The sequence below is a fragment of the Pteronotus mesoamericanus genome, unplaced genomic scaffold (assembly GCF_021234165.1).
Source record: "Pteronotus mesoamericanus isolate MK-2021 breed Mesoamerican mustached bat unplaced genomic scaffold, CSHL_Meso_final contig_78, whole genome shotgun sequence".
In the NCBI taxonomy this organism is placed as follows: domain Eukaryota; kingdom Metazoa; phylum Chordata; class Mammalia; order Chiroptera; family Mormoopidae; genus Pteronotus; species Pteronotus mesoamericanus.
The window spans coordinates 30,267,167-30,555,524 of record NW_026555258.1 but is presented as its reverse complement, the minus strand read 5'-3'; the positions used below and the strand labels follow the sequence as shown (position 1 = coordinate 30,555,524).

General features: G+C 40.3%; 5 protein-coding genes, 1 non-coding gene and 2 pseudogenes across 16 annotated transcripts; 2 read left to right on the top strand and 6 right to left on the bottom strand.

Moving 5' to 3' along the window:
- Positions 1–1,891: 1,891 nt before the first annotated feature.
- Positions 1,892–3,666, top strand: CCIN (calicin). Its single transcript, XM_054584982.1, has one exon. The coding sequence runs from the start codon at positions 1,900–1,902 to the stop codon at positions 3,664–3,666; it is 1,767 nt and encodes a 588-aa protein (XP_054440957.1). The 5' UTR covers positions 1,892–1,899.
- A 16,218-nt stretch (positions 3,667–19,884) lies between these two features.
- CLTA (clathrin light chain A) lies at positions 19,885–43,633 on the top strand. Of its 6 annotated transcripts, none has more exons than XM_054584657.1 (7): positions 19,885–20,241; positions 27,521–27,558; positions 29,630–29,747; positions 36,158–36,269; positions 40,917–40,970; positions 42,180–42,215; positions 43,178–43,633. In XM_054584657.1, the coding sequence occupies exons 1-7, from the start codon at positions 20,025–20,027 to the stop codon at positions 43,347–43,349; spliced, it is 747 nt and encodes a 248-aa protein (XP_054440632.1). In that variant the 5' UTR covers positions 19,885–20,024; the 3' UTR covers positions 43,350–43,633. The 6 variants fall into 6 exon arrangements, with proteins under 6 accessions (XP_054440632.1, XP_054440637.1, XP_054440634.1 ...); XM_054584662.1 differs by lacking the exon at positions 40,917–40,970 and adding an exon at positions 42,726–42,813 and having other exon boundaries at positions 43,178–43,258; XM_054584659.1 differs by lacking the exon at positions 40,917–40,970.
- Positions 43,634–47,702: 4,069 nt separating this feature from the next.
- On the bottom strand, positions 47,703–99,181 carry GNE (glucosamine (UDP-N-acetyl)-2-epimerase/N-acetylmannosamine kinase). Of its 4 annotated transcripts, XM_054584654.1 has the most exons (13): positions 87,987–88,050; positions 86,134–86,337; positions 83,434–83,639; positions 72,059–72,510; positions 65,092–65,244; positions 62,830–63,042; positions 58,942–59,029; positions 57,736–57,946; positions 55,515–55,644; positions 54,952–55,173; positions 52,984–53,166; positions 50,650–50,766; positions 47,703–49,840 (listed from the first exon to the last, which is right to left on the bottom strand). In XM_054584654.1, exons 2-13 carry the CDS (start codon positions 86,170–86,172, stop codon positions 49,605–49,607), a joined length of 2,250 nt encoding a protein of 749 aa, XP_054440629.1. In that variant the 5' UTR covers positions 86,173–86,337; positions 87,987–88,050; the 3' UTR covers positions 47,703–49,604. The 4 variants fall into 4 exon arrangements, with proteins under 4 accessions (XP_054440629.1, XP_054440628.1, XP_054440631.1 ...); XM_054584653.1 differs by lacking the exons at positions 86,134–86,337; positions 87,987–88,050 and adding an exon at positions 99,101–99,181; XM_054584656.1 differs by lacking the exon at positions 86,134–86,337 and having other exon boundaries at positions 87,987–88,114.
- A 25,252-nt stretch (positions 99,182–124,433) lies between these two features.
- LOC129079129 (40S ribosomal protein SA-like) lies at positions 124,434–125,242 on the bottom strand (annotated as a pseudogene).
- Positions 125,243–127,063: 1,821 nt separating this feature from the next.
- Positions 127,064–248,952, bottom strand: RNF38 (ring finger protein 38). Of its 3 annotated transcripts, none has more exons than XM_054584651.1 (12): positions 248,900–248,952; positions 197,109–197,179; positions 162,017–162,210; positions 155,223–155,436; positions 145,783–145,950; positions 144,382–144,552; positions 141,813–141,974; positions 141,453–141,559; positions 139,503–139,587; positions 135,531–135,652; positions 132,308–132,407; positions 127,064–130,304 (listed from the first exon to the last, which is right to left on the bottom strand). In XM_054584651.1, the coding sequence occupies exons 3-12, from the start codon at positions 162,121–162,123 to the stop codon at positions 130,242–130,244; spliced, it is 1,299 nt and encodes a 432-aa protein (XP_054440626.1). In that variant the 5' UTR covers positions 162,124–162,210; positions 197,109–197,179; positions 248,900–248,952; the 3' UTR covers positions 127,064–130,241. The 3 variants fall into 3 exon arrangements, with proteins under 3 accessions (XP_054440626.1, XP_054440625.1, XP_054440624.1); XM_054584650.1 differs by lacking the exons at positions 197,109–197,179; positions 248,900–248,952 and adding exons at positions 172,446–172,595; positions 179,913–180,020; XM_054584649.1 differs by lacking the exons at positions 197,109–197,179; positions 248,900–248,952 and adding an exon at positions 179,913–180,209.
- On the bottom strand, positions 207,731–208,117 carry LOC129079418 (activated RNA polymerase II transcriptional coactivator p15-like; annotated as a pseudogene).
- LOC129079419 (LYR motif-containing protein 4-like) lies at positions 223,364–223,681 on the bottom strand. Its single transcript, XM_054584652.1, has one exon. It carries the CDS (start codon positions 223,580–223,582, stop codon positions 223,364–223,366), a length of 219 nt encoding a protein of 72 aa, XP_054440627.1. The 5' UTR covers positions 223,583–223,681.
- Positions 248,953–267,614: 18,662 nt separating the features above from the next.
- Positions 267,615–267,778, bottom strand: LOC129079729 (U1 spliceosomal RNA). The gene has a single exon (XR_008530091.1). It is a non-coding gene; the product is annotated as a U1 spliceosomal RNA (small nuclear RNA).
- Between the last annotated feature and the right edge of the window lie 20,580 nt (positions 267,779–288,358).

Sequence of the window (288,358 nt, the reverse complement as noted above, 5' to 3'; positions counted from 1 at the left end):
GCAAAGAGGGAGCTGACCCGCTCTCACATTCCTAAGGCTCAAGGAGACACTGAGTTTTCCTAGCTGGGGCGCTAAGGACTCGCTGAGGGTCAGAAGTGGGACTTAGGGCCCAGGTTGGAGGAAATGGGGGGCGGGGGGCGGTGTGCGAGAGCGAGCCCAGATCTTCTCTGTACCGTCTGGCAATGAAGCTAGGGCCTGCGTGTTGAGCTCCTTCCTGGGAGCTCCCCAAGGCTGGTCCGGGTGGGGCCCGCCGGAGGCTCAGGCTGGCACTTAATCCCTACTTGGCAGAGACGCTGCGGGAACTCCACGCCAGCCCGGAGGCGGGGGTGCCGAGCTGGCCGGGCGGGGCATCGAGGGGGGACGCCTGTATCTGAGCCGGCTCCTCTCTGGCATACCCCAGTACTGAGGCTCAGTACTCCTTCTGCAAAGTGGACAAAGGTGTGTTTGCGGTGATCGTAAAGAGGCTCTGTCATTTGAATGCCAGGGTCGCAGCCAGCGGATCTGCCCTGTAGCCTCTATCGGGACTGTGGGCGTGGAGCGGGACGGCGGGGGGCGGGGCGGGGGGACGCAAGTAGGTGGCAGCCCAGCAGAAGAGGGGAAACCCCACGGCCCTTCACAAACCGCAGACTGGTGCAGCCGAGGCGGCGCGCTCAGTGTCCTAGAGCGGGTCGCTTCTGGCGCTGGTTCCCACCAAGCAGATGACCCTCCAGCCCCACCGTGTGGCCGCGGGCAGCTCAGGGAGTCTGCCCAAAGGGACCCGCGCATTCCAGACTTCCGGACAAGTATTTATGAAGGAAGTAGTCCGGAGAGTCAGCGCTTGGCGTTCTGATGCAGTGTTAATAAAATAACGACAAGTAGCATTTATCCAACTTTTGCTACAAGCCAAACATCGTGCTTAACATTCATTTCAATGAGTTTCTCATTTAAACTCTTAATGCTCTTTGAAGCAGGTACTATTATTCCCATCTCACAGATGAAGAAACTGAGGTTTAGAGACAATGGACAACCTGTCAAGTCCACACTTGATGGAGAGCTGATGCACTACAGCCCCCCAACGTTTTACAACTAGAGACTTGGAAATGTGCGGCGAATGTCCCAGTGTGCTGTGCAACTGAAATAATCAGGCATCCCCCAGTGCTCAGCTAATAACCGCAGCCGGTGAGTGGCCTCCACCTCTCCCTCTATGTGAAAGAATGGTATCTGTGGCTACGAAGGTCAGAAGCCAAAGGACAGAGCTTTTCTTCTCTGATGCCCAGGAGCCTTTGCAGAGAGAGGTACTTCAAGGCCTAAGAATCAGTTACCAGGGTAAGCTGAGTAGTTAGGAGCTTCCTAGAAGAGTGGAAAGTGTCCTGAGTTACAGGAAACTTGGGTTCCAGGTCCTGCTCTGCTTCCACCTGGCTATGTGATCTTGGGCAAGTCTCCTCTCTTATCTGGGCCTCAGTTTCCCTCCTGTACAATGGGAGGATTCATCTAGACCGTCTAACAATCCTTTTCCTTCCCCCAACCTCCCTCATGCCTCCCTATTCTATCCCCACCCAAAGTGACTCTGATATTCCAGAAGCCTTGAACTGAGGTTTGAAGGTCCCAGGTGGGAGTTGCAACTTATCTCTGGGTTTCCTCCTGAGCGCTGGGCCCTGGACACTAGGTCCTGGCAGCGTATCTGGTCTTGGCAGGTTGGAGCCATAAGAGGGGAGAAAGGCCCTGTGCCTCTGAGAAATGCCCCTGGAGGCCTGCATTGTGATAACCTCATCTACTCTATGACATCATCCTCTCTCCCACACCCAGGCCTCCCTGATAAACTGCTCTACAAATGACCATCAATTTGAATCCCAAAGGCCTGAGGAAGTTTGTTCTCCAGTACCTGCTGCTGATCTCCTGCCTCAGCCAGCAAGAGGCACCATGAAATTGGAATTCACTGAGAAAAATTACAACAGCTTTGTGCTGCAGAACCTGAACAAACAGAGGAAACGCAAAGAGTACTGGGACATGGCTCTGACTGTGGATCACCATGTCTTCTTTGCACATCAGAATGTGCTGGCTGCTGTCTCTCCACTGGTGAAGAGCCTCATCTCCAGCAACGATATGAAGACCACCAATGAGCTCTTTATCACCATTGACCCCAACTACCTGAGTCCAGCCACAGTGGAGCAGCTCCTGGACTATTTCTACAGCGGCAGGGTGGTGATCTCAGAGCAGAATGTGGAGGAACTCCTTCGTGGGGCCCAGTATTTCAACACACCACGCCTTCGAATCCACTGCAGTGACTTTCTGATTAAGTCTATCCGCCGTGCCAACTGCTTGCACTACCTCTTCTTGGCCGAGTTGTTTGAGCTCAAAGAGGTATCAGACTTGGCCTACTCTGGCATTCGTGACAACTTCCACTACTGGGCTAGCCCAGAGGGCTCTGTGCACTTTATGCGCTGTCCACCTATCATTTTTGGTCGTCTGCTCCGAGATGAAAACTTGCACGTGCTCAATGAGGACCAGGCTCTCAGCGCGCTCATCAACTGGGTGTACTTTCGATTGGATGAACGGGAGAAGTATTTCAAGAAGTTCTTCAATTACATCAATCTTAATGCCGTCTCCAACAAGACACTGACCTTTGCCAGCAACAAGCTGATGGGCATAGAGAACAGCTCCGCCCATGCAACCATGATTGAGAGTGTCCTTGTGGACCGCAAGCAGGAGAAGCCATGCAGCCTGCTGACCTACCAGCGGAAAGGGGCCCTGCTCGATTCAGTGATCATCCTGGGTGGCCAGAAGGCCCATGGCAAGTTCAATGATGGCGTGTTTGCCTATATCATACAGGAGAACCTGTGGCTGAAGCTCTCAGAGATGCCCTACCGGGCAGCAGCGCTTAGTGCCACCTCTGCTGGTCGCTACATCTACATCTCTGGTGGCACCACTGAGCAGATTTCAGGGTTGAAGACAGCTTGGCGGTATGACATGGATGACAACTCCTGGACCAAGTTGCCTGACCTGCCCATTGGACTTGTCTTCCACACCATGGTGACTTGTGGGGGGACAGTGTATTCAGTGGGTGGCAGCATTGCCCCAAGGCGGTATGTCTCTAACATCTATCGCTATGATGAGCGCAAGGAGGCCTGGTACCTGGCAGGGAAGATGAGTATCCCTATGGATGGCACAGCCGTGATCACCAAGGGCGACAGGAACCTGTACATTGTCACTGGGCGGTGCTTGGTGAAGGGCTATATTTCTCGGGTTGGGGTGGTGGACTGCTTTGACACCAACACTGGGGATGTGGTCCAGTGTATCACCTTCCCCATTGAGTTCAACCATCGGCCCCTGCTCTCTTTCGATCAGGACAACAACCTCTGTGTGCACAGCCATCGGCAGAGTGTGGAAATCAACCTGCAGAAGATAAAGGCCAGCAAGACAACCAGCTCAGTGCCTCTCTTGCCCAACAACTGCCCTTTGGATGTGTCCCATGCTATATGCTCCATTGGAGACAACAAAGTGTTTGTATGTGGGGGCATCACCACAGCGAACGATGTCCAGACAAAGGACTACACCATCAACCCAAATGCCTACTTGCTGGACCAAAAGACAGGCGCGTGGAAGACCGTGGCCTCCCCGCCGGAGGCACTGGACTGTCCTGCCTGCTGTCTAGCCAAGCTACCTTGCAAGATTCTTCAAAGGATTTAAACCACTTTTTAAGTGGGAGAATAAGTAAATGCATTATTATTCACAATTTAATGAGAGAGGGAAAGAAAGGAAGATGGCCTGTTGGTTCCTTCTTTGTGTTCCAGTGTGTATTTGGCCCTGAGGTGGAGATTCTGAGCTAGGGCTGCTCCCAGTGGGTAGAAATTCAGGGGCACTCTGTCACTGGAGGGATCCAAGCTGAGGTTTTGGAGGAGTCCCCCTGGTGGGTAGGATCAAGGCACTGGGCGAGGTGATGTCTGGAAAGCCCCCCTGTCTGCACCCCCGTAGTCACCTTACAGGCATCTGCTAGACTAACAATTAAAACATTTGCTCAGTTGGGAAGTCTCGGACAGCTCTCACATTCACTTCCCAAGAGTCTGCCCAGAAAGGCCGGGGAGGTCCAATGCTAGGTCAGGGAAAAGAGCCTCCTGGGCTAGGGAGGAAGAAGGTACTAGGAGCCTGGCTCAGGGGTGGGGACACAAGGAACAGGCTGGGGGTGGAGGGGCGAGGGCGGGAGAGGCAGGGTTATCTGGCTGTTGTGTTCAGCCGTGCTGTGATGGTGTGCCTGTGTTTCACTTTGGGTGAAGTTGGGGGGTTACATACAATTGTTTCTAGTAAGCAAGGTTCACAGAGAACTTTCTGGAGGGTGAGAGTGGCTGCTTCGCAGGGCGAGGTGAAGTTTAAATGTTACAACGTGCAAAATGCCAAGGACAGGCCCTGGCATATGGCCTTTGAAACTCCCTATGTCAAAACCTTGGTGAACTTGCCTCAATTCTAACTACTTCTGTTTCTCTTACATTCATTTATTTACTTACATATAATCCTCAACAATTTATAAGAAGTAGACTAAGTCCCTTAATACCATATCTAATCCTCATTCTTCCAGTCACTCTCATTCATGAATTTACTTACCCATTCATCATTTCCTATACACACACACACTGCTCAGTGAGGCCTCTGTGCAGGTCCCTGTTCCAGGTGCTGGGGTCACAGGCATGACAGGAACAATCTGTGTCCCTGGGAGGGACTACCTATACCAGTGCCATGCACCAGGAATATTATGCAAGCCACTTGTGTCATTTAAACTTTCCCTGTAGCCGTATCAAAAAAGTAAACAGAAACAGGTGAAATTAATTGCAGTAATATATTTTATTTAATCCAATACATCACAAAATATTATCATTTAAACAAGTAATCAATGTAAACATTTATTACTGAGCTATATAACAATTTTTATACTGTCTTTGGAATCCAGTGTGTAATTTATACCCACAGCATGATTTGGATTAAGCACATAAGGCCCCCTTAGGCTCCTGTATGATACAATGAAGGGTACTTGGGATATCTTCATGGTTCAACTCTCCAGCTGCTTCATTTGCCCACTCAATCCTGCTCAACCTGCTCAGCACCATCTTCCCGACCACCATGTTGGACGGCCTCTCTTCAAAGCCCACCCCTCTGCCCATGTTTTATTTTTTCTAGGCCAGGACCTTGGACTTCACCGCTGACTCTCTCTACCCTAGAACTTGGCCCACATCTCTCAGTTCTCCAGCCTTGAGAAACCCCCACCTCTGCTCACCTCATGGCATCCGCCAGCTAGAGGAACGGGGTCTTACAGAACCCTGCAACTAAGCCCAGCTGTCTCGGCCCCCGGCCCACCAAGCTTAGCCGACCACTGAGTCACCTCTTACTGACTCCGGATGCCACTCCCCACAGCTGATTCTCCAACCCTCACTGCTTCCTGGGGCCCCACTGTTTCTCTTTCTTCTTTCTCAGCCACTTGCCTCTTGTCGTGCCCCCAGAACTCCAGAGAAATAAGAGTTCAGATGATCTGATCTCCGTAAACAATCCCACATCCACCATAAATCTGTCCAGAGCTTTGGCTTCTGCTCTGTACCTCAGAGGAAGAGGTGCCTTTCCACAGTCAGTTTTGACCTCTCATGTCCCTTCTGTTCCCTAACGATTTCTCAGGCTCCTCAATTCCCTCTCCACATCCTCTTCCTCTCTCCCTCCCTCCCTCCCTCCTTCCTTCCTTCCTTCCATCCTCCCTCCCTTTCTTCCTTCCTTCCTTCCTCCCTCCCTCCCTCCCTCCCTCCCTTCCTTCTTTCTTTGTTTCTAAAATAAAGTTTTTATTCACTCTCCAAGAAAGGAGAAGGGCATGATCCCCTTCTTCATCCCATAAATATCCTCATGGTTCTCTGATCCTGAAAACAAAGCCCCTTCAGCTCTGAGGTCTACCTCTTGCCATTTGCTATCTCTTCCTCAGTTGAGTTTCCTAAATGTTGTCTTTACTCTCTGGCTCCAGATCAATCTCTAACCCACTCACGCTGGCTTCTGGTCCTACCATGCCACCACTGTCTCCTGATGACACTGTTTCTCTTTGTCCTCTTCTCAGCATTATTTCCCTTGCAGTACTTGACCACGGGACAGTCTTGACCACGCCCACCTACAGCAGAATCACTGGGTTCCTTGATAAAATAGACCTTTAGCATAGTGGAATTATAATTTGACATATTAACCAGTGTAGTCTTTCCTTCCTTCCTCCTTTTCTACATTGAAATTAGACCATGAGGCAGAAGCACCCAGGGCTTATCACTTTGAGGTGGCTGACCTAGCTGAATGTAGGAATCGGACGCAAACTTTTGGCTTCTGCTGCTAGGGAAACCTTAGCAATTCATAGCAGAAATGTGGTCTTAAAAGACAAGGCTTTTGAACTACAACCCAGGGCTTCAAACTGGGGCACATAAAATCTTTCCAATGGAAATTCAGACATGCATAGTTTTAAGGGAATCAGTTTCCAGATCCTCAACATTTTTTCCCTAAAATCTATCTACTTGAGAATATACCTGGGGTGGAGATTTCATTTTAGTTTTCTTTTCCCACCTTCCTACTCAAAACTGGCTTTCAAACACCCTCGTGTGTGCGCGCGTGCGCACATACACATAGACACACACACACACACACACACACAAACCTTTATCTATTCCCAGTCTTCCCAGGATGCACTGCCCCAGGATCCCACATAGGGTATAAACTGGTGCCCGTGAAGCATCACTGAAGCCCCCTTTCATCAAGTCACCAAAACCTAAAGAAGTTTGTTGTATTTTTTTTCTCTTATTGATACAGTGTTTCTGTTAAGTTATGAAACCTAGTGTTAAAAACTGGGGTACTTTGGTCCAAGTGGGGTTGTTCAGAAATGTGAAATAGCACAATGGTATGATGGCATAGGGTTTAATGTTTTATTGAGATATAATTCACATACCATATGATTCACCCATTTAAAATGACTTTTGGCACATTCAGAGCTGTGCAATCATGACCGTAATCATTACCCCTAAAAGAAACCCCATACTCCCTCAGCTGTTACCCCCTAACCCCATCTTTTCTGCTCTAGGCAACCACTAATCTTCTTTCTGTTTCTATGTATTTGCCTATTCTAGACATTTCATATAGATGGAATCATATAATATGTGCCCTTTTATCTGGCTTCATTTCTTTTTATGGATGAATAATATTTCATTGTGTGAATATTTAGTTATTCATTTATGAGTTAGTTAATGGGGATTTGGGTTGTTTCTATTTCTTGGCTATTATAGATAATGCTCAATGAACATTTGTGTACAAGTTTTTGTGTTCACATATGTTGTCATTTCTCTTGGACATATACCTAGGAGCAGAAATGCTAGATCAAACGGTAATCATCTGTTTAACCATTTGAGGAACTGCCAGACTGTCTTCCACAGCATCTGCATCATTTACATTCACACCTACAATGTGTGTGGGTTCCAGTTTCTCTGCATCCTCACTTCTTATTGTCTCCCTTTCCGAATATAGTCATCCGACTGGGAGTAAATAGCAGTCTATTGTGGTTTTGATTTGCATTTCCCTGATGGCAAATGTGTTGAGCATCTTTTCATGGGTTTGTTTTGTGTGCCAGTTAGTCAGTAACCTTGCATCTTCTGTGCTCAATTGTTGTCAAAGTTTTACTCCCCAGGAAGAGTTCTAGGAGGACAAAATAAAGACAGCATGGCTCACAAACTTGATGGTCATAGTGCATGATTTCATCCAGGCCACAGAATTGTGATAAGTCTCTATGCCTTCCTATGTATCCATCTATTTAGAATTAGAATATTCAACATTTGTTAAAAATAGGATAGAAACTACCCACCAGCAAGCATGTCCTTGCTGCATTTTCACCATTCTCAGTAATGAGTTTTCATTCTTATATGTCTAGTTGTACATTATGTACCATTTAAAGGATGATGTAAAAAGTTCTACATTTACTTCCAAAAGATGTTACATCTTTAAACATAAGTAAATATATCATGTCAGTTAGAATGCTCATTTAGACTTCTGAGAAGCATTTTAAACCTTTTTTGTTTATCCTCACCTGAAGACATTTTTTCATTGCTTTGAGAAAGAGAGAGAGAAACATCGATGTGGGGGAGAAACATCTACCAGTTGCCTTCTCAAACACTCCCCAACCTATACAGCTTAGAATTAGTTTGTCAGGATGCACAAAAAAAACCCGTTGGGGTTTTGGTTATGAATGCACTGAATTTATAGGTCAATTTAGGAAACTTTCAGATGTTTACAATATCAATTTTTGAAATTCATGGATATGGTGCCCTGACTGGTGTGGCTCAATTGGTTTGGTATCAATAGGTTGCCTCCTATTTGTGCCCTGACCTGCAATTTAGGCATATGCCCTGACTGAGAATTGAACCCACAATGTTTTGATTTATGGAATAATGCTCCAACCAACTAAACCACACCAACCAGGGCAATAAAAAAAGTCTTTTTTTTTCCTGAAGTTTTAAAATTCATGGATATGGTATGTCTCTTCCTTTGAGGGAGTCCTCTTTAATTTCTCTTAAATTTTTACAAGATCTGCCAAGAACATACCTAGCCATGTATTACAAAAAATAGAGACATTCATTGAAGAAGATACAAGATACAAGAAACATTGTACATAGGACAATGCCACCTCAGTCTCCTTCAGAATAAGCACCTTGGGACCTCATACGTTTCTCCCAACTGCAGTATGATGTCCTTTCTGCTCTGGTAGCAAAAGTCATGCTACAAATTTTGCTACATGTTTCACGCCAAGATCCTGTGTCAAAATCTCAGACCCATCTTTGAAGCATTTGTGCCACACTTTTATTTGTGCTGCACTCCTTGTGTCATCCCCAAAAGCCTTCTGAATCAATCAAATAGTTTCCACAGAGGAATATTCAGGCTTACCGTAAAATTTGATGTAGATTCGTTGCTTTACTTGCTCAGTAATTTTGAATGTGACAATTACACAGTACACATGCTCACTCAATGGCATCTACCACCCCCACTGACTAGTACAGTTAGGTCATCATTGTTCACGCATGCACATTCTGGTCCACTCTCCTTGGCTGCCAGGTGATGTTGATGTCGCGCAAACCGTTCTCATTTTATTAACAATGGCTGGACTTTCTCTGGACAGACCTTATGTACTTTACTCTGTAGAGATCTCTCACATCTTTTGATAGACTTTTTCCTAGCTACTTGACATTTCAAAATTATGTATGTTGTATTTTATTTTTTTTTAAGATTTTATTTATTTATTTTCCGAAAGAGGGGAGGGGAGGGAGAAAGAGGGGGAGAGAAACATCACCGTGTGGTTGCCTCTCACACATCCCCTACCAGGGACCTGGCCAGCAACCCATTCATGTGCCCTGATTGGAAATAGGGCCAGTGACCCTTTGGTTCTCAGGCCAGCACTCAATCCATTGAGACACACCAGCCAGGGCTGTTGTATTCTTTTAAAATTCACTTTATTTTTATAGTTAGTTTTCATAAATACAGTTGATTTCTGTATATTGATTTTGTATTTAGAAAGTTGTAGGAGATCCTTAAATATTCTGGATGTGAGCCCTTTATCAGTTGTAAATTGTGTGGTAAATATCTTCCCTCAGATCAATATGGATCATAGCTCTAAATGTAAAACTATTAAACTGTTAGAAGAAAACACGAAGAAAATCTTTGTAACCTGGGGTTATGTGAGATTTCTTAGATAAGACACCAAAAACGTGATCCACTAAAAAAAAAATGAGACATTGGACCTTATCAAAATGAAAAACTTTTGCTCTGGGAAAGACACTGTTAAGAGAATAAAAAGACAAGCTATTGAAGAAAACATTTGCAAATCACCTCTCTGGCAATGCATAAAGAACTTTCTCATAATTTATTTGTAGGTATTTCCATACTTTGCATATATACAATTGTGTATATGTAATGACTTTTTTTCTTTATGGAGGTTTCCTCTATTCCAAGTTTGCGAAGAGTTTTTATCATGATAGATATTGAATGTTATCAAATACTTTTTCTGCATCTATTAAAATGAACATTTTTTCCCTTTAATCTACAATAGGACAAGTCACTTTTATTAATTTACCAACGTAAAATCTTCTCCTGCCTTAACCTGCACAGCTCAGTGGGTTGGGCGTCATCCTACAAAGTGAAAGGTCACCAGTTCCATTCCCAGTCAGGGCACCTGCCTGGGTTGTGGGTTCAGTCCTGCGTTGGGGTGCGTGTGAGAGACAACCGATCAATGTTTCTCTCTCACATTGATGTTTTTGTCCCTCTCTTTCTCCCTCCCTTCCCCTCTCCCCGAAAATAAATAAATAAAATCGTTTTAATAATAATAAAATAAAACCATCTGTTCATTCCTGGAATAAACCTATTTAGGTTATGACATATATTTTTATATAAAATCCTACATATTTTATATTTATTAGACTCAGTAACTATTGAATTCCTTCAAAATATTACTGGATTCCATTGTTATATATTCACCCGGGTATTTATTTGTAAAATTATATGGAGATTTTGCATTTACCTATTTTTAATATTTTTAGTGTTTCATTATATGCTGCTGGTATATAGAAATAGGATTGCTTGTTTTAAATTAAGATTTTATTTATTTATTTATTTTTAGAGAGAGGGGAAGAGAGGGAGATAAACATCATTTGTTGTCTCTTGTACACACCCTGACCTCAACCCAGGTATGTGTGCTCTGACCAGGAATTGAACCAGTGACCTTTCAATTTGTGGGATTTCACCCAATCAACTGAGCCACATAGGCCAGTGCAAAATATGGTTGATTTTTATAGTGTTGACCATGTAGCTTACAACTTTGCAAAATTCACTTATTAATTTTAGGAGGGTTTTTTGGGGTAGATTTCTTGAAATGTTCTATGTGTAATCATGTTATCTGCAAACAGGGACAATTTTATTTCTTCCTCTCTAATATGTATGCCTTTTATTTCTTTTTGTCTTGCAGTACTAGCAGGACTTTCAGTACAATTCTGAATAGGAACGATGAGAGAGAACATCTTTGACTTGTCCTGGATCTTATGGGAGAGTAGTCAGTCTTTCACCATTAAATATGATAGGTTTTTCATAAATGTCCTTTCTCAGGATGAGGAAGTTCTGATCTGTCCCTAGTTTACTGAGATTTTATAAAAGGATGTTGAATTTTGTCAAATATTTTTCTGCATGAATTAATATAATTATTTTCTTCATTAGACTGTGAATGTGGTAGATGATATTGATTTAATTTTCAAATATTGAACCAGCCTTAAATCCTGGGATAAACTCCATTTTGCCGTGCTATATTGTTCTTTGTATATGTTGCTGGACTCAATTTGCTAATATTCCATTGGGGGATTTTGCATATTGTCCTTAGGGCATATTGATCTATAGTTTTTATTTTTGCACTTTTTTGGTCTAATTCTTGTATCAGAGTAATTAATGCTTGCTTCATGAAATGAGTTGGGAAGTGCTGTCTCTTTTTCTGGAGACATTGCATAGAATTGGTGTTACTTATTTTTTTAAAAGAGATTTTATTTATTTATTTTTAGAGAAAAGGGAATGGAGGGAGATAGAGAGGGAGTGAAACATCAATCGGTTGTCTCCCGGGAGTGCCTGACTGGGGACAGAACCTGCAACCCAGGTGCTTGCCATGACCAGGAATCAAAATGGCGACTTTCGCTTTGCGGGATGATGCCCAATCAACTGAGCCACACAAGTTGGTGCTATTTTTCAAAAATATTTTCCACTTCTTTACTGAAACTTTCTAGTTTTCCATTTGTTCCAAGGGTGTTTGCAATTAGTAGAACATTTTGAAAATAATAGCTGATTTAAAGTCTCTATCAGACAATTCCAATATCTAAGTCATCTTGGCATTGACATGTGTTGTCTTTTCATTTGTGAATGGAAATTTTCCTAGTTATTCATATGCAAAGTAATTCTAGATTGTATCATAAACATTTTGAACATTATGATGTGAAACTTTGGGTCTTGTTTAAATCCTTTGAAGAACCTCAGCAGGTGTGGCTTAGTTGTTTCGGCCTCATGCTGTGATCTGAAAGTCCTCGTGGGAGGGTGCGGGTTCAATTCCTGGCTGGGACACGTGCCTGGGTTTCAGGTTTCATCCCCTCTGGCAACCAATGGATGTTTCTCTGTCACATTAATGTTTCTTGCTCCCTCTTTCTCCTTTCCCCCCCATCCCTAAAATTAAAAATATTTTAAATTAGGGGGAAAATTCTATGAAGAATGTTGATATTTTTGCATTAGCATGCAGTTGACCTAATTAGGTTCAGGTCTTAAGTTCCAACTAATTTTTTGTGGGCTGTAAGAATTTCATTTCAGTTTTCAAAGACTTTATTACGGGATTCTGATCTGTCACATCTGTGCGCCCCCCAGTGGTTAGTCTGGGACCGGGATGATGGCAAATTCAGTTCTCAAAGCCTTTCACATGCTGATGAAGACTAGATCAACCTAAATTTAGTTGTAAAGGTGTAAACTTCTAAACGAGTTAGGAAATCATTTTATGGGGTCACTTTCCCAAGGTCCTCCCTCTCAATGATTTCCCTTATACTATTCCGTTCCCTGGGGTTACTCTTATTAGTTCTCCAGCCGGAAGTTAGAGCTTTGCTTAGCCCACTCTGCCATGTACTTTCAGAACCTTGCCCACATCTGAGGCCAAGTGGCAGGAGGACCGAAGGGTTAAAAAATAATAATAATAAAAATTAAAAATAAAAAAAATGGGGAACTCATTTCCAGTTCAATGTTTCATATTCTGGTCTTCCCCCATTCACTTGCCATTACTTACTTTTTTAAAAGACTTTATTTATTTATTTATTTATTTATCATCAAGCAATCGATTTATTTATTTATTTATTTTTAGAAAGAGGGGAGAGAAGGAAGAGAAGCACCAATGCATGAGAGAAACATCAATCGGCCACCTCCTACAGGCCCCCAATCCAGACCAGCCTGCCCCCCAGGCATATGCTCCCACCGAGAATCAAACCTGCAACCCCTCAGTCTGGGCACTGCGGCCCAGCGCACTGAGCCACACCAGTCAGGGCTTCAGAGCTCTCGAATAGCGTCTGTTTCCTGCATTCTGGCTCAGTATTATAGCTGCATTCAGTGGGAAAAATCAGAGTTTTTCAACTTTATTCATCCTGTTTTTGTTAGGTTTTATAACAAGATTATGCTTCCTATAAAAAAAGAGTTGAGGAGTGTACCCTCTTTTTTAAAATTCTCTGAAAGAATTTGTATAGACTGGAATTTTCACTAATGAAATGAAATAGAGTTTTCTTCATGGGAAGGTTTTTAATTTATTGAATTGTTTTTCCTACTCTTAGGAATATTTAATTCTATGTCTCCTTTTACTTTTAAGTTGTATTTTTCTAGGAATTTCTCTATTTCATTTAATTTTCAAAGTCATTAATATTCAATTGTTTTTATATCCTCTTATGACCTTTATAATGTTTTTAGAATTTTCAGTGATCCCATTTTTATTCTCAATTTTGAATTTTTAGAAAGCTTTTATCAGTCCCACATAGGTATGTCTTTATGACTTTGAATAGGCATTGGTTTCTTAGGTATTATTCTCAAAGCATAAGTAACTATTATTAAAACTAAAAACTTTTGTTCCTCAAAGGACACCATCAAAGTGAAAAGACACAGATTGAGGAAATATTTGAAAAGCACTTATCTTACAAGGGACCTGTATTAAGGTATATCAAGAACTCTTACAACTCAACAATAAAAGGCAAAAAAAAAAAAAAAAAAAAAAAGGGCAAATGATTTGAGAAGAGACACACATGGTCAAAAATCCCATGAAAAGTTGTTCTGTATCATCAGCCATCAGTGAAATGCACATCAAAAACCCAGTGAGGACTACCCAGTTAAGTCCTCCCAGATGCCTGACTTTCAGAAACTGTGTGAAATAATGAATGTCTGGTATTTTAAGATGCTAAGTTCAAGGCCCAGTTGCTCAGTTGGTGGAGTGTCACCCTGATACACCAAGGTTGTGGGTCTAATCCCCCATCTGGGCACATACAAGAATCAACAAATGAATGCTAAGAGGAACGACAAATCTCTCCCCCCACCTCCTTCTCTCCCTCCCTCCTCTCCTTTCCTCTCTCTCTCTCTCAAATCAGTAAATAAAATTTTTTTAAAAAAGATGCTAAGTTCAATAAAGGATGCTTTGCCAATAATAGACAAAGCCAAAGTGGGGGAGGATTGAGGGTGGGAGTGGGAGGTGGGGGTGGGTGGGGCGGGGTAAAGCGGTGGTGGGAAAATGGAGACAGAAGTATTTGAGCAATAAATAAATAAACAAACACATAAATAAATAAAGTTAGCTAATCATACAAAAAAAAAAGATGCTAAGTTCAAGATTATTTATTACATGGCAATAGATAATACAAGCCTATCTCATTAAGACAGGAATTTCTAATAACATATTACCTTTTATATTTAATAATTACAAAATTTGGGGGTAAATTTTTGTTACTTATACTATTAATAATTACAATGATGTCAATCCAAAACAAAATTTTAACATTCAGAGCCTTATGATCATGGGATATTTTTAAAAAGTCAATTATATTTATATTACATTTATTTTACAAAGTATGATAAGTTGATCAATAAAAGCCTTTCAAGCATAAAATTCTAATACGATGGGGCAAGTATTTGGAATGGTAGTATATATTCATGGAGCAAAAAGAGGAATCTCGAATTTCTTAAGATCAATGAAAAGTTTTGTCATGCATTTTTAAAATAGATGGTAATTATCAAATCATTATGGTTTTAGAAGACATTGGATACATTTAAAAGTGCAATGCAACAATTTTATTTGAAAGGATCGATATTTACAATATATTAGAAATTATATCCCTAGAAACTAAGTTATCCTGAAAAAATTTAGATGTCAATTTAAAAGCGCACAAGTGACACACAAATTTTTAAAAATTATTTTAGAGAAGGTATTTTTAATTTTGTTCGGAATTCATGGCAATTCTTGAATATTCAGCTTGATTCCTTTAATCAATTATAGAACGTTCTTAGCTACTCTCACTTCAAACATTGCTTCATTCTCTTATCTCTCCTAGCTAAAATTACATGTTTATAAAACCTATTCCTCACCTCCCATATGTTTTTAATGTTTTTTTCTGTGTTTTATATCCTTTCGATTCTGCGTTTCAGCCTGGATAGCCGTCTGCCCTATATTCTGGTTCACTCATTGTCTCTTCACCTATGTCTAATCCAATATTAAAACTTATCTACTGAATTCTTAATATCAGCTACTATGAATTTTAGTTTTCAAATTTTCAAACTGCTGAAATTCTCTTTTTCTTTTAATTCCTTAACTCATTAATTGTAGCTATTTTCTAGTCTAGGTCCAATAATTTCATTATCTGAATCCCCTGGGATTTCTACCGTATGTCAGTCCCTGAAAATATTCCTGAGCAAGTTTTGTCTTAACACGCTTTTATTTTTGGATGACATTTTTTTTCCAGTAGGTACTACTGCGCTAAGGGCATTCGAAAACCTGAGCCACTTTAATTCAATCAAGGATTTATATGACTTAAAGCTGGGCAATAGGCTCTTTTCACCTTTATTCCTTTTGTATAGCCATTCAGAGTTTTCAACAAAAAGCCTGGTACACATATCAGGGCCCCTCCTGGGGTTGGTCAGCTATATTCTTCTCCCCAGCCTTGTTTATTGAATTCTCTATGCAACTTCTCAGACTCTGCTTTTAGAAATAACAATCACTTTGGGAGGAAAAGTGGCTCCGAATGCTAGGCTCACTTTTCTTGCCTCCCCTCCTCTCCTAGAGCTTGGGCCCACAATTCTTCCCTGCTTTGTTCATCCTCTGCCTTCGAAGAGATTTTTACATAACTTTTTTGTCCAGCTCTTCTAGTTGTTTCAGCGGAAGAGTTGGCCCGAAACAACTTTGCCCACCATTGCTGGAATGAAACCCTCCTCTCCCCTGACCTTTAGACTTAGATCTCCAGTAGCCTGTCGAATGTCCCCTGAATATCCCACAGGTCTCTGGGTTCACCATGTCCACATTGAAATCTTCCTTTCTCTCATCTCTGGCCCATCCCGCTCATCTGGCTTTTTCTGATGTGGCTATTTTCATCTTGGGTTTCCAAGCTATAAATATTGCCTGTGACTCTCCTCTCTCCCCCTCTCCCCCTCCCACTCCTTCCCTCCTAAATGCTATCCCTTACCAACTGTGTACGGTACCTCCGTTATTTTCCTTCCACCTGAGCCCAATGCTCCATGCCCTAGAATATCATCCTTGGCTCCCCTCGTCCCCCTCCTGAATAACAGCAGCTGTGTCTTTTCTAACCATCCTTCCTTCTTTCAGAACTGTCTCCTACACTTACACTGCCTGCACTGCCAGAGATTCTTCCAGAATAAAGTTCTCACCAAGTCATTATCTGTTTAAAATCCTCCAAAGGCACCTCATAGCCATTGCAATTAAGGAATAATCTTCACCTGGGCGCTCAAGCGCTCCATGGTTTGACTCCACCACTTCCTTCATATGCATGCATTTTTCCTGATTCTTCTATCATTTAGTCAAATCATTTTGCAGAGTACAGCACCATCTCTCCTCTTCCCCTCTGTACCATATGTCTCACAACCCTTCTCCTCTGAGATCTGTCTCAAATGTTACTTCATTCAATCTATTAACAAATATTTATCAAGCACCTGCTATGTGCCAGGTATAATGCCAGACCCTGACAGTACAAAGGTGAGCAAGGAAGACATGGTCCCTGACCTCACCTAAAGGTCTAGGGGGCAACGCAGAAACTAAAACAAGACTTTTCTCCTGGAGGAAACTTTGAGGACTTCTCAACCAAATATGACTAGCCTCCCTTCTATTTCTCTGAAACCTTCCAGGATTCCCTATCACTAGTAAGGCCTCTAAATGCATTCAGGGTCCCACCACATGTCTCCAAATTGCCTTCAGATATTCCTCCTCTTAAGCTCTTCAGGCCCAGCCAAACTAACTTACAGTCATACCTCATTTTATTGGGCCTCACTTTAATGTGCTCCACAGATGTTGTGTTTTTCACAAATTGAAGGTAAGACCCTCCATCAGAAAAAAAGATTACAACTTGCTTTATTGTGGTGATCTGGAACAGAACCCACAACAGCTGAGGTATGCCTGTACTCACTGCCCCCTAGACATGCCAAACTCTGAACCTCTGCACAACAATGATTAGGCCACAGCACTGACTCTTCTAAATCTTACCCATATGCCAAACCTAAGTTCCAAGCCACCTCCTCTGTCAAGTCATCCTTCAGCTGATTTCCCTCATTTTGAGGGTGTAAATAGCTGATTTTGCATATGGGATGTCTCCTCTAGCAAGTGACTCTCAGGACAGCTTTCCTGGAGTCATACACTTGCCTGGCAGAGAACGTGGTCTTTCCCTCAGCTACTACTGCTGTAAGCAATCAAAAGTTGCCATCCCTGGTTTCTCTCATGGTCGCCGCTTCCCCTTATTCTCTCCACAGGCACAGGACAGACTGTTTCAAGAAGAAAATAAATGTGAAACTACTTCATACATTATTGTCAATTTATGTTAGGGAAGAGCATTGAACAAGAAGAGGGAGGGGACAACGGAGTCAGCTGCAGGCTCTAAAAATTTAAGTTTCTTAAATGTTTTTCTTCAAAACATTCCTACATTCCATATTTACAATGATGTTAAAAGTAAACATATGCTTTAAGCAATTACTTTTGTCCATAAAAATCCATGTATATATTTATTAAATATTAATACCCATTATTTCTGAAAATATTTAAAGACATATTCATTTCTGTATATCAAAGCTAACACTGCATTCTTAGGCAAGTTGCTTTTTTTTCTTTAAATTGTACTTTATTGATTATACTATTACAATTGCCCCTATTTTTCCCCTTTTGTCCCCCTCCTCCCAGCAGCCCCCACTCCCTCAGGCAATCCCCCCACCATTGTTCATGTCCATGGGTCATATGTATAAGTTCCTTGGCTACTTGGCTACTCCATTTCCTATACTGCACTTTACATCCTCATGGCTCTTCTGTAACTACTTATTTGTACTTAACCCCCTCACCTCGTCACCCCTTCCCCTACACACCGCTCCCATCTGACAACCATCAAAACACTCTCTGTACTCATAATTGTCTGTTCTTCTTGTTTGCTTAGTTTTTTAGATTCAACTGTCGATAGATATGTATTTGACATTTTACTGTCCATAGTTTTGATCTTTTTTAAGTAAGTCCCTTTAACATTTCATATAATAATGGTTTGGTGGTGGTGAACTCCTTTATTTATTTATCTATTTATTTATTTATCTGGGAAGCTCTTTATCTGCCCTCTAATTCTAAATGATAGTTTTGCTGGGTAGAGCAATTTTGGCTGTAGGTCCCTGCTTTTCATGTCTTTGAGTATTTCTTGCCAATCCCTTCAGCCTGCAAAGTTACCTTTGAGAAATCAGCTGACAGTCTTATAGGTATTCCCCTATAGATAACTGCTTTTCTCTTGCTGCTTTTAAGATCCTCAATCTTTAATCTTTGGCATTTTAATTATGTGTCTTGGAGTGGGCTTCTTTGCCTCCCTCTTGTTTGGGACTCTTTGGGCTTCCTGGATGCAACTTGCTTCTTAAAGCAATCTTATATTACAGCATCTTGTAACTTTACTTATAATTTCATGTTTCCACATATTGGATTTTCCTAAGCAGAGGCACGTGACTATTATTTGTGCTTTAGAGTCTTGGTGTTAATAACCACCATAGGCTTCGTTACCTTTAAACAACAACAACAAAGTATATTTTTAAAAACCAATTTCTTTTTTGCTGACAACCTCGAGACATCTTTGACCTCTGGTTGGCTGGTTTTTTATTTTTTCCTTTTCAGGGTGATGGTGGTAAAGGATTGTCGGCCATTGCAATAAGCTCCCCTCCTCAACATGGGCGTGATTAAGTGGAATCACTCCAAATGATTTCTATGGTGTAGACAAGATTAACTAGCCACTTAATATTAACATGTCCCTGATTTAAAATACTTAAGGAACTTTTTTAAATTAAGTCCCCAGCTGGAAAATGTATGTACTATAAGAGGTTGGGGCTAGAACCACTATGTAGGTGCCCAGTAGACCTAGGTTCCCTTGACCATTGACTGCCTGTGTGACTGATCCCTTTGTTTCCTTATGAGCTAGGTAACCCCTACGGAATTTTCCAGCTCCAGAAACTTCTGTCTAGTTCTGAAAAGACGTACTGGCTGCAAAAGCATAAAAGGACTCTGTAAAAGCATATGTATTTTCCTTTTTATAAAAATATTGCGGGAAAAAAAATCAAGAGTGGATTCGAATCAATCATAGTTAAGGCAGGTTGTTCTAAAGAAGAAAATAAATCCAGCTGTGTGAATTGAGTTACATACATTTTTAAAAAATAAATCTAGTATATCGCCGTAAAAGCATGCAGCCTTCCCAACAATCGTGGGAAGGAGGCAATGCAGGATTCCCAGTCTCCTTTTACAGATGCGAAAACCGAGGTTCAGAAAGTCTAAGTAGCTTGCCTCTTCTGCAACCGGCCCAGCATCGCTGCCTTCACCTCCGGGTTCTTGACTAGGGTCCACTGAGATGTGTCGGAACCAGGCCCACGCACCGTGCTAAAGGGTCGGCGAACAAGGCTGCTTTAAGTCAAGTCCCACTTCCGCCTTCCTGGAGCCCACGAGGCTTACCGCCCTCACCTCAGGCGCTGCCCGAGTCACGAGTTTTCCTCGGGGGCCGTCCCTCCTTCTGCTGATTGGGCAGCTCTTGAACGATTGCTGTCCTCTAACTGGTTGTTACCTTCTTGGTTCTCCCACACCGCCTTAGACCAACCGGATATAGGGGCAGGGTTTCCACTTCCGCCTTCTCCCCCCTCCCACTTGTCCTCCGAGCTAAGTCGACACCACAGCGGTAGCTCCCAGGCGCGGTGTCTGTGGATCGGTTGACTTGTCTTTCAGTGTCGGTGCCGGTGCCGTTGAACTGCCAGCCATGGCCGACCTAGATCCGTTCGGCGCCCCCGCCGGCGCTCCCGGCGGCCCCGCGCTGGGGAATGGGGTGGCCGGCGCGGGCGAAGAAGACCCGGCCGCGGCCTTCTTGGCGCAGCAGGAGAGCGAGATTGCGGGCATCGAGAACGACGAGGCCTTCGCCATCCTGGACGGCGGCGCCCCTGGGCCCCAGCCACACGGCGAGCCACCGGGGGGTCCGGGTGAGAGTGCGGACGCGTTTGGGGTGGGAAGACTTATCTGAAAGCTGGACCCAGAGTGGGTTTGAGGTCTCTGGGTAACTCTTGATCTGTTGTTGAACCCCGAGACTAGGGAGGGGTGCCGAGGAAGCAGACCCCGGCCCGGTCATGCAGAACGCCTGCTCGGTTCTCTGAGTGTATTTCACCGCTCCTCGCGCGGGCGCAGCGAGAAAGCAAAGCCAAGCAAATAGGATGATAGTCACACTCGGGGGCCCGAAGAAACCCGCTCAGTTCCGGAACTTTTCATTGAGCGCTTGCTGGGTCTGAGTCTGGACTCTGGAGCACAGCCGCATTGGCGCAATTTGGCCAGACTTAAAAGCAAGCCTGAACCCAGCACAAGACCAGTTACTAAGAAGGAAGGGCAGAAAAAAAAAATAGTATAGTTTTTGAGACATACAAACAAAAATGTCAGTGATACATTTAAGCACTTAAGATGTGCAGAATGTTGGGTTATGGGGAAGAAAAGTGGAGTGAGTAGGGAACTCAAGAAAGATGGTGTAAGTTGGAGAAAGAGGGATAAGAGTTTTACCATTTTTCCAAACGGTATGGCTGGGACTCCAGGAACTCTTCGTCGGGAACAGCGTTGGTAGGCACTGCTGTCTAAGCAGAACCTAACATTAGCCTGGATCAGTCTTGCAAGAGGCGGACAGAATGTAGTGTGGCCTTTTCCCAGCCCAACTCAAGGAAAAAAAAAAAAAAAAAACCCAACAAACCAAAAACACGGTAGAATGCCAGTGTGACCTTTAGTGCTTTGTCTGTGTGCGACATTTACGGTGTTGCGGTGGGAGGAAAGGCTGAGTGGCAGAGATCTTTTCATTAATATAGGGAAGTAGGAAATTCCCTGGAAGAAAAGAGACGTGACTTTTCACTTACTTAAAAAAAAAACAAAACAAAACTGATTAAGGGAAAATAGGGCACTGTTGGGGCAGATGAGAGTTACTTTAAAGTGCCAGGTAGTTTCACCATAAATAAGAGAAACATGCTGGGTGTGAGGTAATGAGTGTTGGAGACTGAGGCTTTGCTGTTCTAGAACAGTGCTCTTCATAAAAGCATTCAGACTTAGAGAGCTCAAATTACTGTGCCAGCCAAGCAGAACCTTTTTGGGGGAGTGGAGGTGAGGCGCCTGCTAGCTTGCAGCCTCTGACTTTTTATACTATACAGTGCTACCTCCTAAGCAAATCTGTCCCCCAGTTAGAACTTACATGGCAATGTATAATATACATGAAAATTCAATTTATAGCTAGCAGGTTGGACTGAACTAGGTTGTGGCTTGGAGATGAAGTTGGCTTTAAGGGATAAGGGTTTTTACTGGTTTTCTTTCATTTTGTTTTTTTTTTGGTGGTTCTTGTGTAGTCTTTAACATTTGCCTAAGAATCATAAAGTATACTTTTTTATGTCCTTAGTTTACCTCCCTCGTTTAAGAGAAGAGAAAAAGTCTTACAGAGAAATGACTTGCTTAAGAAAAAGGGCAAGTTAATGACTGAGCTCTCCTTTGACTGTACCTTCAGTATCTCCGAGCTACTTGTTGTGTTGTGGTTTCAGCAGAGGTGTAGTAGGCTAAAAGACGGTCATTTCTGGAAAGCAGTTGTGGCTGCCCTGGCCAGGACAGTGTGGAAGAATCAAAACCCATAGTTAGGAGACTGTCCTGATTCGAGGACAGTGTTAACTTTTGCTCACAGTTGTGTCTGCAGAGCCTGGAGTACGGAATGTCGGGCATGTAGTAAATACTCACAGAAGAATGGGCAAAAACGTCCTGCCCAAGGATCCTTCCTAGAAGCAGCAGATCTTGGTGACTGGGCAGTTTGGAGAGGTAAAAGGGAGAAAGCAGAGTTGGCCACATGGGTCTTTTGTGCATTAAGGTTTCAGCAAAGGGAAGGAAGGGGTGATTGCTGACTTAGTTCCTAGGAAGGACTTTCTTAGTGAACTAAGCATTTAGTGATTGAAGCCTGATCTCTGACAGTGTAGTTGGGGTTGAGGATAGTGCAGTGGTCAGCACTTCCTTGGGGGATTAGAGAGTGAGTTGGACACTTTTTTCCTTCCTTCTCTCACTCTTTCTTTGCCCTTTCCGCTTCCCCTTCCCTTTCCCTCGATTCTGTGCTGTGCTAGACTGCTTGTGTGAGTGTAGCCACTACTGCCCTGCCTCAGTTTTTCCTCTGTGAAAGTTGCAAATATACAGCACAGAGGGTTGCTAGGATTACATTACAGAGCACCTGTAACATGCTTACGCGCAGTGTATTATTACTACACACACACCCCTATGTATCTAGCTGCTGCTATTTCTTAGGAGTATGGAGAGAAAGGTGTTACAAGGCCTCTAGGCTTTGGACGGGGGGAGGCATGTATTGAGGAAACAGATTTTAGGAGGGAGCTCTGTATCTGATGTGTTGTTATACTGAGAGTTATAGTCAGGTTCTGACAGATTGAGGAACATACCTAAACTACTCTCAGCCTTGGGGGAATGTCCCACGGCAGATGGGACAGGCAGAAACCAGAGGGATTAGGCCTGAGCCCTGAATGACTCCCCCAGGTTGTTAGGAGAGGTGGAAAGATACACAAGTTTAGAGGTGGGAGGTAACCAGCTAGGTAAAGTAGCTGGGGGATACTGAAGGAAGAGCCAGTGATCAGGAAAGAGGCAGCCTAAGTCCAGAGCCCTTGAAAGCCTTTAATCAAGAGGGTGAGGAGAGAGGAAAGTAAGAGGTGATTAAGGAGTTGCGGAAGGAGTACAGCAATGAGGCACTGTTTGGTATGTTTCTGTCAAGTCCTTTTTTGGAGGAGAAGGAGGAAAAGAGGTACATGAATTAAAAGCTGGAGGAGAAGGGTAATTTTCTTGGTAGCAAGAAAAGTAAAGAAAAGAGAAGTTGAAGGAAATCTCATGCGTGGTATTTAGCAGTGCTGCCCGTTTCCTGTGTGCCAGGTTCTCTCCATACTTCCCTCTCCATGCAGTAATTCTGCGGGCTAAGTGGTAGTGTCATCCTATTTCAGATCAGAGCTGATAACCATGGAATTTAAGCAGTGATCTTAAGATAGCAAGTTAATACACTGCTCCACTGGAATTCAAACCCAGGTCTGTTTAACTTCGAAAGCTGGGGAACAGGGGAGGTTGAAGGTGGGTTTGGGACAAAGAATCTTTCATCTCTGGGAACATATTCTGACCCTGCTTCTGTCTGGATGCCCTAGACAGTTTGCTTCTGGAGCATCAGGTTGCATAGTGTAGTTGTCCTAATAAAGCAGGGCGTTCTCGATGTCCTTTCTGTATGTTTCTGTAGCCACAGATAATCTTTTGACTTGGGCCAACTGAATGTCACTGAAGTGGTATGGTAACTAATAAGAGTTCAAAGTATTTGCCAGTGGGTCTCTATGAGTCTTCAGGCCTAAAGGACATGTAACATGTGACTCAGGACATATGGGATGAGTACTTCTAGTTTTGTGATGGAGTAGTGATCAAAGTCTTTCCTGTTGGGAATAGCCCTGGGCTGGAATATATTAACTGAATAGTTGGTATGTTGGCTGTAATATATTAACCAGAATGTCGGTCTGGCTTGTTGGCTCTAGGATTTAAAATGATCTCTTTTCTGCCTTACACAAAAATAAATTCTGCATGGATTTAAAGTACCAGGAGAAAAGTGAATATTTATCTTAGAGGAGGAAAGGTCTACAGAATAAAAGCAGCTATAGAAATCATAAAGGGAAAATTGATAGTGTCTACATGTAAGTTAAGTAGTTCTAGGTGTTAAATAGCATAAACCATATTAAAAGCAAATGGGGAAAACACTTGTAGTATGAGAGGATGAATTAATACAGAGAGATACTTAAGAGATAAAAAGCAAAAAAAAACAAGGGCAAAATAGACAATTCAGTAAAGAAGAAAATCAAATGTCAGATTTTTAATTACCTCACAGGAAATAAGATTGGCACAAGACCACCTTAAGTTTTGTGGGGGTTTTTTTTTTTGTTTGTGTGTTTTAATACCTGCTATCAAATTAGCAAAAATTTAAAAACATGGTAAAACTCGGGTTTTAGTATTGTGAAGGTCTGGGAAACGGGACATGCATGTGCTGATGGTCATCATATAAGTGGTAGACCAAAAGGGAGCAAGGGATTGGTGTTTTAGAAGTCTTTAAAATGTGTATCCTGTGACCCGGCAGTTCTGCATCAAGGGTGTATATTATTGAGGTTCAATTGACTATTCCCTCCTCCCATACTTTGATTAGTTTTTGGTGAACTTTGTATTTCCAAAACTGTATGGAGTACTTTTAAAAATTATATGGGTAGGTAAAACGCAAACAGCTTTAAGTATAAAAAGCCCGTGACAAAAACTGAGAAACTGATTTTTATACTATCATAAATAAAGCATAGGAGTAACAGAATTAGGGAAATGAAGTTAAAAATGTGAGAAATATGTTTAAATAACCCAGGTTTATAACCAGCGATTGAAACAGATCAAAGCTGAGGTGGGTTGGTAAATGCTGAGATCCTGCAGTTTGTGTTCGTGTATCCAATTATCTGATGATCTTTCCTCTGATTTCCTGGCTTGTATGAGGTATTGCAGCACTTTTTAAAGGCTGATTATTTCATAATGCATGCATTTAGTATTTGTCTTAGCATTCCTTAAACATAAAAAGTAAATTTAAGAGGAAATGTCATCAATTACCTGCCCTTTCAAAAATACTTTATTATTGAGGTGTCGAGGAATCCTATGCTTATTCTTTTATTTTTTTTTAAGACTTTATTTATTTATTTTTAGAGGGGAGAGAGAAAGGGGGGGGAGAAAAACATCGATGTGTGAGAGCTACATTGATCGGTTGCCTCTTGCACGCCCCCAACGGGGGACCCAGCCCACAGCCCAGCAGTGTGCCCTGGCTGGGAATCAAACCTGCAGCCTTTGGGTTCTCAGGCCGGCACTCAATCCACGGAGCCACACCAGCCAGGACCCTATGCATATTCTTAATGTCATTTGTGAAGTGCTGATACATACAGGTTTATTATGAGAATTAAGTGTTTATAAAGTGTTTAACACTGTGCGTGGCACATTGGAGGTGATAAGTAGTTGATGTCTTCATACTAATAAAGTTGAGAATTTAATAAGATGGATAGGTTACTTAAGAAGTTACATTGTAAGAGCCCAATTTTGGTGAAAATTTTTATCTATACACATTAGATAAACTAACAGGATAGAAACCAAGGGGTTGAGTGAAGAAATTACATGGCATTTTCTTATGTCTTCATTTTCCTTTTTTAAAAAATAATGTTTTGGTCCTGGCTGGTGTGGCTCAGTGGGCCGAGCACCAGCCTATGAACTGAAAGCTCACCAATTCGATTCCCAGTCAGGGCACTTGCCTGTGTTGTGGGCCAGGTCCCTAGTTGGGGGCACATGCGAGAGAGGCAGCCAGTTGATGTTTGTCTCACACATCAATGTTTCTCTCCCTCCCTCTCTTTCTTCCTTGCCCGCTCTGTAAAAATAAAGTCTTTTTTTTTTTTTTTCCTGGCAAAATAAAATTAAAATGTTTTGGTATCAGGGAGACATGCTGGGAAAATGATCTATAAGTTTTTAGTATTCCCAAAGCCGAGAAGGAGGGTAATTGGGAGAAGCAAGAGAACCAAAGGAATGAATGAAATGTTAATGTTAATTTGGAAAATGGGCAGTTAATGCATTTATGGACATCCCTTGGAGATATTGTGGGTTCAATTCTAGACCACCATCGCAATAAAGCTAGTACTACGATAAAGGGATTCTTAATCTTTTTTATTATGGTGGAGAGTCCTGCCTTCAATTTGTAAAGTGCAATAAAATGAGGTATGGCTATAGTTAGTTAGGAACCAAAACCAGAGGAGTGGTTTGATGAAATCTTTGCCTCCTAGAAGGAAAGAACGAGGCGGAGAGCACCTGCCCCAGACCTCCAGGAGAGCTGTGCTATTTCTATGTACTACCCTCTGAGGGCCTCCTGATGGTGGCCCTAATTAAATGCTTGGCATTCCTTTTACTTCTTGAATTCTTAAATCTTTTAGGTTCATCTCTTTCATCTTTTCTACTCCATGTAATAAGATGTCTTTGTAGTTTGAAAAAAATTGGACAAATAATGGAAGTTCTACATAATAGGTAATAAATGTGGGTCAACCAACAGATATGGAATACAGATTATGTAGGTAGAAGCTAAATTTTTACGGTGTCTATATTGAGGCTTTTGGAGGAAGTCAGAGCAGCCACTTGATTGATGGTGTACAACGCTGTACGGACTGCCTCTTAGTGATTGCTGGGTTAGGAACACATGCTAATCAGGCCAGCCAGGTAACTAAATTCAACACAGAAAGGGTTTAAAAAAAGAATAGAGTGGGGCAAGTGGGACGGGTATGCTACGTGTAAGGGCTACCCTCACATCCAACAGTGTTGCCAGTTCAGAAATGCAGGCCTGTTGTTGTCAGGTCTTCTGTCTCCTTGCCTCCCTCCCCAGACCTGGAAATCCTGATCTGTGTAATTTCCTAACTTCGTACTTTGTATTTATATAAAATATGTTCAGCCTTTTGGGCCACCATTTTGTACTATGTGGATTGATAGTCTCTAAGTTTTGCTTAGGCGTTTTTAATGTTTCTGAGATGGACGTTCTTATTTAGTTATGAATGATTCTGTCTGTAAGGCTAGATTGTACACTTTCCTTTAAAACTTGCATCCTTGAAAAGACTAATTTAATTTGGTATGAACAAGTGTTAATGTTTTGGACAAATTCCAGGTGCACTGTAGGAATTAGCAAAAAGTCTCAATTAAAAGCTCTTAGGTGCCAAACCTACTGCAGCCACAGTATGGCGAGTCTTGAACCCCAAGAAGGCACATTGATTTGAACATGAAGCAGCACATCTCTGCTCGGTGTGAATGAATCTGGGCTTTTTTTTTTTTTTTTGGCCTTCTCTAGAACTCTTGTAGAGAAACACTCTTGCCCTGTGAGACTCTTATGCCATGCTTCTAATGTGTTCTCTCTAAGCCAGAAAGCAGAATGTCAAAGGCTTTTGGGCCGGGGAGCATGGAACAGATTTGTTGACATTTTAGTTAAGTCATTTGTATATAAGCACGTCTTGGTTTCATTAATTAGAAAGCTTTTCAGTGTTAATATCTTGTACGTAGCACAGAAGTAGCATTGAATAACGTGTGGTACCCATAGCATATGGTGATGTATTTTACTTTACTCTGTAAACATTGGGCTCAGCATTCGAACAGCCCTGATTGATAAACTGCAACCTTAATGTCTTACAGATGCTGTTGATGGAGTGATGAATGGTGAATACTACCAGGTACACAGTACTCTGATTATGTTGCATGATAGTGCTCAAGAGTCTTCCTTTCCTGTGATTTGAATTGACTGACCTAGAAAGGATCCCACTCCCTTGACTGTCCTGGATGTATTAGTACTTGGTATGTTACCTGCCAAAGTACAAGGATTTGAAAAGAAGAGACACTGATAGAGCATTATTTTAAAACGTTATTGACCTGGCCCTAATGTTATCGACTTTATCCTTCAGAAATGACCTTTCAAGATCATGATGATGACGACGATGACGACTGTGAATTTAAACACTCTCTGTGTCAAGCACTGTTTATGATTAATCTTATTTAATTCTCACAACCACCTCAGGGACCTATACTGCTGTTACTCCCGTTTTACAGATGAAGAGAGAGGAATACAGAGCTTCCATCAGTAGTCTAAAGTGGCAAAGGCAGTATGTGGCAGGGCTAGCATTTGAACATTTTAGATTGTCCTGAGGATGTGGGGGGCAGATGTTTGTGATGAATACCATTGCTTTGCCCCCATATCACTAAGCTGTTGGTTGCCAGCCCAACTTGCATTGGCTTAAATAGAGAACTTGCTTGTTTTTATAATCGAAAGAACTCTGACATAGGTCAGGTGTCCTCAGACCAGAACTCTGACTTAGTTCCTCGGACCTTTGGCTCTGCCTGCTGAGTGTGCAGTTTTATACTCAGGGTTCTTTTCATGGCGGTGAAATGGCTGCAGCACTTCCAGACTTCACGTGTGCGTGTCAGATATTGTAGAACAAAACGAGGTTATCTTTTCTTCTCCCAGTTACCCCAGAAAAGCCCTGCACTTCCATCTGAGCTAATCAAGTAATCACTGTAGCCTGAGGGAATGGTGTGGTATTTAGCTGCTGCCTGGGTTTCTGCCTGTCTCTCAACCAATTAACTGGCAAGAAGGATGAGATAAGGGTAATTGGTTTAAACCAAAGATGAACTTTTTCTTTTCCTGTAAATGGCCAGATAGTAAACATACTAAACTTTGTGAGTCATAAGATCTGTTAAACCATGCTGTTGTTGTAATATGAAAACACCCATAGACACTGTATAAACTAATTGGCATAGTTGTGTTCTAGTAAAATTTAATTACAAAGCATGTAACAGGACTGAACTGTAGTTTCTGACCCCTGGTTTAGAATTTGTCTTTTAGAGTGAGACAGAATGTGATTCATATCCTGGCTTTATCCCCTACTAGTTATGAATTAGGACATGTCATTTCTCTGTGCCTCAGTTTAATTCCCCAGCTGTGAAATGGGAATAAAAACTTGCTTTGTAGGGTGTTTGGGAGAGAAAGCTTTTATGTACCTGACACATGGAAAATGTTAATGAGTTAGTTGCTAATATTTTAAATAATTTTTTCTACCTTTGTTTACTGTCTACTTACGTTAAACTGGTGAATACCTAGTTCAACAGGTGAAATAATTCTCTAAAGGTTAAGTTTTGTTTGAATCTTTGTTAATTTATTTATTAGTTCCCAAATCTAGCCCATTATAAAGACCATTCTGCTCTCCTACACACACACACACACACACAGCTCAATGATCGCCTGCCTTTTTGTTTTTTCTTTGGTGTGACTACAGTTATTGTACATTTTCCTTTGGACTCTGTCGTCAAATTTTTTGATTAGGTGGTATTAAGTGACCTATTTCCTGCATTGTATAATAGGTCTTAAAATCTAGGCCTTGCTCTGCTGTGTACTTTTTGTTACTTTGAAAATATCACATAATCTTGTCAAATGAGGATACCAAAACTGATAACACTGTTTCCTAGGAAGTCCATTACTCGCCTCCCTGACTTTCCTATCTCCCACTCATGTCCCATTTATTAACAGATAGAATAACAGCTACTCTGCCTCCTCATGGATGGTAAGGATTAAGTGCAGTAATGTTGAAAGCTCCCTATCTGCATGTAAGGTTGTGTTCTTGCTTTTAAGGCAATCCTTCAACATTTTATATTTGTCAGTGCTGTGCATAGCCAGGGGATCTAACTTGGGTGAAGTGCATTTCAGGAAGGAGTTTTTGGTACTGATAGAGTACAATTGTGTTTTGTGTTAAGGAAAGTAATGGTCCAACAGACAGTTACGCAGCTATTTCACAAGTGGATCGATTGCAATCAGAACCTGAAAGTATCCGTAAATGGAGAGAAGAGCAAACGGAACGCTTGGAAGCCCTTGGTAAGGAATCCCTTTCTATCTTTGGGTGTCTGTTTTCAGTGGAATACTTGACCTTAACTCTCCTTTTATTCCTTTTTCACTTGAATTAGCTATAATGTCCTTGTTTAGTATTTGGGAAGATAATCTTTCTCAACCTGAAGGTCACAAGGCTACTGATGCGCAGACACTTAATCACAGGCCATTGTGTAAGGATTAGAGCAGCCCAGAGAGCCACCAAGTGCATCATCTCTCTCCTCTCAAAAGAGCAGAGCGATGCTATGGAAAGGAGCCGTGGACTTGGAGGGAAGGACTGGGTTGAAAGCCCAGCTATACTCTTACCAGCTGTGGCACTTGATTGCCCAAACCTTGAAGACTCTGTGTGTTCACCTGAGAGAAGTAAGATCAGTGTCACCAACCCCAAGGGTATTCTGAGATGGTATTTATGAGAGTGCTTTGTAAACTTGAGGGTGTTGTATCCATGTGAGAGACTTCACAATCCATTTATCATTTGAAGGCTGAATTTTTTGAAATACATTTTATTGATTATGCTATTACAGTTGTCCCAATTTTTCCCGTTTTGCTACCCAGTACCCGCATTCCTTCCAGCAGTACCCCCTCTTAGTTCCTGTTCATGGGTCATGCATAAGAGTTCTTTGGCTAGTCCATTTCCTATATCGTTCTTAACATCACCCTATCTAGTTCATACCTACCAGTTTGTACTTCTTAATCCCTGTACCTTTTCTCCCATTCTCTCCCTTCCAACTGGTAACCCTTCAAATGATCTCCATATCTGTGATTCTGTTTCTGTTCTGCTTGTTTTCTTGGTTTGTTTTTAAGATTCAATTATGAATAGTTGTGTATTTAATGTCCATAGTTTTTTAAAATTTTAATTATTTTATTTTTAGAAAGGGGGAAGGGAGGGAGAAAGAGGGAGAGAAACATTGATTGGTTGCCTCTCATATGCCCTCAATTGAGGACCTGGCCACAACCCAGGCATGTGCCCTGACTGGGAATTGAACCAGCGACCCTTTGGTTCTCAGGCCAGCACTCAACCCTCAATCCACTGAGCCATACCAGCGAGGGCCTGCCTGGGTCTTTTTGATGCTGTTGAAGCACCCCGTGAGTTCCTTGAGCATCCTTATAACCAGTGTTTTGAACTCTGCATCTGATAGATTGCTTATCTCCGTTTTTTGTTGTTTTTTTTTTTTTTAAGATTTTTTTGGAGTTTTGTTCTGTTCTTTCATTTGGGCCATGTTTCTTTGTTTCCTCATTTTGGCAGCCTCCCTGTGTTCGTTTTTTTATGTGTCAGGTAGAGCTGCTTTGATTCGCTGGCCTATTGTAGAAAAGTTCGCGGGTAAGTTGGATGGGGCGGAGTCTTAGGTGATCACCAGGGTGGGGCAGCCCGTGCGAACCAGGAGTCTCAGATAATGGTGCTGCTGTGTCGGGGAGGGCTCCGAAAAGGGACCGTGGCTCCTGCCTGGCCTCTGGTATTTCTCCTGGAGGAAGTTGTTCCCTGGCACTTGCCATGATGCCTGACACTTCAGTTTCTCCCCATGTGCCACTGGTGCCCTTCCAGCTGCTGCCCCAGTGCTGGGGTCCCAGAGGAAGTCCTAAGACGGATACAGACCCTTTAAGAGGAGATACCTGAGAATCCTGCAGTTTCTTCCACTGCCCTAACCCCTACTGGTTTTTATAGTCTAATGTTATGCAGATTTACATTCCTGGCACTGGGTCCCTAGGCTGGGCAGTCTGGTGTCCCTCGCTCCTGAGGTGGTAGTCCTGATTTTTACTCACCACATAAGGGTGTGGAACTGCCCGTTCCACGGCTCTGCCCCTCCTACCCATCTGGATGAATGGAACTTCTTTAATTCCTTGGTGGTTGGACGTCCATACAGCTTGATTTTCAGACAGTTCCGGGTGATAGTTTTGTAGTTTAGTTGTAATTTTTGCTGTGGTTGTGCAAGGAAGCAAGCCATGTTTATGTACACCTGCCTCTTAAATGGAAGTCTGAAGGCTGAATTTAAGGTAGTGCTTAAGAGGAAAATGTGAGCAATGTCAGGAAACACATACAATTTAGTTTTCTTACCCTAATATCCCTGGAAGGTAAGTTTACATTTTTATGGGTGAAGAAAGTGAAATGCATAGGTAGAATAAGTTTTTGAATCACACAGCTTAGAGATGGTAGAGTCAGAATTTCAGCGTAAGTCTGCCCTGCTTCAGAGTCTACATTGCATTTAACGTACACCATCTCGCTGGGCAGGCCAAGCCTAAGGTCAGTGCCAGCCAGCCCGGCCTTTGGTGAAGAGCTGTGTACATGGAGTGTCAGCTGTTGGGCAAGATCAGGAAAGACTTTGTAACGATATGCAGGTTAGAGAGGGTGGCAGAGTGTGGGTATGTTATCCATGGGTTATCTTTTTCTCCACTTTTTATTAAAATTTCAAACACAGAATAGTTGAAAGAAGATATGGGTATTATGAATATGCAATCACCTTTTTTTTTTTTTTTTTTGTGGAGAGTAAAGTTTTCTTTCACTCTCCCCGAAAGAAGAAAGGTGTGGTGTGGAAAGATACACCAGCATTAAGGGTGTGGGGCTTTGAACTTTTATCGAATTATAATTGGATCAAAAAAGGTGGGGGGTTGTTGCTGTTGTGTGGCCCCTGGGCTTTTAGGGCGTGACTGCAGTTTGTTCCACTGTTATCTTCTGCCTAGGGAGCGGTTGGTTCTGTTCCTGCTTTCCAGTAATTTCCAGTCTGATTGCTGGTCACGAGGGTGGGTGAGGAGGAAGCTGTCCCCAGAGTCCAGGTTAGAATCCTCCCTTTGAACTTCACAGAGACAGGGTAGGGGATCAGGCCAGGTCAAGCTTCCACTGCCCACTGCTCCCGTAGTTGCAAGTCTCAGGAGGCGGAGGAGAGGGAGAAATAGAGAATGTCCCCCTGTGGGCCACCAAAATGTCAGGGTAGTTGGTGAAACAGGCTGTGAAAGAATTCACTAAGAGAAGAAAGTGTAGAGGGTAAGGTTATTCTTCACCAAGAGAGGAGAGGGCATGGTGTGGAGAGCTACACCAGCTGCGATCACTTTTTTTTTATCCTTTTAAAAATACATCACATGCTTCATGCTTAAATATTTTATTGTAAATCTAGAAATACACTCTTTTATATAACCAGAGTGTCAGCATGATTATTCCTTCTTGGGGACCACTGAACTAGTGAAAATATGACTTCTATATTTCACATGGGGTAATGGAGACCTAGAAATAGGAAGGGACATGACCCAAATAGCACAGCCAAGTGGTGTCAAATCTGTTGCCTCTCCAGGCCAATTTATGTTAAAGCTTTCAGAACACAGGACACACTTAACGTTTGAACCTTTACAACACTCTCCAATAGTTATTTCTTTGATGATTGAAATACTGTGTGTCTGAACGGTGGCACAGCACAGTGTGGCAGCCACTAACCACATGTAGCTGTTAAGCACTTGGAATGTGGATTATATGACTAAGAAACTGAATTTTAAATTTTACTTAATTTTAATAAATTTAAATAGCCACATGTAGCTAGTGACTACTGTATTGGATAGTGCAGCTTTAGAAAGATAAAAATTTGTCTTCATGGCGCCAGCAGCCTCAGTCCTTGCTTGTTCCTTGTATATGTGTCCTTAGTAGGCTTAGAGGCAAGATTTAGTTGGTTTTAGTACTACTTAGTAAGTATTTTTCTTGTTACAGAATCCAACTTTATCTCTCTCTTTTCCCAGAGTTTAGCAAAATTGTTTTGTTCATGGAGAGAGTGCACTTTGGTGGCTGGGAAAATTGCATTTTATTTTTTGATTATCAAATTGAAGGATTTAGGGGATGTTTTGTGAAGCATTGTTTTCTTCAAAATGCCTTCTGGAGGGAAGTCGAACATTTGGCCTTACTTCTGATTGAAGTGAATTAAATTTGTCCATGAACTAGGTGTTTCTTCAGTTTCACCTTTTCTCCTTGCAAGAACTGTGAGAAGGCACAAGATGCTAAGAATAGAGAACCAGTGTCAACGGTTTGCAGCTTAGCTGCTGGCTGTTTTTAAATAATTTGCTTTTCTGTGAATAGTAATGAGGATGGCCAGAAGATACAGCTGTCACTGTGCCCTGCTGTCTGAGGAGACTCTTTATCCCTCCCTCCCTCCCCCTTCTCTCCCGCCCAGATTCAAAGAGATTGTATTATGGCTTGGATCTCTGTCTCATCAAGCTAAGTGTTTAAGTATTCTAAATTCTAATTGATAGTGTCACTTCATAAATCTGTAAAAGACAATTTAAAGGGACAGTTTTATTTAGTAACTACAATTTGTGCAGATGGTCACAATTCTTACTTAGATAAAATCTTTAGAGATAATTTTCCGTGATATTTTGTTCCTATTATATAACATTAAAGTTACCAGACTACACAGAAAGAAAATACTGTTCAATCAAAAAGTGATTTTTTTGGAAGTAATTTCACTGTCTTGAAAAGGAGACCTTACATTTTAAATACGATATTTTTCAGTTTCTTGCCCACACGGCACGGTCAGCGCTCATCAGCTCCCATCGCGTCGTGGCACCCTCCGTTCTCCCACGCACACTTAGTGGTGTGGGCCGACATGCCACTGAGTAATCAGACGCTTACTCTATGAATGTGAGTCATCAGTAGAAAATCTGAATAAACGAATTTTCCTTCTGAGCCATAGGTTGCGTGACCTTCTTGCAAGTTAGATAGCAGGGTAAAAGGTTATTTTTTAATGTAAAACCATGGGGGAGTTTTTAGATGCTCGTTTTTTAAAGATTGTATTTATTTTTAGAAAGAGGGGAAGGGAGAGAGAAAGAGAGGGAGAGAAACATCAGTGTGTGGTTCCTTCTCGCATGTCCCCAGCTGGAGACCTGACCCACAACCCAGGCTTGTGCCCTGACTGGGAATTGACGCGGCGACCCTTTGGTCTGCGGGCCAGCACGGAACCACACCAGCCAGGGCTAGATGCTTTTTATTCTAGGAGTTGCAGACCACTTTCTGCATGTTATTCTACAAGACACTTTTTTTGCGAAGGCCCTAAAAATGCCCCAAGTTGCTTTATTTCTCTCTTTGAATGGTTACTGGCCGCCGCAATTGCTTTCTACTCTCCCCATCGAGGACACTAATTACAGGTTGGGCGCTGGCTCTGCACTGTCCAAACTCTAGTCTGGGCCAGTGGCAATCGCCCTGCAGTCACATCTTACGATTATTTCTAGGCTTGCTTCCCTTTCAGTCCTGCCCTTTGGAGGCAGCATAATAAAGTAAGAACATGGGAGCCTTATAGCCAGGCCTGCGTCTGAGTCTTGACTCTCCCGCTTACAGCAACCTTTATGAAAGTTTCTCAAACTTTGAGCTGTAGTTTTTCTCACTGCCAACTATGAGACTACAGTTGCAGTCTTTCAAGTGAAGTATCAGGGTAACTTCGGGTGTCAACTACAACAGTGGCTGTGACTAACATTTCTTTTTCTCCCCTTTCTACTGACACACATCTCTATTGTAGCTAAATGTCTTAGGGAAATCCACATTTAAATATGAGAAACTTCCTGCCAGGTACGCATTTTCTAATTCCTAGAACCTCTGTGGATAACTGTTAGTAACGACCCCCAGCCCTCTGCAGTCCCCTTCACTGGGGCTTGTTTCTCTTGTAGTTCCGTCCTAGCTCTGCCACAAACCCACTCTGCAGTCTAAGCAGGAAGAGACACTTTGTGGTCTTCCCAACTCTTAACATCTATATTCTGTTCCCTGGTTCCTGAATCTTCTCTACGTCTGGTAATTTTCCTAATAGCTCCCTACTTCATACAAGTTCTTCTACCATGTTTAGTTAATAAGAGAGTGAGTAGCATCTTGTGTTTTACAGAACCATTAATTGTCACCCTGAGGTGTGGAATATAGGTTGTGAGATGATTTTATGAAAGGATTATCTAGTGTCAGTAGTTCACCCTGAACTAATATTGGCAGCATTACTAAAGAATCATCTGTTATTGCTTTTCCCTAAATTGTCACCCTAACTTTTTTCTATTAAATATTTCCACTCCCCCCACCTTACCCCCCCACAAAAAAAAAAAACAGAAACCACCAACTAATGATCCCTAAAGTGTCAGTGGACTGGGATAAAATGTGGTGAAACACTTTGGATAGAATCACTGAAGTCAAGAGCTGGATGTACAGACAGGAAAAATAAAATTTTATCTGACCTCCCAACCACCCTCGCCCCAGTACCTGCCTGCACGTGCGCCAGCACCCGCACAGCAGAAGCTTAGTAAGACCAAAATAGGGGGGAGCGGTGGGCGGGAAACGGAGACAACTGCACTTGAACACAGTTTTTAAAAATTTAAAAAAAACCAAAATAGACTGATGACATGAACTTGAATTTGTGTTTTGTTTCATTTGTATTGTCTTCTCCTTCCCTTCAAAGATGCCAATTCTCGGAAGCAAGAAGCAGAGTGGAAAGAAAAAGCAATAAAGGAGCTGGAAGAGTGGTATGCGAGGCAGGATGAGCAGCTACAGAAAACAAAAGCAAATAACAGGTCAGTCCGTGGTGCTTCTAGTACAGCTCGTTTTCCAAGATTGGATCCAATCCATCTCCAAAAGCCAAGATAGGTTCTCAGCTGCTGACTCAATTAGTGTGAAATGTCTATGGATTTGCAAAAAAGTACTTGAAACGTAAGGATTGCCAGTCTGTTGGGCCTTGTGAACATAATTTAGCCTGTCTGTTATCCACTTTAGTTACAGCGAGTAGAGCTCTATAGCCAAAAGTTTGGTTCACATGCACCACTTGTAATGGTATGATACAGAAAAAGGAAAAGTTATTTCTTGGAACCCTAAGTGGAAGGCCGCTTTCATGACTGTAACCAAGACCTCAGTCGACGGAAGCTGTTTATAGACTTGGTCATGTTGCATCCCCTAAACACAGCCCTGCCCTCTGACAGCTGCGTCACAGGGGCGTCCACTCGTAGGGAAGTGCGCTTTGTAATGAAGCAGCCAACGATGGTCATCCAACACAGCAACTTCAGAATTAAGGGTTCTCTGGGGACCTATCTGTAGGAAATCTTGAGTCAACTTTTTAAAAATGTACTTTTCAGAATTCACTCACTCACTGAAGGCTAAGCAGTGGTGGGCAAAAACATTCTTAGGTCGCCACCGACCAGTGGCTGCAGCCCCTAATGCCGTATGCCCAGGGCCCGCTGGGAAGGAGCTCGGAGAAGGAGGTGGTTGCTTTGGCGTATGATGGGCTTGCTTTGCCTGCTGGGTTGACTTCTCCCACTTTAGTGTAGATAGGCCCGATTGGTCTTGGGGATAGTTTTAATTTGCAGGGTAAAAAGCCTTAGGTTCCTATCCTCAGAGCAGAAGTGAGTATAAGTGCCCTTGTCTCTGTCAGCTTTATTAAGATGGAAATCTGCCAGAAAAGGGGAAGCGGATCGCTTTGCCAGCCAGTCCGTGCCACTGTGGAGCAACAGTGGCAGAACAGACAGTTCGTATAGCAGCCTTCAGCTGTCTCCTGTTGGCCGTCATTGGTTGTTAGCTGCCCCTCAGATGCCAGGCTTGAGCCTCTGTCCTGGCCACCTTCCTGTGAGGGATGCTCTCTCTCTGTGCTTACTGGGGTTCCATTTGAAGTTCTGTGATAAGTACGGAGGGGACTGCTTTCAGGTCTGGGGCTTCTGCTGAGCTGTGATCACTTTAAAGTGCTGACAGGTCCAGGCTGCCTTATCCTGTGGTCGGTTAAGATGGTTACCCCAGCTGCAAGTTCATGCCTCTTAAAGAAAGATGAGTGGGTGCTTTGTGCAAGGTCCTGTTTACCCCTCGCCCCTGAGTCTGCTCTGAAGTACTTGGTAAAAGTGGGCTGACCCTCCCTGTCCAGAGTCCCTGAGCATTAAGCAAGTTGGATTCAGAGTCTCAGGCTTAAAATATGATTATGTTAGGAACAGGCTTCCCATTGCAGAAATTTTTTTCAAGCCAGTTTTGCTAAACTTGTATCCTTTCTGTCTATATACAGAAGTCGTTGTCCTTGAAGAGAATAATTACACGTGTTTATAAGAGCTGAGTCGTAAAGGCTTAGTCTCTCTAGGCATTGATTTAGGGCTCGGTGTGCTTTTCTTTATGTGGAATTGTAGAATGTTGGGTTGGATAGTCTCGGAGATGAACCGAGGTGCCAGAGAGGGGAAGAGAATTGAACTCCGCACTCACCGAGAATACAGAGCTTTCACCTGCCCTGTAGAAACCTTGCAGCACAGGGCTGGCCCTGAGTGTGTAAAGCTAATAGCACACTAGCCACTGTCACCAGGGTTCCAGGACAGAAGGGACAGTTTGTTGTTTTTAATAAAGATTTTATTTATTTATATTTAGAGAGGGGGGGAAGGGAGAGAAACATCAATCAGTTGCCTCTGATATGCGCCCCAGAAGGAATGGTTTCTACACTTTGTGCCAATTATTCCTCAGTGGGCTGGGGTGGAAGCCATTATAGAACCACTTTGGGGAACTGCTTCTGATGGTTCGGCCTCATGGGACCAAAGGAGTAAGTCCCTTTTATATGTGTAAAGTGACTCATCTTTCTGGTTGTCTGCCTGCAGGTAAATAATAAATATTTTGAGAAAAGAAAATGGGGGTGCTCAGTTCAAGCAGTGTTGTTCTTCCTGGGTGACTGTTGCAGCAGCTGGATGCTTCCCGGGGACCACAGATACAAGGCAGAGAGAAGTTTGAAAAAGGAGACTCGGATAGCAAGGGCCTGTTTTGACGAGTGTATCATCAGGCTTCCTACCTTCAGATGCCCTCAGCTGAAGCCTTCAGAGCACATCTGTGCCAGGCACTGTGCTTGGCTGTGGACAGACGACAGTCAACAGGCCCTGTCACGGCATCTCCCGTCTGTATTAGTCCTCAGACTGCATCTCCTTCCTTTATAGGGCCTGAATATCACTGAACAAGAGCCATGAATTACTGTATTTTGCCATGAATAATGTGTACTTTTTGCCCAGATTTTTGAGGGAAAAATAAGGTTGCACATTATACATGCTTGGGTAGTACTAATTCTGTATTTATATAAATGTGTAATTCTTTTATTTATGCTTATGCATTAAAAGTGTGACTAGAAAGCAGTAACGATATCTGTGCAAAATAATACCCTGGAATACAATAATCGATTTTTTCCAAATATAAGTAAATAAGATACTGAATAAAATTAAACAACTTTTTTCCCTGAAAGTTTGGGCCACAAACATAGGTGCACATTATACACAGGAGCACATTATACACGGCAAAATATGGTGAGTGACAACACATGGAAAAGAGTTCTCTTCATAGGAGCCAGGCAGAGGGGTTTATCCCTCCAGAACCCAAGACCATGTTCCTTCCCAAACTGTAACACAAACATTTCCCCTTTCACAGGTAGCTTCGGTGCTGACTTTCAGGGCTGGTAAAAGTTTGCAGACTCCATGATGCTCAGGCAAGGCAGGAAGGGGCAAACAGGTTGGCAGCCTCCTGACGCCTTGTGGCCAGGCCTGGAAGGCCTTCCTCCTCCCCTCTCCCAGGCTTCCCTGAGCCCCTTCCTGCCCTGCGCGAGGATTGCTGCGCTCTGGCTCCTCCTCCTGGTGGGGGAAGGGCGAACAGGTCGGGGGGGGGCCACCTGTGCTTCTTGAATGAGGTTTTCCATTTTTCTGAGTCTGTACCATGACAGCAGTGCTGTCAGGCAAGCTCTTAAGTCCTGGGACTAGCTACAGACGAGCAAAAGGCCTTACATTCAAGCTTTCGTTGTCTTAGTGATGCCTTGACAGTACTCATTAAACCTTTATTTTCTTCCAGCAGAAGCAAGCACCAGTTGAAATTGATTAGGTTTAGTCCTTTTGTGTAAGCTAAAAGGATTATGGGTTTACCAGCTGGCCTGCCTTTTCTTTTCCCTCCCACTCACTTTGCCCACAAACAATTCTGTTTTCCTGCTGACTCACTTTGAGCTACAATCAGGCTGTTCTTTTTTGCTTGCTTTAAATTTCCACAGAACACCGCTTACATATAATGCAAAATGGTAAAGAAGGAAGGGTATGTGTGAGTTTAGAAATAAACTGAAATTAAAATTAGTGGCACTTCCCTCTAAATAAATATGTGCGCTAATGTTAATACAAAAATCAGCCTTTAAAAAAAAAAAGGTCCCTTCTATTCCTGTGCCCCAGACTGACTTAGCAGAGGACAGGGCAAGACTCCTTGAGGGAGGGTCCCCACCCACCCACAGCGGAATAGCGTGCGCGGCCTGCGGCAGGGTCCAAGCCAGCCTGTCTGCTGCGATGTGAGCTCCTCTACTCAGCAAGTCCCCACCTTCTTATCCCAGAGCCCTGCCATTTGGACCCATTGCCGATGTGAGTGGGAGTTAAGGAAGGGTGAGGTGCTGGCTTCTGCACTGCACCTTGTCAAAGCCAAGTCTGGCCTGGACTAAGCAGACAGTCCTGTTCGGGGACACGTAGTGAACCAGATCCAGAGCCCTCATGTGCAGTTCTTTGCATCAGACCTTACCTCCAGCTGCTTTTTTCTCTAAAGTGGGAATTTTGAAATGACTGTAAGTGTTCCTAGGGTACTGAAAATTGATCCCACCCAGCAAGTGTAGGGAAGCAGTGGTCGGATAATCCAAGATAAAACTGGCTTTGGGACCTAGTGTGTCTGGCAGCATTCATGCCCAGTGATAGTTACTGAGTCTGGCAGGGAGGGGACATGGCTTCCTGAGCACACACCAGCCGGGAAGTATTAATATACAGTGAGAGGAGCCAGGTAACTTTGGTTGTGGGTCCTGTCCTTGTTGCCTCTTACTGCTGAGCAAGTTGCTTCATCTCCAGGCCTCCGTTGCCTCATCTGTAAAATGCGGTGAACACTCAGTGTCTTAGGTTGCTGGCGTTGAGAACTGAATCAACACAACGTCGATAAAAGGGCTTAGCCCGTAAGTAGGTGCCTAGGGAATGTTCGTCGTGGCTGGGGTGAGGCGATGGGAGAATCCCTGCGGGGAAGGCCAGCGGGGAGGCCGTCCGTGCCTGCCGGAGTCTCCCGTGCTGGAAGCCTCCCTTGGGTTAGGATGGAGCCTTGGGACCAGCTTTCCCAGAGCACAGTAGTGCTTCTATTGTGGATTTGAGATGTTTCTGCTTCTCAATGTTCTCTCTTTTTTCCTGCCTGCTTGCCTGCCTTTTGGACCTCTTGCTGTCTAGGGTGGCAGACGAAGCTTTCTACAAACAACCCTTCGCTGACGTGATTGGTTATGTGTATGTTGCAAAACTAATTCCTTTTGTTTTGATTCTTTCTATTTTTTGTTTAGAGTTAATGCACCTTTTATGCCACAAGTTCCTTTGCTTTTTAAATGATTTCAAATTGGCACCGTGGGGGCTGCTTAAGAGTTGATAAGCTGGGGGTATGTGATCCATTGATTGTCTTGCAGAATCATGACTTCCTACAACTCTGATTGCCATTTTTCATATTTGGGTTTTGGAGGGAAGGAAGGAGCTGAATGAATCCCTTTCAAAATGTGGGTCGTTTGTGTCTGGGAAGGCTTTGGGACTGGAGGGCCCTGCCTCTTGCTGTTGCTGCTACCACTACCTCCCTGTCCCAGGAGGGGAGGGGAAGTGTCCCCACCTGGGAGAGGTGGACGTCCTGGTTAGGAGCCAGTGGGGGCAGCAGCATTTTCTACACTTGGTTCCTTTGAAGAACGTGTGGGGTTGGTTGCCTTCTCCCTTGGGCAGAGGGGGGTTGTCTCTGCTGCGGGCCTGTAATGGTTCCTCTGTGGTCTTACCTGTCAGAAATCGCTGTGTAGTGGCCAGCTTCTGATGCCCTGTCCCCTCAGCCTTGCACAGAGAGGCCCGAGCTTTGAGGTAAAGACAGCCAAAGCTGTCTGACATGAGCCACTTCGGCTTTTTCTTCCAAAGAAAATTGAATCTTCTCTCGAAGCTTTTTTGTTTTTTTTTTTTTTTTGTTCTTAAGGATTTCTGTTACCAAAACAGTATTGCTGAAGACTTGGAAACTGTTTCCCCCTTAAATATTACAACTGGATTTTGAGTAAAGAAAGGCGAGGGTGGAGTGGAGGAAGAGAGGAGTGGACAGGAAGGGCGACAGCGGGCTGAGAGGTCCGTAGAGCCTCTGCGGCCCGTGATCTTGAGCTGTTCATCCCACTAGAAGGCAGAACTGGGATTCCTGGGCCCTCCGATGTATTTGCAATGAGACTTGTGAAATGCTGGACTTACAGGTGGTGTTGGATCTGATTTTTGCACATTCTCTCTGGAGTAGAAATGGAGACTAGACAGGTCAAGTCTGGGTTTGCTGGGCAGCAGGGTGGCCCAGCAAAGCCAGCTGCACGTTCCCGAGCGTAAATAGAGTGGCAGGGGCATGTCTAGCTTACTGACCATCTGCATTGAACTCATTCTCATTTTCTATATCTGACCTAAAGTTTCCTTGTTTCTTTTCTTCTCTTCACCTTTAAGCACAAACATAAACCATCCTTGCTACAGCCTAGAACAGTTAAGTAAATCTTTCTCACTGCCCCTAACTGTGTGTGCCATGCAGTCGCAGTGTCGTAGTGGCTCTGGCTTCAGCAGTGTTTGCCACGGCCATCCCTGTGATAGTGCAACCCTCTGTCCCCACGGACCAGTCACCTCCATTGCTTTTGCTTTGCCCGTGATGCTTGTTGGAGTAGATGAATATAGTGTGTCTTCCCTCCTATCACTGTCCAAATTTTGGGCTACAGCTCCCACCAGCTGGTTCCCAGGTGGGGGTGGCCTGACCTTGACCGAAAGAAGGTTGGAGCAGCATCCTGCCAAAAAGCACCTAACGTTGATTGGCTCTCTGGCTGTTGGGTGCCCACCCCTGCCGCAGTGTGCTCTCAGTGGCCCAAGGTACCTGGCTGGAGGGAAAATGGCTGAACTGGAGAATGTCCTAACAAACCCCTTCCAGAATGGCTTTAGTTTTTAATGCCTGCTAGCATGGGAGCTTGTTTTGAATTCCTTTTGATCTGCCCTGTTTCTCTCCAGCCTTAGGAGTAAATCCAGAAGCTGTTGTGCAGTGAACTGTGGGCTTCCTAGAAGTCTAGATTGATGTGAAACTTAGTACAGCCCGACGGTAAACTACTGTGCAAGTTCTTGACAAGCCTCTGCTTTGCTTTTGTTAATGAGGATGTTGTGTAGCTGGCTGAGGACTTGCTTTTTTAATGCTCTGTGTCAGCAGAGAGAGAGAGAGAGAGAGAGAGCCCTGAACCAAACACCTGTATTCCAACATTTTACACGGCAGTCCAGGCACCCTGTGCCTAGGGGAGCTGGCCACGTGCCTGCTCTCGAGTGTGACCTGGGCCAAGGGCTGTGATTCCTCAGAAAACCAGAATGCCATTAAGTCAGGCATGAAGATGCAGTTGCTTCTAAAACAAGGCAGCCACCAGGTAGCTCACAGAGTTCTACATTAAACCAACATATTTTGTTGTTGCTTCCAGGGCAGCAGAAGAAGCCTTTGTAAATGACATTGACGAGTCATCCCCAGGCACTGAGTGGGAACGGGTGGCCCGGCTGTGTGACTTTAACCCCAAGTCCAGCAAGCAGGCCAAAGACGTCTCCCGCATGCGCTCTGTCCTCATCTCCCTCAAGCAGGCCCCCCTGGTGCACTGAAGAGCCACCCTGTGGAAACACTACATCTGCAGTATCGTAATCCTACTCAGTGAAGCTCTTCACATAATTGGATTAATCATGTTGAGTTCTTTTGGACCAAACCTTTTGTCTTTAGAGTTGTTCGTTGTTTGTGATTGCATGTTTCTTCCTTCAACGGTGTTCTCCCTGGCATTCAGAGAGGAGGGGGAGGTGGCGGCAGAGGGAGCAGGGGAAGCCTCCCACGGTAGTCTCGACTTGTGCTTTTTGTGCATTATTCTGAGAATAAATTTGTTTCCAACAATAAACCTGAAGCTTCATTATTGACCTCCAGATGTGCTGCAGTGTGGAGTGAGGTTCTGAGGAAGAGGAATTCACTGTTGTCATTTCTGTGGCTGAGGCAGCACAGCCATTGGGCCTCCACCCCCGCCTTGAACTAAAATAGCCCCTATTTGCTATTGTCTCAGGAAGTTTCCATTTGAAAAGGGAGTTCCAGGGCTAAAATTTAACCCCTCAGTGCCTTCCTAAGAGAGCTGTGAATTCTCACCAACCTGTGTATTTCTCCCAGATGGCTCATTTGTTACTGTCCCTTACTTTAGGGTCTTGGGTGGTATACTTCAGTGGCATATTTCTCTGGGGTACATACACTATCGTGAGACATTTACTTTTTCAGATTCAGGCTGTAAGCCTGAGCCAGGATGGCATTAGTGTGTGGCTAGTCCCATTACTCTGGATCCCCCTAGCACTTTGCTCATCTCTCTGTTGTCAAATACTTCATCTAGACCTTGCTGGCCAAAACAGTGGCCACTAGGCACGTGTGTCTACTTAAATTAAAATTAACTAAAATTAAAAATACATTCTAGTCCTAGTTACATTTCATATGCCCAATGGCACACGTGGTTAGGTATTATCCAAATGGCACAGCACAGATTATAAAATATTTCCAGCACAGAAAGTTCTAGACCACACTGATCAACACAGCAGGTGCCTCTAGGAGACTGCTCTATTCAGACATCAACACATTTATTTAGGTGCCCTCAGAACCTGTCACATTCTAAGTGATAGTTCAAACAACTAATGAAGCCATATTTCAGAAATCTGCTCATAGCTACCTGATACTACTATCAAGTTGGAGACTGACGTAAAACTCCTGTAATACCACCATACTCAAGCGGTCTTGCCATTGCCAAGAAGGAAAGTCCACCGTCTCTCCTATGGTGACTGTCTGAAGGGGAGAGGAACCTTCATCACTCTTCTGCCTGCCTTCTCCTTTCCAAGCTTCTTGGGCATTCCTTGACCTTGCCCACAAGTCTAGCCTCTTGGCTCCTTTCTCCCCTTTAGCCACCAGATTGCAGTCAAGCACTCACTCACTGTTGTTCACCAACGATTTGTTATTTCTAAGCCTTGCTAATGCCATGCAAAATGTCAAAATCCGGCACTGGTCAGGTAGATCAGTCGGTTAGAGCGTCATCCTGAGACACCAAGGTTGCGGTTCCATCCCCAGTCAGGGCACATGTAAGAAGCAACCAATGAATGCATGGATAGGTGGAACAACAAATCGTTTCTTTCTCTCTCTCAGATCAATTTTTAGAATGTCAAAATCCATTCACGAACTAGCTCAAAGGCCAACTCCACAATGTCTTCCCTTCTTCCCATACCAAATGGGTTTGAAGTGGAAGTGACAATTGTAAAATGTCAGTAAAGTCTCTTGACATTCCTCAGATCAAGAGGTGACCGGATGATGTGACAGAAATGATGCTATGTGATTTCCAAAGCTAGGTCATAAAAGGCTGTGCAGGTGACAGCTGGCTTGTTGGAACACATGAGCTCTGGTAATCCTTGAGCCACCATGTGGGAAAGCTCTGCCACCCCGAGGCTGTCATGCTGTGAAGAAGGTCAAACCAGTCCCCATGGAAAGACCTGAAACCACAAGCAGAGAGAGATGCCTGGCCAGTCCCTAGGATCTGAGCCTCCAGCTGTTCCAGCTCCAGGAAATAAGTGCATCAAACTCCCTGCATCAGAATTGCCAAAGGAGAGCCTTTCCCAAATTTCTGACCCACAGAAACCATGAGCAAGAACAATTACTGTTTAAGCCTCAAATTTTGAGATGGTTTGTGACAAGGATTACTTCCACAACCTACATGACCCTCATGGGGCTACATAAAAAGGGAGTTGGTCCCAGGGACTCAGTGAATGTTCAACATTTAGTTTCAAACTGCTTTCATTGGGTCACTTTGCTTTTTATATCAAATTTTAAATGTTACTCAACATAGCCCTGGAAGTCATAGCCAGAGCAAGTGGGCAAGAAAAATAAAAGGAATCCAAATTGGAAAGGAAAAACTAAAACTGTCACTAGCAAATGACATGTATAGAAAACCCTAAAGATTCCACCAAAAAAGTTAAATGAATTCAGTAAACTTGCAAGTACAAAATCAATATACAGAAATCTGTTTCTATACATTAATAATGAGTTATTAGGAAACAATACCATTTACAACTGCATTAAAAAATAATAAAATACCTAGGAATAAATTTAAGGTGGTAAAAGACCTGTACATTGAACACTACCCAACATTGGTGAAAACTGAAGATGACACAAATGGGAAGATATTCTGTGCTCATGGACTAGAAGAATTAATATTGTTAAAATGTCCATACTGCTCCAAGCATTCTACAGATTCAATGAAATTCCTGTCAAAATTCCACTGGCATTTTTCACAGAATAGAACAATTCTAAAATTTACATGGAACCACAAAAGACCCTGAATAGCCAAAGTGGTCTTGAGAAAGATGAACAAAACTGGAGAAATCACACTCCCTGATTTCCAACTATATTACAAAGCCACTGTAATCAAAACAGTATAGTACTGGCATAAAAACAGACACATATATCAATGGAACAGAATAGAAAGCCCAGAAATAAACCCACACATATATTTACAACAACGGAGCCAAGAATATACAATCAAGAAAGGACAGCCTCATAAATTGCATTGAGAAAATGGACCACAATCTTAACACCATACACCACAAACATTAACTCAAAATGGATTAATGACTTCAGTGTAAGACCTGAAACCATAGTACTAGAAAACAAGCAGGAGTAAGCTCCTTGACATCTGTCTCAGTGATGATATTTTGGATATGATACCAAAAACAAAGCCAAAAAAGCAAAATTAACCACAGGAGACTACATCAAACTTAAAAGCTTCCACATGTTAAAGTAAACCACCAACAAAAAGGCATCCTACTGAACAGGAGAAAATAATATCTGCAAATCATATCTGATACAGGGTTAATATCCAAAATTGAATATAAAGAACTCATACAATTCAATAGCAAAAAAACCCCAAACTGATTAAAAAATGGGCAGAGGATCTGAATAAATATCTTTACAAAGAGGACATACAGAAAGGGTAACAGGTACATGAAAAGATGCTCAATATTACTAGTCAGGGAAATGCAAATCAAAACTTCAAACCTGTTAGAATGGCTACTATCAAAAAGACAAATACTGAATGTTAGCAAGGATGTGGAGCAAAGAACTTCCCTCTCCCCACCTTGCGCACTGTTGGTGGGAATGTAAATTGGTGCAGCCATTATGGAAAACAGTACCAAGATGCCTCAAAAAATTAAAAATAGAGCAATCATAAGACCCAGCAGTTGCACTTCTATCTGAAGAAAACAAAAACACTTAAAGATATATGCAGCCTGTGTTCACCTCATCATTATTTACAATAGCCAAGATACGGAAACAACCGAAAGTGTCCATCAACAGAAAAATGGATAAAGAAATTCTGCTGTATGTTTATAATGGATTATTATTTGGCCATAAAAAGTATGAAATTTGCCGCTTGCAACAACAGGGATGGACCTTGAGGGTATTATGCTAAGTGAAATAAATAAGATAAAGACAGGTACTGTCTGATCTCATTTACATGTGGAATCCGAAAAAAAACAACAACAAACCAATAAACCAAGCTCATAGACACAGAACAGACTGGTGGTTGCCAGAGGTGGAGGAGTAGATGGTGAATAAATGGATAAAGAAAGTCAAAAGGTACAAATTTCCAGTTACAAGTAATTCATAGGCATATAATAAACAGCATGGCTAACTATAGTTAATACTGTATCACGTATTTGAAAGTTGCTGAAAGGAGATCTTCAAAGTTATCACAAAAAGAAAATTCTCTAAACTATTACATAATAATTCTTTATATTATCAAAGAGGTTTTTTTTTTTGTTAAGAAATCAATATTAGATGCCTTACAGAAGTTATATGACCTTCAAAATATAAGCAATGCAACAATATAAATCTCTTCTGGGAAGGGAAATGCTTTTAGCTAGCAAGTTAATTTAAGAACAAAACAAAAATGCTTGGATTTCCGCAAGGAAATATATTTATTTTTTCTTTAGAATTTGGCTCAGTAACAAAAATATTTACATTAAAATAAATTAAGGTATGATTATTAACTATATGTAATAATTATGTTGGAATATATTAGCCTTTCCACAAACTTAACAAAAACTAAGATTTGGTTTTAGATTCAGTACCATCCTTCATATACTTAGGTAGCAATGCAATTGTCTGGTGTACAAAGTGGTCACAGATTTCACCAAGGAACAACTGATGCCCCTTCAGAGTATACCATCTTGCCTCAGACACTGATTGCTGAGCAGACTAACGTCCCACCCATGAATCACCAGGAATGTTTCAACAATAACCAGGACCTGGAGACTACTTCAGGGCTGGTAGAGCTCTAAGAATCAGTCAACCTATTTTTTCACATTAACCCACCAGGAAGGAAGTACAAATGTAATATCGATTCCTTCATTTTATTCTATATGCTAATACTGAATTTACTGTAGAAACTTTGAGGTTCTCCTAAAATAATAGTTGAGAAACATATGCGTATGCTTGTATGCTTTTTTAGATCATCTAAAAAGTATCCATAAAACCTATCACTAGCCCAAAGCCTATACTGGCAAAATTGACACCACATAAAATATCTGATTGGATTAGCTACTTACAGATAGTGCCATGGATAAATCAAGGCATTACGAATGAGATATTAAATAAAGCTTTTGAAAGTCTGCACTAAATTAGAATATATTCACATTTTGAAAATTTTTGATATAAGAGGTTGTGTGGCTTAGCAGAAAAAGCGGAGGGATCTGGGATCAAACCCTGTCTCTGAGACTCACTAGGGACATAGCTTTAGGTATGTTTAAACACTAGGACAGTTTGGGGTTCTATAAACTGGGAATTAAAACACCTATTTCACAGGCTGTGAAAATTTAGAATAATGTATTTGAGGTGGACTTAGTTTAGAGCCTGGCACACAGTAGGCACTTAAGTAAATGGTGGCTATTAGTTTTTCTTCCAGGTTGCAACTGACAGCAAGAACCTTGGCCTTTGTATCTTGACAGCAGCGAAAGCATGGAATCTTGGCTGGAAACCAGATTTGCAGATGTGGGCTCTAGGTCTGACACACAAACATGACCTTAATAGGCACTCCAGGGCCGTATTCAACGAAGTACAAAAAGTTACTGAAAGGAGAGGGTCTGCTTGTCAGTAGCAAAAATCCTAGGGACAGTTAATCTCCTTTCAGAGGCCGTAAATCCTAGTGGCTTCTCAGCTGTCCTTAAGAAGATAAGCACAAGGTCACTAAGGCCACTGTAATTCAGACCCCTGCTCTAAAGTATCTCAAGGTTCTGGAAGAGTAATAACAAGGAACTTCGGGGGCGGTGACAGATATGTCCAATGTCACGATTGTGGTAATGGTTTCACAGGTGCATGCCTATGACGTTTATCAAACTGGGCACTTAAAGTTCACTTAAGCCTTCCATGTGAGATTTTCTTCTATTTCCTGACTAGATCTCTTTTTGCCATCTAAGTTTAGGGTCAGAAGAGGAAGGATTAGTAATCCACACTCCAGTCTCAAGGTCACATTCCTAAGCAAGGCCTGCAGGTCTGAGGGGTATGCCTAGTAAGCTGAGGCCGAAGGCTGCTATAGCTCCTTTCAGCACAGAAAACTGAGTGGCATTTACAGGGTTTGAGCTGAAATGACCCAAGAAAGAGCAGCATCTACAAAAATGGGAGTTGGAAAAGGTGACTTCAGAAGAGGAGACTATAAGCACAAAGTTCTGTGCCAAAGTCACCTGCTATATATCAAATTTAAATAATCAAATTTGCTTTTTAAGAAATGTGCATCAAAAAGATAACCTGATTCCATTGAGGAGCTCTTGAGTTTCAGTCCATGTCCACTACTGGGCAGCCTAGTAGACCCTGCGAGTTGTGTAATCCAGGACCATGCTGGCAGCCCCGAGCAGGGCAGGATCCACCAAATCTGAAACCACCACATCCACGTCCTGAACCGAGGGCAAGGCTTGCTGGCGGATGACGTCTTTGACAGTGTGGATGTAGTGACTGGCGAGGACTCCAGAGAGGATCACAAGGGAAGGATTCACAGTGTGAAGGATGTTCACAACTCCAAGACCCAAAGCCGTTCCAGCTACAGGAAAACAAAAAATAAATTTCAGGAAGGGAACCAAGTCAAAAATGCCCAAGGGAAAGGTGGAAAAGAGCCAGCGGCCAGGAGCATTCACACTGTAACCAGAAGCAGTTCTTTGGAGCTGTTCCTGATTTATTCCTAATAGGAGAAAACGATCATGGAATTCTTTGAAATGAAGAAAGCTGGGTATAGCCCTGGGTGGTGTGTCTCAGTGGACTGCGTGCCAGCCTGTGAAGCAAAGGGTCGCTGGTTCGATTCCCAGCCAAGGCTCATGCCTGGGTTGTGGGCCAGATCCCCAGTAGGGGGCACACGAATGGCAACCACACATTGATGTTTATCTCCCTCTCTATCGCCCTCCCTTCCCCTCTCTCTAAAAATAAATAAATAAAATCGCTATTAAAGAAAAAGCTGGGTATAAAATTGCATATACTGTACTATATGACCTCAACTATTAAAAAAATAGAAATACTGGAAGGAAATGTTACTAGTCGATATCTCTGAACAGTAAAACTCAAAGTGACACTTTTCCTTACTCTCATTATTTCTCTAAATTTCCTATAAAATAAATAAGTTATTTAATCATAGTCATATAACTAAACAAACAACAACAACAAAAAACCTGTTTTAAAAAGCTATGCTGCCCAATACCTTGAAGGCAATTCCCTTTTTTTCCCCTCAGTAAGCAGGAAAAACACCTCTGAATAAACACTCCAGAGCGCCAGTCCTGAGGGAAGCTGGACATCTGGGGGTGCCCCAGGTGGTCTGAGGGCCTGTCCTCTGCGGCCGAGTTGCCAGGAGCGGACACTCACCTGTTCTCAGGATGCTCTGGGCCTTCACGTTGCCAAGTTTCGCAGCTTGGATAAGATGGAGCGCACCCACGGCTTCGTCTTTTGGTACTGACATCCCCTCCACCAGGAGAAGGTCTTCTGTTCGAGCAGAGGTAAGAAGCGGCAGTCATTAGGGAGCTGTGGCAGTGCTGTGCGGAGGCCAAGGTTACGGCTGCGCCAGCGGGCAGCAAGCCCCCAAGTGGGAAGGCAAGGTTTTCACATTTGCAAAACTCATCATTCATAAACATCCATATACATGTCCTTGTTGCTCTCTTGTTGTCCGGTTACACATCGCCCAGAATGTCCTTAACTGGAAAACCCTCGATTCTGATCCGAACCTCCTACTCACCCCTCTAGCTCCCTCACTTCTCACTTCCGTCTGAGGCAGTGTCCTTGAAGTGTTCCTGCCGCCACCGCCTCCCCCGCCTAAATTTATCAGACTCCTCTGCATTCATCTACTTCCCTATCCAACCCAGATGCAATGTGGCCTGCCTTGCCAGTGCCCCACATCCTGTGGGGGGAGTGCACAGTGCCCAAGGAACAGACACAGACCCAGTTCAGTTGCCAGCTGTCATTACGAGCTGCACAGCCCTGTCCCTGTCAGATTACCTCCATGTTTCTCTTTGTGAGACTGGGGTAATAATATAATACTTACCCTAGCAGGACAATTTTAGGGATTAAATGACATAATGGACCATAAAGTACTTCATTAGACCAAAGTAAATGTTAAATAAAGAGGAGGTATTTCTGTTACCTACTGTCCCTGCCTTTCTGCCCCTCCCTCTGCCAGACATCAACCCAGATCCGGCTGCCGCCTCCACCTCAGCTTCCGCTCCCGCTGTCTCCTTTCCATTGGCACGTGCTCACAGATTCCACTGCTTCCCTCTTAGTGTAGTTAGGCTTCTGCTCTCCCTCCCCCGCAGTGTTGGACTAAACTTAAACTTTAAGAGAGGCATTTTCCCCTAAGAGGGCAAAAATTGAATCTTGGCAGCAAAAAAATCTTTTAATATAGACAGTATGTAAATATCTGTGGTATGAGAGTTTCATGGGGTGAGATGATTAGGAAAAAACATCTAAACAGGCTCCTTGGGTGGGGGAGGTGATAATAAACATGAGGTTGAAAAACACTTTTTAGGGCTTCCAATGATGTCCTCATGGCCAAAGCCAATGAACTTTTCTGATTTTCTCTTACTCAGCATTTGACACTACCTACTGCACCCGAGCGCCCACCCCAGCGCCCCCACCGCCGCACACACTCATATGCTGTTTTGCAGGATTCCATTCTTGATTCTTGCCTCATTCCAAGTCTCTTTCAGAAGTTTAACTGCCACCTCAGAGCTGGGTCCCAGTCCCTCCCTCTAGCCTCGTCATCTCTCCCGAGCATCAGACCCCGGTAGCCAGCTGCCTCCTATGCATTTCCACCTGCATATGGCTGCCCCTCTGCCATCAAAACCTGTTCCTCGTCTTACACTCCCAACCTCAATTTGTCCATCCAGAAAATAAAGTGACTCTATAGAACTGTCCCACTTAAAGCTGCCCTCCATTCAACTACCATTTTCTTCCCAGAAAACAAAAAGTTCAGTGAAGAATCTAAAATTCAGATCTGACTGTATCCTTCCCCTAAAATTTTTCAGTGATTTCTCCATTAGCTGCTGATTCTGACTTACTCTTACTACATTACACTCCGCCTTTTATGCATCAACAACACTGTTCCCTAAGCTTGGACATGCTCCCTTGCTCATCCAAACTTGTCTCGCTAGTTCTGTTCACCCTCTGACTCGACCTCTCCGGGCAGCACCTACTGCTCTCCTCACTACATGGAGAGGGTGGAGGGGACACAGGTGTCCTCATGAGCATTTCTTGGCCACCATCACTGCACTGGAGACAGTATATCATGATATTAAATGACTCCCTCTTGCATTAGACTGGAAACCATCCTGACTTTTATAACATGTCCAGAAACAGCTTTAATGCAAATAGACCTTTTAGAGTTCAAAAAGTGGTATGTTCTTCCATTTAATTCTTCATTAAGATGCACATTAGCTACCTACCCGGTGCTAGGGGTTGAGGAAACAAAAATGAAGGAAGCCTTCCCCGCTATCCCAGAGCTCCAGCCCTGTCCACCTCCACCCCTGGAGAGGAAGAGTTCCTATGGGCAGGACCAAGGAGACTTTGGAGCTTCAGTATGAGAAGCTCCTTTTCTTTTAGTCAGGGAAAAGGTTCAAAGTTCTGGCTTCAGTGTTCTCTCCAGAATATCTACTTTGAAGTACTTTTCTACCTTTTGGCTATTTAATTCCTCAAGCGAAAGAAACCAACCATCATGTAGCTTTTTTGCTTCCTTCTGCAAGGCCATTCCAGAGGCATACGCTTCAATACACCCATGGCTTCCACAGGAACAGTCAGGCCCATCTAGAGACACAACAATGTGGCCAAGTTCTGCCGCACAGAAGGAGCTTCCGTGGATCAATTCATGCTGATGAATGATTCCCCCGCCAATTCCTACGGTGAGAGAAAGCAATTGTTGAGGTGGCTCTTCATTTGAAACAGAAAGCTGATGCTTTGTTAAGGAAAGTTTTGGACCGTGAGGTTCTACATAATGCTTAACTCCTAGATAGCTGAAACTTGCTAAGTACCAAAACTTTACCTGGATCACTTTGGAGGGAAATAAGTTTAGCAGATCCTCTGATACCCTGTGTTGCACCTGCCTGGCTCAGTATGATTTCAGCCACAGCTGCAGCGGACAGGCCTGCGCAAGCTCAGCCTCGGCTTGTGACGATCATGTACCACCTCAAACGCACACTGCCCGCTGTTCTAACCGAGGCTTTCTCCAACACTAACAGCTTGGTCAGCCATGCAGACACAGGGCCCGGCAGCAACCCTCAGCTGAGGCAAGACAGGAGCCAGCAGATCCTAGTGGCCAATTCTGGATGGTATTCTGCAGGCTTTCTGGGAGGTTCTGGTAGATTTCAGCCCCTACTGCCCTCAAGGCAACTTTGATAGTGTGTCCTCTAGTGGCTCTCCTCCCACTCTGTTCCACTCTTCCCACCGCCTCACTCCTGCTTCTCAGGGGCCCCGCCCAAAGAAAATGCCCACATCCAAACTCTTGTCTTGGGCCCTGCTTTAGGGAAGACAATCTTTCTAAGGTATTATATACCTCCTGCTTTCTTAAACAGAATATGAAATACAATTTTGCCTCTTAATACCATCAGGCCTAAAAATCTATGCTTCAGTAACGATGAATACCAATGACTGTCTTGTTATGAAGTTTAAGAGTTACTGAGTGGTAAAGAGCATTTTGCCTTAGCGCGCGCTGCTTTTTAGTTTCCCTGCCACCTATTACTTCTTGTGACATCTACTCCTCTACGCCCACCCCTCTTTTTTGCAGCTTATTAACTGCTCTGTGCTAGGAAATGATAGCCAAGCTTGCTAAAACTGTGTCTGAGACTAAGAGAAGAAGTATATGAGCTTAACAGGGAGGTGGTATGATGTAGAGTTTAAGAACACACAAGTTTTGAAGTTAGGCATATCTAAGATCAAATGCTGGCTCGACCATGTACTAGCTGAGGCTGTTTCCTCATCTGAAAAACAAACTGGGACAAGCAAAAGTGGCAGAGTAGGGAACTCCAAAAGTCCATCCCTCCACTAAAGCAATGAGTGAACTGGCAAAAACTATCAGAATCAACTTTTTTGGAACTCTGGAAACTAACAAAAATTTTGCAATAACCAGGAGAATGCTTCATCAAGGAAAAAACAACTGAAATCAGTAAGAGCTTTCTGGCATTTTCTGGTCCCATCGCCCTCTCCTCCCACGAACTAGCAGTGGCCTTGAACAGCAGACCACATTCCCGATACAGATGGCAGTACTGGAGGGAGTGGAACTAACCTCATTTTCAAAGAACTGCGGTGGTGTTTTGACCAGCTCAAAGGGTTTGCCTTTATCTCTCCTGTCTCAGAACTCACCCAGGGCTCAGGGGGCTACCCAAGGGGCGTTTGTCAAAAACATTTAAAGGCAAAATATACTAATTAGTCTCTGCTCCTTAGGGAAATGGGTAACAGTAGGGGCAAACAATATACTAACCAAAAATACTGGGAGGAAAAGTTGGTGAATGATAAGCTTTTAGAAGGCCATGTACATGCTCAGAAAAGAGCTGAGCAGGCCCTCAGCTCTCCCATGTGGCTCTACGCAAGCAGGCTAAAGCGAAGTAGTAAACGGCCCAGCCGAGTGTTAAAGGTGTGCCTCAATATGCACTCTAGCTCCTGAAGCAACCGTTTCTTACTCCTTACCTGTGCCTGTGATAAGTGTCACAAAGTTTTCCAGGCCCTTTCCTTGACCAAATTTCCTTTCCGCCATGGCAGCACAGTTGCCATCATTGTCGACCCACACAGGGAGATGCAAAGTGTCAGACAGGGGAGTCCTGAGGTCCACAGAGTTCCATTCTTGAATCAGTTTGGTTGAATGCAGCACGATTCCTTCCCGAGGATTTACACGGCCACCTGTGGAGACACCTGAGCTCCAAACACGAGGGGAATAATTCTTATTAGCAGTCTTCAAAAAGTGTGCCTACTTTCTGGGCTTCAATCACAATTCATCCAACGTATCCTAAGGCAAACATTACCAAGGACTGCAAGAAAATGACACGCAGTTCTGAGCTAACTCTGTAGCTCCCATAGATACAGTACTATCAACTTCCACAGACAGGACCTAGTGCCATCCATATATGGGGCAGACAGTGATTTGATATTCTGAGCAGAACTCAGAACTGAGCAGAATTCTGAGACAGTAACGCAGCAGAACTCAGTTTTGTACATAAACAAACATTTCTTGGCTATGTAATTCATAATCTTACCTACTCCCAAAATCCTGCAGTTCAGTTTTACAGCTTCTGCCGCAGCTTCTACACACATCTGTAGTATTAAGTTAATCCTCTCTTCATAGGTTTTAGGATTGAACTGAGTATACTTCTTAACTATTTCACCCTAAAAGAGAAAAAAAAAACACCATCTGTCTGGTCTTAGCTAAGGAGCAAACACAGTGAATCTCTTGGCCTTTTTCATGATAAATCAGACACTGCCACGGGACCGCACTACGGACTTAGATGACTGCTTCGGAAGGGAGCCACCATCTGTCTTGGGTCAGCCCTAGGATACACCCAAGTCATTGCCTGAGAAGCCCTTCTGGCAATGGCCATTGAAGCAATGACAACTCCAGGGCCACCCAGACAGGCCTCTCTCTGAAGCATAAGGTCAATGCTGGCTAATCTGAATCTTCATTAAAAGGTTGTATGTTACTCTTTCAGGTTGACAAATTTTCCATGCTTAAATACTGAGGCAACTAAGTAAGTATCCTAAGTACTTAAGCTTTCATCATCTCCCATAACTGAAGCCAACATGGTATGGTATCATGACACTTAAATTACCGTGTTTTATGATATATTTTAACACTAACCAATCAGGGATAAGTCCCCCCTAATTATTCTTGTTTTTAAATTTTTTTCTTTGTTCTCACTTAGGCATTATTTTAAGTAAATTTCACAATACTGTTGTTAAACTTTTAAAAATTTCATTGAAATGTTGGCCAGAATGATGCTAAATCCGTAATTCAATTCGGAAAGTGCTGACATTTAAAAAACACTCAGCATTCCCATCCAGGATATTTGTCAAGCCTTTAATTTTATAATTCTCTTTATATAGATCACATAGTTATCTGGTTTAGATTATTCTTAGGAGGTTTTGTTGCATTGTTCTGAATAGGATCTCTTTTTCCATGCTTCTGTTATTAATGGAGTTTTATACACTTACGAAGGTGAAAGCTGTCACTAATGATTCCTATTAAAAATAATCCAAAGTTGTGATTCTCAACCTGCAATGTGCATCAGACTCATCTGCGAAGCTCTGAACAAATATTGGTGCCTGGCCTCCACCCGCAGAGATTCCAATTGCATCAGTCTGGGGTGGGAGCCAGGTATCTGTGTATTTTTTTTAAACTTCCAGATAATGCTGTTGTGCAATCAGGGTTAACAAACACTCACCTAAAGGAAAACTAAAATCTTTGCTTACAATTTAATGTAAATAGAAAGTCACTGATATTTATATATGTATCATAATACCTAGCCATTTTACTTGTCTTATTCTATAACGTTGTTAGTTTATTCACATTGCCGATAAGTAACATTTTTTATTTCACCCTGCCCACAGTCTCCATGTTTGCTGTTTGTTCCATGCTTCCTTCCTTTCCTAACTTCCAGAACCATGTTCGATAATGTTGTAGAAAACATCCTCCCCTTCCTCTTGATTGTGGTAATAATGCCTCTAGAATTTTTACTATAAGGGGTATTGGCCATTGGTAGGAAATATATCTTATATTAAGAAAATATTCTCCTATTAATACTTTGTAAAGAATATGAATAAAGGATGCCTTTTGGCTTCTCTGGGAAAAAAAAAACAACGTATTTTGTTTTGCTTTTCTTTATTGACCTAAACAACTTTGTGTGTAAAATCTTTGCTATTTCTAATGAGCTTCTGAAATTTTATATATGGACAGTATTTCAAACAGACTTTTCTTGTTAAATCATTAGAGAGCATTTTAACATGGACACGGTGGTGCTTTTATGAAGGCTCTCTCAACTTCTGTCAATGCTGTGGTGACGGTGTGGTGAAGGGACTGAAGGTATGCTGTCCTCAGCCAAAACCATGTTGTAGAGGAGATGCAATTCTCACACTTGTGTACGCCCTCCCTGGTAGTAAGTGATCCACATTCTCCATAGTTCACGCTGTTAACCAAGTCCCAAATTTCAGGTCTCCTGGGTGGCAAAAGCCCTCTCTGGGACCTCGGGGTGTCCCATGGTCAACTCAAATCTCCTCACTTGGCTTCCCTGAGAATTTCACTTCCTTGAAATGTTAATGATTAGTAAAATAGTGACAAACACTGTAATGGATCCCAAAAGTCAATACTGTAGGCAAATGATTACAAGCTTTCATGTGTGTTTCTAGTCCTACCTTCCAATCATACTTTTTAAAATTCGACGACTTGTATGAGATATAAAGTTAAGACCTCAGGAGTTCTTTTACCTTCATGCTGACTATGGCAACTCGGAGGTTCGTCCCACCGAGATCAACAGCCAAAGCACTCAGAGTTTCAAGAATATGGTCAATGTCTTGAGAGATATTGTCCTTCACGGGAGGAAAGCAGAATTTCTTTTGTAGTGGCTCTTGAAGATCAATAGATTTGAGAAACTTCAAAATTCTTGGAACAGCATTTCCATCCCCATATATCTTTGAACTGCAATAGCCAAAAATTCAAATTAAATGCTTCTCTCATACATGCTAAATGATACTGAGGACATGATATTAATGGAATCTCAGACCCGAGGTAATAATTTGTACTTTTTCCTTTTAAAATAACATCTGCCCTGGCTGGCGTGGCTCAGTGGATTGAGTGCCAGCCTGAGAATCAAAGGATCGCCGGTTCCATTCCCCGTCAGGGCACACGCCTGGACTGCGGGCCAGGTCCCCGGTAGGGGGCGTGCAAGAAGCAACCACACACTGATGTTTCTTACCCTCTCTCCCTCCTTCCCTTCCCCTCTCTCCCTCCTTCCCTTCCCCTCTCTCTAAAAATATATAAATAAAATTTAAAAAAAAAATTTTTTTAATGATTAAGAAAAAAAACCACCTGAATCTCTTCAGCAACGTAGCAGTTTCATGTCACCAATGCAATGTCTAATCCATTGTTGACTGAATTACAACTTATTTTCCATCCTGAGACACCATTAAAAAAAACGCCCATCTTATCAAAGAAAGATGATCTTTGTTGAGTCAATTTCAGAATATAACAGTTTGAGACAATGAATTTTTTTTTTTAGTTGTTATCTTTACATTCATGGAGGGAAAGTTATTTTCAGGAAGAAACATTCAAATACAGGAAAATCTCATTAATTTGAAAAAGAAAGAAGGGCAGTCTAAAAATGCTGAACAAAACTGTTTTTAAAGAAAATCAGTTATATTACTTTCTAACACTTATGAAAATTCAAAGTAGGCTAAAGAAGTATTTCCCAGCTACGTTAACTAGCTGAGACAAATAAATAATTCTTCTCCATCAGAACCCTCGGTAGAACAATAGGGGGTGTGTTAGCGAGCCCCGTCTCACCACCAGCTAGGGGGTCTTCGGGACAGAGGATGAGGGCTCTGTTGGGGTGGTGAACAGGGATCATGGCTTGGAAATGGTGCCTAAGGCAGATCCTCTTTTAAAGCACTTTTAAAAAGAAGGTACGTACTCACCAAGGGTACTGTTTACCAAACTGAAGGTGCAGCGCTTGCAATATTTTGTCTTGGGTATCAGCATCCCGGACATGAAGGACATTCTCCCCTAGGTAAACCCAGTGACACAGTACAATGATTCAGCAGTGGGAGTATCCAAAGAATAAAGAAATTAGCAGTGCATTTTGCTCATAATTGTCCCTGAAACCCAGAGGACTTCAAATAAGTCTTCTTTTAGAGAGACATCAACTTTTCTACTGTATACCTTTTTTTTAAAGCACTCTCAGCAAGATTCCCACATATCAAATACTTAAGAGCACTAGGGTCCTTCATTCCCGAAGGAAATAAATTAAGTTTTTGTATATTTATTGAAATAAATAAGGTGGATTAATCTATTGGGTTGGCCTAAAAATCTGTATGATTTTTTCCAAAAAATAAAATACATTTTTCATTTTCACCGATAACTTTATTGATTTGGATATTTTGAGCATGTCAGCTATGTCCTGCATGGTATAATGTTGATTGTTCTCAATTAATGTCTCAATTTGATTACTATCAACTTCAACTGGTCTACCCAACTGTGGAGCATTGTCCAACGAGAAATCTCCAGCACAAAACTTCACAAACCACTTTTGACACATTTGATCAGTCACAGCACCTTCTCCATACACTGCACAAATCTATTTTTGTGTTTCACTTGCATTTTTACCTCTCTTGAAACAATAAAGCATAATGTGCAAAATGTTGTGTATTTTCTTCCATCTTCAATAACAAAATGGCCACAGAAAAATTCACCAATTTTGTTAGTTTTTTTTTAAATGCACAATACAATCTGACAACATCGTTCCGAACGAAGTCAAAGACAACTAAGCACTACTAGAGCCATCTTATGGAAAAAACCAAACTTTCTGGCCACCCCATAGAATCCGCTTGCCACTCATTGGGTCATCTAGCATGTCTACTCTTTCAGTCTGCCCTGCCTTCTATCTATAGCCAGTCGTTCAATCAGCTGGTCAGGCCAGGTTGGTCAGTCAGCCAAGTAGCTGTCAGCTGCTCAGACAGTCACTTTCTCTCAATGTAGTTTCTGACCAACATGAAGGAGTAGATACAGTGAAAATGCCATGTTTTTCAACAGACTTGGCTAAGAGGAGGGGAAGAGCAGAAGGGTAATAGTTGGAGACACAGAAGTATGGGATCAAGGAAGGGGTTATTTTGTATTGTTTTGTTTTTAAGAAATGAGAGGCCTAGGCATGTTTAAATGAGGAGGAAGCTAAAGATACATGGGAGAGAAAGGGTAACTGGTAAGTCCCTCAAAAGGCAGGCTGGGTGATTTAGAACACAGAAGGCTAGCAGTGGACAGGCAAGAGGAACCCCATACCCCACACCCTCCAGTATAAAGAAGGTAAGAAAGAGGGATGGGCATGTGTTTATGAAGTGTGGTGGCAGAAAGCACAGAGACTGCTTCTGACAGAGGACCACAGTGCTCAATCCAGTATTAAATTCTCCGCTCACATCTTATTTGGACTCTCAACAACTTTCAATACCATCTTCTGGAGACACTTTCTTTTCTGGGCTTTAATGATACCACACTCCTGGTTTCCTCGGACCTCATTGGCAGTTCCTTCTCAGTCTTCCTTGATGGGCCTTCCCTCCCTCCCCAGAACTCTGACTGTTGAAGAGCTCCTGCAGTTGGTCCTGGGCTCCATTCTTTTCCCTATTGATATGTTCTCCCTGGGTAAGCTCATTTGGTCCCTTGGTTTTAAATATCATCTCAGGCAGAGTGTGCCATTATATTCAATATCCTTTCTCTATACTAGTAACAGAATTTTAGCTGGGCAGCTGAGCATCCAGCTAAAGAATATACTCTTCAGCTTCCCTTGCAGCTAGATGTGGCCATGTGACTATGTTCTGATAGGACATCTCCCCCATCCCCCTTTCCAAATGGCTAAAATGTGGGCTTGACAGCAAGATAGATGGAGGCTAAGTCTCTATCATACCAGTAAGAAACAAAGAAAAATCTAACTTATTTAAGACACTATTATTTTGGGGTGTCTCTGTAAAGCAGCTGAACTAATACCCTAACTAAATACCATCCTGTATGCTAATCCCTCTTATATCTTCAATTCTAACTCTCCCTGGAACTATCTAGCCGCTTAGAGGCCACTTCCACTTTGATATCTAATTGGCTTCTCAAACTTAACATGATCATTAGAGAATGCTTAATTCCAAACATCCCAAATCTGCTCCTCCCCCAGTTTCCCCCATATCAGGAAAGAGTACACCCAATTCAAGAGTTACTATTGATTCCTTTCTTCCTTTCACTGCCCATACCCAAGCAACCGCAAGTATTATAACAAACCCCAAATCGAACTTTTCTCCACCTCTAATACTACCGCATAGTCTAAGCCACTATCATCTCTCTCGTGAACTGAAAGCCTCTTAACTCGTCTCCCTGCTTCCACTCCTGACACCCCATTCCACTCTCCATATAGCTGCCAGATGATCTTTCCAAAACGCAAGACATATTACATTAAATGGCTTCCCTTCACACTTAGGAAAAAACCCAACTTATTTATGCTGGTTTACGTCTGCCTCCTTCTCTAACCCCATCTAGTATCCATTCTTCTTCCTGCCCATTACTCTACAACTACACTGACCCTTCTGCTTCTCAGATATATTAAGCTTGGTCTTCACAGCGGTTTTTTCCTCTGCTTCTCCCTGATCCTCACATAGCTAATTCCTTGTCATTCACATCTCAGCTTAAGCGTCATCTCCTAAAAGGAGACTTCTCTTATCAAATCTAATGTATTTTTGTTGTTGTTGTTTATCATCTGTCTCTCCTCCCACTAGACTGGAAGTTACGTGACAGCTCAGCCATTTTTAGACTAGTTTACTGCTTAACTGCAGTACCTCGCACATAGTAGGTGCTTATTAAATATTTGCTTAATGAATTAAGGAAGTTAGAAGAATTTTTTCTTTTATTTTTTTAAAATTACATTTTATTGTTTATGCTCTTACAGTTGTCCCAGTTTCCCCCCCTTTGCTCCCCTCTACCCAGCCTCCCCCACTCCCTCAGGTAATCCCCACACCATTGCCCACGGCCATGGGTCACGCATATATGTTCTTTGGCTACTCTATTCCCAGTGCTGTACTTTACATTTCCATGACTATTCTGTAGCTACCTATTTGTATTTCTTAATTCCTTCACCTTTTTCACCGCTCCCCTCCCCCGCTCATCGCACAAGAATTTTCATCTGATGGCTTGCATTTTCTCTGTGAAGTAGGGAGCAAAATAATACTTTGGGAATGAAAGTCTAAAGATAATAGAAAGTTAGGGTGGCAATTATGAAGAATAGGAGAAAGAGCTGGAACTAATCTCCTTGATTCTAGTCTAGTTCTGTTTCTATGAACCACAAACATTTTCCCATTAGCTATAGAAATATATTTGCATGTAGATGGCATTAGAACTTGGACTAATGTTAGTAATAGGATAAGCTCGGTTAGCAAATTCATTAATAGTAACCCTACTTATACTTTAGTTATTAAGGATTCATCTTCCTTAGAACTGCCATGCTCCAAAGTACTGACTAAAGGGACTCTACTAGCCCCAGTAAATGAAAGACTAGCATTCATATACTGATAACACATTCAACTACATTCTCTCTTAAACACTAACATCAAACACCACAATTAACTAAGAAATTCTTAGCTCTAACAATTTCAAAGACAATAAAAATATAAGTAGAGTCCTAAAAACATTTGGCAATCACTGTGTGCTATTTCTAGATTTTAGGCTAAAATTGGTCATTAACTTCATTCACTCACTTGTTAATAATGTTTGTATACCTTGTAATAATTCATACATATGTGTTAAGCCTAGTCAGTTGAAATATAGGCAAAGCTCGATACCTGTTTCTCTTCCAATCTGACGTGTTCCTAGATTGATCACAGGTGTTCCAAAAGCTCCAACCTCTCGTACCCCACAACTGCTGTTCCCAATCATACAACCAGCGTGGGCAACCAACTGTATGAACTGGTCAAATGGGACATGTTTAACTGCACGGAAGTTAGGATGATGCTCAATGCCCTTCTTCCGCATCACTCGAACCATCTCTTTGCTCCCTGAGAAAATGAAAAGAAACTGTTACATAGTTTATGAGATAAGCAATTTTCATTGGCAAGTATAGCCCCACATAAAGAAATCTTCCCATAAAGACTCATAACAGTTATTAAAGAAATAGTCATTTTAATTGCTGATTTTTTCATGAGTGATGAATATCTAAATTACCCAGTCAGCTCTCTTCTTGAACTCATCTAGAAACTTTAAACAGCAGCAGTTGTGACTTTTCAAATAGCACTCAGCAAAGTAAATACCTTTGATTAATGCCTCAGGAAAAGCCTTCACCTTAACAATGAAGAGGTTCAAGACAGGCCAACAGTCTAGCTCTGCAGCTGGGAGTCCCTAATTGGAAAGGTCTCAGGCTCTGCGCACCAAGCTCACACAGCTCAATGGGATAACACTCCCACTTAGCCCACTCGTGGACTAAGTTCCAAGAAATTAGATAGATTCTGATACTGTGGCTGTTATCTTATTTTAAATGCATGAGATTAAAAAATGCTAGAGCTCTCTGAGGGAGAAGCAACATTTAATGCCTCTCTACTCACCCTTTCCTAGCTACCAAGGGAGGCAAAGTTGCTAATCTGGTTGGTTAGAAGGCAGGACAGCAACCACACTGCATGCACCAGTGGGCAGTAGCCACTGATTGAACAGAAGAAGCTGGGAATGCGGCGTTCTCTCTCATTTTAACTTCCTCTACGTGGTGAAGTAGGTAATAGACTCAGGGTTCTAACTCCTCAGCGCAGGCCCGGCCACCGCTCCCCTTGCTAGAGCGTGCCAGTCAGCACCCCTAATGACTGTAGTGCATGGAATGCCAGAAGGTGCTACTCTTCCAAGGTTCGGATTTGGGCTCAGCTGAAGGCTTCTCTTTGGCCTTAAGTCTAAATCACAGGTACTAATCCTATTCCAGAGAGTTCTACATTAGGGAACTGGGCACTAATGTAGACATAATGTAATGAGAAAGTGATGCCTTGATTCTTATTTCCCTATGCGTATATTCTATCAAAAACCCTGTGAGGAGAGGTGAGCAGTTGGCATGATTTAGACATTCCTGGGACTCTTTACTTTCAGAGGGGAAAAATATTTCTAATTTAAAGTATAGCCAATCAGGAAAATATATTACAGAGTATCATTCACAATGAATACTGAACAAGAGAGATATATAATTATACTACAAATACTTATATATAAAAGTTTAAAGGATTATAAAAGAAGAAATATTAAGGTTTTTGAAATATTGATAAATTACCTGTACATCAGGATCTAGGTTGTAGGTTCTTAATTTTTTTTTTCTCAGTTAACACCCTACTTTGTTTGCCCTACCAATAAAGGTTATTTGAGAGACACTAAGACAGGGATTCTTTCAGAGAAAGATGGTGACATCTGGACTTTGCAGCGAAGGGGTCCTGCCTCTTTTACCACAAAGTACTTAAGAGCTCAGCAATGAGTGGGATCTGCTAATAATAGCCAATATTTGACAATTCCTGCTCTGGCATTTCTCATTTGTGTCTTGTATCCCCATTAACGTGGTTAAGTTCTCACTAGTATGAAAGCCTACAGGAAGCTTGAGGATCAGCTGAGGACTTTAGCTCTATAGGCAGACTCTTGAGTTTAAACTCAAGATTATTTTAAGGCACAGCTAATATACATAAGATGACAAGGAATAATAATAACGGCTATGTTACAGTGGTCAGTGGGATCATTACTTTCCTGAAGACACTTTCAACTTCTAAGGTTTGTCTCTTGGCTATTGAATTTTCTTACTAGTGCAAAATGGAGGGAAGAGATTTAACATAAAATTAGAATGAGGATTAGCGAGATTTTTTTTTTTAGTATTTATTTCCTATTAAGTTTCTACTAGACTTGACAAAAACATCACAATCTCTTTAATCTACTGCAAAATTGGTGATCCTTTGAAAACTGGAACACATTTCAGAACAGAGCAGCCTTCAGTATAAAATGAGCAAGATAAAGAATGGCAGTCAAAAGGAGACATAACAGAAACATACAACTGGAAAGGCAGGTGGCATACTTTCATTCTCAAGTCCAGTTACCTGCATCAATATTTGGAAACAGAACTAGGGTCCTCTTGTTAAATGAAATAAGTGCATCCAATGTTAACTCAAACATTTTAATGGAATGCTTAATGTCAGTGGTCACCGGGTGCTGTAGAGCAACAATGTAATCTTTAGGCTTTACATCATCACCTGTTTAAAGAAAATCAAACCACATTGCTTCATTAGTTAAGAGTCTCAAAGGAAAAAGAAGCAAATTCCAGAAGGCAGACTCCAAAGTCTGTGCTTTTAAAAATGCTATGGAAAAACAGTTTGCTACATTTTTAGCACGCCATCTGAATAGGTTCAAATGATAAGAATTTATAGCAACAAGTCCAAGGATTCAGCAAACTTAAATTTTACAAAGGTGCTTGCTACCACAAACAAAATATATAACTTGAAATAGCAGACACTAGAATTCATTGTTTCAAATCCAAAATTTTTCAAAGCATTTAGAAAAATGTGAATCTTCCCAATCCTAACTAGTGTATCTAATGAATTATCATTGGTATTGAATAATACGTTGCAAATCAGGGCATTGAGAGACTGAAAGAACACTAAATGTATTTCAAATAAATACATAGGAGCTTCCCCATACCATCACCCACCAGAGGCAACCAATGGCTAGCATTGCTAAGTCTGTTCAAAGGACTAGAAAGACTTCACTTATCCCCGTGCTAGGATCCCAAGCACAGCTCCTCAGCAAAGATTTAAAGTGTAAGTGGTCCAGATGGACAGTGCTATGCCAAAGAAACAAAACATGGATCAACGGGGCCTAGATTACCCCATAAAACTAAAAATGAGCTCTGCTTGCTTATTTTTTTTGTATACATATTATTTACTTATTTTTTACTTACATGTCATGTTTATTCTATTACAGTTGTCTCAATTTTTACTCTTTTACCACCCTCCACCCATCCTACTCCCACCCCCTCCACTTTCTTATTTTTAATGAGAATATATTTCTTTGTGATATTAATTTTAATGATCACCTTTATATTACACTGTAAGTTTATCATTAATTTCCAAATTCAAACAATAGCAGGGATTTTTTTTTATGATTTAATGGTAACATAATTTTCACTAAGAATCTTCAGTAGTATTTGAGTGAAAAGACTTTAGGTTCCAAACTTTTATTTAAAAAATTTTTGGTCCTATATTATGTTATAAGCTGGGGTTTTGCGGGGGGGGGTACAATTATTAAAGTTTTGTGCAAAGTAGGGAAAAGACCTAAAGGCCTAAAAGAATCTATCAGAAACAGAAGCCTAGAAAGATGTGATCAACATAAATTTAGCTAAGTCACTAGATAGAGGTCAGGGCCATTAGAAACCAAGGAGAGAAAAATAGCAATAAAAGAGATAAAGGATATGGTACACGTTGGCCTCGCTATGATGCACATTTCTATAATGTGAATTAGCTCATCTGTGACTGGTAAATTGAAGAAAGATGTCAGTCTTTAATGTAGTAGTTGAGTTATTCATACATGATTCCCCATGGCTGGATACAAATAACCTTAACGTAAATGTATACAACAAGCTCTGCAGTACCTGTGTCTCTGACCTCTGTGGCTCTTTTTTTTTGGCGGCAGGGGGATGTTGCGGCAATTTTTCTTTGGGAGTGAGGATGTTATAGAGCTCCACAGTCCCATGCAGAGAGGACCATCCCATATAACTTATTGCGAAGGGGCAAGTGGAAGGTGAAGAGGAAGAAAAGATACAGCAGTTTACCCCAGAGAGCTTTCCACTTCTCATTTCTCTTCTCCTTTAAGTGTGATTGAGAAGCATCTGCACTATACAGAAAATAACCCTATAATCTGCAGTATATGCAGCAGGATTGCACTTTGTAACCTAAGACTCTATATGGAGCCAGTTTCTTGACTTAAAAAAAATAATAATAAAAGGAATCAAGATGGTGGAGGAGTGACTGGAAGTCACACTGACCTCCTCCCAGGACCAACCTGGAATTACAACTAAATTGTGGAGAAATCACCTGGAACAAACAACTGAACAATAGTGAGAGAGGAGCCTTGCAACTTCAGAGACAGAAGAATAGGCTTTAGCGCAATCTAACCGGTAAGGAGTGCAGTAGAGACTCAAGAAGGTGGGTAGGGCACCCACAGGTGGCAGCACCAGAAGATATTGAAACGGCCAGTTGGATCCCCCTGAGAAGAGTGGGGTCTAAACCAAAAGTGGGGATCTCCAGCCCACAGCATCAGAGCCCAAAAAGGATACAGAAAACAGCCAGCTCTGAAAAGCGGCAGGGTTGCTCTCTGCCAGAGACAGGCGGCTTGAGATGCAAAGAACTGTTTAAAGGGCCAACGGATGAATTTTTATTTGCAGCCACTTACCCTGGTCTCTGGCAAAGGCGGGGCAGAGTGGGCTAGAGACACCTGAGGGGACACTGGGGAAGGAGGCTTTGGGGAGAGAACTGAGAGAGTAGCCGGTGGGATCTCGGTGCTGACTCATCCCCCAGTGGCAGCAGCCATCTTGCTCAGGCAGAGACCACTCCCCCTGAGCAGCACCAGTGTCAAAGGACCCAATAGCCCCGCCCCCAGGTGGGATTCCACCCTGTCCTGTGCTGTCTAAGCTGCCTGCTGAGTGGCAGCCACAGACAGTAGATCCCTGGCTAAAGGGAATGCAGAGAGGTCTGGAGACACTTGAGGAGGGACTGGAGATGGAGGCTCTGGGGAGAGAACAGAGAGAGTAGCTGGTGGGATCCTAGTGCAGACTCCTCCCCCATATGGCTGCAGCTAGAAAGGATCCAATAACCCCACACCCAGGAGGGACTCCTCCCGCCCTGAGCTGTCTAAGGCGGCCTGCTGAGTGCAGAGTGAATAGATTAACAGCTGAAGGAGACAGCCACAAACAGTAGATTACTGGAAGTCTCAAACATACTGCCTAAAGTCAGACAGGGTCAACATCTGACATCATCAGAAGCAGATCCAGAAAGTAAAAACAGTGGTCTCCAACCATAGAAGTTCACACCACAAAGTCAGGAAATCAAGACAGATCAACTTAAGAATCAGAAGCAAAAGAGAAGAGTCTCACAAATAATGGGAAGACTAAGAAATATGCCCCACTCGAAGGGAAAGGAGGAATCCCCAGGAAAAGAATTAAGTGAAATAGAGACAAGTAAACTACCAGATATTGAGTTCCAAACAACGGTTTGAAGGAAGCTCAGTGAGCTCAGTGAGCTCAGAGAGAACTACAAAAAACTACAGGGAAACTATGCGGAATTTACTGCAAACTATATCAGCACGGAAAAGAATATAGAAACTATCAATAAGAGACAAGAGGAAATGAAGAATACAATTTCTGAACTGAAGAACACAGGAGAAGGAATCAAAAGCAGGCTAAGTGAAGCTGAGGACCGAATCAGTAAGCTGGAGGACAGAGTAGAAAAAAGCTCCCAGAAAAAGAAAATGAAAAAAGACTCAAAAAGAATGAAGAGGCATTGAGGGAAATGCAGGACAACCTGAAACGTAATAATATCCATGTAATAGGGATATCAGAAGGAGAAGAGAATGAGGAAGGGATAGAGAACCTGTTTGAAAAAGTCATGATGGAAAACTTCCCTAATTGGAGGAGAGAAAAAGTCACACAAGTCCAGGAAGCACAGAGAGTCCCATTCAAGGGGAACCCAATGAGGCCCAATCCAAGACACAACATCATTAAAATGGCAAATATCAAAGACAAACAGAGAATCCTAAAGGCAGCAAGGCAGAAAGACGTAGTAACATAAAAGGGAGCCCCGATATGGCTAGCAGCTGACTTCTCAACAGAAACACTACAAGCCAGAAGGGAATGGCAAGAAATATTTCAAGTCATGAAAAAAGCAAACGCCTGCAACCAAGACTGCTCTACCCAGCAAGGCTCTCAATTAAAATGGAAAGCAAAATAAGGAGTTTCCCAGACAAAAGAAGGCTAAAAGAATACACTTCCACCAAACCAGCACTGCAAAATATGCTAAAGGGACTGCTTTAAGATGAAGAAAAAGTTTCTATGAATACCCAGTTCCTTTCAGTCATCAAAACTTGATATTACCAATATTTTCAATACGCATTAATCTGATTGTGACAATGATGTTATTTTAATTGTTCCTTTACTATTTGTTGAAACTAAACCTGTTTTAGTATATTTCTTGCCTATTTCTTTTTTTTTTTTTTTAAAGCTTTAAATGACATTTTGGTATTCTTTACACACCATTTATTGATTAGCAGTTTGTAGAACTTTTTTCCCTAAAAACAAACAAACAAAAACAACCTATTAACCATGTTTTAGATATGTTGCAAATACTTTTCTATTCTATTCCTTGTCCTTTAACTTTTTTATATGTATATTACTATATAGTTAAATGTTTAATGTAGTCATATATCAATATTTACTTTATAGCTTCTGGGGTTGAGTATTTTACTTCAGATCATGAAAAATATTAGTTCTATTTTCTTCTAAAACTTCTTAGATTCTACATATTGATTTTTAACTCACCTGAATATTTTTTGTATAATGTGTGAAAAAGGGTTCTATATTTGTTTTATTTCAAGTAATAGTGGTCCATGCACCTTATTTGTTGAATAAGCCTTATTTTACCCATTGATTTGAAATATCAACTTAATCATATATTACATTTCAGATATATACGTTTGTCTCTAGAATGCTCATTATATTTCATTGATCTGATTGATTATTTCTGTGCAGGTGTAATGCTGGTTTAATTGCTGAGATTTTATAATGATTTTAAATTTTTTAATATTTTATAATTAACTTTGACATTTAAAAAAATAAAAAAAAAATTAATCTGCATTTAAGAAAGAAAGAAAGAGAGAGATGGAAATCCTACCTTTTGCAACATGGATGGAACTGGAGAATATTAAGCTAAGTGAAATAAGCCAGTTGATTAAAGACAAATACCATATGATCTCACCTACAAGTGGACTCTATTCAACAAAATAAACTAACGAACAAAATAAACCACAAGCAAGGATACACGGAGCAGACTGAAAGTGACCAGAGGGGATGGGGAAAGAGGACAATGGTGGAAAGAAGGAGAAGGGACTAGGCAAAGAGCATGGGTGAGTGACCCATGGACATGGACAACGGAGTGGGAATTGACTGTGGGAGCGGGGGGTGGGGGATGGGGGGGATGGGTGGAGGGGGGTAAGGGGATAAAAACTGAGACAACTGTAATAGAATAAACATGATTTATAAATTTAAAAATAAAAGGATGGCAAAAGAGCAAAAACTAGATGTCTTTAAAAAAAAATTTAACAAACAGTAACAGACAGCACAATGACCTGGAGCTAGCCATCCCTGGCAATAATAGGTTTTGTACAAAACCTATGGTTACTTCTCGATGCACAACTTCTGACATTATCACTCTGTCTTTAACTCCAGAACTCAGCAGCGTCGGCCCTTCCACCCAACCCTTTCCATTAAGGTGCCATCATTTTGTTTTGTGTTACAGTTCTATATTTACTCTGGTATTTCTTTCATTATTGGGCATTTAACATGTCTTTTTAACTTTGCTAATATTTTTATTAGGACTGTTATTTATTAATGTTCTGGTTACAAAGTGTGATAAATATAAGAAGCAGGTACAGACTTTGCACAGTGTATTATTGCCAGGGGTAGGTGGCTTGGGTTCATTGTTTTGTTCCCAACCATTTTCCTTCCCCACTCAACACACATATATACTGTATTTTTCCTTTAATCTAGTTTTTGCTATCCTGTCATCTTTATTTTCATAAAGACACTGCTCAAATGGTTCCAAATAGAATTTAAGCCCTACAAGTACAAGTTTGCTGCATTCTGCTTTATAAGGATTATTTTCTATTCATTACAAGGTTTTCAAAAATCCAAAGTTTTGTAGAACACATATAGAGCTAACAGTATAATCAGAACAGAATGAAAGAATCTTTACTTAGAATATACAAAGAGGAGAGACTAAAGAGATACGTTTATTCCACTAGCATTATCTAGACAGGTTCTTGAATAACTACAAATCTGTCCAAGAGTAAGAAATATATAAAATGGATTAACTTACATAGTAGAAAAGCCTGATCCCTTTCCTGTTTCAATGTGATCTGATTTAAAATATACATAATCACCAAATCAATTTATTCATTAACTTTATTATTCAATAGATCTACCTCTTCAAAAAGGAGAGTCCTAAATACCTAACCAGATGATTAATTCTGATTTGTCCTCTAGATAGTACTCTCTCTATAAATTAACCGAATTCTGTTTGTAAACCTATTATCTCTGCCTCTGATTAGCAAAAGGTAATTTCCAGGAGATTAGATCACTGAACATTGAAGATTTCAGACCTTAAGGCTTATTTACAGAGATAAAACTCTAATGGTACAACTATGACTTTTATTTCTAATAATAATCATCATAATTCCTTTTAATAAGTACTTTTGGCTTACTAACTACTTCCAACATTCAGTACCTCATCTAAGCATTCCAACAATCATGTAAGAAAGACATCAAAATTAAAAATAACAAATTTTTCATTGTACTAAAAATCAAAGTAAAAGAAAACAAAAATAAAAGCATCCATAATTCTACTAACCAGAAATAAATATTATAAATGACTTGGTGTATATCCTTAAACTTCCCATTATGTTACTGTTGTCATAGAAATGTCATCATATTATACATGAATATTGTATCTTGCTTTTTCCCCCTTTTTGCTATGTCAAAATCTATTCCTGTAACTATTCACCCATCACATTATATTTAATGTATTAAAAAGCACTTCATTGGTAAATATCCATTAAGCCTATTTTACAGAAAAGGTGAGTCTCAGAGAGGTAAAGTCAAACCAGACGTCAAGATCTGTGATCTAAAACTTTAGCCTTCCGATTGCTAATGGCATATTCTATCCATGATAGTTTCTGAAAAGACTGAAATATACCCAACACTGACAAACACAACCATTAGTCTGAACAAAGTCTGAAACGTACCTAACCACATCCGAATGATGCTCATGTAGTCTTTGTTCTTGGCACAGAGAAGTTTGTCATAAGACGGGCAGCCTGCCAAAAGGATGCGATCATGGTCCTCACACATGGATATCAAGTGTTGCTCTGCACTTCGGGTGCAGCACACGTGATAATGAGCCAGTTTTGTTATGGCATGTCTGATAGAATCGTCAATGGTTCCACTGACTTCTCCACCTTCAATGTGAAGGATTCGGATGTTCATCAAGGCAGCAGATGTTGCCAGTGCCAGGGCATCAAACCTGTCTCCGTGAACAATCATGATATCAGGCTTCAGGCGATTAAGGACATCGGGTAGCTTCACTAGGGCCAGGCCTACTGACTCGACCATGGCTGCCTCATCTTCCCCTCTAACAATCGTGTGTAGCCTGGTGTTAATGTCAAAGTCATCTTGTTCAATCATGCGGTATGTATTCCTAAGGCAGGAGAGAAATAAAGGTGTGAGAGCATGTTCATAAATACAGGGGCATTAAAAACATGAGAAAAGCAATCTAAAATCAACTCTGAAGGGAGAAATATTTTATAAAATTTCCTTGTCAAATAAATTGAAGTATAACTTACAAAAATTAAAAGCACAGACCATAAATGCATAGATCACTTGATTAATGTTTCTGCCTGCACGCCCTGTAGCCACCACCCAAATTAAGATAGAACCACCTGGCTGCTCTGTCTGTGGAGTAGCCTCTCTCGGTCTCACTGCTTCACCAACGCATTCTTTCACACAAAAAAAGAAAGAAAGAAAAAAAAAAAAAAGACATAACCATCCAGCAGCATCATGGAACTCTTACTTAGGCAGTGAGGACCCGGAGGGAGAACTACCTGAGTGAGAATTTTATTAGGAAAAAAAAGACCAAAATGTACAATGGCCATGACTTTTTTAATGTATTTATAAATTTTAAAAAAGAAATATGCTACTTAATAGAAAAAACATTACTTATAAAAGCAAAGCTCATTTAAAAAAATGGTAGGGAACCAGGACACCTGACATACTAGTATAATATAAAGTTCTGAATGATGGAAGTTATCACCTGAATTTTCTTTGTATGTTATTATTGATGCAGCATAATTCTGATTGGAGTGAACAGATAAGTTTGACAGCATTAATTTGGCTGTGAAATGCACTTTCAATTCGGTCTCATGCTTCAACAACAACAGCAACTCTCAGTGCCTTCAAGTTCCCTATCTGAGAAATGATCTTATTGGGCATACGCAGGCTTGGTGACACATGTTCGTCTCAGACGAGAATAACTCAGATGGTGGAGGGTCAGTGAAAGCAGCTAGATCTTTAGCCCTGCTAAACTATCCTAGCACCTGATTCTAGAATATTCCCATTAAGTCTATCAATGATGGGGCCAGAGATGGGGCCAGAAATGGATGGCATGGTGGGGAGGGGAAACCTAGAGGCAAAGGGTGTGGGGTTGTCAGGTAGAGACAGCCTTTAGCGCCCCTTCCTCAAGAGAAAGACCTCCAGTTCTTTCTTATCCTCGTTCCCATGGGGCCCTGGCTCTGGCCAACCATCCAGCACCCTCTCGAGTATGCTCTTGGCAGAGGAGGGCATCTGACTGACCAGGGGTAGGGAACTGTTTGCATGATGCAGCTGAAAGACAGGTCTCAGCGACAGTCCCTTGGAAACAGTAAATGCAGCTATTTGGCGTCTTGGGGCAGGGGAAGTTTTCTGTCTGTTATGACGAGATTCTACAAGATATGGCTTTTTCCCTAAATGTGTAATACACTTATTGTTTAAAAATTGAAAAATACCGAAAATTATCACCCATAAACCTACATTCAGCAATATCAGTGTTATTTTGATTTATTTCTAGCCACTTCATGCATATTTTAACATGGTGGAGAGCACACTACACATATAATTTTATAATTTACTTAATTCATTCAACACTAATATTTTCTGAGATTGTGAAGGATTCTTTACAAACATCATTTTACATCATATGGATGTCCTAACAGTCACTTTACAGATTCCTTTGGATTTTCCTACATAAGCTATGTTGTCTATAAATAAAGACAGTCTTTGTGCCTTTATATATCTTGCTTATTGTATGGGCTGTTAATGTCTAGTACAAGTCGAAGAGAACTGGTTAAAGTTGAAGTCCTTACCTTGCTCCCAATTATAGAAGGAAAGCATCCATTTTATGTTAGTTACAGGTTTTTCACAGGTGCCCTTTATCAGACTGAAGAATTCCCATTCTATTCCAAGCTTACGACAAGAATTTAAGCAGTTGTTTAATTTTGTAAAATGTTTTTTAACATATATTGATGATCCTATGGGTTCTCTCCTTTATTCTGTTAAGATGTGAATTATACTAATTGATTTTTCAGATGTTAAATTAACCTTGAATTCCAGAGATAATACATCACTTGGTCATGATGTATTAATTGGTTTTTTATATTACTGGATATGATTTGCCAATATTTTGTTCAAAACCTTATTTCTACATTCACAAGGGACACTGGTCTGAATTTCATTCTCTTATAATGTTGTTGTCAGGTGTTGATGTCAGAATTATGCTGATCTTATAATCTGAGGGGTCCTCTGCTTCTCTATTTTCTGAGTTTGTATAAGATTGGTGTTATTTCTTCTTTAAGTATTTGATAGAATTCATGAGTGAAGTCTTGTTTGTGGAAAATTATTTTTATAGAAAGTGTTTGATAATGAATTCAGTTTTTAATAGACATAGGGCTACTGAGATTTTCTTTTTTCCTGTCAGTTTTGGTAAGTGGTGTTTTTCAAGGAGTTTGTCCATTTCATCTAAATTGTCAGCTTTCTTAGCCTAATATTCCCCTTTTAGTCTTTTAATGGCTGTAATATTTTGAAAGAAATAACTTCTGGCTCTGTTAATTTTCTCTATTGTTTAATCTACTTTTATACTTCATTGATTTCCCATCTTTATTATTTCCTTCCTTTTACTTACTTAGGGTTTAATTTTCTCTCTCTCTCTGTTTACAAAAGTGGAACCAGATAATTGATTCTAAACTTGTCTTTTTATTTTTTAATAGTTTATTTTTTATTGTATTTTTTCCATTACCATTTGTCCCCCTTATACCCTATACATTCTTCCACCTTCACCTACCCTACAAACTTGCCTTCTTTTTAATATAGGTATTTAAAGCTATAAATTTCCCTGTAAGCCCTGTTTCATCTACACCCACAAGTTTGGTATACAGTTCAAGATATTTTCTAATTTCCCTCATGATTTCTTGTTTGACCCACGGGCTTAAAACTTATAAATAAAACAACCTAATTAAAACATAGGCTAAAGACCTTAACAGACCCCTCACCAAAGATTATATAAAGATGGCAAATAAGCAGATGAACAGCTGCCTCATACCACATATCATCAAGAAAATGAAAATTAAAACAACGAGATACCACCACACATCTATTACAACAGCCAAAATCCGGAACACTGACACAACCATTTGCTGGTGAGGATGTGGAGCAACAGGAACTCTCTTTTACTCTAGGAGAACGCAAAATGATACAGCCACTCTGGAAGACAGCCTGGCAGTTTCTTACGAAACTAAATATACTCTAGTCATACAATCCAGCAAAAATGCCCCTCTGTTTACCAAAAGGAGCTGAAAACCATGTCCACAATCCATACAAAAACCTGCAAAACAGGTGTTTATAGCAATATTCTTCTGTGATAAAAAGAAATTACTATCAAGCTATTAAAATACATACAGCAAATTTAAATGCATACTGCTAAGTGAAAGAAGCCAATCTGAGAGACTACCTACTTTATGATTCCAACTGTATGACACTCTGAAAAAAGCAAATCTGTGGAGATGGTTAAAAAAAAAAAAAAAAAATCAGTGGTTGACCGGGCTTGGGGGGAAGAAGGGATGAAATGGATGAAAGGATATAACATATTTTTAGGGCAATGAAACAACTCTGTATGATACTGTAATGATGGATTTATGTCATTATAGATTTGTCCGAACCCACATAATTTATACCACCAAGCTGAACCCTAACGTGAACTAGAACTTAGGGTGATAATGGTGTGTCAATGTAGGCTCATCAATTGTAATAAATGTACCACCCTGGTAAAAGATGTTCATAATGGAGCTGTGGCTGGTGTGGCTCAGTGGACTGAGGGCCGGCCTGTGAACCAAAGGGTCGCCAGTTCCATTCCCAGTCAGGGCACATGCCTGGGGTGCAGGCCAGGTGCCCGGTGGAGGGCATGTGAAAGGCAACCACACACTGATGCTTCTCTCCCTCACTTTCTCCTTCCCTCCCCCTCTGTCTAAAAATAAATAAATACAATCTTTTTTAAAAATTTTTTAAAAGATGTTTATCATAGGAGAGGCTGAGCATGTGTCGGGGCATGGGGTATATATAGGAAACTTCTCTACCTTCTCCTCAATTTTGAATATTCAGTAACTACTAATTTGTACTTCTTAATCCCTTCACCTTTTTCACCCAGCTCCACAAACCCCTCACATAAGTCTGTTTCTGTTCTGCTTGTTCTTTTTTTTTTATTCCACATATAAGTGAAATCATATGGCATTTGTCTTTATCCGACTTATTTCACTCAACACAATACCCTCTAGCTCCATCCATGTTGTTGCAGATAGCAAGATTTCATTCTTTATTTTTTATTGTTTTTAAAAATTTTATTTATATATTTTTAGACAGAGGAGAAGGAGGGAGAAAGAGAGAGAAACATCAATGTGTGGTTGCCTCTTGTGCACCCTCCACCGGGGATCTGGCCTGCAAGCCAGGCATGTGTCCTGACTGGGAATTGAACCAGCGACCCTTTGGTTCGCAGGCTGGCACTCAATCCACTCAGCCACACCAGCCAGGGCATTGTTCTTTTTTATTTTTTATGGCTGAGTCATATTCCATTGTACACATGCAACGTTTTTTCTTTATTCATTCATCTGTTTACGTATCTTAGCTATTGTAAATAATGCCGCAGTGAGCATATGGATGTATATGCTTTTTTCGTTTTTTCAGTATGCATGTTTATTTCTTTCAAGAAGTAGTATATTAGTATTATTATATGTATTAGTTTAATTTTCTGATTCTTTAAATTATATCTTGTTGTTTATGCTATTACAGTTGTCCCAATTTTTCCCCCTTTGCCCCACTACACACAGGCCCCCCCACTCCCTCAGGCAATCCCCACACCATTGTCCATATCCATGGGTCAGCATATATGTTCTTTGGCTACTCTATTCTCAAAGCTGTACTTCATATCCCAATGACTATTCTGTAACTACCTATTTGTACTTCTTAATCTCTTCACTTATTTCACCCACCCCCCAGACCCCCATCCCATCTGGTAACCATCAAAACATTCTCTGTATCTATGATTTTGTTTATTTTTTAGACTCAGTTATTGATAGGTATGTATTTATTGCCACCTTATTGTTCATATTTTTTTCTTCTTCTTAACGAAGACCTTTAGTACTTCATGTATTACTGATTTGGTGGTAATGAACTCCTTTAGCCCTTTTCTGTCCTTTGATTCTAAATGATAACTTTGCTGGGTAGAGTAATCTTGGTTGTAGGTCCTTGTTTTTCATCACTTTGAATGTTTCTTGCCAATCCCTTCTAGCCTGCAAAATTTCTTCTGAGAAATCAGCTGGCAGTCTTATGGGATCCCCCTTGTAGGTAACTAACTGCTTTTCCCTTGCTGCTTTTAAGATCCTCACTTTGTCTTTAACCTTTGGCATTTTAATTATGATGTGTATTGGTATGGGCCTCTTTGGGTTCATATTGCTTGCTCTCTGCATTTCATGAACTTGTACATCTATTTCCTTAATCAAGTCAGGAAAGTTTCTGTCATTATTTTTCAAGCAGGTTTCTAATTTCTTGCTCTCTCTTCTCTCCTTCCAGCACCCCATGATGTGAATGTTGGTACATTCATTACACTATTCTCATTTTTTTAAGTTCTTTTTTCTTGCTATCCTGATTGGTTGTTTTTTGCTTTCTTATATTCCAAATCACTAATTTGATTCTTAACTTCATTCACTCTACTGCTGATTCCCTATAAACTGTTCTTTATCTCAATTAGTGTATCCTTCATTTATGACTGAATTTTTTTTTATGCTTGGTAGAGTGGCCTAATGTAGTAGGCGTCCTGTAGGGTCCTGTGGCACAGCCATCTCTATTACTGAAACTGGGTACTCTAGGTGCGCTCAGCATGTGGGCTGTGTACACCCTCCTATTACTGTTGAACCTTAATTGCTGTTGGCACAGCCAAGGACAGCCACTCCCCGTGTTCTGTCCGGGGTCACACAGCATAAGCTACGCAGTGATCTGCAGATGGTTGCTACTTGGGTGGGGCTCAGAGGTGTCTAGACAAGGCCAAGGTGTGAACCAAGGCTGGCTGCTAGTAGTGCCAGGCCTAGGGCATCTTAGCAAGAGGTATGGGGCTCACTGAAGCCAGATGCTGTTTGAGAGAATTTAGGAAAATCTGAAGCATGGGCCAAGGCAAGCCATCTGTATGGAAAAGCCACTGGAAACAGCTTGGGTGGGCCTGAAAGTTCAGTGGGACTGGGTCTCAGGGAATCAGCAGGATAGGGCAAACGGTGTGAGCCAGGTTGACATAGTCTCGGATATGGCACTCACCTGCCAGCTCTGTGGCTTTGTGTGGGAAGGGCTCAGAAAAGGAACAATGGCCTCTGCTAGCACTTCTGTATGGGAGAAAGGTGCCCCCCAGATCTCACCTTGATGCCAGATAATTCAGTTCCTCCCAATATGTCTCTGATGCCTTTCAATCTACTGCCCCTGGGCTAGAGCTCAGAGCGAATGTGTCTGAGGGCAAGCCCTTTGAAAGGAACTGCCTGGGACTCTAGAAGTTTCTGTCTTCCACAGCCTCAGTCCACATTGCTTTCACAGCCAGAAGTTATGTAGACTGATCTTCCTGGTGCTAGAACCCTGGTCTGGGAGCCTGTGTATGGGGCTTGGTCCCCTCACTCCTGAAATATCCCTCCTGATTTTTATTCACCACACATGGGATGAGACCAGCCTGTTTCACCTCTCCTCTTACCAGTCTCAGCGTGGCTTTTTCTTTAATTCCATGGTTGTCAGGCTTCCATTCAGCTTGACTTCTGATGGTTCTGAAAGACGGTTATTTTATAGTTTCATTTTAATTGTGATGTTGTATATGTCTTCTTGATTTAGTGTTTTGGGTTTCTTCGAATACCCAGAAGTGGTATTGCTGGGTCCTACCTTGTCTCTTGTTATAGCCTTTGTTTTAAAGTCTATTTTGGCTGGTAGAAGTACTGCTACTCCAGGTGTTTTTTTTTTCCATTTTGATTTTCATGCAATACCTTTTTCTATCCTTTACTTGCAATCTGTGTATCTTTAGATCTATAGTAAGTCTCTTGTAGACAGCATATGCAAGGGTCTTTTTTTCTTACCCATTCAGTCATCAGATGTCTTTGATTGGAGCATTGAATCCATTTCAATTTAAAGTAATTGTTCTTAGATGTGTAGTTACTGCCATTTCATTATTGACATTTATCTTTTTTCCTCTCTTCTTAAAGAAGTCCCCTTTAACATTTAGTGTAATACTGGTTTGGTGGGGATGAACTCCTTTAGTTTTTTTCTTGTCTGGGAAGCTTTTTATCTGTCCTTTTATTCTAAATGATAGCTTTGCTGAGTAATCTTGGTGCTTTACATCATTTTGCATATTTTGTGCCAATCTCTTCTGGCCTGCAAAGTTTCTGTTGATACATCAGCTGACAGTCTTTGTAGTAGCTCCTTTTGTAGTAACTAACTGCTTTTCTCTTGCTGTTTTTAGGATTCTCTGTCTTTAATCTTTGGCATTTTAATTATGATGTGTCTTGGCATGGGCCTCTTTGGGTTCATCTTGTTTGGAACTCTCTGCACTTCTTGGACTGGTATGTCTATCTTCTTCACCAGGTTAGGGAAGTTTTCTGTTATTTTTTCAAAAAGGTTTTCAATTCCTTGCTGTCTCTCTTCTCCTTTCGACACCCCTATGATGCAAATGTTGGTGTGCTTGAAGTTGTCCCAGAGCTCCTTAATCTGTCCTCATTTAAAACAATTTTTTTTTCTTGTTATGATTAGGTGTTTTCTGCCTGCTTATCTTCAAAATCCTTGACTTGATCCTCTGCTTCATTTATTCTAATGTTGACTCCCTGTCATGTACTCTTCATTTCTGACTGGTTCTTTTTAATGTTTTCTATCTCCATTTTTCATGTTTCCTATCTCTTTGTTGAAGTTCTAATATCTCACTAAAGTCTAATGAAGTTCTCATTGAGTCCCCTAAGTTCATTGAGCATCCTTATAACCCATGTTTTGAACTCTCTATCTGATAGGTTACTTGTCTCCATTTTGTTTAGTTCTTTTTCTGGAATTTTGTTCTTTCATTTGGGACATGTTTCTTTGTCTCCTCAGTTAGGCTGCATCCATGTGTTTGTTTCTATGTATTAGGCAGAGCTGCTACATCTCCCAGTCTTGGAAGCATGGTCTTATGTCGATGTCCTGTAGGGCCCAGTGGCACAGCCTCCCCAGTTACCCGAGCTGGGTGCTCCAGGTGTACCCCTCCATGTAGGATATGTGCATCCTCGTGTTGTAGCTGAGCCTTGATTGCTGTTGGCATGTCAATGGCTTCAGGCCAATCTGCTGCAAGGATTGGCCATGATCACCTTGGAGGATCTGCTGTGCAGCAGCCAATCTCACAGAGCCGTACTCACTTCAACAGGGCTGAGGTGCCTGCTGATTCTGCCCCTTGAGTATGTCACTCATGGAGGTGGTTGGGTATTTTGGTGTGGTCTGAAGCTGTCCACCAGGAATGCTGGCTCTGGGGCCTCCTAGGAGGTGCAGGCCAAGGTCATTAATCACCTATGCACTGCCAGAGGTCCCCCAGGATGAGCTTCAAAGTGATTTGCAAATGCCCGCTACTTGTACTAGCCTCAGAGGTGCCTGCAAGGAGCCACTCCTTGCACCAAGGCTGGTTGCTGCTAGTGCTGAGCCTGGGGCCACTTAGCAAGAGGTACAAGGCATGCCAAGACCAGATGCTGTTTGTTTGAGAGATTGTAGGAAAGTCTGCATCTGAGCCAAGACAGTCCATTCGCATGGAAAAGTCAATGGAAACATCTTGGGTGGGCCTGCAAGTTAGGTGGGACAAAGCTCAGAAAATCACCAGGGCAGGATGAACTGTGTTAGGGTGATGGAGACTCAGATATGGGGCCTGCCTGCCAGCTCTGTGGAAGAAGGGCCCAGAAAAGGAACAATAGCCTCTGCCAGCACTTCTGTCTGGGACACAGCTGCCCCTCAGACCCTTGCCCTAAAGCTAGATCATTCAGTTCCCCCCATATGTCCCTGGCACCTTTCTAGCTGCTGCCCCAGCTCTGGAACTGGGAGCAAGTAAGTCTGAGTAAGTCCGTGGGGATCTTTAAGAGAAATGCCTGGGACTCCAGGAGCATTCTGTCTTACTCAGCCACAGTCCCAGGTAGTTTTCACAGCCAGAAGTTATGGGGACTTCACTTCCCAGCACTGGAACCCTAGTCTGGGGGCTCATGTGGGGTTGGGGCTCCTTGCTCTTCAGCAGCCAAGATATCCCACCCAATTTTAACTGCCACACGTGGATGTGGGGCCAGTCCATTCCTCATCTCCATCCCTCCTACCAGTCTGGATGTGGCTTCCTCTTTATATCCTTTGTAATAGGACTCCTGTTCAGCTAGATTTCAGGGTATTCTGAATAACGGTTGTTCTGTCGTTTAGTGGTAATTTTGATGTGGTTGTGGGAGGATGTGAGTACTGCTTTAACCTGCTCTACCATCTTGGCTGCTGCTCTGTCCATTTTTCCCCCATTCTTGTTGGAGGAACACCTTAGAGCCAGGTGTCTCAGCCTCAGCACTATTGATATTTTGGGCCAGAGAGATCTTTGTTGTGCGGGAAGCTGACCTCTGCCCTGGAGGATTTTTAGAAACATTCTTTATTTCTTTAAAAAATTGTTAAGTAAATAAACAAATGAGTTTCTCAGTAGTCTTCATTCATTTTATTCCCTTTCCTTTTTTTGCCCAACTAAAGAAGTATAAAAATGCTCTTTTTAAAAAATATCCAAGCAGTTGAGGTAGAAAGGTAGCTTATTTTTTCTGTTGGTTTAATGTCTTCTTAAAATAGTTAATATGCTCTCATGGTTTAAAATTCAAGATACAAAAGGTTTTATAGTGAAAAGATTACCTTCTCACTTTGTTTCCCAGTCATTTAGTTCCTCTCCCAGGAAGCAACCAATTTCTTCTGTTAGAATGTACTTTAAACATATATTTCCATTAAGGCTTAGTCAAATTTCCTATTTAACCGTTTCACTAGATAAACACTGCCTTTCCACTCTTAGTTATTGTGGTCGGCAGATAAGATACTTACCACAATTTGCAAACTTTTCTCACAGAAGTAAAATAATCCACTTAGACTTCCATTTCCAGCCCTGGCTAACATTTCTTTTCTATCTCATCCTAACTTTGCCCTATGTATATAAGAAGTGAATTTTCTTAGGCAGAATTCATTTCACATTTTAAAAAGTTATGAGATTTTGAGCTGTCCATAAATTTATTCTCTAAGTTAGAACCGAATTACTAAATTGGTTTTTGGAGGCAAGTTTTTATGTGGTTTTTGCTGCTGTCATTATCTTGTTTTTAAACAGTCTGAAAAAGACTATTTTCTTTAACACGATTTTTTCACATTTAATATTATGTTTTTGACCATCTTTGGAGGTTGCATTAATGTTTTCATGCCACAAGGGTGCACTAAATGCTACTTTATTACATACAACACAATGTTCACCTTTCATTCTGCTCTCTCAAAAATTTCCCAACTTGTCATTTTTCTTATTTCAATTTTGATCAATCAAAATAAATATCAATGGTAATGGTACTATAACATTCTACCTTCCCTTGTGAATCAATTAGATTTTTAAAGTCTTGTTTCATACCTACTATTTTATATACTGTTGAGCTATATACCGGTTTTAATGCAAAATTAACATTAGAACTCGCAAAACAGATTACATGGAATCACATTATTATATCACACAATACATAAGTGCCATTTCTCCTGAACGTAATAACAAGCATCAAGCATCTATTAAGCAACATCCCTGTGACAAATCCTCTATACCATTCCATTCTTCACAATAACCTACAACATAGGTTTTCACTCTAGTTTACAATTGAGGAATTTGAGGCTCAGAGATGCTAAGCAAATTCTTCAAGGCCACATAAAAACTAAGTGGTAGGACTGGGATTTGAAGCTAGGTCCACATAGTTCCTAGATCCAAGTTCTCCCCAGTACACCATGTTGCAATGAAGAATATCATAAGAAAAAGCTTTCGTCTTACCCATAGTCATCTATCAGGTGAGAGCCAAGCACCACCACATCAAGGTCAAAGAACTCTGGTTCCGTTTTAATGCCAAACATGATTGGTGCGAGTTTAGAATAATCAGCACGATTGCAAGTAGCAACGCACACCCGAAGCTTTCGGTTATTCCCATTCTTCTCCATGACTTGTTTTTTTCTTTTTGAAAGTTCCTTAAAATAGAGTTCCTGGAGTTGCAAAAATAAAAATGATTTATGATCAGGATGGTATATCCTAGATATAAACAGGATTTTGTGGTTGTAAGTCCTTATTTACCTCCCCGCCCCCCAGTCCCAGCCTCCTTTGTTTGGAACATAGCCACTGGTATGCCCAGAGTTGTGAAATTCCAGCTGACTCACTAAAACTCCACCCCTGTCTGTCAAACTTAAGAAAATAGACTGGAATGCAATTAAGGAACAGTGACGTAAATCAAGTCTCACTTAAAAGGCGAGGAAACATCAGCTCTTAATTAAAAATTACTTGCCATACCTCACAATTGATTCCGACATACCAGACTATTACAAAACTTTGAGAATTACTGACCTGGTTCAACTCCCTCACTAACAAAAAGGGAAACAGGTCTTAAGAGGGGAAATTACTTCCCCAAGATTCAGGATCACATCTTAAGAGATGAGATCTATGCTGCCTCACACCACACACACCCTATACACAAAGCACTGTGCTTAGTGCTGAGGAAGAGAAAGATGAGTAAGATAAAGATTTAAAAACAACAACCAAACAAAAAAAAAAAAACCAAACCCACAACCCTACCTTTAAGTTCTCATTAGCACTTACTGCCAGTGATTAGAAACTTGACAATCCCAAATGCCAACCAGAATACCCTGTCCCATACGCACCTTTAAGTCATTATCCCAAATAGAACTCATTTTCTTTTCCAAACCTGTTTCTCCTTCCTTGTTCTCTCACTCACTTATGAACTTCCATTCATTCAAATGCCTTGACCTCCTTGTCTCCTGTTACTCACCCTGTACCTCCTCAAGCCCTATCAACTCCACCTCCTGAATATCTTTCAAATCTATCTCCCCTCCCCATCCCCACCAGGGCACCCCTTGTCCAGTGCCTCTTCTTGGGCCTGAACTATGGTAACAACTGTCGAAGTGACTTTGCTTGTCTCTGGTCACGCCCTGTCTCCCACAAAACTTTCCAAGTGATCTTTCCAAAGTTCCTAACTCTGATTTTCACACTAAACAGGATACATCACCTACAGGTAAAGTACAAATTGCTGATTTGGACCTAGCCCATCTTTCCACCCATTTCTCCCCTAACTACAATTATCCTTACTCTGTGCCAAAGCCATTCCAAAGTCCCTGAAGTTCAACCAGTGGGTCTCCATATCTGTGCTTTTCTAGATGCAAGTATCTCTACCTAAAACTTCCTTTCCCTCTTCTCTGGACTCTTCCTCCTACCTCAAAATGTGGCCTTAGTGTCACCTCCTTTGGAAAGCTTTCCCATAAACCTCATTCCTCCACACCCCACCCCTCTTTGCTGCTGCCTGCCTCAGAGCACTGCGGCCTTACCACACAGCTATACTATTGCCCAGCTCTTCTGCCTTCCTATCCCCCACCATTCTATACCCTCCATTCAAAAAGTAAAAATCAGGGACAAGGGATAAGAGGTACGTTTTATGGAGCATTTCAAATTTCTCTATGTCAACGTAAAATTACACTTCATGGATGATCCCAAAGTTTATCTTCCAGGAAGTGTATAAATGTTTACAATATGCACTCCAGAACACAGGAAAGCTTAAGTAAGGATGCCAATAAAAAGAGAGATGCCAGGCCTGGCCAGATAGCTTAGTTGGTTAAAGAGTCACCCCATACGCCAAGGTTGTGGGTTCGATCCTCGGTCAGGGCACATATAAGAATCAACCAATGAATGCATAATTAAGTGAAACAATCGATATTTCTCTTTTTCTCCCCTCCTTCCTCTCTCGCAAAAAATCAGTAAGTTAAAAAAAATTAAAAATGGTTGTTTTAAGTTTTCTTGTATATAATCCTTTTTTCCACTCATCATTCAATTTAATCTGAATAAATTTTTGGGGATATTTAATTTGCTGGGTGAGGCAAAACAAATCATTAGTGGTTGGTCAATTTGTATTTATTTTAAAAGAGCAGCAAAGTTTCCATCTGGCAGTACTAAAATGCTTAGCATTTACCAGGTAACTCAAAGGTTATTCTGCCAAAACTGAAAATAACCTAGCTATATCAATAAACTATAAAAAAACAAAGTAACTTAGGCCAAAACTTTGTTAAGGAGTTAAACCTTAAAAGTAAAATAATAGTAAAATGCATTTCTAAGAAGTGAATTCTTTTTAAACAATAACAATTTAGCTTATTTTTTGATTAGGTAGTACATTTACATGGTTTAAAACTGAAGCCACAAAAGGCTGTTAGCAAAGTCTTCTGTGTTCCCAACTATGCAGTTCTGCTGAGCTAAGAGTTACTAGTTTCTTATCTATCCTACTATAGATAAACTATGCATGCATATATAAATAAATGCACATATATTTCTTTAACAGTAAACATTTGCTAAGAACTTCTGAGGTGCCAAACACTGTGTTGAGGAGTTTTACAATCATTAACTCATTTCATCCTCATAGCCCTATCTTACTTGTCCCATTTTACAAATGGGTACACTGAGGTACAGTGGAAAATAATTTACTTGCCCCAAATCACAGTTAACAACTGCCAGAACCAACATCAAACCCAGCGCCCTGGCTGGGTAGCTCAGGTCGTTGGAGCGTCCTCCCGAGAGGCCAAGGTTGCCGGTTCTATCCCGTCAGGGCATGTGCAGGAATCAACCAATGAATGCATAGGTGAGTGGAACAGCAGGTGGATGTTTCTGTCTCTCCTTTCCTCTCTCTCTCTAAAATCAATAAAAAAATCTTTAAAAAATAAAAATAAATAAAGTTAAATTAAAAAAAAAAATTCAAATCCAGCATTCAGAACACTGCCCACATCCAGTGTCTGCCTTGATCTCATAAACATCCCTGAGTGAGAACTTTTTGTGCCTGGTCCTGCCATGAGAACAATGATACTGTAGTACCCCTCTCTCATCTGACGTTTCACTTTTTGCAGTTTCAGTCGTCCATGATCTGAAATTATTAAGTGGAAAATTCCAGAAATAAACAATTCTTAAGTTTTAAATTTCACGGTTTTCAGTAGAGTGATAAAATCTCACGATATCCCACTCTGTCCTGCCTAGGATGTAACTCATCCCTTCGTTCAGCCTCATATGATATATATGCTCCCAGCCATTAGTCACTTAATAGTAGTCTCTGTTATTAAAACGACAGTCACAGTATCACACTGCTTGTATTCAAGTAACCCTTATTTTACTTAATAATGGTCCCAAAGGGTAAGAGTAATGATTCTGCTGGCAGTTCAAATATGCTGAAGAATACCTGTAAAGTACTTCCTTTAAGTGAAAACGTGAAAGTTCTAAACTTAACGAAAGAAAAAAAACCATACCATGAGCTTGCTGCAATAAGAATGAATCTTCTGTTGTATGAAATTGTGGAGAAGGGGGAAAAATCGTGCTGGTTTTGCTCTCACACCTCAAACTGCACAAGTTAAGGCCACAGTGCATAAGAACTTTGGAAAAGGCATTAAACTTCATCACAGGTGTGTATACATAGGAAAAAATACAGTACATATAGGGTCAGGTACTATCTGCTGGTTTCAGGCATCCACTGAGGGACTTGGAACAGGTCCCCCATGGATAAAGGGGGACTGCTGTGCATCACTTTTCCCTCAGTGCAAAGGGGATGAGACTCACAGGAATAAAAGAAGGAAGGGACTATGTAAAAGGTAGTCAGAAATGCAGAACCCTGTTCCTGACCCATCATTGGGTTTGGCTTTTCTCAGGGCTTCTTAAATTGGATTAACCAGTTATCTATAGTGCTAAGCTGTACCTCAGCCCTCTCTATCAGAGGGGCAAAGAATACCTTTTCGTGCTGTAACCATTTTACAAGTGTGCTGAGGATGGGGGCGGGGGTGTGTGTGTGAAATAAATGCATATCAAACTTCCAAGGAAACCCAGACTAAGAATGTAGTCAGGGTTGGGCGTAGACTTTGTAAATAATCTTTTAGTTCAACCTTTATATCCAGAGCAACTTGCCTGCCAAGTAGTTCTCTGTCCTCTCTTGCACAACTGTGTTAACGGACATTATCTTTCAGGACAGCCCGTTTTATTACTTGAAAGCACTGTCGTGGGATAGTGTCACGTCGGGACACTCTCTGACACCGCCCCCCACCCCAACTTCCCGGTTACTCGCCGGGGGCCGCACTGAACCTGTCTGCTCCACCCGCCACTTAGTGGGGCCTATAACGGGACTAAAGAGGGACCCTGGCGTGTAGGCCAGCGGGAGACAGCGGCCCGGTTCGGGTGTGGGCCGTGGAGTTTAACGCGTTGCAAAGCCGCGTACTGGGGGCCGGGGGAGGAGGCCCTAGAAGCCGGGAGGATGCTCTCCCCAAGCCCGCCCCCCGAGTCCCCGACGGACGCGTGGCTCTCACCAGTAGGTAGTCCGGCTCGCTCCCGCCCGCGTCGCCGCCGCCAACGCTGCCAACGCTGCTGCCACGCCTCGACTGAGAGCCGTAGGCAGCGCCACCAGGCAGGCAGTGCGCAAGCCCGGCCCCCCGGCTTCCGCAACTCCCAAGAGTCGATGACTCGTCGCTCGACCCCTGCTCTACACCCGCCCCCCGCCCCCCGGCACACCCACCCCAAGCATCGTATCGACGAGCTGGCCCTTACGTCACCTGAGATGAATCCTGTGATTGGCTGTGCCTTTCTATGCCCCACCTTCTCCCAGTAGCTTTCCTGACAAGAGGGGCGGGAGCAGAGCGGGCAAAGCGCTCTAGGTGGTGGCGGCGGTGTTGGTGTCACCGGCCCTTCTTCTCGCTCGCCGGCCACATGACCGCTCGGAAATCCGAGTTTTCCCAAGGGGCATTTGTTTCGGCCTGCCGTTCCCTGAGTCATTTCACAGGCGTGGCCAGAACAATACTGTCGTGTAGCCTGTCCACCCAGAAGCGTCTCCGGAGTTAAGCCTTGCCAGTCCAGAACCCCGACTGCTAGAAGGCTCTGATGGCAAATACTAGCTGATCGTTTTAAGGAGCTCCGTCTGGGCCTCCCCTGCAAGAGAAATCTCAGCCAGTCCGGGCCCAGGGACAGCCAGAGAGGAACACAGCTGTGGCACAGAGTGGTGGGAAAACGTTCTCACAGGTCCTGATGAAGACTCTTAAATGATTGTTTCAAACTCCTGAGTCATCGCAGAGAAACTGAGTTGGGGATAACAAAACATTAAAACTTTTTTTTTACAACCACAGGTGAAATTAAACAGTCTAACAACTCGTTGAAAGTTCTTACATACGGTGAATATCATATCAAATCAAATTTTTGCACTTGATTTTTCAATTAATGACAAAGCTTAATTTGCATAAGACATTAATCGTTAGTTCCCCTGCAGCTAGCTTGGGGCCACTAAAAGGTCACATCAGGCACAAAAGGACCAAAATTAAGGGGTTTTGTACCAAAAAAGTGCCATTGGGTTCTTTATCGAATATCATTGTGGTTACTGTGTGGACAATGGATTGGATCGAGAACGATAGCGGTCTTTGGAAGGATGTGTAATGTGGTACCACGCTGACTGCACCTGATGGGACTGGGAAGAGTCGGACTTTTCTCTAAATTCCTATTTAAAATATATTTTGTATTTTGTAGTATATGCACATATTTGGTATTAAAGAGAATAAATTAAAATTAATTGAAAGATGGTGGCAGTGAAACTCAATTGAAGTGGATGGATATGAGATTTAGTCTGGAAGTGGAATTAATGAAAATTAATTATGGGTTAGGTCTGAGGGGATAGCAAAAAAAGGAGGAAACAAGGATGACTTCCAGGTGTCTGGCATTAGTAATTGGGTGATTGGTGCCATTTACCAAGATGAGAAACACCAGGGGAATGACCAGGTTTGGGGAGTTTAAAGTAGTTTTAATTTGGCCTATCTTATGTTTGAGATACCTATCAGATAGCTACCAAACAGGCAATAAAACATATGAATCTGCACACACATTCACCATACCATAGTGAAGTTCCCTATTGTTGCTGTAACAAATTACCTCAAACTTAGTGTCTTGGAAAAACACAATTGTGTCTGAAATGGGTTTCATAGGGCTAAAATCAATGTAGCAGTGTAGGTATCACACACAAAAAAATTTGTAACTATGTGGGGTGATGGAGGTTAGTTAACAAGACTTACTGTGTTGATCATTTGGGTAAAAGTAGGTTTACAGTTGTGGGTATGTGAAACAGTTTATTCTTGTATTATTATGTATTAACTATTGTATTATTTTCCATATGAACAACTGTAAACCTACTTTTACCCAAACCTGTATATATATATTGATTTATTGTGTTATACATCTAAAACAAATGTAATATTATATGTCAAATCTCTCTCAAACACACACACACACGCACGCACACACATGCACACACACACAGATACGTACATACACATCCCTCTCTGACTCTCCTGCTTCCCTTGTTCACTTAAAAAGACCCTTGTGATTACATTGGGTCCACTCATGTAGTTCAGGATCATCTTCCCACCTCAGAATCCTAATTTAATCACATCTCGAAAGTCTCTTCTGCTATATAAGGAAATATTCATAAGTTCCAAGGATTAAAATGTGGACATCTTTGGGCAGTTACTACTTTGCCTACCACAAGTGGTATTAAAAGTCCCAGGAGATGTTCAAGTTGGGCATATGACTTTTGAAGTTACATATACCTCCATATACCCAGAATAGAACATTAATTTTCTTCTCTTCAAGTTAAGAAAAAAATTAATTTCAAAAACAATGTTAAGCCCTGGCTGGTGTCGCTCAGTGATTTGAGCACCGGCCTGCAAACAAAAACATTGCTGGTTCAATTTCCCAGTCAGGGCACATGCCTGGGTGCAGGCCAGGTCCCCAGCTGGGGGCATGCAAGAGGCAGCCGATCGATATTTCTCTCTCTCCCTCCTTTCCCCTCTCTCTGAAACTAAATAAATAAAAATTTTAAAAAATTTTAAATGTTAATGGTCAATTTCTTAATCTTACTGTTTATTAAATGCATGTTTAGTTTTTAAACATTTAAGTTGTACTCTTAAGATATGCGCACTTTTTTTTTAATGCTCACCCAAGGACATTTTTATTTGCTTTTTTAGGAAGAGAGAGGAAGGGAAAGAGAGAAACATAGATGTAAGAGAAGGATGGATTGTTTGCCTCCTGTCACACCCAGACTGCGGATCCACACCAGGACCGGGTATCATCACACCTGGACCGGAGGGGAACCCACAACCTAGGCATGTGCCCTGACTGGGAATCGAACCCACAACCTTTTGGTTGCGGGATGACACTCCAACCACTGAGCCACACCAGCCAGGGCTCCTGTGCATGTTTTTGTATGCATAGTATAAGTACAATATGCTTTTTAAACGTATTGTCTAAGATTATAGTAGGAAAAATATAACTAGAAATATAAGTACTTTTAATAATAGGTAATATAATTTCAAGAATTTGTGCACTTGAAGGTTCTGTGTTTGACCAATATTGAGAATTTTATATTTCCATATATAGTCAAGTAGTTCTGCATTTATGGAATCATTTAACCTTAAATGAAATTATCCTCTTTCAAGAATTTCCCCCTATGTCCTCTTGAGATAAAATTATAGCAAGTAGCTATAGGAGGTATTTTCTCTGAGCTTTTTGGAATCACTTTCCTATGGGTAAATAATGTTACATTTCTGGACTCTGTTACTTGTTATTTGAAAGAATGAATTAACACACCAAAAATCTCCCTAAGTCATAGAGTTTGCTGATTTGTCTGATTTCTTTTGACTTTAATCTGAGGGCTCTACAAGCTTCAATGAAGTACTTATAGCTTTGTAGTATAATAAAATTAGGTTTTTCTATAGATTGTTTCATAAGCAGAATTATAAATCCTGGCATTCAGGGCATAATTAGACTATCAAAGAATCCTAGACCTTAAAACATCATCTAATCCAATCTTCTCATCAAAGAAGGAGATGTCTCTACAGTATCCCTGACAGGTGTTCATCTGGCCACTTAGAGAACTTTTCTTCTAACAGGGATTTTTCTTGCTCTTTTATTTGGTGATTTAATTATAAAGTACACTGCCTTCCTATAAATTCTAGTATTAGTAGCCTACTATTATAATAAACACCTTCTTTACATAAACTTAGTACTCCTAACAATGCCAAGATACAACTTCCATCATACCCATTTTATAGATAGGAAGACAAGCACAGACGGAGAGTTAAGTTCCCACAGCTGTTAAGCAGATGAGCCCAGCCCTTGATCCCACGTGTTTAGCCACCTCCCTATCATAAGCAGAGCCCTTACACGTTATGATATAAACCTATCTTCAGGTTGATCTCAATCATCAATTTTGGGGTAAGTTGTTCCACTAGTAAGGGATTCCCATAATTCTTCTATTATCCAGCCCACATCTCTCTGTATTGCTCACATAAATATCTTAAGAGATTTTTAAAGATATATTCTTTACAATCAAGATATATAATGTCTATAACATTCTTCAATTGTACTAGTTTGATAAAAGCTTCCAAAAAAAAGATCAGTTTGGCACAACTTTTTAAAATAAACTTTTAATTGAAGTATGAAGAAACCTCACACATAGTAAGCATGTGTTGAATTCTGAATTTTCATGAAGTGAACACTCCTAAGATAAAGAAAGAAAACACTACCAGTGTACATGGGTAAACTACCCAAGAGCTGCCTATCTACTACCCGTGAAAAGAGCCAGCACCAGGGCCATGCATAATAATAGACACAGTAGTATTAACAAAGCGTGTTAACCTACCCCTCCCATTTCTACTGTCACCACCTTAATTCATTCAAATCTTCATCCTCTTATTTCCCTAACTCAGAGAGGCCTATATTTTTGTGATTTTTACATACCTAAACTCAAGATTTATTTTTAATCAATGTATACGTTGAATGTAGTTTTTATTACAAAATCTCTTAAGTCAATAGTGTCTTAGAATTAAGCAGGCATGGCGCCTCAGGCCGAGGTTACTGTGCTTCTCCCTGCTCCGCCAGCCTGCATTCCCTGGCTTCTCTGCTCTGCCCTGCACACTGCGGCCTGGTCAAGCTACTTAAAAGACTGCTTTCGTTAAGTCATTTCTTTGATTAAGAAAAACTTCTGTGTCTCTCCATTCCCCGCTAGGTAAAGCATGCCTAGGAGATCAACTTTGGCAGTAAAGGTCCCCAACGATCACACCCTGAGCTCTTCCTGGCCTTACCAACATTATTTTCCTCCCCAGGCCCTTCCGCGCCGAACAGATCACTGTCTGCCTCTGTCGATGTCATTCCCTAGTCAGCCTTCAAGTCCTATCTCTGTTGTGAAAACTAATCTGAGAAAAACAGAGAGGATTGGTCAGTTGTAAGTGAATTGGAAAATGGGTCATAGTAAAAAAGGACACAGATATGCTATGAGAGGTAGCACAGGTGGGCCATGCAGAGAGAATCCAGTCCCTGACTTGCCTCTCTAACTTCGATCCCTGTGTATCCTTAAATCATCTTTTTCTTAAGGTGCCCTCTTCCTTGCAATCAGAAGACATTAAAAACAAAATTGTAAGCCAAGAAGGCTCTCCAACGCCATCATTTTGATTCCCTACTCCAACCCATTGGTAGTACCTGCTTAGAGAACTATGAGGAAAACGACACTGAGGCTGAGTTCGATGGAAAAGAGTATTGTGTCTGCCGTGTTGCTTTTTAGGGGAGGTGGGAAGGGAGGCAGGGATTGTGTTGTGTACTTGCCATTTCTGCCTTTAGCCAATATCAGAAAGAAATCAAGAGATAGAAAAAACTGAGCAATTAATCGTCATATTAAGCTAGATATTTCTATTTAATAAACGCCCTCCTTTTAGCTGTCACTTTATCGCTCAGACACAATACATTTAATTGCCAGAGTCTCTGAAGTATATAAGGCAAAACCCATCTTACAAATCAGATATCACTGCATAAGCCAGATTGTTTATAACCTAATCAAGTCACACAGGTCCCTCCCCAGAGCAGAGAGAATTACTCTTGTACTGATGAGGCTACACTATATAGATGGGAAAGCAATTCTTTTTTTCCTCAGGAAAGGCATGTAAGGATTGAGTTTACATTAGCTGAAAATAATTCAGTAACATTCTAATCTGTATGGATCAACTTCAGGTTTGTAAGAGCATGAGACTGAAAACTGTGCTTGCAAGTGTAACTGATTAAGACAGTCATAACAAGGAGAGAAGCCTTTTTGAAATTTGTATTTTAGAAACATTAAGGACTATTCATATCCCCAATTGCTAATCAGTTTATCAGTTTATCAGCCGATCAGCTTTTCAGAGCACCTGCGGTGGTGAGCCAATGCTGTGCTAGCTCGCCCGATTACAGAACAAAAGTATAAATAAATACAATGACTGTGTGTTTGTTTTTGTGCAATATTGCCCTTTATTGAGATTTTAAAATATTTTTATGGACTATGCAAGTATTATATTTTAAACTGATAAATAATTTTATTACTTACCCGTCTGCTAAGGAAATAAGGTAAGCCAGAAAGTGCTCAGTCACCTCTGACTAATAGGAGTTCAGAAAGTTTAATGGGCACAGCTATTCTAGAAGAACTGGAAAAGTGTTAAAAACTAGTTTGCCTTTAACTTTGACTCTGTTATAAAAAGTTAGATCAACAATGTTATGTTCTAAAATAACTGCTCACTAAAGAGTTATGTGGGGAAAAAAAAAACAAAGGGAAATAAAAAGAGCTACGTAGGAAGTATGTTCTTTTGGACATCAAAGGATCAGGCTAAGAGCAACAGCACTCAGCACCGGCAATAAGCCTTTGGGAAATGTTCATGAATGATTTCTCAGTTGTGCTGGGGGACCAACCAAGGTACTGGTTTAAACTCCTGGAGCTGAGAACAGTTGATATTCAGTAGTCAGTATGTTGCTAAAGTGAAGGCAGGGCCCCACATGGCGTTGCTTTGGAGTACTGACTTGGGCTTCTTAATACCTATGTGAATGCTTAAGATACATCCAAATATACATCATTAATGTCTGCAAGTCCAAAGCATGAACAAAAGATCTCAACATCTCTCTTCTCATGTCCTTCACTCCCCTCCTCTGGAATGAATCGAAGTCAACCTCTCAAATCATTTGTTTTCCTTCCCTACCCTGCTGCTGGTCCTTAAAGGTGCCCACTCCCCAGTGATTATACCTCTGCCCCTGGCCTTCTACAAATGTCGTCTTTCAGAATTTCTTTCACTCCCAAGTATTCCGTTTTGACTTTTGTGAAGATAATTCCTTGGGTGTATACTCTAGCCTGATCCCTCTAGTCCTAGACCCGTCGCTTCAATTACCTGCTAGATATTTCCTCATCTCAAACTCAGTATATAAAATTTAGTCTGGTTTTGCTCTTCTTGACTTCCCCATTTTTCTTAATGGTACCAACTTGCTACTTTCATTCAGAGTCAAAATCATGGAGTCATATTTTAATATTCTCTCTCTGTCTGACTTTTAACTTTCGATCTCTCAAATTCTTTAAAATGTGTTTTGTGGTTTTAGGGGTTTTTTTTTTTTTTTTTTTTTTGCAACTACTCTTCCTTCCCATTTCTACTATCACCACCTTAATTCATTCAAATCTTCATCCTCTTATTTCCTTAACTCGGAGAGGCCTATATTTTCGTGATTTTTACATACCTAAACTCAAGATTTATTTTTAATCAATGTATACGTTGAATGTAGTTTTTATTACAAAATCTCTTAAGTCAATAGTGTCTTAGAATTAAGCAGGCATGGCGCCTCAGGCCGAGGTTACTGTGCTTCTCCCTGCTCCGCCAGCCTGCATTCCCTGGCTTCTCTGCTCTGCCCTGCACACTGCGGCCTGGTCAAGCTACTTAAAAGACTGCTTTCGTTAAGTCATTTCTTTGATTAAGAATAACTTCTGTGTCTCCCCATTCCCCGCTAGGTAAAGCATGCCTAGGAGATCAACTTTGGCAGTAAAGGTCCCCAACGATCACACCCTGAGCTCTTCCTGGCCTTACCAACATTATTCTCCTCCCCAGGCCCTTCCGCGCCGAACAGATCACTGTCTGCCTCTGTCGGTGTCATTCCCTACTCAGCCTTCAAGTCCTATCTCTGTTGTGAAAACTAATCTGAACCAACACCTTATCCCAAAATAATCTCTTCCTCCTCCAAATTCCTGTAGCACTGGTCTCGACTCTTCATTTTATACTAATTATCTATCTGATGTTTTATAAGGACACTGAGAAAACCAGTCGCATTAGTTATCGCAGTCCATTTATCCTCTTTCTCTATCAGCTCATACATTCCTTGAAGTTAGGCCTGTTAGCTATATTCGTCTCTCTGATATATCCTTGAATCATGACATGTAATAGATACAGTCTCATAGTATTGAGTCATGTGGGGAGATCACATCGCTCATCAAAAAACCACCCCAACTCTTCCCTCTGGCTAGTCCTAGTCACTTGTACTCAACTTCCCCCTTCTCCCCTCCAGCACCCAAGCTAATGATCTTAGTATGATAACACTCTTTCTCAGTCTTTGAAGTGAATCCGGTGTAAAAGAGCATTGTGAGTTGAAGAACAAGGAGAAAATGAGTCATGTTAAAAGATAGTCGTGTGGAGGCAGAAAGCAACTGGAGATGCGGCCAAGATGTGGAGTAAGGCCAGGTCAGCAAGGGCCCTGGGTGATATCATGCTAAGAACGTCAGACTCTCTCCTCACTAGAATTGGGGGATTTTTTAATCAGGGGAGTGACATGATGAGATTTGCTTCATTAGACTTGTAGAAGGTGAGTTGGGTAGAGGAGGAAGGACTGGAAGAAGGGAGGCCAGTTAGGAATAATATTTTAGGACCTGAACTGAGGTGATGGAAGTGGGAAGGAAGAGTGAGATGACAGAATCAAAAAAATACGGAGAAAGAATGGACAGGACTAGGTGGCAGAAGGGATGAGGATGGAAGAGAATGATTGCTGTTTCTACTTCAGAAAACTGAGTGACTGGCAATGCTCTTATCTGACACAGGGGAGAAGCAGGTTTGAGGGCGGGCTGGAGGGGGAGAGAAGATAATGCGCTCTGATTAGGAAATGCTGAATTTGCAGCATCCAAGGGACTCTCGTGAGATTGAGGACCCGGAGAAAGATATGGGTTGTAGATACGGATTTGTGCTAAGGAATAATTCATCCCCCCAAATTTATATTATTTTGAAATACACTGCTACTTCTAGCCCAGAGAACCCAAAAGCACTTCTTGTCCCACCTCTTTCACCAGATTTTTCTAAGGCCTCTGACTACCCGTTCGTTATAGTTTTACTATTGGCCAGTTCAGAGCTCTTTTTATAGTATTATACAGCTAGCAGTTACTTAAATCTTAAACAATTAGACCCTTAGACATTATCAAATTTAATTTTATAGAATGTAAAGTTCTGCAGAAGCGCAGGGAGTTCGGTTTATTGCGTGTGGCGTCTAACACTGTGTGGTGCTTCCCCGGCCAAGTCCCCTCTTTTCCAGCTCATGTTTTCCAGCTGTCCAGCCTTTTCTGCCCTCCAGCTTCTCCTCTCTGAACTCCTCCTTCACACTTTTGGTCCCTGCCTTATTCGCCTCATTCTTGAAGCTTTCTTCTTCCTGGGTTTCCATGACACCTCCTGACTTTCCACTTACCTCCAATCTCTCTGGCTGATAATCTTGCTCAATCTTCTACTTAAAAATTAATTTTTCCTAGGATTCCCTATGTAGCCTTCATTTCATCTCATTTTAGCATATTCCTACTCATCCACGTGCATGAGTAATACAACTATTGAAAATTATTTTTAAATCTGAATCTCCAGCCCAGCCTTCTCAGTCCAAACCCAAACATCTTTTTAGGATGTCTTTATTTGGACACGTTCCACAGGCACTTCAAATCAACTCACCAAAATGTAGTTTTCTTCCTCCCCATAAACTTGGGCTTTCTCCATTCTAAGTCTCGGTGAATGATAGTATCATCCACCAGTAACCTGGGAGACATCCTTGACTTCTCCACCTTTATCTCCCAAATTCAGTCTGTCATGAAATCCTATCAACTTTACATTTTAAATGAACATTTTCCTAGAAGAGAACATGGTATGACTGAAGAAAGCAAGAAGGGAGTGAGAATAGCATATAAAGGACAAGACTAGCCAGACAGGAGAAAAGGTTTGCTGAAGACTGAAAAATACCAAGTGAGATGTAACTTAAAGACAACACACAGTTGTTGTGGGTTGTTTGAGTTGATGTGGTCATAGAACCGCCAAATATATAGGCAGATGGGTGAAATGGTCATTTCAAGGTGCATTTTTTTTTTAATCAGTCACATGAAAGATGAGAGAGCAACTATTAGCCTTGTAACTAGAAACAACCATTTCTTAAGATTTTATTGAAGACGTGAGGGAAAAACAAAAACTAAAAGTTCCAATTAGAAGCTCAGAAAATCTGACCTTGAATTTAAATGTAAGTGAAAGTATACTAAAAAATAAAATAAATTCTCATTGAAGGAGGCAAATTGAAAGTAGGCATTAGCAGTATAGCTAGAAGTAGACAGTTGGAAATAATTTTAAGAATGACATCATTTGACCAAAAAGTGTTTAGAAGCCATTCCTCAACTATAGATAATCTTCATATTGAGTATATATATATTTTATCCTCACCCAAGGATTTTTTAAAATTAATTTTACAGAGAGAGGAAGGGAGAGAGAAACCTCGATAAGTTGCCTCACATATGTATGAATGCACCCTGACCAAGGATCAAACCTGCAACCTAGGTATGTGTCCTGACCAGGGATCAAACCTGCAACATTTTAGTGTACAGGACGATGCTCCAACCAACTGAGTGACCAGGCCAGGGTGAAGATAGATAGATAGATAGATAGATAGATAGATAGATAGATAGAGATATTTTAAATCACCAAACAAATATGATGACTTCCTAAAACATCTGAATTTTCATATTTCAATAAATATTTAGGTTAAAAAGTACATTATAGTATAACACACTTTCTATCATATTGATATATTGATAAACATGGTAATTTCCATTTTATTTGGCCAAGATGCTGTATAACTCAGAGTAAGTGCACCTTCTTCCCTAATGTGGTTAGTCAGTAGTTGAGAGGAAACAAAGTCTATGCCAGGCAGCTCTACATATCATGTTTCAAAAACAAAGGAACAAATAAAACTAGTTGTAGCAAACTTACACTTTTGTAAATAAACTGCATTTCTGAAGCGGAAGATTCAAAAAGTAAGAACAAATCTGCTTTCTTGGATGAAAGTGTCAGGACTCTACAGGGGAATCCATTTTCAGCTTTCAGTTTAGGAATGCTGAGAGACCATGACTTTCTGCACAGTTTTGAGAAACAAATAGGAATCATAAAACAACTAACATGAGTCAGCAGTTAAAATATGACATTAGAAATGTGTGATGGATGTGATAAATTTAAAACCAAAGCTCTCTTCTTCTTCCCTGTAATTTTTCCCTTTGTTTCTGATTGCAATTTCAATGATAAAACTCTCCCAAAATGCTGTTACTTACATGAGGTCCTTCAAAGCACGGCTCCTGGTAAGAAGACATACTGATTTCCATCCCGTAGCACAAGCCCTGTACCCAGTGTTGTTTGAATCAAGGTGCAGGGCAACTGTTTGTTTTTCTGGTTCAGCTGCAACTGAGCAGTCATTAATAGGCACCTGAATTCTGGACAAAATCTTGAGCCCCGCCTCTAGGAGGAAGTTAGTGCCTGAGTGTTACTTCCCTATTTTTGATATACCATTCTACCTGATGAGTTTATTTTCTACTAGAAAAATTATTTTCTTCTGAGTTTCTTGAAAGTAGAAAAAAATCTACAGTCAAAGTCTCAATATCTTTTCACATTGCTTTCACACAGAGTACATTCAAAACATTTATTGATATATAATTTTTTATTTTTAAATATATATTTTTTATTATGCTATTACAGTCATCCCACTTTTCCCCCTCCTTTTTATTCCCCTCTACCCTGCACCCCCCTCCCACCAGCATTCCCTCCCTCTTAGTTCATGTCCATGGGTTGTACATATGAGTTCTTTGATTTCTCCATTTCCTATACTGTTCCAAACCTCCCCCCGTCTATTTTTTACCTACCATTTATGCTTCTTATTCCCAGTAACTTTTCCCCCATTTCCAGCCTCCCCTACTTCCGGTCTCCATTTCCGTGATTCTGCTCCTGTTCTAGTTGTTTGCTTAGTTTGTTTTATGGGTTATTTTAGGTTCAGTTGTTGATATTTGTGAATTTGTTGTCATTTTACTGTTCATAGTTTTTTATCTTTTTCTTTAACATTTCTTTAACATGTTAAGTCCCTTTAACATTTCATATAATAAGGGCTTGGTGATGATGAACTCCTTGAACTTGACCTTTTCTGGGAAGCACTTTATCTGCCCTTCCATTCTAAATGATAGCTTTGTTGGATAGAGCAATCTTGGATGTAGGTCCTTTTCTTTTATGACTTTGAATACATCTTGCCAGCACAGTTTCTTTTGAGAAATCAGCTCATAGTCTTATAGGAACTCCTGTGTAGGTAACTGTCTCCTTTTCTCTTGCTGCTTTTTAGATTCTCTCCGTATCTTTAATCTTGGGTAATGTAATTATGATGCGCCTTGGTGTGTGATCCTCCTTGGGTCCAAATTCTTTGGGACTCTCTGAGTTTCCTGGCTCTCCTGGAAGTCTATTTCCCTTGCCAGATTGGGGCAGTTCTTCATTATTTTTTTCAAATGAGTTTTCAATTTCTTGTTCTTCCTCTTCTCCTTCTGGCATCTCTATGATTCAGATGTTGGAATGTTTAAAGTTGTCCCAGAGGTTCCTAAGCATCTCTTCATTTTTTTGAATTCTTGTTTCTTCACTCTGTTCTGGCTGAATGTTTATCTCTTCTTTCTGCTCCAAGTCATTGATCTGAGTCTCACTTTCTTTCCCTTTATTGTTGGTTCCCTGTATATTTTTCTTTGTTTCACTTTGCATAGTCTTCACTTTTTTCCTCATTTTGCGACCATATCAACCAATTCAATGAGTAGCCAGATGGCCAGTATTTTGAACTGTGCATCTTATAGGTTGGCTATTTGTTCATTGCTTAGTTCTATTTTTGGAGTTTGACCTGTTCTTTCATTTGGGCCACATTTCTTTTTCTCAGAGCCCCTTGTAAGAGGTAGAGCCTTAGGTATTTGCCAGGGTGGGGTCCCTGCATTGTGGTGCTGTATGTGGGGGAGGGGTCGGAGAGGGAACAATGCCTCTTGTTCAGTTCTCAACCGTCTTTTAGTCACCTCTCCCACTACCCACAAGCAAATTGGGCCCTTCTGGTGCTGATTCCCAGGAGGGTTTGTGTATATTCTAGGGTGGGTTTGTGTATATTCTAGGACCCTGTGGGTCTCTCCAATGAACTCTCTGTGAGGCTGGGAGTTTCTCCCATTGCTACAACCCCCACAGGTTTTTTACAGCCAGAGGTTTTGAGGCCTTCTTTTCCTGCACTGGAACCCTGGATTGCATGGTCTGTCTCACTCCCCAGCTATTGCTCCTGGTTTATATGCACACAAATGTGGGACCACCTGGTTCTCCAGCTGCTGCCTTGCCACATGGCCTCTCTGCCCCGGCTGCCCATCTCTGTCCCTCCTACTGGTCTGGATGAATGTCTCTTCTCTAACTCCTTGGTTGTCAGACTTTCATACAGTTCGATTTTCTGGCAGTTCTGGTTGTTTTTTATTTTTAAATTTATGGTTGTCCTTACTTTGTTTGTGAGGAGGCAAAGTGTGTCTACCTATACCTCCATCTTGGCTGGAAGTCTGATATAGTATTTTGAGCCAAAAATGTAAAATAAAGAAATTAAAATAGAGGACTCAAGTTTCCTTGATAGCCACAGGCCTCAGCATATTGTAAATCCTTGGTTTTATGAGATTGAAGAAAAAAACCCAACACTGTTGCATTTTATCTAAGCTACATTAGAATAGAATACTGTTGCAACATTTTATAAAGGCTGTACTCTGCACTTTGGTGCTCAGGGATCTGCGCAACCAGATTGGTGGCAAGGGGTACAGACTGATGATCTGTTGTTTTTATTTCACTGGTATATGTTCATTTGAACACATCACCAGCCTAGCCTCATTTACCACATAACTTTACATTCTACCTAAAGGAAGCTAAAATAAAAAGTAGTCCACTGTAAAGAAGAGAACACTTTACACTGCTGTTTTTATTTTAATTTTTGATTTATTGACTTAAGAGAGAAAAACATTGATTTGTTGTTCCACTTATTTATACATTCATTGGTTGATTCTAGTATGTGCCTTGACTGGAGATCAAACCCACAACCTTGGCATATTGGGATGATGCTCTAACCAACTAAGCTAGGCAGCCAGGGCTCAATACTGCTGTTTTTAAAAACTGATGAAGAGGGCTTCTAGTCAAGATGGTGGCACAGGTAAACACTGTATCATCTCCTCTCACGATCACATCAAAATTGCAACTAAACTACAGAACAACCATTATTGAGAACTGCTGGAAGTCCAGCTGAACAGAAGTCCCATAACTGAGGATGTACAGAAGAAGCCATGTCAAGACTGGTGGGAGGGGCAGAGACAAAGAATAGGCTGATCCCACACCCACCTGAGACAGTTAAAAATTGGGAGGAATATCCCAGCGGCACAGAGGCCCCCCACATTGAGGATCAAGGGGTCCCAGCCCCATGCTTGGAGGCCCAGCCCGGTGTTCCAGTACCTGGAGAAGTTCCCATAACTTCTGGCTGTGAAAACCAGTGGGTATGGTGGCTGAGTAAGATGGAGGGTTTCTGGAGTTCCAGGCTTTCCTCTTAAAGGGCTTCTGCATGGACTGACTTACTGACCCGCTCACTCACAAGAGAAGATGCTGTGGCTAATTGAATGTGTCAAAAGTGGTTTGAGAGGTTTTGTGCTGGAGATTCTCGCTGGACAATGCTCCGCAGTTGGGTAGACCAGCTGAAGTTGATAGAGATCAAGTCAAGACATCAACTGAGAACAATCAACATTATACAATGCGGGAGAGAGCCAACATAAAGTATCCAAATCAATAAAGTTATTGGTGCAAATGAAAAATGTGTCATTTTATGGAAAAAACTAAATGGACTTTTTGGCCAACCCAATACTTCAGGACCTGAGCATCTGTTCTTGCTTTCCATCTAATTCTCCCTTTGAGTTGACTCAAAGAAAAATTGACTGAAGCTCACTCTGTAGGTTTGGCCAGTGTGTGTGTGTTTTCCCCCTTCACTTCCTTTTTCCAGGCGGCTCTGTGACTAAGTTGGCTCGGGGTCCACAGCGACTGGGTGAGACAGCCACATTCACCCTTTTTTCTTTTTCTCATTCATCTTATAACATCGCTTTGGGCTCCAGAGGGCAAGATGCCAAAACCAGATTTGGGGATAGTTTAGATTCCACCTTTTGGCTAAGCCAAGAGCTTTAAACCCAACTTCATCAGATGTTACCCTACTTTGCCCCATGGGACAGTACCTTCAGAATAACTTTCCAAGGCTCCTCCTTCACTGGGCCTTGGCTTTGCCGATTATCTCCTCTGTCTCTTGCATTTTCAACCTCTTCCTTTCTGTAAGGGCCTGCCCCTCTGTGTACCAGCGTGCTCCTCCATGACAAAAACAAACAGCTAGCCCTCACCAGTCTTCTCTACTGTGGATTCTTTGCATGTCAATGCCGTTTCTTCCTTCCTATCATTACATGACACTGGGAGAACGGAGTTATGCTTAGGGTCTTCACCTCCCAGCCACCCACTCATTCCTTAATTTGTCTTTTAATTTTCTATGTTTTTATCTTTTAAAATTTATTTTAATTTCTAATTTTTTTAAAGATTTTAATTTATTTTTTAGAGAGAGGGAAAGGGAGGGAGAAAGAGAAGGAGAGAAATATTGATGGGCAAGAGAAACATCCATCAGTTGCTTCTTGCACACCCCTGCTGGGGACCTGGCCCACAGCCCAGGCATGTGCCCTGACAGGGAATCGAACCGGCAACCCTTTGGTTGGCAGGTCAGAGCTCAACCCCGTGAGCCACACCAGCCAGGACATCCTTAATTTGTCCACTCTGTCTTCAGGCCCCACTCTCTCCTGAACTGCTAGCCTCAAAGTCAGCAGTGACCTTCTCAGGACCCTCATATATCTCGCCACCTGTGGCTGGTGGCTCCTTCTTTGGCTCTCACACCAGGTGGCCTTGTGTGGCTCCTTTCAAGGATTTTTCTGCCTCATCTGCTCCTCCCCCAGGATACCCAGAGGACAACCAGAGGGCTGTTTCCCAGCTTTCGCTCTCTCTCCCTGCGTCTGTCCTCTCAGATCAACCCCTTTGCGCCATCCTTGCCCTTCAACCCAGCGCACCTTCCACCTTCGCCAAAAGAAAAAGGCTGCATCTCACTCCATTTTCCCCCTCAGAGCCCAAAACTAAAAATAGAAATGTCAGAAGCCTTATGACAAGGCCTCTGGGAAAGTCAGTGGGAACAGTTTAGGGTTTCAGAAAGGACGCGTGATCCCTGGGAGTCAGGTGGTTCAGAAGAACAAGGAGATTCATAAAGAAGGAGACACAGCAGACAAGCCGCCTTGTTTTCTATTGACAGGAAGCAAACCAGTCAGCTGTCAGGGCAACGCACAGACAGGGACCTGCTTCAGAGAGATGTCAGTCAAAGCGCATCATGAGAGACTTATACACAAGACGGGGACCTGGGGCCAGATGGGAGGGAAGTAAAACCATTCACCCTGAAGAGTGACCCACAGCTCCCCAGATAATGAGGGGAAAATAAAAGCCTAAGATGTGCTCCAGGGACAGTGCATGAGCAGGCACTGTCCCTGCTGCTACTTGAGGCTCCCTCAACACATCCCGGCTGACAGCTGGTGCTCTCTGAGGAGAGCCGGAGGGCCTTACAGATGGTCCTTCTTATCAGGCAATGGCAAACCTGTTTTTAAACATCAGTGGGTTCTGACTGCAGCCGGAAAAGCTCTCTCTTATTCAGAACACAGGGGCCCTGGGGAGGAGAGAGGGATGCTTGCCTAGAGCCGCCCCCAAGTGCTACCGGAGTGGGAAGCCCAGACGACTTCGGCAGCCCTGCCGGCGTGTAATGAGGGACTAGAGCAGGTGGGGTACCCACCTGCCCAGTTCCAGCTGCTGCTGGCAGAGGTGAAGTGAATGTGTGAACATCAGGCAAAACTAAGCAGGATCCCCACCCCCCAGATATTACCAACAGATATTTGTTAATAATTTGCAGAACCCTAACACCGGGATCTGGGCTGCGTGTGTGAGGGTGAGTGTGTGCGTGCGAGGTGGGATGTGTCTATGAGACTATAGAATAAAGCATGCACACTCAGAGGAGGAGGAGGAGGAGGAGGAGAAGGAGAAACAGGTGGCAGGGTAGAGTGAGCACTGAAGTCAGGGCCAGAGAGCCAGAGGGGGAAACAAGGCCTGAAAAGACTTTCGTGCCTGAACCAGCAGATCCTATATGTGCAGCGCCTCTGTGAGCTGTCCTGCATGTTCCGAGAGATAGTGCCCAAGAGAGGGAGGTATTAATCAAGTAGAAGACAAAGAGAGCTGTTGACCAGGGAGGCCAGACACTGGGGGCCCAGGGGCGGCAGGAGATCCCAAGGGGTATCGCAAACACCTGGCACCATCCCTGCCTTCCCCTCGCCTGCCCGCCTCTCTGCTGTTAGAGGGCTGGTCCAAATCAAACAGAACAATTTAAACCTTTCTCCCTCCAGATTTTCTTACCTTTTCCTTAACAATAAACTTATTTTTTAATGAAATATAGTAGAAGAATACAACCTGGTTTTTAATTTTTCGTGTTACGTTAGATCTTGTAGTTGAGAGAGTAGATATCACAGGTACCATGGAGGAATCTACTCTCGGTTTCTGAGAGGATGCTTGCTCTCCATCAGCTCTGCTGCAGGGCAGCCTTCCAGCAGTGGAGTTCGCATTCCTTTGAGAGTCAGGCGTTTATGTCTCGATGTAAGAAGGCAGGCACTGAAGCGGACCCCAAATTCCCTTATTTTTGCTTAGGAAGGGTGGATGTGTCCGCAGTCACTTGTTAACTGAGGTCTAAATAAACAGGATATCTAAGGAAGGCTTTGTGTTGTACCCATGTAATTAAGAGCACCTTCCCAAGCATTGGCACCAGTTTTTCTTCTTTATGACTTTAGTCTTGCTGGTTATTGTTTCACTAACATCTTCACTGAATTGTACACCCATGTTTATGGTGTGATCTTTTAACCACCGGGGTTCATGAATCATCACTGTAATTTTCCACTTACACGATGTGATCTATATATGGGAATTGCCACACTTACTCAAATATTTCCTCTCTTCACCTGCAAGATTAGGACAATATGTAATACCTACTTCAAAGATTCTCTGAGGATTGAGATAATACCTATAATCACCTAGCACAGTAATTGACAATATACACAGTAAATGTTTTCTCCCCTTCCTTTCTAAATTCTCATAAAACATCTGTTTAAAGTTCCATTTAGAATTCTCAAAGTGTTGCCAACAAGGACCACAGTTAAAATTTCTGGAAACTACTTTTGGTCCACTAATGAAAACTGTGGCATTTCCTTTCTTCTGATCAACCCAGATACTGGAAAACCTATAGAGATTAACAGTGTTAAAGTATGACTTTTCAAAAATGTAAAAATATGCCTTTCACACAAATACAAAACAACATGTGTCAAAGATGAATTAATGGGCATTTACTGGTGCCCATTCATTATGAGGGCACCAGTATGATGTTCAAGACTGCGTCAAAGAGGATTTGAGGACAGAGAGGCAATGATGAAAGATAAAATGGTTTTGCTAATACATGCAAAACTGGTTACTATCCACATGTAATCAAATGTAATGTTTGGGTTTATCTTTTCTACAAAGAAGAAATCAATTATATCCTTATTAGAGAAAATTCAATTGCATCACTATGGACAAGAATTTTTTGCATCTTCCAATTATTTACAAGTTTACTTCAACTCCTACAGAGATGGAAAATAGCTTAGTCAATAAGACATTGGTCAAACTGCAGAAGCCTATAGAATCAGAAAATCAGAGATTCCAATAGGCAATGAATGGTTAAGCATCCCACTGAAAGGAAACATAATAATCTCTGTTGCGCATTTCCATACCTTGGACAATTTTCCCCAAAGATACCTATACCTGTAGGATGTGGCCTGGGAGCGTGGCTTTGGAATTTCCTCATTCTGAACTGTGGGACCACAAAGTCAACCTGGCACAGCCTAGGTCTCAACGCCCAGGCCCCTGCCATAGCCAGTTCCTTAACCCCAGTCTCTGGTCACAGGAATTCCCCTCTCCCCGGGCCATGCTGGGGATTACGGGAAGGGTGCAGGGGCAGGCAGTCCCAACATGACCCATTTTGTCCCTACATTTGGTAGCCACGGGCCAGCTGGATATGCAGCACTATGCTTTAAGGGTTCCCTCCAACAGGCTACTCTCCTATTTTGTCTTTGCAAACCCTTAACCCCATGGTGAAGAGATAATTAATATAATGTGCAAAATTTCATAAAACGTTCTGTTAAACAATTCTTCACGTGCTACCTTTGGAAACTTCTTGTATCATACTCTTTTAACTTGTGTAATCTTAAAAAGTGTTATTTCTTGTCTGCATTTAAGTTGCTCTTCAAGCCCCGGCTGCTGTGGCTCAGTGGATTGAGTGCCGGCCTGAGAAGCAGAGTCACCAGTCTGATTCCCAGTCAGGACACATGCCTGGGCTGCGGGCCAGGTCCCCAGTAGGGGGCACACGAGAGGCAACCACACATTGATGTTTCTCTCCCTCTCTTTCTCCCTCTCCACCCTCACTCTAAAAATAAATAAATAATTTTTTTAAAAAAGTTGTTCTTCAATAATGCGAAGGATTCCCCTCTACCACAACCCAATATCAGGCATTAAATAAATACTCAACAGGTGTCAAATTAGGTGTTTAAACAGGTGTTAAATAAAAATTGATTGAAGGGATAGATAGGAGGTATTAGAATAGAGTCCTGCCATACTCAGGAAAAGTCTTTAACTGTCCAGTGCCTTCAGAATGATGTGAGAACAACTTATCAAAGAGCTCAGCCTCCCCTCTGCATTGCCCACCTATCCCTGCCATGCCTGACGCTCACCCCCAAATACAACACTGATTCTCCGTATCTACTCTCCCGATCTGGAATGTTCTTTTCCTTCACCTAACTCAATGGGCTTAACTCGAACACCTTCTCCTCCATGAAGCCTTCCAGATCCCTCTGGTTGGACGTTACCTTGTCACTTGCTTGTCCCCTCAACAGCTCCGGTGAGATGGTGACAGATGCGGGCCGTGGAGCCAGGTCGCCTGAGTCCTCCTGTGAGTCCCGCGGCCGTCGGCCATCTGCGGAACCACTCTGTGCCTGAGTTTTCTAATATAAATTTTGAGGGATGCTACTGCTCATCTCATAGGGTTTTGTGAATATTAAATGAACTAATACACGTAAAGCATGCAGTACAGCGAGCGCCCAGTACAAGTTATTTGTTTGGATTCCTTTTGGAGGCCGACATAATTCCTCACTGGTGCCTCTTTCAGTTAGTTTACCGTCTTATATTGATTTTACTTTTTACATTTCTGTCTCCTGCGCTGAAATAAGCTCCTTAAGGGATGTTTATGGAACATGAGCTAAATGAATGAATAAATTAAAGACTGGATGAAAGGGAAAACAAATCCTAATAAAAAAATTCAGACGTTTTGCTCATTGTACGTGTGACTTTTTAATAAACCCCTTAATTTTTTGAGCTTCTGTTTTGCAGTTTCAGGCATCTGTTTGGTCTGGTGTGTAATGCTTGGATAGTCCTGATACCTCCTATAGCACCAGAGTCTTTTCTACATAAACCATCTTGGGCGTTTTTATTTTCTGGGTGGCAGTCAGAGTGGTAACTTGATAGTTAGTTTGTATCACCTTCTAAAATCCACACATACAGTTAATTTTTTTCCCCTAAAATTCACACTTATAGTTAATTTTTTTCCTAAAATGCACACATATAGTTATTTTTTTCTGAATGAAAGCCCTAGGTGGGGAAGAAGGAACACTGCACCTAGCAAGTTGTGCAATGTTCAACGATTTGCTTTCACACCTGATTTTCTGTATCTTCATTTTTAAAAGAAGAGGATTTCACTCCCTCAGAGGAGCAAAGAGTTTGCACCAAACATCCAACACCCCAATTTTTTTTTAAATCCTTACCTGAGGACATTTTTTTCATTGCTTTTTTTTTTTTTTTTTTTTTTTTTTTTTTAAGAGAGAGGAAGGGGGAGAGAGAAACATTGATGTGAGAGAGAAGCATAGATTCCTTGCCTCCCATACGTGCCCCGGCTGGGGATTGTATGCATCTGGACCACCAGACCAGGGACTGAACCTGCAACCTAGGTATGTGCCCTGACAGGGAATTAAATCTGCAACCCTTTGGTTATGGGATGATGCTCCAACCAAGCCACGCAGGCCAGGGCCAACACCCCGACTTTTGAGACCGACATCTGAGGGAGAGGCCCCAAACCACCTAATTTTGATAGGCAAGGAGGCCTGCACCCATGAGTTTCATAGCTCTATACGAAACAAAGAAGCAGTTTTTAAATGGGCCAACCAAAGCCATCTATATATTCAATGCAATCCCTATCAAAATTCCCATGACATTTTATCACAGAAATAAATAAAAAACCCTAAACTTTTTATGGAACAAAATATCCAAATAGCCAAGGCAATCTTGATGAAGAACAAAGCTTGGGGCCTCATACATTGTGATATCAAATTATATTACAAAGCTATAGTGATCAAAATAGCATGACATTGCTCTGACTGTGGTGTGGCTTGGTTGCTTGGGCATTGTTCTGCAAAGTGAAAGGTCGCCAGTTCAATTCCAGGTCAGGGCACATGCCTGGGTTGTGGGTTTGGTCCCTGGTTGGGGGCATGTGAGAGACAGCTGATCGGTGTTTCTCTTTCACATCGATGTTTCCCTCTCTCCTTCCCTCTCTCTCTAAAAAGAAAGATAGCATTATTTTTTTTAAAAAGCATAACATTAACATTAAAACAGCTATATAAACAAAAGGAACAAAATATAATGCTCAGAAATAAACCCACACATATACGGTCAATTAATTTTTGACAAAGAAACCAAGAATCAAGAATACAATGGGGAAAAACAGGTTCTTTAATACATGGTGCTGGGAAAACTGGGCGGCCACATGCAAAAGAATGAAATTGGACCACTATCTTACACTACACACAAAAATCAACTCCAAATGGATTACAAACTTGACCTGAATCCATAAGACCCATAGAAGAAAACAAGGGTAAGCTTCTTGACATCGGTCTCAGCACTAAAATACCCAAGGCCGTCTTGATTCCCTCCGAGGCCTGGAGCTGGGTGACCGGGTATGGGGAGGTGGGCCAGATGAGCCGTCCAGAGCAAGGTCTCCCTGATGGACAGGTTTTTAAATCCATGGCAAAGAAAGTAGAAGCAGACACCTGCCTTTCATGAGTAAGCTTTTGTTCTGCCCCAGGGCTCTGTGCGCAGGAGGTCGTGTGACCTTTATTTCCCTTGCATCTGGTCTGAGAGGCTTTCCGATTACTGTTCAAAGGACCCAGAGATCACGAACAGAAACAATTGTCTGGCCTCAGCGGGGAAGGTGTCAGGTTGGATCCTTTTCTCCCATTTTAGTTATGCCTGCGATGGGGAAGGCATTCGTAAATCTTTGCCAGGTGACATTTTGGAGCCCCTCATGTTGGGGTGCGCTGGGCCAGAGCCCTTAGGAACAGAGAGGCAAGGCCAGGTGAGCGCTCTGGGGCCTGCTGTGCACCTGCAGTTTGGAAGGTCCCCCTATCACGGGTCCACCCGGCTGCTCCTTGTTCCGACAAAACCCTCTCTAGAGCCACAAGGAGGGCAGGGACAGGCATTGCTGTTCTGGAGGAAATCTGCCCCAGTGACTGGGAGAACCCCAGACCGCGTGGGTGCTGACAGGCCTGGGTTTGCAGCCTGACACGGCCTGTCTCCCAGCGGGCTCCCTGGGAGAGTTATACACAGTTCCTGCCTCTTGCTAAGTCAATCTTCACCTGAAAATGTCGACCACCAGCGCTGCGGGAACAGCACCCACAAGAGGCCAGACGACTGGGGGGAGCGCAGGGAGTGTGATAAGCGGGGAGCCCGGCTGCAGGACCCAGGCAGGGCCCCGGACTGGGAGGCTCGCGGTCAAAAGTCCATAGATAGAACTGAGAGAGCCTGTAAACTTAGTAAAGAAAAACTTAACACCCCAATTTTCATTAATCTTTAACTACCATTTAGATTTCCCTTCTGTTGAGAATGGAGGCCACAAACTATCTTGTACTAGAAAACCTGTGACTTCGTCACAATGAGAATCACAGATACTTTTCTATCACATTCCAGTTGTCGCAAAGACCTTGAAATTCCACTTACGTTCATCCTTCTTCAAAATCACAGCTGTAATTAGTCCTACACTAGATCTTGTCATTAATGCATTAATAAAATAGCATTTATTTTCCATATTACAAATGTGTTTATAGTTTGATAACTGTGTTTCAATATGACGGGTTCCCTCTAGAGCCCTTTGTGCTTATTTAGGCATGAGAAGCATCGTTCTGTGAGGTGTCCGTAGGCTTCGCCTTTTTTTCAGAGTGAGTTTATCACCCACAGAAAGATTAAGGACCCGGGACAGCAGCCAACAAAGGGGAGGTCCTAAAAACACAAGACATGTGGAGTTCCGGTTCAACATCCTTCTCAGAAGACACAAAGCCCTTTGTTGCTCCTGTCTGTTGCCCTGGGCCAACTTAGAACAGGATGGGGACAGATGGATGAGAGGAGGGCCCTGTAGACACAGAGTAGAGGAAGGTCACAGGCAACACTTGCCACCCCCACCCCCCAACACGCTGTACAACCAATCTAAGCACATAAGCTAGAGCTGAACCGGCAGAAGCCTGGAGACCCCAGCCCTTCCTGCAGGTACCTCTCACTCCGCAACGTCAACTGGCTCCTCACAGACTCAGCCACTCTCTGCTGAAAACCCCCGGCCCCCTCCTAACACCGAACACCTGCCAGGGAGCTGCCCTGCCTATTGAAACACTCCTGGACCCCAAACAGCTTCCTCTCAGGAAGGGTCAAGATGAACTTTCCGGTCTTTGTTTGATGACTTTACTGCTATTTGATCAGTGTGTGATCAAAAAGCTCATTGTAAACACCCACTTGAACTTTGCAGTTTCTCTGTTTCATTAAGAAAACTAGCCATGTGTCAAGGACATGTTGACTCTGGAGCTGCCTCATTTCTGTAAGTCAGTCCTGGGGGTTGGCAGGGTGTGGGCGGGAGCCAAGAGGAAAGGCTGTGCTGGCAGCCGGCTGCCCTGGAACTGGTGTGGCCGGCCCAAGTCCGACCTCTGGGGTTGCCAAGCTGTCCTGTAGGGCTCCAGCACCAGGTTTATGGCACCAGGAACAGTTCCCTGGTTACCCACCTACTGTGCGCTATGTAGGAAGATCACTGCAGTTTAACAGAGCCTCCAGTTTCTCACATGGTGAAGCTGAGGTTGACAAAGGACCAGAGTAAGGAAAGAGTTCTCTTCTCATTTTTCCTAGGAATCCAGTGCTGTAAAAAACAAAACAAAACAAAACAAAAAGAAACCAAAACCCAAAGCAAACAAAACAACCCCTGCCCTTCATTTACTTGCTGAAGAGCCAATAGGTGCTTTGCTGGTTGCGGGAGGGTGAAGGAAGAAAAAATCCCCTTTCCTATACAAATCATGGAAAGATCTGAGCTACTGGAAAACCTGGCCCTAAAAGAACGAATAACACAAACTATTGTTATTCAGACTTGGGTATTTGGTCAGCATTTTGTTGAAAATGAATAAAGTGATCATTTTATCTCAAAGAAAGAAAGAAAGAAAGAAAGAAAGAAAGAAAGAAAGAAAGAAAGAAAAGAAAACCTGGCTCTGCCTCCAACTCCGAGCTTGACCTTAGGTATGTCCCTTGTCCTTGTGTGCCTCAGTTTCCCCATAGGAAAGCAAACCCACTGCAGAAGATCAGCAGACGGGGGATGAGGGAGAAGGCATAGGCAGCTTGAGTGCAAGGAGGCAGGCGGGTGGGGGTCAGGAAGCCGGGCTCAGACAGGGAGAACTGAGGGGGCAGTGAGGTCTGAGCAGGTGGCAGATGCCTAGCCAGGGACAGACAGGACTCTCAAGGCGCCAGTGTCCCACCAGTTGGGGTCCTAAACACGAGTCCCGGCTGGAGCGCCCTCCTGGGCCCAGGCAGCCAGGGGAGAGCCCTGGCACTGGCGGCTCCCCTGCGGCAGAGGAATGGCCTTGCAAGCGGCAGTCCTGCTGGCTGGTCAGAGCGCTGCGCTTAGATGAGAAGGAAGAGGGATGTAAGCCTTGTTCTTTCGGTAGCTTTCATTTATTGATTCATTCATTCACTCACTCATTCATTCATTGCTGTCTTTGGATAGCTTCCTGCTTCAAAAATAAAACATACTTATTATAAAAATTCAAACATAACGAAAAAATAAAATCTATGAAAATAATGTTTTCCTAGTACTACCCCCGAGAGCAAACCATTTGTTCTTATGCATTCATCGCATGCACTTTTTTATTCCTTTATTTCCCCCCCCCTTTTTTTTTTGGTAACATATAAACATGTTTATTTTGGGCAATATAGAAATATTTGGATTAAAACATCAGGGAATTCCTTTCCACTCCCTTCTGCAGAAAGAGTCACAGTTAATAGTCCGGTTTCTACCCTTCTGGACTTCCCAGTGCAGGCAGCTCGGCTGCTGAACGCTTGCTGCCCAGCACGATCAGCAAGGGCCTCTCCATGCCCCCTGCCTCTGCCCTTTCAGGCAGGGGTCAGACTCCATCCCCACTGTCCCCCTATGTCCAGGGGCACATATAAGCCCTCTAGTTGTCCCCTGAAAATTCCTCCCACAGAGCTTTAGGTGAGGGGTAGGCAACTCTCCCTCCCCACGGGGGCTACGGGAGAGTGTGGCGAAGGCCTCTGCACTCTAAGAACTCTTCAGCCCTTTGTCCTTTTGTGGGTTGAGCAGAGGCAGCATTAATGCCAGAAAAGCTGGTTTTATGATATCTTAGCATGTCCTACGTAAGTGCTCCACCCCTCTGTTGGGGTGCAGGGGAGCTAGGCATCTGGGGTCTCAGCTGAATCAGAGACAGAATCTGATCTTAATGCCCAATCACATGCTGGGAAATGCCCTGTCTGGTTTCAGGAACTGCAACCCCGCCCACAGGCTGGAGGGCCCCAAGGCTGGAAATAAGCAGCGAGGCCCTGGAGAAACAGGCTACTGAGGACACGTAACCTGTCCCCCCGCAGGGGCGTAGCTCCTGCCTCTGCTTTGCCATGGAGATCGGTGATCCATGACGGGTAAGTTATCTTGAGCTGAGGTGTACAACCTAAGACAGATGCCGATCAAATATTGGCAGCAGACAAGAAATTGGGGGACACGGAGAAAGGGCAAAAAGGCCTGCACCCCTCAGCTCAGCTTGGACATGGCCGGAGTCCTCATTCTATCCAAAAGAAGTGTCCTTCTCTCTTGGAGGCTCCCTCCCCGCCGCCTGGCTCAGGCTCGAAACAATACCAGAGTCAGTCCTAAACCAGATCTGGCGGTTCCCAGGGCGATCAGGCCTGAAAGTAAATTCTTTAAAGTGTGCTTTGTTCTTCCCTCAGAAGCTCTAGGCAGCTCATGCTGGGAAGGAAATTTACAGTATTCCCAGACCCTAACCCTTAGGCACTCTTATCTCTTACGTTTACTACGCTCTCCTGTTTAGTCGTCTCTCATGTTTATTAGTCTCCTCTGGGACCCGTGTAAATCGGTGTGTTCCTGCCATTTGTTTTCTTCAAAACATCACCCGTTTTCTGTGAACATTAACAGATGGATGTGATGAGATAACCTGTGCATTCCTGTTATCCTAGCCCCACTGATAACCTTTTTAATAAAAGCCTTTGAACAAAGGGGTTCGGGGCCTTCCCCACTAGAGGGATGTGCTACATCCCCTCTCCTGGCAAACGGAAGTGTTTGCGACGACTCCTATTTATCCCCCTCATCCGTGACAACCCCGGGAGGGGCTCTGCGGGATTCAGAGCCCTGCTCCCATCTCAGCTGGCGCCGGGTGGTAACCCTCAGATTCCCGGCGTGGCGCGCTCTTTGCCCCCCACACGGCAGTTGCTGCCCCGACCGGGACAAGCGGCGACCACGGCCCCGCTCCCCATGGCGGCGCGCCCCGTGTCGCTGCCGCATTACCGTCACATGTATGCATGCCATCATTTATTTAACCCTTTTTCATTGATGTACAGTGTGTGTGTGCGCGCGCGCGCTCAAGAGCTACCTCAGACAAGCTTTTAATCTAGCTGCTGATTTTTATAAACAAGTGTCACCTGGCCGCCGCAGCCTATCTAAGCAGTTGTGAAATAGGTCTCCCGCCCAGCTTCTCGAACCGGCAGAGGCTTACGATTGGACATACCGAGTGTGCACCATGGGGCTGGGAGAGCACCATATTTGCTTAAAATTTTGGGTGCAAAAAGTTTGATGTAACAATTACTCAGCACTTAGTATAAGAGGGATTAATTGGCAGACATCAAGCACATGTCTCCCTTGCAGTGAGTGGCTCAGGACTTGGGGGTCAGACCTCCAGGAGGTACCCAGTCACTCCCCTGGGCCCCGGGGATGCTTTCCTTGTCATTCCCCCTGGGGACATCTTGAAATGCACTGCTGTGGAACATGTCCTCCACTACCGCCCCCAGTGGTCCCTGCCTCCAAGTAGCCACACCTTGAGTAGTCCCTCCCTACATTGTGCCAGGGATGGTCTTTGTGACCAATAAAATATGGCAAAAGGGATGGCATATCACTTCCAAAATTAAGTTATAAGGTTCCTGGGTTAGAAAAGACTTGAGCGCTTTCTTCCTTGATCATTTATTTGCTTTGGGGAAAGCAAGCTGCCCCATGAAGCAGCCCCATGGAGAGGCCCACAGGTGAGGCACTGAGGGCTGCTGACGACCACCTGATGAGCTTGGAAGCAGATCCCTCGACTCAGCCTCAGCTGACAACTGGATCATAATCTCCTAAGAGACTGTCAGCCAGAAGTACCCAGCTAATTCATTCCTGGACTCCTGACCCTCAGAAACTGTGTGATATCATAAATGTTTGTTATTTTCAGCTGCTCTGCTCAATTTGTTTTTAAAAAGTTTACTAAATATATACTTTATGCTGGGTGCTGAAGACTCAAAGATGAGTAAGTTACGATCCTTGACCTTTAAAAAAACCCATTTGCAGCTCTGGCTGGCGTGGCTCAGTGGATTGAGTGCCGACCTGCGAACTACAGGGTCACCAGCTCGGTTCCCAGTCAGGGCACATGCCTGGATTGCGGGCCGGGTCCCCACTAGGGGGCGCTTGAGAGGCAACCACATACTGATGTTTCTCTCCCTCTTTCCCCCTCCATTTCCCTCTCTAAAAATAAATAAAATCTTTATTTAAAAAAAAAACCAACTTACAGTCAGTGATGGAGAAAATAAATAATCAGAGGTAGTAGCATTATCATGTAGACAGTACTTTGTTAGAAATGGGAGTGGAGGGCTTCCTGGGAGAGAGAACCCACGGGGCTAAGTCTCAGTAGATGAGTAGAAGTTTTCCAGGCAGTGAAGGGTAGGGAAAGCCCTGGCTGGCTAGGTCAGTTGCTTAGAGCATCATCTCAATATGTCAGGGTTTTGGGTTCCATCCCTAGTCAGGGCGCATACAAGAAGCAACAAGAAATTCATAAATAAGTGGAACAACAAATCAAATGTCTCTCCCTTTCCCTCTCTCTCTCTAAAAAAAAGAAAAATCAATAAATAAATTTAAATAAAAGAAGGGTGGGGGAAATGTTCCAGAGAGAGGGGATGCATGAGGAAAAAGCTTGGACTGTGAAGCAGCATGGAGTGTGTGCAGGGGAACCACAAGAGGTTTCCATTTTATGGTGCAAAATGCAAACTTGAGAGTAGCAAGAAATAAGGCTGGAAAGATAAGGATGTCCCAGAGGCTCCTGGGGACTGAGCCCTCACTAGGGGATGGGGAGCCTGAGTTGGGCTCCCGCAAAGGAATGACACATCGAGAGGGTGGATTCAAAGGGAAAAGTAATTGGATTATCAGGGATTCTCACAGGCCAGAGGAGCTCCCTGCCTGGTCAGCAGTACAGCAATGTTTAAATGAATTTAGCCCATACAATGGGTTATTATCCTGCTAATAAAAATCACTTCTGCAAAGACTATTTAATAAGTAGGACAGTTTTGACTCCTCCTTTTATCTAATGTGCTGGGTATCCAGCAAGACCTCAATTTTCTATTTAAAAAAAACAACACAAACCTATCAGAAAAAGCAGTAAGTATGATTCGACAGATTAGTAATTAGGAGAGAAAGGAAGAGAGCCCAAAACAGGGTAATGGAAAAAAAAATAAAAGTAGAGAAAAAGAGGCAGAGCAGAGAAACTTTAGGATGCAAAATTGTGACTTGGTGACTACAAGGGAGGTAGACAGAGAAAGTGGAGGCATCAGGAGACTCATCTGACTTGTCAGCTTGAGTGGTTTTGCTGATGATGGAGCCATTGGCGGAAGCTGAGAACGCCGGGCCTGTGTGCTGCGGCACCTCAGGGGCTCAGGTCGTGATGGAGTGATAGCTGAAACCAGGTAATTGGAGGAGTTGTCTTGGGATTAAAAAAACAAAAACAAACAAAAAAAATCCCAAGAACCCCATGGTGGTTGAGAACTCTTGTGTTTGGAGAAAGTTTGAATAAATAGTCTTTCATCTCAAATACCAGTGCTGCTTCTGTTTAAACACTGGCACTGATCAAACAACTGGCTCTATTTATGAAATCGTGAACCCAGAAGACGTGTGTGTGGTGATATCAGTTAGGACTCTGTTTTGCCTGCCACAGATTGAACAGAGGCTTTGGGGGCTCCCGTAGAGCGGACTCTGGGATTGCTCCGTGCAGCTGACACATCAGGAAACATTTCTTTCCAGTGATCTTTTGCCCTCTTGTGGACAGCTTCATCCTGAGGCTAATTTCCCTCATACCTGTAGAGATACCCTTCCATGTTTACATGCAGGGAGGCAGAGCAATTCTGAGGCAACCTTCTGAGTCAGAATTGGAGATTCCCCGTGACTTGCACTGCTTAGGCCACACAAGCCCCTCAAAGCCCCGGCTGTGCCCAGGGGAAGCGAATGCGCTCCCTGGCTTTACCGCCCCATCCCCCCACCTTGTCACCCTGCCCCCCGCCACCCCCTGCAGGGACCCACCTTGGGTCTAGGACTGAGGTCAACTCCCTCCTCCGAACATGTGGTACATGGGGAAAGAGGTGGCTAGGGACCTCTAGGAAGAAGAAATGATGGGATGGACACCCAGTAGGCAATGAAAAATGTTCAAAACTGGACAAAATGTCTACATCTGCAAACCCGAGAGCCTACCTAGTCCAGAGAAAGATACTCAGCCTTCAGTTTTAGAAGACACTGAACGTTCTAGTCCTCTTTCAGGGGGGCACAAGAATGGATTTTTCATTCAATTCAGGGTTCCAACCACCGATCACCAATGTATGAATGATTCCAGAATAATCTCTCCAGAACTTTAGGGGGCACCTTTGGCCTCTTAGGGAAGGAGCAAATGGGAAAGGCAGCAGTTAAGAGCCTAACACGTGGGTGGCACTATGGTTAGCACTCTCACTTGCACTAAATTACTAATTTAGTTCCTTTGATCCTGGGAAGCATCTTATCCTCAGTGGAGAGATGAGGGAATTATGGCCAGAGAGGTTACGCCAATTACCCATGGGCACAAAGCTTATTCGCGGCACACCCCCAGTATTAATTAGACTTCTCAATGCACTGGAGTTGTGTTAGCTGAGTCAAAACTTGGAGAAATGTGTCACAAGGGGGTGGCTCACAGCGCCGGAGAGCTGAGATGCAGGTGGGACAAGAACCAGGGATTGAAGAGCCATCAAGATTCTCTTCTTTCATCTCCATTCATCTCTGTGGTCCTGCTTCATTCTTCTCCCCTCCTGCAAACAGATGTTTTTTTGCCTCTTCAGGACATGAAGCAGAAAAGTAGCCACTTAAATCACTGTCCTTTTCTTTCTCCTTCTGTTCCAAAGTTCTAGAGGAGGGGCACCCACTGGCACAGGGGGTGAGTACAAAGTGGCGGCTCCCCTGGCCCTGCTCTGCGTGGCTGGCAGTTGAATGAGGCTACGATGAGCCGAGGGGACAACCCAGCCACAGGGAGCAAACCTCGGTGCATCTAATCAACAGGAGAGTGGCTGCGAAGGGAGGTTTGGGCCTTCAACTTCCTTCCACTAGTCGCCTACTTTTCCTCTCTCCATGGATATTATGTCCAAGCAGCCTCAAAGTGGACTGAGAATCTTAATGAAACAGTTGTTGGGACTGCAGTTTCCTGTCACATGGCTGTTTGATGAAATTCTGGGGCATTTCCTCTCGCACGGCCTTTGGTTCCAGATCGGGTTTGAGTGGTGGATTCCTTTGGAGAGCCATGACGAGCCAGCCCCTGGAGGACCATCAAGGCCCTGTCTGGACAAACGGCCCTGCTGGACCCTGGGTTGTCGGGGACCTGGGGGTGCTCATGTTCTGTACCCCGGTCAGGACTTGTCCCGGACTGGTCCCTTTGTGCCTGTGGTATGTGGACGCAGCTCTCACCCTGCCTGGGTTCATGGTGACTTGACTCTAACTCATTTGACACACAAATCCAAGGAGAGCAGTTCACTGAGAACTGGGAGTCATGGGCAGGCTCGGCAGCCTCTCTCTGGCACATCTCAACCCAGAGGTGTCTGTTCGTTCTCCTCTCTTCATAGTCACAGAGAGCCTGGCCCAGGTCGGCAAGTCCCACTTCCTCGCAGAGGTAGAGCTGGGCCCCCGGTCAGCCCTGAGACTCCCTTCCGAGGCCTTCCTTCTGAACTCAGCCTTGTCTTAGCCAACACTGCTAATGCTTCTAACACCCAATGGCCCAGGTTTCTCTGGAGCTCCAGGCCTAGTCATGCAATTATTGTCTATTGGATCTTTGCCTTGCGTGTGCACCTCACAGGGTGTCTAAAGGCCAGGTCATTGTCTTTCACAAGCACTTCCCTCTCCCAGCCTCAATTCTGCCAAAACCTGCTCCTCCTGTAAGATTCATTCCTTGGCTGGCGATCCCCACCAGCCACCTAACCATTGCAGCCGGAGCGTCATTCTCCATTCCTTCACTAAGACACATTTCTCGAACCTTTGCCATAGACCAGACTCTGTGCAAGGCCCTACAGGTAAAGACATGCGTCAGAGCAGGTCACCGATGCTCACGGGCCAGAGGAAAACCCACATGAACAAGTGCTGATAACACACGGGGGAAGGGAAATTGCTCAGCCCAGGTTTCTGGAAAAGGGGTGGAGTATCTGACCCGGCTTACTGGGATCAGGGCAGACTTCCTGGGGGAGGGGACCCCCGACTTGAGTCATGAGAGAAGGGGCGGGTGAGGGGGAGAAGAGACCTTCCAGGCAGAGGTGTCTCTGTGAGAAAACAGAGAAAGAGCACAGTGCGTCCAGGGCACTGTAAGCAGGTCGATGCTGACAGGAGGTAAAATACAAGGCAGGGGCCTCGAGCGCAGAGGCAGGAACCGCAGCAGGAGCAGACTAAGGAGGGCTTTTATTGGAGGGGACATGCTAGTCATGCTGCATTTTGTCCTCTAAGCAGTGGAAAGCCATTTAAAGGCTTGGGACTATGGGTGGAGCAGGTGGTGAAAGGAACCAGTCAGATTTATGTTGTGAATGACTCACGCTGGAGGCTGTGGAGAAGTTCGAATGAGAGGATGGGGTTGGGGAGTGCGTTGCAAAGCTGGAAGCGTGATCTTGAAAAAGTAGGTGGTGGAACCTGAACGAGGGTGGTGCAGAAACAGGAGACAAAGGAATGGCTGATGGGACATCGAGGAGGACAGGGATGGATGAGTCAAGGTTGACTTCCCAGTTTCTGGCTGGGGAGTTCGGGTGCAGGCAGGGCCAGCAATGGAAAGAGAGACAGGAGAAATAACAAGTTTGGGGGGAACTTGATGAGTTCATATTTGGACATTTCGAGCTTGAGTGCCCACTGGATGTTCAGGAGGGGACATTCAGGAGTAAATGTTTAGCAGGAAGCTGGAAACACAGGCAGAAACTCTGGGGAGAAGTTGAAACTGTTGCTATGTGTCTGTGAGTCATGAGAACTGTTCAAATAGTAGGAGAGGATGCTGTCACCCCAGCGAGAGGGCGCACACAGAATGGGGAAACCAGAGGCTGAGGAACAAGTCCTAGTGAGCCCTGTGTTTAAGGGCCAGGTCAAAGAAAAACTCAGGTGTGGGGAGAAACTCAGAGAGAAACAAGGAGGGTGGCGTGAGAAGAGTAACCATCAAACCCAAAGGCATACAGCTTTCGGAAATGAGCAGTATCAGATACCAGAGAGAAGTCCAGCAAGACAAGGACTATAAAGTGTTCATTCACCTTGACATTTAGGAAGTCACTGGTAAACTTGTGACTGGTAGGGGCAGGTCTTGGCAGATATAGTAGCTCCAATCTAACTGCACCTTGTGCCTGTGGAAGGAGATCGGCGGGGGTGGGGGGGTGGCGGATGTTGAGTTCATATGCAGGAGTCTATCTTGATCAATATAGAGGAAGTTTGATTTTAAAGCTCAACAAAGTTGCATTTTAGAATACAACTGAGAGAGAAAGGGAGGGAAGGGGAGGTGGGGGAGAAAACAGTTAAAAGTTCAACATTCAAAACCCATTTAAACAGTTACAAGTCCTACTCAGTATGGAATACATAGAACATTGCTTTGGAAGGAATGAGCCTCTGAGCTGTAGTGCTTCTGTACTTTCCTGAGAAATAGGTTTCCTTAGGTATACTTTCCACAAATAAAAACACTACTAAAGCACGTTGTGGATGTTTATAACCATATCAATCTACCTGTACATTAACAGGCTTTTATTTGGAACTTGGTTTTGTATAACAGTACCCCCTGGTGTGGATGTCATGCATAAATACTTATTTTTTTTAAAGTCTATTTTATTGATTATGCTATTAGAGTTATCCAATGTTTCCCCCTTGGCCCCGCTCTGCCCAGTACCTGCCTGCCTTCCAGCAACTACCCCTCTTAGTTCATGTCCATGGGTCAGGTATATAAGTTCTTTGGTTTCTCTATTTCCTATACTATTCTTAAGCTCCCTTTTTCTATTTTGTACCTACCAATTATGCTTCTTATTTCCTGTACCTTTCCCCCCATTCTCCCCCTTCCCTCTCTCAGCTGATAACCCTCCAAATAATTCTGTTCCTGTTCTGATTGTTTCCGTATTTTTTTTTAAATTCAGTTGTTGATTGTTGTGAATTTGTTGCCCTTTTAATGTTTATAATTTTGATCTTCTTTTTCTTAAATAAGTCCCTTTAACATTTCATGTAATGATGGCTTGGTGATGATGAACTCCTTTAGCTTTACTTTATCTGGGAAGCACTTTATCTGCCCTTCCATTCTAAGTGATAGCTTTGTTATCCTAATCTAGGTGGTCGGTCCTTGCTTTTCATCACTTTGAGTACTTCTTGTCAGCCCCTTCTTGCCTGCGAGTTTCCTTTGGAGAAATCAGCTGATAGTCTTATGGTAACTCCTTTGTAGGCAACTGTTTCCTTTTGTCTTGCTGTTTTTAAGACTCTCTCCTTATCTTTAATCTTGGGTAATGTAATTATGATGTTCCTTGGTGTGTGCTTCTTTGGGTCCAACTTGTTTGGGACTCTCTAAGCTTCCTGCATCTCCTGAAAGTCTATTTCCTTTGCCAGATTGGGGAAGTTTTCGTTCATTTTTTTTTCAAATACGTTTTCAATTTCTTGCTCTTCCTTTTCTTCTTCTGGCATCCCTATGATTCAGAAGTTGGTAGGTTTGAAGTTGTCCCAGAGGTTCCTAAGCCTCTCCTCCACTTTAAAAAAATTTTTTTTTCCTGCTGTTCTGATTGCTTTTCCTTCCTCATGTTCTAAATCGTTGATTTGATTCTCAGCTTCATCCTCTCCACTATTGGTTCCCTGTAGATTTTTTTTTCACTTAGTATTACCTTCATTTCTTCCCTTATATTTTTGCTTTACTCAATGAGTTCTTTGAGCACCCTGATCACCAGTGTTTTTAATTGTGCATCTGATAGGCTGGTTATTTCCATTTCAGTCAGTTCCTTTTCTGGGGTCTTGTTCTCTTGTTTCATTTGGGCCATAGGTCTTTGTCTCCTCAATTAGGCAGGCTCCTTGTGTTTGTTTCTGTGTATTAGGTAGAGCTGCTTTGACTCCCTGGCTTAGAAAGGCACCTGCAAGTTGTTTGGGGCAGAGGCTTAGCTAATTGCCAGGGTGGGGCAACCCACTTCACCGCTTTGTGGCTCTGTGTGGAGGGCTCAGAGAGGGTACAAGGCCACTGTCTGACTTCTGGAGGTTTGCCTGGCACTCGCTCCGTTCACCGTCACCTCATCCACTCCCAGATGTGACTGGTGCCCTTCCTGCTGTTGCCTTAGTGGTGAACCAGAGTGGGTTTGTGTATGTTCTACATCCGTGTGGGCCTTTTAAGAGGAGTTTCCTGAAAATCCTGCTGTTTTTTCCACCGCTCCAACCTCCACTGATTTTTATAGCCAGAAGTTACAGAGATTTATCTTTCTGGTGCTGGAACCCTGGTCTGTGTGGTCTGGCCTGGGATCCCTCGCTCCCAAGGTATCCTTTTCAATTTCTATCCACCTCACGTGAGTGTGGGACTGCCCATTCTGCTGCTGCTGCCCCTCCTACCCGTCTGGATGAACATGGCTTCTTTAAATCCTTGGTTGTCGGGCTTCCATGCAGCTCGATCTTTGGACAATTCTTGTTTGGTTTGAGATACAGTTGTAATTCTCTTTGTGGTTGCATGAGGAGACAAAGCATGTCTACCTATGCCTCTATCTTGGCCAGAAGGCCTATTATCTTTTTTCAGAAAGCAATTTTCTAGGACAATTATTGCTGGTCACTCCTTTAAATTAACAAAGTTTAAAACACAGATGTTTTGAGATGACAGAAGTGTTAGATTTGGGGAGCTTGTCTAGGTTTTATGCGATGCAACATTGGGGAGATCATAAGATGACAGAAGTTCATTTGCCTGCATACTTTGTATAGCCGTAGTTCAAATGGGTCATGGAGTGAGTATGTTAAGTGTAGAGCAGTGTTTCTCAAGCTGAACCACTTGTGTACATAATCAAGTACATAGATCAACAGAAAATTACCGACAGCCCAGGTGCCCTCTTGTTCCCTTTGCTCCTTTCAGTCATTGCAGTCACTACCAAGGATAACCACCATGATGCCACCTCATTTCATAGATCCCTTTTCCTTGTTTTTGAACTTTCTGTAAGTGGAATGATCAGTATGTACTCTTTTGTCTTATTCAACATACTTGTTGAGACTTGTCCATGTTCTGTGTAGTTTATTTCCTTCTCTTTGCTATATAATCATTGTAAAACTTACTGTAATTTATCAATAGTTAAAAATTTCGTTGCTTCCAGTTGGGGCTGCGGTAGTTTCCTATGAACATCCTTGTACCTGCCTTTTGGTGCATGTTTCTGTTGGGTTACATACCTAGGAATTACAGGGTTACAGGGTATGTTTAACTTTAGTAGATAATGTCAACCAGGTTTTAAGTTGGCCATTCCAATTTACACTCCCACCAACAGTGCATAACTCCAGTTGCTTCATATATTCACCAACACATGGTACTGTTAATAGTTTTGTTTTTTTTAAAGAAACTGTTTATTTTCCATCAACCTTATTTCCCTTCTATTTGAGTTTGTGGAAGAACAGCTTATGACCACTCAGTGGTTGTTCCTACCCATCAGTGGCCTGAGCAGTGGCGGCTCAGTACTCCAGTCTTCAGTAGGGAGCTCCTGGACAAGCGCAGAGGGCATCTGAGCTTTCAGGCCCGTCTAAGACCTCAGATTGTGCAGCAGTGAACTTGGAAGCTGGAGCCATGTCCACTCACCCTGAAAGGCCTCCTCTTTTCAATCTCTCCATGGTTTCTGTAGAAGTAGAGATGAGGCATGACCTCCCACGGGTGTTCATGGGAGATGGTGCCACACATGCGCAGAACCTCCTGGGCCAGTATTCACATCAGACCCATGGAGTGAGCCCCCTTGTTGTTGCAAGGGATGGCAATATCCATATGGCACAGAAAATCTGTGTGCCACACAGCAATGGCAGGCAGGTTAACATGAGACACCTCTGTGAGGCTGGTGCTCAGCCCTGGGATCAGTAAGCACCGAAAATCTTGGCTCCTGGAAGGTTGCCTGGAGCTGGTTAGTGAAAGTTCCCAGACTGAAGTGGCCAGCAACAGGAGTGGCTCCAGTGGCAGCAGCCAAGTTCAGCACAGCTTGCTGGCCAGTATTCCTGGATGCTAGGACACTGACATCAGTGGGGTTTTCAATGGCATCAATGGCACAGTTGCTGGAAGAAGCTTCTCCCAGCCTCTCTTCAGATTTATGATGCAGAGGCCATCACTTTTCCTTCTGCAAATGTACCCTTTCATTTGGAAGTCAAGGTTGGTGCCACCTAAGTGGGTTTTTGCTTCAAGGAATATGAGGACAGCCTCCTCCTCCATTCGCAGGACATCAAGGGCTCCGGACATGGTGAACGTTTCCCTTTAAGTTACGTAGGAGCCAAGAACGCCATATGGCTCCCTCTCAGGGTTGTGTGGAAAGGTGTTAATCTTTTTCAATTATAGACATTCTGGTGGGTGTGTCATGTTTTTAAAACAGCTTTAAGATGTGACTCACATACAATTCACCTACTGTATTCAACGCCAGTATAATCTGTAGCTTTCAACATACTCAGAATTGTGCTATCACAATTTCAGAATGTTTTCATTACCCCCACAAAGAAACCCCACACTCCTTAGCTATCACCCCATCTCCTCCTATCCCTTCAGCCCTAGTCAGCCACTAATCCAGTCTTTTATAGAGTTGTTTTTGACATTTTACATAAATAGAATCATACAGTATGTGGCCTTTTATCTGGCTCCTTTCACTTTCATGGTTTTCCAAGATTCATCACATTTTTATTCAACAAAGGAATCATCACGAGTCAAACTGTGCATGTTCCCATTTACACATCTCCTTTTAAAAAACAATTGCGAATTGCTTCGTTTCCTGGTGGTACATTTCCTACTAGGAAGCTGTGCTACTCTGAGTCAATTTGCAAGAGCACAACTGAGGTTTCTCCTTGGCTGCAAGAATGAAGATAAAGGAATTACCGCCTTCAACATTTTCAGGTCAGAATTATTCTGGTCATGCTTTACGATAGGAAATTCTGGAGTTTGGAGGTCATTTGTTGAAAGAGATTCACATGATTTGCTGAGATAGGGAAAATGTGGCTTTTCCTAAGGTAACCCTACAGCTGACTTCCATGTAGGTCACTCAGTTCCCATTCAGTTGAAAACACAGACCCAGGCGGAGATATGCAGACCCACACGTAACCAGAGGAAAATTTGGAGGTGTGTGTCTCTAAGCCCAAGAACTTCAAGGAGAGACATGGAACAGATCCTGAGAGCTTCCAGAGAAAAACCAACCCCTTGATTTTAGACTTCCGGCATCCAGAATGCTGAGAATAAGTTTGTTCTAAGCCACAAAAATTGTGGTAATTTGTTACGGGAGCCCTGCGAAACTAATACAGAAAATACCCCAACTTCTGAATCTGAAGCTGCCTAGTGTTTGCTGCTGTTCAATAAAAGCTTGTGGAGCACAGTCTGGGGCAATGAGTCTTTGGGAAGGACTGGACTCTCTCCTCACCTTTGGGAGAACAGAATTGACTCTGGACTTTTTCTTCTCTTTCTTGTTTCCCCAACTAAAATCTTCTGACTTGGATGAGAAAGAAATCTGTTATCCACTTATGTTTCTCTACTATTCAATAAGCTTATGCCACATGTTATGTCTAACTCGGCTATCTTTTTTTGGCCTTTTTAAGGATATAATCATGTACCACATTATAATGCCAGTTGCTTTTGTGTTTCTAAGATGTTTACACAAATGCAGAAACAAAATCTGAATTACAATCTAAAAATTAAATCTGGCCACTAGTAGCTCAATAGCTCCATCTTCCCGCTAGAATCCCCAGCACCTCTTCCCCAGCACACACAACCCACCCTTCCCCTGACACAGGAACATGAAACACAACAAAATGTTTTAAGTGTACATCATACATTTATTACCAACAACCCTCTCAACTCCAAAATTGGGCACAGGGATTAAAAATAAAAATTCATTGCACTACTTAGTAAAGCATTACTAGTAACTTTCATAAAAAATGTACAAACTTTGTTAAAAATTTATCAAGCCTTCAAATGATTTGGTTACAGATATTTATAATACATACATTTAAAACTATGTTAACTGATACAATGGAATATTATTTGAGGAAATGACTCAGCAAATGATTCAAAAAAAAAAAAAAAAAAAAAAAAGGCACCCCTGTAAGCTTTCATAATCTGAAACAACAGAGAAATGAGGTAACCCAATGTACCAACAGGGGGAAAATAGCTTCCTAATGAAGGCCTAAAGATATCTATAAAAAATATTCTCATGAGTTATAGATCTCATTCAAAATATTTAAGAGGCCCAAATTTAAGAATCTTAACAAATCACATTTGAGAGAGTGTATAAAATCTAAATATGCTTCCCCATTTTTCAGATTTTGCTCAAAAAAATTCAGGACAGAAAATCCTAATGAGATCTTGATACCTGGAGGCCTTGACTTTGTTTTGTTCTATTTGGGGGATGGTGGTGGCTGGCAAAAAAAAAAACAAAAAAAAGGGGGGAGGGGAGGCGGGAGGCAAGAAAAAAAAATCAAAGATGATAATTTGTGCCACCCCCACCACAAAAAACCCAAAACAAAACCCTACAGCAGAATTAGGATGTTTTAGGAGGGGAAGAGGAAGAAGGCAACAAACCATCATCTGCCTGCTATCTAGTGCATCACCCAAGGTGACAACAGCTGGGCACGAATCAACTGTTCGTTCTCTTTTGCTAGCCACAAAGCTGCTCGCTGTGGCTAGCCTGAGCTGGTTCAGAACACATACATGCATGTCTGCTCCCAATATGTACTAACCACTCAATAATAAGCAAGTCTGCACACATCTCTTAAGAGCCCCATGCAAAGAAAACACATATCCAAAGAGAGATCAGCCACAAGAGTGCAACAAATTCAGGATTTTACCAAAAAATAGACCCTGCTGCCTCCTTAAATTGCCAACTGCCTCTCAAAATTTTACTGAAAAGGGATGTTATGACAAGAATTCATCGTCAGAGGGAAAGAAGAGCTACTTTTCGTAGTCATTAGTACAATGTGCCTTGTTAACTAGGTATCTATATAAATTAGAAAAAGTGCTTTACTTGCATGCTTCAATAAAATGAATACTGAGTGTAGTAGTGTTATGTTAGATCTGTACAGATATAAATTTTTTTGCAGCTATATAAAAGAGTCTATGTATAAGATGGGCTTTTGCCATTTTTAACATGATTTTTTATTAAAAAAAATAAAGATTAAACTATACGTGATTTGTAACGTAGCTGATTAAGCCAATAATTTTGGTCTTCAACAAACTTTTTATTCATCAGGAATAGGTGGGGGATATCCTAATGATTTAAAAGTAACATGTGCATTTTACCACTGTTTAGATGTATTTCTGATGCAATGACAAATACAGGGGCAAACAGAAAGTATGCAAAATCCTACGTGTATGACTAGATAGAGGCAACAGTGTCTGGAAAAGGGCAAAATTGTGCTTCTGTGTAAATTGACTTTATTGAACTCTAAGCTGTGATGAGCTTATAGAGACTTCAAGGGAAGGCAAGTAGCATGGCAGTATTAAGTAGTTAACACTGTCTGAGTAGAAAACCGACACAGAGCCAACTGAAAGTTGAGTGAGGCTGGCAGCAAATCATCAGTCCTGACTGGGATTATACAGTTTGTGCGCCTGCAAAGCAATGACATCAACTGCAGGGAAGAGGCAGACAATGCTGAACACACGAAGAATGGGAGAGGAATCTGAACACTGCTGGAAAGTTGAATTTAAATAATCTGCATCATACGCAATGAAGCTATGTAAAAAAACCCACACAGCTACGTACTGAAATATTTCAGATCATCTAAATGAAGGTCAATTCCTGTTTTACAGCATTATTTTTTATACAAAAATCAAATCTTCATTTATACTGCAAGTATTCTGGACACCTGTTATTATATTAAATTTTTCTCGAACTAAATAAAAGCAATAAAACATCAAAGCACAACAGGTCTAAGGAGCTCGAGCTGTCACAGCACTTGATCCATCCTGAAAACGAGGGTTTTGATGAGAAGCACAGTTACTGAGAGAAGGAGAACCAGACAACTTTCAGAATCAGAGCTTGGCAGATGAGTTAACACAAACACAATACAGTTTTCTTAAACAACTTAGTTGCCTATGGGAGCTTAAACAAAGAACATATACCAGAAATCAAGCTGAATAATAAGCTAACAGATTTTGTTCTGGTGGAAGTCAAGGAAGTGAGACTTCATGGGACCAGTGGTATTCTTAGAAATATATTACTCAAATATCTTCAGAATAGACTACAAATCTAAACATTAAAAAAAAAATATCACAAGTACTTCCTGTAAAAAGCTTACTGGAAATGTAAAGGAAAAAACAAGAAAGTATCAACATTCAAATCATTGATTGAAATGCTAATATTGCTAACTGATGATGTATGATATTGCACCTTTTTTTTTTTTTTGGAAACAGCAAGTTGGAGATTTAAAAAGTTTTCAGAACAGAATCAAAAATCAGGTTCATGGAGTGAGAAATCTGTTACACTTTTTGTCGTAAGTGACCCACCTGGGACCACCAACAAAGAGAAGGTGACGACAGCTGCCTGAAGCAAAGGAAAAAGGCTTTTCTCATTCCATTCATTGGGAGGAAAGGGGATGGAGTATTCAATGCTTTTAATTGATGCACCCTTAGCAATCAGTGTGCAACAGCAAACACAAGGGAAAAAAAACCAGTGTACAGTACTAGTGCTGTTTAAATAACACACCAGATTATACATTGCAGCATAATTAAAACTACACACACATTCTTGGTACATGCTGGTATATAGGATCTCATACACACAGTAGCTACCATGCCCTCACACAAGTAGTTACACTCTCTCACACAGAGATACATTTATCACCAACAATCATACGTTGCATTCATTTCCACTCACAGTTTCTGAAGGCTCTATATAAGGTAGATTGCTATATCATCTGGAGCTACCACTTTTTATAAAAGCACATGCTAAAAGATCACGTCCACTGTAATCTTGCAGCAACACTCGGAATGATCACACAAAAACCAGGGAATGTTAGTGCACACACAAAATTAAGCTAAAGAAAAAGTCTTTGGAGTTCCAATCACACGGTTAGTATAACAATCCCATAATTATGAAGACTAATTGTAAGCTTTTATAGTTGATTAAGTCACACAGTGCAAAGAAAGGTCCATTGACCCTTTTGGTAAAGGGAGGGCTGGAAGCCACACAGATTACAGTTAAATGGATAGTCCGTATATACATGTGGCGAGGGACACCCAAACTGCATTTGTGCTCTCAGGTTGGTCATTCTGAATCCCGATGCACTTCTGAAGCATCAGCTCGGCAAATTGGGCAAGTGCGATTTGCCTAAAACACAAAAGAGAAGACTTGTCTGAACTGTGACTCGCACAATGAAACATTAAAAGCAGTGGAACTCTTTTTACCTCCCAGTTTTTAATATTCTCTCTCTTTTAAGAGGATACAAAGTAATCATTTAATGTCTTTTAAAAATATCCCATTAAACACCCCCATACTTAATTGCCTATGATTGATTTGTTGGTTCTATGTATTTATTTATTCATAAAAATAGGCTGTGTTGTAAATGTAGCCTTTGCCACAGCAATGGATGTTTTATTTGTATAGCGGGGAAGGGAGGAAGAGAGGGAGAGAAACATCTACTGGTGGCTTCTTGTATGCCCCCAACCGGGGACCTGGCCCACAACCCAGGCACATGCCCTGACTGGGAATCAAATCTGTGACCTTTTATTTTGTGGGACGATGCCCGATCCACTGAGCCACACCAGTCAGGGCTATTTTTAAATTTTTCAAAAATTTTTTAAAGGGGTCAGTTTCCTCATACAGACAACATTATCCATCATCGGTTGACACAAATTTAATAACTGGCTTAAAAAATTCCGTCTCAACCAATGGCACAACCATTTATAGGTTATCGCCTGCTCTCTTTGTACAGACATTATTCATCAAGTACTTTCATTTCTTTACTATAACTTTCAAATCAGTCTTTTTCATTTAATCGCCACTATTCATTCTCCGTCTGGCCCAGAACATCCTTATCCCACCTCCCTGTCTCTCGGGAATTGTTTCCTGTAGTCCGTTCTCTGACCAGGGGCGTCCAGCCTGCAGCCCTGAGGGCTGCACACGGCCCTGGATGGCTGGGAATGCGGCCACCACAAAACCGTAAATTTAACTTAAAACATTATGAGGGTTTTGGTTGTTTTTTTTTTTTTTTTTTTTTGATTTTGTGTTGCAATGTGTTTAATGTATGGCCCGAGATGACAATTCTTCTTCCAGTGAGGCACAGAGGTGCCAAAAGCTTGGATAGCCCTAAATAAATAAATAAATAAATAAATAAATAAATAGTGACAAGTGATATTTCTAAAACATGATCTCAATCATATCCTTCCAGATCATGTTCAAGATCAAGTCCAAACTCCCTCACACTTCACAGTGACTTCACAATAAGCTGGTCACTGGTTACATCTCTGTACATCTGTCTCTTCTCCTGCTACTCTCTCTCATACCCTAGCTACCAGCCACATGAACCCTGTGGTTTTCTAATGATTCTCTGTTCTCTATGTCAGGGCTGAGCATATTTAATGCTTTCTTTTCCTAAAAAGCTCAGACTCTTCACTTCAGGATTCAGTCTGGGCTGACCTAGGTACCCTTCATTTGTGCTCATCGGTCTTCCTCACCAAACTGTAAAGTTATTTAACCCAGTATTATCATCTCCTAATTAGAATACTTAAAAAAAAAAAACAAACCCAAAACCCCACCCGACATAAAGTTGACGACTTGTTACTTATTGCCTTGTATTTTTATTTTACTATTATAAAAAAAGGAAAATTAGAAGCCCCTGAAATAATTTTGCCCTGGCACAACTACTGTTAGAATGTGTGTACTTTGGGCTCCATGCCGCACCCCCCCCAACCCAGTAACTATAAAGGAGAAAAGGACAGAATGAAATAAAAGCGCTAAAGGTTTTCTCTGTAAATCTCTGACAATCTCTGACAAAGGGGCTTCAGGGAGGCACCCTTCTATCCTTTTAGAGGAAATTGGCTTATTAACAAGTCCAGGCCTTCCCCGTGCATACCATGAGAAAATTAGGATATACTGATTACCAAGGACAAATAACCAATTTTTAGGGTTTTAAAAAATCACTCCCATGTTGATGATTGTAGTTAATTATTGCTGGCCCTTTTCCTTCATTTTCAGAAATTATACTGAAAACTGTGTTTCAACTTTACCTCCTTACCCACCCACTCCACCAACCATGGATGTACTCCACATAAACGATGCTCAATAAAAAAGAAAATTCAACGTTATTCTCTTCACAGATTCCATCACTTTACCTTAAGCCATTTGTCGACACACTTGGCATGGAACTCGTGGTTACAGGGTAAAACTCTAAGTAGCTGCCTTGACTCAAAATCACACATGCATACTACACACCTAAAAAAAGCAAAAAGATCATTTAACCAAAAAAACAAGTGCTTTTCTATTCTGTATGACTATTGAAACCCACAAAACTACTTACCATCTCACTTATCAAAATGTCATTTGAATTTTAAGCAAAATAAAAAAAAATCATGATGTTAAGACATTTAGTAAAAGTGTTTTTCTTTACTGAGATCATCAAGAAACTCTCTGGTTTAACATCCAGGCCCATCTTAATACTGCAGGTTCTATAATATTCAACAAATGCTGCTAGAATGACTGGAGGAAAAAAAAAAAAGTACACTGGAGCCCTACCTCACAATATACTAAAATGAACTTTAAAAAAAAAAAAAAAAAAAAAAAAGAGCAAAAGCCTAAATGTAAAAGCTAAAAACTACTAAATTCTTAGGAGTAAATATTTGTGATCTCAAAATAGGGAACGATTTCTTTGAGATGCTAATGAAAGCACAAGAAACAATGAAAACAGGTAGATAAATGGCACTTCATCAAAATAAAAAGCTGCTTCAAAATAAAAGGCACCAGATCAAGAAGTGAGAAGAAAACTCACAGAATGGGAGTTATTTCTGAAAATCAATCAATTTTTGAAAAGCAGTTAGTGGCTTGTATGTATAACATATAAATAACTTCTACAACTCAAAAATTAAAAGGAAAAATTTAAAATTGGACAAAGAATGTGAACATTTTTCCAAAGAACATATATAAACAGCCAATAAAGTACAATAAACGAGCTCAAAATCATTTGCCATCTGGAAAATGGAGATCAAAACATCAATGAGATACCACTTTATCCCACTACGATGGCGAGAATCAATAGACAATAATAAGCGTTGATAAGGATGTGGATAAATTAAAACTGTGTATACTGCTGGTGGGTACGTATAATAGTGTAGTCACTTTAGAAAAACCAGAAGCTCTCAAAAACACAATTACCATATGACCCGGTATACTTAGGTACCCAAGAGAAATTAAAAAGAGATCCACAGAAAAACTCTACACAGGTATGTCCCAACTTTTCGAAGGTTTTGTTATGCCACTTTGCTTTACTTTTAAAGACTTATATTAATTAGTACCTGTTTTGGTAATGGAGATGAATCTGAGGAGGGTTTTTGGCTTTTACCAAAAAAAAAAAAAAAAAAAAAAAAAAGTGAAACGTGGAAAGAATTAGCATTCAGTATTTGTTTTACAGCAAGCACCCCAAGGAGCAAGAGTGGCCCTGCCAAGCTCCTTTCCCAGCATCTCAGCATCAGGCCACAGCTTTGAAATGTGTCTGTGAGCATCTGTGCCCTAAGGTATCTGAAATCAAGCCTATGACAGCTTATAAGGATGCTTAATATAAAAGTAGATGTAATTAAGCATTCAGATCAGGGTGAACAAAATAAAGACATAGTGTGTGTTGAACTTGCCTTCATCCACCATTTATACTGATTACATGCAGAGAAAGAATCATGAAAGCTGCTGAAGTTACTATTGGTTCCGAAGAGCTGATGCAATTGCAAGAGAAAAGTTTATGTATTGAAATCAAACCAATAGTGAAAGGTTGAAAGTTAAGTCACCCGGAAACTGAACATGAAATGAGGCACTTGTGTGAGATTTTTGATTCGGCTGACAGTTCTGAAATGACTCCAGAAAAGTAAGGCTTTAACTTTGAAAGAGAACCTAGGTTTTGGGCAGGTTCGCACGATGTTTTGAGTGCCTACAAAGAAATATATGATAGAAAAATCCTTGAGGCTAAACATATTGTATTTCAAGCCTTCTGCATACCAGTCAGCCAAAACAGATGACAAACCCTGACCTCAACACTGAGGCAGGCAACACAGAGGGTTTAGCCGGTGACCTGCCTCTTCTGATGAAGTCAGACGACAATGCCGTGTTAACAGATGACTCCCTTCCTCTCTCCTACACCCCTGTCTCCTGCCGCCCACCTCTCCCCGCTCTCCGATGACTCAGCCCAACTCTCCTCAGCACCACCTCTCAGCCATCTCCAGTAGGCTCTCAGGCTCCCCAATTCTGCTAAGTTAAACTGCATTGTTTACTTTTACTGTATGCTAGTGTTATTTTAGGTTTTATGTGTTTTTTGATGATTTGGTAGGTTATTTTTTTTGAAGCTGCGCTCAAAAAATAATTCCATATAAATTAATGGTAATCTGCTCCTTCACTTTATGCCATATGGGCTTATGAAAGGTTTCATGGGAACACTCTAATTTCAGAACAAAGGAATGTTCATGTTCATAGCTGTATTATTAATACTAGCCAAAATGTGGAAACACCTCAAATGTTCGTATCGACTGAGGAAAGGATAAACAGTATCTAGTGTATCCATACAATAAAATATTATTTGGTGATAAAAAAGGAATGAAGTACTTAATATAAGTATGACATGATAAACCTTGAACACAAGCTATGTGAAGGAAGCCAGACTCAAAAGAGCAATATTAATATATTATATTAATAGACTCAATATTAATATATTATACGATCCCATTAATGTGAAATGTCCAGAACAGGCAAATCTATAGAGACAAAAGAAAATTAGTGGGGGTTTGCGCCAGGGTGAAGAGGGCTGGAGAGAAATGGGGAGTGGCTGCTAATGGGTAAGGAGTTTCTTTCTGGGATGAAGAAAATGGTATACACTTACTTGTAAAGAATGCTGCAAAACTCTGAATATACTAAGAACCACTATAAATGTGAATTATATCTCAGCAGAGTTGCTATAAAGAAGATACTATAATAAGCAGAATCTTTAGGTAAAAACCTCAAGTTTTAAATGTATGAGACTTTTTAATCATAAATAAAATATTGTAATTTGAATTAAAAACCATAAAATTTCTAGGCAACCTAAAAATGCAGAATAGCACTATCCAACAGAACTTTCTCAAGTGACAGAAATGTTCTGTTTTCCAATACAGCATCACTAGCTAGTGCTACTAAGAAAATTAATTTTATTTAATTTAAACAGCCCCATGTGAGCTGCTATCTTGTCTAGTTAGACAACACAGGTCTGGAGTACAAAATAGAGGTTACTTATATTTATCAAGTTATCTTTGACTCTCAAGTTTTTATTTCATAAAGGTAGAAAAGGAAATTTAACAGAGAGTGATGTCATAAAAATGTACTTACAAAGTCTGTTCTGACTGGTGGTTGTTAGGATTGAACCGATAAGAAGGAAGTTGTTCAATATCTGCTTTAGTCAGTCCTCGGGGCTTAGCCTCTCCCAGTCGCTCCGCCAGGTTTAAAAGGGCCTGTTGATGAAAAAGGAGACATATTTTAATATTCCTTTCCATTTTTCTATGACAATAATTTTTTAGAAACTACTTTTGTTGTGGAAAATTTTAAATATATACAAAAGAAGTGATACAGCTTAACCAACTTCCGTATGTCCATTACCCAGGCTCAACAATTCATGGCTAACTTTATCCTACTTCCAAACACCAGGTTATTTTTCAAACAAAACTAAAACATGGCACTTCACTGGTTAATAGTCCTTTATCTTTAAAACAGTCCATCATCTTCAGCATTTTTGACATTCTGGGTTGGAAAAATTTTGTTGCGGACAGGGGGCGTTCTGTGCACTGCAGGATGTTCGGCAGCATCTCGGGCTCCCACCTGCCAGATGCCGGTAACCGCCCATTCCCACCAGCTGTAACACAGAAATGTCTCCAGATGTTGCGAAACAGCCTCTTGACAAAAAAACTGTCCCCTGTCCCCAGGATGAGAACCAAACTCTACAAACTGACACTTTTTTAAAAGCATAAAGCCACATCATCATCACACCTAAAAAATTAGTAATTCCTTAATGTCAAATGCCTTATTGTTTCAATTACTTTAAAAACACTTTTAAAAAGTTAATTCAAATCAGGATCCATCTATTACCATATGTCTCAAGTATCTTTTGCTGACTGAATCTCCCCACCCTGAATTCAGTTTCCTTGTCCCCTGTATTTCCTAAAAATTGGTGGATTTCACTATTTTGATTATAGCTCTTCATACCTAGTTGTTATGTTAGCAGTCACTGATGAAACACTGTCTAAATCCTTTAATTCATTAAAGATGGAAAAATGATAATATTCTATCATTCTTTCTTCATTTATTAGACGAAATACTTCTATATTGAGCAATTGCCCCACACCAAACTGAATTCAGTAGTATAATTTATATACAAAGTACAGGATGAATAAGACCACTGAGGTTTTTTATTTTTTGCAGTATCACTACGAACTCATGAATTTTAGCATAGTTGATGTCTGAATATATTGCAGCTACTGTGCTTACTGATTTTATACAAGTACTTCCTTTCTCCCAGTTTTCACTGGCTCTAGTTATTCATTTGCTTTATCCTAAAATCAGGCAGCCCTTTGTGTACTGCTTTCCCCCTTTACCGGATGCCACAGGATTAAGAGAATGGGTAGCAAAGAAATGATGAGACAATGAGAGGAACAATTAATTTCTTGAAAAAAAAAAAAAAATCTCTGTAACTAATGCTGTGATAGCTATGTTTATTGTGATAATGCCACAACACTGCTTTTGGTACAGCTTCATTTGGAGAACTGGGTCACCTAAAATAAACTGCTCCTCCTCTGTGAATGTGTATGCCCCTAGGTCCCTCTAAGTGCTAGGATAGCACACTGTTAAATTTAATTGGTACTGACTACAATTTGCATATAAAATTTAGATAAAATTTATGATAGCTGATCTATATTTATACATCTATTATATGTACTATAGGACACTTAGGTCAACTAGCACAAGTATGACAATTATATTCAATAAAATATGTTCATTAAGCCTTTATTGAATGGAAAATGTTATGATAATCAAGCCCTCAACAAATTATATGATCCAGTAGGCAAGACAACATGATGATTATGTGGGGTTTTATAAGAACAAAAAGGAGGGAGAGACTCACTGAGATGTGATAATGAACCAGAAATGCCTTTCACAGAGGTAGTTAGATGGGTCTGTTTGAAAATGTGGAAGCAGGAGGAAAAAGTAATTAGGCAAGAGGAACAAAGGGAGTAAAAGCACTTAGGCACGAATGTATAGGGTAGACTCAAAAAATGGTGAGTGCTTTGGACTAGGGAATGTTTTAGATGTGCACACTATGAGATAAAACCAAGTAAGACTTTCTTGATTGGATTAAAGTATGACTTTGAAGATGATCGAACATATTCAACCCAAAATACAGTTTAGAAAGGGATTCCAAGGACAAATACAGAATCTTCTTACACTGGGATAGTATCATTGTTTTTTTCCCCATTGTTATGTATATAATCTATTTAATGAAGAGCTGTCCTTTCAGCAACATAATTTAAGACTTAATTTTGGTACAGAACAGCTAAAGGATAGATAACCAACTCCTTTACTTACTGCTCTGTACAAAAGTAACATAAGGGGGCTGGTGTGGCTCAGTGGATTGAGTGATGGTCTGAGTACCAAAGGGTTGCTGGTTGGATTCCCAGTCAGGGCATATGCCTGGGTTGCAGCCAGGGGACCAGGAGGGGGAGTGTGAGAGGCAACCACACCTTGATGTTTCTCTCCCTTCTCTTCTTCCCCTCTCCAACATGAATGAATGAATGAATGAATAAATCTTTTTTAAAAAGTAACATAAACAGTGTTTTAGAAACAAAACCAGGAAATTATCATGGCTCCTCTTTCAAGAAATCTGGAAATGGAAGCCAAAGAACACTGCAGTGTAGTTATATTTGTGCAAAAAAGGTGGCATAATAGCATTTTGAAAACTAGAGAATAATACAGTATTTGGCTTGAACTCTTCCGCATGCATTAAAAACAAAACAAAGGTGTTTTAAAACATGTTTTTCTGTGTGTATCTCTCCTCCCTGTCCCCAGGTTTGAGTTACCTAAAAAAAAAAAAAAAAGCATGCCAGCACAGATGTCCTGACTAATGATGGTTTTTGGCTCCCAATTTTTCCACTGTACAATGATGTGAAAATGACACGTATTCAGTAGAAATCGGCTACGCTGAGCTATAATGTTCAGTAGCTTAAATGCATGTCAACTGACAATATATTCAACATAACTCTGGATTTATCATGATGTAACCCCACCATAAGCCAAGGAGCACCTGTGTTCATACTGTATAAACAGAGGCCAAGTGAGGCTGAGACGAGAAAGATAGCTGACAGTATCACAAAACCAAGTCATACAGTCACTCACCTTCAACATATCCAAATCCAAATTTGCCTTCCAACCCGTGAACTGCACCTCCTATTCCTAACTTCAAATAATACTACATCAACATTATCTAAGCTAGATGATGTCATTTACTTGACCTACTGCCGTCTTCTGCCTCCTCTGTGGGCTACGGCAGTCTTTTTTGTAGAGCATCTTCTTTTGCAACCCTCCCACTCCACACCCATGACACTACCACAAACCATTCAGTAATCAAATCCTGTTGATTCTGATGTTAAAAATGTCTTTGAATGTACTCTTTTCTATTTGCAGTTCCCATAGCTCAAACTTGCATGATTTTATAATTTACTGCCTGACCTATAAAGGCCTCCCCTCCACCAACTTAACTTCTGCCATCTATTTCCACTATGCTACTAGCAGAATTTTGATGTCATTAGCACCAAAAAATTTAACAGCTCCTTCATCTCACAGTTCAAAATTATGTCCACTCTCTAGCATGACACTCAAGAACAACCAGTTGAGCTTTCTGGTCAAATCTCAATTGTTTCCCTTTCACCTTAGCCACGGCCTGCACGTGGTTCCTCAAGAATATCCAGCACTTTCCTGCCTCAACCTTACGCATGACAAAAGTTTTCCCAACATTCAAGACCTGGCTCAGACACTCTGGCTTCCATAAAATCTTTGAGAACACCTATTCATAATTCACTGTTTTCTCTTACAGGAGTTGTATGTAATCCTAATAGAGCATCAAAAGTCTCTCGTTATCACAGCAGTGTCGTATGTGCCAAAATATCCTTAAAAATGCCAAACACTTTTTCATACAGTCATATCCTGAAATGTACAAAGGATTCACCTAATAGTGATTAATTAGATGAATGAATTGAGTAGAACAATACTATTTATGCACACAACGTTCCCCAAATTCAAAGTTCACCTACTAACCTCGTAATTTTCTACTTCTCCATCTTCTACATCCAATTCAAAGCTGAAAGTTGGGCCTACTGCAGGTGGCACTGGAAGCATTGATCTGCAGAGACAAAAACGAACACTAGCATTGACACAGTATTACATTACTTCATTGAACAGGAGGAAAGGTCTGTGTTACAGGGACAAAGAATGGTCAGCGTTAATCAGTGGCAACACTTTAAAAAAAAGCTGCCTACACTAATGGCAAAAACCAACAAAAAATATCACTGACAACAGCATAAAATCACATAAAATATTAGGAATGAATTTAACAAAACATATACAAGACCTACATAATAAAAATGGTAAAAATACTGCTAGGATAAACTTAAAAATAATAGAGAAATATACTACGTAAGTTGACTAGAAGAGTCAATACTAAAACATCAATTTTCTTCCAAACTTGATCTACAGATTTCAAGCAATCCCTACTCACACCTCAGCAAGCCTTTTTTTTTAAGTAGAGACTGAGCCCTGACGGGAGTGGCTTAGTTGGCTGGGTCATACTGCACAGCGAAAGGTCGCTGGTTTGATTCCTGATCAGGGCACATGCCTGGGTTGCGGGCTCCATCCTAGATGTGGTGCCTTAAGAGAGGCAACTGATTAATGTTTCCCTCCCTCCCTTCCCCTCTCACTAAAAATGAATAAAATCTTTAAAGTAGAAACTTGCTGATTTTAAAATTTATATGGCTCCCACAAAAGACATTAAAATCATTTTAAGAACTAAGATGGGAGACTTACCCTATCATAGAGCCAAAATCATCAAAAGATATGTGTGTCTTTTAAATTTTTTCTGATTGATTTTTAGAGAGAGAGAGAGAGAGAGAGAGAGAGAGAGAGAGAGAGAGAGACACTGATTTGCTATTTCACTTATTTATGCATTCATTGGTGTATGCATTTTATATGTGCCCTATCTTGTATGAGAAAGAACCCGCAACCTTGGTGTATGGGGACAACACTCTAACCAACTGAGCTACCTAGTCAGGGCTAGGCAGATGACATTATAAAGGCAACATTTCCTAGCTTTCCTGGCAGTTAGTTAAGAGACATGAGATTTCATTCTGGTCAATGGGATTTGGCAGGAGTAATACAACACCTAGGAAGTATCCCTGTGAGGAGGCAGGTAGGCAGGGAGATCCACTCTCATTTTTATGGGCTGGAATGCAGACATAATGGCTCGAACCTGAGCAGCCATTTTAGCTCATGTAGAGCAGAGGTCCCCAACCCCAACCCTCCCCCCGCCGCTACCTTCTGCACAGCACACGAGCAGAGGGCTAGCGGACGTTTCAGCATTACCTCCTGATCGCCTGAGCTCTGTCTCCTGTCTGCCCCACCCCATCTCCTTGGTGGACAAATTGTCTTCCATGAAACCAGTTCCTGGTGCCAAAAAGGTTGGGGACTGCTGATGTTGAGGAAGACACAGGATGGTAGAACCATTCCTCAGAGTCATGGGCTAAACAAACTATACCAAAATTGCCTACTTCTTGACTTCATTACATGAAAGAGAAATAAAGAACTACCATGTTTAATCCATAGGCATTTCTGTTATAGACTTAATCCTAACAGAGTATTTCTAAGGCACAGAAATTGCTTCTCTTTCTTCCTTTGAGAGAAGCACCAGCATCAAAAGCTGAGTAACAGAAGAAGGCAGCAAGTGATGTCAGTTGTATAAGTAGCAAAAAAATTTAAACTTTTCTACCTTTAGATTTGGTAAACCTATTTTCTAGCTCACAAATTTCTTCTTCCCCCACTTCTCCCTCACCCTTGGTTCTTTTCTTTCTTTCACCCTTAAATGGTCCCATGACATGAAATAAAAACAAGTACCAACACACTCTGAATTATATACTACATAAAAGATACTCATAAAGGAAAGAGCATCTCAAAGATGTCAAATATCAGACCTTATAAAAATAAGAAAGAACTTACAACACATATGGTAGTAAGCTGGGATGATAAGGGGGAGGTGGTATTGGCTGCTGAGATCGGTATCTACTACGTCCTGTGATCCTCCGAGGCATAAATGGAGGATAAGGCTGTAGGAGGGGAAAAAAAAATGAAACAAGTTAAGGACATTATACCTTTATAAATATTTAACTTGTCTCTTAAAAAAAATAAAATGAAACAAAACCCAGAAAGTTCTTTACTGTTCAAGTGGTATTTAACATTTCTTAAATATTCACATAGATGTAATGACTAGTTTAAAAAATAGGTAATATTTTTAAATACAATTTTCCAACCCAATGATTCCAACAATAAATAATTTAATAACAATGAATGAAAACTTACTACTCCAAAGGACACCTCCTGATGCAAAGGATCATGTGTTAAGAACTGCAAAGGAGCTGATGGAGGTAATGTTGGGGGATGGGCTGATGGAGGGTAAGTAAAACCTCCTACTGGGAGATGTTCTCCTAAGAGTTCCACTTCATTTTCTATCCTTTGCAGAGGCTGAAGAGGGGGGGAAAAAGCAAACTAATGTATTTCCAGTGTTTAGACAGATTTGTGCTAGAATAATAAAAATCATACATTCCTCTCAAGTATTTTTAAGGTCATGCATTTCTTGATGTTCACATTAATCTGAATTCATACATGTGGACATACAGACACAGTAAAATCTTCCTGCCTTTAATTGAATTTCTGATAAGAAAGTCTCTGAAATATGTCACTAAACACTTCCACTATTCATTAAAGGATAAATTTCTTTTACTCTGTGAATGAACCTTCTCTTAAGATGAGAGAAGGAAAAGGCAAACAGTCATGTAGTAAGCCAATTACATGACTCAAATTACCTACTCACAGGATTTTCAGACACTTCACCCTTACATTAAATTGTACACGGTGTATACTTATTTAGAAATCAGAATCAGGGCTTAATGGGGTAAGATACAGCAGGCATTGATTACACTGTAGTAGAAAGCTTATAGGCTATGGCATTAGGCAGACTCTTGGTGCTGTCACTCATCACCCATGTGACTTTTATGTAAGTTACTTAATCTGAACTTCTATACTGTCATCTATAAAATTGACATGTTCATAGCCTATTTCAAAAGTGTGTTTTAAAGACTGAGACAATGCACAAAGTAGCACATAGTGCTTTGTAAGGCACATATATCCTGTGGGATTTTTTAAAAGTAGCTTATGAAGATATAATTCACATACTACAAAATTCACCCTAAGGAGTCCAATTCATCTCTGTATATTCACCACAATCTACTTCTAGAACAATTCTCCTCACTCTTTCCCCCTAAAACCCAATGTCCACTAGTAGTCACATCCACTACCCATTTCCCTTCAGTCCTCCCCAAGCCCAGGACAACCACGAGTCTACCTTCTGTTTCTACACATTTGCCTATTCTGGCCATTTCATATATAGAGTATTATGTAATACTGTAGCTCTTGAATCTGGCTTCTTTCATTTAGCATAATGCTTTCAAGGTTCGCCCATCTTGTAGTTTGTGTATCAATATTTTATTCCTTTTTATGGATGAATGAAAATCCACTGTATAGATACACCATGCTTTCTTATCCATTTATCAGTTGACAGACATACGCATCTCTGCATTTTGCGGTTTCTATAGTTTGGCTCTTAGGAAAAATGCTCTTATGAACACTTGCATACACATTTTTGTGTTGACTGTTTTCCAACATATTCTTAAATGTTAACCTTCCTCCCACAATTAGAGAACAGTAACACATTATTCAAATACAAGTAATTACTAACACTTCAATTTGGAAGCTTGTGTATGCGTGGGAGAAATCACAAGTGCTGACACTGTGACACAAGTGAACCTAAGTTCTGATTCGGCTATGTGACTGGGCCTTTTAAGTAATTCCAAATGATGGTCAAATTTTGTTTTAACTTTGAATTCCCAGATACTGGAAGCTAAGGAACATCCTGACATAAATCCTGTCCCAATTCTAATAAAAGAGTTTTCTTGTATAAGTAATCTTAGCTTTTTGGATTAGATGAACTTCTGTCAAAACTGGCTTTTATAGTTTCAGAAAAGCAGCGAGGTAGGTTCACCCCCGCTTTGCCCCAGCGTGGTGCATAAACCCTTAGTAAAGGCTGGTTCATCTCTGCTAGAATACACTGTCAATTCCTTTCACAGGGCTGAAATTTTCCACTCTAATCATTTCCCTATGTTCTTTCTCCTATTCTCTCTTAATGCCTGATGGTTCTGATGTTCAGCTTGGCATGTCCAACAACAACAATAACCACCCCAACAAACAGCTGTGCCTTCTTCCTGTGCCCTTCCTTCCACTTTTACAGTACTTACCTGCTCTAGCCCCCTAAAATAACAAGTCTCTCAGCTATATTCCAGTCCCAGAACTAAATTAACTGTGTTAACAGACAATCTCATCCACTTTTCGTGAGAACAAAGTGAAAAAATAGGACTTCAAAAAAACCAAACCAAACCAAAAACAATCCCCAAAACCAAAAAAACTGAGGCTCAGAGGATTACTTTACTTACCTAAATAAGTATAAATATTATTCCAAGTATAAACAATATTTTCATTTTTATATTTTAATTTTCCATTTTAGAAACATGTAAGTGGAAAAAACAGAAAAATTGACTTTTTCTTCACATTCACTTACTGAAGGATTACAGATTTGAAGAACAAATTTAAATCAGACAAGTGACATAAAATAACTAGAAAAGTTTAAGAAACCAAGATAATTTTAGATAAATTTATCTATATTTATTTGTATGTCTGTGGATTCCTTCTTTTAAGAACCAGAAGAATACCTAAGTTAACAGTTTTTAAATGATTAACAACTTGCATCTACTAAATAATCTGCATTTTAGGTCTAAACATTCTGTGAAAATTAAAGACATAGAGCAGAAATACCTACCGATCGTGACTGCTGTGTTTGAAAAGGGACAAACTGGCCTGGTGGTGGCAAATGAGGAGGATGATGGGGAGAAAGGTGAGAGGGATGTAAAAGAAATGGATCACTAGAAATAAGGGGTGGGAACGCAGCATATGGTACTGGTAAGTGCTGAACTGAACATGCTTGTAGCATCTGTAAGAGAAATTATTATTTTCCGTTAAAAGTACCAGAATATATAATTAATTAAAAAATATACAGTGAGATAGAAATATCATTGCCATGTTCCCCCCAAATCAAACCAAAATGTTTTAATAACCTATATTAACAACAAAATATTAGTGTATGTTTAAATCTATTAGTAAAATACTTGTAGTTAGTAATTATTTGGTATTTTATATAGCTCTTACAAATCAGTCAAAACACCTAACTTTTACTTTAACCTTATTAACACCTATGAAACAGGGAGGAAAGTAGAAAAATCTCTCTCTACTTGGTTTAAGATGTAGCAGATACACTTCTTTCCAAGAGGCTCTCTTTTTCAATCTTGTAGAAGCTTTTTATTTCTAGATTTTTATATTTATAGGAACCCAATTCACAACTAAGTGATTTATGGTCTCTCAGTATTTTCAGCCTGCAGATTTAGCACACTGGTCCCTTAATTTATGGCTGAGAAACCAAGTTTGGATAAATTAATCTGATAAATTGTAATATTTGCGTGTGTGTGTGTGTGTTTTCATTTCACATTCAAACAAAGGTATTAGGGTTATATTAATAGACTTAGCAAAGTGCTTCACTTTGAAAACATCATTGGCCTTAGACAAGCCATTTAAATCTCTTGGATTTCAGCAACCTCATGTGTGAAATAAGGAGGCTGGACGATGAAAAGATATAACAAGTTTAAGAGGCAGAAGGAAGTAGGTAGGAATCCATGTTCTCTCATGCTGTCTCTATGACATTAAGCAAGTAAATTTTTTTTAATCATTTAGAAAATTGGGATACCATTTTCATCACAGGCTTCTTATTATGAGAACTACATAGACCAAGCACTCAAAGTGCCTTTTAAAACCCAGTAAAGTGCTGAGACTATTACCACTGATCACTAACTAGACTTTATTACCTACTAGTCCAATATCCTAATGTTAAATAGTCTAAGGCCAACCTAAATTAAGATTAATTACAAACTGTATGATATATGAGGGAGGATGCTTTGACCTTCAGGATATTCAAATATGTATTAATTTAATATAAAAATATATCAAAGTATAAAGTTAATTTCCTTACACTGTTAATATGAGAAAGCTATTGAGATAGTTATGGCAATATAATAGCCTTCTTTATTTGGAAATGAAAAGCTACAGAAGACAGTCTCTTAAATTTTTATAACACACTTAGCCATTCTAAAGAGGGAGTACACAGACTTACTGGAGGAGGCACACTACAGACAGGGAGGTGCTGTCCACTGAAAACCACAGAGCATCCTGGGACTTGTTGTGTACTGCATGCAGGGATGTGCTGGCCTGTGCAGAGTGGAATCCCATGTGGTGCCACTGTTGTTACTGTATAAGAAACAGGGACAGTGCCCTGATGGAGCTATTAGGACAGAAAAAGAGAATGTTAAGAGTTTTAGCTGTTTGGATGAAATATCAACAATTAAAAATAAAAATCTGATCATATACTGATTCACCTCCGGTACACAAATTTTCACAATGTACTTCTCCCAACAGTTTCAACTAAATGCTGTCACTGGATAGAAAAGCTGTCTGTTTCAACAGTAGTATATGATGCCCACAGAACTGGGACTAAACTCTTCCCCCAAAAAGATTTCCTGAAAAGTCCAGGAAAATAATGAATTGCTATATTAACTCTTCTAGCCTGATAAAAATTTTTCTAAAGAGAAAAACTGGAAAAATGACAGTTTACATCTTTTAATACCTGGCAACACCCAAAAGGAAAAAAAAACTGTTTCACTGCAATTAGTGAAAAAATAAAGAGTAGTATTTTAAAACGTTAAGTAGAAAAAAACAGGACAGACTTCCAGTCAAGATGGGAGTGTAGGTAAACGTGGTTCATCTCCTTGCATAACCACATCAAAATTACAACTTAATTATAGAGAACAATCACTCAGAATTGTCAGAAATGGAGATGAATGGAAGTCCAACAACTACAGAATTAAGGAAACCATAACCATCCAGACTGGTAGGAGGGGCAGTGGGGTGGAGATGTGGAATGGGCTGGTCTCACATCCACGTGTAGTGGACAGAGTCGAGAGAGACATCTTGAGAACAAGGAGTCCCAGTCCCACTCTAGGCCTCTCAGCCTAGGGTTCCAGTGCCACCAAGATAGCTCCCCATAACTACTGGCTGCAAAAACCAGTGGAAAAAAATGCTGGAGTCCCAAGCAGTTCCCCTTAAAAAACCCACACATGGACTTATTCAGATTCCCTCTGAGCTCCAGCACCGGGGTAACAGCTTGAAAGGCACCAGTGGCATACAGGGAGGAGATGAAGTGTCTGCCATCATTGTGAGAGCTGGGGGCAGCTTTCTCCCAGACAGAAAAGCAAGTGGAAGCCACTGTCCCTTTTCTGAACCCTCCCGCCACAGAGCCACAGAACCAGCAGGCGGGTGCCATATCTGAGACTCCATCAACCTGGCTAACACTGTTTGCCCTGCCCTGGAGATCCCTGTTCCAACCAACTTATGGACCCATCCAAGCTGATAACAGCGGCTTTTCCCTATGAATGGCTGGTTTTGGCTCATGCTTCACGACTTCCTAAACGCTCTCAAACAAGTGGCAGGCAGGCCTCAGTGAGCTCCCAACCCCCACTCCTCTTGCTAAGTGACCCAGGCCCAGCACTACCAGTAGCCAGCCTGGATTCACAGTGTGGCTTTGCGCCTGGGAACCTCCAAGCCCAGCAGAAGCAGCAGTCATTTCAGATTACTTTATAGCTCATTCAGGGTAGCCCCAGGTAGAACACAGGTCGGGGCTGACCTTGGCCTGTACCACCTGGGAAATCCCAGGGTCAGCACACCCAGTGGACAGCTACAGACCACGTCAGAGCACCACCACCCTATCCCTGCATAGCTAATCCTCCATGGAGGTCAGAGGTTGGTGATCAGTGGTCACAGCCAGTCCTTCAGCTGATTGGTCTGAGTAAATCCCTCCCATTGATCTGCCAACAGCAACCAAGGTTCAACTACAAAAGGAGAGTGTACTCAGCCCACCAAACGGCCACACCTCGAGTACCCAGCTTAGGTGATAGAGGAGGCTGTGCCACTGGACCCTACAAAACACCTACTATAGTAGGTCACACTATCAAGATATGAAGTCAAAGCAACTTTACCGAATACATAGAAACAAACAGAGGGAGGCTGCCAAAATGAGCAGACAAAGAAACATGGCCCAAATAAAGCAACAGATCGAAATTCCAGAAAAAGAGGTAAAGGAAACGGAGATAAGCGATCTATCAGATGCAGAGTTCAAAACACTCCGTGAGGACTTCAACAGCATATAAAAGGTCAGGTCAGAAACGAAGAATACACTAAGTGAACTAAAGAACAATTTACAGGGAAACAACAGTAGAGTGGATGAACTTGAGGATCAAATCAATGATATGGAACATACAGAAGCAAAAAACCACCACACAGAACAAGAAGAAAAAAGAATCCAAAAAAAATGAGGATAGTATAAGCAGCCACTGGGACAATTTCAAGAGGTCCAACATTTGCATCACAGAGGTGCCAGAAGGAGAAGAGAAAGAGCAAGAAACTGGGATTCTGTATGAAAAAATAATGAAAGAAAACCTCCCTAAATTGGTGAAGGAAATAGAAATGCAAGTCGAGGAAATACAGCAAGTCCCAAAGGAGATGGATGCAAAGAGGTCACTCCCAGACACAACATAAACTAAAATGCCCAAGGTTAAAGATAAAGTGAGAATCTTAAAAGCAGTGTTACCTACTGGGGATTTCCCATAAGCCTGTCAGCTGATTTCTCAAAAGAAACTTTGCAGGCTAGAAGGGATTGGCTAGACATATTCAAAGTCATGAAAGGCAGGGACTCACTGCCAAGATTGCTTGCTATACCCAGCAAAGCTATTATTTAGAATCCAAGGGCAGATAAAGAGCTTCCCAAACAAACAAACAAACAAACAAAAAAAACAAAAAAAAGAAAAACTAGAGGAGTTCGTCATCACCAAACCATAATTGTATGAAATGTTAAAGGAACTTATTTAAGAAAAAGATGATCAAAACTATGAACAATAAAAAGGCAAGAAATATGTATCAACAATTACATCTGAAAAACTACACAATCAAGAAGAGACAGAATCATGGACACAGAGAGCATTTTGATGGTTGCCAGATGGAAGGGGTGTGTAGGGGAATGGGGGAAGAGATGATGGGATTATGAAGTACAAATTGGTTACAGAATAACCATGGGGATGTAAAAGTACATATAGGAAGTAGAGTAGCCAAAGAACTTATATGCATGATCCACGGACAATGGTGTGGAGATTGCCTGAGGGAGTAGGGGTGCTGGGTGGAGCAGGGCAAAGGGGGAAAAACTGGGACAACTGTAGTAGCATAATCAATAAAATGTAATTTAAAAAATAAAAACAAAATGAAAAAGTTAAATAATTCCCTCTCTTTTGTTAAGTCTTATTCTCAACCTATCCTAAGACAACCATGAGTAACACATCCTTCCACACCTTTCTCCACGAGCAAACAAGCACAATTACCCACATATTGTCATATTTGTTTTTGCTTTCTTAACAAAAATGAGGTATTACCCTTCAATTAATATTACAGATATTTCTTCAAGTGATTTAAAGGCAATCATTCTTTTTTTTCCCCTCCTCCTGTCACACATCTGCCTTCATTGTGAGAGCAGGCGGGACACTTCCAACAATAGTAAATAAATTAATTTACAAAAGCAAGGATTCAGTGAAGCTGCTGACTGGAACCCTTGGGAGCTCATATACTGAAGCCAATGCAGAGCAGCAGAAAAAGGACACTGAAGTCCAGGAAGAGCAAGGCCTCCAAGAAGTTGAGCTCTATGTATAGATGTCTTGAGAGAACTTGGTGGAGGGTGACCTGATACATGAAGAACCAGGCTGCGAAGGACATGACATGGTCAGATGAGAGGAAGACTCATCAGCTGGGTTCACTGGGCTGGTCTATCTGTTTATGTCCCTGAGCTCCACTTTGCCAGGCATAGGGCAATCTGCTACTCTGCCACCTTGCCACCAGCAAGGCAATTGTTCTTTTTGATACTAGTCAGATATTTCAAGTAAATGCACTTAATACAGCCCTATCATTTGTATACTAATGGATGTTCAAGTTGTTTTCACTCTTTTGCCAATAAATAAATAAGTAAATAAATAGTAAAAAGTATTGTTGAATACGTAGCCTTACATATTAATAGCTTCATTTATTTCAGAGGTGTCACTGGGTTAAAAGAATACGTGTATTTTAAACTTTTGCACAAGGCTGGATGGAGTAAGCTACAACCCCAACAGTAACAACAGGACTCATTTCACAGCACCACCACCCACAGTAGACACACTTGGGTTTCAAGCCTGCTTACCTACCTGAAGAATGAAAAAAGACAGTGTCAACAGGCTTGCTTTACATTTGCATTTCTCTCATGAGAGGTTAAACATTTTACAATATTTATTAACCATTTAGATTTCTTTTTAAGTAAAAGAAACTGGTCTTTTTTTGGTACGAGGACTGGTTTCAAGGAAGGTGAAGGGTAGGGGAGAAGGGGGACAGGAGGCAGAGCTCAAGTGAACCTAGCTAGCTTGCTGTGACTGGCGGAGTCTGTGGATGGGGGGAGCAGACAGGAGGCAGAGCTTAGGTAAGTTTCGCTCCTGGCTGGGTTCCTAACAGGCTGGTCTGTGGCCAGGGACATTAGGGGACCCCCCCACCGCCGGTCTATATCCATTTATGGATATGCCCATTTTCTGTTATATTGCCTATACATTATAGTTTTGTTTAATTAGAAATAAGCACCTACTGCTTGTCTGTCATGTGTAAAAAAAAAAATTTTCCAAGTTTATATTTTATCTTTTGATAAACACTTTAATGAAAATTTTTCTTTCATGATCTTCTATTTATTGAAGGTAGTCATAATGTAGCTTCTGTAGTTTCCTTTATGCAGTTATACAGGATGAGGCAAAAGTAGGGTTACAGTTGTGAGTACATGAGTTTATTCTTGTATTACTATTTATTAATTACTGTATTGTTTAAACTATAAACCTGCTTTTGCCCCACTCTGTACATATATGCTCCTAAACTTTTGTTTTTTAATAATTTATACTCCCAACTAAAATCTTTTTGTTTATAGTGTGAAGTAGGGCTCTAGTTTTTCCTTGCAATTATACTTGTTCCATTTATTAAACTATCCTTTTCCCTCTAAACTGAAATAACATCATTTTTCCATTCAATGACGTCCCACATACACCTGTATCTATTTCATGCCAAATCTGTGCTGTTTCAATTACTGTTCAGTACCTTACTGGAAAAGTTAGTATCTATTAAGACAAATTCTTCTTGTTAACATACCTTTTTTTCATTTTCTTTTTTGGCCACCTTCACACATTTATTCTTATGTAAATAAACTCAAATAGTTTTATTCTGTTTCAAAACCCACTGATATCCTGATCTGTATTAATTTAATCGTGTTAAGGGTTATGCTATTTTACAAACACAATTTTATACTAAGACTTTTTTTCACCTAAACGTTATGCCATCACATGTTTATACTATGGTACTATTATTCAAAAAATTTTGTTTTCTTTATATTATTATTAAATTTATTCCTCAAAGTTTTCTTGTTAAGTTTATGGCTTTTGTTATATTACCAGTATATTATTTTTCTCTATTTCCATTTCATTTAAGACCTTTTATTAGGACTGATGGCTGCCCTAGCTGGGTTGCTCAGCTGGTTAGAGCATCATCCCAATATATCAGGGTTGCGGGTGGATCCTAGTCAGGGCATGTAACAAGAATCAACCAATGGATGCATAAATAAGTGGAGCAACAAACTAATGTTTCTCTTTCTTTCTATAAAATTAGTAAGTATATTTTTAGGATTTCCTAATGTTAAACATCCTACATTTCCAGGATAAACTCCGACAATAATTCTTTCAATAATTCTAATAGATTCTTTTACTATACTACTAGCTATGATTTATTATTTAAAACATATGCATCAGTATTCAAAATGGAAACTAGCTCACAGTTTCGTTGTACTAAGAGATTTCATTATTAAGGTTATGCAAGCTTCATAAAATATACTTGGAAGCTTTCTTTTACTATGATTTGAAATACTTTAAATTGGAATTACCAGTTCTATTTCTGCCATGGCTACTGGTTCTGTTCACGTTTTCTACATCTTGGGTTGTTCTGATACTTACATAAGTAATTTTTTAAATTTTTCAATATATGTGTATACACCCACAACATAATTTGTCTTAAATGGGATCTCACCTCTTCTGAAATGCAGTCTTTCCTGTTCTTCCTTTGATTCCATCCCTAACCACCTTCCCATTCCCTTCATGTTAGGATACACACACCTAAGTTCAGTATATAATCCTCTGTATTTTCCTCCGTGTTCATATAGTCCAATATAGTGTACTGGGTTGGCCAAAAAGCCCATTTTGCTTTACAAAATGAGACACAGTACTGTCCTCAATTTTGCTTTTCTTGTTCTATATCTTGCAGATATTGTTTACATTCCTGGCATAATTCTAATTCCTTGAAAATTACATTCTATGGTATGAAGAAATTATTTATTCTACTTTTCTACTAATGATTAACAATCACTGTTCATTCCTACTTTCCATTTCTATGAATTTGCCTATTCTAGACATTTCATATAAATGGAATCTACAGTCTGTGGCCTTTCAGGACTGGCTTCTTTTACTTAGCATGTTTTCAACATTAACCCATGGTGCAACAGGAATTAGTACTTTATTATTTTTTTGAGTAATACTCCATTGTAAAGATGTAACATACTTAACTATTCATCAGTTGACCGCTGCTCAATATAAGTTTCTGCTTTCTGTAGACTTAATTTACATTTAGGCACCATATGAAATTCTCTCAAACCAAAATCTGTGTTTTTTCCTACAATTACATAGTGAGGGTGAGAAAAATTTTTTCTATTTTTTTTTTTTTTTTTAAATCTTCACCCAAGAACATTTTTTCATTGCTTTTAGGGAGAGAGAAACACTGATGCAAGAGAGAAGCATTGATCAGTTGCCTCCTGTACATGCCTGGACTGGGGACGGAACCTGCAACCTAGTTATGTGTCCACGTCAGAAATCGAATCCACAACCTTTTGGTTACAGGAAAATGATCCAATCAACTGAGCCACACTGGCCAGGGCTCTTTCAATTTTTCACATCCATTACTACATTATCATATTGCATTTGGTAGGACTTCTGACATAACATTAAATTAAGATGGAGAGAGTAAAACATCTCTGTAGTCGCTGATTTGTCTTTCACCAATTAGAGTACCAGTTGTTAATTTATTTTATTTAAGTTATTTCCTTCTTATTCGATTTTATTCAGGTTTTTATTTGATTTTAACTGACTCTTCATCATCTTTTGATATAATCGTATATGTTTTTTCTTTTATTATTTGACATAATATGAACACTTTCATATTAAACGATCCTCTCTTATTTGGGAATAAATCTTATTTGGACATGGGTTATTATTCTTTCGATATACTGCTAGGTTTGTTTTTGTTTTACATCTGCCGAGAAATTCTTCCTTTGTATTCGAGAGTTTTTTCTAGTTTTTTTGGGGGGATTACTATCTATATTTGCTTTTACTATTATACCAGCTTCATAAAATCATTACAAAAATTGCATTAAGGGGAAAAAAGCCTAGAACCATTTGAATATTATTAAAATGGGAGTCCCTTGATTTAAAAAAACAGCTGTGAAGCCACCTGGTCACTGTGCTTTTTTAACGGTAATCTCTAATTAGCTTTCACACTTCTGTGGTAACTCCAATTTTCCTATTATTTTGAGTCAATTTTTGAACTTCCTTTAAATTTTTTTTTCCTGTCCCCTCAGGGTTATATATAGAATTCATTTTAATAGTTAATAATAAACTAATATACTTGAGCACTTACCACTTATACTAGTTGAAGTGCTCAAAATGGATTAACTTTTAATTCTCCCAACATTTTTTATGACACAGGTGCTATAATTTAAAAACATTCTATTCAAATTTTTAAGTTTTTATAGCTGATGGGGAACTACAGCAATTATTTAATACTCAAACTTATCTTAGCATAAACTACTGGTAGATTGTAAAGAGAGACAATACAGAATTGTGATGCATCGGAGCAGACATTATAATGACCTTTAAATTCTCTGAATGTTTCTTGTGTAGATATGTATCTTTTAATCATTCCTGTTCTTCTTCACATCTGTCCTTTTCTCCTTAACCAAGCCTCGCAAGAAGAGTGCCATTCTTATCAATTTTTCACAACACCAGGATTGGGTTTTCTTAAAACTACTTCTCTTAAAAATAGATTTCCATATTATTAATTTTGGTTGTCTTTCCTGTTTGGTTGGTTACTCTTCTCAATTCCTTTTTGTTTACTCTACTTTCTCCCCAAATTACTCAAGCAATTAGTTGCCATTAAAAATTTTTTAAATATACAATGACTGGTTTTAAGAAATTTTCTCAGAACAGACTTAGGCATGTCCAACTGATTTTGCTATGAACATTTTTCCTTTTACTTATAATCTGGCCTCAAATACTTCAGTGTCATTATTTTCAAATCGTTTTTTCAATTTGTTATTTATAATTTTTTAGATTTTGACCATAAAGAATGAGGTGGGAGGGGAGGTTAGGGGGTAGAGGGACTGAGCAAAAAGGAAAATGGACTAATGGACACAGACAATAGCGTGGGGATTACTGAGGGGAAGGGGATATAAGTAAATGGTAATAAAAAAAATACAGTAAAGATTAAATAAAAAATAAATCTGGAAATAAAAAAGAATGTGTCTGGAAGATCTTTTCATTTTAGAACTTATTATTACATGATCAATTTTTTAAGGTGTTTCATGAACATAATGGGAGAACATGACAGAAAAATGGCATCTGGGAGAGATTTTCTTTCAGTTGTCAGTATATAGTATTTTCATTGCTTTTATCATCCAGTGTAGTAGATGAAACACTGGATGCTAGTCTGTTGCCTTCCTTTGTCTTCTCTGTCTATTAACTTGCAAGATTTTTCTTTGTCTTTAAAATTCAGCAACTTTTTAAGAATGCTGTATTTGTATCTCTTTTGACCTCAGAAACTCCACAAAAAGAAAATCATACAATTTTGTCTTCACCCTCAGGCTCTAAAAAGCTGGCAAGCCGTATCCTTAGGTAGTTCTTTTCAGTTCTTGAGAGAAATTAAGCCTCATACCAGTCATCTCCCTGGAGACCTATGGAAAGTTTAAGTAAAGGTGTACCAAACTGCTTTGCCTATTCAATCACCTCAGAAGAAACTGGAAGGAAGAGAAATAAGGCTATGCACTCAAATAACCAGCTGAATATGTCCTATTAATCCTCTATCAGTTGTTTGAAACCTACTACTACACAAAGTCATTTTAGGTTTTCCTAACTGTGATCCTAATTTTTAAAAAAGTTCAACTTTCTTCTAAGGAAGCTGTATAGAATTTATATTTTAATCCTTATATAAAATGATGAACTTACCCAAAATTGCTTCATATTAGGTAAAACTGTTTCCTTTTAGGTAAAATTAAAAGAAATTTACAACAAAAAACAACTTCTATATGCTGCCACCAACTTTCAGCATCTGTGTTTCTCACACTTTCTGTTACTATACCTGATCATGTATGTCAACCATTACTGCATTCTGCTGGGGTGGATGAGCAGCAGGGTGTAACAGACGGGGGGATACATTCGGAGGGTGGAAGGCTCGAGGTTCCTCTATTGCTTGCTGCTGTGCATAAGGGAGATGGTGATAATTTTCATCTTGACTAATGGAATTATGTCGAGACAGACGATCCCTTCTTCCTCTCTGGCGTCTGACAGGAGGACTGTAACATAGCAAATGTCATATTGGTCATTATAATGTTTAATGTTGTGATACATCAGGGTTCTGTATCGTCTCTCTTTACAATCCATCAGTAGTTTATGCTAATGTAAGCCAGTTCCCCATCAGCTATAAAAACTTACAAATTTGAACAGAGGTTTAAAATTAAAATATAGCTAATACACATTATCTTAGTTTCAGGTATACAACAGTTATTCAACATTTAAATACCCAAAGAAATGATTACTGTAAATCTAGTAACCATCTGACAATGTACAAGGCTATCACAATACTTTTGACTATATTCCCACTGCTGCTGTACATCATAACCCTGTGACTTACTAATTTTAAAATGGAAATTTGTGTCTCTTATTCTCCTTTCCTTTTTTGCTCTTCATCCTATTCCCTTCTCCTCTGGTAAATATGACCTTTTTACATTATATTACACATACATTACAATATGTATATATGTATACATTTTTTAAAATAACAAAACATAATTGATATTCAGCTTTGAAAGTATTTAGAAATCAACAGCCAACCGCTGTCATTGTTTTTTTGGTTTAACTCTATGAAATTGCTTTATATACAAAAAAGTAAAATATCAGCAATTTCATATAGTTTAATCCATTATTTCTCTCCCTTTATTTTATAAACATCATATAACAAAGTTGAATATATCTTGCCAGTATTCATTCCACATATGCTAATGGGAACTTTATGTTTGTCTATTTGGCTAAAACATAAAGACATAGTTCCTATATGCCCAAAACGACAATTTTAAAAAATGAGGAGAAAAAATAATGAACATTTGTTGACAACTGCAAATATAATAATAACTGAGTAAAAGCTGAATGAAAATGACTGCGAGATAGTGTCAGCATAAATATTCCATCAATATACAAAATTTTTAGTTAGAATCTGGTTATTGAAGGAAACCACTCTTACTCTCTATGCATTAGTCACCTATGTAGTTTAGCACAAATTTTAACAAGCTATATTTTTTATTCTTAAAAAAAGGAAAGGATTTTATTTATTTTTAGAGAAGGGAAGGGAGGGAGAAAGAGGGAGAGAAACATCAATGGGTGGTTGCATCTCATGTGTCCCCTACTTGGGACCTGGCCTACAACCTAGGCATGTGCCCTACACTGGGAATCAAACCAGCGACCCTTTGGTTCACAGGCCAGTGCTCAATCCACTGAGCCATACCTGCTAGGGCTTAAGTTATTTTGATTAAACTTCCATTTTGTACTTTCCTGGAATTCCACAATTCATCTCTACTGTTTTTTACAATGGCTCAGCACCAATGCAGTTTGAAAAAGCAACAGGCCTCATTAAAATGTACTCCACATGGGTAAAAGCAGCTAAATAGCTCCCTTCTAGACACAGCTGCAACAGCCACCTCAGCAATCTTTACTGAGGTCAGGTCACCTTTCTCCCTACTCTCAATCTCTTGTTTCTTCTCACTCCAAACTGCTTAATCTGAAAGAGTACAAGAAACACTCCTTTGTGACATTAACTCCTTGACAGTACTCTTGATACCATCCTCCAGGTGGTTGGGGGGAGGAGCGGGGAAGACAGAGACAAAGAGAAACATCGATCAGTTGCCTCCCACATGTGTCCTGACTGTATCGAACCTGCAACCTGGGCATTTGCCCTGACCAGAATCAGCCAGGCCACCTTATGGGACAATGCTCCAACCAGCTGAGCCACACCAGCCAGGGCTTACACTCACTTTTCAAATGTTTTATTTTGAGACAATTTCAAGTATAGCTTTTGCAAAGTCCTCAACCAGTTTTCTTTCCTTCATGCTTCCTATCTTCCATTAGCATAGAAAAATGATCAAAATTTAAAAATAAAACTCAGCATCACACTATCAATTAAACAACAAGATGTATTGAGATTTTACCAGCTTTTCCACCAATGGCCCTTCACTGTCTTGAAATTCAATGCAGGACCTCATTATTCATACAGTCATCATGTCTCCTTAATTTCTCCAATCGATAACATTTCCTGAGTCTTTCGTCATCTTTCATGACCTTGAGAAACCTCTGAAGACATGGACATTTACTTTTCAGAATGTTCCTCAACCTGGGCTTCTCAGATGTTTACCCATGATCTACCTGAGGTTATGCATTACTGAACAGGATACAGAGGTGGTGACATACCTGTTCATTGCATCATAGACGGACCACAGCACATCAACATGCATCACAGAGACATATTTATGTATCACTGATCACTTGGCTAACCTGGTATCTACCAACACTCCCTACTACAAAACCATTCTTCCCTTTGTAATTACTAATCTGCTTCTAAGGAAAGTTTGCCATCATTTTAGCATACATGAATGGATCATTAGCAATCATTATGATACTCTAATAGTGATTTTCTATCCCCCTCATTTCTTCTACATGGATTAACTGGAATTCTATAAGGAAGCACTGTTGCTTATCTCATATTTGTTTACACAGTTATTCATAATCAGTACGTGCTCATGGATATATATTTTATTCTTTGGGTTACGATATACACCATTACTTTACTTTGTTGTTAAAATTATTTCAACTTTGTCCAATGGGAGCCCTTTTAACTTGGCTCCTGTTTGCTTTCACTATGTCCCTATCCCTTTGAGCACTTCCTTAATATCTGAGCACAATATGTTGTTGCTGTGGTGTTATATCTTCCCTCCACCAGTTCTGGAATTAACCAGTTCTCCAAGGAGTCTTGGAACCTTTAATTGCAGAGTGGCTGATATTTTGGAGCCAGGTCTGTTCATTCCTACCCAGGAGTCATAGCACTGCTTCTTTAAGAGAACTGAGCAAGAAATTTTATCTATGCATATTAACTCTTATTTGCACATGACATGTTTTTATATCTGTACGAATGTTTTATTTTACTTATTTACATGAGGAGCTAATTGGCTTTAATTAATTCATGAACCTGGCTGCAAGCATCCCATGTAGCAACTAGAAGAGCACTACCTGTAAAAATATATTAAAGGAATATTTTATGGATCACTAAAAAGAGGGTAAAAGTTGCCAATTAAACTATGACATATCATCAATTTTAAGTCTTTACTTGATGTTAAGATAAGAAATCTTAAAATTAAAATAGAATATGCTCTCATTGCTCATCTGCAAAAACACTCGGCCTGCCCACAAACTTTAAGAGCCCCTTTTAAAATTGTTTTATTCTGTTGTCACTTGTTCTCACTTCCCTATTCAAAAATAATTTCAACAGCTCTCAAACCAAACACAAGATCAAAGTCCTTGTGTTGACATGTAAAGTCCCTTTATAATTTTGGTCCCTATCTTTTCTATATTGCCTCTCATTAAATCTTCATTAAGTGTGCCTTTGTGGTAGAACATTTAGGAAGAATTATAGAAAAATCTATAAATAATAGTGATAAAAGATGTACAAATGTTTCTTTCAGCTGACTTTACACTGGTGACAGATAGATACTTTGTCATTTTGTTTTATATATATCTCTTGTAAATAAGCACAAAACTGTTCCCTCCTGCCTTTTGATGGACTGAGTTTTCTGTATATGTTGTTCTATGGTGTGAAAGTTAACACATTCTACTTCTATTTTTCTAGTGACTTACTCTTAAAATTTTAAACACATACTTCTTTCCACTTTTCTAAAAACATCCAGATTTACTCAGCACTAATAGGGGTAAAATATTAAAATACACTTTTACTTCTCTCTGCTCTGCCCCATCTCAGGCTCAAGGTCTTTTCTGTATTTCTTTCTCTTTCTTAAACAATGGTCTTGAATCCTACTTCTTGCATTTATTCTTCTGTTTTCTGGATAGAATACAGTATTTAGTAATCCTTTCAAGGAGGATCTTACTTGGTCTACCTTCTTTGTAGCTTTATACTTAAATAATTAATCAGTTAGTAGAACTTTCCTGAGATGTTTGTAAATATCAAGTATTTATTTATTATTGAGGTATGTTTTGAAATTTGACCAAGATCTTGCCCAACATGAAGTCTTCCTTCAATTCCGAAAGGTGATTTTGTATTTTTTTTTTAAAAAAAAAATTCTTCCCTCTTATCATCTCTATCAGAAAAAACTACACATACTTAGAAGTGATGACTCTGTGTATATATAAAAACTCTTCCTGCATTTTCCCTTTTGCCCTTCTATACTACATTCTGGAAAGATTCTTCCACTTGATCTTCCAGAAATGAGGACACTTTTTCTGCCCATTTATTGAATTTCTAATTTTACTAAGATTTTCAGTTTTTATAGATAAAATCAATCACCTCTTGCATATCTTATTACACTTATTCTAGTTTGTTCTGTTTCTTCAAGTTCTCTGTTTTAGTGCCCTTCTGTCACTTTGTTGGGTTTTGCTCAAATGTTTGGTAATTTCCTTTTTGTGTGCTCATCTTTGTATTTGAAATTCTGCTATACTGTTGTTGAATACTGCATCTGTTTGCAGAGCCTGCTTCAGGAGGAAAACCTAGTAGATATGCTTGTAGCTAGCCTACAATGAAGTATTAAAGGTAGAATGGAATAAGGAGAGTAAAACACTGCAGGACAATATAGGCTTATTGTAGTAGTTTTCTAAGAAAGTGCTCCCCCCATCCCTCCTTTCTGTTACCATGAATGTAGAGCATGATGCTTCCCTTCAATTTGAAAACCCACAGTTAGGTACTATCATGTGGAAACAGACACCTCTGCGCTCCCTTTCCAATGCAGAGCCTCTCCTATGACCTAGCAATTGTATCCCCTAGGCTTATGTCATAATGAAATGTTTACTCATATACACCAGGAGATGTGTACATAAAGGTTCCTAACAGCACTCTTTATAATAAATGAGTGCATAAATTATGGTACATTAATATAAAAGAATATATCAAAGTAAAAATAAATTAACTACTGCTACCCACATTACAAACAGAATGTTTAGGTAATTGTTGGAGGGAGGGGGATATAAGGGGAATAAATAGCAATGGAAAAAAATACAATAAAAAAAAAAATTCCCAGAGTGTTTAGTAAACAAAGTCAAAGAATACATTTAAATGAAAATAAAACAGGCAAAACCCAAAATTATATTATTTTTGAATACATTCATAAGCATTAAAAAGTATAACAAGGGAAGGATGACAAATCAGAGGAAAGGGTTTATTCTCTTAGGAAGGGAGAATGGGGGCTTTTTGAGGTATTACCAATATTCTATTAAAATCTAGGTATTGGGTACACTTGTGTGTGATGCTTTTAAGTGTACACTTGTCTCACATATTCTTTTGAATGTATGACACCTTTCACCATAAAATAGTAAAGATCACAGCAGGTGCTCAGGCTGTAACCTTGAAACAACCAACCATATTTCCTCACACTTATCATATTTAACAGCTATAAAATATTTTACCTGGTTGACATAACTTTATTTACTTAAAACATTCCCATATAATTAAGTAATAATGCACCAGGTAATGTAAAAGTCTTAGTGTTTCAACAGAATATAGCTCAGAAACAGGTTTATTCTGCCTCATTTGGAACAAATAACGGTGGTTTTAAGACTCCTTCAGTATTAAGTTTCCTAGGACTGTTCTAACAAAATACCACAGACTGTGAGGTATGAGCAACAGAAATTTACTTTTTCACAATTCTGGAGGTTGTTAGGCCCAAGATCAAGGTGTTAGCATGGTTGGTTTCTGGCAAGAGCTCTCTTCTTAACTTGCAAGTGGCTACCTCCTTGCTGTGTCCTCCATATGTTATCTCTTCTTGTAAGGACACTAATCCTCTTGGATCAAGGCCCCATACTTAGCCTCCTCATTAAATTTTAATTTTTTCTTTACAGGTTCCATCTCCAAATCCAGCCACACTGGGAGTTAGGGTTTCAACGTATGGATTTTGAGGAGACGCAAACATGCCATCCCTAAGTCCTAACTCAAGGTTAACAATATTCCTTAGATTATCAACAACCTAGACATGCAAACAGTTGTCTCATCCCAAAGATTCACTATTTCCCTGGAAGAAGAAATGTATGACCTCACACAGCAACCAAAGAGGAAGCAGCTCAGGAAGAAATGTAGTCCCCTAGGAAGGAAAAGCAAAAGCCACGTCCCATGAAAGAGAAGACTGAGAGTTAAACTAAACCTCAATCACTCTTTATACCACAGACTCCACACTTTTGTAAAATATCTAATTATGCTCCCAATTGCCTTAGAAGATAAAAAAGATATAGGAATAGAGTGAAGAAGAGCTATTTCATTACTAGGACCTCCTTATTTCCTTACTGTTGTGAACGATGAAATGCATTTTTTCATAATCAGGATTGCAGGCTGGCCTGCAAAAAGTCAATCTGTCAGGTAGCTGAATTCATAAACATTGATATGGATTGATTTTAGGTAAATCACTTTAGCCTCTATGAATTTCTTCATCTGTTAATCACAAGCTAAATGTAACTCTCAGGATCTTATGTAGGACTCTAAACTTTTAATGTCTTTGTGTGTGTGTGTGTATTTTAGTGTACATATACATATATGTTGATGTGTTTATAAAATGCCTACAGAAAAAAACTCAAAAATCTTTTTAAGACTTAAGAAATAAATTGTAATCAACTAACCTTCTTCTGTTGCGTGCAGGTGTGTTGCATCGTTCCCCTGAGAAGTGATGTTGACTTGGCCGAACTGAAGGGGGCTGCCTATTTGATGTCATCTCCCATGGTCGCATTGGTGGTGAGGGAGCTGGTGATGCTGATGTATAATCAAAGACTGAATGAGAGAGGCGCTGTCTCTTGGGACTTGGACTATCTTCACTCTGCCAATGCAACAAAAATCAGTCAACTGAGTAAGATATTTTAAGGATTTCACATTACTGTTTATGCACGGTGTTTAAATATATTTACTCTGAAGTGTAAAGAAGGGAAAAATATGCTATTAACCCAAAGTAAATACCTTTAAAGAAAAAGATGTGGGGGGGGGGGCAGAGGAGAGAGGGGGAGATGTCTAGTAAACAGTATCAAATGAAAAGTAAACTCTGTTTCTTAAAAATCATCGTAAAACTCACCAGGTAACAACACACAAGGTACACAAAGGGTAACTGTATGGTACTTAACCATCTCTTAAATGCCCATTCAGCTGAGACATTCCACTATGTTCTCCCATCAGTCAATGGTTATTCTTTTAGGAATCAATTCTTAGCTGAGAGATCAATTTAAGAGGTGGCTATAATTTAAGTAGGCCCTTGACTTGATTCCAAACCACACTCTTCTGTATCCTTATTTCTGTTGTTTAAGGATGTCCTGTTGTTATTTAATAAAAGTTACTTGAATAAAGTAAGATTTATATAAAACAGATAAAAAGAAATAGTCAACTGATCTACATCAGTGATTTCAACCAGTGTGCTGCAAGGATTTCTAAAACATGCAATACCCGACTATTAAGTCAGAGGCACTGACCTCTTTGACAACAACCAATGCAACAATAGCTGTCCAGTGTGACTGAATCAAAATTATACTTTTTTCCCATACTGGCAAAAAATGTTTTTTGGTGTGCTGCAGACTTTTAGTAATTAGTTTATGTGTGCCATGAGACGAAAAAGGTTGAAAATCGCTCATCTAGATTATCACTTATTAACTAGAATGTCACAGCATTTTGGCAAAGACATGGAGTTTCAGGCAGATCATGGGAATGGTCGATAATTCAAAACTTACATATGTTACATGCTGGCATAGTCTCAAGTTTTCAAGGGTCATAGCATTACTTACTAGCTATAAAATTGATATGACTCACTTAATTGAATTATTAACTCTCCAGGAATCCACACGCAACTTATTTCCCAATTGAGCCTCACCAAAACTGTCAAAATCACAAATAAACTCAAAGTCTGATGAGGGCTATGTGTTTCCTAAGAGAATCTCTCCTAGTTGAATCTACTCCCAGTGAGTTCTAATTATCTGGGCATTAGAGCATTTGTGTTTGTAAAATAACTGGTACTCGCTGCTAGCATAGGTACATGGTGCTACGTACTACATTAGATTTTAAGAGATGACATAAAACAGAACAACTGATTAAAATTAGGAAAGAAGCAAATTGCTAAATGGTTATTTTTTTTTATTATTCTCAGTTATTTTAATGGAGGTATTCCAAAACCCACATCATTTTCCTTCTATATTTAAGAATATTATTTCCATTTGTCATTATAACCAAAATAAAAATTTCAGAACCATACATAAATGCTTTTGTAACTCTTTACCACACTAACCTTTTCTTCATAGATTTAATAGTGCCATTAGAAGTATGTTTGTTTGGCCCTGGCACAGTGGTTAGAGCATCATCCCCATACGCCAAGGCTACAGTTCCATCCCCGGTCAGGACACATACAAGAAGCAACTAATGAACGCGTAAGTAAGTGGAACAACGAATTAGTGTTTCTCTCTCTCTCTCTCAAATCAATAAATAAAAGTTTTTTTAATGTAAAGAAAATATACTTGTTTGTACCCCTTGATTTTAGTAAGGAAACCTGTTATGTTCTGATAATCTTAAAAAATGAAAAATAACCATTGAAATTTAGATAATTTGATTAGAACAAAATGGCAGAATGACCAATATTCGACAAACTCATGTACGAACTACACACAGCACTAGAAATAAGTTATCTCCAGTTATTAAAACAGATTTTACTAACATGACTTTTAAAAGTACAGAACACTAGTAACTAATCATAATCATTAGCTTTCATACACACGTACTATATACTGCAAAGCCTAATGAAAACTAAGATATGGAACCTTGAATTCTAAATTTTCATCATCCTAGTCCCAAAACCAGAAAAAGATAAAAGAAAGAAAGAAAACTACAGGCCAACATCGCTGATGAACACAGATGCTGAAATCCTCAACAAAATAGTTGTAAACAGCATCTGGCAATACAAATACATTAAAAAGATCATATACCATGATCAGGTGGGAATCATCTCAGGGATGCAAGGATGGTACAATATTCGCAAGTCAATAAACATAGTACATCACATAAATAAAAGGAAAGACAAAAATCACATAATCTTATCAATAGATGCTGAAAAAGCATTTGATAAAGTACAGCATCCATTTATGATAAAAATACTCAACGAAGTGGTAGTAGAGGGAGCATACCTCAACATAATAAAGGCCATATATGAGATACCTACAGCTAACGTCGTACTCAACTGGCAAAAACTAAAAGCTTTCCTCTGAAGACCAGGTACAAGACAGGGTGTCTGTTTTTACCACTTCTATTCAACATGGTATTGGAAGTTCTAGCCTCAGCGATCAGACAAGAAATAAAAGGCATCCAAATTGGAAAGGAGAAAGTAAAACTATCATTGTTTGAAGATGACATGATATTGTACATAGAAAACCCTATAGTCTCTACCAAAAACCTACTTGACCTAGTAAATTAATTTGGCAAAATGGCCAGATACAAAGTCAATATTCAGAAATTAGGAAAAAAATCCCATTTGCTAGAACAGTAAGAAAAATAAAGTACCTAGGAATAAACCTAACCAAGGAGGTAAAAAGACCTGCACGTGGAGAACTACAGAACACTGAACAAAGAAATTAAGGAAGACACAAATAAATGGAAGCATATACCATGTTCATGGACTGGAAGAATTATCATCAAAATGTCCATACTACCCAAAGCAATTTATAGATTCAAGGCAATCCCTATTAAAATACCAATGACATATTTCACAGACACAGAACAAACATTTCTAAAATTTCACTGCCTAAAATGTAGGATGAAATGCTACAAATCCACAAAAATAACCTGAAAAAACACTTATTTTACAACACGCTGTTTTTAAGAGTAGAGGTAAGGAGAGATGACCAGAAAGCTCCCAGTCTCCCCTCTTCGTGCTGTTACAGGTTCACACTAGTGAATAAGGAGTCATTCGGTGAAGAGAAGTGTAGTCTTCATCACTACTGTAGTAATGACTGTCTTCCCCGCCCCCTCGAAGTAATAGGAAATCACATTGGATACTTAAAGACAGGAAAGTTTTAAAAAGTTAGTTTTAGCATATGCAACATAGTTTCATCACATTCCTCATCGATTTTAGCACTCTAAGGGAACTCCAAGAGTCTTCAGTTTCCAACAAAGGGAAGAGAAAGTTGCCTACACTTATATTAGCATTAGACTTCCCACAGAAGACAAAAGCAGCTAAAAGTGCTCTGAAGGAAAATAACGTTGAACCCAGAGTTTTGTACTCCAACTAAATTATTAATCTAATGAGAGCAAAATAATATCTTGCCAGATTCAAAGTTCCTTTTCACATATTGGTTCAGAGGAATTTACTTGATTGATTTTACAATGTGTAAGTGAGCTTTTTCTCTCTTTCACTTGAGGAAATATAAATACAGGATCCAATAAACAAATGAAAAGAAATCCCAGGATAATGGTAGGTCTAAGAAGTAATCATTACTAATTAGAACACGAAGTCAAGAGGACTATGAGAAAAACACATAATGTGGATTCAAAAACAGTATCATTAAGAATTTGTAAGTTCTTAATAAAATATAAGCACATTTGTCATAAGAAACATAAAAGGAAATCAGAGTCTAGAAAAAAATAATCCATATCATTTTGTCACCTAAAAGCATTCCTTAAGTTGAATAGTCAGAAGATTTTATCTTCTCCTCCACGAGTCAAATATGCTACTTGGTTGTTCAATGACTGTACAGTTATTCCTAATACAATGAAGGATGTTTAATGGTTTTCAATTATTATAATTAACCAAGGACAACGCAATGAAAGATCACTATGGTAGTTTTAGAATAGAAAGTATTAATGAACTTTGACATGAATGATACAAAGACTTCTGTGGAAAAAAATGCACTAAATGTGAAAATTCTAATATAAACATCTAGAAACAATGGTTTAAATATAAGAAAAATACTTTTTAAATGTACTGGGGGAAAAAAAAAGGGAAGCAGCAGCAGCAGAGGCTTCCAACAACCAGAAAGAGGATAATTAACACCTAGGTTTGTTTGTTTTTTGATATTCCCAGCAGGGACAGAAGACAAAGTCTTATCATTGAGACCCCCAGCACAGCCAAAATTTCCAATGTAGTATACTTTCAGTAAGAAGGAAGTCTAGAAAAAGTCGGCCTACTGGTATAGTCAGTAAGGAGAGATATGTCTGCTCTGTCTGGATTGGGAATTGGAAGGGGTTATAACTCCTCTAAGAATTCAAACCAGAGGTTAGCTCCTCACACCGAAATTGGAGTTCTCATTTTTCACTGCCCTTGAGGTCTGTGAACCTCTAAATTTCAAAATTACTATAAAACTGGTCCAGAAATATTTCACCACAAGGACTCTTGAAAAAAGTAAAAGCAAAGCAGAATCTAAAGGGATACTCCCACTCACCCAAATCAGCAATTTTCAACAGGTATTCCACATGAGGCATAACTGGTATGCCGCGAGAATTTTTAAAACATGCAATAACTATTTTCGCACGAGCACTGGCCTCTTTTCCCTTAGACTGTCAAATTAAAAAAATGACAACAGCCAACACAACAATACATGTCTGGTGTGAATGAATCAAAATTACACCTATTTTTTTTCCAGACTGACAAGGGATACATGTTTTGGTGTGCCACAGATTTTTAGTAATTAGTTCATGTGTGCTTTGAGATGAAAATCGCTGACCTAATAAGCCAGTGATTCTCACACTTTTGCATACATCAAAATACCAGATTGTTGGGCTCACTGCCCAGTCTGATTCAAAAAGTTTGACCTGGAGACCAAGAGTCTGCATTTCTAACATGATCCCAGGTGATGCTTGCTACTGCTGGTGAGTCCATACTTTGTGAACCACTAACCTAAGAGATAACGGATTCTCTTAGGGAAAGTTCCTAAGAAGAAACTCACAACAGCAGAACAACTTGTTCTCAATTCTCAGGAGTTCCTGCCTTTCCTTCTTGACTCTGTGCCAGTGGGCTGATTTTTGAAAGTACCACAGATGTTGACAACCTGAATCCATAAGCTGTGGATTTGAACCAGGAACAAGTACTGTCTCTACTGATGAAGTTTTGTAGACATCTTATAGTACAGAATTTTGGTGCAGGTTTAGGGATCAAGGAAGGGAAGAGTGGGATGAAGGACAGAAGAAAAGTAGCTAGCTAGTTTTTAAACTTAGTATTTAGCACCTGATAAAATGAGCATAGGATTATACCTCTATTAATACGAAATCATCACTATTATAAGTGGAAACCCTGGAGACATGGAATGTATTCTATGATTCCAGAAAAACTAATCGAAAATCATTAAATGCTATGGAAAAAATATTTAAACACGTGTGCGCGTATATACCGTGTACCCTTGAAGGAGGGGAAAAGGGGCACCGATCCACTGCAGTCAAAAGGCTACATATAACTTCTTCAGGCCCTCCACACACACAAATCCCCAGCTGCGGATGAAAATGCAGTAGACTCTCGAACAATACTGGCTTAAACTGTCCAAGCGTACTTATACTAGGCTTTTTTTTAAAATCCTCACCGAGGACATTTTTTTTTCATTGCTTTTAGAGAGACAGGAAGGGAGAGAGAGAAACATTGATACGAGAGAGAAGCATCAACCTGCTGCCTCCGGCATGCACCTGGACCGGGGATCAAACCCACAACCCAGGTATGTACCCTGCCCAGAAATCAAATCTTTTTGTTATGGGACAGCGCTCCAACAGAGACACACCAGCCAGGGCTAATACAGGCTTTCCTCTTTAACAAATACCTGTACTACTTTTGATCTGTGGCTGGGAGTCCTCTGTGTGCACTGATCTATGCCATTTTATACAGGAGCCATTAGCACCTGTGGGTTTTGGTATCTGGGCAGGAGAGCGCGTTGATTTCAGAACCAATTCCCTGTGGATACTGAGTTTTCTGGGATTCAAAAGTTACATGAGGATTTTTGACTGTGCTGTTAATATCCCTAACTGCCATGTGTTCAAGGTTCAAGTATATGTAGTTCCACCAAAGCACTAGATTTCATGCATCATGAACCTGTAACTAAGTTTTAAACTGTAATCAATAAAACAAAAAATGTGAAGCACAAACATAAACTAACGAAAACAGAAAAGATATTAAGAACAATCTGAAATCAAGGCATTCCTCTGAGATAACCACGTAGAGTTACTCTGCCAACAGCTAAAGCTCAGAGACTAGAGCTATAAATTTAGGAGTTTTTGGTATATAGTTGGCAGGTTAATGAAGAAGCAGGCATGGACAAGCAAGGAAAAGCAAGGACAAAGCTGCCCAAAACAGTTTATAGAGTGACAGAGGCCGAACACTGAACACTGAAAAACTCCCAACATCTTATGCTGAGTAGTTGATGAAAGGAAAATTGCAATGTGGTGGTGAAGGCCAGCTGAACGGAGTTTCAAAGATTCAACTGAGGTGTCATGAAAAATGAGGGCTGAAAAGCATCCACTATATTTAACAACAGTTAAAATTTCACCAACATGAAACTCTTTCTTACATGATTTAGTATCTATATGGCACAGATCTCCTTAAATAATTTTCAAAAGTTTTCCCCCATCTTTTCTTTGATAATTTAATGAATTTAAGGATAACTCCATAAAGTTCTACAATAAAAAACTTCTAATATTTTGGCTGGAATTTTTATTAAGTCTATAAATTTGCTGGACAACACAAATTTGTACAATAATTAGTCTTCTATTTCAGAAGTTTATTTCTCTGTGTATAAATCATCAAAATTTCAATCAACAAATAACTTTGGTAAATTTACAAAAAAATTATCACTAAGTTGTCATTAAGATACACACATACACATTAAATCAAGGATTGTGCCAGACAAAATGTTCAAGTTTCCACAAGGTATCTGTTTCATGCAAGCTTACTATCTTTAATCATAATCATTAAACTGAATGGTAGTGCAGAAACTGTTAATTTTTAAAACTGTAAGGGATTCATAGCAAAGAAACAAGAGGGAATTTTTTGGGGGAGGGGGTGATAAAAATGTTCTACATCTTGATTATAAGGGTTCCACAATCTGTATGCATTTGTTATAATCCACAGATCTTACACTAAAAGGGTGGATTTTACTGTATGTCAATTATACCTCAATTATAAATTTTTTAAAAAATTATAGGAGGCACTTCAGTTTTAATTTTAAATATGGCTTATTTTTACAGAGATGCAAATGCACCACTTTAGTAAGAAAACTCTGAGCAATAAATATAAAGCTATCATTTTTACAGAAACATTAAAATACCAACTATATGTACACCAGGAAACATACAAGCATATTCATGGCAGCACTGCTTGCAGTAATAGCAAAAAACTGGAACTACCCAAATGCCCATCAAAGTGAAAGGGGATAAACTACAGTATGGTCATACAATAAATGGATACTGAAAGCAGCATTTACACAGCCACATGCATCAGTACAAATGAATCTCAAAAATGACAGTTCTGAAACTAAACAGTAAAGTATTGAGGGATGCTGTACGTGGTAAGACATTGTAGAAAAGCAAGGGATACTAAACACAAAATTCAGCAGACATCTACCCAAGGCACAGGTATGGGAAAGCAGGTAGACATAATATGGAAGGCCACATGGAAGCTTCAAAAATATTAATAACAGTTGAGTTCCAAGCTGGATGGTATGTTTTTTGTTTTTATGTTTTCCAGAAAATATGTATGTGTCTGTATTATACTTTATTGCTTGCATATGAAATATTTCATTATTTAAAGGTAGAAATCATGCAAAATTGGGAAGATACTAGGAATAATACAATATAAAGCAAGCAAATAAAAAAGAAGCTAAATGCAAAAGTCTTCAATAAACAAAGACAGTGACAAAACTGATAAAACAGCTAAGATGAATGACAAAAAGAGATCAAAACCAAGATGAGCTTTCTGTTCCAAAGATCGTGGTTGGAAACATGGATCCAGGAGAATATGAACACTTTGCTTCTCTTCTGTAACCATCCCACTTATTAACCACATATCCAATCCCATGCTTGAAGTGGGAAAAATCAGTAATTTCTTTTCCCCTAGAGAAGACTGCAGGGAAAACGTCCTCAGGGAAGATACCAGTTTCAACTACAATAAGGAAGTAGAGGTGCTTTAAGAAAAAAATGGAAGAGGAAGGTGAGTCTGTTTAAAATGAAGTATTCCAAAGGGAAGGAAAAGAAGAAAGAGCTGGGAGAGAAGGAACTTGGGGGTAAGCCAAGAATAAGAAAACATGAATACATTAAGGAAATAAGTTTCTGAGGACAGGACACGACTGGGTAGGTTCTCTTTTTAATGTGGCAACTAAGTTTTATAAGGATGAGAAGCTTAATCAGAACTAAGAAATCACATCTAATTTTGGCATCAATTAGTTGAAGGTATCCTGACAGTATCTCAAAGGGGATGTGAGAAGGATTTACTACTTTGCTTCATGCAGAACAGTGGGAGGGCAGTAAATGGGCAAAGAAAATCTCCAGTCTCTCTTGGGGGCAAAGTATAGTGAGGACCTGGTTCTACAGTTAGACCAAGGTACAGACCAAGGTAAGATGCAAGTTAAATTAGGACTATAAATAAAAAGTTAACAATATCTTTCACCTTTTTGCAACACCCAAATAAAAAATCCTTTATTTTCAAAACATGGGTTTAAATCTACTGCATTTGGCAGTTCTCTGAATTTAAAGTTCAATGTTGAGTGAAAGCCTGAAGGCTCAAACTGTAAAGAAAACAGAAAACATCAAGTAACTGTTTACTGGTGGCTGTAATTGAAGGTACTAAGTCAGTTTTTCCTTAGCTATATTATATTGATGTACTACTAAGAATCAAGGTATCACATGGTAATGCTACATCAAAAATGGCATTTAATTCAATACAGACAACTATGTCTCTTAACATGTACTGCACTGTGTTTAAAGAAGTACTTATTGATATCTAGACAGTAGTAAGTGGGCAGATATACATAAAAAATAGTGAAAGCTGGATTTGAGTCTCTGCTCTGCTAATAACTATAGATACGTAATTGGGTATCTCAGTGTGCTTTTCCCAGTCTACTTCTTCATCTAGAAAACCACTCATGATTAGTTTATTATGAGGGTTAAAAACAAAAGAGGGAGATGAAACATGCAAAATAGAGAACCCAGCACAGATTCCAACAAGGACTATCAGATAGAAGAATCCTGAATCACCTACACAAGTAGCCTCAGAAATTCCTCATCTCCAGTGTATGTGTCACAAGCATTCCTCTTTCAAAACTAGTCCCAAGCTACAACCTGTCACTCCCACACAAACAGAAAATGAGCTGGCTCTATCTCAAAGTTCTAGCCTTGGTTAGCAACTCTCTCTACTTCAAGTTTATATACACATGTACAAATACATTAGTGGGAAAAACCCTAGCATCCAAGAAGCAATTCTGTAACAGTTTCCTTTGTGGTAACTATGGATTAAGGGAGTAAAACTTTAGTAATGATTTATGTGAGCATATCCTAGTAATCTTGACTGTTAATAATGTAATGATATTTCAGTCCATTCACATCTCATTTTCATTTATTCATTTAATATGTAACAAAAATTTTAATCCTATTTTACCCACAGATATCAAAAGTCATTAAAGGCAAGTAACCATGTTTTCTCTCTGAAATATGCATTACTACTTAACTCCAGGCACTAAGCAAGTAAGTAGTGATGGCTTTAAAAAATACCTTACATGCTTCCCTTTTTCCTCTCCTACACAATTTACCATAATCTGTAGTATCTTCTACTTTCCTACAGAACTTGGCTCATTAGGACAAGTGATTCAGACCAAAAGATAGAAAACAAGAATATTAAGTGGTCAAAAAATAAACAGCAGCTCAAGAGAAGACATTCTTCAGAAAAGCTGGTTGAAAAAGTTTTATTAAGGAAGTCCTCTAAGAAGAATACTTATTCCCATATGTAACAGAAAAGAAGAAGGAAGATAGTGAGAGTTTTGTTTCAAGCCTTCCTAGAAACAACCTAGAATGTTATCGTGTGACTTTCAGCCCTGCATAGGGAAAGGGTAAATATATAAGAACCTGGAAGAAAGCTTTGAAGTGAGCATCCTCTTGAACGGTAGTGTTCTTATCACTTGGGAGGAGAGGGAACAGGCTCTGAAGTCTCACCCTTTCACAAATCACCTTGTTAGGATGGCCATGTAGAGGTGCTGAATTGGCCCCGGGAGTTATCTGGGAAAAAGAGGGAGAAGAAAAGGATAGTTCATGGCTAGCTGCACCAATGTGGCGAATCATGCCTATGAAGGACAGTCTGGGTTTTCTAGGTTTTTGATTTAGCAGAAACTGGAAAGAAATTAAAAATTAAACATCAAAACAAAGGTATGGATGGGAAAGGCTGCCTCTGGCAATGGATCTCTCACAAAAACTTTTAAGGTAAAACAGTGCTGTTCAAAAACACAAACTCCTTCCTATTTTTCTCTTGTAATTTCTATTGATATCTTTTCTGTTGCTACTACTAATTCTGAAATCCTAAATGATACAGACAAGACCTTATGCTTAGAAAACCTGAGGTAACAGTTATATATCTTATTTAGTGAAAAATAAGGGTCCACCTGAACTAAGATCAGTACCTTTTCTCATTTTTTTTAGTTAACCTTCCAAATGATTGTGCAAAGGAAGATGAGAAATTTCAGAACATTTGTGGCAAAATTTCTAGAGAGATCATAGGCATTAAAACATGCACGCATGCACGTGCGCGCCGCAACCATTGTGATCTCACCTCTATTCAACACAAAACCTAGCAAAACTTTCCTAAGGAATGAGAGACCAGCTCGTAAGCCTTGAAGTAAATGACTGCGTGTTTTAAATGCATGACTTGGTTGCAGGTTAATCCCCTTAAGCTCATATAAATATACTTAATCTGTACCATTTCAAATCAAGGACATCATGAGCATCACCTGTTCCACTAGCTGTGGCGTGAAATGCCTTTGGGGGTGAGGGTTTGTAGACTTGCCTGTTCCTACACCGAAGACCATGTGCTCCGAGGCTATCTTGTTTCTAGGACTTCACTGCCTCATTCATCCCCTTATGTAAGTGTTTATTCTGTAACAGGCACTACACCAAAACAAAACAAAAAAACAAACAAAAAAACCAAAGTCACAGTTTCCTACCTTCAGGAACTGTATGCTATAAAAAAGAAAAGCATATCGCTGTACAATATAGAGTGTCATCCTTCTATGATAATGGCAGGTACCAGATGCTAGGGAGGGATAACTGTCAAGAGACAAGCAGTCTAGTCAGGAAACTGCTAAATGTTCCGCGTAGCTGGTCAGTAAGGAAGTAGCCAGAGAGAAGAGCAGAAACAGATGATGAAGTGGCATGTTATATATTAATAATCCTGCTATAATAAACTTCCTTTATAAATTTGTTTCTGGTTTGCTATGAGCCTGGTAAATAGATAACCATGCCTGTTGGGAAGAATGTAACTGTTTCCAAAGATCTTCCTAGGAGAAAAAGCAAAACACTTGAGGGCAATAACTTTAGAATTCATTAGTTCTCCTACACAATATGTTACGAACGTGAACTTAACGCTTATCTCTGCACTACAAACATGAATGTGCTAACATCCTTTGCCCCTATCGTGAAGTTCGAGTTGTGGAATCAAGGAGTATTTAGTGACTCCCACCTATAAGCAAAGAGTTGTTAGGAAGGAACACAAAACAAATCCCACCCTCAAAAAGCTTATTCATGTGGTGGGGGGGGGGGGGGGAACAATGTCAGCAGTCAACTATAGGGTAATGTTTTAAATGTCACAGTATAGGAAAAAACTAGAGGTAGGAGCCTTGGGTTTATTTGAGGGTAAGAGTAAGGAAAAAAATCATATGAAAATATGTATTTCACATTCCTGACTTCTCACTCAATCTAAGTGCTTTTCCCCTCCTTTTTTACCACTTAAGCAATTCTCTCTCAAAGCAATCTGTTCCTTTGTCGGTTTCATATCTTTTTGCAATCTTCTCAAGCGTATAATCTGCAAAGTACCTTAAAGAGTTTAATAAGGCCATCTGCCTTCAACTAGCATACCTAAATCAGTCTGTATGAATAGCACTCTTACAAACTACTTGTACACGTAGCTGGCTGAGGAAACAGAACCAGAGGGTCAGGTTTCCTCTCCTTAATTCTCTGTTCCTTTGAAAACTTAAGAAACTGGTAAACCCTGGCCACTATGGCCAGTTAACAATTTTGAAACACATTCCTCTCCTACCTGCAATGTCCTTTGGTCAGAAGCTCCATTTGTCTATAAAAAAGGAGGGCAAACACAATACAATGGAGAAAAGCTACATTCAATTCCTGTAGTTAATATAGATCTGGGACAAACATGATAGATGGGTTTGAGCAAAACCAGATTCCCCCACTAGATAAGATAAAATCATACACGAATGCTCTGCGAGAATTCTAAGATGGTCTCCAAGATTCCCACCTCTGGTGTAACATCTGTGTAATATGTATGGGTAGGACTATAAATACAGTAAATTTTATTCCCATGAGTAGGTTAATCACATGACCTAAATTATATAAATCCCTTCACCTCTGGTGAAGGGATTTTCAGATGTAATTAAAATTCCAAGTTGGTTTGAGTTAATCACAAAGGGAAGATTATCCTGGGTAGGCTGGACTTAATCAAAGAAAGCTCTCAAAAGAGAAACAGAGCACTTCCCAAAGAGATTCTTCTGTCAAACTTGGAGACCGAGCTGCTCTGCTGTGAAGAGGCACATTAAGGGGGCCATGTGGGAGACCTGGTGGCACTCTAGGAGCTGAGAATGGCCACCAGGCAGTTTAAGAAAATGGGGGACCCTCAGTCCTACAATCACAAGAATCATATTATACGAACAACCAGTGAAAGTGGAAAGGACATCAAGTCTCTGATGAAATCACAGCCCCTATCAGGTAAGAACTTAAACAGAGAGCCCTACAGCTAACCGATACCAGGACTCCTGATCCATGTAACAGACTTGTTTTAAGTTACTAAATTTGTGGTAGTTTTAACACAACAGAAAACACACACACACTGTGTGTGTGTATAAATAAAAACTGTTGAACCGCACTCAAGAGTGTCTTCTCCAGAATTTTAGCTGTATTAATTTAATTAGGAAAAATAAATGAAAACATCTTCAAGCAATATAGCAGCTTTTAAAATCTCCATCTTCTAATAGCTAACTTCCTGCCATGAACTGCACTGGGCTCTCTGATCTTTATATACTCCAGGTCAGGGCTGACCGACTTAAAACCCACACATCTCAAATATCACAGAATTTAAAGCCAAGCCTATCGCCTCTAAGGTTCATACTGAGCCCACTAAACAAATCACCTTGTACTTTAAGAATTTTAAAAGTAACATTCCTTTTTATAATGTAGTTGGATTAGTAACTACCAACTATTCTACGAAGCCTACTTAAAGCTATATTAAGTATTTTAAAATATGTTTCCTTTTAAATTTTTTCTGACATAAATTTCCACTACTGCCCTGATTTTCCCTGTTAAAATTACTGAGGTTATACTACATCTGAAGTTGATACAATTCTATTTTTCTCTAACCTGGCAACTTTTGAATATTACAGACATGGCAACTTCAGTCTTCTCTCAGAATGCAACTAATATTTAAAAATTCATGCCAAGAGAATATTCCTGAGATGGAATTAAACCTGCAACTCACACACCTCTCATTTTTTAAAAATTTATTTACATATAATTGTATGACTAATCCGCCAACATAACTGAGAAAATCAATGTTTCACAAAACTAAAGTTATGTAAAACGATTTTACCTTTTGAGCAACACATTACTATTTTAGGAAATCTTTTGTTTACTGTGGCCTTTCCCTATCTTGGTAACCATAATATAACCAAGAATTTAACCTTTTGTCTTGGAGAGTGTAGTAATTATTATCAGTTATTGTGCTAAAAATAGCATAGGACTTAGGTCCAGATATTATGCCAGAACTTGCTTCCTCCAAAATAGCTTCTGATCACAGCTTCCTTCTTCACTCAGCTACATTTTTCTCACAGAGGTGAGGCACAGGATATGCAGGTGTATGACATTTAGGCCAGTATTAAACAAATAATGTGCTTCCTACAAAATAAATTGCTCAAAGGTCCGAACAGCCTTCTCCAAAATAGACATGTTACTTTCCAGAAAAGGGGGAAAAAGAAAAAAAAAGTTCTCCGTTACTTGTTATAATAATACCAACGGGTCAGCAGCACTCAACTCATAGCCTAATAGAAGGGAAAAAAACAAAACAAAAGATGAGGAGCCAGGTGCTCAATGTTTACTTCAAATCCCTTACTCTTGTAGGTACAAGTCTGGATACCTAAAAACGAAAAGGTCAAATCCAAATTATCTAAAATTTCAAATGGCCTCACTGCTTTTGTGATGACAAATGTTAATCACCTGGGAAGTAATCACATAGGTTTTATTAACCATTCAAAAGTGTGAAATCAGTAATCCTTCCTCTGATAAATTCAGGTTATACTACAAAATGTTGGAAAAACCATATGTGAAATATTTTCATCACAACGCATTAAGAGCAACAATTTAGAACAAATAAGTATTTGTTAAGTAAGATTATGGTATCTGTGCTTGGTGAACTATTATGCATCCTTAAATCATTCAAGAACTGATCCTACATACCAGGGAAAGATTATTACTGTCCAGCACTGGGGCAATCATTTTTAAAAACAAATTACCACTCCCATTCTTGAGTTAAGTGCCCATGTCTTTCTGGAAGAGCAGAGCCAGGTTGGCAAGAGCAGCTGATAGGCTCCACTATACCCCTGCCTCTATCCCAAAGTCCTAAAATTAAATGGGAAGGGGAGAAGGGTGGCATATGCAACTTAAGGAGTCTCTAACCATTATGTGTATTGAAGAGGTGGACATAAAGATTAAGAAAAGTAAGAGTTACACATTCTTTTAATAAACTGTTTCCTTCCTTCCATTCCACTATCCACATTTGCCTGCACAAAGATTATTCTCCCCTCAAGGAAGTGGTATCTAAAATCTTTTTACTTAGGCTGGTAACCTCTTAGTAGATTGTTCTACAATATCTCCTCTCAAAAGATTTAGTTGTAAGAATTACATGGATTTGAAAACATCCAGTCCAAATGAATACAAAAATTATTTGTGTGTGTATTTGAAAAGATGAAGTGTGACTGAGCTCTCTCTGATTCTTATTAAATAAAAATCATAATTCATTCAAATATTCATTGTATGTCTACCATGTGCTACATGCTGTGAATACAATGAAAAAAAGAAATAGTAACTGCCCTCAAAAAGATTTAGTCTAGTGCGACAATTCAGCAGCAATGAAAAATAAAGACAGTAAGTCCCCCCCTAACAGAGGGGATTAGAGGTAATGTGCCCAAATAGAGCAGAGAAGGTAAAGTGTTTAAATACTTTAAAAAGGAACATGAAAAGTTATTTGGGGGGGGGGGGGGATGTGAAGAGCTACTTTCTATCTACTTGCTCAGATTTCTCACTAGTTAATTTAGTATACAGAGTTCGAATATTTCCTTGATCTCCTCCAGACAGACATTAGGCTGGTAATGACATTAGGAATTTAACATTTGCTGAATGAACTAGAACTACAGCATTCAAATGTGTTTACAATCTGTACACTCTCAAATAAAGCAGGCCATGAATTAACCAAAGTAGAACAGAAGTGAAAATACACAGAGGTAATTAATAGGAAAACAACCATCAAATCAGTAACTATATATATATAAAAGCAGACACTACAAAACAATCATGGGACTAATCAAAAACTACCTTTCCAACAAAACAAATTACAAAATGGTGGCAGCCTAAACAAAACTGGGGCAGCACAAACAGAGAAAAAGAAGTAAAGACTGGAAGTAGAAGGTAATCTTGACCAATAATCTTCCCTTGCTGATAAAGCATTTCAGAGATTTTTATGTAAGGATTTTTTTAATACTCATGCTTCCCACTCATAACCTTGGGAAAAAAATAAAAAATGAGCACAAATAAAATGTAATTAAAAGCCTGATCCAAAGCTGTTGACAGAGAGACAGTAGAACTACACTCTACATTATGATGCTAACAGACTCAGTGATATCTAACTATGCCATCCTCTGTCCACCCTTCATCAAAGATCAGGCTGCTCTAGTAAATTCCCAATATTTACTCAGATTAACATCTGCCAACTTAATTTAGCTATAAAAACAGAGGTGGGTACGTGAACTTTCACAAGTTCTGAAACACAAACTGCCTTCTAGAGTCACAAAAGACGTCAAAAGTGCGAAACCACAAAAATCACTTAAATCCAACTCTCACATTTTACAGATGAGGATTTGAGGCCCACATGACTAGTCTATGGCAAAACTGATTCAATAAAGCTTCTAAAAGGACATAAATTCTTAGAAACGAGTATCATAGAAAATATGGAAATCAACTAAAATTGAAGCTCTACGATAGACAAATTTAAGGTTTAATAGGTTTTCTAAAAGTGAAATGTATTATGCCATTAAAGTTATAAGCCAGCAAACACTGGAGAAAAGGGTATATGAAGCGATAAAATTCCCCCTTAAAAATCCAGTTACCAATTTCATCTTCTGATTGATGTTTCAGCTTTAGTGCAATGGATCTGATACTTATATCTGTTCGTCTATTTTACTTCCGTAAGTCCAACTGCTATTAGACAATGTTCTCCAAAAACTAAAATAATTTTTATTTTGACTCCAACTGTCCCTAGATCCTTAGTTTTGATTTCTTAAAAACTGCATGAATGGATTTTTTAAAAATGTAAGCCTAGTTACCAGTTGTTTGCTATTTAAAGGAATTATGTGGTAAATGTATTACCCATACTGCAATCAAGGCCAAACAGGACTTTAAAAAGAATATACTTAAATTTTCGTTCATTGAGTGCTCCTCCTTAAAGAAAAGAACACATATGATGCTGTAAGTATTCGCGTTTGTATTTACAATGAAGAAATATCATACCCAACTTTTACTGAATAACATTATATGTCATTTTTGAAGCACAAAGAAAAAGCGAGGTCCCTTACAAGTCCTACACACGAAAATAAAAACTTTGGCACTCATTAATTTTAGAAACTCCTGGTTCAAAACCAACCTCTCTCATTCTTCAGCCCTGAAAGGAAAAACTTTGATTCCCTGAGAACAAAACTCAGCCTGTCCAGAAATCCGAGGCAACAGGAGAAGGCGAGAGAGGACCCTTTCCGACTGGTTCCGCGTTCTCCTGGGTGACATCATTTCACCTGCGCCTTGGCAAAAAGGGAGGGAGCCAGAGAGCGAGGCCATCTGCCAGGCGGCAGCCGGCCGGCGCTCCCGCTGGCTGTGCCCGCTCCTCCTCGGCGCCGCCCGGGAAACAAAGAACACCGGGCGGCCGGGCCGCATCCCACCGAACACTGGACAACCACACCTTCGCCCGGCCTCCGAGTGCGGCCCCGCAACCTCCCAAGGGCCTGCGGCTCAGCTCTTCCTGCCCTAGCGCGGGAACCAACGGCCGGCTCCCAGTACCTGCGAGGAAAGGCTCCGCCCTGCGGGGCTGCTCCCGCAGCTCCTTGCTGGCACGTCGCCTCCTATTGTGACCACTCGCCCAGCCAGCGGCCAGCTCGCCAGATCCCTCGTCCCCGGGCCTCCTCACCCCCGGAACCAGGGCTCCGACCGAGGCGCTGTCACGACGCTTCCTTCCTCCTGGTACCATCACACGGGCCGCGCCAGGAAACGACGGCTGCACACCCAGAGCTGACACAGTCGGCTAGCGCCTCGGGGGCTCCATTCTCTCCGCCCCCGCGCCCTAACCGCCTGGACCGCCACCCCGCCCCGCACCACTGCACGAGGGACCCCGCCCCGGTGCACCCCGCCACTGTGCTGGAAGACCAGGCTCACTGCGCGCCGGCGCACTACTCTCCGCTGCGCGCGCAGGCGACGCCCCTCGCCACTAGGCCCCGTGATGCGCCAACAAGCGGCCCTCCCACTTCTTGATTGTGGTCCACCCCGGCCCCGCCCCGTTGCCGAAACAAACCTAACGTGCGCAGAGGGAGATGCAGGCATTCGGCCTCTTTCCCCAACAGCTGGGCCTCGCACCGAGCCCCCTTTGTTTCCGCCCGCAGGGTAGGGGGCAGGGCGGGGCTGCGCTCTTCCAGGCACCCGACACAGACTAGTTCCGGCAACATAGCCTGTAGCGCTGCTCACCTCGGCCAAAGAGACCTAGGACGTCGGAGAGGCTGTGTTTCCCAATTCGTACACTCCTCTAAATTGTTGCTGCTTGTCTGTGCCTCCCACCTCCAAAACTCATCAGTTAAAACAGTAACTGACCTCACTCAAATGCACAATACGAAGTCATGTGGCCTGAGGGATTGTTATTGATGTAGAGGCAAGGTGTCTCACAATAGAGCAAGCAGGTTCAAACACTTGTCCGACTATAAGGTTTGATTTAAAATGTGACAATCAGACCGTGGTAAAGATGGGAAATGAGATAGATACACAGATCGAAGCCAGCTGGGTGACCTTATCATGTTCAAGATCTAAAAAACAGGAAGACCTTCCATAAAAGCACAATAAATACAAGGAAAAGATAGTTAAGTGGTATCGGAGGAAGGACGGGCAGTCAAGGGGACATTATGAAAGAACTGAGTGAGCATTAAGCAGACAGGAATTTGATGTTTTCAAGGATGGTGATATTTTACAATGGTCCAATGGGAGGCGGGGGGCGGGCAGGTTCTAGTTCTTTTGACGTTACTTAAACAGTCTAGTGCCCAGTTTAGGCCTCAGCTGCTTCCAGTACAAAATTAGGGAATCAGACTAAACTGATGTTCCAGGCAGGACCCATTGAACCTCCATGTATAACACTATATGGTAATTATTCGTATACACTTGTCTCCCATATTAGACTCAGCACTAGGACGCTGGTTTGACTCTAACCCAAGGTCCAAACCTACAGTCTGAAAACCAACAGCAGGTGCTTAGCAACTGATGCATCACAGTTCCAGCAGTAACATCACAGACTTTTACAATTCCTGGACAAAAGAAAGCTAGAATGAGATAACCACCCCTATGAACACAACCCCTCCCCCAACTCCAACCACCATTATGCAGCCCAGTTACATTAGTTGATTCCTCCCCCAAAGCTCTCTCTGCCAGTCTAACAAAGCAGCCAATTTGGAGATGATTACATCCAATTTTTTACAACTTTATTTTTCATTTCATGATACACAGTAATACATCTCAGTCACACCTTTAGATGTAGCCGGTGCAATCAATTTTTAACATCTGAATTCCTTACAACTTCCTCTAGAAGTATAGATCTTCCAGCAGAATCTCAGCTACACAAGCTTCCTCACACAATATCACCCTGAAACAGTTTTTCTTATATATTTTGATATGGGCTATGTGATGAAAGGGAAAAGGGAAAAACTGGCAAATGGGAGAGAAATGACCATTTGGGAGCTGTTCGATCCTAAGAGTCAGATTCCTAAGTGCTGAATCTCAGCAGCAAAAATCTATTACAGTTCTCCAGGGTTCCTAACCCTTCAGTTTATCTGAATACCCACCCCTTTGTGAGGCAAACTCCTTGAGAACCCTTCTCAGGTAGTTAAGATCATAGTTACCTGGGCACTAAGGACTTAACCTAAGAAGTGTACCTAGATGTAAACAATGCTCTCTCCCCTACAGGTTGGATAGTTTGAAATATGTACTTCAATTTCTTCTGTAATTGATTTCTTGAACCAAAAAATCTGGTACCCTGCTTATAAACACCCAATTACAAGTTTTAAGGGGGCCCATTATATCAGAGCAGTTTGCTCAACTCCACCTGTAATTTTATTTGGAGTCTGACCAAAAAAATGGGAAGCCTTGTTAGAGAGGTGTCAAATAAAACTTTCTGCAATGATGGAAATGTTTCACATCTGCACCATCCAAAGGTAACCACAAGCTCCATATGGCTACTGAGCACCTGACATCGGGCTAGTGCAACTAATGAATTGGTCAGGATCAGCTTAAATAGCCACATGTGGCTAGGGAACAGTACAGCACTTACAGGAATAGTTGCTTGTGAAAAGAACTTCCTGAGAATTCTGACTCCAAGATTGTCCTTTAAAACTGGTTTTCACAACAGACGTGAAAACTGAATGACTACTAAAAATACTTCCTAGGGCCCAGCTCAGCTGGTTAGAGCATCATCCTGATATGACAATGTTGCGGATTTAATCTTCGGTTATGGCACATAGAAGCAACTAATGAATGAATGAATAAGTGCAGCAACAACTAAAAACTTCTTCCTGAGGTACGCCAAGTCATTTAATTCCTCTCCTAAAATAACAATATAGGTATCCCCTACTTTCTGGAAGCCTGCTTTATACCATTTCGCCTTTACGAAAGACCTACATTAGTGCCTGTTTTCATCAACCACAAGGAATCTGAAAAGGATTTAGAAAAAGCAGGGTTCAGCATTCATTTTGCTGTAAGCTGTCACAGAAGCAGTGCGCATCTGAGAAGCAAGCTGCCATTGCCCTGAACTGTATCTGTGGACACCTGTGCTTCATCTCAACTTACTTTGTGCATTAGCAAGATGTGTGCTAAGGTAATTGCTTCTTCACTTTACTCCGTTTTGACTTACAAAGGGTTTCATAGCAATGTTCTACTTTAAGATAGTGAAGGAAACCTGTATACAAATACACTGCTTACCAAAAGGAAAATACTGAAGCCCTTTCAGATGTGTCTGGACACTGAGGTGGTCTACCCTGGTGGTGTCCTACCATTCTTTTTTCTTTTCTTTTTTTTAAAGATTTTATTTATTTATATTTAGAGAAGGGGGGAGGGAAGGAGAAAGAGAGGGAGAGAAGCATTGATGTGTGAGAGGTGCATTGACTGGTTGCCTCTCACACGCCCCCAACAGAGGACCTGGCCTACAACTCAGGCATGTGCCCTGACTGGGGATCAAACCAGCGACCTTTCGGTTCACAGGCCGGTGCTCAATCCACTAAGCCACACCAGCCAGGTCTGTTCTACCATTTTAATACATGTCAATAATAGCTGAGATTCTGATTGGGCTGCACTGAATCTAGAAATCAATTAAGAATGCTAATATCTTTATACTATTGAATCTTCAATCTGTTAGCAAGATGCATACTTATATTGTCTGAGTCACTAATTTTTTCCATAATGCTTCACAGTTTTCTGTAGAGGTCTGGCACATTTCTGTTCCTAGGTTTATTCTACATTTTATATATAATCATTAGTTCTAATAGTTATCGTAATTCTTTTGAATTTCCTACATGTACAATCTTATTGGTAGAAAATGGTAACTGTCCAATTTCTTTCTTTCCAACGTGTTTTCCTTTTTTTGGTCTTGATTTACTACACTGGCTAGGACCTCTGGTACAGTGCTAAACAGATACAGTCAGAACAGGCATTTCTTTCTCATTTCAAAACTGGAAAACTTTTGGTGACGTTCCCCTCTCCCTTCTCTGCTCACCCCTCTCCCTCTTCTTCCCCTGGGCATGCATATCCTTACTTTCTCCTAAGTTCCAAGAGCCCTTCTTTAGCCTTTAAAACTTGTTTCCTGAACCCACACAGCCCAGCTGGCTCACTTCAATCTCTATGACTTTTTAAATAAGCTTTTGCTTGTATTTGAGGGAAAAAACCCCAAACTGGAAAACTTTCAACATTGCACATTTCAGTATGTTTGCAGTAGGTTTTTGGTAGATTTTGCTATCAAGTAAAGGGAGTTCTCTTTTATTTCTACTTTGTTTAAAATTTATCATAAATGGATGTTTAATTTTTATCAATTTTTTTGTACCTATGAGCCAATCATGATTTTCCTGTTTACTGTGTGAATTACATTGATTGGTTTTTGGGTGTTGAACTAACTTCACATTTCTAATAACACCATGTCTTAGTGTATTACCCTTTTTATACATTGTTGTATTTGGTTTGCCAATATTTTGTTTAGAATTTTTACATCTGTATTCTTAAGTGAGATGAGCTGTTATTTTACATTTTTGTGATGTCCTTGTCAAGTTTTGTTACAAAGATTTTGCTAGCCTCAGAAAATAAAATAGGGAGTGTTCTTTCTTGTCCTATTCTTTAAGAGAATTTTCCTTAAGAGTGGTGTTATGCTTTCTTGAAATGTTTGATAGAATTTGCTGGTTTGTCAACTGAAATTGGAATTAAATTTTCTTAGTAGTTATGGATTTCTTGTTAGATATCCTGTCTTTTCCTCATTCTGAAACTCACAATCTGCTTCCAGGAAACTACCTTAAATCTTGTCAATTTGAAGGACATGACTGTCAGAAATATTGTCAAATATACTCCCCTCACCTCTCACCCCTCACCCAAGGACATTTTTTCATTGTTTTTACAGAGAGAGGAAGGGAGAGAAAGAAGCATCCTTGTGAGAGAGAAACATCGATAGGTCCTTCCTACATGCCCAGACCAGGGAACGAATCCACAACCTTTTGGTTGTGGGATGATGCTCCAACCAACCGAGCCACACCAGCCAGGGCTCAAATATACTTTATAAACAGTAATTACAAACAAATTTTACCTAACGGTAGTTTGCCAAACAGTAAATATAAAATTTGGTTTTGTGCTCAATTTTGCATTTGTAGACATCAAAGAATATCTAAACAGTTATCTGAAGGACCTTTATACAAAAGAGATGATGACTATGAGGCCATAGGCTTTCTTGTCCCTTCACACACTACCTTACGTATTTATTAAATGTCTATTTCCCCCTATTAAACTGTAATAAGCTCTTCTGGGGATGGTCCCATTTCTCCTTGTTTATATATTACTGATGTCCATACTGGGAGAATCTTCGCTAATAGAGAATAAATAAAAAAGGATGGAGGGACATGACTTAGTTTAATAGGTTGAAAGGCAAGATCGAAGAGCTGCAGATAAAGAATCACTTGTTCAGATGCTCAAGAACCATGCACATGATGGAAAAATATCAGGAAAGAAAAGCTACACACTTTGGAGCCCTGGTCTGCTGAAGAAGGTGCTGCAAAGACAGTGGCCTTCCTGCTAGAAGTCTGCAACCCCTATAATGAGGAGACAGTTTGCCACTGTTAACACTGTTAGAAATAGGGCGGTGCTACCATCATATTCACTGCTAAGTCTCCTGACTGTAACCTCATTCCAACCCCAGCCACTACTAGTGAGTTAGTGTCCCTACTCTGTGTTCTAAAATAGCATTAATCATTCTACCTTGCAAATACGTATTTATTTGACTCTTTTGCTCATTATACAGTAAACTCCATGAAGCTACAAACTCAATCTCACTGATTCTGGCAAGGGGTCTAGCATATGGCAAGAACTCAGTAAATAGGTTAATTAATGATATGTAAATACTTCACAGCAATGTTATTTCTTATGTTTTTCTCAACAGGTAAATTCACAAGAAACGGGGCACAGAAACAGTGTGGGTAGTAAAATAGAGGAACAAGGACACAAAAAATAAATTCCAAAATTTCCCGAAGTGAGCTCTGCTCACACTCCCCCCCTAATATGCCCTTCCTTCCACCAAAACCAGGTAAAAGGACCTAGTAAAATGAAGCTGCTCAGAGGAAACATGTATTTGCCTAGCACTAATCAGTCTATGCCTCATCTACAAGCATGACAAGACTTGATCTAATGCAAAACAAGCAGCATAAATACTTTCACACATGATATCCTGTCAGAATGAAATGGTTAATTATCAGTAGCTACCAGTTATTGTTGCAAAAGTGCACCCCAACCCAAACCCACTCAAAACCTCCTATAATATAGCCATACAGGCTGTGGGATGGGAGTGGTCAGACCCACAGTGCAGGTGACAGATGCTAGGCACTGACTGCACCACAGCAGAGAGGATGGAGGAGGAAGAGCTCTTAAGGCAGTGAAGGTGGGAAGAAGCTAAAGGAGACCCAAGGTGACAAGTCGTCAGCCACGAAGTAGTTCAAGAGGGATGAGTGAATAAACCTGAGTGCCTAGGATAAACCAAGTTAACAAAAAGAAGAGACCTACAATAAGCCAGAAATGGAGTGGCAATGGTGCAAATAAAACATGTACTGTACATCACAGTTTATGACATCTCTGGAGCAGGGTAAATGGGAAAGAGCTAACTCTGAGGCATGACGTGCATTAACAGGTACCTTTGAAGCGCAGATCGCAAAGTCTCCTTGCTCATTCTGCTCTGGTGAAAAAGGCACACCATAGGAGAAATTCTAGTTGCTATGACTCTCTAAATTACTCCAGCAACTTAATCTCAGGGTAAATCACACTCTGGTAGTATAGTTTCACAAAATCCACTGAATAGCCACAGGCAAAAAAAGACACTAAAGGCAAATATGATCTGAAAAGTCAGTGAACATGGGCTATATTTATTATGTAAGGGCTTCAAGAAAATAACTGATGGTATAAGCACTGATTAAGAAACAAAGCACAGACAACTGGCTCCTTCACTTTGGGCAGAACAATGAAAAGACACTGCTGAAAAAGGACATAGGAATGAGAGGAAGTCTTAAAATGTTTGAGATGCAAGAAACATGAGAATGTTCTCTAAGTGGATCAGACCACATGAACATCTTGTAACCTCCCCCATGTTTGATGAGGAACAGACTTCTTCTAGGGAATCCTGGTGGTTTCCATGTGACTACATAGTTGATTAACTCGCTCTGGATGGTACCTTGCTACAGAATTCTAACATCTTGTATTGAAGTATGACCAGCCCACTGAAACAGCCAGTGTTGTCCTAGTCACTCCCACTGATGACACACTTTCAGGCCCTTGCCTAACCTGAGTGGTCTTGCACTGACATTGTGATACAGGGCACATCTCCACAGACCCTGAATCATCCTGCCCATGCCGCATGCAACAGGTTTTTCCAGACTTTACCTAAATTAAAGAAAGAAGTATGTTACCTGAGAACTCCAATTTACACCACAAAACAGAAATGATAACCTTAAATAAAAACCCTTAAAGGAGAGCAACTCTTTGTAAAGCAAATATAAAATTAAGCTAGCACAGGAAGTTTATATATCTCCCCCTTTGCTTGCCTGTTCCTGTTACAACAGTGTCTTATAAATAAATACGAAATAAGCTTAGCAGGCAATGACATTTCAAAGGCAAAAAAAAAAAAAAAAAAAAGAAAAAAAGAAAAAGAATGCCAAATAACAATCTCAAAATACCTATCATTACATGGTATTTCTAGTCACCTCAGATACTTCAAAATAAGGCAAAGAGAATCTATTTAAAAACACAAAAGCTGGTGTGGCTCAGTGGATTGAGTACCGGCCTGTGAATCAGAGTTTCAGGGTTGATTTCCAGTCTAGGGCACACGTCTGGGTTGCAGGACAGGTCCTCAGTAGGGGGCGGGTGAAAAGAAAACCACACATTGATGTGCCTCTCCCTCTCTTTCTCCCTCCCTTTCCCTCTAAAAATAAATAAAATCTTTTTTTAAAAAAACCACATTGGATCACATAATACCATATAACTCAGAAAGTATAAAATGTAGGTAAATATCTGGAGACAAATTTCCTAAACATAAAAGCAATGAAATATATTTCGAAGAACTATACCAATAAACCAATATATTTGCTCCCAAAATAATTTTAAATTTCTGTATGAAAAATAATTCATTAAAAATTAAAAGCTGAGAAATTTTTGCAAATATGATGAATGATTAATGACCCCATACAACTGATAGGAATATAGGAATATCCCAAAAGAGAAAAATATGCAAAAGACAATTTTTTTAAAGTAATGATTAATGAACAAATGAACATATGAAAAGCTATACAATAAAAGTCTATGATGTCAGTAGCTATCAAAGAAAATACACATTAAAACAATTATATACCCTTTATCATCAATCATTTACAAAGACTCCTTTGTGATACTCATATCCTTTGATTCAATTCTACTAGAATCTAGGCTCAAGATATAGGTCATTCAAAACTTATTACAAATCTACAGTAATCAAAACACTGTGGTATTGGCATAAAGACATACATTATAGACCAATGGAATACAATACAGAGCCCAGAAACACACCCTTATATATACAATCAAATTACACAGACAAAGGTGCTGAGACTTTTTGTAGGGGGAAAAAACAGTATTTTCAACAACAGTGTTGGGAAAACTGGATATCCATATGCCAAACAATAAGGACAGAAGACCCTTACCTTTCACAATATACAAAAATGATTCAAAAGTCTGAACATAAAAGCTAAAACTGTATAACTTTTAGGAGAAAATATAGAGAAAAACAGACATAACATTGGATCTGGCAATGATTTCTTCGATATAAAACCAAAAGGACAAGCAACAAAAGAAAAAAATAGATACTGAATTACTTCAAAATAAAAACTGTATGCAAAGGACACAATCAACAGAGTGCAAAGGCAACCTATTGAATGGGAGAAAATATTTACAGGTCATATGTCTGATAAGGGGTTAATATCCAAAATACATAGAGAACTCATACAACTGAACAACCAAAAATAAAAAATAAAACCTGATTTTGAAAAGCGCAAAGAAACCCTGGCAGAGTAGCTCCATTGGTTAGAGGGTCATCCACACACACCAAGTTTGTGGGATTGATCCCTAGTCATGGCACATACAAAAATCAACCAAAGAGATCCAGTCAAGATGAAGGCACAGGTAAACACACTCTGCCTCCTCACACAAATACAGAAAAAATTTATACTAGACCACGAAACAAATAACACCCGGAACCATCAGAAAATCAAGCTGTATGGAAGTTGGACAAGCAAGGATTTAAGGAAGCTACATTCATCCAGACAGGCAGGAGGGGTGGAGACAGAGAGATGGGCACAAGAGGCATGGAGACACAGTATGGCGTAGAGAGGTGGCAAAACGGGCAGTCCCACATTCAGGTAGGTGGATAAAAATCAGGGATACCTTGGGAATAAGGGATCCCAGCCCCAGGCCAGACCACACAGCCCAGGGTTTTAGCACCAGGAAGATAAATCCCCACAACTTCTGGCTGTGAAAACTAGTGGGGGTTGTGGAGGCAGAAGAAACTGCAGGATTTTCAGGAGACTCCACTTAAGAGGCCCTCACAGACTTAGAACATACGCAGACCCACCCACGTAGACCCACCGCCTCTGGAACTCAGCACCAGGGCAACAGCTGGAAGGGCGCCAGTTGTATACAGGAAGTGGATGAGGTGACTGGGAACAGGGCAAGTGCTGGGCAAACCTCCAGAAGCCAGTCAGTGACACTGTCCCCTCTAAGAATCTGCTCCCCACACAAAGCCACAAAGCAGTGAAATGGATTACCCTGCCCTGTCGATTACCTAAGGCTCTGCTCCACACAATTTATAGGTGCCTTTTCTACAATAGGACACACTACTAAGACAGGGAGTCAAAGCAGCTCTACCTAATACACAGGAACAAACATAGGGAGGCTGCCAAATTGAGAAGACAAAAAAATAAGGCCCAAATGAAAGAACAGGACAAAACCCCTGAAAAAGAACTAAATGAAACAGAGATAACCAATCTATAAGATGCAGCGTTCAAAACACTGGTTATTGGGATGCTCAAAGAACTCATTGAATATGGCAACTGCATAAAAAAGACCCAGGAAGAAATGAAGGTTACATTAAATGAAATAAAGAAAAATCTACAGGAACCAACAGTGGCAGGGATCAAGTCAAGATTCAAATCAACGATCTGGAACATAAGGAAGAAATAAGCATAACCAGAACAGCAAGAAGGAGAAAAACAACAAAAAAACCAAGGATAGTATAAGGAGCCTCTGGGACATCTCCAAATGTAACAACATCCGAATCATAGGGATGCCAGAAAGAGAAGAGCAAGATACTGAAAACTTATTTGAAAAAATAATGAAAGAAAATTTCCCTAATTTGACGAAGGAAATAGACATACAAGCCCAGGAAGCACAGAGTCCCAAACAAGCTGGATTCAAAGAGGGCCACATCAAGACACATCATAATTAAAATGCCAAAGGTTCAAGAGAGAATCTTAAAGCACTTAGTTACCTACAAAGGAGTTCCCATAAGACTGTCAGCTGATTTCTCAAAAGAAACTTTGCAGGCTAGAAGGGACTGGCATGAAGTATTCAAAGTGATGAAAAGCAAAGACCTACCACCTAGATTACTATATCCAGCAAAGCTATCATTTAGAATGGAAGGACAGATAAAATGCTTCCCAGACAAGATAAAGTTAAAGGAGTTCATCACCAAGCCATTATTATATGAAATATTAAAGGGACTTATTTAAGAAAAAGATCAAAACTATGAACATTAAAAGGGCAACAAATTCACAAACTATCAACAATGAAATCTAAAAAACAAACTAAGCAAACATCCAGAACAAGAACAGAATCACAGATATGGAAATCATCTGGAGGGTTATTAGCTGGGAATTAAAAGGGGGAGAATGGGGGAATTAAGGAATTAAAAAGCGTAATTGGCAGGTACGAAATAGATAGCGGGGTGTTAAGAATAGTATATGAAATGGAGAAGCCAAAGATCTTATATGCATGACCCATGGACATGAACTAAGGTGGGGGGTGGGGAATGGGGGTACCAGGCAGAGGGGTGCAAAGGGGGGGAAAATTGGGACAACTATAATAACATAAATAATAAAAAAAATTTTTTTTAAAGAATCAACCAAGGAATACAAAAATAAGTGGGACAACAAATCATGTTTCTCTCTCTCTCTCTCTCAAAAAATAAAAAAAATCAGTAAATAAAACCTATTTTTAAAAAATGGGCAAAGGACTTGAATAGACATTTCTCCAAAGAAGATACATAAATAGACAAAAAACACATGGAAAGATGCTCAAGTTACTAATCAGTATGTGAATGCAAATCAAAACCATGATGAGATATTACCTTGCATCCATTAAGATGGCTACTTTAAAAAAAAACAACAAACAAATGTTGTCGAGGATGTGGAAAAACTGGAATCCTTGTGCAGTTGTTGTGGGAATATAAAATGGTACAGCTGCTATAGGAAAGAGTACAGTGGTTCCTCAAAACATTAAAAACACAAATGATCCAGCAATTCCACTTCTGGGTATATATCACAAAAAATTAAAAGCAGGGTCTCAAAGAGGTATTTGTATATCCATGCTCCTAGCAGCATTATTCAAAATAGCCAGAAGATTAAAAAACAAACAAACAAGTTCATGAATAACTACGTAAAAAAAATGTTATAAACATACAAAGGAATATTATACACCCATAAAAAAAGTATACAGGGGAGTGGATGCTGGGATGAGAGAGGCAATGGGGGAATGGGGACACCTGCAATAGTGTCAACTATAAATATAATAGGGAAGGACATTCTGACACATACTACAACATGGATGGATCTTGGCATCATGACACTAAATAGAATAAGCCAGTCACAAGAAAACACATATTGTATGACTCCACTTATATGAAGTACATAGAGCACTCAGTACCATACAAACAGAAAGTAGAATGGTAGTTGCCAGTGGGTGGGAGGAGAGAAAATGGAAGTTATCGTCTAATGGATATGGAGTTTACGTTTTACAAGATGAAAAGAGTTCTGGAGATTTACTGAACAACAATGTTAATGTACTTAACACTACTGAACTGTAAATGTAAAAATAGTTAAGAAGCCCTGGCTGGTGTGGCTCAGTGGGCTGAGTGTCAGCCAACAAACCCGAAGGTCACAGGTTTGACTCCCAGTCAGGGCACATGCCTGGGTTGTGAGCCAGTTCCCCACTGGTGGCGTCTGAGAGGCAACCGATCAATGTATCTCTTGCACACTGATGTATCATAAGCCTTTATCATCAGGACTAGTAAATTACTGGAAGCGCCATGAAGGTGCAGAGGCTCTGGGAACTTTCAAAACAGGACATGCCATACCGCTATGACTCTGTACCCAAAGATAACATCAAAACAAGTTAAAGCCTATACAAGACCAACTGAAACATCCTGCTGTACAACCAGCCAATCACCTAATCAAAGCTCAAAGCCCCCACCCCTCAGGGCTATCTCAGCATCTAGTCCTTTCCCTCCCTTGAGAAAGTAAAATAAAAACTCTTCTCTCTGCACTTTCTTCTCTATGTGAATTCTTTCACAGCCTGTGTCACTGACCACCCCAACATTTCCCATGAACAGCAGAATAAAATCTAAAGTTCTTTCCCCAGGTTTACCAAGATCCACATGATCTGGCCTGTGCTTGTCTCTCCTCATACCAATTGCACCTTCACCCACCCTGCTTGTGCACATTGGTTTTCTTTCTTTTTTCACAATCTTTCTAGTGTTAGAGCCTTTGCACAGTTGTTTCCTCTCCCTAAAATGTGTTCATTCCTATCATTCATATCTTAGCCTAACTGCCACTTTCCTAAAGGCCTTCCCCAAAACCTAATCTATAGGAGCCAACTACTGAATTATTTGCATAGCACTTGTGAGTATCTTATTATTTACTGGTTTACATACACAGTTTGTTTTCTGCTTCTTCCACCAAAAAAAAAAAAAAAAAAAAAAGAAGCACCAAAAACAAGGATCTTCCTTGTCAGCCTTTTCACCACTGTATCCTGTGACTCAACAGTGCCTGGCACTTAATAAATATTTGTTGAATGAAAAAATGCATAAGAGTTTTTTTAATAAATGATCTAAAGCTTCACAATTAAAGACATTAAATAAATTACCATGGAGCCTTAAGGTGGAGCATTATGCAGCCATTTTAACTGATGTTTCAGGTAGATAAAGTGTGCAGATTATATTTTCCAAGATGGCCATAGTAAATTCTCCTGCCTTTCATTCTCTTTTTATAACATTATGTTGACATTTCTGCACAGGGGTAGGATTGATGTTCCCTCCTCTTAAATTGGCAGGCTTGTGATGCTTTGTGACTTCTGAAGCTAGGTCATAAAAGGTCATACAGTATCTGCCTGACTCTCTTGGGACAGTCACTCTTGGGATCAAGCCACTATGCTGTGAAAAGCCCAAGCTACATATAGGTGGCTCAGGCTGAGAGCCCCAGTTGAAAACCCAGCACCCACCATCAAACACCAGCACCCACCATCAAACATGTGAGTACATATGCCTAGATGACCGCATCTAGCTGAGCACAGAAAACCCCAAACCATGAAAGATACTAAAAGATGTGTTTTTCACCACTAAGTTTTAGGGTAACCAATGACACAAAGAAAATTAGCACAATTTAGTTTTATTTTAACCATGCAGAAGACACAGAGGAAAAACTGAAGGAAAAATGCTATGATAAGACTAATTATCTACTGAAAAATGGTGAGTTTGCTTATGACATAGTCTGTTTGTATGCATTTCCCTGAGTTTCCATAATACACACATGTAACTATATAATTGAGAATATGGGGAGATTTAATGTTTTTTAAAGCACAAGTGGCAAGACAATCAAAGATCCTTAGCTGACTCTTCTTTAACTGATCACGGTAGATTTAGGAATGGCCAATAAGCATACAAAAAGATACTCAGCATCATTAGTGATTAAAGAAATGCAAATTAAAACCACAATGAGATGCCAATTAACACTCATTACAATGGCTATAATTTAAAAGACAATCAAAAATGGTTGGCAAGATGTGTAGAAACTAGAACTCTCATGCATTTTCTGGAATGCAAAATGGTGCAACCACTTTGGAAAAAAGTTTGGCAGTTCTCCAAACATTAAATAAAAATCTATTGTGTGACCAACCAAACAAAAACATGCATGTAAGTATTCATAGCAGCATTATTCATAATAAAGAAAGAGGAAAGCAAATATCCATCAACTCATGAATAGATAAACAAAATGTGTAAGATCCATACAATGAAGTTATTTTTTTACCCATAAAAAGGAATGGAGTACTGATTCATGCTATAACATAGATGAGTCTTGAAATCACCATGTTAGAGAAATCAGTCACAAATGGGCCACATATTGTGTGATTCCATTTATATGAAATGTGCAGAATAGGCAAATCCATAAAGACAGAACAGTGATTACCAGGAGCAGGGGGAGGTGGGGTGGGGGTTGGGGGTCAGTTAAAATTGAGGCCTCTTTTAAGAAAAATCGCCTTTTATTCCAAAATCTGAGAAATGGGCCATGCCTGAAAGTTGAGTGAGGATAAGCAAAGTATCAACATGTGTTTGGACAATGTGTTCAGAACAGCTAAGGAATTATTTTAGCTGACATGTACAGGGATAGAAGATCTGGTCTAGCCCCAGCACTGTAGGGTGACTGCTGAATAGTCATTTCTCCCACGTAGGACTGAATTAGCTGTGCTCTACAATCCCTTGAATTCTGAGAGGGAGAGCAGGAGGGAGGGAGATAGGAAGGCGGGCAGAGGGGAAGAAAGGGAGAAAAGGAGAAAGAGAACACACACATATCCGAGCTGTCTCTATCAGGCAGCAGGTTCATTTTTGTTTTTGCAAAGCCAATACCCACTAGTTATACAAAGAAATGTCAGACCCATGGACAAGGACAAATAGGGTGGGGATTGTCTTTGGGAGCAGGGGTTGGATGGGGCAGGGGAGGCGGGGATGGGGACAACTGTAACTGAACAACAACAAAAAAAAAGCCATGGGGATGTAAAGTACAGTATAGGAAATAGAATAGCCAAAGAACTTATATGCATGACCCATGGACATGAACAACGGTGGGGGGATTGCCTGAGGGAGTGGGAGGTGCTGTGTGGAGGTGGGCAAGGGGGTGGGGGGAAATCAGGACAACTGTAATAGCATAATCAATAAAATATAATTTTTAAAAACGTCAGAAAATATTTTAAGCATGCTCTCCATCACACCACTCTACTCCCCAGAATGATGCCTTATGATCCTATTTAAAGCAATCGCTACAATCCTGGTGGTCCTCATCCCATTTATTCTGCTCTACATTTTTTCAATCCACTATGTTTATTCTAACATACTATATGATTTACTATTACGTTTATTTTATTGCCTGCCTCCACCAGTTCCATTGTACACACATGAAAACAACAGCAATTTTTGTTTAGTATTCTGATGTATTACCTAAGAGCTTAGACACATAGCTGCCAAGCAATAAATATTCTTTACTGACTGAATCAGTTGAGTAAGTTAGAAATATAGTCAAGAGATCCTAATCCATTCTTTCCATTTCCCAAGTATATAACACATGGTAGGCAAGAGAGAGTGAGGAGACTATCTCAAAGTTCTTTCATCTGCTGATTACGTAACAAAATCCCTTAAACTTCTCTTCCCCTTCCCCATGTATTTCCAAAAAAAATCCCATCTTCTAAAAGCACAAAATCAGTCATACAAAGATTCAGAAATTAGGAGGAAAGCCTTTTTAAACTAAAAAAGATCTGGCAAAGGTGGATAGAAACCTCCTCTCCAGACTCTAAACCAGGAGACAGAATTTGGCTTTCCCACCATAAATGATCAAATGGACAGAGACATATTACACTTAGAAGGTAAAAGAAAGCTTAACCCCCAAACATTGTAATATTACTGACCTAAAGTAAAGTGATTTTGCCTTTTCCCTCAATCATCACTCTTTTTTTTTAAAGCTTGTTTCTAAAACCTGTGGTATACTGAAGTATGGAGACACCTACACATAGTGGAGAAGTTTCTTTCAGTGGTTTGCTTTTATTATAAAATAAGTTAAAAGTTAAACCCATGCTTCTGGATTACTGTAATAATAAAAGAGACTCTGGAATGTTAAAAACAGATTACTCTCTTTGTAAACAGAACATAATCTGAGCAAAACTCACAAAGATAGAGAGATCAACATAGAACAAAGAAACCGATTTGGAAAATCCCAATATCAACCAACTTCTTGACTGAGCTCCAACAGGATGAGGGAGGGGAGACCTTGATTAAAACAGCAGAGAAAAAGACCACTTGGACAGGTCTCCCTGGGAAACCACCAAAGGAGTGATACATTCCTGCGTACATGACAAAGGAAATGGGAGGGAGGTCACCAAAAACTGATGGTGGAAAAGACTAAATTCAAGCCCATCCAACATTGGTAGCCAGAGGTTTCAAACACATTAGCATCTACTGAAATGGCTAGGCCGTCCAGGGTGCTGATGAGCACTGGAAAGCCCCCAAAGACCAAGTTTCTTAGAGATAAAAAGAAGAGGAGCAAAACACCAAATAAAACAGAACCACCAAGAGTTTGGACGTGATTTAAAAAAATAAACCAAACAAAGAAACAGTATCAAAAAAACAGGCCCAAAGCAAGGTGGTGTGGTTTTGTTTTTGTTTTTTGTGCATGAATCAAGACAGGTTCCACTCTCAATCCTCAACATTTAAATTGGGCTTTGAAAATAGCCAAAAAAACCAAAAAGAAATATGAAAAGAAATCATAATCTAACACGATCGACTACAAAAATGAACCAAATTGAAATGTTCTAAGATATTTCAAATTGAAAACACACAAATTTCTGAGAAAGTTATCAGCTTTGGCAGCACATGTTCATATGTTAAGATAATCCATTCAGGCTGTGAAAAGACGAAGTACCGTGTGTCGGGGACAGGGATGGGGGTAAGGAAATGGAGAGTCTGCCAAGAGTCTAGCCCATAGCCTATGAATTAGCTAATTTTCTGGAGCACTTTAATCTGACACACAAACCAGCAAGACCCTCTGCATCTCAACACTGTGCTCCCCACACCACTCTCCTGGTCCTAAGCAGTCCCAGCAACGTAAGGGCAGCATGCATTTTCACCACGGTAAACATCAACACAGACCTCACCTTGTCACTGTCATCATGACAAATGTGGTCGTGATGGATGGACTGGCACTGAAAAGAAGCACCAACACTACCTACAAGAGAAAGGGAGGAAAAGTTAAGATGCAATAATTCCTTACATTTAAACTGCTTTCCCTATTAAAAGTGCTTTTAAATCCATTATCCCATCTAATCCTCAACAATACTAGGAAGTAGACAGGAAAGATTATTCATGTAGTTTAATTCAGCAAAACAAAACACAGAGCGGCTAAATTGCACAAAGTAGCAGTCAGTGAAATGGCAAGTCTACAACTAGAACTCTGTTATTCAAACCCCTAATTTGCCACTTTCTACAATACTGAGTGGTTTGCTTTCCAAGTCAGTCCACCTAAATAAGCACAACAGCTTTCAAGAAGGCAAATTTCTTTTTAGGAAAAACGTATGACCCTGTAAACTCTCAGCATATAAATAACACAATATGCAATCACTTGGTTATAAATTGATTTTAGTACTTTAAAACTATACATTTTTGATATACCCAACCATTTGTTAATTTGAAGAACTCTCTGATAACTATTTTATAATAAGTGACATTTGTAACCAATAGGAAAACAAATGATTATTCAATAAATGATTGGAACTGATAAGTCATTTGAAAAAAAATTTTGATTCCTCACACCTCACAGAAAAAATGGTAGCTCAAAGATCTAATGTCTTACTGACAAATTACAGGTTGCTATCCTGTACCCTTCTGAATAAAGTGGTGCCAAATGAAACCTATGATGGTTTTACCAGTCTGAAACCAGTTTTAAAAGAAAATGCAGGCCCAAAAGTATTTTATTATATTTTTTTGAAAATGTAGACTCTTAAAAATAATCTCGGACTAAGAAAAACTTGAAAGAAGATATTAAAACAAGAAGCCCTACGTGGAAAGTCAGCACTCATGACTGTGAACCAAAACCGCTTCTTACATGTGAGAATTTGACCTTGGGTTAATCCCTGTTAACCTGATTAAGACCACATGCCCCCATGTTACTCGGCAGTGTTGCTTATGATAGAAATTACTGAATTAGTACATTGTACCGGATTGGAAGGAAGCAGACACAGTAAAAAACCATGTTTCTGAGCTTCTGTGAGTGTGGTGATGTAATTAGGTATGTCCCTTGCAGGGGATCCTGGAAACTATGCCTAGCCACCATCCAATGTAGATATCATCTCTTTGAACCTGAGCTACAAGAAGAATATTTCAGAAAGTACGAACTGCTACTCAGACTGCTGCAAGGACTCCCACTGTTTTATGAGTTATAGTTTCTGTCCTATACCCTTCTGAATAAAGTGGTGCCAAGTGAGACCTGTGGTGTTTTTACCAGTCTGAATGTGTAAATGTTTAGATGAACCTAAGGACATCCCATTACCATCCCTGTGGACATTATGTTGACAAATACCATATTTTGTAAAATTTATGATGCCATCAATTCAGATGTCCTATTATTCCATATGTAATTGAGAAAGAATGCTACCAACTAACTTTGACACCTTTCTTCTTAATATTAAAAATTTTATACTCATTGAAATTACTTTTTAGAGTTGTTTAAAGATTGATTTTTATCATGTATTATTTTTATACATTCATAAAAAGAAAATGAGAAAATAATTAAATTGGCAGTAGCAGAGAAATGGGAAAATTATTTTTAAAACTACAAAGGATAAAAGCTCCTTACTAGATAGGCTTACCAGTTCATTTCTTTAAATACACAGATACAATAACCTTAGTGACAGTTACTATTCCTAACCTACCCAGTTTAAGTTGCTGTCTCCCAACTCACTTTATATGAGATTATAAAATAAGGATTAAAATAAGAAAAATTAATCTTACTGAAACCCAGGAATAAAAATACTAAATAAAATTGTAGCATAAAAGTGTATATATAGTAAGTATAGTGACAACCTATGTAATAAAGTGTTAACAAAATCGATTCCTGTTTACCTGAGGAAAGCCTGATTCCTTAACCTGAGTCAATAAAAGAAAATTTATCAACGAAGTACAATATTAGAGGGAAAAAAACTATTAAAAAAAAGTTAGATCACATCAAAAGATGCTGAACAAACATCTGTGACCATTTATTATCAATTTCTACTTCTCTGAAGTAACCTTATTAACAAGCTTAACAAGTTTTTGCCACTGGATAACAATTCTGGGAAGGATGAGGCGGCGGGGGCGGGAGGAGGGTATGTGTGGAAGAGGTGCGGGTGCCAGAACAGTGCAATTATGGATAAGAATCATAAAAACCAGAGTTCCCTCTGGTACTGGTATGAGTTAACATCATTAAATATATTCCAAAAACATGATTTGGGAAAAATGATATATAATAATGTCCCCCAGTATTAAAATCTTCTGGGATAGTAGAATGACAAATCAAATTACAGCGTAAACTATTGTGTCAAATTTAGGGTAGATGTGTTTCAAGGACATGTTAATAAAAATTTTATTTTCAGCCTCCTATTAACCCAGTACTACATAATACTAAAGTTATACTGTTGAAAAGAACGTAAGAATTGATGATTATACATAGTCATTAGACCTACCAAAAGGTGCCAAAACAGACATTATTTTACTATTACACAAAACCCTTGTATTTAACCTACCATGCCATGTGGGTTTTTTTTTTTTTTTTAATTGGACACAGTTTAAGAAACATGAAATTGTGCTGGAAACAGTTCACATTATACCATCACATAATGACTGTCGGGGAGAACATTACTTGGGACCATCACCAAAAACTTAAAACTCCACGAGAGCTGGAAAGGTGAAGGGTAACATACATTATTTAGCAACTTAAAAGCCTCTTCTGAAACAGAGTATTAAAAATAAATGAAAAGACATCCACATACAAAAAAAAAAACCAGAAAAGAAAAAGAAATGAATCTAGATACTGACCTTACACCTTTCACAAGAATTAATTCAAAATAGATCATAGGCCTAAATGTAAAAGACAAACCTACACAACTTCTAGAAGATAACAGAAAAATCTAAGCGACCTTGGGTTTGACAATGAGTTTTCAAATATTTTTTTCATTTATTTTTTTTGGTGAGGGGGAGAGGAACATTAATTTGTTGTCCCACTTATTTTATGCATTCATTGGTTGCTTCTTATATGTGACCTGACCTGAGACTGAACCTGTAACCTTGGTGTATCGGGACAACACCCTAACTGAGCTATCCAGCCAGGGCTGACGAGTTTTTAGATGCAACACCAGAAGCATGACCCATAAAAGGAAAAAAAAAAACTGGTAAGAAAGACTTCATTAAAATTTAAAATGCCTGCTCTGTGAAAGACACTCTTAAGAGAATGAAAAGACAAAGTCACAGATCAATAGAAAATATCTGCAAAATGCCTATCTGATAAAGGACTAGTATCTGAAAGCAATCAAAGAACTCTTAAAGCCCAGCGGTAAGAAAACATACAACCCAATGTAAATATGAGCAGAGTTTCTCCTTGACATTTGCCCTGAATATCAGAACTCACTCCTTTGCTATTAAGGAAAAAGGACCTTTTGCAGAAGCATCCTACAAGTGATAGAATACACACAAGCACTAGCCTCCCTTCCCAGTGGTCCCTGTCCCATAAGACAAAGGATGTAAACAGCTCAAACTGAATTTCTGAAGAATGAAATAAAGATTTTTAAGGTAGCTTTGGATAAGCTAATTCAGAGAATGAGGTACCCAGCACCAAAAGAAACCTTCTATACTAGAACAAAGGGGCCAATTTTTGAAACTTGAAAGGATCCAGGAGAGAACAGCCCAACATAATACACACATTTTGTACCGCTCACGAGTTTTCTCATTTTTCATGCGCTATCTGTTAGGGACTTTATATGTCAACACACTGTCTTGTCCACATCGAATGAAGCGATCTCACTGGTGGAAACCATGCAGGTCAATCTACGAAAAGCTATATAATTGCAAGAACCCATAAAGCATTGCAGTTACATTGTATTTTGGTCATTTGACCCTGGTGTACGTCTTAGAGATTTCTATGCGGTACGCAATGTGTTAAATGACAGTGTTTACCACAAGTGTTCAGATTTTTTAAAATGTATTTTATAAAGTTACTATTCCTGCTGAAGAACCTAATTCTCTACCCAAGGCATAAAGTTCATGTCTGAATCCTCTTCCCAAATGTTGCCTGATACCTATCAGGGGACAAAAGTGGCAGAATGCTTCCATGCAGACAAGGCCTGTTCTTCCACCCGGTAGCCCATTCAATTGCTTGTTCACATCAGTATTAATTACAGTTCTCACTCTACGTTCTTAACCTGGGACACAAGACTTACATGGGAATAAAACTGTATCTTTATTTTCATTAACATGAAACTGAACTGTAAAAGTTCTCTATTATGAATATAGCAACAAACCACATTAGTATTTTATCATTTACACTTATCACTACTATGGATTTACAGTATTAGGCCCACTGCTAGAATGTTTTATTTAATACATTAAGATGCAAATATATTTTTTAAGGATTTTATTTATTTTTAGAGAGAAGGGAAGGAGAAAGAGAGGGAGAGAAACATCAATGTGTGGTTGCCCCTGATGCACCCCCTACTGGACCTGGCCCACAGCCTAGGCATGTGCCCTGACTGGGAATCGAACTGGTGACCCTTTGGTTTGCAGGCTGGCACTCAATCCACTGAGCCACACCAGCAAGTGCTAAAGATGCAAATATATTTTTTATCATTCCAGTATAATTGGTTTCCCTTGTACTCTCATGTATTTTACTTTAAGCAATTAAAAATGTCCTCCTGGAAAAGGTCCTATAAACTTCATCTGAGTACAAAAGCAGTCCACGATACAGACCAAAAATGGTTATAAACCCACTTTAGCAAGCAGAAGATGCTGGGACCAAAGGAAAAAACTAGATCAGAAGCATTTTAAGGGAAAAGATAGACAAAGTCCTTGGAAGAAAAACTTGCAAAATTGAGGGAAGAGAAAAGAAGTGAGGACTAAAGTCAGGGCACAGAGCCCAAAGCTTATAAAACAAGGAACACAAAGAGGTCACAAGTGAAACAGAACTGCCAAGAATATCAGCTAGTGTCTTGGGGCCACGGGGGCAAAGAAGTGAGGTAAAGCAGAGACACTATTTGTGATGTTCCCAGAGACTATCACACTGCAAAATCCCATAGTCAATCCTGAACCCTCATATTTCTTGACCAAGCGGCAGCATTTGACCCAGGTGACTCCACTCTTCTTGAAACCCTTTTTATCCCCTTGGCCCCAGGGAAATTTCCCACATCACTAACTGCAACTTCTCAGTCCCATTTACTGTATTTTCCCCATATCCCCAATTTCTAAAAGCTGTTATGTCCCAAGGATCAAGCCTCAGACTTCTCTTTTCTGTCTATATTTATTCCTTTAGTGATTCCAACTAGTTCCATGGCTGATGACTCCAAAATGTCTATCTCTAAGCCTGATTCCCCCATCTCCTACTCCAAAGAAATTCATTTTTCTATACACTGTTACCTGATCAGTAACACGTAGATATCTAACCAGAATCTGAAACATAACATGTCCAGAACTGAGCTCTTGATCTCCTCCAAACCTACCCCTCCTCCAGTTTCAGTAAATAGCAGAACTATTTGACCAGCTCCTCCTGCCAAAACCCTTGGTATCATCCTGGACTCCTCTCTTTCACTTACATTCCCCATTTGATGAGTCAGCAAATCCTGTTGGCCTCACTTTCAAAATACGCCTGAAATACAATTACCTAGCATCATCTCCACTGCAAAGACTAACAGACTAATGCAACAGATTCCTAACTGGTATCCTTAGTTCCACTCTTTCCCTGTGAACTTTCCCTAGTTCCTTCCCACTCTGTCCTCCACATTGTAGCATGAATGACCCTTTAAAAAGTTTAGATGGATCATATCACTCCTCGGAAACCCTGGTTTCTGCTCTCACTCAAAATAAAATCCAGAGTCCTTATACCTTGGTCTACAAGGCCTCACATGATTTGGCTATCTTAGACCTTTCTGATTACATCTCCTGACACTTCTGCTTTCCCAAAAGGAAACTGAAACACAGTAAACACACACACAGCAAATTATCACGGCAGTATTTAATAAATTTAAAACACTGCCAAATGATATCCTTAATAGTTCTTTGTATTGCAGGAATATGGCCCCTTAGTGCCAGATCCATCCAAAACTCACATTCCCCTTTGTTGACATGTAGCATAATTTTCTAAATGACATTCTATCAGGGACAGATAAAATATAACTAAGGCTCTCTTGTCCATTGCTATGTAAAAAAAGAAAGTTGTACTGGGTTTGAGAAACATAAACATACAATCTTCTTGTATAAACATCGGCAGAAAAACATTGTTGAGATATACGCATATTCCTTGAACTCTGGGTACAAAAAACAAGCAGCATTAAACCATGCAACTGAACTGGAGATGTGACAAGAGTGTGCACATCTTTAAAGGTGGTTAGCTTGCTGTCATAAAAATGTAGCATTTTGAGCACTGTCAGAATTACTCCTCAATGTGCACTTTTGAGATAGGGGTTATATTATATTAACAATGTGTTAACCTAGAAATATGAAATGGGTCCCTCTGAAGCATTTCCTAGACGCAAAAGCCATCTGCCTGTCACCTCAGAAACAAAGAACTGAGGGTTTAAAAGTAAAGGTTTGAACTACAAAACTGGACAATGGGGAGAGCAATAGCAACAAACCTAAGCACCACATGCTAAGACCTGTTCCACAAGACAGAAGCAGCAGCTCTCACTGGTCAAAGTTTTACCAATTTAAGTATTAAAAACAGCAGCAACAACAACAAAAAGACTGTATCACCCTGGCTGGTGTGGCTCAGTGGATCAAGCATCAGCCTGCAAACTAGAGGGTTGCTGGTTCGATTCCCAGTCAGGGCACATGCCTGAGTTGCGTGCCAGGTCCCTGGGTGTGCGAGGCAACCAATTGATGTGTCTCTCCCTTTCTCCCTCCCTTCCCTTCTAAAAATAAAAATAAAATAAAATAAAATAAAATAAAAAAAAGACTGTAGCAGATATAATGTAGCTCACCAAAACATCATCTGAATGAAAATGAGTCCCTAAGTGTCTCAAAAACGGGTGGAGGGACGTAAAACCTTAACTGTCACTTCTTGAGGTATCTATTAAAACAGCTTCTTTAAAAACTGGTCATTATAACCAAAATAGCAAGCATTTATCCTACTTTTTAGAGTAACCAAATAGCTCTAGTTCTACTTAGTTCTTTATTACAAAAAAAAGAAAAGTTAATAACTGTAGAAGGAATTTCAGAATTAGAAAACATCATTTTGCAAACCCCATAAAACTGATGATTCAGGTAAAGGTAATCAATGAGGTTAAAATCACTAGGTGAGTGGTAATGTTGATTTGTAAACTGCCAAAGTAACATTATACAGGCTACTCACAAGCTTCAAGGAGAACGTAACTACACAATGGAGATCAACTCCCATCACCTTAATCCAATGGACAATCTTAGCATTACTTACAGTGGTCCAGATATGATTTCTAATGTGATCTATTATGAAATTTAGGCATAACCTCTGTTTGGCATTCAAGCAAAAAAACAAATACTTCACTTGGATCTATCAAAGTATTGGATATGATTTCCAGTTTACAGGAAATACGTAAGATAGATGAACAAATGACATCACCAGGAATAAACTCATCCAAAAATTGCTCTGCAGAACAACTGGCTCAAGTTTCCAATAAGTCATTGTTGTTGTTATTATTTTAAATGAAAAAGAAAAGTAGGGACTGTGCTAGATTAAAAGAGATTTAGGGAAAATAATCAGATACAATGTCTTATATAACATTATTGACCAATGTTACCCCAATAAATTTAATTAAATCAGATACAACATACATACCAAAATGTATATTAGTTTAAATAAGTCACTTGATAAAAGATATTTGAAAGTGAATAGAAAAATTTGAATACAGTAAAATTAGATTAGATGAAATTTACTGACATGAAATACGTTAAAATAGCAGGTATAAAAGAATATGAATAGTATGATTTCATGATGGTTAAAAAATACACATGTCCCTTTCCAGTGGGGACAATCTTCATACAACATCCCTCTCCGGAAGAGGAAAAGAGGAAACACAAGAAGCAGCAACTGGTGCAGAGCCCCAATCCCCACTTCACAGATGTGAAATGCCCAGGATGCTATACAATCACCATTGTCTTTAGCTACGCAAACAGTTTTGTGTGTTGGCTGCTCCACTGTTCTGTTAGCCCACAGAAGGAAAAGCAAGGCTTAAGTGAATCAAGATGAGTGGGGATCCATCTGGATAAACACATTTGGAATTCTCTCTCTCTCTCTCTCTCTCTCTCTCTCTCTCTCTCACACACACACACACACACACACACACACACGATATACATAGGAAACTTTCAAAAGACTATACATTAATATATTAACAATTGTACAAATAATTCCTAGGTGATAGAAGGAAATTTTTTTTTCCTTATTTTTGCTCATCTTTAGTAGCTGATTTTCACATGAAAAAAAGGACCTAGTTCCCAGGCTAGCTCCCAGTATTCATAGAAATAAATACTGAACCAGATGGGACAACCAGACTCTGGAAAAAAAAAGACAGAGGACTCCAAGAGCAGCCCTATGACCATTAGCAGGAGTCTTGAAGTGAACTATCCATTACCTTCTCTCCTTTGAGATGCTATCCGCAAAATGATCTTGGTGGTAACTGTTAAGATGCTCTGTTCTGCTAAGGTGCAACTGCTGGTTTAAGTGTAGGCAGGGATATTCTGACTCCATTCATTTTGTTAAGTTCCAGTTCAAATTCCTAGTGGCTTCTGACAAAAATACCTTGGAAAGGGCAGTTAAAACCACCCTATGAGTACTTGCCTGCTGGTCCATGAAACACCTCAAAGGCAATGTCTCCTCTCCACCTCATCCTCTCTTAAACACATGGAGAAAATAGGGAGCAGAAACATAGAATCACTGACCTAGGCGGGCTTGAGGACAGCATCAGGACATTAAGGACTGAATCTCATGCCTCAGTGACTTAACCAAGGATTTTTATACACCAATTAAGTACACAAGCTAACAATCAAGGCTTGGAATAACTATTGTCCATATATCCCAGCAAGGTTAAGTGGTTAATTTGGGGTCACATATGGGCCAAGACAGAAGTCATACCTCAGACAGGGTGTCCTTGATAATCCAAAGATAATTAGCAAAGAAGAATTCAATCATATGTTGTTGGCATATGGATTTATAAATTTCCCCAAGGAAACTGTAAGATTCAGGAGAAAAAAAAAAAAGAAAAAAGAAAAGAAAAGAAAAAGCCAAGTCTTTTATCAGAACCTTTAAATCCTTTAGGACACTGATTCAGGGCCTTGCACTTAGTAGGTATTCTATATGTTTTTAACTGATTGTTTTGAAATCTGGTTCTGTTTTGTAAGGTATAAATAAATCTTCCATATCAGTATACTGAAAACTTAGCCTATGGACCACCACAATTCAAGTGATTGATATAGATGCTAAAAAGCATTTGAACTCAATAATATATATATTTTTTTTTAAAAGAAAATTAAACAGCTACACTTTTTTTTTTTTGAGAGAGAGAGAGAGAGAGAGAGAGAAACATCAATGTGAGAGAGAAACACAGATGGGTTGACTCCCATATGCATCTTGACTAGGGATCAAACCACAACCTTTTCTTGAACATGGACCATGCTCCAAACAACTGAGTCACCAAGCCAGTACTAAACAGCTACATTTTTGTTCATTCCATACTAAGAGCAACAAGTAGACTTCTTCTTTTTTTTTCAGCTCACCTTTGGGGACCTTGCCTGTACTTTTTAAGTAACTGTCACTGCAATTACTGTCTAAGAAAGACACTCAGCACTTTAATTTTTTGGCTCTGCTCCCATTTATTGTTCTCTCAAGACTCTATTCTTTTCACTCCAGTAGAAAGAATTGCCTAATTTTATAGCAGCACATGAAAACATATTGAGCCTTACTCAATACTGAAACCAGAGGTGGCTAAATTCTTGAATGTGATCTCCCTGGGTTTTAATCACATCACTTGCAGCAGTAGCCTTCACAACTACTACTGGGGGACCAGAGTCTATGGCACAGCTGCAAAGAAACATGCTAAGACTGTTCCAAGTCTTAACAACCAACTACAATTTCCATATTTCTGCTCCAAAGATTCAAATATCATCCAACTGGTAAAACCCAACATTATTTACTCATCTATTCTCTATGTTTAGCTTTCTCCAAAGCATTGACAACAAAATAGACTACACTGTTTTTAGAAATCTTACTTAAAATTTAAAAAAGAAACTAGTAGCTTTGTTAGATGATACCCTTTAAGCCATTATTAATATTTAATTACTTGATTTTATTTTATAGTAGGTGATGAGGACAAAGCAATCTGCCTTAACAGAGTTGACAATTAACTTCACTCAGAACATTTTTAATAATGCACTTAAAAAAAGTATTCTTACAAAACATTCTGCAATCCAAATACACAATAGCTTGGAAAACAATGTTTAGGAAACAAAAGCAATGTAAAAAGAAAGATTAAAAAAACTAGAACAGTACAAGTTTTATATGGCTCTGGTTTTACAGTGCTCTTACTGCATCATTAATGTCGGAAGTTTGTTCCTTCAGCTGGCTCCGTTGCCTGGGATTTAAAGAAATACCTTTTCTTCCTGATTTCATTTCACCTTCTGGATCCCTTCAATATTCTCTAATATCAATTAGGACTTTTCCTTTGAAGTCCCAAATGCTGACATACCTCATTTCCCCAATGTGAAATATGTTATCGTCTCCGCTGCTGCTGCTCTACCTAGAGTATGACAGGGAGGGACCTTGAGGTTTCACCAGTCTTTCGCTTCTTCACAGGTTTTCCTTAAAGTAACTTACTTCTTCCTCCAACTTTTTGTCAACTTCACTGTCAGAATCACTGCCACAAGAGCTTGAAGAAACAAGTTCTTTTGATTTAGGCATTGCTTGCTCCTGCAACCGACCAGCACTTGAGTCACTTGCAACTCAAAACATTAATGTTAATCAATAACATGTGATAGAAAAAGCCAATCTAACTCTGTGAGGAAAGATGCTTACTACTGTTACAGTAGAGTCTAATGATATTTCTAGCTAAGTAGAGCAGAAAATTCAATTTCAGAGTCTTGGATTGTTTTGTTTTAAACAACTTTATTGAGATACAATTCACATACGATAGAACTCATCCATTTAACTTGTAAAATTAAAAAAAGTTTTATTATAATCACCAAGTTGTGCAACCATCATGACAATCAATTTTAGAACATTCTAATCACCCAAAAAAGAAATCCCAAAGCCATTACCTCATTTTCCCCTTTCACAAATTTTCCCCATTTCCCACCAACCACTAATTTAATTTGTGTATATGTCTATTCTGGACATTTCATACGAACGAGATTGTAGACTACGTACAGATCTTTGTAACTCACTTCTTTCACCCCCATGTTTCTAAGTTTCATTCACATTATAGCATGTATCAATTTATTCCTTTTAATGACTAAATAATATTCCAGTGAACAGATAACCACATTTTGTTTATCTATTCATCACATGATGGCAATTTGGATTGTTTCCACTTAAGAACTATTATGAATGTTGTTATGACATTCAAATAAATTTTTGTGTGAATCTTTTCATTTCTCTTGAGCAGAATTACTGGGTCAGGTGGTACCTCTATTCAACCTCTTAAGAAACTGGCAAAATGTTTTCCAAAGAGGCTGCATCAGTTTAAAATTCTACCAGAAGTGTATAAGGAGTTCTCTGTTTGTTTTTTGTTTGTTTGTTTTGTGGTTTTCTTTTTTAAATAGAATGAACCTTAAAGTGAGACCTAGATACAGTTTAGTCATTTACTGAATATGTGATCTTAGGCAAGCCATTAAACAAATCATGTCTTCCTTATCTATAAAATGGAAATAATATCTATTTCATAGTTGTTCTGAGGGTTATTATTAAATGTGTAAAAATGCTCATAACACAGTGCCTGACACGTAGCAATTCAAGAAATTATATAATTAACATTTCTAATCAAACCAAGGATGCTGATTTGCCTATGAGGCACGGCCTAACTCCTTAATTTTTTGTTAGAATTCTTTTATTGCATTCATTCTACTGTAATTTTTTGGTAACGTGTCTGCCTCTCCAACCAGACCATGAGTTGCTTAATTTATCTTTTCATATTCTAGCATGGAGCACATTTCCTGGTTCAAGACTAAAAAGCAGAAACAAAAGAAGGCAGAAAGGAAATAAGAACAAAAGAAAGAAAAAACAGGGAGGGAAGGAGTGGGCGAAAGAAAGGGTAAGAAAGGGAAAGAAAGGTTCCTGCTCCATCCCCTCCATCTCTGTACTTCAATCCCTTCCACCCCTGGTGAGATTTAGTTAGGCTGTCCTCTTTTCTCCCACACAAACTGCTTGGCCTCATATGTCTCATATGTAATAGTTAAATACAGTTAAATTCCATTTCCTCCCACTGCACTATATTTTCTTTCGAGTCAGAGACTGAGCCTTATTCATCTTCATAACGTATGTAGAGCCTGAGGCTAAGTTTTGTTCATAGAAGGCCTCACTAAAAAGGTTTACTGAATACATAAGGACTTTGCACGTGAAGTTTTTTTAAAAGTAAAAAAAAACAAAAAACAAAAAAGGTTTGTGACAGGGAAAAAAACTGCATTCCAGTACCCCTCTCCCTAGTCCTCAGTCTCCCTTCCCAGAGGCAAGTATCCTCAAATCATCCAGGTATTTCCTCCAGTATTGACCTCAATTTTTCTAAGTCATAAGCTTATAAGACTATTTCTTGGTTATCAAATTTAATGATTTATTGGATTTCTGCCATGCTACTTAATCAGAGGCCTAAACTCTTCCATGCCTCCTATTCTACTTCCTTTCTCATCTAGTCCTGCAATGTAATTGTTAGTGATACATTTTATATTTGTATTAAAATGATGGCCATTGAAATTTCAGAAACAAAAAAGATCTAAGAAGTTGTAGCCAAAGAAAAGCTCATAGCCCACGAACTTAACGTTTTGAATTTTAGTTTTAGAGGTGGGGGTGTAGTTAATAAAGAGAAAGAGACAGTAGACAGTAAAGACAAGGTAATATGTTTGGGGGCTACAGGAAGAGCAAGAAGGAAGTGACTGATTTAATCTATTTTCCTGAGTATTGGTAGTAAAGGGAATGGCTCCACTTTTCTTTACTGGAGTAGAAATATGAGAACGTCAGGTAGGAGGGGCTAGGAGTGGGGAATTCAATTTCCAGAGCATGGACTTATTCTTTGTAGTGGGAAACAAAGAGAATGCAGAAACTGGGTATCCAAACAAAAATAGGGCCTGAATGTAATCCATTCCTTGGTTATAATACAAGTAATCTAATTGGTGATTTCTAGGTGTTCTGTCCCTCAGCTTTAAATTAATCCAAGGATTGACTTTATTTATTCATTACTTCCTACTTTAAAAGGGATAAAGATGAAATTTGACAAATACTATTTCAGCCATTCAATAGAAATTGTCAGGTATATACACATATGTTACGCATGAGTGATCATCTAACTACTATTTATGATGACCAAACATAGTAACATAAAACACTTAGTTTACACTTTAATTCTCATAAATTCAAATCTTTGGGCTACAGCACCTGAAATCTCTAATACATTACCTAAATGATAAACGGGAAGTTAAATTACTGCTATAATTTCCCGACAGACACAACATTGATATGTAACACTCCAATTTAACAATATTAAAAGGCCTGATAAAAAAAATACTCACATGTCCCGGGTCTAAAATGAATGAATGAATTCATCAATTAATTAAAATGCAGTAAAGATGAGTAACCTGTAAAGAACCCCTAAAAATAGTAAAAACTCAACAATAACAATAGGCAAGAGCCTCAGAAAATATAAATGGCTTCTGAAAACATACAAATCATAAGCTTTTCTCCAAAGAAACATGCAAATGAGTGTTCCACAGACACACCTTTCTTACTCATCAGATTGGTCAAGATCAAAAAGTTTGATAAAACAGGCATGAAAAACAAGTATGAAAAAAAAACAGGTAAACATTGCTGATAGTAGACATGTAAACCAGTACCTCTAAGAAGAGCAACTAAGCAGTTAACTACCCTGATGACAAAGAGACACCTTTTAAACCCGACTTTCCCATTCTGAATTCATTTTACAAGTCTACTGGCACTCAGGCAAGTTGATATATGTACAAATTATGCATCATAATTTATTATATGTCCCCCAAGATCAGAAATGGCTACACAGGACAGGAAATTCCCCATTTTATACATTGTTATCCTAAGTGCAAAGAACAGTGTGGCATTTAGCAGGTGCTCAATCGTTGGTCAACAGAATGAGTAAAACTAAGATTTTAAGAGTTTAAATGTCCATCAAGAAGAGAACACTCTGCAACTGTAAGAGGAAAAAAGAGGAAGTTCTTTGTGCACTGATCAAGAAGGAGCTCCATTATAAATTGTTCAGGGGAAAATGCAATGGACCAGGGTAGTAGAGATATGTAGAAATTGATCACACTGAGTGTCTCTAGGTTTAGGAAGAACCAGGAGGTTAGAGGATAGGTGTCAAAGAAAATCTGTTCACTACAGGCTTTTTTATGTTTTGAACTTTGAACCATGTGAATATATTACCTATTCAAAAAATAAATAAATTTTAGAAAGATTAGTCCTACTGTAAATTACAGAGGTTGTAAAATGAGGCAAATTCTTAAATACACTTGAAGTTAGCAAGTTGAAAATGTGAAGCAAACACCAAAGTCATAATTCTTAAGTGAGATGTGACTGGTACCTAAGAATTATTTGCTTTCCAAAACAGAAGTAAAAAGTGAATGGAACAAAATTTCTCTAATAATTTGTATTATTCTGTGAAGTCTATATAGTTGCTGCTTCGATAACAGACCATCGTCTAGACTCTAGAGGGAAAAACTGAATTTGAAAAATAAACAATAGTTAGTGCTCAGTTCTGGTTCTTAAATGTTCAAAGACAACTGCTGATGCCTTGAATTTATTAAGTGGAGTTTCTAGGCAACAAATAGTATAATCTAGCTCTTTGCAATTCTGTGTTTTCTTATCTACCAGGACTCTTAGATTTTATTTCCTAAAAACTATCACCTGTTAAGCTTCCCATACAATGCTGTCAGCTCCTAATACTAAGGATAGCCTCTGTGTGTATATTCGTAATTGTGTACTAAAGTTTTATAGATGAGTCTGCCTCTGAACTTAGGCTTTTATCACTCCAAAGTGGTAGCAGGGTGTTTTGTTTTTGGAAGGGAGGTGCCAAAAATGTAAAAAGTGGATAAAAAAGTATTAATAAAATATTGGTGTCCTGGATGATGTGGCTCAGTGGACTGAGCATTGGACTGTGAATTGAGAAGTCCCCAGTTCAATTCCTGGTCAGGGCACGTGCCTAGGCAGCCGACCAGATCCCCAGTTGGGGACACGTGAGAAGCAACCAATCTATGTTTCTCTAACACATCGAGGTGTCTCTACCTCTCTTTCTTCCTCCCTTCTCATCTCCTTAAAAATAGATAAAATATTTAGAAAAATAAAAAAATAAAGTAAAATATTGGGAACATGCACTGTAAAGTACCTGGGGAAGACAAATGATCTTGATGGGTAAGCTGACATTAAATTGATAATCCAAATGAAAAAACATCTCATTACAGTTTGGAAAAAGCTAAACCATTCAGTTCCTTTTCTGAAAGATGGCCACCCATTATTAAGACAATAAAGACAGACTTATATAGCAAGCATATTCTGAATTTCATGTTGTTTTCAGTTATATCCAGTTTTTCCTTCCATTATGTGTGGAAAATATTCTAATTTACAATAGCAGGGACCAGTCACAGTAAGATTAGCACTAAAAAGTGGGAACATAAGAATAAATAATATAAAATGGATAATTATCTTTTAGCCTTGCCATAGCAACCTGGGCAAGTAATCTTTGAAGACTGTTTCCTTACTTGCTAGTCCTGAAGAAAGCAGTTTCCTATCAAAAGAGAAGCAAAAGATGAGGCCCTCTGTTTTCCCTCTTTGCTGCCCTCATGCAGATAAACATTTGAGAAGCAAATAGCATAGGAGTGGCTACTTAACAAGGCCACTCAGGCCACAATGGCAGGTGGCCAGTCCTTCCCTCCCTCTCCTGGTATTTTAGCCAAGCAGGTCAGGAATATGAGACTTCATGTGCTAATCTTACTATCAAACATGCCATTCTTCACCCAGCATCAGATGGAGCATTTTTTCCTCAACAAAGCTTACAATTAAAATAGTGCCCTGGCTGGTGTGGCTCAGTGGTTTGAGTGCCAGCCTGTGAACTGAAAGGTCGCTGGTTCAATTTCCAGTCGGGGCACATGCCTGGGTTGAAGACCAAGTCCCCAGTTGGGGACTGTGAGAAGCAACTGAGAGGCAACTGATCTATGTATCTCCCACACATTTATGTTCCTCTCCCTCTCTTTCTCCCTCCCTCCCCCTCGCTCTTTAAAATAAAAAAAAAAAATAAATTAAAATAAAATAAATAAAATAAAATAATAAAATAAAATAAAAGTCTTGCCCTGGCCAGGTAGCTCAGTTTTGGTTAGAGCATCGTCCTGTATGCCAAGGTTTTGGGTTGGATCCCCAGTCAGGGTACATACTAGAATCAACCAATGAATACATATATAAGTAGAACAACAAATCGATCTCTTTCTCTCTGTCTTGCTCACTCGCTCTCTCTCTCTCTCCCTCCCTCCCTCCTTTCCTTTCTCTAAAAATCAATAAATTAAAAAATTAAAAAATAACCAAATAAAATATCTTCTTATATCAACTCTTGGTTACCTATGATGATGCAAATGAGCCCAAATATAAATACCAGTGAGTAAAATCAACTCAGAGGAAAGTCTACATGGGCCCATTACTGTGGTGAGTATCTCACCTAAAATTATTCCCACAATCTTGTTTGTAAAATGTTTATCCTCCATCTAGGTAACTAATCTTTTTCACTTGAGCTCAAAGCTTCCTAAGGGAAACACTCTTAAAAAAAGTGTTCACTTATCACCTGCTGAGTGATGAGCCAATCAATGCTAGGAGCTGACAGATTGAGCTGGGTATTGGAAGGAGGACAAAAGCAGCAACACTTTGATTCCCATCTTCAGGCAGCTTTCAACCTAGAAAGTCTAAATATCAGAGAACAACCCTAAAATAACTTGTTCAAGATGGTTAACTTCAGACTGTAAGTGCAAAGGCAATCCAGGTAAGTGGTTTTTAACAGATCCTCAAAGTAGCCCAGCTTTCTCAGAGAGTTAAAATTCACTCATCTAAAACAAAGTGTTCAGGATTCCTCCCTTCTCACCTTATCCCAATACATACAACAGGAGGAGTTTTAGGGCATTCAGGAAAAGGTTCAGTCCAGAGTAGAGCTTTCACTGAGCTGAGCAAAAGACTTGGAGGCAGTAAAGTACACAAATCTCTGATACATTTACTTCCACAAAGCCAAAGATGGTGGGGGGAGGGGAAGGGTCAATGCCATTCCCAAGTGGAATAAAAAAATCTTTTCCTGCTTGGGTAGAGATGCCCTCCTTCTCTTCTGCTACCTTAGAGTGCCACAAACCTAGGGGGAGGGCAAAGCAATAAACGAGGTAAGAAGTTTTATAAACACAGTTATTAGAAGCTGAAGAATTACTACAGATTTCTCTCAGCCTTGAATACTGTTACAGAGACATTTGTATCAAAGACTTTCTAACCCACAAACTAGAAGACATGGAAGTAAAATGAGCCAGAGGGGCCCCTTCACATTGCCGTATTTTAAATCTATGCAGAATAAAGCTATGCATGAAAAGCAAATGGGGGTGGGGGGTGGCGGATGGAACAGATGACGACTACAGACTACAAATCAACAAGGAATGAATATTCATAGAACACAAAAATTATATTCATGCTAATTCTAACATCACTGACAGAAAAAAGACATTTACTTGCTAATAATGTATTTAGGTCTAGAACTATGAAGTGGAAAAGAAACAAGATTTTGCCATGAAGACAGGCATGGGTTTTGATCCTTGTTCTTCCATTCATGAGCTGTGAGACCTTAGGCAAATGAGCCTCAGCTTTTTCCTTATCTGGGAAGGGGTACAATACCTCGCATGTGTTGTGGCAAAGTTTATGTGATATATGTAAAGAACTTAGCACTGTCTTTGGCACAAAAGATGTTAACAAGTGTTTAATCTTATCATATGGCAATAGAAAAAGTTAACTACCAACTTTTGCCCATCCCTCCAAGAATCTTCAGGCATACTCTGTAACTGGGAAAATCTTATCAGTATCCATTAATAAGAAAGGGTTAAATAAATCATTATTCTTCCTTATGATCCACTTATTAAACAGCCCTCCTGAAAGTTACTGACAATGGAAAGGCTACCAAAGTATATTGTTAAGTGGGGGGATGAGGGGGGAGCAAGCTGAAGAACAATAGACAAATATAATAAAGTCCAGTTTATCTGGAAATGTTATTAACAGAAATTATCCCTGAAAAGAACAATGCCACTGAAGGTATGTTTATATATTTTGTACTATTTGCATCTTTTTTAAATTTAACCTTTATTGTATTTTTTTCCATTACCATTTAGTGCCTTTATGCATTTTCTATAATTACAAGCACTATGTGTATAGTTAAAAACTAATAACAAAAGGAAAAAAGTATTACTTGTATAATTAAAAATTACTGACAAAGCACTTTTATATAATATCAGATACTGATTTAACCTTCCTATCCAAAACTTTTTTTCTTGGAATAGCTCATGGATGGTCTTAAAAACCCTACAAGCAAACTTATTTTTGGTTCCATGTTCCAGCCAATCTAACACAGCCAAGGCAAAGCTGGGAATGGATGCTTTAATCATGGCAGTGGCTAGGGGTGAAGGAATGGAGTGCTGGTATGTATTGGGGAGAAGGTGGTGGAAGAGATTATGAGAAAGAAAAAGCTCAACATATGAAGAACACCATTCTCTATTTTGAACTATGCTCCTGTGGTTATAAAATGGTCTTTGCCCACGCTGGTAGGTACCTACTGTGCCTCCATCACCTATATGCAATACAGCCAACCTCAGATGGATGGTAAGTAAAGATATCATTTAGGTAATTTCATTTTGCAGGCTTTTACCTGTTCAGGGTTACTAAATCACTCTGCCAAATAATTATTAATATTGAATTACATCATCTATGATGAATTCCAAAACTATTTTTCTCATTTAACTTTAGCAAACACTTCAAAAGGGCTAACACATTCATAAACTCTATTACATAAAAAAGTACACCTCCTTCAAAAAAGCTTGCTTTGGGAAGTTAATACTCTGCTCAAGGATGACTTCAAGTTCATCTAAATTAGCCTGGGAAGTGGCCTTCAGTTCAAAGGAATCACAGCTACTTATGGAATGACTAACTTCAACAAATATTATTTCCTAGCATATTAAATCATTTGTACTTCCAAAATGACTTTACAGTGAACATTAGATTTAGCATATTATACTCGAATGTTAGCCTGTCCTTAGACACTAATAACATTCTTTTATGTATTTATTATAATTAAAGCATCAATTCATAACTCTTTCCTAATAGTTCACTTAAACATTATCATGCCCCTACATAGGAACCATCAATTGTTGTCTATTTATAAGATTAAAAGAAGTCAGATTCCTCAATCAGACACTTAAAATCATATACAATCTTCCTAGTCTCATTACTACCACCATCTTACCAAAGCCTTTGCTCAAGCCAGCTATTAACTAGTTAATCCATTGTCTCTTCAGAACCCAGCAAATTCTGCATAGGCCACAAAGGCTCAAATATCCTAGGCTACACTAGCCAACCCAGGACACATGAACCTACTAGGGTTCAGCATCCAAGAAAGTGGACCACCTCACTCTTCTTTTAATCACAGGACAGGATGTTATGACATGATGCTTTCACCCTAAAATGACAGAGTACACACAAATTATACGACTTAGGAACACTTAAAGACAAGAAGAAACACCAAATATTAGAAACAACAGAAAAAATCTGGGTGGGAAGAAGTTAACTACGAAATACTTTCGGAGAAAATCTAAACATGGTAGAGAAACTGAGCATGGTTAGGGAAACAGACAATAGACATACTAAGTAGATTTCATGGCCGTATGTCCTCAATTTTGAGGCAGTATGTTTTCAGTAATTTTTTCCTTCTAATTACAGATATTTGTTAATAGCTAATGAATTACACTTAATTATCATCTCTTCTATTCTTTTTCATATTAATAGTTTTACAAATTTTAAAAAATCCTTTGTCAGACCTTACACACAATTTGAAACTTATAACTGGTTGCCACATGGATCAAAGCAATGGAACCTACAACACTGTTACAGAGATGCTTATAAATTATGGAGTTGAGATGAGAGGCAGTGTAAGTAGACAGTCCATACTAAAATAAGGGAATCAAACCGTAACCGAGAAAGACCTGGAGAGGATGAGGGTGAGAGATGTCTCTGGTGAGAGACTCTCCCTAGGCAAGGAACCATGTGGCTCTCTGAAAGCCAGGCTACAACTCTTGAATGCAGGTTTTCAACTTAGCACTTCAGAGAGTCAGCTGATCTCAAGGAGTGTCAAAAACAACAAAACACCAGTGAACACTTTCCTTTACAAAACAACTCACAACTTCAACTCATCATCTTAAATTGTTATTGGTGGCAAACGAGTTCTTGTGGTGTCTAGAGGAAAAGAATTTCCTGAGACTGGCACAGGAGGATGGGACTCCGTGGTATAACATGATGATGTACAATTAAGGGGACCCCCCTCCTGGCTTTCCAGTGTCCCATCTCCGTCTGTCTCCACCATGAAAAAAGTCCATTCTTGCATAGGGCCAGGATGAAGGCCACTGCCCAGCATTTATGCTCAATATTAAAGTCCAGTCCAGTCCAGCACCCAGCTAGCTTAGTGTGCTTCCAGCACTAGTCCATTGCTGTGCTTTAGTATTCAGGCTCCCACCTGGAGGCCACGAAGTCAACAGGTTCATGCACTGTGCGAGTGTGGGTCATAAGCAAGAGAGAGAGCTTCTTTGTTTCCCTGCAGTTATGACCAAAAGCTTGGGTTTGGGAGGGCAGGGTGCTTTCTAAAAATGATCGATCAACTTCCCAAGTTTTTGCAGGCTTTGGATAGGGTCCATCCCCCAGTCAGACTGACAGGCCTCTCTCTATAGTCCAGCACCTCCCCCTGAGTCCCCTAACAATCTGGTACCAGTATTGGAGAGGGGAAGGGAGGTCTGTTAATCCCATTGGCCAGAGTACTGCTACGATCCTCTTGAGTGTGAAAAGCAGCAGGTTCTTGGTGAAGCAAACAGGTTCCTGCTTCCTAGTTTATTGGACTCAATGTCTAGTCTGTTTTATTCTCCTTCTCAATATTTAGCTAAACACCAACAGTAACTAGGAAAAGCTGTACTGAAATTCTCCGTCTCAACTCATCCAGGCTTGAAACACTTCACCTTGAGGTGGTACACAAGAACCAAGCCACACAGTGCAACATTTAGGATGTCAATTGTCTCGTTCTCCCACACTCCTTCTGGTCTAATCTAGTCTTTGTCTTCCTTCTTCACCTTCTCCCAAAGTTCTGACTCTTGCACGGAAAAGCCTACCAAGTTTTGTGATGCGCCTGAAACTCTCACGCTGTTCTCTGTGGTCCACACACATATCTGGACCTTGGCTCATGTCAGGGAGTTTGTGGGTTACCACTGTGAAAGTTCTCACTATGCTAATAACCTCCAGACAGGACTTCTGGCCCTCAAGTATAGACTCTGGCAACATTACACTGATTTTTATCATATGGAGAGTTATTTTCCGTTCCTGGAGAGTTTAAAGGCAAAGAATTAATATAAAGGGCGCATATACACAGTGAGGATTTGCCCAACAATCTCTAGAAGTTAAGGGCAATATGAATTCATACAACGGTTTAACATGAAATGCTTTTTAACTCCCCTGTGATTCATGGAAAGAAGATTTGGGATAATGAAATGGTTTGGAAACAACTGTTTCTTTGTACTGAAATAATAATGAAGGCCCAGGCCAGGTAGCTCAGCTTGTTAGAGTGTCATTCCAATATGCCAAAGTTGCAGGTTTGATCCCCAGTCAGGGTACATACAAGAATCAACCAATAAGTGGAATAACAAATCAATGTTCCTCTTCCCCTCCCCCAATCAATAAGTTTTAAGTAATTAAATAATTGAAAACAAACACTAAAAACTGTTTATTAAATTTAAATACACACCAAGTTAGACTCATTAATCTCTTGTGATTAAGTGTAGCTGGGAATTTTGACTCCAGTCTCATCACTGTGACTAAACAGCATGATTCAGACACTCTTCCTCTGTGCTACCAGAGCTCTCTGTGTAACATGTCACATCATGCAATGTTTTGCTTCTCCCTCTACACCAGAGGCTGCTTCAGAGTACAAGCTATGACTTACATGTTTTGACATAGCAAGCCCAGCACAGTGCTGGACACACAGTAGGTGTTAAAAAATATTTCTAAAGGGAAAGAAAGGATACTCATTATGAATTTCTAACTAAAATTCTCCTACCTCTGAAGGATTCTAAATTAACAGTAAATAACTACATTCCCCAAGCCCTAGATGTGAGGATATTTGGTATGTGAAGTTAGTAAATGTTTAGTAACAAATGACCTGCTAAAATAAATAACCATGGAAAGGAATAAGCCTCCAAAGAAGCAAAGAAAATGAAAGTTTTCTACTGACTCAGAATTCTTGAGCCCTCTTAGCATACTTAGTATTCAAAATAACTACTGAATAAGTTACGGAAATATAAACACAAAAAGGAAATGGTCTTGCCAACTACCATTTGCTTTCTATTTTCTTTTCAAATCCAAATGACCTTAGGATCTAGGCCAAGAGGAGGCATGAGATTTCAACACTCAAAAAATGTATTAACTGAATTAAGAGGCCTAAATAAAAATCTACTCATGTGAACTTGTATTTGTGTTAGAAGTATGCACTGTGTGCATAACTACTGTCATGGGCAACCAAGAGCAGCAGCTTCTACCTAGTGAAGTTTTACTTAGAAGCATGGAAGAGGGTGACTCTTCACTGCAATACTGATGCCTACGTACAGCTCAACAGCTCTGGTTGGCCTTGTTGAAAGGAACCCTTAAAACTCATCAAATCTACCTCTACCCATTCACACTGAGCATAAAGCTAATGTCTACTGAGACCCTGCCCGGATAGCTTAGTTGGTTCGAGTGGTCACCCAATACACCAAGGATGCAAATTTGATCCCTGGTCAGGGCACACAACAATCAACCAATGAATGCATAAATAAGTAGAATAGCAAATCAATGTTTCTCTCTCCCCTGCCCCTTTCCCTCCACTTCTAAAATCAATAAATTAAAAAAAAAAAAAAGAAAGAAAGAAACTGAGGTGCACTGAGAGGAAGTAACTTGCCCTGGGGTATAAAGAAAGCTAATGACAGCCCTGGCTGGTGTGGCTCAGTTAGTTGGGCGTCATCCCACTAACCAAAATGTCACAGCTTCAATTCTTGGTCACGACACATGCCCAGGTTGCAGGTTCAGTTCCCAGTTGAGGCGTCTGCAAGAGGCAACTGATTCATGTTTCTCTTCCTTTCTCCCTCCCTTCTCCGCTCTTTGGAACCAATAAAAGAAAAAAGAAAATTTAAACGAACGTTAATGGCAGACCAAGGGCCGAATAGGTCTTAAGGCCAAAGCCAGTAATCTACTACCCTGCACCATCTCCCTGCCAACTATTAGATTTATGTTCATTGTAATACATCATATCAAAGTATTGTGCAAGTGCAAACTGAAGAAATGATGAAATATAGCAAAACCTTCCCAAGCAGACTTTTCAAAAGAACTGCATATTCTAGTTGATTTGCTTTTCTGATCTCCAAATGTTGGTTTTGATAACTGAACTTCACAATTATCAGGTAAAAGGACATGAGAGAGGGGGGAAAAAAAGAAGAATGAGTACTGTTCCTATCTCAAGGCATATGTAGAGAGCCATTTTCTTTCTTGATAGATCTCTGCTATATATAAAAGCAGTGGTGGTATGGTACAAAGAGCACAGCCCTACCACTGACTGACCAGCTGTGTTAGCATTGTTCAAGCCAATCTCTCTGGAACTCAGTTTTCACATCTTTAAAAAGATAAACTAATGTAAGATCTCTTCTAGCTCTGAACTCACAGCATCTGGAACACTAAGCATGTTTTCTTATAATATGGAATGTTCTCTAGAAAGTACCTATATTGCCCCCCGCCCCGAAATTCTGAGTATATGATTATCACAGGTTAAAACAGACCTGAATGATAAATTAGTTATAACACTCAAGTGATACCTGGATCTCTTCTATAACTGCTTGTAACTTTGATGAATAATGGCTTTTTGGTTTATGAAGGAACTGCTCAGATATTTGCCATAGTATAAAACATTTAAGGGCCCTACTATGGTGTGGAAGCAGGGAAGATTGCTCAACAGATGGAAGAAGCTTTCTAGACCAAGGAGTTTGAACTTAATGTTTTATGTATCATGGTTTTACTGTTCAAAGCAATTTTTGAAGCTCACTGATTTAAAGGCTGAGCTAGGTCTCTCCGCTACCCTCCAAAAAAGGAAGTATGAAAAACACATATTAGTTCTTTTCACAAGAACAATATTACAGAATCACCACATGTATTAAATGCTATCATATACTGTCACAAGGTTGTCCCTTTTTTTGTATTTTTTCATTGTGGAAAAATATGCAGCACATAAAATCTACCATTTTTGCCATTTCTTAAGTGTATAATTTAGTGGCATTAATTATATTCACAATGTTGTGCAACCATCACCATTACTTATTTTCTAAAATTTTCTCATTACCCCCAGCAGAAACCCTATAACCAATAAGCAGTAACTCCCCATTTCTTCTCCTTTATTTTTACATTCTCAAAGGGCTTAATAACTTTCAAACTATGATATGCTGCCACCAGGTGGCATGAGAGTGTCATGGTTACCCAAGTTTGGGAATTGTTTCAAAAGTAAGTGAAAATGTAGATGAAATAAAATTGTTCTGGTCTGGTAACTTTTGAACCCAAGTGATGGGCACACAGGGGTTCGTTATTCCAGTCTTTCTACATCTGTACATGTTTTAAATTTCTAGACATGTATTAAAATTGTGCCTACAATGTTTATAAATACTGTGTACAGATGTCATACATTTTTAAACCCTATAAAAGATTTCATACATCGGTATTAGACAAATATTGTGTTTCTTCAGATATTTTTAAAATATGAGAAAATATTTATGCATAATAAATGCATCAATTATACCTTAATGTTAAATCCTGTTAGTAGGTAGCAGATTTCCAAGATTACATATTTATACTAGTTAACAAAAACTCTGTGTTGCATCCAACTAAATCTCATTAGTTACTAACTTGAAAAAATCAGTATTCAAATGTATCAGTATTCAACTCCCACATGTATGCAGAAGTAAATTCACAGAGTAACTGCAATGCAGTATTGTACTGTATCGCAATTTAAGAAGGTTTTGTTTCTTTAATAGTATACACAACTATACAAAGGAGTCAACTCTTAACTATCTCCAACAGAAGGAAGCTAAGAGGCAAAGAATTCAGTTTAAAACTGCATGTGTTTTCATTAATCCTTTTTTCTTTCATAAATTGCCATTTGACCAGATCACAGAAAATTTTGCACAGTAATTTTTAATTTTTCTAGCATTGGTAGCTTCACCTGGATGAATTTCTTTTTAAGGGAGACAATTTTGTTTATTGTCAAGGACCAAAAAACAAAGCCTGGAGATGTTCTATGCAAGTGGTGATAAGCTACTAAAGAAGGATGAGGTGGAGAGGAGACAAAATAATAAATACAGAGCACTATTTTTAGTGAACTCCAGCTCTTAATTCTAACACTTGATCCAAGGAGAAACAGCCACCCTTTTTCACTATGGCTGCAGAAAAATGGAAACCTCACTCAATTTATCAGTTCCTACATGGCAGGCTGAGCAAGAGACTATCTTAAGCTGATGCAAAAGGGCACTCAAGCTCTGTTAGGAACCCCCATTCCAAGCACAGAACAGATGCTGGAGACAGTCCACAGTTGCTGGTGGTGGCTGGTAGTGGTGGTCCTTAGGTCTCACGTTTCTCTTGATTCTCAATGATACGCTAGTCAGTTGAACATAATGGCTGGCCAACACAGACCTGCCACCAAATCATTCCCAGGTCTCTTTTGGCTTCATTCAGTAGAGTCTGAATTTCTACAGGGTCTTTTACATTCTTATTTTCTCTGAAGGCATCTCTTATCCCCCTGACAGCGTAAGTTGTATAATTGTAGGCACTAAAATGCTTCCTCTCTCTCAGTATCTCCAGGTATATATCTAACATTTGTGCGTGGCTGGACGCTGTTATTTTGGAAAGAAAAAAAAAGTGGGTCCTCTTTGCAGAGGTCCTGGGCTTAACCCAACCACAAAATTTCAGCCTATACAAAACCACAAACAAAATAAAATGCAGTGGAGTTTGGTTTTGCTAGCAGGCCTGGGCCTCAGGCTGCTGCTGGATGAATTTTCCTGATAACAACTAATCCAACAAATAATTTTTATCTCAACCATATTTACTGCTATTATTCCAAAATATGCATTCCTCTGCTTTATAAAACATTCAATACAAAGTAATTAAAAATTTTTCTTGATAATCATTATTAACATTAATTATCAAACTCTAATGGCTTGCTGCTGAATGCATTTCTTGGTTTTTCTCATCAATGATCTAGGCTCTGCCTGCCAGTGAAACTGCCTCCCCTCCTGGACTGAGGGTCTCTCTTGGCCCCTTCCTGCAATTCAGCTTTCAGCCTACTGAACTCACTGAGTATAATGAATGCCCACTGCTTCTTGTTCCTTGCTAGCTCAAATGCCCCACCTCCGTGGTTCCAGAACTGCTATATCCTACATTGTGCCAGGTGTGAAGACCAACACACTGGGTTGTGCTGACCTATTTAACGGTGGACTTGTTTTAGAATTATAAAGAATCTTAATGAGAGGTCAACCTCCCTGTTTTGGAGATAAGTAAAGGCTAAGGCAATTAAGTGACCCATCCAAGGTCACAGGGCTATTTAGTTGCAGAATAGCTATTAATAGTCAGAACTGCTGGTTTCTAGTCCAAATGGTTTTTGTACTATTACATCAACACTCACATCCTGCAAAGTTATCATACAATAAGAGACAAGCTGATGAAACCATGAAGCCAATTTTCCCGAAATTCTTTAAATTAATGGGCACTGGTCCTTCCAGAAATAAGACAATTAAGTCTGATTTCTGCTAGATGAACCTATGTTAAGGTAGGTCTATCTAGTTTTATCACAGATGCTGGCTTTCTTCCAGAACATGAAAGCAATGGACTCACAGGAATTAATCACATTTAAATCAAATGTAGATAAAACAATGTTACAGAATCACACATTGCAGGTAACAGTCTACAGTAGGACATGCTTTTTTTTCTTTTAAAGATTTTATTATTTCTGGAAAGAGGGGAAAGGAGGGAGAAAGAGAGGGAAAGAAACACCCATCGGTTGCCTCTTGCACGCCCCCAGCCAGGGACCTGGCCAGCAACCAGGCCGTTGTGCCCTGACCCAGAATTGAACCAGCAATCTTTTGCTTTGCTGGATAATGCCCAACCCACAAAGCAACAGTGGTCAGGGCAGGACATGCTTAAATCAGACCCTCTCTGATTGAATCTGAACTATTTAATTGGCAATTTATCTATTAATTTTTTACTCTTCTACTGGGCAGTAAGACAATGACAGGCATCTTTCCTTACAAAAGAGCTCCACTCACATCATGCAAATGGGCAGACATTAAGATAGTTTAAAGTCTTCATTTGAGAATAACTTTAAAGCCTTGCTGTACAAATTTTATAATAAGCCTTGTTGATATCAATCTTTAAGGCATAAGTTCTCAAATTGCAGTCCACAGGCCCCAAAAAAATTTATCAATGGACTTTAGGAGGTCTGTGAACTCACTAAAGTGTACACAATATTCTGCGTGCATGTGCATACATGCATTTGTTAGGAGAGAAGATCTATGGCTTTATCAGATCAGAATCACTGCTTTTAGTAAAACAGTTTTCAGGCAAGGCAGTTCACTGCTGCCTGCAGCATGTTCAAAACAAATGTTATGGGATTACTCTCTTAACACACACTGAAGCCTTCAGGAATGCAGAACCTCAACACAGTGATAATCCTGAGAGATCAGAAGTTCCCTGGTTGCAAGACTGGGAGACAAGGCCACTATATATGGTAAGTCCACTATACCTTCTGATCAACATATCTCCACATTTGATCTCCTAACCAGAGAGCATCAAGAAAGCAAGATTGTCTTCCACCTAAAATAAAAAGATAGGGGGAGGGGTAGAGACATGCTGGGGGAATCCATAAGATCAAGGGCCTTCCAGCATCCATAAACTAGCAATAACCCTCCCTGAAAGTACTTTAACTAGTACTACCATCTCTTAAGGTTAAATTTACTACCCTGTATTAAGGAATTAACCCCATTTCTTAAAACAAAACAAAAAAACCCCTCTGTGCCAAATATCAGTGACAGAGTGATGGAGGATTTCCCTCATTTTGGTACTTTTAAGTATCAGTATTTTGAGAATAAACCCATCATCATCATCGGTCCCGCCTGGTGTGGCTCAATTAATTGAGTGCCGGCCTGCAAACCAATGAATCACCAGTTTGATTCCTAGTCAGGGCACACACCTGGGTTGCGGGCTGAGTTGCCAGTATGGGGAGTGTGAGAGGTAACCACTCACTGTTATTTCTCTTCCTCTTTCCCTTCCCCACTCTCTAAAAAATAAAAATTTTTTAAAAAGGCACAAGATACCTTAAAAAAAATTACCATGCCTTCATAAGCTTTGATCACAAATCCCTGTAGTGTTTTCCAAAAAGAACTGCTTTACATTTAACACCCTGGATGCATGAGAGAAAGAGACTGTGAGAGTGAATGAGAGTGAGACAACATACTCCATCATATACAGGCCACATAAAACATTAACTCTAAATACTGTATGCAGTATTCACATGTTCACAGGTTTCCAGACTAAATATTCCTTTCTCCAGCTTGGAGGGAAAAACATTGAAATTCATTCTTAGCGTTGTATATGGTAGTAGATGATGCATATGAAAATAAAATACTGTATGCAATATTTAGAGTTACAACTAACTTAGAGTTAGTACTGTATACTGTACACAGAAATCCTTCTTTCCTTCCACCACCACGAAGTACTATTCACTTTAGAGATTTGTGGATTTCAGAAATTTTTATTTTCATACGCATCATCTACTACCATATACAATACTAAGAATGAATTTCAATGTTTTTCCCTCCAAGCTGGAGAAAGGAATATTTAGTCTGGAAACCTGTGAACATGTGAACACAAGATTCTCCACATTGATTGGTAACATCAGCACAATGCTGTTTTATGCCTATGTATTTTTAGGCCATTGCTATCTGACACTTCAGAGGAAACTTTTGAACTTAATGCCAAAAAAAAGGGGGGGGATCTTAGGAGGCAGAGAATTAAATCCACTGGCCAAAACCATACCTTTTTATATCTGAAAACTATACTCAGGGTAAAATCAGTGCTTCCAATTAGAGACCACAAATGTAATTTTAAAAATTTTCCTGTGGTTTCTTTTTTTTTTTTAATTTTTATTCATTGATTTGAGAGAGAGAGAGGAAGGGAGGGTAAGGGAGGAAAACAGAGAGAGGGATAGAGAGAGAAAATGAATCTGTTGCTCCACTTACTAATGCATTCATTAGTTAATTCTTGTAAGTGCCCTGACCAAGGATCGAACCCAACTTTAGAATATCAGGAGGACACTACCTAACTGAGCTACCCAGCCAAGGCTTCTTGTGGTTTCTTCAAATCATGGTCAGCTAACTACAAGATGACACTGAAAGACTAAAAACAGTAATGACCAATAAATATACTAGAAATTCCAATTCTCCCATTTTATAGGCAAGGCGTAATTGTTTGATATAAACACACAGAGTTAATTATCCACACACCTTCTTCACAACTCTATATAGGTGTCTAAGAAAACAAAAAAAAGGTAGTAGAGTATTAAAAATAAGTTGTTCTCAGTTTGCAAAACGGATGGTTTACTTCCCTAGCATAAGTGACCATAAGGAAGAAATGAACCTAATCCAAAGATTAAGCAAACTAAACAGGAAATTCAGAGACGGGTAGAAAAAAGTTTTATCTAAAATGGTTTAGTGAAGCTATTATATACACACACTCACCTGTAATAAATGGAGTGACAATGAAGTGTGTGTGTGTGTGTGTGTGTGTGTGTGTGTATCACCCTACTCTTTACCCCAAGAACAGGGTTTATCTGGAGAGTAAAGTAAATCCAAACACAGTAGTAGGAAATGGGTTTTTTTCTAGGCCCAGGAACACTTACTGGACTAGGAGACACAAGTTTAATTAGTGACACGAGCACATATAAGCAGCAAAGAACCACCTGAAAGTTGCAATCAGCAATGAAAAACAGTTCCTGAGCCCAAACTTGAGCTATACCCAGAGGAGAGACAATGGGGAGGAAAGGGGGAAATATACACACAAATATTCTGTATACTAGAGGCATTTACTGCTGAGAGGAAAAGATTTTTCATCAAGCCTGTCCCCTGCCATCACTTAGATGAAATTGTCAGATGAGCTATCTGCTTGTGCTCCAATTCCATTCCATGCATATGTACTGAGCAGCTACTAAGTGCCAGGCAATATATAAGGGCCAGGTAAATCATGATAGTGAAAACAGGAAACAGATTATTGCCTCACGCTGCTTGCACTCGAGTAGAGAACAATTTAAAAGGAAGGGAGGCAGGACGGTGTAGCCCAGTACCTTTCACTCCCTCTGTTCTTCCCAATACCAATTTTTGTCAGAAGATGATATGTTAGGATAACATCAAAGTTATATTAGAAGAAATGCCCCCCCCCCCAAAAAAAAAAGGAGAGAGAGAAAGAGAGGTCTGGGTGTGTCCTGTAAATAAATGTTTAGTTCTGAAGAATATGATGATTAAAAACTACCTAAACTGGATGGAGCCAGGTACAAGTCAACAGAGGCATGAACATAGCTGTCAAAGATCTTCCCAGTCTTGGGCAAAAGGAAAGTTATCAGAACTGAAAGAGAAGGGATAAAGAAAAGGAAGAAGAAAGATCAAAGGAGAATGGGCTTCTGGGAACTCACCCAAGACAAAGTGAAAAATTATTTGCAGCCTCTTCTGAATGCACTTTTTCTTTGTTTTAAAATATTTTATTTATTAATTTTTAGAGAGAGGGGAAGGGAGGGAGAGAGGGAGATAAACATCAATGTGTGAGAGAAACCTCAATTGGCTGCCTCTCCCATGCTCCCCAACCAGGACCAGGCCTGCAAACCCAGGCATGTGCACTGACTGAGAACTGAACTGGCAACCTTTCGCTTTGAGGGACAATACCCAACCCACTGAGCCACACAGGTCAGGGCTGAATGCATTTTCTTTGTGATCAATTACAATTAAGACTAAACTTTTCTGGCAAAGGACAGACTCATCTCTCCTTCCCGTACAGGGACAAATATTTGGGCCACATATATATATCCATGAATGAGTAATTGTGAATGGTGCTAAGTTCTACAAAGTAATAAACAGAGTGCCATGAGAGAGCAGACAGATAGAAATCCCTTTAGAAAGAGTAGCCAAGAAAAGCCTCAGAGGAAAGTTGAACACCAATGGAGGAGTAGGAGTTGAGCACTCAAAGGGCACAGTGAGTAGTCTATGCAGAGAAAACAGATTATGAGAGGAGGAAAAAAACTAGGTAAGTACAAGTGCAACAGAAAGTCAATGAATGGTTTTAAGTAGCTATGTGATCCATTCTTCTAAAAGCTCTCTCACTGCTGTGCAGAGAAAATCGGAGGGAAGCCAGAGAACTGTGAGGATCAGCTGAAAGGGCAGAATGATAGTTCAGGGGGAAAGCTGAGATCATGCCAATGGAAAGACATGGAATGGAAGGATACAAGATATATTTTGGAGCCCAGTTTCTGAAAAGGACTTGATGAAGGATGTGGGAAAGAAGGATGCGGGGGATGGGGGGGGAGCAAAAAACACAGGTGTCAACAATGACTCCTGGGTTCCCGGATTATGCAACTGGATGTCATTATCTAATGGAAAAAAACTAAGGGGAGGAAATGAATGGGACAGTTATCACCAGTTTGGGCTGGGTAAACATTTTAGTTTTTGACATAAAAATATGAGCTCCCTGTAAAATATAAAATTAGGAATTCTCAGCATATAAATGATACTTAAAATCCTTGGGAACAAATGGTATCATCAAGAAAGAGAACACAGGAAAGAGATGGGGACAGGGCAACTCAAACCTGTAGTGATGGCGGATGGGGCTAACAAACAAGAAGTACACACAAAAGTGAGAGGAAAACCAGGATTATGGGATCACAAAAGCCAAGACCTAGGGATTCATGAAAGAGGGTAAATTCTATGGAGAACTGTGGTAAGACATGCAGTGAAACATGATCTGAGTGTCCCTTGGTTTGGTAATTCGCTGTCACTGATGATCTTGGCAAGAGCAGTCTTAGGAAGCAGAAAGTCAAATTGATGAGGGCTGATGAGGGACTGTACACCAAGCAGCCTGTTTCTGACTTAGCTTCTGACCTGCTCCTTCTCACCTAATCTCCTACTCTACCAAACAGCCTCGTAACACCTTTTCTTTCTACAACCCTCATCCTCCTGTAGCCCATTCTCAGTATAGCAGGCATAGGGATTCTGCGTGGGAATGAAGTTATTACACCACATCATCACGTCTCTCCTCAGTGATCTCATCTCAGAGCAAAAGTCATAAAGAAACTCTTTATAATGGCCTAGAAGGTCACCATCCTACTTTCTGCCACAGTACTCTTTCTAGCTACTCCAAATTCCCTCCTGCTCCCTGAATACAGCAAGCACACTTCTGCCTCGGAGCTTCTGCACTTATATAGAGCTTCAGGTCTCAGGTCAGTCACTGCAGCAAAGAGGTCTTCTTTGACCAATGGATTTAATTAGAACCAATTCCTTACATTCTGTTCTTGTCTTTCCTTGTCCTGCTCTATATTAGCATTTATCATTTTTATGATACATTACATATTAATCAGTTATTGTCTATCTAACATCACCAGAATGTGAGCTTCACAAGAACAGAGGTCTTACCAGTTTTTGTTCTACTGTATACCCAGTAAGTTGGCCTGGAACACAGTAAACGCTAATACTTATTTGTTGCATTTAAGTCACTAAAAAGGCCCTTTCAGCCCTGGCTGGGTGGCTCAGTTGGTTGGAGCGTCATCTCTTACACTAAAATGTTATGGGTTTGGTCTTCCATCAAGGCACATACCTGGGTTGCGGGCTCGATAACCAGTCGGGATGCCTAACGGAGGCAACCCATCGATGTTTCTCTCTTTCCCCCCTCCCTCCCACTCTCTCTCCTTTCCCCTCTCTCTAAAATTAATACACATATCCTCAAGGGACAATTAAACAAAGAAGAAGGAAAAAAGGCCCTTTCACATTACAAATTATTAAGCTGGTACTTTGGGTTTGGATTCAAGTGTTCTGTTTTATAGACAGTGTGAATCTGATCACTCATTAGTCATGCGAGATAAGTCCAGTTTCTGGGCCCATGAAATTCAGCACTAGCCAGTAAGCCTTGGAAATTCATAATATCATCCTGTGAGCCATCTCCTATAGACTCCTCAAAGAGTATTTCTGTTCAGTTTTCAATATAAACTGTTTACCTTTTGGGTAAAGCAAAGTCCACTGAACAAAAATCGTAATAAATCAGAGAAAGAGCCTTGGAGGAAATAGGGATACATAATGAAGATATGTACCTATTATATTTGAACAAAGGCAAGTAGGTACGTTGCTTTGGAATTAAGTGATTCTCCCAAATGATGAAACTATTCTCTCCAGTCTGTACATCTGGTTTTCCTATTCATCTCTCTGATCACCAAGAAACAGGCTACATTATTTTTCTATGCAAACTCCCTACCTCATGCCATTCTCCCTGGAAGGGTAACTGAATGAAAATACTACCAGGAAACTCCTGATGAGTTAAAAGCAAACAAAGCTCTAGATTATGTCAATGAAATGCAAACCTCAATCATACCTTTGAAATGTTTGAGTCACATCATCTACTCATGTACTCCTACAACAGTGAAATGCTCAATTGCTCTGACTCCATCTTTTTTAAGCCTGTGTTGTTTCCATGGCCTCTGGGTGAATCATTAGAGGAATTAGGCTTGGTGCTTGAGTTTTTACAAATACAGCCCCTACCATTTTCCCTTCTCTTGACATAAAAGAAGCCTGAACTTTGTACTTTCTTAAGATGGATTTGAGGGACCACTAGGACTCCCATCTTCTTAGTTGGTGCCTTCTCGATCACACTCCAAATTCTGATGTTTTGAGTTTTGGCCTTTCAAAGCATTTGGGCACACACACTTTGGATTGGTAACACTCTTATACAGAATCTGTGGAAACATGTCCTGAAAACTGCAGTACTCATCCAGTGAATTGATTTACATTTATTGTATACCTAAGATTGTAAAGCAACAGCAAAACAATTTAAAATACAAATAAATCTACATAACTTGCAAATCTGACTATTTAACTGCATGACATTTTTAAATCATCCTCAAAAGAAAATATGTAATTTATAAAAATAACATAAACAAACAAAACTCCGTATTTACAAAAAAGAAAAATAGAGGTGAACTAAAATGTTTGTCTAAAAATTATGAGGACACAAAAGATTCTATTTAGCACTGTCTCTGACTCTTAGAGAAACTTTAAAAGTCTTTTGAAAATCTACATGGACCAGTAATACATGAGAAGATGCTCAATATTATTCACCATTAGGGAAATGCAAATCAAAACCACAATGAACTACCAAATGCACCCCCAGTAGGATGGCTATAATAAAAAAAGATAAACAATAAATATTAATAAGAACGTGGAGAAATTAGGACTCATAAATTGCTGCTGGAAATGTAAAATGAAACGGTACACCACCTTAGAAAACAGATTGGCAGTTCTTCAATAATTCCACTTCTGTGGGTGTTTATGTGTATGTATCTAAGAGAAATGTAAATATAAGTCCACGCAAAACTTCGGACATAAATATCCATTGCATTATTTATAATGGTCCAATAGTGGATGCAACACAAATAAATGTTCATTAATTGATGGGTGGATAAATAAAATGTAGTATATCCACAAATGAATATTATTTGACCATAAAAAGGAATTAAGTACTAATATGTTACAAAATAGATGAACCTGAAAGCATTACGCTAAATAAAAAGCCAGTTGTTAAAGACTGTATATTACATGATTCTACTTACATAAATGGTCCAAAATAGGTAAATCTGTAGTGACAGAAATTAAATCATTGATGCCCAGAAGTGGGGTAGAAGGAAATGAGCGACCACAAATGGGTACAAGGGTTCTTTGGTGGGCAATTAAAAGACTCAGGAATTAGATAGTTATGGTGGTTGCACAACTGTGAATACACCAGAATACCAAAAGCTATTAAACTATACACTTTCTATGAGTAAACTGTATGAAATATAAGTTACACCTCAATACAGCTATTAATTTTTTTTATAAAGAATGAGGTAGAGAGAATGGGAGGTTTCTGGGATACTTGTAATATTATTATTTCTTGAACTATTGGTTACATTGTATGTTCACACTGTGATGATTAACTGAGTAGCAAACTTACAAGATGTGCATGATTCTATAGGTGCATGATATCTCAAGTAAATGGTTTTAAAAAGAATAACTAGATCTATAAATACTGACTTGGAAACAGACCCAGACACAAAGTGGGGAAAAAAGGAAGTTCAAAAACAATATAGTATAGTATGAGCCCACTTTTTATAAATTTATACACATGTATATATGTGGGCAGAGTAAAAGAAAAAAGTGCACAAGTATATATAGCAACCTGTTCTCACTGATCTCTTAAAAACTCAAATAAAGGAACTTTTATTTTCTCTGATACATATTTCTGTAATGTTTGAATTTTTGCAATGTGTATTTTTGTAATGAGAACATAACTGTATACAGTTTTTTAAAAAAATTTAAGGCATGCAGAATTTAATTTAAAAAAAATCTAGTTCAGCCCCCCAAAATTAAGAAAACTGAACAGAATGAACTAAAAACAAAATAGAAATAAATGGTTACTGCTCCTCCACCCAAAAAAGATTATTTTTCCTTGATACCAAAATCCTGCTATCAAGAATAGGAAAAAAAGTAAAATTACAGGCCTCCTCTCATGAATATATACCAAAGCTCTGAATACTAACAAAGCAATCCAGTACTATGAGGATTCTTCCAGGAATTTAGGGATAATTCCGTACTGAAAATTGTTCAATATAATTCAGCACATAAACAGGTCAAAAGAAATAATCTCTAAGGCTAGGTAATCATGTTTAAAGGCATTTGACAAACTTATCCTTTTTAAAAAAATCTTTACTAAATAAAAATACTTTTTTAACTTGTTAGGTTTGAGACCCACAGTCAACCCCACAACAAAGAGTGCACCTGAGGCAGCCTCATGAGACTAAAGTCGAGTATACGACATTTTCTGAATGTTATTGTCTAGCCAATGAAATAGCAAAGAAAAATAACAGAGGAAAATTCCGAAAAGGAGTCTAAATTAGCAAAATTTGTCCAACTGGTATATCCACCAAAAAAAATCTATGTAAAATTATTAAAATGACAAAACTCAGGAAATATGCAGGTTTGTAAGCAAATACGTAAAAATCAACAGCTTTTACTAACACTGACAAAACTCAAAAAGTATAACTAAAAAAAAAAAACCACCCCACTGCACTGGCTGGCATGGCTCAATGGGCTGAGCACCTGCCTGCGAACCAAAAGGTCACTGGTTCAATTCCTGTTCAGGGCACATGCCTGGGTTACAGGCCAGGTCCTTGGTTGGGGGTGTGTGAGAGACAACCAAAAGGCAACAGATATATGTTTCTCTTAAACATCAATGTTTCTCTCCCTCTCTCCAAAAAATAATTAAAATCTTTGAAAAAAATAAATTTAAAGTTTAGGAAAAACACCCCATTACTGAAAATAAAAATGTAAAATACTATGGAAATAACAAATGTTAAGTAAACCACAAAACTTCACTAAGGTGTATATACTATGACACATAAAAAGAGACCAAGTAGAAAGAAGTCATGTTGATAATGAAAAGACTCAGTATGAGGAGATCAACTTAATAAATTTAATGCATTTCCAATCAGTGTAGCAGTGGGTTTTTTTCCTCTTTTCTTTCTTTCTTTTTTCTTTTCTTTTCTTTTCTTTTTTTTTTTTTTGGTAATTCGGAGAAAAACTTAAAAATTTAACCAGGGTGGTGGGGGGAGTGTCTAATAAAAGCCAAGTCTTTTTCAAAATAAGAAAACTACGAGAATTTGTCCTACCAAACATTTACCTGTATAAAACTACAATAAGTAAAACATGTAGTGTTGGTGCCAGAACAGTCAGATCAATAGAACAAAACAATATACAAACACACCTAAGTACTAATGGAAATTCAGTATTTAATTTAAAATGTCATGTTAAATATGTAAGGAATTGGTTAAATTGTGGTAAGTCCATATCAAATACAATGAAATATGCACAGCTAGCTATTAAGAATCAGGTAGATTATACTAATGTAGAAAGATGGTCAGAATATATTGTGACAAAAAATTATAGAAAGGAAGTACAATATGATTCCTTGTATGTTAAATATATACATTTACTTGAGAGCCATTCAATGCAGAGAAAATGCCTGGAAAGATGCACCGTATCAAAACAGCACTGTCTCTACCTCTAGGATTATAACAAAGAGGGGTAAGAATGAGAGTTCACCAGCCAGGGTCCCAATATAAAGAGATGGCAAACTCCAATTAGAATAACCTGAAGGGGGTTTATTTATAAATTAAATAATCACACAGTTGGGAGGTGAGGTCTACAGACCACAGGGGATGTAAGAGAAACTAGGACTAGCAATAGCAGAACAATTCTCACTCTAGCCCTCCAAAAAGACAAAGATACCAGAATGCAGGTAACAAATGCAGGCTCCCCTGAGAAGAGAGGGGACAAATATTCTCACCTCATTCCATCCCTTCAATCTCCTCTTAAGGTTGAACACAAGAAGTCACAGGACCTGGGGGCACTTTCCCTGGGGCAAACAGCCAGGTAGAACTGGGTGGAAGGTAGATCTGGAGAAGTACACTGAGGTTATTTGGCACAGACTTCTTTAACCTTTTTCATTTAAAACAAAAAATGGTTCCATTTACGGGAGATTTTTAAATGTTTTTTTTTTTTAATTTTTACTTATTGATTTTAGAGAGAGAGGAAGGGAAAGAGGAAGAGAAACATTAATTTGCTGTTCCACTTACTTAGGCATTGATTTCATTAGCTGATTCTTGCATTTGCCCTGACTGGGGATTGAACATGCAACCCTGGAGTATAGGAATGACTCTCTAACCAACTAAGCTATCCCTCCAGGGCCTCTTTTACCTTTTTATAAGTTTAATTATATAAATACAAGTACAATCGCTTCATTAAAACTTTACATAGAAAACTAAAATCCCACCCCTCCATGACCCTGAATCTTTCTCCAGAAGTAATCATCTTTATTGCCATCACTTTGGTGAGATTTGTTGATTTTCTTCTAGACAGATACACATACTCACCACAATAAAAAACAAAGAATTGTCTTATGAGTTATCATTTGCTTAACAAGAACAACATTAACTACTACTTTCTGCAAACTTTTTTGTGTGTGTGCCATTTTTAGGTTGGTTATAAAATAATTCTTAAAAAGCCAATATGGATGGCTTGATTCTCCTCAGTGCTATTTACACTGTAACCCTGTGGCTCTCAAAATATGATATTCCCCCCTTCCCAAGCTGCATTAGCATCACCTAGGAATTTGCTTAAAATACAAAAGATCAAGCCCCAACCTACTGAGGGTAATCAAAAGCTCAGGAAGTGAAGCCCAGTAATCTTCCTTTTAAATAACCCTTAAGACCTGACTATTACAGAGCCACTACTCCACCAATACCAGTGCAGTGCCCCTGCTAGGGATCTGCATTTTAATGAGATCCCTGGGTGATGCACAAGTAAATTAAAGTGTGAGGACCGCTGATCAACCCCAGTCCCATAAACTTAACCCCAATCCATATTACCAGCACCCATCCACACACAGTATCTATGAGTGGTTTCTAGGGCTGAGAAGGGAAGAGGCCAGCAGAGAGGCCAGAGGTTTTTAATGTCTTTGAATTTGAATCTATCACTCCAGTGGGAAAAACATCAGCACTGCATGCCCTAGTTAGGGAGAGCATGTTACCAGTGTCATATTTTGTGTGTGACAGCACATAACTACCATTAAATATACCCTGGAAATTCACTGCTTTTAGGTGTCAATATTCTATCATAAATTCTCATTTTTCTTTTAAAATAAGTGAATTTCAACTTTAACCCCAGGTATAATAAAATTACATACAACTAGCTAACTTTTGTTTGTATCACTAATATTGTGGTGGGGACCCATCCTTTTATTTTTTTTTTCATTGCGTTTACTGGGGTGACACTAGTGAATAAAACCATACAGATCTCAAGTGTACCACTCTGTAACATATCATCTGCATACTGCATTGTGTGCTCACCACCTAAATTGAAGTCTCTTTCTGCCACCAGTTATTCCCCACTTTGCCCTCTTTCACCTCCCCCCACTCCCTTTTCCCTCTGGCAACCACCATTATTTTCAAACAAGCCCCGGAGATACATCTTTTTGTTCAAGAATACCTTTAGCAACACCTATAGGTTTATCAACCCTCCATTTCCATGCTGGAGTCTAAGCATCCACACATCCTGTGGGGAGGGGAAATGCAACCAGAATTCCACCTTTAACTTCCTGCTCCCGCCCTCAAAGGCTCAAATGTTTTCTTATATATTTTTGAAAGATTTTATTTATTTATTTTTAGAGATAAAGGAAGAGAGGAAGAAAGATAGGGAGAGAACATTCTCAAGTTACCTCTCGTACACAACCCAAGTGGGGACCAAACCCGAAACCCAGGTGTATGCCCTGACTGGGAATCGAACTGGCGACATCTCACTTTGCGACATCTCACTTTGCAGGACGAAGCCCAACCAACTAAGCTACACCCATTAGGGCTCAGAAATTGTCTTTTAAAACCTGCAATCTAAGGCTCCAGTCTCTGCCTCTCCTTTCTGCTCTTCTCTTATTTTTCTCTACTCAGTGTCAGGTCTGCGAGTAAACTGCAAACATGCTGAACTTTCTCAGGTAATCTGCCATGGGAACATACACATTTGTGCCTGAGAATCATACAGTCTCACTGCTCAATCCAACATGACTCAGCCTAATACAACGATCTGCTTTTTTAAGGCACTTCCAGTTTCACTTCTAGTTTTTACCAGGCTTACGCCCTGCCCCAATGCAACACAGCCCCCCTCCCTTCTCTGAGCTTTCCTGACCCAGGAAGTACGATGGTCAAGTCTATGGAGCCCATAACCAATTTGACTTGCCTCCCTCTTCTTAAAGCAATGCTGGAATCAAAATTCCTAAAGCCCCTTTTCAATTTGATAACTTTTCTTACATAGAAACAAAGAGCATTTTAATCAAGCCTTAAATTTGAGCCCTGGGTTTTTTAATAACATAGCATCAGGAAAAAATAATGTAACTATTCTATCAAACCATTTTATTTTGAAAAGAAACATGTTTGCATTTCAAATGTGCTATTAAAAAATTTCGGTACAGTAACACTCATTTGATTTCTATCCCCACCTCACAGAATTATGTTAAAATCTTTTGTCAATTGAAACAGTTCATTTTTTTTTTAAGATTTTTGTCCTACCAAAAAGTTAGACTCACAACATGTACGATATTATCTAAACCTTTTAGACTCAACTCTGACTTTAGCTTTGACCCCTAGAATTTATTTCATGAGCTGCACACAAATTAATTTTAATAAGGCAAATCTTTTGATTTGTTTGTTGCCTTTGTTAATTTTGGGGTTAATTTTTTTTAAGCTCACAGTGGTAGCTTTTATTTAAAGTTAAAGGTCAAAAGTATCATAAAATAGTAACTTGTGTTCAACAATATATGCACGCTTCTTAATAGAAACATCAAATAATTAGTTCACAAGAGTTCATGGCTCATATTGTTAATATAAAGCAAAGAAAGTCAACAATGTCCTTCATTAGAACCCCAAAACATATTACGACTCTAGATATTTTCTGAGGCAAGATTCTTAAACAAACTCAAACAAGTAAACAGGTAGAATTTCCTCAATTATCTAAATTACTTTTTTTTTTAAAGATTTTATTTGTTTAATTTTAGAGAGAGGGGAAGGAAAGAAGGAAGAGAGGGAGAGAAACACCCTTGTTTGAGAGATACATCTGTCAGTTGCCTCTTGCACATCCCCAGCTGGGGACCTGGCTTATAACCTAGGTATCTGCCCTGACTTGGGAACCTTTCCGTTCACAGGCCAACTCAAGCCACTGAGCCACACTGGTCAGGGCTAAGTTAATCAGTTATCCCATCTGAACTTAAAAAAAAGAGTATCTCCCTCATATGAATTAATTCCATACTGCTTAGTAATTTGAAAGACAGAGAATTCTTTTTTCCTTTCCAGCTATCCGTAAGCAGGAGAAAAAGATTAAATTGGCAGACGTATCTCAAAAAACAGGCTATGTTCCAAAAGTCTATAAATACTGTTTTAACCTCAGAATCGCATTTGCCACAGAACATTTTTTAAATAGATGGTGCACCAATGCCTATTAAGCTCATAATATAGACGAAATAATATTAGAAACACCATCTAGAATTGCTTACAAGAACTTTACTCAATCTCACAATTTCAACTTTAGGGAACCTAAAGAGAGAATTTTTAACAAGCATTCCAACCAATTTTGAAGTACGTAGTTCATTTGGGAACCACTATGCTACATTATTTTCCTCAGATAATCCACTGTCTCAGACAACATCAACCCAACACCCAGGCTATCCAATTGAAGCCTGAAATGTTCATATTCTATGCTACTGAATAAAAGGGTATGTTTATCCTTTAGCTTGTAACAACTCAGTTTATTGTAGGAATTAAGTCTAAAAAGAAGTCTAATATCCATTCCTGTACTGATTTGGAAGTGGGGAAGGAATGCATATCCACAAAAAGGTATGATTCAGAAGTTGCTCTAAGTAGTGTCAAATATTTCCTTGAGAAGTTCTATATCTTCTTAAGTGACCAAATAAGCACTCAGTTAAGACCCCAATGTTCGGAATTGTAGAACATGGGAGATTTTCTAAGAAGGAATTTAAATATGCCTGATCTAAAGTAAACCCACTTCAATACAGGTACTCCAGCTCCTGTTGTGAAAAAAAAATGAATGACTTTATTTTTTTAAAGATTTTATTTATTTATAGAGAGGGGAAGGGAGTGCGGAAAAAAGGGAGAAAAACATCAATTTGTGGTTGCATCTCCCACATCCCCTACTGAGGACCTGGCCCGCAACCTAGGCATGTGCCCTAGGCTGGGAATCAAACCAGCGACCCTTTGGTTCGCAGGCCGGCGCTCAATCCACTGAGCCACACCATCTAGGGCAAAAGTAATGAATGACTTTTAAAAATCAATTAAATAAGCCTAACAATAATTCAGAACTTTGAAAAAAAATCAAGAAGGAGTACATTTCACAGGAGGACCAAAGGTAAAAACTAAAGACTGAAAATTCTCTTTAGTGGCTAAACCACTGATTGCTTTTTATAATCAATCTTTTGTTACCAAAATTAACTGCTAAGTTTGCTTAGACTATCTAAAATGAGATGTAGTAAAACATGATGGCTAAAAATACAGATTCTGAAACAAGATAGCTTGGGTTCACATCCCAGATAACACTCTTAATAGCTGCATCATCTCTAGCAAGTTTTTTAATCTCTCTGTGCTCCAGTTTCTTAATCTGCACAATAAGGATAACAATAGCATCAACCTTAGAGTATAGTGAAAATTAAGTGAACTAATCCAGGTAAAACACCTGGAACAGAACTTTGCACACAGTAAGCACATAATAAGTGACCACTGTTTTCGACATATCAATAAATAGGATTTGGATAAACTGCAGAAGGAAAGGCATTCCAAACTGAAGTAACACGCAAAGGAACAGTGGTGAAAAAGTGATACACATTCGGACAACAGGGAATTGTATTTCCCTGGAGAATAATATTTATAAGGAAGAATAGTGGAGATTGGAATAATGAAGATCCAGTTGTGCAGGCCTTGAATGCCAGACAAAATAATGTTTCTCATATTTAGAAGGCAGCCACTTAAATTTTTGAAATCGGATTAGATCTGTGCTTTAGCAATGTTAATTATCAAGATGAAATCCTATCACTACCATTAATGCAATTGTGACATTCTCTGTCATCATATGAAGGGTTAACAGACCCCAAAATACATCTGTTCTGCTACCACACTGTAAGAATCTGTCACTGAACTGTTGCATATGTGAATCATACCTGAAATCCTCACTGTGCATGGTACCTGGTAGGCACTCAATAAATGTTTTATCATTTAGTGGCCACCAGAGAGCAGTGAAGTAAAAAAAGTCAGAGGTTAATCCCCAAAGGAAACATATATTATAAATGAAGTAAATGAAGTAGCCAAATAACAGTTTATTATTAAGCTAAAATAAGCAGCTGCTGATCATGAGGGTGGGCTAGTGGGGATCAATTTTACTTTTCATTTAAAACAGATAAAATGGATCCTTGTGCATTTCTTTTTCCATATAATACAAGAATTTATTCTTATTAGGTCAACTGGCTCTAATAAATGGAAAAAAAAAAAGTAAAAACTGGCCAGGTCAATTTTTAAGCTAATTCTTGTAAACTTTGTATATTTTCAAATCTCATAAAATTTAGCTGTCAAATTGGTAGTCTTTTCAAAGGATTACTTGGGCAATATCTCTGTAATAAACCACCAGTAGTTTTATGTTAAGATAAATTTAAGGTGTATTTTCTCAGGATATTTGCACTCCCATGTCCATAGCAGGATTATTCACAGTGGCTAAGACAGGGAAACAACCTAAGTGTCTGACAGGTGAATGAGTAAAAAAGATGTGGTATATACATACCATGAAATATTATTCGGCCATGAGAAATAAAATTCTGCCATGTGCAACATGGATGAAACTGGAGGACATAATGCTAAGGAAAAGCGAAACAGAGAAAGACAAATACCGTATGATTGCACTTACATGTGGAATCTTAAAAAAAAAATTAACTTAAAAGGTAGAACTCATAGAAACAGAAGAATGGTGGTTACTGGGAGTTGGGGAATGAGAGGAGGGAATGTCGATCAAAAGACACAGCCTTCAGTTACAAGATGAGTAAGTTCTGAGGATCTAACGTATAGCATGGTGACTACAGTTAATAATAGTCTTGTTTACTTGAAATTTGCTATGCAAGAATAGATCTTCAGCATTCTCACCAAAAAATAATAACGTAACCATGTGAGGTGATGGATATACTAACATCGTTTCACAATGCATACACATAACAAATCATCACTTTAAGTATATCCAATTTTGTGTTAGTAAAAAGGATAAATTTCCTCAAAATCATGATACGCAGTAAAAATAAAGGTCCAACTCCTGACATGATTTTAACAGGTAATTAGAGGAAAAGTCAGCTCACACTAGCTGTAGCTTTCTATGGAGTATACTCGCTCTCCCTGGCTGCTTCTCTCACCACAGATACCAGTGCTAATTACAACAAAAAGGACCCCTTTCTCTTCACCTTGAGCAAGGGGGACTGGAGTCCACTATCCTCAAGTTTAAAGATGACCTATGCAGGCAATTGTTTGGTGCATTTCTTTTTTAAAAAAATGTCTGAGATACTAGTTAGAGTAATATACTAGTAATTTTAAAATAGTAAGAAAAAAGAAGTGTTCACTAAAAGAATACCAACAGAGCTCAGAAGCACATCATGACAGAGATTAATTGATTTAAGAGTTTATATTCCCAGATTAATTGATTTTTTTTCTAGTGGTAGTAGGGGGAAATCAGCTTGTCAAATTTGTCAGTTAGTGCTTACTTTGAGAAACTTAAAACACATACACACAAACACATTGATTAGTAAGAGTACCCATGGATAACAAGCAAGTTATACATGTGGACTTTTTGGGCAGTCATTCTGACAACACAATCAAAAAGCTAAATAGGCCCGGATTTCTACATAACTTCTTCTAATGTACTTTTAAAGTAACTGTACAATTTTAGACTAAAAAAAAAAGTTCCAGCTGTCTTGTGCTTTTTAAAGCTTGCAAGTATTAGAATTTAAAAATCTGAAGGGTATTCACTTAAACATGTTCCCATCAGCATTACCAACAACGCTCCATTATCCATTTTGGTACTGTCTCCAGATGATTTTTAATCCCTGCCTGACTTCTCCCTACCAACGAGTACTTGGATACCATCTTTACCCTGCCTGCCCCCATTACTTAGTTGTGCTTAGGGAATTATAATTACAGTGATCCCGCCCTTGGAACATCCTCAGAGCACAAAGCCTCTTTGTATGATTGGGGGTGAGGGGGGCGCCTTCCAGGCTTCACAGCAAAGGGTGGGTGGTAGCAACACAGGCAGCAATGAAGGAAGGGGAGCTGGAACCACTATGGTGGATCTCAGGTCTGGCTCAATATTGTTTGAGGGGTTTTATTTGCTGGGTGCCTGGCCAAAAGGTTCTGCAAAGCCTCTGCACCCTTCCCATGGGGGGAGCAGGGAACGGGGCCTGTCCTGACAGATGGGTAGATCACCACCAAGCCCAGAAGGCCAGGAAGCAGAAGGAAGCATTTTAAAAAATGAAGAAAAACCAACAGCTAAAGATTATGCCTCTATACTGTTCTGAGGATCTCAGGTAATGAAGTCTCTACCAATGAAGGCCATTACTCCAGTGAATCAGTGGATAGTATTGGTATTACTAGTATCCAATAGTGCTAAAATATGTATGTATTGAGGTGGGGACAAACATCTACAAAGAAACACAAATCTATTAAAAAGTATTTTGAGTTTCTCACCCATGGATATATTTATTGATTTTTAGAGAGAAAGGCAGAGGGAGAAAAACATGGATGTGAGCGAAACATTGATCAGCTGCCTCCCATACATGCCCAGACCAGGGATCCACATACATAGGCTCCAGGCTCAATCCCCAATCAAGCCTGCAACCTAGATATGTGCCCTGACTAAGGATCAAACCTGCAACCTTTTGGTGTCCAGGACAACACTCCAACCAACTGAGCCACCACCCAGAGGGGCTCTATTAAAATTTTTTAAAAATAAGATAGCTCAAAGCCAAATAAAAAATACTTTTTGTTATTTATGACAGTCCCAACCCCTATTTGCAAATGTGATTATGAAGTAAATACTACTTTTATTTAGCTTACCCTGCTACTTCTAGTCGTCTTCAAAACTGCTCACTTCCTAGCTTTTGACAGTAAAACCAGTTTCAACTGAAGATCAGAGAGCACCACCTGCAAACACTGAAATCAAAGGTGCTGAAGCAGAACTGATACAGACAGGTAACTTTCAACTTAAGGAACATCCACAAAGCACTACAAAACATCTACTGCTTAACTGCTTGCTACTCTCTCTTCCATATATGTATTTCTTCCTCTTACCATTTTCCTCTTTTTTTTCTTTCAAGATGGTCAAATGATTATATGTCAAAACTCGCAATCTCTCCCTTATTTCTACACATTTCTTTTTTCCACCAACGCAGACAAAGCAATGATACTTTCTATACCAAACTGGAGAGAACTATGATAAACCCTAGCATAATCCCATCATTCTCCTCCTCCACCTGCCCAACATCACTCCAATTAACTATTCAAGCAGTCACTAGAATAGCACTAGCATCCATTTAAGCAGAACGGGAAAATGAAACTGCTTTAGATAAGGCCTATAGGTGAAAACTGTTTATTCTCTTTGTATGGGCAATAAGACTATTTTTTGTTAAGCTTTTGTTTTGTTTTATTTACATACATTTTCTTTTAAAAATTCCCTAAAGACAGCAGCAAAAGCACACTGAAACTCTCAATCCATCATCCTCAATCATGCTTTAAAATAATAATAAAAAACAACAGAAACCACTTCAAATGTACATCTCCCTTGAGTCTGCAGAACAGCACTCTTCCATGACAACTGTTCTGAGAAACACACTGCCATTATTTGCAAAAGCAGTAGGAAGTCCAGTCTTGTCCTTGGTTCAGCACTCCCCCCTCCTCTCTCTCCAAGAAAAAATGAACAGCAGGAAGCATAAACAACCACTTAATGGAAAATACAAATGGGTAAATATTTTTTAAATTGGCTAAAAAGCCTCAGGTCTTAAGAAATTCAGAAATGCTAGTGTAGGGTAAAACAGGAAAAGCAAAATAAAATTGTGCTCCTCCCTGAAAGTGAGCACTGTAAGAATACAAGAGTGAACGTGGTACAGAGCTACTTTCCTTCACTTACCAGATGCTTTGTCATTAATGACTTCTCTCTCATTCTGTCTTTCCTTAAATAGTGGTATTTTCTAGATAGTTTATTCTGTACATATTTCTGTACATATTCTGTACAGCCCCATAACAAATTTTACAACATTAAGTTAAACTCTTTGGTTCAACAGAGTATGGTGATAGGAAGCCAGGGATGGTGGGTTCCTTCCCATGAAAAGTTCACATGGAGAACTTTCAAGCCCCAGGCCCAGTAGCAACCAGTCCTCTTTGCAGAGCCCATGGTAAGTATGGATGGCACAGTTACAGTTGGACCAAAAGCTCCAAAGCTACAGGGCCCTGCAAGGTCATAAAGAATCTTTGTGAGAATCAGAAAAGGGAACCCCTTCTCTGAGGGACACATTTGCACACAAGGTGTTCGTATCGGTAAGTAGAACACAGAATGGATTTCCACTCCCACTCACCACCCAAAACAGGTGCCCTTCTGCTGGGCAAAATCTACACAATCATGTACAGCAGCCCTGCAAAAGTGTACCTGGGGCAACACTGCACCTCCAAAGAAGGTTTTCAGAAAGAACCTCATCAAAGACAAATAGGTATTTCCCAAATTTCATTAGTAGAAATTCTCACATTTGCTAAAGAAATTAATTCCTAAACATATGTTAGGTCTAGAGCAAAAACGGTCTAGCAGAAAAGAAAAACTAGCAAATTTGGGAGAAAGGAAACTCTTCCATCTTAAGGGATAATCAGTTGTTTCCTAAAGCCTTAATCATTGACTATAGGTTCAAATAGCTTAACTTTAGTGGCATGTCATAAACTAAAAGACTCAAACCATCACTGTCGCCTGCAGAGAAAGGCATGATGACATACATTTATCTTTAGGTAAATTTTGCCTAATCTGCCAATTTTTCTTCTCTATCAGACACTTTTTTGCTCCTCCTATCCTAACAATAAAACCACATGTTGTGATACGTGTGGTTAAAGTTTGTAAAACCTGCTTAACAGCCCTGTGAGTGTCAGACCCCTTAGCTACCTGCATGAAAATAAGAGAAAGAGACAGCCTGGATTATGAAAGGCTTAACATTTGATGGCTTCCACCCCCTTACCATTATTTTATGCCTTACAAAAGAACGAAGTATCACATGAGTCCAAATTAGTCCCAATCATGCAGAAGGAGCAATAGAGGTCAGCCTGTGGGCTATGCTGGGACGAAGCTTAGATGAAGTACAACCCAGAATCAAAAGGAGCCTAAGGCAGTGGATCTCCAACTTCGGCAGCAGAATCTACTGGAACCTTTCAGAATCAGATTCCAGGGTCCCCTCCCCCTGACCTAGGTACACTAGAAAGTTTAGGAACAACGGGAAATCCTCCACATTTACCAATCAGCAGTTCCAAAATAAAAGTTATCCACCACAAAACTCAGCTTTACAAGTTAGAAGTAGGTGACAGAATTACCCACCTGCATGCCTAATAGGCTGTGCAGGGTTGGAGCCTGTGGTTAGTTTCATTATTATGCCACAAAAGCCTTGTACTCTATACATAGGAACATTTTTTGCATGTGAAAAACATTTCAAACATCTGAAAATATTTAAGATGATATAATGAATATCTCTGTTCGTAACCCCCAAGATAAGCAAATGTTAATTTGCAATTATCTGATTTAAATTTGTTTAGTAATAGAATACTGCAGATATAAAGCCCTCTGTGTGCCCCTGTTGAATCCCATTCCTCATCTTCTCTTCCCAGAGATAATCACTACTTTGAATTTGGTGTCAGTTATTACCATGCATGTTTTTATACTTTTACGATGCATGTACACAGCCCCAAACAATGTTATTTTGCATATTTTCAGATTTTATACAAGTGGAAGCATTCTGTAACAATTTTCTGTGACTTCCTCCCCCACCTGATGTTACCTTTGTGAGATTCAACCATTTTAATGCATGTGGCTATAGTTTATTTTTCACAGTGCTATAACATTTGATTGTGTGGGAGTAGCTAACAATTTATGTGTTTTCCTGTTGGTGGACATTTAACCTACAATCAGTATTCCTGTACATGTTTTGTACTTATTTTCTCGGACAAGAGTGCAAGGACTTCTTAAAGTATATACCAGAAATGAAATGGACATTTTGGGTAAATAGATGTTTGCCTTCCTGCAAACTAGACTTCACTGTTACTCTCCAAGGTGGTCGTATCCATTTACAGTCCCACCAGTACTATTAAAAGTTGATTTCCCCACAATCTTACTAACAGTTTGTTATCACAGCATTTAAGTTTTGCCAATCTGATGGCCCTGAAATGGCATTTCACTGTTTCTTTCATTTGCATTTCCCTGATTGCAGGTCTTTTGATAAATGTTCGTGCTTTTATATATCTCTGCCAAATATGTGCTTCTCAGTTTTTCAGAAAACTCTAACTCAGCTTATCTGAATCAGGGCAATTCCTCCCATAGCACCCGGCCAACAGTCACCACAGCTGGAAACCTGAGGTGCAGGAAGGCCGCAAGAAAACAGCTGACTCAAACAAGGAATCTTCTTGGACAAAGGGCCCTAATTAATGCATTTTCTAATTAGTCTTCCCTTCCCTCTTTTGTCAAGCCTTATGTCCAAGACACTACTATGGGCCTGCAACCTTACAAGAGGGGAGAGACTGGAGGTGGGGAGTGTGAAAGCTAAAACATTTATATAAAACTGTCTTTACTTAAAGAAACGAAGAGACTGCAGACCGATACCTACTACTCAACCTTCTAAGTAAGATACCACTCACCTAATCAAACTCACCACGTTTGACTCCCTCTTTGAAACATCCCAATCTTTTTCTCTAGACTAGACACTTGTCCCCTCCCTTCAGCAACCCTTTTATGTCGCTTTCCCCTCAATGACTAAATTGTCGTCTTTTTCCCCATTCTACAGCTACTTTGTAGCTCCTCAGGGCCCTCTTCATTGCCTGTAACACGCTGCATGCTCGCTCTCCCTCTCCTCCAAACTCCAAGTCCTCTCCTCTTTCCCTTTCCAAGATGCATCCACAGTGAAAACAATCCATCCAATGACCCGCCCCAAAGAAAAATGGGAATCCCATGCAATACATGGTCCTGAGTTACATGCCAGACAAGCCGGTGACTCTTCCCAATCCTCCCAGCTTCCTTCCCCCTTCAGGCCTGGGATAGCTTTCTTTCTCTGGGGGTTGTACAAGTTTTACAATTCATACCACCGGGGAAAAACTCATTCGGACTTCTGTGGCAGAAATGCCTTTACTAAGGCCATACATACACTTATGCTTGGGGCATGAACGAAACTCGGGCCATTTCGTAGAAAAGACACCTTACGGGAGTCTCCCTCCACCAAAAGAGGCGGGCCTCCCTCCTATAAATTCCAGCTGGATTGGTTTAGTCCGTGCGGTGGTGGTTAGGTGGCCTCGCAGAGACCAAACGGCCCCCGCGTTAAGAAGTTTCCGAAGCTCTGACCCACGCACTCAAGAAACCCTCTTCACCGAAAGCAAACCAATCACAGGAGTCTCTCCCTCCGCGGCTCCCCAAACCCGCTCCCCAGGTCACCACCAAGCCCCCAAAGCGGCCCCTGCTGCTCCGTCCCAGCCCGCAAAAGATCATTTCTCCTAAGGCAGCCAAAAAGCGCTGGGTGGGCGTGCCTGGGACCAAGGCCTAGCGCCCCCTCCTCCGGGATCAATCTCTCTGGATTCTCAGAAGCTGGGGGCTCTCCTCCTCCCAGCCCCCCCGCCCCCCGCCCGGGGCCCGCGCCGGCCCAGGGTGGCTCTGGGTCCCAGCCAGGATACGACTCTCAGCGGCTACGTGACCTTGGGCAAGTCACTTCCCTCTGTAAGCCTCAGTTTCCTCCTCCGCGTAGTGGAGACCCAGAGAGGTCCTGCGCTGGCCCCCAGAGGGGTGGGGGCTACTACCCACCGGGTGGGAATATGCTTTGTGAGCCGCTCGCGCGGCGGGGACGCAGGGCTCACAGGGGCTCCAGAGCCGGACAAAGCTGACCCGGACCACGCTCCACCCACTCCATGGGGCCGACTGGCTGGACCGCACGCTTTTGCGCCCCCCACCCCCGGGACCAACCCACGCCCCTCCCCGCCTGGCCCGCTCCTGGACCCCGTACCTGCTCCCGGCGCTCGGCCGCAGGCGCTGCCACCCTGGGCGCTCGCCCGGAGAGGCCCGTGGCCCGGAGGGCTGAGGCGGCCGGCGGCGGCGGGCTCGGGCCGGGGCGGCGGCGGTGGGGGACGCGGGCGGCGCGGGGGCCCGAGCTCCGCGAGGCCCGGCCTGGGAGACGACGACGGAGGCTGGAAGTGCGCGGCAGCCGCGGCTGCTGAGGCGGCGGCCACCGCGGCGGCGCCGCTTCCGCTCATGGCGGGGCCGCGGGCAGCGGCTCCGGCTGCGACTCGACTCCGGCGCGGCGGGCGCTGGCTGGGCCCCGGCCGGCGGCAGCAGCAGCGACGGTGGCGGCGACGGAGGCGGCTCCCGGAGGGGAGGAGGCGGAGCCGGGAAGCGGCGGCGGCGGCGGAGGGGGCGGGGACACGGAGGGGGCGGGGACGCCGCGCAGCCGCCGCCAATGGGTGGCGTGCTCCTCAGCAGGGGCTCCCGGGCCGGGCTGATTGCGCCGTGGGGCATCTTCTCCTGCGGCCGCTCGCGGAGGCGGGGAAGCTGAGGGCCGCCGGCAATGAAAACCCCGCTTCGGGGACTTAGCCGCCGGTCCGCCCGCGGGGCACCGCCGCCCGCCTCCCCAGCCAGGCGTCGGGCGGCCCAGGCCAAGCTCCGCTGCGCCGCTGCCCCGGCGCCGGCGTTCGCGCCGCGAGTTTGTCAGGGGTTCTCCCGGATAGTTGCTGCTAGCCGGCGCGTCCGCCCGCCGGCCTCCTAGTCCACAGATTGTGCCACCTTCGGCCTCCCTCCTCTTCCTCCTCTTCCCTACACCGTAGCCACACTCTCCTCTCCGTCTCTTACCTGTTCAAAGTTTTCCCCTTTCAGACACTCGGCAGAGAAACTTTCTCTTCCCTTCTGAGGCTATGCCTCAGTGATAAATCCGTCCCTGCGGGTCCAGAAAGCGTAGCAGAGGCAGGACCTACCGTAAGGAGATGCCCTGACTTCTTCGAGTCTAGGGACCATCCTGGATTACGAGCAGTGGCCAACCTGGCTCAGCCCTGGCCCCTCGCCCCTTTCTCTTGACTTTCTCTTCCTTTTCCTTACTTCAAACGCCCTCGTTGTTAAGACTTACAGGAAACCATCCAACCCAGCTGGGCCTACTCTCAAAAGAACGAGAGGCTGTGAGGTGAGGAAAGGCTTTTGAGCTGTGATGACAGTTTTCCTATGAAAGAATTCTGCAGATTCATGACCCTCTTGGCAGCCCTCTTCTTGGATGTGATGTTGGTCACTGAACCCATTTCCTTTTCATGTTACTCTGAGTCTCATATCAAAGCCATAAAGGAGACAGGGAAAAAAACCCCAACTCAACCATGTGCTAGAAGTGCCTGTAAGTACAGCCACGTGGGTGAGGGTGTAGCTAAACTGCTGACTAGATCATTTCAACAAAGCATTCTCCTCAGCTTTTCCTTACATTCAGCCACCATCCGGGGACTGAGCAGAGAGAAAGTGAGCTGCAAGTTGACAAGGCAAAGTGCTACACTGGTAGGCTGGCCCCCTGAGAGAGAAGTGTGGATGAATATTTGGCAACAGACATTTCAAATTCCACACTGACAGTAGATGCAGGATCTTTGCTTTTACTCATACAGTCATCAGCAATGCTAGGCTGTAGGGGATTCAATGATGACGGTGAATAGTCCAGCCCTTCAAAGAGTTTATCATCTCCTTGAAAGATGGTGAGATATATTCTTAAAAGATAAGAACTTAAGAAAGCGTAAGAGGTAAGAGTTTACCAGGTAGAGCAGGTTGGGGGAAAGTGGGCTGGGAAGACATTAAGATTATAATTGGACAAGGAGCCTAGTATTTCCTGAATCCCATCCTTGACTTTCTGGTCACAGAGGCAGGTAACATTATATTTCTAGCTGGGGCTTTGGTCCCAGTGCCCACTGTTGAATGCCCATAAACAGTGACATTTATTTTTCTCTCTTTTGATAGGTCTCAGCAGCCTTGAACAAAATCAGTTCTATTTCCACTCAACCCCCAGTTTCAGATCTTAACAACTCCAACTTGTTCAGATGCCTTGCCCAGCAGCCCTAGACTAAAAGGGGCAGACAAGTAGTTTTATTCAGTAACAAAGGAGCCCTCTGAAGCTCCCTTGCAGGCCAGGAAGAAGTAAGGGGGAGAGCCAGACCAGACCTGGGCCACCTCATCTTGCCAATTAAGAGGTGCAAAAGATTCCCTGGCTAGTGTGGCTCAGTGGCTTAATGCCTGCCTGTGAACCAAAGGATCGCCTGTTTGATTCCCAGCCAGGGCACATGCCTGGGTTGCAAGCCAGAACCCCAGGAGGGGGCACATGCGAGTCAACCATACATTGATGTTTCTCTCTCTTTGTCCCTCCCTTCCCTTCTCTCTAAAAATGAATAAGTAAATCTTTTTTTTTTTAAAGGGGGGGTGCAAAAGAAAAAATGGACCATGTGAGCTGTGACCTTTATTCTGAAAATTTCCATCCTCCAGCAGTGATCAGGAAGAGAGTTAGGCATGATGTGTTTAGGAAACCATACGTTTAATAGGACTGGAGCACACACAGCCTGGGCAATGAGTGGAGAGAAACAATCAGACTGGAGAGTTGAGAGGAGACCAGAAGATCATGAAATTTCTTAAATGTCATGTTGAGGCATTTGAACTTAACCTAAGTAACTAAAGGAAGCTATTAAAGGATTTAGTGAGAGAATGACATGATCAGATTGGATTTTGAAACGCTCTGGCTGCTGTGTAGAAAATGGATTGAAGGGGACAAGAAGAAAAGCAATAAAACCGGTTACAAAGCTATTAGACAAGGGATGAAAAGGATCCAAAACTGAGGCAAAGGCGGTAGGAATACAGAAATATTAAGGTGGTAGAATCACTAAGACATGTAGCTGTCTAGGAAGATGAGAGAGAATCAAAGATGACAAAGATTTTGGGCTCACGCAACCTAGTAATAGTGGTGCCATTCTTACAGATAGGGAATATAGGATGAGGAACAGAGAACTATGATCTTAGTTAAATCAGTTCATTTCTGTGACCCTCACTCTCATTCATATAAGGCGAGGGCTAAGGGAATTAGTCTAGAGTCACTACTATACAATTACTAATGTCCTTCTGAGATTGGCATCCAGAGATTTGCAAAGGAAAGGCAAGATAGCAGAATTGCCTGTTTCACATTTTGTTTTCATTCTAATTATAGTAAAATACACATTACATAATTTAATCATATTAACCGTTTGCAGGTATGTAATTCAATAGCATTAACTACTGTTTTAGCTCAGGCTGCCAAAACAAAATACCATAGGCTGGTGGCTTAAACAACAGAATTTTATTTTCTCACAGTTCTGGAAGCTAGAAGTCCAAGATCAAGGTGACAACATGGTTGGTTTCTGGTAAGAGGTCCCTTTCTGGCTTGTAGATGGCCAAATTCTCACTGTGTGCTGACATGGTAGGGAGAGAAGAGAGCAAACTCTATGGTGTCCCTCCTTATCAGGGCACTAATCTTATCTTGAGGACCCCACCTTCATGACCTTAAAATCTAATTGTTTTCCAAAGGCTTCACCTCCAAATATTACCATATTAGAGGTAGAACTTCAACATGTGAACGGGGAGGGGAGGTGGGACACACAATTTCATCCATGGCAGCTACATTTACAATGTTATTCAACAATTACCACCATCTATTTCCGGGATTTTTTCATCATCTCAGACAGAAACTGTGTACTATTAAATAATTCTCTCATTCTCCCCTCCCCCCAGCCCCTGGTACCTCTAGCCTACTTTCTATCTCTAGGAATTTGCCTATTGTAAGTACCTCATACAAATGGAATCATACAGTATTTGTTTTTTTGTGTGTCTGGATTATTTCACTTAGGGTAATGTTTTCAAGGTTTAACTGTGTCACAGCATGTATAGGAATTGCATTCTTTTTTTTAGACATAGATTTTATTTATTTCTTTTTAGAGAAGCAGGAAGGAAAGAAAACACAGAGGGAGAGAAACATTGATATGTGAGAGAAACGTTGATTGGTTGCCTCTTGCAAGCCCCCAACTGGGGACCTGGCCCACCATCCAGGCATGTGCTTTGACTGGGGATAGAACTGGTAACCTTTCCGTTTACAGGCTGGTGCTCAGTCCACTGAGCCACACCAGCCAGGAAGGAATTTCATTCTTTTTTAAAACTGAGTAACATTGCCTTGTTTGTATACACCACATTTTGTTTATCCATCCATCCATCAATGGACTTTTACTTCTTTCCACATTTTGGCTACTGTGAATAATATTGCTATGAACATTGGTGTACAAGTATCTTTTTGAATTACTGCTTTTAATTCTTTTGAATTCCACCAAGTGGTATTGCTACATCATATGGCAATTCTGTACTTAACTTTTTAGAGAAACCACCAGTTTTCCATTGCGGCTGCACCATTTTCCATTCCCACCAGCAATGCACAAGAGTTTCAATGTCTCCATATCCTCATCAACTTATTTTTCTTTTTTATATTAGCCAACCTAATGGGTGTGAAGTGGTATCACATTGTGATTTTGATTTCCAATTTCACTTTCACCAATTTCTATTACTTGTATTTGTCTTCCAGCTTGGTTTGCAAATTTTGAGGGGTGGGTGGGTAGAGAAGGGAGATTATAAAATACTGAAACAGTTATTTTCTGAAAATTGTAAAATAATGATAGACTTCAAATAAGATGTAAAATCATAGAAAGAGCAAGATAGTCTCTGTTATGCCACAGAATGACACTCTGCAGCCTTTGCAACTGAAGGTCCCCAGATGAAAGCCATAACCATGCTCAACCATGCCTGGCAAAGGCAGTGGAAAAAGCAGTGGCAAATGGAAGGGGCTGGAGCAGAAGATGAATTTAACTACCAGTACCACATGACTACACTTGTTCACAAGAACATTACAAACACACGTGACACACTCCTGAGGTTTCCCTGAAACAACTGTCCATGTATATTGCAGGGTGTGAGCGAGGGCAAAAGCACACATGCTGACTGGTTTTCTCACTGCTCTAGTGCTATTAAACAAGAGTTTCTATTTCCTTAGGTTAGATTTCTAAAAATTCGATTACTAAGTCAATGCTTTTAAAGGTTTTTTAAAAAAAGATTTTATTTATTTATTTTTAGAGAAAAGGGAAAGGAGGGAGAAAGAAAGGGAGAGAAACATAATATGAGAGAGAAACATCAACTGGGGACCGAACCTGAAACCCAGGCATGTGCCCCGACCGGGGATGGAACTGGCAACCTTTCGCTTTGCAGGACTGTACCCAACCAACTGAGCCACACCAGTCAGGGCTGTTTTTAAAGGTTTCAATTTCTGGAAAGACTGTAGCAGTTTATTTATTTAATAATTTATTTTTACATAAAGATATGGGATTAACTTGATCTTATTCCTCACTTGCGAAGCTGCTGGCATTGGTTTTATTTATATACTTTTTATTCTCTTTTATTCCTATTCTCCCATCTCATTCCCATTTCCTACCATAAGAAATCATCCCAGTGTGTTTAGTGTATATATTTTTGTTTGTAGGTATTTATTTAAAATTTGTATTAAAAATAAAATAAAATTTATATTATTGTTTTAGATGCATGTATTTTTTCTTATGTAAGTAGTATTACAATATACATTTTTTCTTTGTTTTTTCTTTCTTGTAGCATCATGTTTTTAAGATTTGGTCCATTGCTTCTAACTACCCCATAGTACTTCATCCACTACATTTTGACTTCTTTAATTATGGCTATGTAAATTATCCTCAACTCCCCACAACTAAAGCAACACTGCTGGGACTATCTCTATACACTCCTTCTATGGGACCTGTGTGAGACTTTCTTTGGGTCTCCAGTAGCAGATTATGGATGTTTTATAGCTTTTTTTCTCTTTTTCATAGTTTTGATTTTCATTTTTTGATTACCTATAAGGATAAATGTGTTTCTTTAGTATATTCTTCCAGGAATTTTCTGATCACATCTTTAACCCTATCCTCCATTGCTTCTTTACAGACTAATTTAGTCTGTAATTGATTGCAACACATTGAATAAAATTGATACATGGATCCACACAGGAGTCCATAATGATACTCAAAGAGAGAAAGAGAGAGAGAGAAGGAAGGAAAAAAAACCTCATTTGCCACCAATGGAAATACTATGACACTGACTTTTTTTGTCAGGAAATTGGTTATTAAAGAGAAAGAATGAGATATTTAACCTGCCATTTTAGGAAGAAATTAGGTTTATCCACAATTAATAAGAGGAAACTCTTCTTTACAGAAGAATGTCAGCTAATAAATGTAGACGGACTAATAGAAAATCACTATTTTGCCATTTCCAATGAGATAACTGATTCAAGCAAAGATCATCAGTGAGTGTTAAACTATTTTGAAAAAGAAAGAAAAAAGACCAAGCTACTATTGTATCTATCTCCTACTTGCCCTGCGAACACTTCTAATTTGCCTTCTGCTCCCACCATCCTATTGAAACTGCAGTGCTTGAAGGACAATGATAGCTTCCCAATTGAGAAAGATAATGGCTTTTTTTCATCTTCCATGATCTCTTTATGGTATTTGACATTAGAGGCCACCTCCCTTTTCCTATAATTCTCCCCTTTCACCCAGAAAAGACTGGTTATCTGTTGCGGTATAACAAACCAAACTAATATTAAGTGGCTTAAAACAATAATTTATTATTATTTCTGATGGTTCTGTGGGTAGGCTGTGCTGACTCAGTTGGGTGACTCTCATGCAGAATCTCACAAGGTTGCAGTCAGATGGTGGCTAGGGCTGTAGTCCTCTGAAAGCCCAACTGCGCTGGATATCCAAGATGGTTTCATCACTCACTTGTCTGGTACCTAAGATGAGATGACTAGAATAGCTAAGGGTTAGCAGGGCATCTTTCTTGTCTTTTCTCTCTCTTTCTCCAGCTAGCTTGGACGTCCTAATTGCATGGTAGTTAGTCTCAGGATAGATAAACTTCTGATCTAGTGCCTGGCTTCCTGCAGAGCAAATGCTCCAAATGTCTTAGGTGGAAGCTGCAAGGCTTCTTATGAGACAATGAATTGTTTCTTTCTCACCCAATATGGATCATCCACTATTTCTAGCATTGGTTTCTTTAGAGGGAAAAAGAAGTTAAAGACCCTTGCAAAGCTGATTGTAAAGCCCATCCATGTTTTTATTGCTTCATTTTTAACTATGTATCCATCCGTATCTAACCCAAAAGCAATTTTGAAATACTCACGTTTTATCAAGTCTTTCTAAAGCATTTAACTTAGTTTCCGCAGAACCAAGAACTACCTTTCCTTTTGCACTTGTGTTTCTGCAGTTTACTTAATATTTAATCAAATAACATAATTATAGGGGGACAAAGTACCAGAAAGCAGCCTATTGGCTGTGAGTGTTCAGCCTACGAAGGTATAAATCAGTATATTTTACATAGGGAATGGAAAGCTTTGGTTAATCAGTTAAAAGAGTTTCTAACATATCATTTACTGAACCTTTGGAATTAGAAGTAACATAAGCCCCTTTAAGAAACAGAAAAAAAAAAAGAAACATAGAATTTATTGGTTCCTATAACCCAAAGTCTAGAGTGGACCTGGCATGGGTTGCTTCACAGGCTCAAATGATATCGTCAGCTCCCAACCTTCCTTCTTCTCTCAGCTGCTCTCACCACTATGATGGCTTCGTAAGAAATTCCATGTGGTGGCAGCTTCTGGCACTGAAAAGAAAAATTTGTATCCCTCTCAGCAATCCTAGAAGAAGACCCACTACTCTTCATTGGCTAAGATTAGGTATGAGCCCACCTCTATGCAGATCTGAGGACTGAGCCCCATGTCCCCCTGAAGCCCTACCTAACCGAATGGACTGAGAATTGCCTTGGGGTGTTCCAGTGTACTGTCATAGAAGTCTATTCCTGCAAAAATGATTGAAGTGAGGACTCTACTGCTTGAGGAAAAGTATAGCATCTTGTTCTTCCCTGTATTCCCACCACCCCCAACACACACAGCACCCCTTGTGTTTCCGTGCTCACAGGAGACATTGCTTGTTATGAACTATAAGTCACAAGCATCTCTCTCTTCATTTACTGTGTACCTTAAGGCAATTTATAGGAGACTTGCCCTTGGTGTGCAAAATGCCCCTCCCCATTTGCCTGAATTTTGTTCTCTTTTGATCTCTCGTACTGTCAAAAGGCCTCAAAGCATAGATTTGAATGGGGTTTGGACTCAAAGACACACACAGTGCTGAACTCCATATAGAATCCCTTGAGTAAAGTGTCTCCTCTCGATCTCAAGCCTTGTGTGTTGCTTTATAATGCAGGTCATGCGAGGCAGTCATTTTAATTTCACCTTCCAGGCTTGTACTAGAGCCACTTTTAAGAACTCTCCTTGGGTCTTTCTCCTAGTCTTTCTTTCAGCTTCCCCCCTTCTCTTGGTTCCTCCCTTCCCTGCAGCCACAGCTGCCTGGCTCCAGGGCACTCAGACAGTGCTGTCGCCTTGGCAACCCAGAAGGGGGCTTCAATCTCCTGTCTCCCCAGAGGGGCTGGGCTGGCCCTGAGCCAAGAAGAGGCAGGGGGCAGGGGACCTGACCCATGCAGCGCAGGGTGTGTCGGGAAGTAAACAAACCACTGGTGTGCTGCTTGCCAGAAGAGACTGAGAATGTCATGGGTGGGATTGTCTGAGTGCTGTAAAAGCAAACTGCCAAGGATGCTATGGCCAGCTAAGAGAACAGGAATGGGAAAGGAGAAAGAAGGCCTGATGCATCTTAGGCTCAGATATGCGGGGCCTGTTTAAATGGCCGAGGCTCTATTAGTTTACTGGGGCTTTAGTAACAAATTATTACAAACTGAGTGACTTAAAATAACAGAAATTTATTGTCTTACAGTTCTGAAGGGTAGAACTCCCAAATCAAGGTATTGGCAGAGCCACACTCTCTCTGAAACCTGTAGGAGAATCCTTCCTTGCCTCTTCCTAACTCTTAATAGTTTCCTGGCACTCTTTGGCCTCCCTTGGCTTGCAGCTGCATAATTCCCGTCTCTGCCTCAGTGGTCACATGGCATTCTCCCTTTTGGTCTCTTCATGTGGCCATCTTCTTGTAGAAACACCAGTCATATTGGATTAGGAGTCCAACCTACTCCAGTATGACTTCATCATAACCAATTACATCTTAATGACCCTATTTCCACACAAGGTCTCGTTCTAAAGTACAGGGGTTAGGACTTCAGCATACCCTTTTCTAAGGGGACACAATTCAACCCAGAACAGCCTCCCCGATAGGTATGAAAATGATGGGGAAGATGGTTTTAGAAGTTCCTGGAATATAAAGGTCTGGAAAGATTATTTGACAGGACTAAGGAAAGCCTGAAATACCAGACTGAGGACTTTGGCTTTTATTTAGCAGAATGGAGTCATGAAGGGCTTTGAAGCAGGAAACAATGTGACTACCTGTGATTACCTATGAGACTCAGGATTTTTGTCATTGGTTGCTTTTTATTTTTCAGTACTCCTGGAATGAGCAACTTCTTTTTCCAGCTGTCTGTTTCAGCCACGGGACAACCACACAGTTGAAGCGTGGCATAAACCTCCACAATGAATAGCACAGAGTTTGGTGCAGTTCAGAAGTATTACCTCCACTTGCCAGCTATGTCAGTCTCGGTTGCCATCAGTCAAATGAGAATAAGCAGAGTATCTATTTCATGGAGTTGCTGGACATATTAAATGAAGATCTCGTAAACTTGAAAAATATTAAAAATAAATAGCTAAAAAAACTCATATTTATCTTAGAAGAATGTCTGCTAAAGTAAGAATTCAACAAATGTTCATAATTATTATGCAGAGATGAACAGTTCATTTGGCTAAGAAGGGCAAGAAAAGCAATTATTATTTGTGCTGGTTGTTAGACTTCAGATCCTGGAAATAGTGCCCCATTCTTTTCCCCTCCTGGAATAACAGTCTGTCACATTTACACAGCACTTTTCAATTTTCAAAGTACTCTAGCCCTGGCTGGGTAGCTCAGTTCGTTAGAGCATCGTCTAGGCATGCCAAGGTTGTGGGTTCATCCTCAGTGAGAGCACATACAAGAATCAATGAATGAATACATAAATAAGTGGAACAACACATCTCTCTCTCTGTGTCTGTCTTTCTCTCCCTGCTTCCTTTCTCTCTCTCTTTTTAATGTATTGTAAAACCAATATATTAAAATAATATCTGCCTTGGTTAAATAGTTCAGTTGGTTAAAGCATTGTCTCAACATGCCAAGGTTGTGGGTTAAATCCCCTGTCAGGGCACATAAAGACAATGAATACATAAATAAGTAGAACAACAAAATTGATGTCTCTCTCTCTCTCTCTCTCTCCCCCCCCTTTCCTCGCTCTCTCTAAAAAAATCAACAAAAATAAAGTACTCTGTTATCCATTCTCCTTCTTTCTATGTAATCCTCATGACAATCTTGTTAATCAGGACTTTTCATTATTGTCTCCACTTTATAGATGAGAAACTGAGACCCAGATGGGTTAAATCAGTGGCTTTCAATATTTTTTCTTTTGGGACATATAATGACAGATGTTGTCTTCAGGTGGACATACTCCCATATGTAATTCCTGCCACATCTTCATCCCTTTCTCTCTCACTGGAAAGTATTTGATGCTATGCAGCCATTAAGAAGGGTAAGTAAAGCTACATGTAATTGATATGGAAAGATATTGCTGATATATTATTGATGAAAACTCAGAGTGCAAATTTACTATTTATAGTAATAGTCTATGTACAATACATTTACACAAATGTAAATTGTCAGAAAAGCCACACAGGAAACTGGTAACAGTGGTTAATCTGGAACCGAGCTGTTAGAGGTAGCTGAGTGGGTGGACGGAGCTTTCACTTTTACATACACAATCTTTAAATATGCATGTATTATTTTTTATAATGAATACTTAATTCCATTTTGGAAATAAAATAAAGCATTCGTTATGCAAGCAACATTATTATAGGCATACCTTGAATCTGCTGTAATTTTCTTCAAGGAAATCACTCATGAATATGCATAGACTGCCTCTGGAAGGGTATTTAAAGAAGCTGATGACAGCGGTTGCCTCTCAAGAGGGATACCGGGGGACTGGTGTTTGGAGTCAGGGATGGCAGGAAAGTGATCTATTCACCGTATACTCTTTTATATGATTTAATTTGTTTCTAACCAAACGCATGTATTATGAATTCAAATGAATTAAGAGAAAATTATTAAAAGCTTCAGTGATTTATAATTACCAATGAATAATTTGTAACTCACCTCATGACTGATCACAACACACTAGTGCTTCCCACTGGATTAGATACTAAGCAGAGTGCTCAGATCCCAACTTCGGACTTCTGACTCCACTCCATTTGTGGCTCTTTACACTACATCATTGCCCAGTGTGATTGCTTCAAGGGCTGTACCCTCCAACGCCCAACACCCCAAGACCCACCCTCCCGAGGCTCAATAAACCACGATAGTTGCATCGCAGTTGTCCTTGTGTAAAACTCATGACTGTGGGATTAACTCCCAACCAGTCTTTAGCCAACCACGGTTCTATATTGTTCAACTACTTTCTTTTTTTCTCATTGAGATATAACTTACGTGTGGTAAAGTATGCAAAAATTAAATGTTCATCTCAATGAATTTTTATATATGTTTACCCACATAACCACCATCCAGTTCAAAATATAGACCATACCATCTTTGCAGAAGACTCCTTTGTGCCCCTTCCAGTCTACACCACTCCCTAAATGTAACCCTAACTCTGACTCCTATTATCAAAGATTAATTTTTCTTATATTTGAACTTTTCATAAATGGAATCATAAAGTATCTACTCTATGGTGTCTGGCTTCTTTTGCTTAACTCTGTTTCATGAGATTTATCTATGTCAGGTGTAGCAGTTGTTTGCTCATTCTAAGAGTAAAAATGCTGAACCATAGGGTGTACATATACTTAGCCTTATATATGCTGCCAAACAGTTGCACCATCTATAGTCCTATCAGTTATATAAGTTTTAGGTGCTCCACATCCTCATCCACACTTGATATTGCCAGTCCTTTTAGTTTATGCTACCTTGATGGGGGTCACCAACTCTGTTTTGAGCCCGTACATCTTGCCTCCCTGGTTCCTCATCTGCTCAGTCCTCTGGTGTGATAGCCCCTCAGTAGACTCTTTGGACTTCCTGAACTTCTTTCCTGGAGCAGAGCCCTATTCTGCCATGACCTCAGCACCCGATTAAATTCTAGTGCTCACCGCAAACAAATCTGATCTCTGCTATAGCCTGGGACCTGATTCCAGCATAGACTGATGCCCAATGCTAATACAGACAGGTCTCTACCCTAATGACAGACTATACTCATAGTCCACCACGGACCGATATGCTTTCAAGTCTTGATTTAGATCTGAAATGTTATTATGGGCTTGTGATTTACATAATTAAAAATATATGATCATTGTGAAACTCTCATCATCAAATGGTAACTGTTGCTTTGCATATTTGTACAGGCCATATTTTAACAATTAATGCAAAACTAAATACAAATCAGAGCCCTATTCTTAGCTAGAGGGTGAACCCTGATCCCAACCACAGTCTGAGCCTCGATCCCAGCAGCAGACTGAGCTCTAATCCTAATATAGGCAGAGCCCTGACCCTACTCACAAACTGACCTGATTCACACTCAGACCAATAAATACAAATGGGCCAAGCACAATGTTAGAAATTATTAGAGAATATGAAATTGCAAGAATAAAATGCATTGTTAAGCAAAGTACTATCTGTAGTCTCTCCTTGCTTTACCTCAAATTTTAATTGTAATTGAATTTCGCTAAGTTGGAGAAAGAAGCTATAATCAACCCCACCCAGAAATGTTGTAAAGAACAGGCTGGAGGCGGGGGAGTGTGGCTCAAGGAAGCCTGAAGCTGAGCTAGCCCTGCAGATGGTGGTGGAAAGACGGGTAACCTTCTTCCTGTCCTTACAAGATGGCAGGTTTATTTTAAGGGTGTTTTTTTAACAGCTTTAAAAAAAATGGATTCAAAGAACACTGGGGGAAACCTCTGATTTCTGGGCTTCTGCCCATGATGCCTGTTTTTTTAACAATGGTATTTGACTCCTGGTGAGATTTGTTCCTTCCTTACATTCTGATCATATTGCTTTTCATATCCCCCTCCCTACAGTGGCTGTTGTAAAGGAAAAAGGAACCAGAGCCATCAAGGATGAATGCTTACCAGAGGGAAAGAGGGGTGGGGGAAGGTAGAAGAGGGTAAAGGGGGAGATAAATGGTGATGGAGAGAGACTTGACTTGGGGTGGTGAGCACACAGTATAATATACAGATGATGTACTGTAGAATTGTACACCTGAAACATATCATTGTATTAACCAATGCCACCACAATACATTCAATTTAAAAAAAGAAAAAGGATGAATGCTTAGAGGTTCTGTTTGTCCTTCATCTGATAATCAGCAGCAAGCTGAGAACATAATTTTCACTTTTTCTTATGCCCTTAAGAAAAATCTTATTTCTCCCATAATGCTAGAAGAGCGCTTCATGCATTCTATCCTGTGAAGCCTGGGGTAGAAGTCTACCTTGCAAAGTGAACTGTCACAAAAGTTTTCTCTCCTGAACAAAATCCTGATTGGTGTGAGATTTCTGAGATCTTAATTGTTAATGGAGTAAGACAATGTGTGTGAAGGAGCCAGCCACATGGTATTGTGGACAAGCCCTGGGCTAGGAGGCAGGAGGCCTAGAGAGTTCTGCCACCAAACATGACCTGGTACAAATCCCATTCTTTCCCTAGGCTTCTCTCCATCTATAACAAAGGTTAAGTGTAGCTTTTGTAATATTGTCTACATACATTATCTTATTTAATCCTTACAACAATCCCCATGAGATAGAAATTTATTCCCATTTCACAGAAAAGGTAGCAAGGATTTGGAGTAATTAAGACTTACCCAACATAATATAGTAGTCAAGTAATTTTGTTTTGTTTTAGTTGAATGTATCCCTTTAATGTTGTTATTTATCATTAACTTTCCTCATTGAAAAACATTTATGAATCATCTTCATATGCTAAATACTGTTTTTTGACTCAAGGAATAGGGACATTTTCAGACCTAATCTTGTTGGTTAATTATTTTATAAAGGTCAGTGTGTCATCTGAAGGTGGTATGAATAAAAGATTTTCCTTTTCTCCTTTTCTTAGGACAAATTTGGGTTAGCTTTATAGCTTTGTCCCCCTGAAAGTCTAACAAAGGTGCAATGTCAGCTATGGTATTAGGCAGCATTGCTATGGTAAAAATAGCTCCTGATTGGTAAAGTTCATCTGGGCCGGGATATAGAAATACCTGGTGGGAAGCCATGGCTTTGGGCATCCCTAAGTGCAGTGCCTCTTGCAACTAAGCTCATCTCCCACAGGGAACCTGAAAGCTATGCCTATGGGATACAAGGTATTGACTCCTATTTGGGACAGGACATTTCTAAATTAAGGTTGTCACCACATTCACTAATGTGATCTTGTCTCCTTGTATCTGGGCTGTCACCTATAGGGCCGAAGAATCCAAGTAATCACTGGATTACTATAGGAACTCCTGCTGAAGAGAAGTTCTAGCTGCTCTCCTGCTGGTGTGCTGTTTCTTATCTTGGACCCTTGTGAGTCAATGTGATGCCAGGTTTTAGCTTCACTCAAAGGCCTTTGGCAATTGAGCGAAGCTACATGTCTAGTGAAATTAAATCATCACCGAAGATCACCTGATGGCGATTATTTTAGGGACGAATCCAGGTCAGCTAGTTTTGAAGATAGGATTGCAACTCTGTTTTTAATTATTTCTAGAGCTATGGTTCTCAATCTTGGCCTCACACTGGATTCGAAATGATGTTGGAATCGCTCACCACAATGGACACAGCAATGGGGAAAAAGAAACAACAGTGCTACACACAACATGGATAAATCTCTCTGACATAATGGTGAAGGAAAGAAGCCAGACACAAAGAGTACATACAGTATAATTCCACTTATCTGAAGTACAATAGGAAAAAGCTCCCATTGACTCTGCAGGGTAGAGAGTGAGAGCTCTATGGTATGGAAAGCGAACAGTATTTCAATCAGAGAGACCTGGGGCTTTGAGGAGAAGAGAATTAGGGATATAGGACTGGAAAGTTCCACTCCCAAGGGAAGCAGGGAAGCAGAGCCTGGGGCTGCGACCAAAAGGCGAACCTCACTATGCCAGGAGCTATTACTATAAAACACAGGGAGGTAATATTTTATGAATATCAAATGAAAGCTTTTGGGATGGCATTTTATTTTTCACATGTCTCTCTCTCCCTCACTTTTTCTGTAAGAGGTTTAACTTCAGAGGAATTAAATAAAATAATTTATAAGGCCTTATTTTAGTTGGTTTGGAGCCCAAACAGCACCTGAAATTATGCCCTGCCTATGGCTGAAATGGATTCATTCACTCCTGGCTTCAGGCTGAGACAAAACTTCTGTCATGAAACCAAACTGAAAGGAAGAATTGAGGAGTCTTGTCTTATGAGAAGTGGCTGAGGCTGGAGGTCATGGTCCTAGAGAAGCAACAATCTAGGGGAAGGGGATATGATGCCAGAAATGTCTCCACAGCTTAATGTTTGCCGTGTAAGAAAGAGGCAGACGATTAAAATCATGGCCAAGAGGAAGGAAAGAAGGAGGGAAGGAAGGAAAGAAGGAAGGAAGGAAGGAAGGAAGGAAGGAAGGAAGGAAGGAAGGAAGGAAGGAAGGAAGGAAGGAAAAGGCAATCTTGCTCAGGGTGACTTCGGAGGGGAACAAGGACCAGTGAGTGGAAATTCTTGGAAATAAAGTGAAATAAGGAGAACTCTTCATGAGAAATCAGAGACCTCACAATTTTCCTAAAATTCCGTTTATTCATGCATGCTTTCATTTGCTGTGCTCTGTGATGCAGGGACCATGGGACACACAGACCCAGAATGTCCCTTCAAAGGTTATTAAGTGTGGCAGAGACTGCAAGTTACTAACTTAATATTTATTTTCCTCTTTTTTCATACTGACAAAATTGTGATTTTTCTTATGGGCTATAATAGGTTCAGCTAAAACCCTACATTGTCCAACCTCTCTTGTAGCTAGGGATGACCAGGAGCTGTGAATGACAGTTGTGGGCTGGCAATTCCAGGACATCTCCTTAAAAGACATTGACTTAGATAATAGAGGTACCATTATTGTTGTCTGCTTATTTCTGCCTAGAATACAGATGTAATGGTTAAAGTTTGAGCTGCCATTTTGGACCATGAGTTACCCTTCAGAATTGAGTTCACTAAGGATAGTGGAAGAGAAAGATATAAGTATCTTGGGTCCCTAATGACTCGGAAGTCTCCATATCAGCTCTATATTGACTATCTCTGGACTTCTTTTATGTGAGAAAAACAAACCTGTACCTTGTTTTTAAGTTATTTATTTAGGTTTTTTGTTATACGCAACCATTCTAATCCTGATACACTAAGTGAAACTTTTTAAAATTAAAATTGTATAAAATGACAACTGAGGTCACTTTTAGCTCAAACAGCTCAATACTGTGACTGCTATTCTCTGAGGTCCCAGTATAGTGTCATCCTCTGTATGAAACTTTCCCACACTCTTTGGAAAGATTCGATCTCTCCCTCTTTGGTTCTCCTACAGCACTTTGTTTATTCTGCGTAGATCACACTTATCAACTTGAGTCTTATGACAGGTCCCCAACACACACATTTATGATTGCTGCTCATTATTGGCTGTATACGCATAGCATAATGAGTGTTTAAAGGGGGAGGGCACTCATTTGCTGTCCAAGGTTCTGAACCTTCAAACACACTAAGACAGTTGTTTTCTCCAGTCCCTGAAGCACTAATTTCACCTGACTAATCTCACCAAACAATTTTGTTGCGGCAAGGAAGTAAGAGCTGAAAGACAGAGACAAGCGAACAAAGAAAAAGGCTGCTCAGAACCTCGCCAATAAAAGGAGATCAGGGAGTAAAAATGAAAAAAGAAAAAAACGTTTTCTTTTGTCAATTTCAAATAACGTCATCAGGCTAAACAAAGATTGACAGCTAAATACAAGTCATAAATTTGTGTTCTAAGTGATGCAAAGCTGTGCAAATGTCGATATGAACAACCATATTTGTGCAGGCAGGAGTGATCATTGCTGGATGGATTTACAGTGTGCTAATGCTTCTTCTTTCTAATATTTTGCTAAATGTTTTGTGATTTTGAAAAAATAGTACCACACAAGAACTTGGACTGTGACTTATGTTTTATATCTCATACAGCAAGTTGCATGTATTTTGCCATGGTCTATCCTATTTTTATTGATTAAAGGAAATGTTTTTCATCCCCCAAATTTGGAAAATAGGATATTCTGCTCATATTTCCCTTCTCTTTGCAACTCATCCCAGTTTCTCACTCTGTGTTTTGCTTGGCTAGCCAAGTGAGTCCCTCCTGTGTTCCTGATTCAAATTCATGCTAGGTGTTTAAAAATGCATCATCTCAGTTAATACCCTCAACAGCCCACAATATCAGTATAATTATTCTCATTACAATTAAATTCACATCATGGATCTTTGAGGCTGTTTGTGAATTGAATACCTGAAACAATGAATAAGTAATTCACAAATGCCAAGGGTCTATATTAATTTACCTGTCAGTCTCCCAAAACAGCCTATGGAAACTTCAAAGTCATGAACCATATCCATTCATCATTATATTTTCAACAATATCTAGCATGGTTCCTGACACATAGTAGGGGGCCTCAAAAGTATTCTTGGAATAAATGAATTAATTAATGGAAATGTATAACAATTAGCATTGCACATAAATCATTTAAATAGTATGTATTTATGAAAATAACCCAAAGATACATAAGGGAAATTACAAAATGATCTTCTTTAAATTTTGAAATAAACATTTTTGAAAAATTATTTTATTGATTATGCTATTACAGTTGTCTTGATTTTCCTCCCTTTGCCTGCCTCAACCCAGCATCTCCCACTTCCTCAGACAAGCCCCCCACCATCGTTTATGTCCATGGGTCATGCATATAACTTCTTATGCTACTCCATTTCTTATACTGTACTTTACATCCCCATGGCTATTCTGTAACTACCTATTTGTATTTCTTAAACCACTCACCTCTTCAACCCTTCACCCACACTCACTTCCCATCTGGCAACCATCAAAACACTCTCTGTATCAATGATTCTGTCTCTGTCCTTCTTGTTTGCTTAGTTTGTTTTTTAGAGTCAATTGTTGATAGATATGTATTTATTGCCATTTTATTGTTCATAGTTTTGATCTTCTTCTTTTTTTAAATAAGTCCCATTAACTTTTCATATAATACTGGCTTGGTGATGATAAACTCCTTTAGTTTTTCTTGTCTGGGAGGCTCTTTATCTGCCCTTCAATTCTAAGTGATAGCTTTGCTGGGTAGAGCAATCTTGGCTATAGGTCTCTGTTCTTCATGACTTTGACTATGTCTTGCAATCCCTTCTAGCCTCCAAAGTTTCCTTTGAGAAATGAGCTGACAGTCTTATGGGAACTCCTCTGTAGGTAACTAAGTGCTTTTCTCATGCTGTTTTTAAGATTCCCTCTTTATATTTAACCTTTAGCATTTTAAATACACTGTGTCTTGGAATGGGCCTCTTTGTTTTATTTCTATTTATTTATTTATTTATTTATTTGCAGGGGAGAGCACGAACGCAGTCCCCCACTACCACAAATTATGCAGTCGAGTTTTCCACAGTTGGGGAAATCGCAGGGGTCAGCACATCCGGAGTGCAATGGGTAAGCCTCGCCCTGGGAAAACCACCGTCATGATCATGGTATCTCCCCTGCCAGGTAAGTATAAGTAGGCCTCTTTTTATCCATCTTTTTTGGGACTCCCTGCGCTTCTTGGACTTGCATGTCTATTTCCTTCACCAAATTAGGGAAGTTTTCTTTCATTTTTGTTTCAAATAGATTTCCAATTTCTTACTCTTCCTTTTCTCCTTCTGGCACCCATATGATGCAAATGTTGGACTTCTTGAAATTGTCCCAGTGGCTGCTTATACTATCTTCATTTTTTTTTTATTCTTTTTTCTCCTTGTTGTTCTGATTGGTTGTTTTCTGGTTGCTTATGTTCCAAATCATTGATTTGATTCTTGGATTCATCCACCTTACTGTTGTTTCCCTGTACATTGTTCTTTATTTCGCTTAGTGTATTCTTCATTTCTGACTGGACCTTTTTTTTTTTATTTTTATTTTTTTTTAATTAATTTATTTACTTTTTAAATACATTTGTCTCTGCCTTCCCCCCACCTCTTTCCCTTGCCCCCTCCCACCTTCCCTCCCTCAGCTCTTCCCCTTTGGTTTTGTCCATGAGTCCTTGCTATATGTTCCTTGACTTTCCCCTTCCCTTCCCTTTCCCTGCCCCCCCCTTCCCTCTTGTCTCTGTTGATTTCTTTTCCTTTCAGTGTTGCTGGTCATATTTTCCTTGCTTCTTTGCATTGTTGGTTAGGTTCTGCTTATAGGTGAGATCATATGGTATTTGTCTTTTGCCCCCTGGCTTATTTTGCTTAGCATGATGCTCTCCAGTTCCATCCATGCTGTCGCAAAGTTTAGTACTTCTTTTTTTCTTTCTGCTGCGTAGTATTCCGTTGTGTATATGTACCATAATTTTTTGATCCAGTCATCTACTGATGGGCATTTAGGTTGCTTCCAACACTTGGCTATTGTAAATTGTGCTGCTATGAACATTGGGGTGCATAGGTTCTTTTGTATTGGCGTTTTGGTGTTCTCAGGGTATAGTCCCAGCAGGGGAATCGCTGGATCAAAAGGCAGTTCCATTTTCAGCTTTCTGAGGAAATTCCACACTGCTTTCCATAGTGGCTGCACCAGTCTGCATTCCCACCAACAGTGGACTAGGGTTCCCTTTTCTCCACAGCCTCGCCAGCACCTGTTGTTTGTGGATCTATTTATGATGGCCATTCTGACTGGTGTGAGGTGGTACCTCATGGTGGTTTTGATCTGCATTTCTCTGATGGCTAGTGATGCAGAGCATCCTTTCAAATGCCTCTGGGCCCTCTGTATCTCCTCCTTAGAAAAGCATCTGTCCAGGTCCTTTGCCCATTTTTTGATTGGATCGTTTGTCTTCTTGGAGTAAAGTCGAGTGAGTTCTTTGTATATCTTGGAGATCAAACCTCTATCTGATGTATCATTAGCAAATATATTTTCCCAAATGATTGGCTCCCTTTTCATCTTGCTGATGTTTTCTTTCGCCGTGCAGAAGCTTCTTATTTTGATGAGGTCCCACTTGTTTATTCTTTCCTTTATGTCCCTTGCTTTAGGAGACATATCAGTGAAAAAATTGCTGCGTGGGATATCTGAGAGTTTCCTGCCAATGTTCTCCTCTAGGACTTTGATGGTGTTGCGACTTATATTTAAGTCTTTTATCCATCTTGAGTTTATTTTTGTGTATGGTGTCAGCTGATGATCCAATTTCAATTTTTTGCATGTAGCCGTCCAGCTCTCCCAACACCATTTGTTGAAGAGGCTGTTATTGCTCCATTTTTTGCTTCTGCCCCCTTTGTCGAATATTAGATGTCCATAGAGACCTGGGCTTATTTCTGGGCTTTCTATTCTGTTCCACTGGTCTATGGGTCTGTTCTTGTGCCAGTACCAGATTGTTTTGAGTATAGTGGCTTTGTAGTAGAGTTTGATGTCCGGTATTGTGATCCCTCCTACTTTGTGTTTCTTTCTCAAAATTGCTGCGGCTATTCGAGGTTGTTTATGGTTCCATAACCGTTTATGGACCTTTTTAATGATGCTGAGGTCCTCACTAAGTTTCTTGAGCATCCTTATAACCAATGTTTTGAACTCTGCGTCTGATAGATTACTTATCTCCCTTTCCTTTACCTTTTTTCTGGAGTTTTGATCTGTTCTTTCATTTGGGCTATGTTTCTTTGTCTTCTTGTTTTGGTAGCCTCCCTGTGTTTGTTCCTGTGTATTAGATAGAACTCCTTTGACTCCTTTGATTAGTGTGGCCTAATATAGTAGGTGTCCTGTAGGGTCTAGTGGTACAGCCTCCCCATCACCCGAGTTGGGTACTCGAGGTGTGCCCTTTTTGTGGGCTGAGTACACCCTCCTCTTGCAGTTGAGCTTTGGTTGCTATTGGCAGATCAATGTGAGGGATTTACCCAACCCAGTCAGCTGCAAGAACTGGCTGTGACCCCTTATTGCCAACCTCCACCCTCCGTGGAAGATCAGCTGAACAGGGGTAGGGTGGTGATGCTCCTGCGTGGTCTATAGCTGTCCACTGGGTGTGCTGGCCCTGGGATTTCCCAGGTGGGGCAGGCCAAGGTCAGCTCCTATTGTGTTTTGCCCAGGGCCACCCTGCCTAAAATGTAAAGTAATCTGAGATAGCTGCTACTTGTGCTGGGCTTGGAGACTCCGGGGTGAACCCAAGCTGTGAATCTGGGCTGGCTGCTGATAGTGTTGGGTATGGGGCTCACTGAGGGCAGCTGTTGCTAGTTTGAGAGGATTTAGGAAGTTGTGAATCATGAACCAAGACAAGCCATTTGTATGGAGAAACAGCTTGGGTGAGCCATAAGTTGGGTGTGGCCGAGTTTCTGGGGATCTCCAAGATGGGTCAAATAGTGGTACCCAGGTTGATGGAGTCTCAGATATGGCACCAGCTTGCTGGTTCAGTGGCTTAGTGTGGGGAAGTCCCAGAAAAGGGACAATGGCCTCTGCTCACCTTTATGCCAGATACCTCAGTCTCTCCCAGTATGCCACTGGTGCCTTCCAAGCTGCCATTGCAGCCCCAGAGATCAGAGAGAGTGAGTCTGAGTAGGTTAGTCCTTGTATGGGTTCTTTAAGAAGAACTGCTTAGGGCTCCAGAAGTGTCTTCCACTGACTCAATCCACACCTGTGTTTGCAGCCTGAAGTTATGGGGACTTATCTTCCTGACACTGGAACCCTGGTCTGGGGGCCTAGTGGGTCTGAGACTCCTTGCTCTCAAGATCTCCCTCCTGAATTTTACCTACCATACATGGATGTGGGACCAGCCTGTTCCACATCTGCGCCCCTCTTACCAGCCTGGATGGATGTGGTTTCTTTAATTCCGTAGTTGTCAGACTTCCATTCAACTCGATTTCTGACAGTTCCGAGTAATGGCCGTTTTTTAATTTTGGTTGTAATTTTGATGTGGTTGTGCGAAGAGGTGAGTCATGTCTGCCTATGTTGCCATATTGACCGGAAATTCAAAACAGTTTTAACTGTGGTGAAAGGATTAGAAAAACATGCCATTTTTACTACATGAAATAATTAAGACACGGAACAGAAAATCATGACAGCAAGCAGAAATAGTGAAATAACCCCCTTTCACATCTAGGTGTCACTCCTGTGATGAATCAAAATGATTTAGCTTACTCCCCAGTCCCATCTCTTTCCCTTCCCTCCCTTTTCTCCATTCTCCTTCTTCTTTTTTCCCTTCTGTTCCCATTTTCAAACATTAACTGAGACCCTAGTGCATTAATACACTATGAGGCTTTTCAGCCCTTGCCTTCACAGAGTTTACTCTCTGGTCCAAAGATGTGGGGAATTCACAAATATCAATATCTATAATTATAATGATAACATCTGACTTTGTACCATAACATCAAATCCACAACCTTGCCTAAAGCTGTACTCTTGCCCAACATGAACCCCATTTTGGAAAATTTGCCTGATCTTACCATCTCCTGAACACAGGAACAAAGAACGCTTTTCTCAGCCTGTAAGTATCCATTGTCGCTGGATGAACTACAGTGACAGTAAGGCTTTCCCCCAGGATAAAAGCTAGGGGAAGACTCAGAATGATACCTCTAATGACTACAGTTGTTCAAAAGAAGGATTATAACAATGGAAGGGGGCGATAACAACTCATTTTTCAGATCTGGATGCTGGGGACCAGAGAGGTAGAAGGAATTGCCTGTGGTCACAAGCAAATCAGTGGCAGTGCCAGGGCTAAAGCACAAGTTTACAGACCCCAACTAAGCACTCTTTCTACTTTTCACTATTTCTTAACGTTCCCAACATTTCCTCAGGGCCAATGTGTGCAACCATCGGCTGTGTGCCCTGAACAGCTCTGACATGAGCACAGTGCAAATAGCACCCTTAGAGTTTGGCCTGGAGCAGCCCTGCTTTCACTGCTGTTCTCCTGAGATTATTTTAAGTAGTTCAAGACAAATGTTTAAAGATACTAGTAATTATGCATTTATTTTAGTGTTTAGGAAACATATAAAAAGCACACTGCACTTTAATTTTATGGATAAGGATATTATATAGTGATCTAAAGTTCCTCTTCAAATTTAAGTTAAAAAGGTGAATGTATAAAAATTAAAATATTTCTTAACATATGACTTTACCACCAACTGACTACAGAAATGTAGTAAAATATCATAAAAGTGGTATGCAAATTACTGAAGTTTAAGAAATATTGTGTTTATTATATCTTGCTGCATCCCTCCAAGATAAAGGGCTGACAAATTTAGCTGCTCAGGACATTATGAGAAGACAACGGTTCAGTGTGAAAGTGCTGATGAATAGTTGGATATACATACATTTAGCTGAAACAGGTTAAAAGCCTCATTAGGAGAGCTCATTTTATTCAGGAAGGATAGAGTCAACTGGATGGAACAGTAAGGGCTGATGTGTCATGAAAATGATTATGTTTTCAAATATGCATTCTTGGATTAGCAGAAGGTCAGACAGAAACCCTGTAACCTCTTTTCCTGTAATTGAATGTGAATATTTATTAGAAGAGCTAGGTTCAAGTCCTGCTCTTGCCACTTCGCAACTTGTTCCCTCCACCAAGTTCATTAACTCATTTATATATAAAAAAAGCTTGTTGTGGGGAATAACTATGAGAATATAAAAATGCCTTGAGAGAGGGAGTGAGAGAAAGACTGAAAGAAGAAGAAAAAAAGAAGGGCGATGAAAAAGAAGCCAGTTTGGAGGGACTATAAGAAGAATGGGAACTGGTGAAATTATCTCATACTTCATGTGCTGAAATAGTCATTCTTGTCACAAGCTGCTAGATTTTATTCTTATAAAAACATTTCTAAGGTGGCAGATGAGTATATTTTTAAAAGTTTTCCTGAAAAATAACACTCCAATGGGATGTGTTAGAGAAATGCCAAGAAAAGGAGGCAGAAGGAGGTAAAGTCTTTGGGCGAAGAGGAAGATAAAGTGATTTATGGAAAAAGTTTCACCTCCTCCAAGAAGCCTTCCTGACCTCCTGAGTGAAATCGACTATCTTTGACTCTCCCTATACTTATACACCTTCTACTAAGGTTGGTGCAATGATATAGGAGCTCCTGTTTGTTTGTCATTCCCATTCGATAATAAATCCCTTGAGTGTTGGGACTGTGTCTCATTCACCTACTGTGTTCCCAGTTACTCCCACAGCACCTGGCACCTGGCATGCTCGGTTACTGTTTGCTGAACGAATAAGCTTGAGTCAACGGACTAGAAGCCATGTCATTTGAGGGATGAAGACCAGTCCGGAGGACATTTACCCTGGAGAAGAGATAACTCTAAGGAGGTATATTTACTATTTCTAATATTGAAGAACTATCTTGGGGAAGTATATTTGAAATGAGCTCTATGGTCCCCATGGCACAACTAGAACTAATACAGCAAGCCTTGACCTACTCTAAGGAATCCTAATCATCAGAATGGGGCAACAGTGTCATGGCCTGTCTCAAGGGGGCGAGGGCTCATTTCAACAGAGACCAGATACCACTTTTCAGGGTTTCATATACTGTATTAAATGATCTCTGTAGCCTGCCTGTCTTTTGTTCTTTGTATGAGTCTCTTCTCATTTGTTTGTTAGGTTTCTGGTTAATTTTATTTATTTGTTTATTTTTATTTAAAAAATATGTTCATTGATTTTTAGAGAGGACGGGAGAGAGAGAAACACATTGATGTAAGAGAGAAACATTGACTAGCCGCCTCCCCCATGTACCCCTACCAGGAATCAAACCTGCAACCCAGGCATACACACTGATCAGGGATCCAACTGCCACCCCCACCCCCCCAACCCTTTGGTGTATGGGATGACACTTTAACCATATGAGCCCACTTGCCAGGGTGGTTTCTGGCTGAATTTAAAACATTTTCCCACTAGGAACCTCATCCATTCTTGGAACCACAGACCTCAGAGCTGAAAGGAACCTTAGAATTCATTTGGTCCAATCCTTTCTTTGTACCACTCTACAAATAAGAAAACCACAACCCAAGTCATGTAGCTAGATTATGGTGGGAGATAGCCCTAGGACCCAGATTTCCAGGGTTCTCTTCATTGCTGACCAAGATATGGTGTCGGAGCAATATGACTCTCTTCCCTTTTCTTATTTCTGCGTCTTACAGCAGGTACTCCATTTTCACTTCAGAATAAAAATTGAAAAAGAATTTGCAGAATTGCTACACACTCAGCATAATGAAAATAACATTGTATTTTTCATAAACCATATTGCATAGTGGTTAAGGGCCATGAGCTTGGAGCAGAACGCATAACCTATGAACAGCAGAATGTACACTCATGTTCATGAGTCCTGATGCACAGCTTCATGTGCCCAGAGCCAGGGGCACCGGTTTTTAATTTACACATGTGATGTATGGTATTCACACCTGAGGACAAGAGACACCTGAGTCCTAGGTACTCTGCTTTTCTAGCAGGGTCACATTGAACAAGTTAGTTAGTTCTCTGATCCTCACTTTCCTTATTTCTAATAATAGAATAACCATACATACCTAGTAAGGCTTATGTAAAAAAATATATATATATAGATAGAGAGATATATATATAACTCTAAGTACAGTACCACAATAAGCCCTCAATATATATTTTTAAAGATAGCCCTAGTCTTTTAGTTCTTCTTCCCAGTCTCTTCTCAGAAAAAAAAACAAGATGATTGAATAAATCTTCTCCTCAACATTCCAGCCTCTTTTCTTTGGGAAATAATTCTGCTCAATCCCGGTGTCTGCCTCCATGAAAACTTCCCCTGCATTCTAACTAGATGACATTGCATAGTCACTTCCCTCTATGAGCATGCTTCTCCATCTGTAAATGAAGGCAGGAGAGGAAGGAGTGTCTACTTTCTATTTATAGTAATCTGTTACCACAAGTGTATCTTAATTTTGTAAAGAAATACAGGATTTTTAAAAAAATGGACAAGAATGCTTAAAGTCCTTCCCTCCTCTGACATTATTTGAGCCTGAAGATATAGAAAGAAGCTTTCCTTCTTCCCCCAGCTCCCACTCTCTTCCTTCATCCTTTCCCTCCCTCTGACTTAGCAAACACAACTCAGCAAGAGCGTATGATGCAGGTGGAAGGACTGTAAGACATGGACTTCTCCTCTGGATCCCCAGGACGGATGAGCCCCAGAAATCACTATAGCTGGAAATGTGGAGAGAAGCCCAGAACAGATCTGGTTGCCTCACTTGGCTGGAGCACAGCCTATCTTTTAAATGTGAGCACTTTTCTTTATGATTTCACTATGCATTCCTGTCCAAGACCCACTTTTCTTTAGGGAAATCCAGCAGCTGAGTTAAAGAAATACAGACCTCAAAGAGTGCAAACTAATAAAGAAACCAAGTTTCTAAAAAAAAATCCTGCAACAAACCCTGTCCTCATTCTGGTTAGTCTCTCTCTCTCTCTCTCTCTCCCTCTCTCTCTCTCTTTCTCTCAAGAACCAAGTGACAAGCTCTTCCGACTGAATGACATTAATTTTAATTTTACCCTTTTTCTTTGGCCTATTTTAATAGAGAGAGGCCACAAAATAGTTACCCAAAAGATTTATATTCAACTGCTTTTAAAGAGACCACAAAATTTAAAATCAAAAATATATGGAAAGGGGCCTCCTTGGCTGATGTAGCTCAGTGGATTGACTGCTGGCCTGCAAACGAAAGGGTTGCCAGTTCGATTCCCAGTCAAGGCACATGCCTGGGCTGCGGGCCAGGTCCCCAGTAGGGGGCGTGTGAGAAGCAACCACAGATTGATGTTTTTCTCCCTTTCTTTCTCCCTTCCTTTCCCTCTCTCTGGGGGGGTGGGGGGGAATATATATATATATATATATATATATATATATATATATATATATATATGACATTTCTGACTTCTCTGGGAAAAATTACAGAAGGTCCAGTAACAATGAGGTCACATTTTCTCAGGGCAAAAATTGGCTAAGACTAAGTAGCCACCACATCCTTGGGGCGTGGACTCTTCAGATGACCAGTTTCTACTCCTCTCTTATATCACCTGATGCCAATGGTCAGTATCAATTTTAAACTCTTAATTACATCTCACTTCATTAGAGCCTGATCCCTGTAGTCAAATGAGTTTACGAGTTCAGGAATAGATTTTAAATGCAGTCATCTATGAATTAACAATCATATGAAATTTCTTGCAGTCCATTAGAAGATTTTTAAATGCAATGAATGAAATTACAAAATAGTGTGGACCTGGCATATCATAGGAACTCAATAAAGAATAGTTGCTATTAGTAGTACTAGTATTAAAAATTATTACTTAAATGGAATGTATCGTGTCATATTGAAGACAAAATTAGGTCAGTGATGCATCCAAGAGAATACAAATGGGACTCTAAAAAAGCACTGAAAAGTAGTATAAATCTTTACTGAATGGTCGTGAAAACAGAGGGGATTATTACAAAACATACACTCATTTTATGAAAATTCTCATTACCAAGCTCTGTCCCCCAGAGTTCCACCTTTCAGGCGACAGTACATTTGATTGCCTGCCTCTCTTCTCATCTCCACCCTCCTCTGACTTCCCTCCTCCCCCTTTTCTGCCCCCATTCTTTCTCCTGAAAAGTAGTCTGGCTACTCTCTGCTTCTGTTATTCTCCTAGTGAGAGGGGAAAAAGAACAGGCAGAACTATTGTAAATACTTACAGTTATGTTTTCTTCTTTTATACTTATCTCAATTAATATTTACAGGTTGATTCCTGAGAGACTACAGAAATAATTTATTCATTGTCAAACATCCCAGAAAAGAGTTCATATAACTTAGACTGGGGTGGGTTAAGATCATAACAGAGGTCTGTGTAAAGTATATTAGGGATATAGAGTGTGGGGTACAAATGGATGTAAATTGGTGAAATCAAGACAATGCCCTTCTCCTTTCCACCACCCTGTTTCCCCAGTACATCACTCTCCAACATTCGTAATGAGCTCAGCAAAAATGAGTGGAAATTTCAGGCTTGGAGCAGTCATCCCTCGCCTGGCTTCTGAGAAGAAAGAGGGGTCAAATGACAGTCAGCAGAATTCTGCAGTCCAGAAGCTCACCTGGGTGTGCAGCCACTGGCATTTAGACTAGTAAACATGATGAGTAAAAAGGGTCCATATGTGTGCTAGATGGAAGTCAAGTGTATGTATTTAAGTCAAGTGTGTGCAACACATGAATGAGCAGAAACATTAAATACAACCTTTAGGAAAAGACAACAGACAAGTGCAAACAAAAAGAAAGCAGAATATGTATTATTCACATTATAAAATAAATTCAAGGGAAGTAAACTCTATTTAGATATTTACCAAAAGGAGAACACTACCTAAAATTGATGAGAATGGGCTAAATTTCTACTTATAAGAAGATTAACAACCTTAAATTCCTTTACTATAGAAATAAGAATGAAAATGCCAGAACTGAGCAGTCAAATTAAGAAACATGACAAAGAAAAGGGAGCAGACAAAAAGAAAGGCCTTTGGCTGCAGTCAGGCCCGTGGGTGTGGGACAAGTTGAGGAAGAAGGGCTTCTCAGATACATAAATCCTATGACCAGAGAGGTTTAAAGGCAACCAAAAGAGCTCCATCACAGAAGCAAGGGAAACAAAGTTTTAATAAAGAAGTAATGATTTGTAGAAAGGAGGGAATAATGAACAGCACCAAATGCAAGAGAGAGATCCAGTACAAACATTACTTAAATTTCTACAGAATTTGGCAATTACCGGTAAGCAGCCACTAGTGTTTCTTCTGAGGTTTCCACAGAAAGAAAAGACTATTGCAGAACTAAAAGGACATTGAGATGGCGGTTATTTCTTATGTTTGCCATCTAGCATCTCCTTAACCTTCTTGTGATAAGTGCACTCTCATTTTGCTATGAAAGAGGCATCCCTCCTAATTTTCAGCCACGTGGTTCAGGTGAAGGAGACCATTTCCGTACCCGGGACTGGATGTGACAGACTGTGGGCAGGATAACCTAACACCGTTCCAGACCCTCTCCTCCCTTACCCGCCCTACCTGCATCCACTTTCCCAATCACTTTACAGTGAGCAGTGGCAATGTGATGTACGGCCCAAAGGACACATAATGTCTAGACAGACATGATGATGAGACTGGGGCAAACGATTTGTGAGAAAAAATAAAAAGATCAAGCGAATTAAAGCTCTACCAGCCCCAAGTCATTGAACAACTAGATGGAAACAAGTAGCTATGTAACTCCAGAATTTTTGTGATATAAGAACTATAAACCTCACGCTTCGGTGGCAAGGCTATCGGTCACATTACAAAAGAGCAGGTGCAACGGGACTAATATATTGATCCAAAGGCATCTCTGGAAAATACCATCATTATAGACTCTTTTGGTTTCATGTTACAGAAAACCCAAGACTAACTGGGTTAAAAAAAAGAGGGAATTTACTGACTCCCACATGTGAAAACTCCAGGGGTAGGGCTGAATTAATCTGTTGCAGAGGACTCATGACTTATGGTGATGCTGACCTTGCTTCAGCTTCAAAGGTGGATGTGTGACTCAGGCCTAAGCCAATTCACTCAGAACATTTCCTTGATGACAGCAAATTGTTCAGGAATGGCCACAAGAGCCAAGTCAGGATAATTAGAGCCAAAGAAACTCAATTTCCAGGATGTTTGTGTGAAATAAAGAAACAGACTTCTCTTTTCCTGAAGTAATAGAGCAAGAGAAGATATGTAGATGAAGCTCTGGCAGCATCTTCCCACTATAAGGGGAGAATCTGGGACTCACATCACAGAAGAAGCTGAGCTCAGAGATAAAAAAAAAAAAAAAAAAAGAGAAACCAGGATCTGGTGACAGAGCTTAAGATTTATTCAAGCCTTATTTGAAGTCAGCTCTACTCCTGGAGTTTTCACATATGTGAGTCAATAAATTTCTTCTTTAAGCCAGTTAGTTTTGAGTATCTGTAATATGAAACCAAAAGAGTCTGTAGCAGATTGTATTTTCCAAAGATGCCTCTGGATCAATATATTTATCCCATTTGCACATGCTCTTTTGCAATGTGACTGATAGTCTTCCGACTGCTCCCACCACCCCTTGAGTCTGGGTGGAGCTTGTGACTGCCCTACTCAGTGGAGTTTGCTATGCTGATGCTATGTGAAGTCTGAGGCTAAGGTGAAAAGAGATTCTCTCTCTCTCTCTCTCTTTCTCTCTCTCTCTCAATGTCCTTCCCTCCTTGCCTTTGTAACCTACCACTACATTGTGAGGAAATATAAGCCACTTAGAGAGGCCACATGTAGGTATTCTAGCCAGCAATCCCAGCTAAGGTCTCAGCTGACAGCCAGGATCAATCACTAGACGTGAGTGAATGAGCCTTCACATGATTCCAGCGTCCAGTCTTCAAGTCTTCCTGCAGACATCCAAGACATCAAGAAGCAGAAACTAAGCCATTCTGGTGGTGCCCTGTCTGCTACCCTGACCCACTGACCCACAAAAAAATGTGAAAGATACTAAATAATTAGCATTGTTTTAATGCACCTAAATTTTGGGGTAACTTGTTCCACAGCAATAGAGTCCTAATTAATAGAATTGGAGTTCTATCTGAGAGTGGTTTAAGAAGAATAGTGGAATAGGAGATAAGATTGCAGGATGTAAGGAGTGAATTGGAGATGAGGAAAATAAAGTCAGTAAGTAAGCTTCTCCAAAAAATTTCCATGGGAACATCTCCCTGGGATTAAGAAAAGGTAAAACAAATTTGAATCCAAAATAAACAGTAGCCTCCATGTTTCTGCTAATCATCAAAGGACTAAGGTTATGAGTGTGATAGAATCCAGGAGGAAGAACTTCAGCTAATCGGTTTTGGGAATTCCTCTGACTCCTAAAAGGCAGTAAGAAGGAATCAAAGGTGAGTCCGTGAAACTCGCAAAAAGACGACATTTATTTGAATAGCAGTCTCTGCTCACAACCCCCAGCAGATTCCATTGCCTTCAGTAAGGGTCAAGCCCTTCGACCTGGCATTTAAGTGTCTCCTTAGCATTTCTGTTTCCCAATCTACCCTTTATATGCCCCACACTCAAGCAGAACTGCACAGTTAAAAAATGGCACTACCTGATGTTTTTCAAACTATTCTTTGCCTTGCCACCTTTGGGCAGGAAGCTCTGGGACATCAGCGATGCTGAGAGAGCGCCTCAGCCGCCTGTGCCCTCCTGCAGAGAGGGGGCAATGATGTGTGGTCTTAGAGCCTCCAGCCTTCTCCTTACATGACTTTTACATTAATGTATAACTTATATACAACAAAATGCATAGATGTTAGTTGTACAGTTCTGTGAATTTTGGCAATTGTATTCCTGTGGGTAGCTACCAATTTAATGACACGTTAGAATATTTGTTTGGTCATTCTCCTGCCCCTTTCTGGTCAATCTTGTGTACCTCTCCTCCCTAACCCTCAGAAAACTGCTAATTTCTATACTACAGGTTAGTTTTGCCTCTCTTTGACCTTCATATAAATGGAATCACATAGTGTGTATGCTGTGTCATGCTTCCTTCACTAACCATGTTTTCGAAATTCATCTGGGGTTTTTTTTGTGTTCATTAATTGTTCACTCCTTCTTATTGCTGAGTAGTGTTCCATTGCATGGCTATAACATAATTTGTTTATCCATTTCCCTGTTGGTGGACACTGCAGTTGTTTGGAGTTTTGAACTATTATGAATAAAGCAATGAACATTCTTGAACATTACTAGTGGACATTTGTGTTTATTTCCTAGGAGTAGAATTGCTGGGTTTTTGGATAAGTGAGTGTTTAACTTTATAAAAACTGCTAAACAGCTTATCTAAGTAGTTGTGCCATTTTATGCTCTCATCAGCACTGTATGAGTTCCAATTGCTCTCTCTTTGCCAATATTTAGTATTGTTAATCTTTTGGTATTATCAGTTGGTGTGAAATTGTATCTCATTACAGCTTTAGTATATATTTCCCCAATGACTAAATATGTTGAGAACCTTTTCATGTGCTTATTCATATATCTTCTGTTAAGTGTCTGTTCACGTCTTTTGCTATTTCTAAAACTGATTTGTACCTGCAGCATTTTTTTGTTGCCAAGGTTACAGACATGGAATTCAAGAGTCCACCTGGAATTCACCTGGCCCTGGCACACAGGTTCAAGATGCAAAGAAAGACCAGGTGTCTATAGTCAAAGGATCTGAATCTATTTAGGAGTTAGGCTACACAGGATTATGCAAGTGCTGCAAATTGTGTCTTTTGACATTGGACATGACACACTGCACCTGAATAAGAAGCAGAAATTCTGAATATTATACTATAGCAGTGGTTCTCAACCTTAGATACAAATTAGAATCACCTGGAGAATTCTCCTGCTTTCCCCTCTCCCCAAAGATTGTGCTAACCGGTGGACATTCGGCCTACGCATTTGGAGTTGTAAAAGTTTTCCAAGTGACTCCATTACAGTCAAGGCTGAGACACTTTTCAAAAAACAAGAACTTCACTCATTACTGAGCATATGTTATGCCATTTTGCTAAAACATCAACGTAATTTTACAGAATATTAGGTATCTTTTTCACATAGGCAATTGTTTAAAGAAGCTGGAGATTTTTGTTTATCAATCTTCCTTCCTTCCTTCCTTCCTTCCTTCCTTCCTTCCTTCCTTCCTTCCTTCCTTCCTTCCTTCCTTCCTTCCTTCTTTCTCTTTCTTTCTTTCTTTCTTTCTTTCTTTCTTTCTTTCTTTCTTTCTTTCTTTCTTTCTTTCTTTCTTTCTTTCTTTCTTTCTTTCTTTCTTTCTTTCTTTCTCTCTTTCTCTCTTTCTCTCTTTCTTTCTCTCTTTCTTTCTTTCAAGTATCAAACCTCAGGATGTGGGCCATGGTCAGTTACTTTTCTTTCCTGGCTTCATGATTCTCTCAAGCCCTCACCTCACCTATAAAAAGCATGTTTGAAATAAAGTGAGGCTTTAGCCCTCATAGTTCTAGACACAGTCACTCAGCAGTTAAAATGAGATGTGAGATTCATCTTCATTTCTTGTCTTAAGCTGGTAGGGGGTCATCCCATGTATTTGTCACTTATTTCCATCCCCTTAAAAGCCAGATTTCAAACCTGGAAAAGTTGTGCAGAAGCTATGATCTAGGGCAAGGGTCAGCAAACTTCGGTCAATAGGCCAAATCCTTCCTGTGGACTAAATCCAGTACATGGCCTGAATTGTGTAAAGCCTGTGAGCTAGGAATGGTGTTTACATTTTTAAATGAGTGAAAAAAGTCAACATGAGAATAATAATAAGACTTATATGAAAATCAGATTTCATAGTCCATAAAGTTTTATTGAAACACAACCATTAATTTATATATTGTTTATGGCTGCTCCTGAACTCCAATGGCAGAATTGAATAGTGACAACAGAAACTGTATAGCCCACAAAGCCTAAAATCCTATAAATTAAAAGAGACTTAAGGAATATTGCAAAATATAGATCTTATTTGAATTCTGATTTGAACGAACTGGAAAAAAATGAGACAACTGAAGAAATGTGCACTTTGGATATTTGATTATATTAAAGAAGTTTTATTAATTTTTTACATGTCAGAATGACATTGTGGTTATGTTTTAAAATAATTCTTATTTTTTAGAGATGCATTCTAAAGTATTTATATTAAAAGATATACTATCTGGGCCTTGCTTCAAAAAACTATGGGCAGGAAGGTAGTGGGCAGGGGTATGGATGGAACCAGACTGACCATGAGTTGGTAAGTGTTGTAGCTTAGTGATGAATGTGTGGTTTATTGTACTATTTTGTCTACTGTTATAAGTTTCAGGTTTCCAATATAAAAAGTCTCATTTTGCTTTTTGAAAAAGGTTTTTAAAAAGAATAACAATAACATATATTTGAAAATAGTCACAGTTATTTGTCCAATAAAATATTTAGAATTCTTATAAAAGCATGACAGTATTTGTGTGGGTGAGTAAAACATTAAAGATATTTTTGATGGTTGAGATTTCGCCAGCATGATATTTTCCAGTGTTTTATTATGGAGGACCTTCTTTCCTCATGTATTCTCCCCTCTTGGAATAGACAAATCCACATATTCATACCTATGTGTTCACTGAGTTGTGAATATGCCTTTATAGAGATAATTGTTATCATCACTTTATGAGGGAGAAGGTGAGTGGGGAGGGAAGGAAGATCTTCCTGCTAGGCAGTAACAAACCACCATTGCAAGCAAGGTAAAGACTGAAAGGAGTATACAGGCAGGATTCGCTCTGAGGTGTCCTGGTTCACAGAGTTAGTCCTGGGGTTATTTATCCTGCATATTCATATAGTTCCCCAAGAATATTTCACTGTGGGCGTATCTTAGTTATAGATGCCACTTCTCTCTGCAGGCGAAAGCCAATACAGAACAGGGGATTCTGGGATTCCCTTTCAGGCTATCATGGTCCTAAATTGTACTGGTGATTTGCAAAGGACTCGAGGATATATAGTTTTTAATGCTTTTGGTGTGGCTGTGGCTTGTCTTCAGTCTCCAGGCAGGCTTGCAATGAGATCTGTGTATCCACATGGGTGGTCCGGTACAAAGTACATCCATGGGAGTGGCCAAAAGAATTTCATAAAGCTGAAAAAATAGGCCTGGCTGGACTTTCTCCTGAATTCCTTTTTTTATACCCAGTTCCCCCAGCTGGAATGGGTGTGTTGATATGCAGTCCAGTCTTGGCCTGGGAACCTGCTGAGGCTCATGGTCTTTTAAATTACAGTTTGCTTGTACATCGTGATTATTGAAAATGGCTCAGCTATTTAAGGCTGTCTTGTTGCAAAATTGACTCAGTCCTTGCTTTGTAGTCTATTTGTCAGAATTTTGGGGGTGATACAGTTATGTGGTTGAAATTCGATGTTTAAGTTTTTATATACATGTTGGAAAACAAACTTGTCCTGTAAAATGAGAACCTTGCTCTGAATCTATATTAAGAGAAATTTCCCAGGGAGAAATTATGATCTTTTTAATCAAAGGTAATGGTATTTGCTTTCCTGAAGGGGAATGTCTTGAGCCATCCAGAGAATAGTTATTTCTTTTTACCTAACAAACTACACCACAACTCAGTGGCTTAAAAATACAGTATCTTATCGTCATGAATCTGTGGGTCAGGAGTTAAGTCCAGGCTGACTGGGTGATGTTTTGTTCCACATGACAATGGCTGGGTCGCTCAGAGGCAATCAGCAGGCGGCTGGGCAGCTGCAGGTGCCTAGTGCCTCTCCACAGGGTCTTTTTCTCCACAGGGCTACCTTAGGCTTCCTCACAACATGGTGGTCTCAGCTTAGCCTCATTGTTACATGGTGGCTGGTTTATAAGAGGGCATCAAACCAGGTCTGTTAAAGGCTAGATCTGAAAAAGGACTCAGGGACTTGGACAACAGGGTGGTGATTGCTGCGGGGAGGGGAGTATAAAGGGACTCAATAGTAGTGAAAAAATATAATAAAGATTATGTATTTTTTTTTTAAAAGGCTAGGCCTAATATTGATCAAGGGACACTTCTGCCGTATTCTTTTGGCCAAAAAAAGTCCCAAGGCCAGCCCAAATTAAGGGGCAGGGAAGTAGATTTTATCTCTTGGTAGTGGAATGGCATGTGTACAGGGAGGGAAGGAGCTGATAAAAGCCGTGTTTGGAGACAATCTACCACAGTCACTCCTGTGGCCACAATTCACATTTCTCCCATGTGTAAAATATGCTCACACCCTCATTCAAAATCTCATTCCATTAAGGCATTGGTTTGAGATCTAAGATCTTATCACCTAAATCGGGTGTAGCTGTGAAGGAGGCTCCTTAGGTACAGCTCTTCAGATGCAGAGGGCTTTGAACAAGAAGAACAAGTTATCTTCCTTCCACACATTTAACATGGGGCAGGAATAAGAGAACTACATTAGAACACAGGGTGGGGTAGGAATAAGAGAACTACACTAGACACTATGATTTACAGAGCCCGGGAATAACAACAGCAGTTACTGATTCATGACAATCCTAAAATCCAGCTGGGCATGTTTCCAGGTCCCCTTCAAATGTGTATCTATACATCTATACATCTACACTTATGTTTAGAGAAATATATATACATCTACACATATGTGTGTATTTATAAAGAGAGAAAGAAAGAGAGAGGCAGAGATTTACTATAAGGAATTGGCTCATGCTTTTATGGTGGCTGAGAAGTCCCACAATTTGCCATCTGCAAACTGGAGACCCAGAAAGCCTGTGGTGTAATTCAGTCGGAGTCCCCAGGCCTGAGAACCAGGGGAGCTGATGGTGTAAATCCTAGTCCAGGGGCCGAAGAGGAATGATATCCTGGCAGATCAATGAGGCAGGAAAAAAGGAGTGAATCTTTCCTCCCTTGGCCTTTTGTTCTGTTCAGGCCTCAATCGACTGCATGGTGCCCACCTACAGTGAGGAGGGTAATCTACTCTGAGTCCTCCAATTCAAATACTAATCTCATTCAGACACACCCAGAAATAACCTTTAATTTTCACACCCTGTGGCTAGTCAAGTTGACATATAAAATTAACCATCACACGTGGTATAGATGTACCATAGTTCTTTAACCATTCATCTATTTAAAGACAGGTGGTATGTATACCTAAAACTAATATAATATTGTATGTCAACAGTAATTGAAAAAAATTAAAATAAAATAAATTCAAGGATTTAGAAAAGAAAAAGGTGTGGTAGTTTCCTGCTTTTGGTTATTGTGAATATTATGGACATGTTTCTATGTGAAAAATATGTTGTCATTTCTCTGGGATAAATGCTCAAGAGTGACTGCTGGGTCATATGTTAAGTCCATTTTTGTTTTTTTAATTTATTTTTTAATATATATTTTATTGATTATGCTATTACATTTGTCCCATTTTTTTCTCCCCTTTATTCCCCTCCACCCTGCACTGGCCTTCCCCCTAGAATTCCCCCCATGTTCATGTCCATGGGTTGTACATATAAGTTCTTTAGCTTCTCCATTTCCTATACTATTCTTAACCTCTCCTCCCTATTTTGTACCGACTGCTTATTTTCCCTGTACCTTTTCCCCAATTCTTCTCCTTCTCTGATCTCTCTCCTTGTTTTAGGTTCAGTTGTCATTTTACTGTTCATAGTTTTTGGTCTTCTTTTTCTTAGATAAGTCCCTTTAACATTTCATATAATAAGGGCTTGGTGATGATGAACTCCTTTAACTTGACCTTATCTGGGAGCACTTTATCTGCCCTTCCTTCTAAATGATAGCTCTGCTGGATAGAGTAATCTTGGATGTAGGTCCTTGTTTTTCATGACTTCAAATACTTCTTGCCAGCCCCTTCTTGCCTGCAACATTTCTTTTGAGAAATCAGCTGGCAGTCTTATGGGAACTCTTCTGCAGGTAACTCTCTGCTTTTCTCTTGCTGCTTTTAAGATTCTCTCCTTATATTTAACCTTGGGTAATGTAATTATGACGTGCCTTGGTGTGTTATCCTCCTTGGGTCCAAATTCTTTGGGACTCTCTGACCTTCCTGGATCTCCTGGAAGCCTATTTCCTTGGCCATATGGGGGAAGTTCTCCTTCATTATTTTTCAAATAAGTTTTCAATTTCTTGCTCTTTCTATTCTCCTTCTGGCACCCCTATGATTTGGATGTTGGATCGTTTAAAGTTGTCCCAGAAGTTCCTTAGCCGGTCCTCATTTGTTTGAATTCTTACTTCATTCTGTTCTGGTTGAATGTTTATCTCTTCCTTATGTTCCCAATCATTGATTTGAGTCCAGTTTCCTTCCCTTTACTGTTGTTTCCTTGTATATTTTTCTTTATTTCATTTTGCGTAGCCTTCACTTTTTCCTCCACTTGCGACCATACTCAACCATTGCTGTGAGCATCCAGACCAGCAGTGTTTTGAATGGTGCATCTGATAGGTTAGTTATCTGTTCATTGCTTAGTTCTATTTTTGGAGCTTTGGTTTGTTCTTTCATTTGGGCCATCTTTCTTTGTCTCTGCAGGCCTGCTGCATTGTAAGGGGTAGAGCCTTAGGTATTTGCCAGAGCAGGGCAATCCAGGTCACTGCATAGTGACTCTGAATAGGGGAGGGGTCTGAGAGGGATCAATGCCTCTTGCTCAGCTCTCAGTCAGCTTTCAGTTACTTCTCCCGCTACCCACAAACAAATTGGGCCCTTCTAGTGCTGATTCCCAGGTGGGTGGGTTTGTGTATGTCCTAGGACCCCAGAAGTCCCTCCAACAGACTCTCTTGTGAGGCTGGGAGTTTCTCCTGCTGCCTCAGCCCCCACACATTTTTACTTCCAGAGGTTCTGAGGCTTTCTTTTCCCACACTGGAACCCTGGATTGCGGGGTCTGTCTCACTCCCCAGTTGTTTCTCCTGGTTTATCCATAGGCAAATGTGGGACTCCCCAGCCTGCCAGCTGCAGTTTCGCCTGCCCGGTCCTCCAGCCACCACCTTGCTGCATGTCCTCTCTGCCCCGGCTGCCCATCTCTGCCCCTCCTACCAGTCTGGATGGATGTTTCTTCTTTAGTTCCTTGATTGTTAGACTTCCATACAGTTTGATTTTCTGGCAGTTCTGGTATGTTTTGTTTTTAAATTTGTTGTTGTCCTTCTTTTGGTTGTGTGAGAAGGTAAAATGTATCTACCTATGCCTCTATCTTGGCTACGAGTCCATTTTTGGTTTTAAAAAGAACTGCCCAACTGTTTTTCAGAGCAGCTAAACTATTTTACATTCTCACAAGCAATGTATGAACAATCCAGTTTCTCTGCATCCTCATCAGCGCTAGGTATTATAATACCTATTTTTTTTTAGCCCTTCTTAGTATTTTGACAATCAAAATTCCTCCAAAAATTTCCAAAATGTTTCCTAGGTAGTGGCACTGTTTTCACTGAGAATAGCTAGATCACTGGTTCTCAGACTAAACTGAATATTGGAATTGTCTGGGGAACCCATGTCTGGGCTCTTCCCTCACAGATTCTAGTTTAATTGGCCTGAGAGGTGACCTAATAATCAGGAATTTGTAGAGCTCCCGAAGTGATTTCAACCTACAAACAAATTCACGAAACACTGATGCCATTCTCATGACTCAATGATGGTAGTCCTAAAGTTTCAAGATCCTGTGAATGAGATAAATTCAAGGGTTGAGATGATTTTCTCTTGAGTAATGTAAGGCTTAAGAGCCAGAGCTGCATCATG

Bases quoted from the DNA above. Each gene is read 5' to 3' on its own strand.
- LOC129079419 (XM_054584652.1), bottom strand. From the start codon at position 223,582: ATGTTAGATATATACCTGGAGATACTGAGAGAGAGGAAGCATTTTAGT.
- GNE (XM_054584653.1), bottom strand. From the start codon at position 99,151: ATGGAAATCAGTATGTCTTCTTACCAGGAGCCGTGCTTTGAAGGACCT. The intron at 59,030-62,829 runs GTATCGAGCTTT...GGGTTTACCTAG, and splicing joins TCAGATTGGAAGAGAAACAG to GGGAGAATGTCCTTCATGTC. The intron at 49,841-50,649 runs GTGAGTGTCCGC...GTTTTCCTGTAG, and splicing joins CCAGAGCATCCTGAGAACAG to CTGGAACGGCTTTGGGTCTT.
- CLTA (XM_054584657.1), top strand. From the start codon at position 20,025: ATGGCCGACCTAGATCCGTTCGGCGCCCCCGCCGGCGCTCCCGGCGGC. The intron at 27,559-29,629 runs GTACACAGTACT...TTTTGTGTTAAG, and splicing joins TGAATGGTGAATACTACCAG to GAAAGTAATGGTCCAACAGA. The intron at 36,270-40,916 runs GTCAGTCCGTGG...CTTGCTGTCTAG, and splicing joins AAAACAAAAGCAAATAACAG to GGTGGCAGACGAAGCTTTCT.
- CCIN (XM_054584982.1), top strand. From the start codon at position 1,900: ATGAAATTGGAATTCACTGAGAAAAATTACAACAGCTTTGTGCTGCAG.
- RNF38 (XM_054584651.1), bottom strand. From the start codon at position 162,123: ATGCGACCATGGGAGATGACATCAAATAGGCAGCCCCCTTCAGTTCGG. The intron at 145,951-155,222 runs GTATAGTAACAG...CTGTCCTAATAG, and splicing joins TGGTTGACATACATGATCAG to CTCCATCAGGGCACTGTCCC. The intron at 141,975-144,381 runs GTAGGTATTTCT...CCCCCTCTTCAG, and splicing joins AAACACAGCAGTCACGATCG to CCTCTGCAAAGGATAGAAAA.